This window comes from Passer montanus, unplaced genomic scaffold (genome assembly GCF_014805655.1).
Source record: "Passer montanus isolate IOZ18808 unplaced genomic scaffold, ASM1480565v1 scaffold12, whole genome shotgun sequence".
Lineage (NCBI taxonomy): Eukaryota > Metazoa > Chordata > Aves > Passeriformes > Passeridae > Passer > Passer montanus.
In genome coordinates this window covers 4,860,198-5,103,990 of record NW_024358722.1, presented here as the reverse complement: position 1 = coordinate 5,103,990, position 243,793 = coordinate 4,860,198, and the positions used below count along the sequence as shown (strand labels likewise).

The window sequence follows — 243,793 nt, the reverse complement described above, 5'->3', positions numbered from 1 at the left end:
GGCAGTTTTGTCTACATGATGGCCTTAAACTTTTTAATGCTGAACACAAAACAGAAGAAAACAAGGGTTTGAGGGCTTTGGCATGATACATGAAATACCAAAAAATATTGCCTCAGCCTTTTTACATTCCATTCATATACCTAATATTCAGAAACCTAATTTTCTGTATTACCACACATTTTACTATAAAGGTTGTACTATTTCTGGCAGTGCTCACATAGCAAACTCAACAGATACTGTACCTAAATTTATGCCAGATTTCAGACTTTAATTTCTGGTCACTTAAGAAGCATTTTTGGTCATGTAAAAGATACATATTTGGCATTTATGTTTTCAGGAGCTGGATGATGAAACAAATTCAGGCTTTGGCCCCTCATCCTGCCCCAGGTGATCTCTAGAAAGATTTTAGTGTTCTAACTTCTAATCATTATTAGAAGTCTCAGCCAAATGGCAGGATAGTTGCCAAGAATAAGTAAAATCTATGAAAAGTAAAACTTTGGCAAAAAAAAAAAAAAAGAGGACTTGAAAGTTTGGGCTATTATAAAACTTACAAAGCTGTTTATTTGGAAGCATATTAAGTTGCTAGGTGACATAATGGAGCACAAGTCCTTGAATTGCCAGGTCTAGTATATATTACGATCAATATTATTTGCTAAATGCAAAAAAAAGGACAATGGTAATGGCAGCCAATTCATTTCAATGCTCTGTTACTTCAGAAGACAATGGCTGATCTCTTTAAAAGATGGAATTGCCAGATCCTATAAGTCACACAGTCACATAATTATTTCAAGTACATAGGTTGCTTATGTTGTGTGCTGCACTTTCACAGATCCTGGAGCTGAAGAAAGTTGACATATCTTTGGGGTTTGACATAAACGCAAATTACAAAAATCCCTCAAGTACAAGGTGATTTCCCAGGAAATACAGAAAGATCTCGCAGAGTAAATTTACAGCAAACCAAAACTTTTTATGCCTCCAGCATAAGATATAATGTCTAGACCCGAACGGTTTTTAGTTAGCTGTCACCTTCATGCCTTTCTTGAAAGGCCATTCTTTTATTCTGGAAGCAGCTTGAATCTAAAGTAGCTCCTTGGCTTCTCTGTGCCATAGCATATTCAGACTATCCTATAATAAAACAGTGTGGGCCACTGGCACAGAGTTTACAGCTCAGGCTGAAGAAAGGCACCTAAACCATTTGCAGAGCAGGCTTGGCCCCAGAAGCAATAGGGTCATTCACCCAGCTCCATACTCCAGCTACTGAACATGGGCAGACACAAAATTAATTACAATATTATAATGTCTGATGCCTGACTAATTCACAATCCAGCTAAGCTGCTAAATAACACAGCTGACTATTAAATGTGCAGTTTTCTGTCTAGAAACACAAAATAGTGTACTGCCCTGCATTGTTTCAATTCCAAACATGCAAACCAACATTTCAGTTCCTGAAACTTCAATTAAACATCACAATTCTTTCAGAGTTCTGGAACTGAAATTATTTATGCTTCCCTCACAAGTCCTGATCTCTTAGTCTGAATTCATTGAACACTGTACGTTCTGCTTCCTTCTTGGTTGCAATTATTTCTCTACCTGTAGTCACTTCTGCTTTGAACATCACCTTCAACATCCTCATCCCTACTGACAAGAGACAAAACTTTTTTCATAATTTTGGAGCAATGCCGAGAAGATAATTACTGCTTATTCCATTATCCCATTGCAACGTCCTGTTTTTCCTTCGCTCTATTTAATCACCAAGTAATATTTTCCATTTGTTTTCATTTTTACCCTTTTGACTTTTTGCACTTGACTTTAGATGGTGATCAGCCTTTTTCTATTTTATTCCCTGAAGGCTCACTACTTATGCCTCATGCAGTTTCTGAGACAGTTATTTGCTTAGCTGAGAGAGAAAGCCTTTTCCCTACTGTTTTTCCTATTTGGAATACAAGTTTATCATGCTTTTACCATATCTGAGTTACAGAAATTTCTCTCCTCCTCCATAATCAACTCCCTGATTTTCCACTTAATTTAACTTAGTGTGCTTGCAATCACTGTAACCTGATCCCTGCCACTGTATCCCACCAAAACTAAGGCCAAAAATACAATCATGTTGTTTGTGTGGCTCTTCAGTAACCACTTCACAGAATAATGGGGTTCTGCTCTTACTGCTCTGAGTTCTCATAGCAAGACAGCATCTTTTCCCACTAAAAATTTTGGTTTTTTTCACAACCATTTTCATATTAAAACTAAGGACTTGATGTCCTCAGTGCCTGTAATCATGGCATTTCTCTCCATGGTGTTTCAACTGCATAACGGCAGAAGACCTGCTCTTGAGCCTGACACAGGTGGGCTGAGCCGCGAGATCCCGGCGGACAAACAGGTGCGGCACAAGAGATCAGGCGGGGGATGCCCGCAGCGCTCCGCACCGCCGGGCCGGGCCGGGCCGGGCCGGGCCGGGCCGGGCAGTACAGTGCGTGCGAGCTCCCTCCGCTCGCAGCCTCGAAACTCCGGCCGCGGGGAGCCGGCACGACGGGCTGGGCAGGCGGTCACCTGCGGCAGGCGGAGCCCGGGGGCCGTGTGCGGGCCGCTCCGCGCTCCCGGGGGCCGTGTGAGGGCCGGGGGCCGTGTGAGGGCAGGGCGGCGCGTGCCCGCCGGCCGTGCCCGGTGACCGTTGCCAGGGCCCGGCGGCGGCGGCGATGGTGAAGGAAACGATCCGGGTGTACGCGCGGGTGAAGCCGCTGGGCAGGCGGCAGCAGGCGGGGGTAGGCTGGGAGCGGAGCCCCGGGGGTGCGCTGGGGATGCCGGGGAGAGCCAAGGGGTGCCCGGGGACGCTCGTTCCCCGCTCAGGTGGGGGCAGCGGGCAGACCACATCCCTTTCAAAAGGCTCGGGCGGCTGGCGGGGGTGGCGAGGCTGGTACGCGGGTGCGTGTGCGGCGAGAAGCTCCTGCTGTCGGAAGGCTTAGGAAGTTCATAAAATCACGAAGTCGAGGAGTTTAGGCTGTAACTGTTGGGGGAGTGGCTGAGGAAGTTACAGAAAGGCTCCGTAGGAAGGCGCTTGACGCGCGTCGCTGGGTTTGTGCAGTTCAGCAGTGTTCTGAGCAAGGGAGGGGAACGCGTTGCTCCCATTGTACAGCTGCCCTCCCAAGGGATAATCAAAATAATGAAAATGTTCCTCAGGAGCCGTGCATTTAGGTCTCTTAATTGCCTTCTCATCGCACCCTTTGTCTTGTTGTAGCCTTTCCCAATATATTCTTTCCGATTTTTTGGAGAAGTTTGCACTGGGGGGGCCGTGCTTTTTTGTTTTTTGTTTTTTTTTTTGTTTTTTTGTTTTTTTTTTTGTTTTTTTGTTTTTTTTTTTTTTTTTAATAACATCACAGTTATCAAAGTGGTTTAGTAAGCAAACTATGTCAAAGAGGCTGCTCTTTTGTTTCAAGTGTTATTGTGGTGTTTACATGGTGACAGGATAATGCTGTTATGTGCTGGTTTTGTTGTGTAGTGGTTAAGGGAGATCTGCTTACGTATTATTCAGTGCAATTTGTAACAAGCTTGTCTCCAGACAATTACAGGTGCTAAGCTTAGATGAGTGGTGTATCTAAGGGTAATGCTGTTCTGTTGATGATGTTATTCTGTGAATTAATATCCATCCTTTATTAGAGTTATTCCGTTGATAATGAGGAACCTCTGCCCAGTCTGGAGATTGCTGTGCCACGTGACTTAGCAGATGGGTTCATCAATAATAAACGAGAAAGCTACAAGTTCAAGTGAGTAGAAGCCTTATCTTTGTACCTTCTGCCTTTAGTGACTGATAATGCTATGTGTAGTGATACAGATCTATAAAATCAGGAAAAGTCTAAAATTAAATTATAGTATAGATGGAGATGGGTTTATTTTTATATAACTCCTGTAACAAGAGCAATGCTTCAGGACAGGCTCTTCACCACAATGGGTTTGATAACATTGTCGTACTATTGTCTGTCCATTGCAAGTAATTATGTATTTCTAAATCTCATCTCAAAGATTCATTTATTAGTTCTTCTGTTTTTGCACTTTGTTTTGAATTTGTGTATGAAGACTGAATCAGGACTTGTGTTATCTTGTGATCTAATGAGTCGTTGTAGATTGGCTAAAGTCTTCATGTAAAACATTCTGTTTAGAAACTGTTTCAGACATAGCCAAAGCAAAGTAACAAAAACCAGAAACTGTTGACAGAAATAGATCCTTGATTTGAGAGCATAAATATGTTTTAGGAACTTAAAATCAGTACAGCAATATCAAATATTTTTATTAATTCAACATAAAAGCGAGGCAACACTTTAAAATTTTTGTGATGAATAAAGCTAGATATATCATCTCTTATGATGAGGTCAGAACTGTCTTTTTCCAATTCAGTTATGCTTCATTTCTTATAGTAAACAACAAGTAATTTGTTTCTGTATGCTATTAAAAAAGAGAGCTCCACATAAACAACTGCTGCTTAGACTGATGTAGTTTTACATCAGCTAAGGTAAGCTGCTTGAAAAGAGAGGAGCTGCCCTCTCCAAATGGATTCATATGCAACACTACATTAGTTTGCAGATGCCCAAGCCCGACTTGATGAATGCAGCTATTTCTGTCTGACTTTATAATTCATTAAAAACTCTGAGATGCATTTTGAGAAACCTTATGCCTTATTATCTTTAAGGCCATGTGAGAAGAATTGTTTGAGTTGACTGATTAGCAGGATAGAATAAATGCTTTCATGTTTTGTGTATTGCATTTGTCTGTGGTACTGCATGGGTCAGCATGGTGCTTTTCTACACAACCAGTGTCCCTAAGGCCTTCCTACACACCCTGGGAAGTTCTGTGCAAGAATAGAGTTCCAAACGGGGGAGGGCAATACAGCAGGGCACCAGCAGTATGGGGGGCTGCTGGAATGTATGGATGACAACTTCCTGACATACAGTTAAGCCAATCAGGATATTTGCAAACATGGACAAGCTGTCGAGGGGTATTAAGCCTGGAGGTAGCTTTGACTGCAGTGGCCATGAGATAATGAAATTCAGGATGCTGAGAGAAGGGAGTAAGGCAAAAAGCAGGGTCACAATCCTGGACTTCATAAATGCAGACTTTGGCTTGTTCGTGGATCTGCTTGAAAGAATTCTCTGAGACACATTCCTGGAGAGATGACCAGGAAAACTAGCTGATTTTCAAGGATCACATTCTCCAAGCTCAAGAACAGTCCATCCACATAAACAGAAATAATGCAGAGGCAGCAGGAGGATTGGAACAAATGGTCCCTTCCAAACTCAAGAATTCTGATTCTGTAAAATAACTGCAGATATTTTATATAGAAAGTGACAAAACATAATTAAATATCTTATTGTGACCTATAGTAATTGTGCAGCAGATTGAAGGAAATTGCTTGAAAAAATGTGAGCCTGGCTGTACTGGTGGGATGCTGTATTTGGTTATAGTGTAATCTATTTATCCAGGATTCAGTGTGGTGCCAGTTACAAACACTAATTCTCTTGATAGATTTAAAATACGGTTTATTTTTTTCTAAGCCACATCATTTTATCAGAGGATTTTATTGTACAGATCTTGTCAAAGCAGCTCTGTGTACAGCCTATTTATGTACAATAGCACAACAGCAAGCTGTGGTTAAGGCTACAGGGAAAACATTGTACTAAGTTATGTAAGCCTAATGATGTAAACATTGACTATTACAAACACAAACAAAAATGTATGAATCAAGTACTGTTTTAACATTCTAAGCAATTATTATTTGCTTAATATTTTCAGATTTCAGAAAATTTTTGATCAAGAGGCAAAACAAGATGTGATTTTTGACAGCATTGCCAAACCAGTAGCAGAATGGTATGTTGTTGATCCTGCAAGTAACCAGGGAAAAACTATTTCTGCTTTTGTTGTATTACTTGAAGAAGAGCTGTCAAGTCTTTGTGTTGCTTTTGTAAAATTGGATTGATAGTCTAATTTACTAAATACTGACATGTCTGAATCCAGGAGATATACAATCCCCTGAGAATTTTATGTGTACTAAGGTTCCTTTTTTGACTCTTCAAATAGCAATGCTACTGTTGCCTCTGTTGTATAGCGATAGAAATCCATGCCCAATTCTTTTTTTTTTTATTTGTAATACAAACTGACTCCATTGCCATGGAATAGAACTTTCTATATAGTTTAATGTAGAGGTAAACCTAATGAAAATTTTATCCCCCATATAATTTTCATTAAGCTGGGGACTCTCATTAATGTTTGTGGAGATATTCCTAAGTCTTGTCATTGCTTTTGTTTTGACATGTAAGGCAATGCTTTTGACACTGTTTTTTCCCTTCCTCAATTTTTTTAATCAAACAATGCTCATATCTGACAGTTTGTAGAGGCAAATAAGACTTCTGCATTCATTGTGTGGATTGAATGCCACTCTGAAACGGGTGGATTTTTCAGTGGAAAATGGATTTTATGCCATTCTCTTTGCTCAGTTTACTGTCTATGTTGAAGTTTGTGCTGGTTTTAGTGTTGGAGAAAATCCCATGCCAGAGGAAGCAGAATTTTTGCATAGTGTTTGCTTGTTTATCAAACTTACTGCTCAAAATCCAGACTGGTAGTGAGTTGGGAAGTATTACTTCAAGTGCCAACTTTGTTCTTATTCATTGTCTGACCTATCTCTTTGTTTAAGCCATGATTCTGCAAGTTATTCCTCAGTCTATTGCACAGGCCTCGGTTTAGCACTGTAGGAAAACAAACAATTTAAGTTGGTTATTAAGCCTTTCTCAAGTTGCTACAAGGAAGAAAAATATATCCACCTCTTTATAATTTTATTTTCTTTCTCCCCACCCCTCCTGTTTTCTTCTCTAAAGTCCCACATAAAACAGGTAATTGACAGTGAATATGAAAAGCCAGTGAATTTGAAATTCCATTAGAATAAACTAAATAGACTTAAAAGAATGAATTTAGACTTAAAAGAATAAGCATTAAAAAGAATGCTTATTTTCTCATCCAAAAGATATTTATTTGCTTATCTGACGTTATCACATATGGCTTCACATTAACTCATACACTTAATTTTAAGTATTTCTTGTTTAATGATTTTTAGGATTTTTCTGCAGTCAACATTAAGGATTTAATGTTGACTGCAGAATTAACTCATACACTTAATTTTAAGTATTTCCGGATTTAATGTTGACTGCAGGAAAAAAAAAAAAACTTTATCAAATTTTAGTGTGTTTGGAAAGAGAAGTGTAAAAATCTCATTGTTATGTACTATGGACTTAAAAAAGCTCAGCATATCAAAATTAACTAGTAGGAAACTGGCTACTTTTTTCCCTTTGGAGTGGTTTCCTAGAATATGGAAATGCTTTCCAGTTGGAAAGTTCACCTATACAGTGCTCTAATAATCAGGAATAATAATCTCCTTTATTTCAGTGTTAGCTGATGAAAGACTTGTTTTATATATTAATTTTCTCCATTATGTAGGCTTTAGTTTCAGGGTTTAGATATTTCTTTAAGTACTTGAAAGTACTTTAATGCTATTAACATCAATGGTGTTTAGGCCGACACCTATCTCTAAATAGTTGAGTCTTTGTCTTTAATGCTGAAATTGACTTACAAACCATTATTAATGAAATCAGTATTGTCTGAGAGCATTATAATGAGGTAAAGCTTGTATTCTAAATTGTGCTTGTGTTGTTACTGATAATTTTACGTGTTTTTATAATAGAATTGATAATAATTGAAGTATGTTAATGTTTTTTTATCCACTCCCTTAACTTTTTACCTCTTTGTAGACAAAAATATAAATTTCAAAATATATTCAGAGTAATGAATTCCTTGGCTAATGGAATTCTGAACTGGGCCTGAAATTTGTTTCACTCTGTGGTTAGTGATACCATTTCCTTTTCCATCATAGAATAAGAATTGCCCTGTTTCTCTTAAAGACCACAATTTTTCACAGCAAAATGTCCTTCATTATTTGTTTCTTTCACAGTCAATATTCTCTTGCATGAAAAAGCTGTTGCAAGTGCACACGTTTCTGTTGTTGGAGTCACTTTACTAAGGGGACAGTTTTTGTGTGTGTATTGCCAGTGAAAAGAAATAGCAGGAAAATATTAATGAAATAGCTCAGTAATGTTTTGAGGTTCTTTGTCATGAATTCTTACAGGCCTGAGGAAATTCAGTTAGAGACTTGAATGCTTAGGGAAAAAAAAATCTTGGGCACTGTTTAAACTAAAACCAGAAAGGCAATGCTCAGGATACTAAAATCTTTCTGTTTTGTACTTGGATGGATGGAAACTGGATGCAACTTTCTTTTCTTTTTCTTTTTTTTTTTTTTTTTTCCTTTTTAAGTAGGTTTTCTTTGATGTTGGGCCACTACTTCTCTTTTTGTAAGTCCAGTTACATTGTCATCTTGCCTGTGGTTTCAGAGGCACCAGACATTAGTTTGTTTAATTTGCTTCTTCAGTCAAAAGTGCCAGCCTCTGCAAACCATTATAAGCTTATGACTTCCTTGAAATTTATTAGTTTTTTTCTATCCTTGATTCATCTCTTAGGCTGTTTCTTTTCCTTCTAATTTTAAATATATACTCTTGATAATATTTTTGTGCAGTTTATGAAGCAGCACAAATTCTGTTACCGCATCAAAACCAGAGAAAATAAATAACAGCGTACTTTAAATTTTGCTAATGACTAAGCATTGCTTTAGCCTTACAACTAAACAAGGCTACTCTCAAAATATTTCAAATATTAAATATGATTATGTATGCAACCAGAAATTAAGTAGAAAATGTTAACTGTTTTGAATTAGTTGAGTTTTCAGTTCTAATTTGAACTGAAAACTCAGTCAATGTTTCACTATTAGATTTCTTGGTTTTTTTGAAGAATAACATTTGAAAATATTTTCTCTTTATTTGTCTCATGGAAATTAGAAATAGCTCAGCTGTTTATAAACCTAATGTCAATCACCTGATCTTTTGAAAACTCGGATGCTCACATTTCTGCTGGTTCTGGTTTCTTCTCATGTGCTATATTTATTCTAAGAATTAGCGTCTGTAATATATAAACTACTTCAGGTTACTACCAACTGGTTTCATGGATTTTTTTTTCTGCTGTGTATTCTTAATGAAAATGTAGTAAAAACATTTTTATTAACAATTATTCATTTTATACCTGGATATATTTGTCATACAATATTTAATGCAGTGATCTGCCTCACCAAGACCTGTAGAATATATATGGAGCAAAAGGACACGTTTTTTCCAATGTCATCCTGAAAGAAATCTAGCCTAAACTTTCCCTCAAATTGAGAAATTAGTAATGCTTGCTGTTCTTTCTCAGAGTACAATTATGAGGCAATAAAAAGTGAGAAGTGTCATTGATGTTTCTTCTCAAATGACCATTAGTTGCTTGTTTGTTTTGACATAAATTGTGCAATTTAGAATTGTCCAAGAAGGTTGCTTAATTTAAGTTACAGTTTGACAGCTTTGATTCTGAATATCTTTGTGTCACTTAGCTGTTACAGTTTATGGTGAAATTCTAAATACATTTAGAGATCTTGGTTGAAACAAGAAAATGCATTACTTTTTTTTCTGTAGGAAAACTGAATTTTCTAAGGAAACTTACCTGCACTAATTTCTCAAAAACAGCTACATGCACATTTGGAAATCAGTTTTGTCTCTTAAACATGAGGCATTACCAATTTGGATTTGTTCCATAAATCTGGCAAAGATATGAAGGAAAAAATAGTCATACTGAGATACTTTATTTTAATTAAAAGAAACTTTAGTCTGACCTCCAAGTGTTAGAAATATGTGAAAGCTATGTCTCTGTGAAGACAAATTCTCCTGAAAACTTATTTTTCAGATCCTTGAAATTAAGTTCTTCTTTTTATCTTCAATATAATTTGGAAGGAGGAGTTGGTGGAGTAGGGGTGGAGAGGGCCAGTTTTGCCAGGATTTGGTTAATTTATTTTTTAATATCAATGAATTTAGGTTTCATGAGATAGAAGGAAGGAAAATGAGGGGCACTGATTAAAAAAAAATTCAGGTCTGTAAGAACTGAGATAAAGAGAGGGCCAACAGTATCCAAATATCAGAGATACTGGTGTCTTCTGCTTTTTTCATCAAATATTTTGTAGTATTGAATATTTGTTTTGACCACATGCCTTTATGTTACTGCTCCTTTAAAGTGAAGATGGCAGAACTCAGATAAAAATGATAATATGAAGCCAAAATAAACAAAGAATATTAAGTAAGTTTTTAAGATCAAAGTGTTTTCTTGTTCTCAGGATTTTCTCTTACCTACTTAAAAACACTTACAGAATTTAGTCTTCCTTAATAAGGGTTTTTCATTGTTTTATTTTTTCATATTATGAACTTTGTACAAAACTTTCACTTTGAACTTTTTCAACCTATTAGAATAATTAAGTAAGAAGGGGATCTCTGTAGGTCATCTGGGCCAATCTCCTGAGGAAAGCAAGTCTGGCTTCTAGGTCACATTTCTCAGGCCCTCGTCCAATAGAGATTCAAAAATATCCAAAGATGGGAATCCCACAATCCATCTGGGAACCTGTTCCAAGGCTTAACTACTCTCACTGTGAAGAATATTTTCCTTATACTCACTTGGAGTTTCTTCTCTTGCCACTTGTGACCACTGCTTTGTGTTCTACCAGTGTAAACCTCTGGGAGGAGTTGGAGTCCATCTCTAATGATCTATTGCATAACGTGGTAATTAGGTACGTGTAAGGCTTTCTCTCCTCTGGGTTGATAGGAAACAGTTCACTTGGCTTCTTGTGCATGACATGCTGCAGCCTGAATTCAGTTGATTCTGGCAGGCTCACTCCAGTTTCTTTAGTGCATTTTTCATCTGCCGGGGAGCCCAAAAGTGGGTACAGAACTCAAGGAGGAGAGTTTATTTTCTTGGTTTTTTTGCCAATTTTGAAGGTTACTGTTCTGTTTGATTCAGCAAAAGCAGTGCAGCAGCAGAGGAAGCAGAGTTCTTGGTTATACTTAGGCAAAAGCCTCCCTAAAGTCTCATTAACAATGAGCACAGAAACAAATGAAAAGTTCTGTGTCCGTAAGCTTTAAATAGAACAAATGATCTTCACTGGAAATTAAAACAAAATGTAGTCAGAAAACCCAACCACAATAAAACAACCTCAGTCTGCTTTCAACCTCTGTCTACTGTCACTGGGTTTTTACCACTATTTATATTGTCTCAGATACTCAAGGACAAAGTACTGAATGATATTTTAGACTCTAGTAACTACCCATAAATTGTCTAGCTCTCACTTGAGGAATTTCTCACTTGAGGAATGTTAGGCAGTTGTAAACATAACATATCTATCAATTTAAGTGGAATTGCTTCCATGAGTTATACTTCTGTATCACACTATATTTAGGAATTAGACAGCTTTCAGGAATGAGACAAGGCAGTAGAGTGACTGGAAGTGCCAGTTGATAGCTCTGTAACAGCAGTCATTTAAATGGGGGCCTGAACTAAATTTTCAAATTAAAAGTTCATATCTCACTGTGCATGTTTTGAAATCACCACTAATTACAAGTAAGTTAGAACATGCAAGTTACTTGATAAGTGAGTGAGAATCCATGAGGGGGAAAAACCCACATGGTACTGCTCTCCTCTACATTCATGTGAAAAATTGTCCTATGCTTGATAATGGGTAGTTTCTCCAAGTCCAAAGTGCAGAAGAGACCACATGTCATAACTAATTTTTCATTAAGCCAAAACTGGTTTACTTGAGCAATCATCATTACATAAGTTTTTATGTAACAACACTTGGTTTATTAAGTGGTATCAATGTTTTACTGAAAGTGGAATATATAAGGAACCTTTGCTTCAGCCTTCTGTTTTTCTGTTATAGGTCTCTTTTTCAAAACAAGAGACATACAAAAATTAAGAGTATTCCGTGTTAATTGGAAAAAATATTTGTAGAATGTCTCTTGGGAATTTCTAAGGTATTTGATGTACTTTTGATACATACAGATAAGTGTAAATCCTGTAGTGTGTTCAAGCATTTACAGCAGCAAAAATTCGCTACATTAAATTTTTCTCCTAAAACTCAGTTACCTATTGGAAAGGTAGTTATTGAATTGAATAAGGTGTGGATCATGGTCTTACTTAATACTTTCCAGGTAGAGAAGTCTTTCCCACTTGAGGGAAAGTATCCCTTAGTATTCTGGTTAGAAAAAATACTAAAAGTATTCCAATTCCTGTCTCAAACACTGTTGTTGGGGGAGATTTTTTGATAGTCTGTGTCATAGCTGGAGGTAAAATGAACATTTTTAATTTATCCTATCATGTTGCTGCTGTAATACGATTAGGTTTATTTAGCAGTGGTATCAAATCAACCTCCTTAGTCAGCTGTGTGCACAAACCACCTTTTGCTTGGAAAAAGTGTGATTTAAATCCTAGGCAACATAAAGGATATATTAAATGCTTTCTTTTTGTTTAAACTTGTTGCTGTTTAGCTCTGTAAGATGAAGCACAAACTGTTGTGTTGCTAAAAAAACAACAGTAAATTATCAGGGCTTGATCAGAAAAGAAGCATTCAATTATTTGGGTAAAATGTAAGAACAGATCTAATCCTTCTCTAAATTATAATCATCTTGAAGAGAACATATAATTTGATGATAAATTATAATGCAAAATAAAAGAATAAAGAAGATTTAGACATGCAATAAACAATAATTATTCATACTTTGGGAGTTGCTTGCCTGCAATTTATGCTGTTATTTGCTTTTTTCCCATGCACTCTGTCTTATTCTAATTTCCACCATGCAAAATCTTTTTGCACAGTTTTGTGTTTTTCAATGATATTAACTTTGCTAAAGAGGCTTTCTTCTTGCATAAATATTCCTTGAGCTCATAATACTTGGCAAGCAATCATGATGTTTCTTCATCAATATTTTGCTTTAAATCAGATTTTCTTACAGTGATCAAAAAGACAAGACTAACATTTATCACCCCACCCACCTTAAGATGCAGGAAACATATGTAGATGTGGTTACATAGATGTACATGTTTACATTTCCAACATATAAAAAAAAACCATTTTTTTCTTACATTCAGTTTTTTAATATGTGAAACTTCATATGACTTGACCGCATGTATTTTCACTGAAACACAAAAATAACTATTAAATTTAGAAATGTATATTTACCAAGTGTTGACATAATTACCATTTATGCTACAAACTGTGGAAATACTGATATTCTGGTATCATGAATTAAATCTAAAATATTGATATGTTTAGTTCTGCCCTCTTTGAATTTGCAACTGACTTTTTGGGCCTTTTCTTGGTAGTCATGAAACAGATCTTCCACACATTAATAAGCCATGAAGACAGCTCAGTATATTAAATAAGATTGAAATACAACTTTTTGCAGACCTATTGCATGTCCGTGTTTTCCCTGAAATGTCATGTTTTTTGTGCAACTCTAACAGAATTTGGAGTCTTGGCCAGGTTTCTTTAAGATTCTTATATGCAAAAATTCAGGCCTATGAAATTTGTTCCCATTCATTGCATCTTATTGTTCACAGGTATGAACTTCAAGTCAGACTTACTGCTCATTCATGTGGCAAATTAAGTTGTCCTTGACACATTTAAATTGGCCCATGTTTTCCAGATAACCACATATTCCATGTTTCTATGAGCCGTACAAGCAAAGGCAAATGAACGGTTTGTTCGGAATGGACTTTTTAATATATATTATTCTTTTCTCATAGAAAGTAAGTCTATTGAAAAGTGTTACAAATATGTGCCTGTGTGTTTTAGTGAATAATGAAAATGATTCCTCTGAATTCTGTAATAGAATGAAACAAATATACAAATTTAGAGAAGATTTTAGTCATTGTATTTTAAAGGTTTTTTTCTCTGCAGTAGATCTAGCTTGGTATCAATAAAAAAGCAAGACCCTCCAGTAACTCTGGCAGTCGCAACTTTGGTAAAATATGCTAGAGACAGATCTCTTCAACAGTATTTTAGCTAATCTGTCTGGAAGTTGTCCATGAACTTCTGAACAGGATGCTATACAGTGTTGTAAAAGTGCATGAAAGATCATTTCTGCAAAGCCTCTCCTTGGATCATGGGTCTTTGTGTTTTGTTTCAGGTAGTAAAGAGACTACTTATTCAACAAAATGTCCCCTTAACCGTGCCAAAATTCATCCTTCAAAGAGACAAAGAAATAGAAAATTATGGATATTCTGATGACACCAAGGGGCCATGACTGAAAATATACTTTTAGCATAGTTTTAAGTCCTCACATGACCACCATCACTATCTGTTGTATTTCATTTTTGTGGGGGGGTGCCCCCGGAGGGCTCCCTAGGCTGTGAGTTCGCTGGTAGGCAAGGAGACTCCACACAGCTTCTGAGGATGCTAATTAAATGAGGGTTTATTGGGGGTCCCATCCCTGGGAACAGCATGGTTACTGAGGGAGAAGGGGGGAAGGGGAAGGAAAGGGAGAGCCTAGGGGATAGAAGGGCCAAGAGGGGAGGAGAAGGGCTAAGCGCGCGATTGGTCTCACTCCCACGGTTTAAGAGGCAGATTGAAAGTGGGCGCAGAATCAGACTTGGGCCAATGGGATTACAGATACTTGATGGTTCAGGGCAGGACCACGGGCTTAGAATATACCATACATTTTGGAGGGGTGAGACAGAGCATACCGTTTAAATAAAATGCAATACTACAACTATCCATGTGAACCTGTGTGGTTTCAAATACTAAGTTTAACAAAAATTTGGGGCTTCTGTTCAGAGACTCTGAAGAGCAAAGATGCAGACTTTATCTGTGGGAACTGACATTTGCAAAATAGGTTTTGCTGAAAAGGCAGAAAAAAGCTGCTGGTTCTCTACCGACCCTTCCCAGGCAATAATCACTTTCCTTGCTGTTAGGGACAGCTATAATTTGCAAGTGAGCATCTTTGAGCATCCTTTTGGTGGATGCTGTTTAGAAAATATGCTCTTCTCTTGTCATAATGGGTGTTGCCAACTTTTTTGGTACCTGCTGCAGTTATATTTCAGGATGAAAGAGACAACACATATATTTTCTGCTCTCTATACTGACTTCTAGCATCTGAGGGATCCGTCACTTTGCCAAAGGTAATTAAGCAGTGTAGTTTGATGTTGTTTTCTTAAACAGAATTTTGTGGATGGCTAACAGTTTATAAAAGTTTTTGAGCTTCTTTATTTTCCTAAAGGAATTGTGTATCTTGGGTTGAAAATATTATGTATAAATCTTAAACTTCTTGAATATTTAGTAAATAGGTATTGATTGTTTTGGATTGGTCCATCTGCATATAGTTGCCCTTTCACTGTTGAACTCTCTGGGAAAATGAACTAATAGATTGATGGAGTTTTGATGGGGTTTTTTGCCTTCAAGTACTTAGAAGTGAAAACGAGCAAAGTGTGTCTCCAACAAGTATTTCCTATGGTGATGAGTTGTCCACAAGGTTCATTGCTAGAACATCCTCTATGGCCATTGATTCCAAATGAAGTTACTTTAAATAACTTCATTTGGAATAAGACACATCAGACCTGGAATTTTTACTTAATCCATGTTATCACACACAGACCTTTAAAATTGACATTGATGAATAGTCACACTATTATACTTAGAATGGTAGTTATATATCTTCAGGTTTGGAATATGTTCTTTCATAAGTTTATACATATGCACAAACCCTTAACTTCTGTGAAGTTCATAAGTTTAATTTTTTCTCCACAAGCCAACACAGTAGAAGCTTTACATTTTCACTGCATCTTCCTCTCTACTCTTTTCAGAAGGCAAGGTCATAGTGTACAGCTTGCTTCTGAGTCAAAGGAGTTTGTCAGTCCTGCCTGAACTCCTAGTCCCTTGTCTCTTATTTATGAAAGTGTTTTGCTTCTCAGTCTTAGAAAGGGAATTTGTTCTCCATCCTGTCCTCATGGAGTTGCATGTTGCTCTTAGAAGGCTTTGCCAACAGTTTCACTGGTATTATTGGTAGTCTTCTTTCCTTACAGGCTTCCTTAGCACCTCAAGCAGGTTTAAATTGACTTGATGGTAGCTGTAATACACTCTGAATGAAAGAAACTTGTGCTGTAAATATGGACAAGGGGCAGATATTTGTATATGTAATTGTACACACACACGTATAGATACTCGCACATAAGTTTAAAAAATAGGTTGACCTTTAGCTCAGAATTTAAAGAACATAACTGTGGAATCAAAATCATTTATGTAATGCAATATTAAGATAACCTATAATTGCATTGGTTTAGAAGAATGCATTATTGACATGGATATGCTCACATTTTATGAGCTGTCAGGTTTTTCTGGAAAACTTTTCAGAGCTGTGCTGATGCATTGCAGAAAATGTAAGAATATATAGGAATCAAATATCAGAAAGAAAACTCACTGACTTTTGCAGCTGTTTTGGCAGCATACGGTATGTGATGTTTTATCCTGTGTTTACATATGAGGTGATTATAACCAACAACTTTTTCTGGAGGAGTTAGAAATTGGAATGCCAACATGTCGAGTTAATAGTTTGCAACGAAGTTTATTAATTTTTAACACATTGCAAGACACACCTTTAAAGAAGGGAAGGAGTAAGAAAATTTAACAACCCCAGTTGCCAGCTCTGAAGAGCCAGAGGACTGTTTTTTAAGTGCTGAAGAGCAACTATACTGCATCAGACCAAGGTTCCATCAGCAGCACTGTGTTGTCTCTCACAGGGACTAACAGACAATGCTCAGAGGAAAAAAATAGAGTAAGCATGTAGAGCTGCCTCCTGCATGTATCGTCTTAGTCTTTAGTTATTTGTAGTTTAGGGACTTGCTGATTTCTCTGTGATTAGTAGCACTGAAGAAAAATGTTTTGATGATTTAGTCCAATCTTTGCTGAAGCCTGTGTGACATTTTATTGTCCAAAGAAAAGAGTTGCACAGCTTAACTACAGTTTGGTTGAAGAATCATTTCCTCTTGCTAGGTTTGAATCTGCCATGTCTGAACTTCTGTTGATACCCCCTTCCCTCTGACAACTCATTACTGTCATCAGCATACAGATATTGTGACAGTGGGCACTAGGAATTCCTGAGATAGATTAATTAGGTGTTTTATCATAATAATTGTTTTGATTTGTAACATCTGGAATCTAATATCTATATATATTCCATCTTTGCTTGTTTTGGGAGCAGATGTTCACTGTAGCTCCTTTCAACATGTTTCTGTTTTTGTCTTTGACATCCTACTGTAATGGATTAAAATAAGCAATTTGGCAACTACCCAGGACTTTAAATAAACTTTAATAAGTTGGAGAATCATTGCATCTCTTATGGCGCCAGACCAGCAGCTATCTATATACTTTTTTCTTTTCCTTTTACACAAGGGTTGTTTTCCCTCTTTTTATGTATTAAAATTGTAGCTAATTTATCATTCTTTCTTTAAGAAGATGCACAAGATTTCTTCTTTAAGCAAAATGCACAAGAATAATTTTTGTTTTTCAATCTGTTGAACAAAATTGGTAGGTCCTTAAGCATAGTAAATACAATCAAAAATTTAAGATGATTAAGCTTACCTACTGTTAGTGGAAATAAGGTGGAAGTCAATGGTGGCAGTGGTGAATTAAAGAAAAGTATTTGAACTGGACTTTCATTAAGCACTTCTGCAAACAGAAATAGGAGGTGTGAAAAAGATGAGTCTGAATGCCATTTCATGCTACGTCATCAATAGCTATTTTGTCTGTTTTATGGAATCTTCTTGTACAGTCATAATTATAACAGAAATGTTTGCTATTACCAAAGTGGGTTTATGTGTTTTCATACTAAATGAAGATTTTATTACACTATTTAAGCACAGGTTCTCCTGCATACCCTTTTCAAAGCATAGTCTTTTCTTCAGTATAGTCATATCCTCAGAATAAAAGCTGGACCCAGGCATAACAGCATCCTTACATGAGTTTCTAACCACAATAGAGTTTTCTCTGTTTTGATTTAATGAGGTCCTATGTGAAATATTTCTTGATTCTTCTAGTGTATGAATGGCCCAATTCCTGACATCTACAGTCTTTAAAGAGATTAAATATCATCCTTGCAAAAAATCATCTGCCAAACTAAAAAGTATGAAAAGGTAGTGTAAATAGTAATAAGCATGATCAGCTAATAATGGATTAAGTCAAGGCATCAAGAAATCCTTCCATTCTTGATAGTTTAAATTCTATAGAATCTAGAATATATCTATTAAAGTGTACTTTTGTATTAGCAAAGACAGTTGCTATGTAATTAAGAATTACTGTTAATTGTATTTTTGTTCTATACAACGTTGATAATGGACAATATGTTCTGCCTTAAATGTAAATTATATTCCTTTTTTTTTTAACTGTATAGTGTTTTGGCTGGATACAATGGAACTATCTTTGCATATGGTCAGACAGGCAGTGGTAAAACTTTTACCATCACAGGAGGAGCCGAACGTTACAGTGATCGAGGCATCATTCCCAGGACTTTATCTTATATTTTTGATCAATTGCAGAAGGTATGGAGCCTTATTTTCTGTTTATTTGTAATGTCTGATTTCAAATACTTAACTATTGCTAGTGGTTGTTTTTATAACGGTGTTAGTGGAAGTCCTAAAACTAATGCTTAGCAAAATATCTAACTTGACACAGTATTTACTGTGTGCAAGAATATATTTGTAGTTGTTTTGGCTACCTGGTTTATTGCAATAGTCTGAAAAATTATGGGCATAATTGTGGGGTGCTTTTGTAGTTTTAAAACCCAGGCTATTTTTAGTTTGTGGAGCATACCTTTAGATGACACAAGCCTTGTCTAACACTTATATCAGCTCCACTCTGGTTTTGTATTGCATGCATTGCATTTCGTTTTGACTTACGTGATGAAATGAGTCAAGAAGTGAAAGGATGTGCCAGAGTAACCATACTGATTTTTTTTTTGTTATGTTTATTATGTTTGTGAGAAATTTAATTTTCTTTTAGTGTCTGAAATACTTACATGAGTCAACACAGTCAATTATTCCAGTACTTTTATAATTATAGGAGAAAGAGAAGAGAGGAAGAGAGGAGTCTGGTGTAATTTATGTTTTGTCTCTTCATTTATTTCACCAGGCCTATGACTCATTAATCTTCACATTTTAGCAAAGCTATTTAATTAAGCCAATTTAAATATGATTTGACATTAACATAAATCATTCCACTGTACATTTATGCTCTTTCAGTCGTGTCCTATAGAGTACTGATCTGTTTGCATGAGGGTATATGGCTCAGTCACATTAATATGCCCTGTGTCAGAACGGGTTAACAAGAGTGAACAATCACTTTGGCTCTTTGGAAGTATGGCTTTGGCAGGTAAATGTACACAGCATGTGGCAGGTGCACAAAAACTTGCCATTATGTGAATGGAAATGAAAAAAACACACATGATCATGTTATCTTAGACTCTCTGCTGCACTCACACAACCTCCATGGAGGACTTTTGTTGTGGAAACTGAGCATATTTATTGTCTAATTGCCAGCAACAAACAACATTAACACACCAACATTCTTTTCTAATGTTAATTATATAATAAAAACAAAATAAGATAAGAAATAACTAGTATGTTTGTCAAACTCTCAGCAGAAAAATACGAATGTTTCCCACTTCAGACTGGGTTTTGGATCAAAAGCTATACCTAGCTACACTTATAGGGCTATTTCAATTTTCCTGCTTCCAAATCATTGTTTCACATAATTGTTTTTTCTTAGTGCATTTTAAAGGATCTCTTCTTAGTGCTTTATCTTTCCTCTTGCCTTTTGTTTTGTACTTTCCCCTGTTGCACTTCTTTCTACCTACAGCTGTGGTTTGGAAGGCACTCAAATAGCGGAGAAGAATCGTTTGCCTTCTAACCCTAAGCAGGATGAAACAGGAGAAAGTGAAATCAGGGATATGAAATACAAGACTTGTTAAGCTCTTACTTGGACAATGACAGCACAGTTTGAGACCAAAGAAACAAAACTGGAGAACTAATGAGAAGGAAATCAAGCCCTTTGTTTTTAATAACATCTCCTTTTAATTTAGCAATTCTCCTATTTCCATGGCATCCTGTTTGAACTGTTCCTTACTACATTTTTTCCATCCATCTGTAGTGTATCTTTCAAATTATGTCCCTTGAAATAGTGAACTGTCATAACCAATTAAAAAACCATGGGAAATAATTATTAAATGAAAGTGACTAGTTATATCTCAAAGTATTTTGCAAAAAAAAAAAAAACCTGCAGTGGATTGAATTATTAAATTTCAACTGTGATATGAGTGCTTTCCCAGTGGTTTTGTCTGCTGAAAAGAAGTGACTGATTTTTTTTCATTCTCTTTTATTTCTTTAATTTTGGAAATCATGGCCCACTATTTTGAGGTTTATGTTGTTTGGATTTGGCTTTGAGGCAGGGGAAAACTGTCGTCAAAACTCAGTTGTGTTAAATTACTTTTTGGCAATGTAATTTACCAAAAGAATTGTGATTGTAGAGAACAGCTGACATCATATACAATGCTCTAATGTTATGAAGAGAATGAAAAGCAGTATGTCACTGATGTTTATAAACAAAGTAAATCTTATTGTGTTGCTGTTTTTACTTTTGCTTTATTTTTTTAAGCACAGTCTTTCTATCCATAATATGAGCATTTACCTCATTATAATAACTTTTTGTTAGTGCAGAAGTGAAAAATGTCATGTTGCCTAGTTCTGTAAGCAACTCCCATGTTCTAAATATGGACAGACTTTTTTAAGTATACAGAATCAATTAAAAACCCAGACTAAACTCATGGTAATTGTGGGGTTTTGTGGGGGATTTTTGTTTTAGTGAGTGTTGTGTGTGTGTCTCTATTTCGATGGGAGTTTTTGTGGAATTTCTTTTTCCCTTTCTTTTTCTTGGGTCTTTATGCATATGGTAACACATAACATGAAAGTATAAGAAATTGAACATGTGCACTGTACCCAGAAAAAGAGACAAAGTGAAAAAGTGACCTAGAAGCCATAGAAATAAATTTGGCTTCTAATCTACCTCTGACTTCTGTTTATAATACTATTTATTTTTCTTATCCAGGATAGCAGTAAAGTGTACACAACTCATGTTTCCTACTTAGAAATCTACAATGAATGTGGTTATGATCTGCTGGACCCAAGACATGAGGCCTCCAGAATGGAAGATTTGCCGTAAGTCATAAATACAGAAAATCATCAAAACCAAGAGGAATAATTTTTATATACATTGTTTACATTGTACATTGTTACATTGTTCAGGGACTTTTTGAAGCTGTGCTACTGATCTCAGTGTTAATTTAATCAGAATACTTTGTTTTCATAATTTTGTCAATGATGCCTAAATAGTCTGTTATTTTGTGTGACAGTAGGGAGTAACTGAAGGTGAAAGGATTAAAAGTGTTTGTTGCTATTATGCAGAAGAGATCTCTTGCAGCCACTGACAAGTAGAAGGTGCACTTGTTTTTCTCAGGGCAGCCTGTCTCTTTGAATGCCATGTATGACTGTCTGTGGCAGGGACATGTAACAGTCAGTATTTCCTTGCAACGATAATATGAAAATCTCCCTGCTTCTATTTGGACCTTTTACTTCAAGGATAATTATTTTTCTAGAATATGCAATTATGAAATAAGGTAAGTTACAGCTAGAAAATAGGCCACAAGTAGCTCCAAAGAATAGTATATTTTCTTCAGAAAAGGTGGTTGTTATAATAGTAGTCATTGATCAGACACTAGCACCTAATGAACAAAGGTTTGCAGATCATGAATGCTCCAGTTGGTGAAGTTAGATTTCTAATTTATAGGAAATCCAAATCCTAGTTTCCAAGTCTGAAATAATAGTTTATAGTCTGTGTTATTTTTAAATAGTTAAGCAAACACTAAATAGGTGTGAATAAGTGAGTTGTTTACTGGATTTGCAAGTGCCCTGAAATAATGCTGGAACCATGAATTTTATCACTCAACAAGATAGTAACAGACACTTGTAAATAGCAATGAAATCACTGTTGATACAAAAGCAGGAAACATGCTGAAAATTTTCAATGGGACAATAAAAAAATCAGTTGAACTTTATTTTGAAATAACTAATTGTGTTGTTCACATATTATTAAACCATTTTATTTATGAAAAAAATCTCTACAACACAATATTTTATTGTGTTTAAATGGAGCTTTATTTTTCCACACAGTATGGGGTATCTAGGATATGTATGTACAAAATAATTTTCAAGGTTGATCTTCATGAAATGATCTAGTCTAGAAATTAGGAAGGCAGCAGACAAATGCAAAATGTGGGACTGGGCTGTGATTTGGTCTAATTGTTTTTGTTTCTTTACCTGAAAAATGGAAGTAAAATGTATTGCTGTACGGCATATCAGTGCTATAAAAACTGTGTGTCATTATCTGTGTCTTTCATGATGAAGTTTAGGATTCTAATCTAATTTATTATATGCTTCCTGTGGCATTCAGACAAAAATTTTAGTCAGAGGCTAATTTGGATAATATAATTTAGTTCTGTATCCATTTTTGCATGGATGAGAAATAGTAAATTGTGTGTTACACTTTTTTCTACTTATTAGATTTAATGCTATTAAGTTTTTCAAGTTCATTCCATTATTAATTTCGTATATTAAGTTATTTGAAGTATTTTATCTGAACTCATTCCATATAACATTTTATAAAAATGAATTTATTCAATTCAAAGAAACTGAATTTTAATAATATAATTGCAGCTTTGAAACAGATATTTGGGGTCATATGCTCTAGAAAATATCTTAAAACTAGGTACTGAATATTTGCTAATAATTGTGATTTTCAGAATCCTTCAATTAAGTTTATGTATAGTGATTCAATGAAACTAAAGAATAACTCTGTATTGTGTGTAAGGTTATTTTAAAATGTAAAAGTTGATGGATAATTTGAATGTAAATTAGGAATAAAGCCTTCTGGGATAATCATAATTGCCTGTAAACTCACATAGTGTATACTACTGCAGGATGAGTTTTAGTAAGATAATAAATTTTTCTCTGCAGAGTAATATTAATAAGTGCTTTAATGTTTTATTGCACATGGGCATTATTTCCACTACATCATTTTTCAATAAAATATGTTCTGTTAACTAAAACTATACCTACATGACTCATGTATAGTATGTGCAAAAGTATTTAGTTAATAAAATATGTTGTGTTTATTTTTTAATATTGTAGTCTGGGGATTCAAAACTTAAAAATTTCTAGTGTCATTCAATCTAAAAAGGGAGTAAAAGTTGTAGGAATAGGTAGTTGCATTACTAATTATATTTCAATTGCTTGATTAATTTTCTTAAAAGATAAAGTAGAGGTTACTTGTAGGTAAATAATCACGTGTTTTAAAATTTGTCAGGTGTTTATCATTTAATATATATTTTTTGAGAATTTTATGGGCTTAAAACCTCTTAATATTTTAGTGTCAGTAATCAAAATACAAAATAATCACTTTAAGTTTGCTTGAAAGCCTGTATTTAATGAGCATATTAAAAATAATTTGGTTTTTGTACATAAATGTGTTGTATTATGTATAATTTTCTGTTGAACTCCACAGTGGATCATTTAAGCTTTGAGCACCATAAAAATCCAAAAGCTTTTTATGGCTTCAACTCTGTGTTCTCGGGTAAACATTAGCAGTCAATGCTGATACTTTCCTAAGTATTGAAAATGGACAAGAAGAGTACCAAAGAAATGTGTCATTTAGAAGAATAAGCAAAAAGATTAGTTAATCTCATATAATGTGCAGGTTGTTCTGGAACAGTTTTGCTATCCATATTCTTGCAAAGGAAGGGGATGTAATTTGAATGAAAGATGTACTTCTGATCAGCAAACAATGCATTCTTATCTTTATGTTACCAGCTCATTGTAAGGACTAAACACAGATTGCATTCAGGTCATAGAAGTTGTGAAAGGCTTGTGGATACACAACAGGATTGTTGATAGTACTTGAAAAATGAGATGTTAAAATTGTTATTTCATGCTTAAGTCAAAGGGACTAATAAACATTTTTAAAACATTTTTAAATTGTCCACTCCATCTAAACATTACATGATTAGACTTGGAATCTCAGCTTCTGAAGTCAAGGTTTTGTGTGTACCCATACTTTGTGTATTCTATAGACTATGAAATTTTCATCTTAGCACTGCTTACTCATTTCATGTGAGTCTGCCAGATGGGAAAGGAAGAGGCTCTCACAAAAACAACCACTGCTTTTCTGGACATAAATTCCTGACAAATGCATGAATATGGGCCATATAGCTGCACATTGACATATTCCTACACGGAATTATGAAGAAATTGAATTAAATATTGACAATCTAATTGTGTTTGTAGCTGTAGAGAATTCCATGTTTCTACAAGGACATTATGATTGTTTTCAACAATAAAGGTATGAAATAATTGCTATAAAATAAAGCTGATAGAATGCTATTTAAATACTTACTGCCACCTGATGTTTTCATAAGAGTTTTGCAGGAGTGTTCAAATTAGGAATACTTTTCTAAAGCTCTTAATTTGCTGTGCATTTGTGAAAGAGCCTTTTATCTCCAACAGGTTCTCATTTGTAATTTATGTAACCCAATGTTACTGAATTTCAATTTAGTTACAACCTACCAGTAAAGCTCTTCCTAACATGTTCTTATTTATCCAGAAGTAAGACATTTTTTTGACGCCATTATATAACACAAATGTAAAAACTGAAGTTATAGAACTATAGTCAAGTATGACTAGATGAATTCATAGGTAACCAATAAGTTACTGCTTTACCTCTCTGATGGCATGTGAAGGCAAACTACAATTAGTGCTGGTTTGCCTTAGAATGACAGTCTAAGCTGCTGTAAAAAAGGAGCTGCTTGTCAGGCAGCTGAGACAACCATTACTGCACTGTGATGTGCATGGGGAAAATAGAATCTAAATTTCAAGTCAACAAGAAGGATTCCCCATTTTTGTGTGAAGATTCTTTAAAGTCCTTTTTGAGAGGGAAAGGTTTAATTTTTAGTGTGATGCTCTCTGACTTCAAGGAAACCACAGTTTAAGCTCAGAGCCGATTAACTTCAAACATCAGCGAATGATGTTTATATCAATATATGTTAGTAACATGTAGAACTGTTATGTTCCATGGGGTCAATGTGAAATAATTTCTCTTTGAAACAAAACCTGTTAGTGCATATTGGTGAATTACCTCAAATGAGTTTGTACTCTTCTCTACTGCCGCCCAAGGGCTTTAAGAGTTACCAAATTGCTGAATGGAAAGCTAAAACAACTCCTAAAGTAATTCCTGTTTTCCTTAGCAAAGAAGAATAAAAATAAAATAAGGCTAAAATAATAATTTTAAACATATAGCAAATATATTTTATTCAGTCTGATTTTTTGATGCAAATAAACTTAATTCTCCCCTCCAGTCTCAACAGTGTTATTGTCAGCCCCTTTTAATGGCTGCATCAACTATGTAATTAGGAAACTGACCACCAATCATAAACCTTCAAGAACTGTATTTTGTATTTCCAGTGTTCTGAGAATTATCAGTATTTTAAAACTTCTAAGGCTAATAATATTACTAGTTCACTTTTTTGTATGAAATACGTTCTTTCAAAATTAAGAGTGTTCATTTTGTTACTACTGAATACAAAAAATTAAGCGAATACAAAGTTTTGTACAGCTAGACTTTTGTTAACAAGGAGACAACTAAAAACTGTTTTGAATAATTTCTTCTAAGATTATGATTTTTTTTAATTACAGTTCATATAAATTACACTTAAAATGCATACAAAACTTCAGCATATAAGATATATTGGTTATTCACATCCATGTTTTACGTTGATTTATTTCCTGAAAAAGAGTATAAAGTCCAGTGAAGCTTTTTAAAGTAACTTTTCTGCAAGCATTTGATGAGTGAATGTCAAAATTTATTTAACAAATACTTTTTTTATATTATTAAAGAAATTGCCTGAAAATGCTAACAGATTTTGTATGTTTTGCTCAACCATGAACCACTGATCTCACTGGTTCAGTTTTGATTCCTTGTTCTACAGGGTGGGATGGCGGGGGAGGGAGAGAGAGAGAGAGAGTGCACAGCTTTTTCCAGATGTCAGTGAGAAAGGTTTAGCAACAAATGACTTGATAGGGTAACTGCTTTGGTAAGATAGAATAAGAGGAGGAAGACAGATGGCAAGTAAATCTGGTCTCCCATCATGTGCTGGGTGCCCTGCATCCATGCAAAGTTGGACAGAGCCTGAATGATTTCCCCATTGCGCACTGCACGAGAGGAATACAGGTCCTGGCCATGGAGAGAAGGTCTCCCTTTTGCTCTTTTGAGCCTTGTATAATTTTCTCACAAGAAAACAGCTTCATTCTAGAAGGTGTTCTCCTAGAACTCAGTGAATTTATCTGGCAGCTGAGGGATCTGTGCAGCGCAGCTCAGGCCTGAATGTCCTGCTGTGTGCACAGCACCTCACAGGCTGTGCCTGCCTGCCTGCCCACGTTCACTGTTACATGAATCATTAACCCCTAAATATGTAACAGTCTCCAGTCATGTCCATAACATCCAGAACAGCCAAAATGTGCTTTTGTTGTCTCAAAACAGAATCCATTAGAGACAGTGGGAAGGATTTCCTATCACAATGTGTCAAGCAAACAGTCTGCACAAGCCCTTACTCATCTTATAGTTCTGCCATGTCTCATAAGGGAGATTATGCTCTAAATCTCTACTTGGATGGAAAATTAAATCTGTGTTCTGTTGTGGTGCTGATCGCTGAATAACTTGGTGACATTGCCTCTTGAATAAGTGTTGACTTTGTCCTCTGTTGTGGTATTCAGGGAGTTGTACTCCCTGAAGGATCATCTTTTTGGGATGATACATGAGTTGATTATCCTGATAATTCTTTCCTAAAAGCTAAAGTTCCTTTGCACTTTTACAAAACGTTACCTATATGTATATATTAATTTATTCTGTTCTTCTGAACAGACTCCAAGATGCATTCTTTGGCTCTATAGTCTCCTCACAATGGCATAGTATCACTATATCTTGCTCATGTATTGGCCTGGGACTTGTGTATCTTCATATGTTGTTTGTTTGCATCATTATGATTAATTTTTTAATGTTTTTAAAGTTTTTCAGATTATTTTAGATTTCTTCAATTCTAAGCCCGAGAGACAGATAGAATAATAGGAAACTTGACTTTTAAAATGGTCATTCATTTTCCAAAACATAATAAGGGGTTTTTTTATTATTATATATTGTACACAAATGAATGAGGTAGTATTAATCAAAGAAAGCTCTAAGGTCAATGTTTTCCAGTAACAAGAATTGAATAAATTAAAGCATTCAGGCCCTCCTGCATTGGTGGCAGCTCACTTAATGCAGGAAAGGGCACAAGCTAGCAAGGGTATACTGTAATTAGAACTGCTCTGGGCTTTCATTTGTGATGCATACATAGATGCAGACAGAATACAATCTGACATTATCAAAAGTTTGATATGCAAGACCAGAATTATACTCTGGGGTTTATGCTTTGAATGGGGAAGCTGAGTTTTGAGATTGTGTGAGAAATATCTTACACCACCACACAAAAATAAGGCTAACAGTGTCAGGCAATCATACTTGGAAGAGCAATTGTTATGACTACCAAAGAAACTTTGTGTGTACTTCTATGTGTAATTTTTCTTGAAAAGAGTGCATTGGAATGTGTTAAAATTCCCTATATTAATTTGAATATTTTGACCATCAGACTGTGAACTATTCCCACAATGTCTAAGAGTAAAACTATGGAATGCTGCTTTGATGCTTGATTTCATTCTCAGTTTGGGGTGGGGTGGGGTGGGGTGGGGAGGGGAAGAAAGTAAAGCAGAACAAAACAGAATCTCTCTGGGTTTGAAGCAACTGGGAGTAATTAACCTGCAAGAACTACCTATTGATAAAAACTCAAGCCGCATACTCCCTCTTGTGGTTTATCTTGAAGAACATGAAAAAATATTTATATACATATATGTATACATATAGGTGTATACGTATATCTAGAAAATATTATCTTCAATTACACAGAAAATAAAGTTTTAGTTTAAATAAAAACAACTTCCAACTTTTAAAAAAGCTCTAATTTGTTTTAAATTGTATCAGATCATGTAATTCACTCTGAAGGATATGTTATTTATCCTCAGATTTAGTGTACTTCTATTTTAACAGATTCTTCTCTCTGAGTTTTCCAAATCCAGTGAGGCAACTACTTGGCATCTATGTTGGATACTGTAGAATGTCCCACCTAAGGAGACCCTAATGTCTACTCAATAATGGCAGTAAAGTTTAACTCCCATTAACCATTTCAAAAGAAAAAAAAATCTTATGTTGAAGGACTATTCAAAGTGAAAAGGATTTTCAGTAATATTTAGCAGCTCTTCTGGAGCTTTTTCTTGGTACTTGCATCCAATTCCTTTTGGACAGATTTAGTCCTATAGACATGTAGCTAAGAACATTTCTAACAGGGGGAGTAAATAAAATCATTGTTAGCTTGCTTTTAATTTAAGGAAGGGATAATTTACAGTTGTAGTTAGTACCATTTAAGAAAAATGAAAAAAGGAATAATCTTGACAAATGTTTCTAAAGTTATTAGAAACATGTTGACTACAGATGTGTTGATTCCGAAATATTCCATGTATATTTGTACATCAAAGTAATGGGTATGTGTTATGTATCATCTGAACTTGGTAATAGCAAACAACCCCTTACATATTATTTGTTTGCAATGATTCATCTAATCTCTTACTCTTGAAATTTTACTATCTCAATAAATAAAAATCCCAAAGCTTTCTCTAAAACTTAGTTTTCTTATATTCCTTTTCTATGTGAAGTTTCATACTAAAGGAATAAAAAGGAGGTGTAAAAAAAGAGAAATCAACAATTGTGGCAGTGGGAGTTCCGGGGTGGAACATCAAACATTTTCTTTAATGTGTATAATTTATTTTTCATGTTCTTTCATTATGATTTGGCTTGGATGTTATATTTCACATTTTAGGTGCAATCAAAATTAAAGTATGAAACAACATTGCGTTAACACTCTAGTTTTAACTGTTTTTATTTTGCATGCAGAAAAGTGACAATAATGGAAGACTCTGATCAAAATATTCATCTGAAAAACTTGTCTCTTCAGCAAGCAACCAATGAAGAGGAAGCCTTAAACCTACTCTTCTTGGGGGACACCAACAGAATGATTGCTGAGGTGAGATTTGCTGCTCCAATCTTATTAGCACCACCAAAGTTAAAATGGTCAAAAACATCTCTCCTCCTCCCTCAAATAAAAGGTATATTTTAGAAACCCTTGGACATAAATTAGTATTCTCTTTTTGAGTGTATTTCCATAGTGAAATTAAAAAAGCATTTATCTGATGATAGTGTTCCATAGTGGATCTGATTGGTTGCTCTTGATATCATGACTTAGTGAAATACAAATAAGTAGAATACAGAAATTCTCGTAAACTGTAGACTTACTTTTGAATGTGGCATGAATCAACATACACAGACATGTAAAGACAAGAAAATATGTCCTTGCAAAGCATTGTCGAATATTCCCAGTGAAATTTTTCCCTGGAAGTGTTCAACACCAGGTTGGATGGAGCCCTGAGCAACCTGTTCTCCTGAAAAGTGTCCCTACTCATGGAATACGAGGGGACTGGGAGGCTGGAACAAAATGATCTTTAAGGTCCTTTCCAACTCAAACCATTCTATGACTAAGCACTCAATAGCCTTTGAAGTACTTAATATAAGTCCCCTCTTTTTTTTTCCTTCTTATTGCATAAACACGTGGTTTTATGTGGAAAAAACACAAAACTAATAACCTCCCAAAACAAACAAATAAACAAAACCCACCAAAAATCCAGATGGAAATTCAAAATAAATATGTGCCAATATTCAAGAACAAGGATGTTTTTACTGATTCTGAAAAATTCAAATTAAATGTTTCTCTATATGACATCTGCAAGGTTCTTTTTTTCCCTTCATGCTTGGATATGGAATGTAAATATAAAATGTGTATTGTATAATATGAGCACTGGCACTGTGTCTTTACTACAATAGAGTTAATTCTTTTTTAGGACGTTTTGGGTTTTCTTCCTCTGTATCTTCAAAAGGATATATTATAAATCATTGACAAGAAAGACACTTGGAATATGTGAATAGTTAGGTAGTTCTGTGTTCCTGCTGGATGACCATATACACCTGGACACAGGGGAAGAAGCATTTGATTACAAAATGTAAATAGGTAACTCAAATACTTGTTCTTTCTCAAGGATGACTGTTTCAACAGTTATATTTCGAGAGGTAGGAATACATTAGGGCAAGAGATAATCAACATAAAGGCTTCTCATAAACCTGAGCATTTAGGCAAGGAACTGCTTCATGATATTGGAATAGAAAAATTGGTACTGTGTGGAGGATAGGAATTTGACAAAGTGTAATAGAAGAGAAAAGGGTTAATCTAGAGGTCTCAGAAAGAGGACTTATGACATAAAACATAACTTTTCTGGAGATCCATATTTTTAAATCTTGAGTTATGATAATACTTTCTGACCTCTGAAGATTAGAACCCTCTTAAGTAAATTTTACAGAAAAAGAAGCAAGATTAATAAACAATAGAAAAGAAAAGAAAATAAATGCTGGATTAATTTTTTTTAATTATGAGTTTGGCTGTGGAAAAACTCAGATGACTGTCGTGGATCACGTATTAAATCTGTAGCTTCTAAAATTGCAATCTAGTGCTTTAACCCTGAATAACCCTTCTTTGAAGAGTTGACTATTTTGAAAATAAGAATGACAATTTAGTTTCTGTATTGCCTATGCTAATGCAGTCTAACTTCTGATTTGAGGGGTGCATTTTTCCTTCATCACTGATTGTGCTAAAAAAAGGTCATCACAATAATAGAAGTATTTTATAGGCTACATTCATTCATTCATTAAATTTCAGAACCTAAGAGAATGTTTATAACTGAATGCTTCTTTCCCACATGTAACTATATAGCCCAAGAGAAGGAACAAAAGGGAAACTAATCTAGTTTGTGCAGGATTGCTTTACTAGACAATGTAGACCTGGTCCCCTACTCTAGTTTTGGTGTGTACTACGAGTTGTGTAAATGGTAAGACAAGAGACATTTGTGCGCAGACAATTCATAATGTAAAGATCCAAACAGGAATTTTTTATGTCATATTTTGCCAGAGAGAAATAGGCAGAGATCAAAACCAAAAATCTGAGTCATTTTTGGTAGTTCTGCTGAACATAACGACTAGGTTTTTGTTTGCTTTCTGATAAAGCAGTTTCTTGGTACATTTGAATACATAAGAATCTGCAGCAACAGGTTATAAAATCTGAACTTTTTTCTTATATTTTCTATCTCGTAACAACTTTATGATTTCAGTATCTGAAATGAAATACAAATAAGTAGAATACAGAAATTCTTGTAAACTGTAGACTTACTTTTGAATGTGGCATGAATCAACATACACAGACATGTAAAGACAAGAAAATATGTCCTTGCAAAGCATTGTCGAATATTCCCAGTGAAATTTTTCCCTGGAAGTGTTCAACACCAGGTTGGATGGGGCCCTGAGCAACCTGTTCTACTGCAAAGTGTCCCTACTCATGGAATACGAGGGCATTGGGAGGCTGGAACAAGATGATCTTTAAGGTCCTTTCCAACTCAAACCATTCTATGACTAAGCACTCAATAGCCTTTGAAGTACTTAATATAAGTCCCCTCTTTTTTTTTTTTTCCTTCTTATTGCATAAACACATGGTTTTATGTGGAAAAAACACAAAACTAATAACCTCCCAAAACAAACAAATAAACAAAACCCACCAAAAATCCAGATGGAAATTCAAAATAAATATGTGCCAATATTCAAGAACAAGGATGTTTTTACTGATTCTGAAAAATTCAAATTAAATGTTTCTGTATATGACATCTGCAAGGTTCTTTTTTTCCCTTCATGCTTGGATATGGAATGTAAATATAAAATGTGTATTGTATAATATGAGCACTGGCACTGTGTCTTTACTACAATAGAGTTAATTCTTTTTTAGGACGTTTTGGGTTTTCTTCCTCTGTATCTTCAAAAGGATATATTATAAATCATTGACAAGAAAGACACTTGGAATATGTGAATAGTTAGGTAGTTCTGTGTTCCTGCTGGATGACCACATACACCTGGACGCAGGGGAAGAAGCATTTGATTACAAAATGTTAATAGGTAACTCAAATACTTGTTCTTTCTCAAGGATGACTGTTTCAACAGTTATATTTCGAGAGGTAGGAATACATTAGGGCAAGAGATAATCAACATAAAGGCTTCTCATAAACCTGAGCATTTAGGCAAGGAACTGCTTCATGATATTGAAATAGAAAAATTGGTACTGTGTGGAGGATAGGAATTTGACAAAGTGTAATAGAAGAGAAAAGGGTTAATCTAGAGGTCTCAGAAAGAGGACTTATGACATAAAACATAACTTTTCTGGAGATCCATATTTTTAAATCTTGAGTTATGATAATACTTTCTGACCTCTGAAGATTAGAACCCTCTTAAGTAAATTTTACAGAAAAAGAAGCAAGATTAATAAACAATAGAAAAGAAAAGAAAATAAATGCTGGATTCATCTTTTTTAATGGTGAGTTTGGCTGTGGAAAAACTCAGATGACTGTTGTGGATCACATATGAAATCTGTAGCCTCTAAAATTGCAATCTGGTGCTTTAACCCTGAATAACCCTTCTTTGAAGAGTTGACTATTTTGAAAATAAGAATGACAATTTAGTTTCTACATTGCCTATGCTAATGCAGTCTAACTTCTGATTTGAGGGGTGCATTTTCCCCTCATCACTGTGCTAAAAAAAAAGGTCATCACAATAATAAAAGTATTTTATAGGCAGCATTCGTTCATTCATTAAATTTCAGAACCTAAGAGAATGTTTATAACTGAATGCTTCTTTCCCACATGTAACTATATAGCCCAAGAGAAGGAACAAAAGGGAAACTAATCTAGTTTGTGCAGGATTGCTTTACTAGGCAATGTAGGCCTGGTCCTCTACTCTAGTTTACTACAAGTTGTGTAAATGGTAAGACAGGAGACATTTGTGTGTGCCAAGAGAAGGAACAAAAGGGAAACTAATCTAGTTTGTGCAGGATTGCTTTACTAGACAATGTAGACCTGGTCCCCTACTCTAGTTTTGGTGTGTACTACGAGTTGTGTAAATGGTAAGACAAGAGACATTTGTGCGCAGACAATTCATAATGTAAAGATCCAAACAGGAATTTTTTATGTCATATTTTGCCAGAGAGAAATAGGCAGAGATCAGAACCAAAAATCTGAGTCTTTTTTCGGCAGTTCTGCTGAACGACTAGATTTTTGTTTGCTTTCTGACAAAGCACTTTCTTGGTTTATGTCATATTTTGCCAGAGAGAAATAGGCAGAGATCAAAACCAAAAATCTGAGTCATTTTTGGTAGTTCTGCTGAACATAACGACTAGGTTTTTGTTTGCTTTCTGATAAAGCAGTTTCTTGGTACATTTGAATACATAAGAATCTGCAGCAACAGGTTATAAAATCTGAACTTTTTTCTTATATTTTCTATCTCGTAACAACTTTATGATTTCAGTATCTGAAATGCATGCTGAGGATTTAAAAATCAAATTTGCAGTATAAGCTATTGGTAGCAGCAACATCTAAAAAAACTCCTGTGTGGAAATAAGTGTTTGGCCATTTAGATAGTGTTCTGAAACAATTTTATTTTGGTATACTATTAATATATTTTCAGCTGAAGTGGTCTTTTCTTAGTTCTTGTGATGGGAATCTCGTATGACCTCTGCCTTTTGAAATAACATGCCTAAACCTCTGTGATTTTGAGAATTCTTCGTGGTTTTTAGTATTTCTCTAAAAGCAATAGAGTAAGGTAGCTTACTAAGGATGTGCAGCAATTTCAAAATCTCTTTCTGAGATTGGTGCATCTGAGGACTGCAGTTACATATACAGTTAGAATTTATTTTTCCTCTAATGAAAAAGTACTTTGTTTTAATGAGGGAGGAAATACTTCAGTGCATGGTTTTATACATACAGCACTCGATTTTTTTTATTTGGCACACAGTGTAGATGACACAGTATTTGTTCCATAATTTAAAATGTTTGAAGTACAGCTGGGGCAATCAGTAAGCTTTTGGCAATGTTTAAATATGTTTATTTCAAGAAAGAATGAGACTTAAAAGTTTAAGGATAGTTTTGTGACCTGTCAATTGAACTCATTCTATATGTATTTATTGTGCATTAATATTCTCTTGAATATATTTAGAAAGCCAGTGGTAGTGTTTGAATGCTTTTTTATTGGATAACATAGGAAAAATAAGATTTCAGTGTGTGAGCATAGGAAATTAAATGTCACTTATGACAAAAATGCATGCTATCTGGGTTAGTGCTGCAGTCTAGAAGAAATTACAACTTTCTGCTTTCCTAGGTTCCTCTTTGGTGTCAATTATTAACTTATTTCCACTCCAACAAACCTGTAATATCGTATTATGAGCACCAAATAGCATCATTATTTCAGCACAGGTGCTTTCATTTCCATGTGTGGTAAAAAAAAATTACTGGTCATACATACTACTTTGAATAGTCCTTAAAATGCTTTGGGATTTATATGGATAAAAGGCACTATGTAACATAAGGTTAATAATGTCTTCACCAGGGAATATTAATTCCTTTTAAAATTACCTGAGTTTACAAGTTATCATGGTCTAACTGTGAAAACTGTACTTGTAGTAAATATGGAAAGATAATGTAGCAAGATTGCTTTCAGGAAATTATTGCATTTATTCTGATCCTGATATTTTCATAGCAAAATTTTTCAATTTCAGCTATGACAAGTGTACCTAAGTACAACTGAAGAGCCCCTTCACCAGTGATATATTATTTAGAAAGGAAACTAAAAATATACAGAGGTCTCTCTCATCTACCAGATGCTCTTCCATATAGTACAGTTCTGTTGGAACTGGAGTTTATATTCATTAGACAGATACCTATCTGAACTGTGAAATTACTGTAGTTGTCAGTACATATTCCTACAGATATCCCTCTGATTGTAGCACGAAATTGGACAAAATTGATTTGATATCAATCTTGAATGCTATCAGTCCTTTCTTTTTTCCCCTTGCTCTTTGAAAAGTTCAAAAGCAAAAAATCCTTAAGAAGTAAAAGAAGTATTCCTTAAAAGAAATTTTTTTAAGTTTTCACTGAGACATTCTCTCAAAAAACTTTGAACACTCAGGATTGACATCTCTTTATAAATTGTCTAGTCACTAATTCACTCATACAGGAAAATCATGTTCTTCTGCTAACCAAATATTTTGAGTCAAGGAAGAAAAAGGTTGCTAAGTGGTGGTGGTTTGCAATATGGGCTTAACAACTCATTTATCACCTGCAAAATTGTTTTGTCCCAGTGCTCCTGCTCTCTTTCATGTATTATCTCCGTCAGTGTTTTGGCAGCCATACTTAACACATTATTCTTCCAGATTGTAGCAGCATCTGTTAGTCTAGTGGTGATTTTCAAACAGCTTTTCATATGTCTTTGTCCTATTTAAGAAGCCTTCTCTTTCTTAGGTCCTTAATCCTTAAGAACGCTATTTAGACCTGTAGCATCCATTTCTGTCTATTTTTTAGTGAAAACATTTATAATAGCAGCTGCAACAAATAAAGGATTTGGGAAATACATAAATTCCTGTATAAGGAAGAATTCCTGCAGTGTTTTACCAACTTAAGATGGGTAAGAATTAGAATAAGATGGACAGCTTAGGTTCCAACAAGTTTTTGGATGGTTTTTGACCTTGTATTCCTGACAGGAATATCCAACTCGGAAGCTTCTTCCAGTATGACTGTGATGTAGATTCTCATTTAAGTAGAAGCCATCTTCTTGCAAACATTGTATAAATAGATGTAGTAGTTAAAGTCACAAAACTTCTATACAATTTATTTAATGTCAGCAAACACAGGTATATTTTCGTCCTGGAAAAAAAAAGCAAGACTGGCTTGTATGGCTTGAAATACACTTTGTACATATTTTCCATGATCAAGTGAAGTGTTCATGCTCTACCAAGTCAATGTTACTGAATTGTCCTCTACCATGCTACAAATGGGCAGCAATAGATGACCTGGCATTAAGTCCTTTGTAGTGTTCATGTGATATCACAAAGCATCTGAAGTCTGCCTATGTGGTTTATGATGTAACAGAATTCCTGGAAAAAAATATTCTTTTTAAGTAACTGCTGCTCATCAGTTGTTCTATATATAACTCTCACAATAGCAACCATCTGCTGAGAACCAGGCCACTCCCCTCTTTCTTTTTTTTTTCCTTCATCACATCAAATTAGTGTTAGGATGATTTCATATACATATGGTTTGAATACTACTAACAAAGCCAAAATGAACTCTGAAAACCACCAAAGGAACATTTTAGTAGGCTCTGAGACACTGTCCAGAAAATGTTATTTGTTTTCTTTTTTCAAACTTTCTAAACAGCTGAATGGTGATACTCAGAAGTTGTATATGTAAGATAATAATCAAATTGTAAAAGAAAAGGCTTGTTCTTGGACTGGAGATGCCAACACGTCATCATTTCTGTTGTGTGCTGTGCATCTACTTGTGTGGTAAAAGTAGCTAAGTGTGGGGGGATAATGAAATTAACATTTCATGGTTGCATCCCATTTAACAGTTTAAATTTTTATTGCTTTATGCTTTCTGCAAGGGTTCTAACAGAGCTTCCTCTATATGGGAACTCCAAAGCAGAGATAGAATCATACTGCAGAAAGGAGTATTGATGTCTTGATTAAGCCATGGTTCTACTCTGAAGAAAGACTTCACAAAAAGTACCAGTTTGAGATTCTAGCCAGTGACTTCCAAATCAGCTTCATTAATTTTTTTTCATTTACATAAGAAAAACAAGCTGTGAAGAGAAAAGCAATGGAATGTCTAATGGCTAGTCCAGCCAAATCTACTAGGAACGCTAAAAATAAAGTTGTGGCTAGTGTATCAGAATACACAATAAAAACATTGTAGAGCAAATATTGCCACGTGCTGTTTGGAACTCAGACTCCTGAAGTTATGTTCTTTTAGGATTTGAAAATTTCTTTTGCCTCTGTTGGCATTAATTGGGTGTGACTAAAAGCCCTTTTTGTAATATATCAGGTTTTGCTGCAGTGTGAATCCCAAGTTTGCTTAACAATGTTTATTCAGAAGTATGATGATTTCTTCAGCTTCTGTCATAGCAACATTTGTGCTTCCACCTGTACTGATATTAGATCTGGCTTTGATTTGTCTGCAGTATAGTGTGACTGATGCCATGTCTGTAGTGCAAAATGTCCCTAAATATCAGTTCTGTCAAGGAGAATGTCCTTAAATATTAATTCTGTTCTGGATTTTTAGCTGGAAAAAAATCCATTCCTGCTTCACAGAGCTGCAAATAAAAAAGTCATAGCTATCCCAGTAAAATAAGTAAAGCTGGCTCTGATTATTCATGGAATCAGAATTGCTGAATAAAGTACATTTTCACAGCATATAACTTTTTCTTAGTATAACTGCATTTTAAGTAAGTTTGGGAGTGTTTTCTTGCTTGACACCTTTCCCTCAGTCTGTTTATTTTCATTCCAACACTACAACTCACTTCCTTTTCATTTGCCCAGCATCACCTCTGAGGATAGCATAGCATGTGACTGCACTCTGATGCTCATTTCACAGGATTATGAATTCTAAAATTCTTCATCTGTATGAAATAATGATCAACATTATTTTCCCTCTCCCTCTGAGCTTGCCTGTATTAGGTAAAGCAACCCAAAAAACATACTGCTAAGGCTGAAATTTTCTTAAAGAATTTTCAACAACAGCAACAAGTGCATGCTGTTTTTGCACACTACCTACTTGTTCACACCCAGTATGCTGTTATTTTCAAGTATCCTGCGCAGTTGTTTTCTATAGCTGTATTGTGGCTGAATCACCTCTTTCATCCAGGTTAAATATCTATGGATATCTATGGTTTGCTGGTTTTCTTTTTTTTTTTTTTTTAGCTGGATCAATTCCCAAAACCCATTTGGTTGTGTTGGCACTATTCACTATTAAGGCTTAAAAAAAAAAAGGGAACTTGAAGTGGAGACAATTGAACCAAATGGTCCATATTATTCCTGTAAAAGGACTCTTCAGCTTGTAGTCTTTCTGTTAAGAGCTCTCCTTTCTGGATCAATAAGACAGCATCTTCAGTACCTGCAGTGTGTAGGCCATTTTAACAACGTCTGCAGTGTTGCATGCTAAACCAGATTATGTAAAAAAAATAAAAAAAAATTTTAAAAAGCAACATGTTGATGTATCTGGTCTGAATCACAGAATAGGTCTACATTAAAAATTACTGCAGAATAACAGAGGAATAAAGCAGAGACCAGAGAATAACATAGTATAACCAGGATGTTTCTACTACTTTTTTCAGCAGCTATAAATAAATATAGATTTAGTTGCTGACTCAGTAATATTGATTTATTATTTTGCTACACTATTTTTTGCAGGGTCAGCATTTATGTCCTGAAAGCAATGTAGTCATACTTGTTACAGTTTATGAATAAAAATACGATCTGTATACTAAAGCTTTAATCTCCACATATAATCTCAATTTTAGCTGTTTATGAAATGAGGATTATGTAGAGTAATTTTAGATTTAAGTTTCTAATAATACCTTGATACAGCTAAACAAAAGGTGCTTTACATGCTTAAAGATATTTTATATGTTTTTTAATAAAAATGCATATGTGATGGCATATGGTCATTTAAAATCTAGAGTTAAATAACTGAGATCTGTTTAAAACTTTTGATTCTGCATGTCAAATATCTTTAGAAAACATCTGAAGTGATGCTAAGACTGCACATTTCTAAAACTTAACCAAGACTTTCTGTGTTTTAAATTAAGGAGGTGTGGCTCTAGTTATTCCCAAAAAATATATATTTAAAGCCAAACATTTTATGAAAACTGTCATGCCACCTAAAAATCTGATCTTGATTTTGCCAAGCAGAATTTTTTCATAAAAGTAATAATGCAGAAGTCTAAAGCCTTATAGGAAGTCCTAGTCCTTGTTACACTGGTAGCTACCTATCGGAATAAAAAAAAAAATAAATTGATGTACCAATGGGGAAATTGATACGTTCTCAGAGATCAGCATTCAGTAACTTTCTGTCAAGTCAAGCTGCCCTTTTCTAGTATTCCTCATGTAGTAAGGCCACTTGTTTTGGTGATGTTAGAGGATTTTGCACCAACCTTAATTGCTTACAGTACAATTTGTCCAGATTAACATTATCCATGTATTTTTCCAGAATACACTGTTGGGTAAATCTTTTTGTGTTCTTTTTGCATGTTCATTACAGGTCCAATAGCTAAAAAAATGGGATACATTATTTCAGTTGCCAGATTACTGAGCTATAAAAAGCTGAATTTATTTATCCACTGAACATTGGGAATTCTTTTTTTCCTGTCATTGTAGACACCAATGAATCAAGCCTCAAGCCGGTCTCACTGCATTTTCACTATTCACATCTCCAGCAAGGAACCTGGATCTGCAACTATCCGACGCTCCAAACTGCATTTAGTAGATCTTGCTGGATCAGAACGTGTTGCAAAGACTGGGATTGGAGGTCACTTACTGACAGAGGCAAAATATATCAACCTGTCATTGCATTATTTGGAGCAGGTAAAATTGAAAAAGAGCAAAACATTTCTCCCTTTACTAAACTCCTGTTTAACAATGTGCAATGTTTTGGAAAACTTTATTCCAGTATTTACTTAGTCTTAAGATATTTGTTGCAGGTTTTTTTAATCATTGAATTGATATGTCTTCCTTTAAAATAAAATATTTTATTTAGGGCAAACTTAACAATTAAGCAGTAGGATCATAGTAGGTATATAGGGTAGTATTTCCAAAATAGTTGTCTTGTTTTCTTTGAAATACTAAAGATATTTACAAGATTTGAGCTATATTTTTCTTAAAAATGTTCTTCATAATCTTCTTCCCCTTCCACAGCTGAGATCAGGATGTATCACTGAAAAGAAAGTGTTTGGGCTTTATTTGGTTCAAGCATTGTAATATGGTAAATTGTTGGGCTCTTCTCTCATGTGTTGTTTTATTCCTCTACCAATTTGAGACTTTGATCTTTTGGAGACAGAAGTTATCATTGGTAATGCATTTATGGATTGACTACCATAGCTGGATTTATACCAATAATATTCATAGATGTAGTATAATAACAAGTAAATAAACAAAATATTGTTATTTTTATTGTTGTTTTAGTTATTATTAATCTCCACAAAGCTTTGTCATTCAGCTGTTGTACTAAAAAGATTCACCCTCTTAATTCAAGGTGTACTAAAACCCCTATCCTTCTTTCACTGTTGTTTTTTGGTTTTCCTCTTTGGAAAAGGCAAATATTGAGCAAATAGATTGCTCCTAACCAACCTTATTCATTAAAAAAATATACTTCAGACAGCAGCAGTGAAAGGAAACTTTGGAGATAAAGATTTCCAGTAAAAAGATTGTTTAATTATGGTGATTATTATTATTAATGTTTTACAATAATTACATAATTATTAAGTTAATTATGGAAATAATTATTTTGATACTATATTTTTTTTTAAATTAAGTCTTTAATATATATCTCTCTCTGATCTGCCATGTTGTTTTATGTGGTTGATGTTTATGATGCCTACCAAGTTTGGGTAAGAAACACTTGGCAATGAATGGAATCTCTTATGTATGCAATCACTATTAAGCATTCACTTAAGATTTTCAAATGTACATTTCAGATCTCACACCTGTAGGAGAAATTAATTTCTTCCTAAGACTAAATATTTAATATTGTTTACACAGTACAGCATACACTGTTCCTGTTGCTGGAAATTAATTATTTTGGCTATTCCAATGGACAATGCAACATTTTCTCCTAAGGCTTCTTTAAAACTTTTTATGTAGAAAAATAACATGTCTGTAAGGCTGTCATTTAGGGGGACAATTAAGGAGAATATGGAGAAGAAAAAAGGCTTAACTCTAAAATTCAAATCAGTACTTTTAACATTACATTATAGTACATGTGCTATTTAGTAAAATATGCAATTGAGGAGATCATCATTAAACGTGAAAATCTTGTGGGTGTGTATATGTGAAAATTCTTTAAAATAATGATTGGCAAATATAACTGTTCTACTTGCTGGGGAGAAGATTTTTCAGTTTTGTGTTAAGTGTTAACAAAAACAAATATCTTGGATTTCATTTAATTTATAATCAGAGATATTTCATCTGTCAAAAGAAGAAGCTCAAGGTACAGCAGGTGGCAGTCAGTCATTTACTATCACACTAGACTTTTTTCATGCCCCTCATTTGTTTAAATTTTACCTTGAAGAATAGTGTCTGTATTTGAGTTGTACTCAAGGGAAGTGATAAGGATCAGTGACTCTAAAATGGATATCTTCAGAGTCATACAAATTATACTCAGGATTCCATCTTATTTATTGTATGATTTTTATGTATTTAGCAGAGAAAGATATTATTTTTTTCATGCGCATTTTGATTTCTGTTTCAGATAAATACTGTTGGAAATAGGCATGTTGGATTCTGTCTAGGATTGTGTATTAATAGAAATGTTTTCTGATATTGAATAAAAGACCACCAAAGACAGTAAAAATGTCCTTTTTTCCCCAAATCTGTGGGAATTTAGCCATTCAATCCTGAACTTGCAGTGACTAGTAATAAAGTGCACAAATGCTTCAACATTTTAATTTCTTATTAAAATTCTCAAGTCTTTAGCTATCTACTAATGGTCTGGTGTTGATTTATGCCATTTTGAAATACTTTTCAGAGTAAAATAGTCATATTAAATGATTTGTATTGAGATAACAATAAGAACACGGTTGTGTTACCACACCTGATCTACTTGTTAAATATTGGCAGTATGTTAAAAAAGTCTTCAAATAAATCCACTGCACTTTTACTCCAAGCAGCCTCTACATCCAGAGACAAACTAAGATAGTTTTATGCAGCTGATCTGAAATGGTAGCAGGAATTTGGAAGTACTTAGTATTATATCTGGATAGCTGTTTTTGTCTGAGATACTAGCACATTCTCAAATTACAACTGCAATGTAACTGTGCATATGTAGATACTCCCTTATGTCAGAAATATAATGGGATCCTAGACCAGATTTAGAGTTGCAAATTAAGTTATACTGCCATGTGATTTGACACTGTAACCTGGGGGTTTTTTGGGGAAGTAATTCCATTATAATGTTCTCATTGCTTTAATGAAAGTGTTTGTTAACAGTATTTTACCATGTGTTCCATTTACAGAATGTTGATTTTGTCCATTAGTGGATGGTTGCTGCCCAAATTTACCAAAGGGGTTTTTTTGTAGTTTGTTTGTTTGGGGGTTTTTTGTTTTGTTGGTTGGTTGGGTTTTTTTTTTTTTTGCAAGGACCACAGTTTAAGTTTCTAAACTCTACTACAAATGGGAAGTAGGATTGGAAACAAAAAGACCTCTGAAGCAGGAATATGGCTTCAGAGCATGTGATACACAAAACAGCAAGACAGCTCTGTGTCTGCAAGTGATGCACTCCAAAATGCCCATCTCTTGAGGATTCTCTGAGAACAGTATGGCATGAGATACTGGTGCAAATCTGTTCCTTGCACAAAGGATGTGGAAAGAAATAGGGACTCTTGGACACACTTCAGATCATGTCAGAATCACTTGTGAGTCTTGCACTTTCTGTTGTGCTGACAGTGTTTCCACTTGTGTCAGTGGAGTTATTTGTGTGTGATTGTACCTGCTCTGTTTTGTATAGGATTCAATTTTATAAAAAGTGGTAACAGTTCTGACAGCAACTAGGGCTTGAGGTGGTTTGTTTGACCCACTCAAAATGAAACTTTTTGCTTTAGTGACATTATTAAGCTTAAAATTACAGTTATTATAAAAAAACCCCTTTTTTTATCTAAGGGATGATAACAGATTCTTAAATGAGACAATTTTCTGATTTTCACATTTGGTGCCTCTTAGAGAATCCAGGTTCGGCTTCTGTACGGTAGTCTTTGTAACGTTGTCAAAGTATATTACTTCCTTCTCCTTCAGGTTCTCCTCCTTCTATTCCAGATTACTTAATTGGATTGTAAAGATTGATTTAGTGATTAAGATGAAGTTCTACTAATAGGACTTTAGACTAAAACAATTTGTGTTATGGGGCTGTCACATGACAGTACAATGGGTTCTTCATCATGATAGCTGGTCACAGCTTTTCAGCGTCAGTGTGGGAGGGTTCAGATTCTAACTGGGCTGCAGACTTCCTGCGTGGACTTCAGAAAAAATGAACTTCCCTGTAACAATGTTCCCATTTTTAATGGAAATAACATATCTTCTGTCTGGCTCTTTTCCCATCTTGTCTATTCCATTTATAGCCTCTGTGTGGCAGAGGCTGAGAATGTGCTTATTAATGTATGTGCTAAACTACTATGAGGTTTCTATGCAATACCATAAACCAACAAAGCTTTAACATGTTTCTATATAACAAGTTGTAACATATGAGATTTAAAAACCTTGATCCAGGAATGGGTTTCCAGATTCCTTTACAAGACAGTAATTTTCTTATTATGCATTGTGACTCTCAGGGCTGCCAGTGTAAGATTTATAGTTTTAACTTTCTGAAGACCATTAAGAGAAACTAATGCCACAAAAAAGTCACTACTAAATTTTCTAAAATAGCAATTTTTTTAATATAGCATAAAAAAATTATACACTGATATGTAACATTTATTCAAGAAAAAAACAACTCCTAATCATTCAGGAGAGCTTGCACAACTCATATAGCTGAAGTTTTTCAGTATAGTACTTGGCCAGATAACAGTTCACATCTTTTATATCACAGGACATCATGGAGTAATCTAGCTTTTTATTTAATAATTAGGTCCCGTAATGTAAACAGCTGAGGAGGTAAACTGAGAATAGTAGGTGTACAATTTCCTTTTTGGCCAAGGCATATATATTCTAAAGTGAATCATTTCTTTCTAGCAGTACATTGTAATCATGCACCCTTTTATTTGTGCTTTGCTTTCCAAGACATTTGCTCAGAAATAATGTATTGGCCCATGTAAGAAGCGCATGTTTTAAGAATCTATAATTTTTAAATCATGCTTTAGCAAATATTGAGGAAGTTTTTACTTTAATACTCTCCATATTTTGTAGTCATGACAAAAAAGTATGAGGAAGATTTTCATTAAGTTCCTGTGTCTTAGGAAAGCCTATAGGTTTGAGTTTATCATGTTCAGTTTCCATGTTGCTGAGAGAGGCTGTAAGGCTAGGGCATAATAAAATTTAATGTATTTGGTCTTTCAGGTCCAGCTCCTACAAAGACATATAAACATGCTGAAATCTAACTTGGAATTCTTTCAATAAAGCCAGTAGGTTTGCAGCTAACAGTGGGGTGCACAAGCATCCCTGTTTTGTTGTGTCAAAAGTTCTTGAATAGATTGGATTTGTTCTTTATATGTCAAACATTAAGAAACATATAAATTTAAGTCTTTCATTTTGCTATTGTTTCAGGTAATAATTGCCCTTGCAGAGAAAAACCGGTCCCACATTCCTTACCGAAACTCTATGATGACCTCAGTGCTAAGAGACAGCCTGGGAGGAAACTGCATGACTACTATGATAGCAATGCTTGCTATGGACAAAAGAAACATAGATGTATGTTATTTCTATCTTGAACAAAAATCTTGTCACTACTCTATAGATCCTGCTCTTTTGATTTTTAATATAGATTAAAATTCAAGTGTGTAAGCTTTTATTTTAGTCCTTCTAAAAGGACATTTTAATTTTGTTTCTAGGACATAATTTAGAATAGAAATAGATGATCAATGAAAATTGCTGTAGGATAGAAACAAGTCCTTTGAAAAATATACTTTTCTCTAAGTAATCTCAAGTCAAGTAGCAGTTGAGAAATGACTTGCACCTAGTGATTAACTACTCTTTTTTTCAATTTACTGATTTCCTGATTAATAAATTTTTGAGTTATAAAAGTGCATTTCCACTGAAAACCTTGGTAGAACTTTTGTTAGACTACTTTGGAGTCAAGATTTTATAGATTATGGTAGACAAATGGAGAGTTCACTAGGAAAGAAAAGGAATTGGGGGGATAGTTTAAGATTTATGAAAATTTTTCAAATATTTTGTGTCCTGTCACCAATTTCCTGCACTGGAATTATGTGTAGCTATGTTTTCTCTTTTTTTACAAATAGGTCTGTAGGTTTTATCAAAGGCTGTGGTGAATGGGGATCTGCCTGGAGACTGGTCTGCAAAGATATTCCTCAAGGTTCAGTTCCAGGGCAGGTTCTGTTCAATGCGTTAATCAATGATCTGGATGCAGGAGTTGGATGGCCCACTAGCAAGTTTGCTGATGATGCCAAACTGGGAGATGCTGTTGGCTCTCTTGAGGGACAGAAGGCCTTGCAGATGGATGTAGATATATTGGAGCATTAGGCTGTGATTATTGGGATGAAACTTAATGAGTTCTGCATTTATAGTGGAGTAATGCCCACCACAAGCACAATTTGAGAGACCAGTGGATGGAAAGTAGTCCTGCAGAAATGGATCCCGGGGTGCTGGTCAGAGGAGCGGTGAGCCCTGGCACCCAGAGGGTACCACATCCTGGGATACATCAAAAACAGCATAACCAGCAGGTCAAAAGAGCTGATTATCCTGCTGTCTGCCATTCTCACCTTGAGCACTGTGTGCAGTTCTGAGCCCCACAGGTTAAGAATGATGTGAAGGTCCTTAAGTGCAGCCAGATGAGGGCAACAAAGCTGGCTAAAGTCTGGAAAAAATGTCCTGTCAAGAGCAGTGGAGGAATTTGGTCTTGTCTGTTTTGGAGCAAAGAAGGCTGAGGGTGACCTCATTCCTCTCTGCATCTCTTTGAGAGAGGAAAGTGGAGAGAGGGGTCTTGAGCTCTTCTCCCTGGTATCCAGTGATGGATTGTGTGGGAATGGTTCAAAGATATGCCAGGGAAAGTTCAGGCTGAACATTAGGAGGCATCTCTTTGAGAGAATGGTTAAACACTGGATGTTAAAGACTGGAGAGGTGGTTGGTGCCCCAAGCCTGTCAGTGTTTAAGAGGTGTTTGGACAATGCCCTTAACAATGTGCTTTAACTTGGTCAGGCTGGACAAGCTGATCATTGTAGGTCCCTTCTAACTGAAATAGTGTTGTCTATTTTATTCTAGAACATGTAGCAATGTGAGTACATAGAACACTGCTCCAAGCCATTTATAATCGGTTTATTTCCTGATTTTCCTAACATAAAAGCATTCTAATATGAATAAACAAGAAAAGAAAAACTATTTAGTCTAAGACTATTTTCTGAAATACAGTGGAAAATATTATACTCAAACCATACTTCGTCTAGATGTAGACTTTTCCTTTACAGAAGTGGACTTTGCTGTTAAATGAAAACATATTGTTCAGACTTGCAAATGTAGTTATGCAAACATATTGTCTGGTTACAAAGGCAGCTGGGTAAGTTTGTTAATTTTATTTTAAGCTCTGTGAGATCAGAAACCTTTAATATATCAATTCATCAGGTGTATCTCACATTGTGTTCTAGATTTCTATTTTGGAAATATTTAGATCAAGCAATTATCCAATACAAGCTACGAAAATTTTCATGTTCTTGCTTTAATATATACTATTTACACCACAGATCTCATTCTTCAGTCTTCCCAAAAATAAAATAAAACAACAACAGCAACAAAAAAAACCAAACAACAACAACAACAAAAAAAAACCACCAAAAAAAAAACCCAAAAAAACAAAAACCAACTAAACAAAAAAAAAACCAACAAAATCCCTTCCTTGATCCCCAAAATCTGGAATGTCCAAATAATAAAGGAAGATGATAAGCTAATATGTCTGAGTAATATAAAAAGATTATATGGAAGGTGCTAATCATCAGAAAACATCAAAATTAGGATAGGTGCACGAGTCATTATCCATAGCTATGTTAGGGTTGCATTTTGGTTTGTTTTTTCCATTGGGTGTACATTTCACTCACAAATGATGCACAAGATAGAACTACCTGCAGTATGAATTGAAGTTACAGAATAAAAACCACTTTCAGAAAGACCTAGTGTTGTTTCTTGTAATGAAAACAATTAAGCAGAAAATTCAGAGTAAGAAAGGGAACTCATATGAAGAGGACAAATAGATCAATACCCTAGAGAATTAGATTATATTCCTACTTCTACCAATGAGTTTGTACAGAATTTAAGTCATTACATCAATTTTTTTGAGTGTTTGGATGAAGATGTTGATTCTGAATTGTACATATATTATTGAATATAGCTGTAACTGAAGCAGAATGGAAGCTGTTTTGAACAGCAGATCATAAAATGACAACAATCGAGTATAATATTTTGGTACTTTTTACTTCAGTTTCCATTCTGTTAAGTGTAATCATTTCTCACACTTGCAGAAAAGAAAGTTTATTGACTAATTCTTGTAAAGCCCTGAGGTGCTAGGATGATAAACATGGTGTAAAAATGATTAGGAAATTAGATGTCTGACTTCATTACCATTTTGATGGCATGGAATAAACAAATTGTAAGCTAGCATATTGAACATTGAGAACCGAATTGATTACCTACTCATTAATTTAACATGTGCTGCACACTAAACAAGGCAAAGAAATCTAGTGGAAATGTATGTATGTGTACTGTACATATAACTGTACTTACTATATGTATAGAACTTAATTAAAGTCACATTGGCTGATCATCATTGCAAAGGAACAGCAGAGGTAGACATAGAGCCCAACTAATACTGTGTGCAACTCTCTTAATTGTAAGGGCTTCTTTTGCTTTGATTCTCTGTGTATACATTGTCTTTAGCAATAATCATTTTTCCTCATGTAACCCTTCCTCAGGGTTCCAAACCAAAACCTCCAAGCACTTAAAGAGACAGAAGCTGTGTGCAAAAAGGTGAATGAGCATAATGTTTCAATTGATATTTTCTTATATTGGAGGACTGGAAACTGCAGAATTACTTCCATTCTGAAAATCAGTTCTGTTACAGTCCAGTCATGAATTAATGTAGGGTCTCTGGTACAAATTCTCTTTTAAATGCAGGCTGTCACATCCCATAAGGGTTTGTCATACAGTTTTTCAAGCATCATTTGAATTTCTAAGATAAACTGCTGCCTAGCAGTCAAGTTATTACTTGACTGAAAGGGAGTGAATTGCTGGGATTTTTTCATTAAATATATAAGTCTTATAGTGGGGTCTAGCATTTAAATATCAGCTGATCTGGAATGTGAGAACAAGACATATCAGCATCTTTGATTTCTCTCTGTGCACTAAACAGGAGTACACAATGACTGTCACAGAGTTTCCCCAGCCAAGTCAGTCTAGTATCTCTTTTTTTCTGCCTTTCAGTCCTGCTGATCCCTGTCTTAGCTCATCTGACAGATTTTTATCTGGTATCACAGTTCTCCTGTATGCGTCTCAGTTTCAAGTCTCCTAGCTTGTTTCTCAGTTGTCCTGGATTTCCGCTATTCTTTCCTCCCTCTTTTTTCCCAGCTTCTTTTACATAAATTGCCTAGTCCCCTTTTCACCAAAAAACCAACCAAACAAAACCAAAAAAACAACAACAAAACAGCAACTTTCATTAGTTTTGTCATTTTCTCATAATTTATAAAGGTTATTGCTTTCTGAGTAGCATAGCTTTGTTACTCTGTAATTCCAGCTGGGAACTTACCTGTAATGAAATTGGTGAGAGGATAAACTGTATTGGTAAAATGCGTCGTATGATTTAACAGTTTTATGTGCTCCTGTCATTAATATGCCAACATAATTTCCTTTCAGTTTTGTTATTTTAGAATGGAAAATGACAGAATATTTCTGTAACATACTCAAAAAATGGAAACTTAGTTTAATGGCTTTGTTGGCAGTCTGGCTACTTACCTGGTGCAAAAGTAATCAGAATTCTCTCCACTCTCTCATTTTTTTTAATTTTTCTTCTAGGAATCTATATCAACCTGCAGATTTGCACAGCGAGTTGCTCTTATTAAGAATGAAGCAGTTCTTAATGAAGAAATTGACCCCAGATTGGTGAGAACTGTCTGGGAACAGAGGGAAGCAGATTGCTTGATTTAAGATTTATTAATCAACAGTCAAATTTATGTTGGGGATTTTATACTGAAACACCCCATTAAATTCTTTTCAGATGCAAGCTCCAACTTTTTTTCTTTAAAATAACTGCCACTTTAACTTTTTTCTTTTGGACACAGTTATAATTAAGTGGATCTTTATCAAATCTCTAAAGGCTCTAAAGGCTTATCAAATCTCTAAAGGCTTTCTCAACTCTTAAAGCATATGGGAAGAAATGGTCACTTTCATTATCATCTTAGTGGTTTTTTTTAAATTGATAATTCCTAAATCATAATCACAGATCATTGGATGGTTCAAAAACTCTAAGAATGTACTAAGATTGCTAGTCACTTGGTAAAGGCACACAACTGCACTGAAACAATTTGTGTATTAAAAAGCTGAGAAATATACCAAGCCTTTCATTGAAATTGATTCAAGGAACATTTTAGATAGGAAGAAAAAACTCTGTGATGTTTCCATTAGAAAAACAGAGGGAAACAAGCAAGGGTGACAGAAATAGCTAATTATGTAGCTAATTATTTAAGTCATTGTTATTTGATAGTAATTAGCATATTTCAGTTACTGTTAATAATTGTGCTTTAAATTTTTTCTTGTCTCTTCTTCTTTAAAAGGGAATATAAGATCCTTGTCAGTTTTTCAGCTGGTTTTCTTTTTCATTATTATTATTTATTTTGTTTTTCTTTGCAAGCAATTTCTAATAGCAATAGTATCACAGAGTTAAAAAAGGCCAAAAAATATACCCAATAGGCATTGAACAACTTCTTCATTTCTATCTGTCTGTTTTCTTTTCTGTGTAGACTTTCTAACAGCAAATCATGCAAAACATTTCTTCCATGGCCACAGAAAGCTTTGATTGAGGTAAAGCACATGCAGGCTCCTGAACATTTACTACATCCTGTGGAGCTCTACTCCACGAGTTTGGTATGTCTCGCTCTGCAGGATCATTTAGCAAGTAAAGCAGAAGTGGACACATGAGAGTTAGAAAACCATCCCCTCTTGTGGAAAAGGCAGGGGAGCACAGGTACCTTGAATTTATATGGCCCTGTGCTCATTATGGAATTTTTTGGCCATCTTAAGTATATTCCCAGAGTACAACCCTATTATTCAAAGTGCTGGGTTTAAGATTTTTTTCATAAAAATAAAATTGTATTGTAATAAAATAATTTTATGAAAAATCAAAACAATTTATTGTCAGTATCTATCATCTGAGTGTTGAATGCATGCTTTATAAAGGGTGTTCACGGTACCACTTGTTGGTTCTGAATTAAGTTAGATTGTTCTGTAAACTTTGTTCTTCATAATGGAGAATTCATGACTTTTTTATCTTACTGAGAAAATGAATTTGTACCTGTTGTACTTTTAAGTGGTGCATCTTTGAACCTCTCACACTCATGGCTAAGAACATAATTTAAACTGAAAACCAAGGTCTTGAATTAAACCTCATCTCTTCTGGCAATCATGTAAAAATAGAAATGAAGTTATTTTGCATCTGTAGATTTTTGTTTGCCTTAATAATACTTGAAAATGAATCTTCTATCCATATCCTGAAATTGGGATTTCTGTTGTTGTCAGATTGAAGTTAATCATACTAACAAATTGGAGCATTGAACAGAGATGCTACCGTGATTTAGCTGTCTACCATTTTCCACTCCAGCCCCAAATTTAATTTTCTTGACTCAGTAGCTGGCACAAACTACATCAGAGTGTGGCACCAAAATGGGGCAATATAAAATCAGAGTAAAATGTTTGGCCTGCAATATTCTCTAAGTGTTCTTGCAACATAATTAACAGTCATAAGAGTCTAATTAATGGTCATAATTTTGATAGACTATGAAATAAAATATTATGTAAGACTTTCATACTTTATTGTAAAAAAAATCATTATTGTTAAAAAAACCCTATAAGCTATAGGTTTAGAGTTAAAAGAAGTAATCATATACATGTTTAAAATAATTTTGTTTTCAAAGTAAAAGCTTGGGAAGTTATGGTTAAATTTAACCGTTAAAAGCAATATAAATGTTTGAAGGAGTTTTAACATCCAGCAAAAATATGTGTCATCAATTTCAACAATCTCATTACTGGAAAGCATGCAATCAAAAGTGATTATTTTTCCTTAAAAACATTCTTCTCTTGGAAACTTGTCCTGCACGTGGAATCAGTGTATGCAAATCTACCTAAAAATATCACTGGCCTACTGATACATTTGAGCCATATAAAGGGAGGCTTCATTAAATGATCAACCATGAAGTGTCCAAGAAGGCACTAATTCATGTTTTAGACTGAGGTATTTGCATATTGACCTGTTTTGCAGAATTTGGCTTTCAGACATTAATGATTAGTGAAATTTGGTTTTATACAAAATATATAATATTTTGTATCTATTATATTTTGGTTTTTGTATTCCCAAAGTATCGATTCCATCAATCACTTCCTAGAATTTAAAAATCTAGTTAACTTTTCTCTGTAATATTATCACATTACTATTCATTAATTCAATTTAATTTCATCATGTTGCTTTATGCCATCAGCTTGTTGCTAGCAACTGATGCATCCTACAAGTAGAGCATGAAATAATTCTAGTAATAGCAAAATGTCACATGAAAAAGAAAAAAAAAGGTAAGATTCAAATTATGATATTGCTTTGAAATTTCTATTTCTATAAGGGAAAGCAAAAAAAACCCATTTTTGTTGTGTAGTTGCCCTTACTGTAACAAAGATGTCAGTTCTTAAATATGTTTTTTATTATTGAAGCAAAACTAATGAGTCATAAAAACTCTTTTTATTCCTATGTCAAATAATATTTCACTTTTGCAAAATTTATTTTGTACGCTTCTGTACAGCCAAGTCTTCTAACACAAGAATTTACTGAATTTGGAAGACTTTTCTTGGGTTTATAAATGGAAAAAGAGAGAAAAAATGGTGCTTGGTGTATTTAAGGCATTTTGATGGTTTTTAGAAAAGATATCTTGTTTAAAAAAAGAGAAAACCAAAGTATATGTACCTAAAATCAACCTTCTACTGAAAAGATCATAAACTAGCTATTAATTTGTAGGTGATGCTTGGTTTATGTCTTGCTGTTTGTAGATGATTTTCCAGCTGAAAAAGGAGATCCAGGATTTGAGGGATGAGTTGGCACTGGTGACTGGCAAGCAAAGAACATCAGAGCTTTCCCAAGAAGAGCTACTTCAGTAATGTCTTACATTGTTTTCATTTTCTTCTTTTTTTATTATACTTTTCATCAGTTTCTTTACTGGCATAAATATTTAAATTAATCTCAGAGTTTTCAACTTCCCTGAGTGAATAATAAAGTGGAGTTAGGTGCCAGTTTAGAATGGCAGATTTCCATGAAAATCTCTACGAGGCTGCTGGCTGTGTTTTTGCAGGCTCAGCATTGAGGAAGTGAAGTAAAGTAAATGCTAAGGATGGGAATGCCTGTCAAATGCCAGGCAAAAAGAAGTGTTGTATAATAGGGCAGAATGAAAAACAGTCTCTCTCAAAACTGGATATGCAATCTGGGTAGATTTAAAAAAAATGTTCTTGTGCTAAGATATATCCTGCTGTAGCACTAGTTTGACATAAACCAAAAGAAAGCTCACATTTCTGATCCACAATTAATCAATGTTTTGGAAGCCAAATATTCTTGGTTTGTTTTTTTTTTGACTGAACATGCTGTTGAAATATACTATTAATTCATGTAAATATTGTAATATACTGCAGCTTTTGGTAACAGATCAGTATAGCATATAGGAACTTTCTAAACATGATGTATTTGCTCAGACTAATTTCACAATAACTGAATTCAATTTCTAGGCTTGAAAAATTGATTCTGTAGTATGAGCTTATTTAATTACTGTACTTCAACTCTATAAAGAATGAAGTAACTGCCTAATTTTGTTTGATTAATACATTAACAGTAACCAAATTGAAGCTGTGGGAATATTTAGTCTTTAATCTCTCAAGGGACTGCTCCAGAAGACAGCTACCAGTGCTAACAATTTCCCCTGACACACAGGAGAGTCTGGAGACATGAGGACAAGCTGCTACCTTGAACTTTGAATTTTTCATGTAGATCATTGTCATTATTAATCATTTACATCAGCAATTATCAGTATAGTCTCCTAAACAGAAATGTCCCTGCAGTTCCTATGGAGTTAATATATATATTTATCATCTGCCCAAACAGGAGAGTCAAATGCACTAAATAACATTGAAGAGTAGCACTAGATATGACCAAGATGAGCCATAGAAAGAAAAGTACTTTTCTTTTTCATTATATGCAGAATAAAATGCCCTTATTAGTTAGTTTCTTCTTACCCTGGCAGAAACGTAAAAAGAAATCTTTTTAATCTTCAAAAGATAACTAACTTTCAGTGATTTTATTCAGACATACTTAAATAATCTATATGTTGGTTTAAATAAGTACTTTCATAACATAATTGTAAGAATCTGTCACATTAACTTTTCACTGTGGTCTTGTTTGCTGCTTACTTTGTGTAGAGAAACTGGGGTTTTAAAAATTGTTTGGATTTTCTTAGACCACAGTCACAAATCTTATTTCCTAAGATTTTTACCATTTTGCCATGGAAATGGCAGTTATAGAAATAGGAATAGGTTATAAATAGTAATGGATTAATGATTGATTAAATTTTTCATTATGATTATGCAAAGGAAAAGTAGGAATGTACCATCTGCATACAACTGGGAGAGCTGATTTCAGAAATGTGACTTAGAAGTGTATGAGTTTTATGTTTTTTCTTTTTATCTATGTGGCACAATATATAGTGCATTACACTATCAGAAAGTGTTTCTTATGGGCTCATAACAAAGAATTTTGCATCTCATTACTCCAGAAAGAAGCAGGGTGGAGACTTGTATGAGTTTCTATGTGTATTAAGGCACACAGTGAGAAATAACTTTCAAGGGCCTCAGCTAGATTAGGTCAATGCAAAATTTTAAGGTTTTTTAATTTATCATTTATATTTATTCAGGCTTATGTAGCATATGTATTCATCATTTCAAAATTAAGTTCTTTCTTGGAAGAAATGCTGCGGAATTAAAATAAAGAACAGCACTTAAGTACTGCTGACTGGGATATAATAATTTTCCTGAGGATCAATACTAAACAAGAAGGGCCTCAAACAACTTCATCAGTCATCAATGCCATATAATAGCATTTCTCAGGGATTGTTTTCTTAATGTGATTTAAAGAGAAAAAAATAAGTTGGATATGTAGAATTTTTTCAAACAGAGAGGCAAAGAGAGTGTTAGAGAGAGTCAAACTGGCTTGTTAGTACTTTGGGCTGCAGTTGAATGAAATGTGGAAAGCTAAGTCAATCTTTTCCAGAACAATTCAAGGGAAGGAAAATACCAAATGTCAGTGTTTATGAGTTTTGCATTTGTCTGTGTTCATGCAAACAGAGTGCTCACAGATAAATAGCTGATGTGGCTCAAACACCTAAATGAAAATATAATTAAATGATAGTATAAAAAGCCACTGCTTCAATGAAAGTATCTTTTTGTGGTTTTGAACATTTATTGTTTATGAGCTTGCTTTCATATGGCAATAACATTTGTGACCATGCTGATTTACATGACTGAGCTTGAGGTCCATAAATGTTCTGAGCACTTATGACAATCAGCAGATAGCGTCTAAGTGTTCTGTCTCCAGTTAGAGTTTATCAACACATAACAGCATATCTCCATGACAGTTCTGTTTATTGGGACTGGCCATCTCAGCTTGGAGCTACTCATTATCTGGAGAGTTTGTACACATTAAAGAATAAATATACAAGTGACTAGTCCAAACAGAAGTATGGACTTGGATGATGGCTGATAAAATCATGATTGACTATTACTGGAAAATGTCTGTGCTGGGATTTGAATCTGGTTTTGCATCTATAATAAAACCTAAATAATATTATTTATCAGGAGCCATACAGATCAGTTTGTTATGACAGGGAAAAGAAGAAAAGAAACATGGTATAGGTGATAATACAACATAGTCTGTTGTGCTTTATTTCAAGTGGCCACCCAAGAATGATTCTTAAAGCACTAGTATTGTAGGGGATTATTTTATTACTATTGTTTTTATTATTGATGCTTTTCTTAAATGTCAGAGAGGAAAGTCTAATTGAGGTAATTATAGATTTGAAATCCTACTTAGACATTTTTGCTTAGTTAGGATATCTGTTTAAATTTAAACTATATCTCATCATGTGTTTATATACATATATATATGTAAATAATTCGAGTTTATTTAGTTCTTTTCCAAATTCTTAGACTTTGAAATCTGTGGTTGATTTTATTGCAAATAATTGACTAGTAAGCAGAACTGTTATAAAGCATAGTATTATTAAAACTGGATGTGTTTTAATTCTTCTTTTTTTTTTATTCATCATATGTATTTTAACAGAGGTCACGGCAAAACTGATCTGCTGAAAGTATTCTGAACCTAGTTTGTTTGGGGTTTTTTTTAATTCTTTAATGCTGAGTACAGATGGTCAAAGGTACAAAACATGTCAGTGAAAAACTCCATGCACTGAGTACCCATTTATTCTTTCTGTCCCACACAATACTTTATCTCAGGCACTTTTCTGTACAAGACAGGTGCCAAAATGAAACCAAGTCCAGTGTACGTGTGTAGGTCCAATATTTTTTTAGTCTAACACAATGCTTATGGTTTTGCATAGGTTTTTTTGCTCTCTACATATGTTGCAGAAACTAGGTATTAGTGATTGCCCAGGAAATAAGTATTAATAATATGTGAAAATTATATTTTGTATGTTTCTTGACTTAGCAAGTCAAGAAATTCTGAACATTTATTGCAACAATGAGCTTCATTCTACTTGTTTACATTCGGAGCATTCCAAAGGAAATTGGTAGGCTACTCAGTTGGAATAGTTGGAATTACTAAATATTTGTAGGTAGCATATGAATAAGTTGATTTTCACTCTTTATTGTTTTTTTTCCACAAAAATCAAAATTCTTCAGGGATTTATTTTAATTTTTTTTTCATTTAATTGAAGGAAAATATTTGTCAAATAGGCTTTCCTCATAATTACAACCATGTCACATTACCATTTACTAAGTTTAAAAAAAAATGGGAAACAAATGCTCTTGACTTTTCTTGGGAATGGTAAACTATAATATGATGCACCTTATCAGTTGTGTGACTAAAGCTACAGCTGTCTGAAATTCAGAATTCTGTGTTAAATGGTGAGCACTTGTATTACTGTGTCATATTTTTAATTTTATTCTTTTGTTCCCATAAATGTTAAACATAAATTAATCCTTCTGCCTTCATTTTGTTTATCTAAAAAGCAAAGCTTAAAAAATTCAGCTAGAGTACATGAATGGTTCAGAATGTAGTTCATAAAATGCTTCCAAAATCTGAATTGCTTGCTTTGGATCTTACCTTCTATTTCCTCAGCAGTAAAAGACTGATCTAAATATTTCTTTGAGCTGAAGAATTAGTTTCATATTTAAGGGGGAAAAAATTAGAAAAGGAGCCCTTTGAACTATTTTTAAAATTAGAAAATAACATCATACGTCCCAAATACAAGGAAATTGTACTCTTTCACATTTCAGCATTATGCTTTAGAATATAATTAAATTACCTTCAAATTATTTTTTTGTCAATTGTATGCTGAAAGTGAAAGGCAAAGTCCTTTTTGTTTGAATAATTTGTGATTTTTTTTTTTAGTAATATACATGAGCTCACTAGCAATTTTCATTTTGTGCCCAGAAAGTCAGGATTTCAAATCAATGTCCTATGTTCCAGAAAACCCACGCTTGCAGAGCTTTTGCCAGCTGGAAATCTCTAAGAACAGGACCAGAAGTACTGGCTTAGCACTTTAATTTATTAATAACTTTACCTTATTTCTTTCAGATACATATGTTATTACAGATACTTCTATTTTTTACTTCAACAGTCATATATTGTTCATCTTACTCAGGTCCTGGAGATCTCATTACTTCTGTCTTTCATTTTTTCTGTTTCAACATAGTGACATCTGTATGCTATCATAGTATTAGCAATATTGCACTGTTGTACAATATAGACCTTTAACAGTTACTCAGTTAAGCTGTTGAACAAATGGCTTCTTTTACAAAGCAGGGCAAATGTTCTTATTTGCTGATGTCAGTGTTCAATTTCATTTGCAAGGTGGAAGAAATAAAGGCATATCACCTTGCCTTTTGTCAACACAGTTTTGCAGACCATAGATCTGTGTAGAAGTTAGCAGATTGACACACATGGACTGTGTAGGCAATATTTAAGAGAACAAGCTGCCTTAGCTATAAAGTAGTCTTAAGATGCCTGATTTGAAATATTGAAATGTTATTAAATCATTGTATTTTCTTAGATGACATATTTTCTCCTACATGTTATGAAATGTGTAGCAACAGCACAGAAAGTTCAGATTCCTAATGCAAGCACCTAAGCTACCAGCTTAAAGTTGAAATAATTTTCTGTGATCCTGCTTTTTGTTCCAAGGCCTCTGAAAGTAGGGGGGAAAAATCTTATTTAAACTGATCACCTTTTACACTGAAACTATTCAGAGATAATAAACTGTAAAGCTCTTTACAGTGGATAGCAAGTTTGTTTTAGCGTGGGATGTCATATGGTTTCAACAGTACTAGTGAAATAAACATATATTAGTGAGGTATATGGAGAAAATGTAGCATAGCTTCAGTTAATTATTTTTATGTTTGAAAAAATCTTAGAGCAAATTTTCATATATATATATATATATATATATGACCAAAAGTGATCATAGAAGCTTTTTGAATCTCACTGAACTTCATTGAATATTTGGTCAGGTGAGTTATTCTGAAGATGCCACTAAATACCTGTTTGTATCTTTTGGAACTTTGAATACTTTTTGATAGTCTTTTTCTTTTGAGCTTATAGGAAATAACCTGTAAGTGATACTTTACAGAGATTTTTAAACTACTTCTGTGTTTTGTACTGTAGGTTTTTCTTGGTGTTCATCCATATGAGTACTTTGGGCTTCTTTGTATTGCTGTTATGCTTGTCCTTTGTAATTTCATTTTATTTCAAGTTTTCCTACTTTGTAGATATTTTTACTTTTTAAAATTTTGATAAAATAAAGGTTGGTTTTCTCTTGCTACTTTTAGATGTACTCCAGTGATTAGAACATAACTACTGTTATGGCCACAAGCATTAGCTGGCAGTGAGTAGCATTCCTTTCTGTATGCGCTTTTGGGTTGTTTTTATAAAGTGCTGTTGAAGAAGGAAATCATCTCAGCAAGCTACTTGACATGTTTCTTCTCTGAAAAAAAAATTGCATGTGTAGAATTACAGGCAGTAGGCACCTTTTTCTCCCATAAACCAGTCTTGGTCTTTTTATTGTCCAGTCCAAATCACCCCTTTTCTTACTGATACAAAGATTTAGAGCTGTGTGCTCTAAATTTCATCATTGAAATGAATGCTTTTCAACTGTGTAGAAATTAATCTTACATCTGTTTGCCACATGGTAGCCATCTAATTCAGAAGAATCTCCTGTAATATATAGTTGTTAAGACACTATATAGATATTTTTTAAAGCTGTATAAGTCTTCCAGACTGTAGAAATGTAAGACACTTACTGCTCTTACTTACTGCCCTGGTCTAAGACTGAACCAAATCAATGCAGCCTATACCAGGGCTATGATAACAAAACTATTCCATGAAATATCTACTGAAGGGATTGTACAAAGGCTTATGTAACTGCTTCCATTATTTAGTTACCTGAATTATTATTATTTCACCCAGGAGTTAGCACACTTTTGTTAAATGAGGGATTAAGCAGTTATTTCTGGACACGGAATACAGCATTATCCTCTATAAATGTCAGTTATGCTGTCATGTGTACTACCTGTCAGTAATATATAACAGCTCTTCTCAGGACAAGCTGGATGTATTCTGTGTACTTTTACCTTCTGCCATTTCATTCACAATAATGCCTGGAAATACCTTTACTTTTTTCCCTTATCTTCCATAACATTATTCATAAAATCCACTACTTTGAATCTCCACGGTCTTCTCATCCTGATGCACACTTGAAGTTAACTTAGCTTCAAGTTAGCTGTTCTTAAGTGTAATATTCATTCTGCTTCCACTATCATGCATTTTTTAGATCAATGGATTGATAAAACTTTTAGGGATGTAGCAGTCCTATTTAAACAATATAGACGTCATTATTAAACTTAATGATAATTTTTGTAAGGAATATATTTTAAAACAAATTGATAACAATTATGTTACCAAGAGGAAAACTCTTGCAAAGTCAAGGTAAACAAACTTGTTTAATTAAAAAGAACTCTCTAATTACCACAAGTTCTTCATTATCTGCCTTGTTAGCAGCCTAGTTTGCATAAACTTAAACTTTTTTCTCATGACAGAGTTCACAACTGACACACAAAATTAATTGTTATTTAAGTGGACTTAATTTTGATACATAACATACAATGTCAGTGATCAGGGGTTAAAAGGCAAGTTCTCTCAGGAATGAATCATGGCACATAAAGCAAGGTCAAAACAAGTCCTTCCAAATCTGTGTTTTGAGACTGTGCATTCTGCAAGCTATTGAGAGCTCCAAACTTTAAAAACATACTCAGTTGGCGGGGAGTGCTTTTCTGATGCATTTCAGCTGTGTAATTTGCCTCCTGGTTCATCCAAACAAATGACTGATTCAGAAGCAGATTTTTAGAAAAAATATAGGTGCATGTTATTTAATGAATGGGTAAAGTGCTTAGTTAATCATTCTGTAGTTGTGCTATGAGAAAAATTGCATGGAATCTGAAGTAAGGTGGGTAGAAAGGTTTTGTGATTTATGTGTAGTCTAATCAGTAAGCAGTCTTCATTAAAGAAGAATTTCTGAAGGGTGGAAAGTAACAGAAAAGAAATTAAGTTGACAATGTAAAAGCTGTCTTTGAGCTGCAGTACAGTGTGTGTTTACATTATCTGCAAGAGAAAAGATATAAAGATGGAAAGGCTCCACCAAGAACTTGGGCCTGATTTACAGTCACTAATGAAAGAGCACTGTTAGCTTAACACATTTCCATCCCAACTGTTTATGGCTGTTCTACTGTGAGTTTTCTTCCAAGGATCATCACAAAGACTTGTTCTTGACACAGCTTGTGGTTTCACATTTTAGTATCATGATTCAAACCTGCCTGGATCAGCACTGTAATACCTTGCTTTTGTACTCTGTTAATATGTAAAGGGTCACTATCAAAATTAGTTTTAAATTAATCTTGTAATCACGTAATACTGTTCCCTTGACATTGACTTGAAAACTTTTGTGCATATGTGTAGTCTTTTTCTCCCATTGGGGTTTTGTTGTTCGGGTTTTTTTGGGTTTTTTGGGGTTTTTTTTTTCTGATGAGCACTGGGAAAGAAAGCCCCATTTGTTGTTCGGGTTTTTTTGGGTTTTTTTGGGTTTTTTTTTTCCTGATGAGCACTGGGAAAGAAAGCCCCCTTCTTTGTTTACTACTGTTTTTCACAGAAAATGGGTCTTTGTTTCATATTGTTCCATATTGTTCATCCTTCTGAAAATGTCTTCGGGTAAACTATTTTTTTCTGATACAGCAGGGTTCTGGCAATACTCTTCAGCATATCCTTGCTCTTATTAGTGTAAGTTAAGCCCGCTGTTCTCAGAGCAGAACATTGCAGTAGTAACAGAAGAGAAATCTATTAAAAATACCTTGGATGCTTCATTTACTTTAGTAACATCAAACAATATTTACTGTTCTGTAGTTTACCTTACAATATGCAATATAAAAGAGAAAAACTTGAATCACTTTGGATGTTCATGACTTATAAGGGACATCTTTCTACGATAATTATTTTCTTGTCATGTGACATGAACTGTGATCATCTACTTTCCAGTTTTTATTAGCACAAATTCTGCATGAAAACATTTTTGAGAGCCTTACTGAACTAAAACCAATGAAGAATACAGCAGCTAGCTTGCTAATGTTATTAACTACAACAAATGCAAGATTATTAGTTTCATATTTGTTTATACACAAAAATATAGTTTTTAGGATTTCTAAAATATACCTTTAGGTTTGGAGATTTTTTTAGTACTAGTTTTATACTTTCAGTGCAATTATCTTGTAGCTAGGTACTTCTGTTTCAGATTAATGGAGCCTTTTCTGATGAAATTCACCAGCATAACAAAATTCCTTCAAATTTAAATAAATTAAATTGACCATCTTATGTTAGAAGAGTACCACATATATATATATATATACACACACACACACACACACACACATATGGCATATTTCCACTGAAGCAGTTAAGTGTGACAAGTAGGCAATTCAGTTATTTTCAATTTAGTGTTTGAAACTAGCTCCATAATTAGGTTTTCATTGAATTTCAGTTAATTAAACAGCTTCCATCATAGCTTTTTCCTATCAAGCTGACTTTAAAAGCAGAGCAGTGTAAATTCATAGTTCTAAGTATTTTTTATAAGGGTCTCTCCAGTGTGTTATAAAATTCCTTGTGTTGATCTTCAGATGATAGTACATAGAGCATCTCTTTGTCTGGTTTTCTGCTCCAGTGAGTGATAGGTATTTGTTACAAGGTTTTTGGTGTCATTTCATTACTAGGTCTTTGGCTTGATTATCTTGAATGTTAAAAGGTTTTTGGTGTCATTTCATTACTAGGTCTTTGGCTTGATTATCTTGAAATTTAATTTTAGTTGGGGAATTTATTTTTTTTTTTTTTGCTACAGATTGATACCTAGCAAAGCTCATTTTGTAAGTTATAACAGAGAAATAGAATGTCAAAACAGGAATTTATTTCTTCTGTAGTCTGTCTTTCATATAACAGGGAAGACCAGGACTGCTGTAGTACTAGTCTCAAAAAATAGGAGAAAGGAAAACATGATATCATATTATAAGCGAGAGTGTTCACATATATTCAATGTTATGGAAAGTGGTTTTGGTATGTTTGTTAGTTTTGGGGTTTTTTTCCTTCTTGATTCTAGCTGGTTTTCATTATATGCTTGAACCAAAGCATTTGAGCATTTTTTCCTTTGCTCTAGTTTATGAGTTACGTTGGCACTCTCACTCATGTTGTACAACCTATGTATATGATTTTTCTAAATTATTTTCCCATTGACTTTTGGAAATTTGTATAATGGGGAAATTAAGGTTCAGCCTGGGTTGTTTTGGGGAGAAGAAAAGTTCAGTCCCATACTTTGAAAATTTTCAAACATGGTATATATTCTGTGTCCAGCATGCTCTTTCCTGTAGAAATTTCATTATCAAAACACCCTTCTTTTGGCAACTTTATTTTACGATTTCTGTTTTGAGAGAACATGAAAGTGTTGACTATTATCCTCAGCATAAAAGCGTAAGTTAATAAAAGGACTAATTGCTTAGGTCTTTTTGAAAGAAACTCTAGTTCACAACTCTTACAGAAAATAGGACATACTGACTGACTAGGTGTATGGTCTCAGGGCTGAGCCACAATAGATGACTAAAAATACTTTATTTCATATGCCTTTTTGTTATTCTACTGTGACTGAGTTGAAAAATGATGCTTTAGAAAAATAACTTTTTTTTACCGCATGATTTTATAATTACCTTTGTTCTGCCACTTACCCACGCCTCTGAGTAGAGTAAACTTCTAGTAAAGGAAGATTTGCTAGAAACTTCTCAGGACTTCTTGTTCTCTATGAGTATCTTGCTACTCTTGCACAGCTGGATGCTACTTTGTTCAGTGTTGGGTTGTTTAATCTGTTCTGGTTCAATTCTTGCTGGCATTTTCTTACAAAAGCCTTTGGTTTGAGAAAAACAGTTCAATGTGCATTCTCGTTGTAGAAAGCTAAGAATAAACACTAGGTGACCGTCTCAGAAGACGCTATTATTGCTAAGGAGAAGGGTATTATCCATCTTTTGAAAGTAAGAATGAAAAACAAAAGCCATTTTGGCTGTTCTTTTTTTCCCAAAATGTTTTTCTCACTGTCTCTCTGTTGGAGGATGACTACAGCCTGTGCATGGTTTTGACCAGAAAAAATGCTCTAGACTTGTAACTGAAGGTGCCCTGAATGAATTTCATAAATCTTTTACAGCTCCATTTTATATAATTCTGTCCACTAGTTTTCATGTATTCTATCTGTTTAATTTTATGGAGTATTTAGAGAAAAGTAGTAAACTGATTTTATCAGGAATATGAGAAGTAAAAGGATATTCGTCTTGTAAATTCTATTGTCATTTGTTTCTGTACCACCTATCAAATATATATTCCTTGTCGATTATATCTTAGGGAAAAGTAAATGTACAGTCAGTATTCATTTTTTATGCTTATTCTCATCTGTATTTTTTTCCCTTGCCCTGTCATTCTTTATTGTCTCCTTGATTAATCTCAAGAATATTTCTGGAAATGAAGGCGCATTGTCTTTTTTTTCATTTTTAAAACGGAAGATCTGAACAGTATAAATTCATATGTTTTGACAGTCTTTGAGCTGCTAAATCATTTTAAATGAAAGATGGTTCAATTTATTAAGATCTGTTCATTGAGAAGAGAATCTCCAAGTTGCCTCTGTATCGCATTGTTTATTTTGTACCTTTGTTTAGTGCTGCAGTTTTCTGGAAGAAGTCCCAGAATGTCCAGTGTGTGGCCAGACTCTGTGTTTATTTTAGAAAGAGTTCTGGTGTTTTTTACATGGGAACCTAAAAGAGTGAGAGAGACAGTGATTTCTTTTGCTAGAATTCATGGGGATTTGCATGGCTGGTTTTCTTTTATTTATTTAATCTTTATTTTTGTTTTATCCATAGCATTTGGATGGTCTTTTCCTTTTCTTGTTCTCATTCTTAAAAATGAAATATTGAAAAATTGTCTAAAAATATACTGACAGTTTCCTACAACTGGAAAGAGGCTGAATTGGTTTATAACTTCAGATTTATGCTGTGCTATTTTAGATTTGACTCAGTCTTTTTGTGCTCAGAACTCTTTTGGCTTTTATATGCTACTTTGAAATCAAAAAATGAATTATACTGTTGTGATTTTTCAATAATTCAGAAAAGGTAACACGAGAGAGGAAATAACAGATTATATCTATAACTACAGCTTGTCTAGTTTGTTATACTTAACAAGTGAACCTTGACTTTTGACTGGAATAATAATTTCAAAAAATAGAGCATTATGTTTCAGGAATTATATATTCTTTATCTTTCTCTTGAAATATTTTCACATTATAGTAATTGTAATTGCAAGTTAGGGCAATTTCTTTGATTGATTCCCATAGCCTAAATCTGTTGTAATCTGAGTATGGGTAAATCCCTGGCAACCAGATAATCTTTGAAAGGTTAAAACATCTCTTTCATAATTTCTAGTTCAAGATAAAGGCCCATTTTTGTAGATTACTTCAGTCTAGACAATCTAATTATCAAAAACCATTTTTTACTTTTTTTGTCTTACTGAAACCAATAAGGTGCTTAAGATGTGACAAACACTGTCTCTGTGTCTGTCTAATCACAATCATATTCTCATTAAAAGTATAAATGCCTCTCTTTTCCCAGTGCTTACACAAATGCCTGTCTCCATGGATGAAGGATTAATTCTCCTGCTCTTTGTGCTTAGTGTGTCTGCAGAGAGTATGAGTAACTTTGTACTACTGGCTTCTGTTCTGTTGTACTCTTAATGCTGTGAAAAATCATGTAGCAATAAGTGAAATTTTGGTTCTTTGAGTAAATTTTGTTATCTCTTCACCTGAGAAACAAGTCAATGCCAATAATAGTTCTGTAGCTAATATTTCTCTTTAACTATCCTCTCCAAGCTCTCCACATGTACAACTCACATTGACTTCAGGATGTGTCCTATAAATTCAGAAGCTGTGAATTTTGGACATTCGATGAATGGAATACACAACATATATGTCTCTTGGTATTTAAGTGAAAATGGGAAAGCAGAGTTTGAAACTAACCCTCTTATTTCCTTTTTCTTCTGTTCTGACTGTTGCCACTTTGCTATCTCTAGAGGAGATAAATACCAAAACTTTCTGGTATGTTTTCCAATTTTCATTCCAGTCTTGCAGCATTATTTTCTCCTGAAAATAATAAATTTTTTTTTCAGATTGTCATGCATGTTATTGTTTCACTCTCCAGAAGGGATTTCCTATTATTATAATGTGAAGAATTTCAGTGAGAGAAGTCTTCAGAAGCAGGGAAATACTACAAAACATACTCTAGGGTCAGCTTTGGATGCTGTGATATTAAAATGGCTACAATTTTTCTATACGGTCACAAAAAAGTTATTCCAATAATAAAATGGCAACGAGATTCCCAGTCCTGTAACTGAAATGACTACACAGTGACATTTAGAAGACTTGCATATTTAGTGGGGAGCTGAACAAAACTAGTCCAAAGGAAACACTAGGCACAAAGATGAACTCTTGCCCTTCTTGGGCACCTGGGCACTTGATGCAGCTACCTTGGATTCCCTGGGTCAGGCTCAAAACTTGAGTTCATCTTCTGAGGATGATAACCTCAATAAATATTTAAAATTATAAGATTGTGCTTTACAGGGCATATGCCTGTCATTGTTGCCTGCCATGTGCCTATTAAATAGCATAGAGCATTTGTCAGGAACCAGGAAGCCATAAATCTGAACCCAGTTAATGGAGTTTGAGTTTGCAGTTTCCCTGAAATATACCTTAGTAAGTCGGTTAAACGTCTAATTTGGGCTTAGAAATCCTCTTCCCTTTGTCTTGAGAATGAACTGCAATGCATCCTGAAATATGAGACCTGGAAAGATGGTGAGAGCATGTAAGAGGAAGTTTGACTTTATCTGCAGAGACGTGACATTTGGCCTAAAACATGGTATATTATGCCTGTATAGATTTCTGGTCTGATAATTTTAGTTTGGTTTTGAAAAATAAAGAGGGTGCTTCTCTGTGCCAGGTTGTCTTATGAAGACCAAATTACTGAACTGTTTCTTCCTCAAGAAGATTTGGTCAGTTATTTGTAAAGAACACATTGCAAGAGAATAAAATGCTAATTAAATTTCATTCTTCATAAGAACAGTAGGTCTTTGAGAAGTGTATAAATATCTGCACTAAAAGATAGTTTACCTTGCTTGGTGATTGGAGCAAGTAGTTTATGCATGAAAGCTATGGTATCTGCTGACTATTGTGATAGAAAAAGAAGATTTTTCTTTTGCAAAATAATCGTATATAGTAACAAATCCTATGCCCAAAATCTCTTAAAGTCTAGTCTTCTCAGAGAGCAGGTTTTAAGTCTTTTCAATTATGAGATAGCAGAAGAGCAAAAGGCTACAAAATAAATGAGAAAAAGGAAAGATTACTTCTAAGGTGCTTTTAGCTCTAGAACTATTCGTTAGCATGTGCCAGTATGTTCAGATATGCAGTTGTAAAATCTTCAATATCAAATCCAGGTTTCTTTAATCAGAACAGAAGTACATTTCAAATGCATGGACCTTGAAGAAAAATAGCCTTTTAGTATCAGACAGCTTGGTACATTTTGTATTGTATTTGACATGCCTCTTTGCAGAGTTGTCTGCTTGTTTGTGAATTTTTTTCCTCTTAAAAATGTTATTTCCAGGTTGGATGAGTTAATTGAGACATTTCTCAAGGATGATGATCCTGATAGCTCTCTGGATGTTGGTGCTGACATGCGGAAGATCAAGTATTGCTTCATTCATATGAAGGTATTTTTTTTTAAACAGAGATGAAAGTGTAGTGGTACTCTGAAAATAACTTGGAGATAGTCATGGTTGAATTTCACTGACAGAAATTCAATGTAGTTGAGAGGTACTGGAAAATGGTAAAGCAATTGAACTTTAAATAGTGTGGAAGACTTAGAAAACTTAAATTTAGCTGGGAAAATTCAGCAGCTTTTTGTGGAAACATCAGCAAGAATCCCAGTATGCAGTAAATTGTAAAAGCCCTGGAAATTACTGGAATCAAGACAAGTTTGTTTCATATGGATTGGTGTTCTCATCTGTATTTCCAGCATTAAGGAGGCTTTATTTTGGACAAACTATGTTGACAGAGGTAAAAATGTAGGTTAAAACCACTATATCCCTTTATCTGTTACACTAATTCTTCTCATGTTGTTGCAAGACCTTCTGAATCACCGAGAAAACAAGATACGCTTGATAATTGTGTCGTTATAGAAGATAATACTTTTCTGTATTTTAGGATATAGTTTTTCCAATATAATAGAATATACATTCCTGATCTTAATTTATTGTCCTTAAATAATTAGTTTTTAATTGTATTTTTAATAATGAAAGTTCTGTGATACTAGAGAACACTGGAGTTTGTGTGGAAAGTAAAATAAATTGCACCCTTGCTAATGAAGATTTTTTAAAAAATGTGTTTCATACTTGATACAATGGACAAGATTTGACAGTCAAGTGTGGCATGTTTTTTTTCTGTCAAGAGTATAGAAAGTTTTTGCCTTTCTTACTATAGCTAGACTCTCTAAGAATCGAATACAGAGCTGGAGGGAAAGTTAAAGGGGTGTGCTTTTTTTTGTTTCTCCTTATAGCAAATTATAAATCATCCAATGACTTCAGGTGAAAAACTGCTCTCACAAGACATCTCTGAAGAAAAAAACAGTAATGAAGAACTGGAAAAACTGAAAGGACTTCTGCAACAAAGAGACAATGAAATCAGTATCCTTTGTGGGAAAAAAGTATTGTTTGGGTTTCAGATGGTCTTACAACCATTTTTCTTTGTGTGAGAGAGGCTGTACTGTGTTAAAGGAAATACTCAATTTCCAGCTTTTATGTGGCAAGACTTCTGCTTTGCACCTGCTTCTCTTTCTGTTTTCACCAAAAGCAAAATCCTGGATCCAAGCACCACTTAGCTTTAGAATGGTCCAGCCAATAACCAAATATTGTGGACCTAAAAAGTTCTCCTCAAGCAAATTAAATACTTTTTAGAGGGGAAAACTGATGCTATATAAAGCCCAGTCTATTACCTTGCAAAGAATAGAATTTTCTGTATGTGTTATTTTTAGCCAAATGAAGTGTTGCTTTGGGGACTACTGGGCAATTTGCCCTTAGAACAAATATAAAACTTGTACTTTTTGCATTTATATTTAAATCTTTTGCAAATAAAAGTGCTAGACTGCTCAGACGTGCTTTGTCCATTCACTGCCTCACAGGAAACACGAGTAGCTGCACTGCAGTGCAATGGGTGTGAGGTAATTTTAGCAGGTTGGCAGACCTGTGGCAAACCACAGCCACTGCAGCCCTAGCTTTGTGGCTACTCAGTGGGGAAAGTTTGTAATACAGCAGAGAAATTAAAATGGGATTGTTGAAGGTATAGGTAACAGGGGTTTTCTCACAGTTTTTAGTAAAGCTCAAACTCAGTGGCATTCTTTGTGCTCAAGAATTCCAGCTCAGTTTTATATGTCAAATGAGAATGGCATGTTTCACTGGGGTGCAGCATGTTACCTGTCTGAAAATTGTCAGAAAGTGAAGTGTCAGGAAATCTTCCCCATTTCTGCTCTTTCACAGATGATAAGATTTTGTTTTTCCAAGGTGCAATTTCAAATAAATTTAGCTAAAACACGAACTCATTTCTTTCAAAAAATTCTTCCTTTTTTTGATGTAAATTTTAATATCTGAATTCCCAGAAGCATTTCCTCCTGAAATGAATTACTTCATTAGTATGAGAAAAAAAGCAAAAGATCTCTATCAAACACACTTGTGCTCAACAGATTTATAGAACTTTGCTCACAGATGTAAAAGGAGGAAACTTGTGCAAATCCATGTAAGAGTTAAATAGAAAGAATATAGGAAGACTTTGAAGACAAGAATGATTTAGGAGGTCTGCAGTGGCTCAGTGACAGTCCATCATCACTAGAACATTAATAACATGACTAAAGTGAAATTGTGGGAAGTATGAAAGCTGTTGAATAAACTATGAGTTCCCTCTTGCCTACAGTAGCTAGAAGCTACCATAAAAACTGAATTGGAAAGTGTTTTATTATTATTATTATTACCTTGTCTAAATAATATTCCCCAAAGACTACTTAGAATTTCTCCTGTTCATTAAGAAGTTTAATTAGGATTAAGAAGAATAGCATATAAAAAAATCATATCACAGGGACTTCAGTGTTGCTAGTTGAATGCATGCAGGATTTTCATTATATGTCCTTTATAAGCTGGCAGGTAAAATATTTATATCTAATATACTTCCAGTAAATGCTAGTTGAATGCATGCAGGATTTTCATTATATGTCCTTTATAAGCTGGCAGGCAAAATGTATTTATATCTAATATACTTCCAGTAAACTCACAGTATTATTGCATGAAATTTCCAGAAGACTTTTTCTGAATTTTAGTGAACCTTTTGTGAAAAGCTTACAGATGGGATATACTTGCAAGGTTACTGTAAATTAATAGGGTTTTTTTGTTGTTTACAAGTCTTTTTATTACAGAATTTAAAAAATAAAAAGGGACTACCACAATGGCAATAAGATCCTGTTTGTTCATAAATGCTTTTATCAGGAGTTGATTGCGTGGGATCAGCCATTGTGGTCAATGTGTGACTTTGTTATTGTTTTAGTAAGAACTAATCTGCTGTTTGGAAAAACTGAGGTGGATGAAAATAATTGCCAAGAATATGTCCGACTTTATTTTCACATTGACACATATGCTTCCATAATGTGAATTTTTTTGCCTTGAAAAAAAATAAGGCTTATGGACAAACAATGATGATAGTTGCTTTAAAGAAAAATTTCCTTAATATATTTTGCAGATATTCTGGTAACTATGCTGAAAAAAGAAAAAAAGAAAGCACGAGATACTCTTTCCCAGCTTAATGCCACCTCTGCAGGTTCTACAGTCTTGGAGCAGGCTCCTTCTATGAGCTTGGAAGAAAGTCAGAGTCCATCTAGATGTTCTAGTCTGAAAGAGGCCAAAGTTTCCAGCTCTTCTGTTCCCAGACTACCTTTTCTTTCCAGAGCAACAGGTTAGTGTAATTAATTAAGTGAACAGTTATTGGATCATTCCAATATGATTTATAGTATATCCTTCAAATGTAAACCAAAACATGGAAGCTTTGTTTTCAGTACTAGTCATATTGTGCTAATTCTGTATCTACAAATGCAGGGTTTTAAATTTAAAGCCCCCTAAGTTGCTGATGGCTTTTACAAACTTAAGTAAATACTCTGTTGAACAGCCATATGGAACCATAGTATAAATTCAGTTGCCGGCCCTTGATTCTTTCAGTAAATTAACAGAAAAAAACAGGGGTTTGAGCATAATTCATTAAGAAACATGAGGAAATAATATTTCCCCCTGGAAGATCCATTTCCATTTATCTGTATAAGTGATACCACAGGATTTAAGTTAATGTTTAAATCATTGTAGAAGCAACTCAAACAATTGAAATAATATTGACCAGTTAGCATGGATTGCATAGGTGCGGCAGGTTTTTTAGTGGTTGTTTGAAAAGGGTTAAGTGTGGAACATTGCAATTTTCTTTCCTTACGTCATTTGAACTGGTTATTTAAGAAAATTGGTAACAATATTCTTGCAAGTTGTTAATTTCAAAATTCACATAAAAAAACTTCCCATAATTGTAGCTATATTTTTCTTGCATGGTTTCATGTTTTTTTCATTTTCTAGTTACATTGTTCAAAGAAAAAGATTTTTTGGTGTCAGCAGGTTCTAGAAGTGCTTAGGTTTTTTTGTTAGTAAAGAACATACCTCATCCTAGACTATCACATATGACTATTACATATTCATGATCCATATTTCTGTAAGCTTTTTATGCCTTTTTGGGGGGTGACTAGCTGAAAGAAAAGTTTTCAACATGAAACTCAGACATGGCAGCTGGCAAGTAGAAACTTTTTAAGGCAAACCTGTTTGTCCTGTTCATTTACGGACAAACAGGATCTTATTGCCATTGTAGTAGTCCCTTTTTATTTTTTTAATTCTACTTGTAAACAAAAGATTTTGCTGGAGTTCTAGTGGGAATGGAGCTCTTAAACCATGTAAGGTTGCCAATTATCCTCTAAAATTGCATTGTAATTGAACTAGTCAGTTTTCACACTTGTTATTTTTTCAGTTGCTCAGCTACTGAGGAATTCCCTTTGCCTTCTACTGTTTGTATTCACCATCCTTCTTCTCATTTTGTAGGAAGAATTTATTTGATTTGGTGTCACAGTAGTATAAACTAAATATAATCATGTCCTTATAACACAAAGCTTTTCATTACCTCAGAAATATGCTAGCAAATAACAGCTATATTTTATCAACAAATTGCTAGTATAATTACATCTTTTATACAGTGGCACTTCTTCAATCTTTAAAAAAACCTACGCATTAGCAAATTATGAGTATTGATCAATACAAACATTGTGTGGGTATGTTCGTATGAGTTTTCTTTGAATGTAAAGTAGGAAGTTTGAGCATGTCAGCTCAAAATGACTGGATTGTAGAACCTGATCACCTGCACCCTGCACTGGCAAGGCCAGGTTGGATGGGGCCCTGAGCAGCCTGGTCTAGTGGAAGATGTCCCTGCTCTTGGCTGCGGGGTTGGAACTTGATTATCATTGAGGTCCCTTGCAATCCAAACCATTTTGTGGTCCTTTGCTAAGTTTGGATGAGGCATCATTCTCAATCAAGCACAGAGCCTCATTTTTCATCTATTGAAAGCCTGAAAATTATGTTCATCACTATAAAATTATCTATCCATTTCAAAATCCATCTGAGCTGTGTGTATATATATATATATGCATATATATGCTATTTTGTTTATAGGCTTTAAGAATTCACTAAAGATTGTGAAAGGGCTTGGGTCTGAGTGAGTATCAAACTCACAGGTAGAAGCATTTGTGTAGTATTAAAGCTATTCTTCATCATTTATACCCTTTGAATCCTTTACATTGTTTATGAAGATTTCAATTTATGGCATAAAGGCTATATGGTATGTTAACTATTTGAACAACTTAGCTTTTTTAAAATTTAATTCTGTACTCTCAGACCTGCTATCAGCTTGATTTATTGCAATATAACATTGTGTTTCTAGTGTCTCTAATATGTTTTCCATTTGCCTATCTCATTTCCTTATCCTGAAAATTAAATTAGGAAATCAAAAGAAAGTATGGGAAAAATATTTAGTTTAACAAAATAGTTGTTGGAATATCTATCTAATAATTTGTTTTAAAAAAATATTTAGAACCATTTATTTATTTGCAGTTGATTTATTGTGTAGCTTCTTGCCCAGAAACAGATTTTTCTGGTAGAATATTCTAATAATTTTTTCCCATATGATCTAGGACCATATCTACTTTGAAAGATATGTGTAACCAGGTTTCTTGTCTATCCTATCCAGACACTTCTTGAAGTAGGAGAAAGGCAGTAACACTGTTTCAGTGCTGAGCTTGATGTAATAATCTGTGATAACAGGAAATTTATCTTGATCTCATCACAGCAGTAAAACAATTCCTGGTCCAAATTTGTCCCTCAGCAGGCTGACTTTGAAGGCAAATGAGTAGTGACTACTACAATGGTTAATGTTCTACAGGTACAGCTGTAATTTATCTCTTTTTAAGTCCCATCCTGCATTGAATGTGCATGGTCTTTTCAGAAGAAACTGAGTGAACATAAAAAATCTTCAAAGGTTTGACATATGGTATTATTTACCTTCCTGCACACTCTGCCTTTTCCCCACCATGTGTATTTCTGAAATTCTAAACAGAAGCCTTTAATGGCAGTACAGCCTCAAGGATTAACAAGGCCTGACACCCAGATTTGATTTTCATGTAGGTTTTTGGGCACCATTATATAATATTATCAGCTGATAAAACTAAGTTTTAAAGAGTTTATTCCAGAGAATTGTTTGGGTTATGTAAGGGTCCTTAAGAATCATCTAGTTTCAAACCCCCTGCCATGGCCAGGAATGCCACTCACTACACCAGGTTGCTCAGGGCCCCATCCAAGCTGGCCTTGACTTCCAGAGATGGGGCATCCACAACCTCTCTGGGAAACCTGTTTCCAGTTCCTCAGCATCCTCTGAGTAAAGAATCTGTTCCTAACATATTCTAAACACACTGTCTTTCAGTTTAAAACCATTGCCCTTTATCCTGTCACTACCTGTCTATATAAAAAGTCCCTCTCCCTCCTTTTTATAAGTCCCTTTAGATAATGGAAGGACACAATGAGGTCTCCCTGAATCCTTCTCTTCTTCATGCTGAGCAACCATAGCTCTCTTTGCCTGTGTCTGATTTAATGCTGAAAGGTCCTTTTTCTGAACAGGTATGTCTTTAGCTGCTTGTTTGAATATCATATTTGAAATAATGTCACTAGTAAAATATTGTTGAACATGAGATGTGATACCACTGGAGGCCTAACTAAGAGCAGCTGTAATTGGACATGTGGATCATTGTTGTTTTGTACTGTGCTATTTTCAGTATGTGTCAGACTCTGAATTACACTGTTCTTCTTGAGAGCTACAGCAGAGGAATATGCAAATGCAGTGTCCTAGTAATGCCCTAGCTTTCTCTACTGGTTTGGGTCACATAGCATTGAATTCTACATTAATTAAAAATGATACCAGTTTCCATGCTGTCAGATTTCTTTTTCTTGGATCCCAGAAGACTTCTTTTAGGAAGGAGTGGATGGTAATCAGGCTGTCTGGAAGCAGTGCAAGGCTGCCTGCTGCTGTCATTTTGGCAAGTCAGATGGCATAAGACAGTGAACAGACCAGAACTTGTTATCTTAGTGCAAGCGGTACACCATAAAAGGGGATAACTTGCCTTTTAATACCCATCCTCCATCTCAGAGTGCTCCAATTTATAAATCCATAACTGCATGAGAGAGAGTGAGAAAATTAGTCTGACATAGTAGCCACTGTTATTGTTGCATCATAATATCTGTCCTGAATCTGAAACAGACATAACTGGCTATAAATTTAAATTATGTTTCAGATGAACATTCCATAAAATGCAAAGATAAGTTATTGGCATAATAACCTGAGCATAACAAATGCTTCAGCAATTTTGCTTTTAATATAATCATTTAGTTCATCATAAAGTATCTACGGCAGCTTTAATGGGGTCAGTAATTCATATCTTCTAGACATATAATTGTAGAACTACATATAATCCTTCTTGGAGTTGAGTCAATAATAAATTAGTAGCTTCAGGATAAATCAGTGAATGAATGAGTCTAGCAAAACAAGAAAAAAATCAGACTTCATCAGACAGTAGAGTAATAAATATTGTGTTGTATTTTACTTTTATTGCATTATATCACTTCTGTACGGAGAAGTCTTATTTTGGAATCAGTCTCTGATTTCAATGACTGCCACTTGCCTCTTAGGATAAGTCTGTCAGCATAAAAGATGTATGATATCATTTTTTCTCCAGCTAGATTTGCTTTTCTCCTGAAATATAAACAGTTTGGTTACCAGAAAACAGTGTGATTATTGTGACATTTAAGGAATACAGTAAATCTTAGTAAAAGGTTCAAACTGTTGTGTATACTGATGGATTTAAGAATGATTATTTTGCTCTCTCAAAAGATTTTATTAGGATGATGTTTTGACCAGTTTGAGCCATTTCCTTTTTCTTTCACTGAGAAGTTGTGAAGTTTTTTGAGTTTTGTTAAGAATTTACCTCCTATATATCCCATTCATGTTTTAAGATCACTTTTTGCTTGACACTATGAAAACACCTATTTTAAAAAAGTATTCCTGCTGAAGGGCTGACAAGCTGGCTTAGAAATGTGAGAGATGGTTTCTACAAACAGGTTATGCTTATGAATAGCATGAAAGTGGTGATGATAACACACATACTTGCCATTTCTCAACACTACATATTTTTTCTTGTATTAAGACATTTAAAAATATTTATCTTGTCTATTTTTTATATTTAAGTAATGATTTGGGGAAAATGCTTCCTTCTATTGCTGGTAATCTTTCTATTGTCTGAAAACAGAAAGTTCTCTAATGCAAAGGACTGACTGAGGTTTTAAATCAGTGGTTTTCCATCTATGTCTTTCAGTTCATAGAAAAGGCAGGTCTCAAACATTCAGAAAAATTATATGCTTAGCAAACCCATATGTTTCTTGGAGCATTTTCTGTGTCCAGTAGTGCTTTGGGATATTTGGGGGCAGAGTCTTGGTGCTGTGCTCATGACAGATCTTTTGTTAACAAACACATGCAGTCATTTTATTGCTATCTGATGAATAAAAGAGCTCACTGGTGCATTTAGGGCACTGTTCAGAGTTACTGTTGATCTTTCTCATTAGTCACAAAAGAAATTATGTTCCACATTTTCTGTTAAAGGTCCAGGAAAAAGTATATATTCCATTTGCTCTCCAGCTGAACTTCTACCAGCTCCTCGTAAGATGTAGTGCATATTTCATTGCTACTGTTAAATATTTGCAACAACTATTTAAAATAAGATGTGCTGTTTTGCAAATTTCTTAGGCATTAAATATTTTCTATAGTACAGAGTGATTATAGTCTAGAGTGCATTATTGCCAAGTTTAAGGACCAAGCGGGAAGTATCAGAATTCACTGCTTGATTTAGTTGTTTTTTAAAAATCTTCAAATAAATTCAGCAAATATTAAGAGTCAGCATAAGCTTTTGAATGATTTTATTGAACTTTATTTCTGATAAGCTTAACAAAGTTATTTTCTGTGATTTCAAGTTATCAGATAAAATGTGTATTGCTAGGGCTCCAATCTATGTCATAATTATGAATGGCTATCTATCATCAATGAGGCACATGCTATATGTGAGCTACATGTAGCATGTAGGTGTGAATATTTTTTACTCTGTCATGTGCTGTTAGACAATTTGGTATCTTTGTCTTTAAGATCACAGTTTTATTCCCTTTTTTAATCTTGTGACATGAACAAAAAGTAAAAATTAAAACTCAGAGTAATTTCTAAAATAGAATTACCCTCCTTAAATGTACACTGACTGCAATAAATACCAAACAGACTAACTGTCTAAATTTATAGGAAACTCAGCTAGCTTCTGGGGCTTGCTCTTTCATTTGTTTGGGGTTTGTTTTTTTTATATCTATTCTTCTATCTGTACTGTTTCCAAGAGCTTTATTTTGTTGGAATTCACTGGGAGTCCACTGGGACTTTTGCTTGGGTGAGAACTTTGAACTGAACTCACTGAGGTTAGTGGACAGCAAAAAAAGAACTGTGTTCAGAAGTTTGAGACTTCAGAAACATCTCTGGAAGGAGCAATGGATTCCTTGTGACAAAGAAATATAATTACATCTTCTAGGATTTAAAGTGAGCTCCTGCAATTGATATTCATTGATAAAACCCTACATGTTACAATTGTCATCATCTTAACTAAATGTTTATAGATATGAACATAGGGTTATTTTTATGAGATGAAGCCCTGATTTTCCTCTTTGGAGCTTGGTCCCCATTTACAACTTCAAAGGCAAATTTTGTAACTTGTAAGGATATCATGAGAGTGAGGAGAAGATCATTGCAGTACTTTCACTAATTTTTCAGAGACACTGAACATTGTTTATATATTGAAAATGTTGTTATGTACAAAAACTTCTTCCATCAACAACTTTTTCTTTCTTCACATTTATCTGGTTTTACAAAACATTTCTGGTTTTTCTAAGATTCTCATCATGTTGTTCTTTCCACTTCTCAAGTGGGAATCTCTTCTGATGTAGAACGTATATTTGGAAGCTTGTTAAAAATGCTTTTGGCAGTTTTTACTGCCTTCCTCCTGAGTCTGTTTAGATGGGGAAAATTTCCAGTATTTTTATACTAGTTTACTGTTCTTTTATCCAGATTAGTCTGCTCAATATAACCTTGTGTTCCTTGGAAGTTCCCTACTATTTCAAATCTTTTTGGCTTTCTGTTTCATTAGCCATATTTTGGCTGTCTAAAAACGCTATTGGATCATTCAAACTAACTTCTTTAAGTTGTTTTGAGGGTTTTTTTGGTGGCTGAAACTCTTCAACTCTTGATATTTTAGAGGTAAAATATGCTTCCGAAAGTTTCTGCATGCTTGAAGGGTGATCAAATTCCTTTATATATTGACTGTCAGGTTTGGCAAATACCTGTGTAAAACTTCTTCCATATTGTTGTTGTTATGAACACCAGTCCCGAGTGACTACAGTGCCTTTTAAAAGAGCCACTACATGCACATTATGTATGCATATGGGTAATCAAAATACTAGAAATTTCTTCTGTTAGCTTAAACTCTAGATATTTCTGTACAGATATTACTAATTCTGCCAAATAATATAATAGTCTAGATTCTGTCTCTCTTTTATTTGTGAATTTAACCTAAAAAAAAATTTCATTCTGTTCCTGGCAGAAACAGATATTTTCTTGAGATTCCAGTCTCAGCATATTTGAATATAAAACCAGTGTAGGAATTAGTGGAAATATCCCACAAATCTTTTTTTTCCACTAAACATTTTTTTCCTGATATTTGTACATTTAAGCAGGTTAAGTTTTGTACAAGTGTTTCAGTCCAATTTCATGCTTCTATTCCTGTACAATTTTTTCATTGGAGTTCTGTATGCCTGTTTTCCTCAGTGACAATTGGCTCTTAAGTTTTGGATGCTTTTGTTGAAAAAAATTCTTGCACAGTTCACTTACCTCTGATGTATCATCTTTCTCTTACACTTTTAACTTTATCATCTTTCTCTTACACTTTTAACTCTGAAATATCTATTTAGTAACTGTACCATTGTCTATTTAGTAACTGTGCCAATTCATTAATTTTCAGCCCTGCTCTAAGTTCAGAAGGATAGTTCAAAAGAATAACATTATGTTTACAGGTTATATTGTATGTTTATTATATTATTGTATATTTAGGTTAATTTGAGAAAAAATAGACCATTATTGACATCTGTGTGAAAGAAAAGAGTAACCACATAAATGGAAATAAGCTAACAGCTATAGATGGATGATACTTGGTTTTCCACACTTATACAGTAAGTTTGGTAGATTTTACTTCTAGGTCAGATAAAAGCTCTAACTCATTTTCATTGCAGGGCTGGTCACAGATCTTTGACTGAAGGGCTCTGCTGTAACCATCTACCAAACTACACTGAAAACTGTCTTTGATCTTTTTGTTCATAGAGTAGGGTAGCAGCTGGTCTAATACTTCCTTAAGTTAAGGCAATTTTGGCATTTGAAATGATTACACAGATTTATACAAAGAGCTGAAATTGTTCTTTGTAAACCTGTGCATAGCAAAGATACTTCTCATGCAGGTAATTATGCAATTTCCTGTAGCAGAAGTTATGTGACTGAAGAAATTGTTTAACATTTGTAAGCATTTAATAGTAATTCCAGCTCTTCTTCAAATCGCTTGTATCTGACTTGAATGCAGTGAATGGTGCAGTTGAGTGTGACAAAACTCTATTTTTGTGTTCTGTTACAGTGTGCTTATGTTTAATCTTCCCTCCCTTAATAGTTTCTCTGTTTTCCTTTTTCCTGGTAATATTCTTCCTAGAGGTGAGTAGTTTGGTGATGATGGAGCAACACACTTGCTGAAAGTTTTTGTTGTTGTTGCTGTTGTTAATGATACTATGCTAAATGCTCACACAAACAGCCCTATCACTGTGAGCCCCTTCCTGATTTTCAGCATACAAATAAAATTAAATTTAATATTTTATTGTTTCCTAATCATCATACTAATGTCCAAGAATTTGCTATAACCAGTATTCTTAGTCTTTAATGTTTCTTGACTGTAATTATCTCAAGCCTTTTGGTCACCTTATGGCTCTTGAATTGCTGCAGCATGTTCATGTTATTTAACTTGCCTATGGTTACTATCTTAGCTACTGTAATGTTTATTGTAGCCCTGTACTTCCTTATAATAATCATCTCAGAAACAGCATTCTGAAGTTCAGCTCTAGGCAAAACTAATAGAGACATGTAATCTTAAAATCTGGTGCTATTAATATCAGATGCTATGTTAGAAGGCTTCTGCAGTTTTTTTATTATGCATATTATAATGTCACTATTGTTTTCTGCTGCCATTTTAGGCCTTCTATTACCTAGATGTAAAAGCCTTTGAGAACATCAGTTTATTGTGCTGGATGTCACAATAAACTTTCCCAAAAATCTAAATGGAGAGATTAACTCTTGAATGTTTGTTATGTATTTGAAGCACAAGTCTTATGAGGAGCAGCTGAGGGATCTGAAGTTGTTCAGCCTGGAGAAAAGGACGTTCAGGGTGGACCTTATTGCTCTCTACAACTAGTTGAAAAGAGGCTGTAGATGGGGGTCAACCTCTTCTCCCAGGTAAAAAGTGGCAGGATAAGAGGAAATGGCCTCAAGTTGTGCCAGCAGAAGTTTAGATTGGATATTAGGAAAAAATTTTACTCATAAAGGGTTGTTGAGCATAGGCATAGGCCAGGGGAGTGATGGGTGCTTCATTCCTGCAAGCATTCAAAAAAGTGTGGATACAGCAGTTGGATGTGGTTTAGTGGTGAACATGGTGGTGATGCTTGGTTGACTGTTGGACTTGGTGACCTTTATCTTGGACTTAGATGACCTTAGAGATCTTTTCCAACCTTAACAATTCTATGTATCTATGATTTACACCCTATTTTAGGAAGACACTGGCGGTTTTTTTTTTTTGCTTAGTCATCAACAGAAATCAAACCAGTTTCTCCATATGTATGTCTCAATAATATATGGAATACAAAGAGGGCATGTTCCTGCGTCACTGCCAAAATAGATAGCAGCACCACCTCCTGGGCACAAAAGTGCTGGAAATACCTGCATCTCTTCCAAAGTCAGATAATTCACAGGAAGGGTAAAAACCCAGCATAAACTGCTGATTGATAACTTGTGGTTCAGTTTAGGTTTTTTATTGATATCTGTTACTTAATTGTTTAGATTAAGTGCAAAAGCATAAGAATTATTTCTTCCTGTTTTAGCTTGCCATCATAATTCTGTATATGTATGTAGCCAATTCACTTCTGGTGTCTGATGTGTCATATGCATATTTAAAATTATAAATATTTAGACATTTATAGCTCAGCCTTTTACACGGTTTTTTTTTTTCTGAGCACAACAACTTGACCTTATGATCAAAACATCCACATTGCTGAATGAGAATAACTTAAGGTAAATAATCTCCAACTCTTGTGGGGAATCCCAAGTTTGGGCATATAGCCTGTAAAGCTAAGTTAATCAGAAAAAGGATAAGTGCTTAGAAAAACAGGTCCAAGGCAGTCATGAGGTTCATTGTACCATTGCATGACCAAGCAGGATTTATAGTTAATGTGTCTGTAAACAGCTAATGGTGTTGATCTCTGCAAGCATGCTGTTAGCTCCCTATTATGTCAGTTGGACCTAATCATATATCAAGCACTCATGTAATGTTTTGATACTCTGTAAATTAGAACTTTCATCTATTTATCCTTACTGTCTGAGGAAGCAAGGTTAAGTCCAGAGAATTTCTTTCCCATGTCTAACTTCCCTTGTAAATTGTTGCAGGTTGCTATCATGTGTTGCTCTTAAGTATGACTTTGAGTGATTTAATGGTAAATAAAACTGGATATAAAAATAAAGGTATTTTTTAAAGTAAGGGAAAAAAAAAAAAACCAAAAAAAAAAAACCCTGATAGGGATTTCTGAACTTTTAAGATTGCCTGGAATAGTTATATTTTTGAATATGACCTGTTTGATTTTGATTAAAAATTTTGACAAATGCTTCTTTGAGATTGGGATATTAACATATCCACTTCAACCCACAAAATTATTATGCAGCATTATGGGACAATGGGAAGAACTACTCAGAATGTACATCACCATTCTTGAAGAGAAAGTTTACTTGAGGTTTGTAGTACAACTTTGTAGTATTTTGAACTCTAATAAATAGGCGTGTTTTAATCTGTGGCTGACAAGTCCTGAATGAATAGAGCTTTTTCCAAATAAATTATTTTGCTACACCCTTCCATTCATTTGTAGCCCAAGGTTTTATTCCTGCAGTGTACTCTGCATTGAGCTACAAATTTAAACTGGTTTGAAATTTAATTTTGTATAAAAAGTATCTGTTTGTCTATTAAACAGAAATTATCTCTGCATATATGTGATGGCACAGTTCTTCAGTATTTCTCAAATTAAGCCTTTGGCCTAGAAATGTCAGTCATTTGGGACCTGCCTTTTTAAGAAACCTTAGAAGTTGCATCTATTACAAAAGGGAAGATCTGTGCTCAGGCTATTGTTTCAGAAATGTCTTCTCTGTTGGCATTCTCATGAGGTGCCCCAGAGTTATCTTGTTTTGCATGCTTAAAAGTCTGATTTTCTCCAAATTTTTAAAAAGAAGGAAAAGATTGAAGGGTGCCAACCATGAGAGCAGATGTAAGCTTTTAAATTCCTATGGCTGAACTTGTTAACTGTAGCTCTTAATATTAAATCATTGAATTTATATTTAGGGGAAGAACGCTTGGGTAAATTGAGTCATGTCTTGAACTTTTTGAGTAAAATAACTTTAATGCTGAGTTGAAAATTTCTATGATAATGTCTAAAACAGTTGAGGGGAACTCAAAAAAAAAGGAAAAAATTGAAAAGACTATTGGTTTTCTCTCTTAGATTCTGTTTCTGGACTTTTTTTATTCAAATGTCAGGAATCTTTTTTTATCTGTTTAATGAAATAAATTAAGAGACCATGTGCTGGTTACAAATAGCAAATGTGTTTCTGAATACTACTTTTGTCTTTCTTGTGAAAATACTGTAGCTGCCAGGAAACTGTAGTAGGAGTAGACAGTGGAAGCAATTGATACTACAATAGTTATTGTACCTCACACTTGACAGTCTGAACTCTGGGAGGAGAAAATTTATTTGGAAGGGGTAAGAAGGAATGGGCAGGTATGGATTGGAGTTCTCTTTTATAAATAGGGTAGAAAGGAGCAAAAATATTTGTGGCTTAGGATGTGCTCCAAATGAAGCTGTGAATGAGATCAGAAATGAGAGAGACTGTAGATTCAAGGGAATGAAGAGGTAAGTTACTAGGAAATGAAAAGTGAACCCAAGAGTTATTGAATGGAAAATGGGCAGAGAAACAAGACAGTAACAGGTGTTTTGAAATTGCAAATGCATTAAAATAGAAACAATAGTTGGGAAGTGGCTGCTTGTCATCCTTAATTTTCCTATAGCACCCAAAAAGAATGGAAGGTTCAAAGGCAGAGGCCTCAGAGTAGTCACATTTTAGATTTAACAGATCTTCCTTAAGTTAGTAGTGCTGTAGGAAGAAGAGATACAGTTTTAACTGATGCATATATAATTGTGATACTTTTGGTAAATTTGCTAGTCTTTAAGATGAAGAAGATTGGTCTGGGGTCAAAGCAACCAGATTAATACCAGATTTTTTTCTTTATTGATACTTTTAAATGCTTGGTTTGGAAAAACTGTGTTGTTACAGTCAAAGACCTAATTTTTTCATAATGGACATTATGCAGGACAAGGTCTGGTAAAACACCCGTTAACAAAGTAAAAAAAAAAAAATTATTCAGTCACTGACACCTGATGAGCATCATGTATTTAATTATTTCCTGTTGCAGCAGCCCAAGTGTTTGTTATAGAGGCTTTCTCATTAAAATTTCCTTTTTTATCTGCCTCTGAATGAGGCATTAAGAGTGTCAATGCCAAGAATAACAATGACTGTGTTATGCCATGTTCCAATGAATGGTCTCTCTGCAGGCTTTTCGTAAGTGACTCTTTACAGTGCATTCACATGTGAGTCTGTACAGAGAGAGGAGAGGAAAAATAGCAAAGTGGAAAAAATGCAATAGTATCAGGTCATACATGGATGAAGTAGTCAGTGTGTTTTTTGTTTGGAACCTGTTTGATACTATTTTTCCTGAGAAATGTAAAAATGAATTTATTATTACTGGACTGTAATGCTTTGAGTGGTTAAAGATGTACTACTGGTGTACAGTTCTGGGGCTAAATTGAGGTTTTGTGTGGCTGAATGGAATGCCCAGCTTGGTTGGATTGAAAAATGTCATAAGACTTTTTTTCCCCCAAACATTTCTGCCAAGTGCGTACAGGAAGTGGCTTTGGCAGTTGTATCCAAACAAGTAACTTCATTTCCTGGAATCTGCTTTTTGCAAAATGTGGACTTTAGGAAAGAAAGTGTAAAGAGGGATGTTAAGTGGTAGGGGAAGGATCACCCTTAAAAGCCTCTGAGAAGAAGGCACAAATTATCAAACTTCATTTTTTCTAGGTGCAGTCACAACAGTGTTACATAATTTCTTTTTTTAATTAGTAGTTTATTTATATAGTAAAAATATTATTAAAAATCTATTGACCATAACTGCACATAATTAGTGAAACCATTATATTTACTACAGTCCATTTAACCATTTTATGTCTGTTTAGTGTTTACTGGCAAGGCAGCCACAAAGTAGTTGAGATAGAAAATAATGTGTTGTATCACCACTCATGTTAAAAGGACCTATTAGCAACCTGAGGTTTAGTAAAACATAAAAAATGCTTATTGTCATTAAAAACAATTAAACTAGAATAGATGTGCGGGTATCATTTTCAGATATAAAGGACACATGAGTTCATGTAATATTAAACTTATTGTGCTAAAAATCTGAACATATTATCTGACTGGTCAGGTGCTATTTTGCATGCTATTATGAGTTCATCTTTTTCTAGTCTAACTTGCTGAATTTGAACCACAGTTTTTTACTCGTTTTTTTTTTTTTGTTTGTTTGGTTTTGGGGTTTTGGGTTGTTTTGGTTTTTGTTTGTTTGGTTGGTTTGGGGTTTTTTTTGTTTGTTTGTTTGGGGTTTTTTTGTTTGTTTGTTTGGGGTTTTTTTGTGTTTTTGTTTTGTTTTGTTTTTGTGGGGTTTTTTGGGTTTTGAATTTTTGAGGGGTTTTTTGCCTACTCTCCTAAAGTTACTAACCTTAATATTTCAGTAATAGTGCCTGCACTGTAATGTAGTGCTGGATAGCTGCCAATAATATAAGCACAGCCTTCATCTTCCTAAACCCTTAATCTCAGGGTCAAATCATTGGTAATTTTCAGATGCTTGAGAAGCAGTAGTCAGAAGCTGTTTTGAGTCAAATAATTTTTTTAAGGGCTGTTCCTAGTGAGGGGCTACTTCAGAATTGCTAAGAGGGAAAAGGTACATTGAGAAATGTTGTAGCAATAAGTCATACTGTGATGTATCAGGTAAGAACCTTGGAAAAAAAATTAAAATTTCCATTTTCTTATAAATAATATTGCAAAAGTCTCAATTTTAGACAGCAAAGTAAATACTTAGGAAAAAAAATCTTAATTTCAGAAAAAAGCTGCAAATCTCACAGATAATCAAGAAATCAGAATATATATTTTTAGTAATAGATGTAGTTACTTACTACAGAATGACAATATATATAAACCATCTTTGTATAACCATTGTTCTATGTAGCGTCTTTATCCAGTCATTAAAGATTCTGTTAGTGAATGAAGATAAGAAAAAAATGCTTTGGAAGCAGTTCAGAACAAGAATTAAAACATAAGTAAAGATAAGCAAACATGTAAACCTTTCCCAAGTGATAGAGGCTGTTCTTGCTGTCATAAACAGCAGTTACTGTAAATTTTGGGCGAGTGAAAGATTTACCTTTCTCTTTTTGTATTTAGTTCTTTTTATATTTTATTCTTCATGCAATCATCTATTTTTTGGTTTTGTAATGTTCACTTTTTTATTGCTTAAGCAGACAAGCTTCAGACAGTTGTTGTTAGCAGTTGTTCCCATTGATTACTTGTGCTGCTCTTATTCCAAAAGAAATGAAATTTCTTAGTAAGAGCAATGTACAAGCTCCTGTTAACATTTGCCTTTTTATGTTGCTGATTGTTCACTGAATGCTTGTGATGAAGTGTATTGTCTAACTGAGGTTGTTAGCCCACTTATTCCTGTTGTTTATCATAAAACAACTCGGCTTTCCACCGCATTATAGAGGCAATACATTTCATTGAATATGATCCTAGACTGAGATGCAGGGCATCTGCTTTTTATTTCAAGCCTTATTATTTACTAAGTTTGTGAACTTACACAAGTGACCTCATCTCTCTGAATCACTTTTTTCAACTGTGAAATAAATTAAGAGTGGCTTATCTTCCTTGATCACTTTGAGATTTCATGTACAAAGGCCATCTGTAAGAGCAAAACCTTGTTTTTCTAATATTGAGGAGCAGTTGAAATGATTTGTGAAAGTAAGACAGAGAATTAGATGCAGAAACCAATATAAAATCTTGGAAGACTTGACTCTCCATTTTTAGTCAGCATAACTATTCAACCCAGTTCTTGAAATTATTTCTTTTTATTGATAGCTTATTTGTTTGGGAAGCTTTGCTGAAACTCTAGACTATGCAGGCCACTTAAAATTCTATACAAGCATGGGCAAACATATGGTATGTTTCATATTTATTATAAGTTCTGAGAGTAAGCTACATGCAAAGCTGTCTCTACTTGCTCAGTAAAAGAGAGAAAACCACTCAGAGTGGGCTGAGAAAGTTGTGTTAAAATTATTGAATATTTTATTATGAATTTTTTCTTCTGCAATACCTCCCCACTTTGATCAACACTCTTTATTTATGCCATTTACATCCAGCTATAATTCTGGGGAGAAATAATTCTAAATATTTCAGAAATTTCCTTTAATCTTTAAGTGTACAGAGAGAGTGACATCAGTTTGAATAACGGCCAGTGGTTAGAAACAGAAGAATGTCGTAGCTTTGTATCAGAACTGTTAAAACAACTTTGCATTAGGGAATACTAGAAGAAAAGAAGTTCCGGGAATATATCCTTTGGATTTTCAGCAGGTTTATTTAATTAACTAAAGCCTGATACAAGAGCTCATGGCTCTGATACAGCACATTTAATATTGTAGTAAGGTTGAATGACAAGGAATGTCCAAAATTTATCGTCCCCTTTTGATCTTCAGGAAAACAAACGGTTTAAAGCCATCAAATAAACAAAGTGTACTTGGCTTTCAGGAAGAATTATGCTATTTTTCTAGTGATAGTCACTTATTTCAACAGATTTTCAAGGGGAAAAGCTGCTTTTAATTCTATGTCCTGACATAAGCAGATTTAGAGCTACAGAGGTTATTGGTTCAAAAATTGTCTTTTGATCCTTTGTTGCAAGTTAATTATATAGTTCAGTTGGTTACAAATTTTGGTTAAAAAGGAATTGAAAGAAGTTTCTTCTTGCAGTGGGAATTGTGCCAATATGAAATGGAATTTGATTCAAATACTTTATATTACATTATTGGGTTTTTCATTTAGTTTTGGTTTTTTGGTAAGAGAAGTTCCCTCAAATAGCTTCCGAGACCATTGAATTTTCACCAGAAAAACTCTGTGGTATCATGAGCCAGAGAGACAACAAGGCGATCTTGCCTCTATGAGCAATCAATTTTTCCTTTAATATCTCTGGTACAAGAATGTCATCACTTTTGATTAAAATGAGAGTTTTTTGAATCACAGAAATAAAAGTCAATAATTATAATCCTGAAGAACCCAGATTATTTTATTTTTAATTATGATTATTCTCAATTTTAATAAAATAGACATGTTAGGCATCATAACAAAGTTTTCCTTTTTTATTTACTGTGGAGTCTATAGGCAGAAAAAATAAAGCTGATAAATTAGTGGAAGCAGTTCTCTGAAGAAAACATATTTAGGTTATGTCAAATGCATTTTATGCTATTGTGCAATTGTATGCATGTTGTATAAAAGAAAAATAATGTTTATTTTGAATAATGAAGATGTCCTTCTAATTTTAGAGGGAGAGTTTAACTTGTTTACTCTCAGGAGCAAGAAAGGTGTTATATCTTTCTGCTTATCCATATGCTTGTTGTGTACATATATTGGTTGTCTCTTCAATTATCATGGACATACTTGGGGGAAAATATCTGCACCTGTTTGTTTGCAGGATCAGGAATCTAGCTTCTAAATTAATTTGCTTTCCATTATCACTGTTGAGGATGGAAATAAATGTGTAATCATGTAGTGCAAATATACATCTAATAGTAAGGAATTTGGAATCACTATAATTTTTCAAAGGCTCATGGAATCACTATAATTTTTCAAAGGCTCATGGAATGTATATATTTCTATGAATAGGCACCCACCAATAAGACAAAAAGATTAAAAATGGTCAAGAAATCGCTTAAGATGCATTAATAGATTTCTAAAAGACAAATATTTTGTAACTCATTATAAGCAAGTAGATCTGGCCAAATTGTAGGTTTATTTTACCACATTTCAGTATCACATCTGACTTTTATATCATGGGGCATGGATGTTGTGCATGAAGACAATGAATGATTATTTTGCTGAATATGGTTATTTGTTGTTATGGAAGCAGGACTTACTTTTAATGGGATAGGCCACACTAACCCACAAGTAAAGGGCAAAAGGCAGTTCCTGCCTTAAGGGACAATTTAAGATAGAAACTCCATCCAAAATTTGAATTAACTTTAGCATTATGAGGTTTCAAGGATTGAATTTGGAGTTAATATGTATGCTCCTGTTTCAAAACTATATTTGTAAACCCTGACCTGGTTATTTCTAGTGTTTACTCTGAAGATAAAAATAACATGAATAGCACAGACCTTTTGGTCAACTTTGAGGCAATTATGAGGCCTTAGCTGTCTCTGGCTATTAATTCTGTCTTTGTTATGATATAAATTCATTCTCTGCAGCAGACCTGCTCTCAAAGGAGGTATCTTAATCCCTTCTTGATCCCAATATGGTGGGATTTTAACTTGAGGGTGTGGGAGAGTAGGAATTAGTTGTCCAGTAATTTTAAAGTTCTCATAGTTTTATGACTCTAAGCTCAAAACAGAGGTTTCTTTTCATTAAGTAGTAGTTCTTCATTAAAATGCATTAAGATATATTTAACAAAAAAAAATCTCACTCCAATTTTTTACAGCAGCAATAGTATAACTATTGTTCATGGCCAGTGTGATCCCCCTTACTGTAACAAGCCTGAGACTGTCAGGGGGAGACATTTTAATGAATGTGTTCCTCCTCCATTCCCCTTTATATTCCTTCTTGGTTCTGGGAGCAGTACTGTAGTTAGACATAAAAGGTTCTTCATTCATCATCCTAGAATGCATGTACCGTGCTCCAAAGATGAATGTGCAAAGAGGAAAAGGTCCAGGTGAAGCCCTGGATTGAAAGGAAGAGACTTTGCAATCTGGCTGCAAAGGGCTAGACATACAATGTAGTAAAGAATAATCCTTTTTTAGCCATTTGAACATTGCAGAACAACGGCAGTGGGGAACTCTCATATTCAGTCTTATTAATTCAAAACCTAGAGACAGTTATATATTTGAGTGGCTATTTTCACAACAATGGTGGATGTTAAGGATTGTATTTCAGGTGATAATGAAAGTACTAGATGGAAAACTTGACATTCCTGGGTTTAATTACACTTTCAATTTAAAATATAGAGATTTTAAGCATTGCTTCTAGGTCAGATGGGTTATTAGAATCCTATGGGTTAGGTTTTTTCAAATGTTTCTCAGTCTTCTATGAGGAGTGCCTGTGCCAAGAGGAATAAACAGGAATATTTGTTTGAATTCCAGAAATATTTCTGTAGTATTAATGAAATTTCTCAAGCATTTTTTATTCCTTCAGGCCATCTAAACTAGATCCACATATTACCACTTACTACTTTTAGTCTTGAATAAGAAGTAAGGTTATTGCTTTTATCATTTTGTCATACATAAGAAGTCCCAGATTTACCACATGCAAAGTTTTAGAAGATTTTAGCTGATACATAGGATTGGGTAGTGCAATACAAAGTTTTACTGACCCTGATAACACTTTAGCCCAACTTCCTTCCATCTTCCTTCATTCAACTGTGCCTTTAGCTCATGTTTCTTTTGAGCTGCACTGAAATAGCAAGTTACACATTTTGAATATTCACTTAACTATATATCCCCTCTAAGAAAAAAAAATGCATCCACATACTTAACCTTCTGCAGTTGCTCTGTGGTTTTACAATGACAATTTTTAACCTCCTTTGAGTGATATTGCCGGAGCAGAAGTACTGTCATACCTAAAGTAACTGAAGAGGGATATCAGTGGATGCATCAGAGATAGGAACTCTGTTGTCACATTAGGAACTTAGAAGCATGAAAGCAGATATTCAGTTACAATAATTAATGCCTCATTAATTTATAACCAGAAAAAAAGGTCAGCTCACAAGGGCCTAGCTGTCAAGCTGAGTTTGTTGTCAGTTATATGTTTGTTGATAAAAGCAGTATTTCTATTCAGTATACATTAATTTTTCTCTGCAATGGTTGATATATTAGTAGATATAAAAATATAAATGCATTTTTATTAAAATGAAATTTTTCAAAGTTGTCTGTAAGTTACTAAGTAAAGAAAATCATAGATTTATCTTAGAATTTCTTAAGCTTGGGCTGTATTAGAAGAATAGCAAAAGAAACATTCAAATGGAGTTTGTCTCTGCCTTCCTACAGAGTTTCCTTCTGGTCTCTGGTCTCTGGGATAACAGAAGGTGGGTGGTGCTAGTAACGGCTGAAGTGAAGAAGACATTCAGAAGCACTGCCTTTTCCATGTCCTTAGTAACCAGGTCGCCCACCTCATTCAGCAGGGGACCCACGTTTTCCCTGACCTTCCTTTTGTCACCTGTATATGTATCGAAGTTCTCCTTGTTGTCTTTAAGCCATTTCTTTACATATATTTCTTTGTGTAGCCCAGTACAAGAAAGGAGCAGTTAGACGGGATAACATCAGTATGTATAAGGTGATAAGGAAACATTAGGTCACAGATTGGATTTGGTGATCTCTTTTCCAACCTAGTTGATTCTGTGAGTCTGCATACTTACATAAGGTGATAAGGAAACATTAGGTCACAGATTGGATTTGGTGATCTCAAAGGTGATCTCTTTTCCAACTTAGTTGATTCTGTGATTCTACATACTTACTTGTACAGCTCACATGGAATCAACATGAATATCCAGTGGCACTGGAAACAGCCAATGGTTTCAGTCTTGGCAGACAAAATATTTTTTATAAAAACAAATGGAAGCTGCCTCATTCTTTTACTTTTCAATACAGAATTAATATATTAGAGGTGGAAATGAAACTTTCCTTTTAACAGTTTTCAGTTGCATTTCAAAATGTCTTGCTATAGATGCAATTTGATATCCTAAAAATTTGACCAGCTGTTCATCTATATTTTTGTAACAAGGACAGCTACTACTTTTCCATTTTGATTAATTTATCAATACTTCCGTAGATTTCTCTTTTTGCAAATGACTGCTAATGACTTTAACTCAAACCCATGTGAACTTCAGTAAATTTAGTATTATATATTAGGAATATTCAAGTTAATATTTATATTCCTGCTCATGGAATCTGAAGGTTTTATTCTTACAATATTAAAAGGGAATACTACTGATGTGTTGCATAATTTTGTTCATAAAAATGTAATGTGCATGCTATTTGTCATAATTGTCAGGAAAAAATGGATTTAAACTCTCAGCTATTTGTTTTACTTTATCCCATTTTTAGTGAGTAGTAGGATTTTAGTAAAGCTAACTGAACTATAATTTGCAGTTTTAATAAATTGTTTTGATGAATGCCTCTGCACAAAATGTTTTATTAAAAATGCAAATTACAGCTTTACTTAAATCTGCTCAGCCTTCTAGACTGTGTTATCACTAATTCACAAAGCAAGTACACTTATTTCATGGGCTTTGCAAAACTGGTTTTAAAAAAGAATGTATATGACACTCATTTTTCTTTTTTCTACCGTCTACAAAGATTTGATGTTTCCTTTACAATTCAATCATTCAAGATAGATTTTTCTTTTTCCCATCCAAAATCAAATGCTGTCAAAAGACTTTTTAAAGGCAGTAAAAATCCTTTAACATCTGAGAAAAGTCTAAAATAATTAGAAGTTTTACCTAAAGATAGATGAGAGTTTTGTAAAAAACAGTATGATAAAATCTGAAAAGCAAAAGTAAAAGTTCAGGAGAAAAATTAGCCAGTTTGATTTTTCAGGCCCCATTGCTATCTCCTCCTGTTCTGTTTTGTCTGCTATTTCAAAACCACTATAGATAAAAAATTGAATAGATGAATGTGGCTGGACTGGCAATAACTGCTCCCTTTCTACATTGACTAATCTTTACTTTGTGTTACTAAAATGCACCTTTTGTGTAACACAAGAGGCACAATATCCTTAATTCCAAACCAAATTCAACAACTTTTTTCAGGGTAGGTGTTTAGGAACATGCAAGTTACACAAGTGTTCTCTAAATATGTGCTGATTTATGGGCACAGGACTCCCATTTTAACTCTGATGGACTTCTGGAGCTTGTCATGTGCACAGAAGACTTCAATTGTAGGATTATTTGAAACTACTGACGGCTCTATTCTGTGTATATACTTAAAGTACAGTTAATATGCATTGATGCAGTCTGTAATGTAGCAGTTACAGGATTCCCTCAGAGAGGGATAAAATGCTTCTTCAATAGGTGAGCGCTTGAAATTTATTGTGGTCATTAATGAGGAATAGCATGCCTAATGTTATATTGTCATGTTATTGTTTTTTTAAGTCTGGACATTGGTACATAACAGGCTTCTATGTTCATTCTCAGAGATGAACACCAATAAAGCTTCAACAGGGCAGTAATTAAATTTCATTTTTTTGCAGATCAATTTTATTCATTTCTTAATTGGTGATGTTCAGCTTCCAAAAGATCCAAGTGATGGAAGTGATAAAGTTGTCCATCTTGAATATAACAGACAGCAAATTTTTTAATTAGTTAATTTAGATTGCTGCCTGGCAAAAATAAATAGCTTACCAGGAAGTTTATCTTATGTTTTCTTCTCTGAGCTCTCTACCTCAGCATATTCCATTCAGTGCTGGTGTTCTTGCTGGGAGAGAAAAAAAAATATTAATTTCTCATTAAGTGGCCCTTCACTCCTGTAGTTTATAGCATGAAATATTGAAAGAAAAAGATAGCCCCAAGATGGTACTATTTAATGGTGTACCCACTAGAGAGGCTTTTTTTTTCTTTTCTACCTAAGATGTAGTATATAGAAGCTTCTACTTCAGAAAACCTCAGTGTCTTAATAAAGAAAAAGCTAAAATGTAATATGAAATTAAAAGTACAGTAAGTTTCCAAAACCAGATTGATGTTTATAACAAGTTCTTTTCCCTCTCCTAAAGTGTTCTGAAAATGAAATATGCCTCTTTTGTGGTTTATGGTGTTACTGGCAAGCCTGGTGGTAGAAATTATTTTCCAGACACCAAAAATAGATGCAGATGTCTACAGATGTCCCTAACAAAAATCTTCACTTAGATTTGGTCCAAGCTGTCATGACTCCACTGATGTAGGTTGTCATTTTGTAGAGCTCTTAAAATATTCTTATCCACCCCTCAGAGTAATTCTTCTAAAATTGATTGAAAAGGAAAATTTACATACCATCTCTATCACTCAAAACAGCATAAAACATGTAAACTGAGCAAATGTTGAGACTATTCTATTTCTTTATAAATATGTTGGTCTGGTTGAAAAAGGCAGAAAAGTTTCTGAGCCTTTTTTCAGGTCTAAAACAGAAGTGGCAAATGTTGCTGCTACAGCATGTCAAGTACATGAAGCATGTAAAAACTAATTTAATTTGCTATTACTCAATCTTAATTGAAATCCTCATCTTAAGTTCAGTGGTCTAAATTTGATTTTTTTTTGAGTTGACACAAGTGCATAAATATAGGCCATTTCTTGTATTTAGTAAAACTTTTACAACTGCATCATCCATTGAAGGGAATAGATTTAGATTCCTAAAAACAAGGGAAATAACACTGTTTCTTTGTAATATCTGGTGTTTGATGTAAACTGCACAATGCAGTATGGCATATATATCCTATTTTGTGAGAAGTTATCTGAAATGTGTGATTCTGTCATATGCAGAAATGAATCTATTTATTTAAAAGTGGCAGCACCATTGGGTGGGTCTCCTAAAGTTCTTGTGGGTTTGACTTCATATTTTCCTATGTATCCACCCACTGAGACTCTGCCAAGCCTACCATGCTTCATTTCATGCTTTCCCTTTGTACCTACTAATTAAGGACTTTCAATGTGTGTGTGTATTATACAATCCAATATGATCTCACAGGCAGCTTTAAAGAAGTAAATGATTGCAAATAGCAGATGAGTTTTTTTCTTTTGAAGCATACAGGGAGTCATACATCAAATGCAAAATATTTCTCCAATAATATTTTATTCTCCACTGTTGAGATCTGTAAACATTTTGGTTCTGCCAAATAGCCTTTAACTCCTTTCTCGTTTCTGTGCTCCAACTTTGGCATTGATAACAGTGGTGCCCACTGGCTTTTTAAAGAGAATATACTAACATAACTAAGCATGCTGTAAAACATCAGTGCTAGTGCAGATATTCCACAGCATCTTGATTCCATGCCATGTAATCAGAGAAATTATACTAAAACTTATATCTGAGAAATATAACAAATTGTATCTGAGAAATCTGTAAGCAACAAAAAACATAATTAGACCAAAATGATCCTGTTGACTGAGTCTGACATCTAGGAAAATATGTGCTCTACCAGGTGGAGATCATGATCATATTTAGTTGCTATTAACAGTTTCTTTATTTCCTGCAATTCTCTCAATTGTGCTTTGCAACAAACTGGCACACTAATTTTCCAGAAGAGGAAAATGAGGGAGCTATATGTCAATAGTTTCAATCTTTACACATAGATATCACTCTAAGATTCAACCTGATGTCAGACTTCCCATATTTCAGTAAAGAGCCTAAAACCACATTTCTGACTTTCATTAGACATTAAAGTTCATGTGGCTTTTGTTGCAAAAGTAGAGGTGTTAAAAACATACCTGCACTGTCACTTGAGATTTGATAAAATAATGAAACTGAAGAAATTCAACATGATTAAATTCAGCTATCATGTCCCATTTAGAGTTTTGTTGTTGTTCTGTGGTCTTAGACAATCTTAAAATAGTAAATTTCATCTTCTTTAAAATTAACTTCATACTTTATACTTCATTTAACCCTTGGTTTTGAAATACATTTCAATATTTTCCTTACCAGTCCTGAAGAGGAATATTAAGTAATGTAGTAGTCTACTCCTTATGAGATTCTTGTAGGTAGTTACTTGCTGCGTTCTTTGGAAGCATTTCAGTTGAACTTTAAAAAAATTGACTTTTACAGAGATGACATTATATGTAATATCTACAGTTTTTCTGTTTTATTTTAATTATCTTAAAATAATCCCATTTTTAGTTATATTAATTGCATTAAAAATAGTGTTTGTCTTTTATTTGTGTCCAACATGCTCCTGTATAAGATTGTTCTTTGTTCATCATTTTCAGGGTTTCAACAAATTGTTCATTTTACCCTCTTCCTCCCCTGTAAATAAACAAAGAAACTCCAGAGCCAGAGAAATTAATTTACGCCCGTGTTTTATTTAGTTCATTGTATCTGAATATTCTGGTTTTCCTTCAAGGCTTTTAACTTCCCCAGAAACTGTTTAACACTGCAGGAGTTCTGTGAGCAACCTTGTTTTATGTCTTTCCCATTTTTGAATTGTAGTTTAGTGAAGATAGCCATATGTAATGCACACTCATTTCATGAGAAATTTAGCTGAGCATTGCAGTGGGGAAGCATTTGTTGTGTATCTTTTTGCCATTTACTTGCCTATTTGTATGTATTTATTCTTTATTGTCTCATTATTGCAAGCTCGACTACGTTACATCTTTTTCAATTCTGAACAGATGGCTATGACATCTTGATGGATCCTAGTAAAGATGTAATGAATTATGCTCACATGACCTCTAATGCCTTAGTTCTATAGCAAAGACTTAACAAATAATTTGGTTTTCATTTCCTTTGAAAGTTTTTGCAGTTCCTTTGTTCCCATGTGATAATATGTGGAAATACATAATAGCCCAAACAGTCTGACAGTCCTCATAAGCATGAAGACTCAAAATTCACTCTAGTTGGTATCTGAAATTCTTCTGACTACCCTCACTTGAATGAGAGTTTTCCTTGAGCCAAGAGGACTCTTTGCTTCTATTGATTTCAGTGGAAGGGTTGACAACTCTTATCTAACAGACCACTTAGTAAAAATTGAAAGAAAATGGAATGACCAAGTCTTTTACTCTGAAAATGAAGTTTCTGCAAAACAGATACATGGGCAGATAGGTGGACAGATGCCTTTCTCATCAGAATACATTGTCTGAACAGTTATTCCCAAGAGTTTGCTTTTGTCAACAGTCTTAATGTTCCTCCCTCAGAACAGATCAACTTGCAGTCTTAATACTTCTCTACTGGAGAGTTGTTTCCAATTTTTTTGTGGGTTAAACCAGCAGCCTCTGGCATGAGGGTTGCTGAAAAACCTCCTCAGAGCTCTCATACCAGGACCAAAATCTGGTGACAGGGTGGTGTGAGGAGACACTGTGGTTCTGCTTTGAGACAGAGATGATGTCAATTTCATGCTATTGTTTGACAGAATTTCCCAGACCTAATTGAAGAGCAATGTAAATTTTTCCTGTAGGTTTCATGCATTAAACTTTATGAAAATCTTCTTGCTCTGAGGAGTAGCCCTTTTACAACAAACAAACCAAAAAACAGAAGTTTGCCAGACTTAAGACTGGAAATGCCTTTTCCAGATTGAGCAGTCTTGAAATTTGTATGGGGAAAAAAAAAAAGAAAAGAAAAAACCACTAAAATAAGTACTTTAAAATGTCCAATATTTATAAATTTTGATCACTAATACATGCTGCAATGGGATCTGTGGGTGTTAGATACATCTAAAATCAGTATGGTCATGTAAATAGACAACTGTGTTTGATAAATTTTAAAAACAAAATAAGGTCTATGTTTATCCCCTTGCACGCTTCTACCTACTCAGCGTAGTCTTTGAATAATTCTAGTCTGTACTATTTAATTTAAAAATGGCATTCAGATAAATAATTTCTTTGTTGGCAGTTGAAGACCCAGCACCACACCTGGGTGCCACACACCTACCCTACATGTCCCTTTAAAATTAAAGTCTCTTTAAAATTAACATTTGATATTTTGGATGGCTGTAAATAACACTTGTGTATGTACCAGCATAGAATAAATGCTTAAAATCTCTAAATTAGTGGGTGATAGAATAGCATGCAGAGTATCTGCCAGGGTCTTGACTGACATGCAGGCTTTTACCTCCTATAGGCATACAACTGAGTCTTTAAATCACTTTTGTCTTTTCTTACCTTAAAAAGTAATCAGCAGCATCCAAAAGCCTTATTATGTTTTTGCTCACTGTATTTTGAATAATTACTGGTTTTGAGAGTTTAGCCCATTATCAATACTACAGCAACCTTTTTATTTCTTGGTCATGTCAGATCTTATTGGCCTAGTTCAGAGTTTGGGAAACATCACTGCCACCCTGCTGACTTACCCAAGCTCAGTGGGACAGCTGTAATTTGCACATTTCAGCAGAGAAACTTATTGAACCTTTTTTTTTTTCTTTGCTTAATATGAAAGCTGAGAGAGTTCACTGGGTCAGAGAACAGAGAGAAATCAAATCTTCAATGAGAACATTCCTAAACACGCAAATTCATTATGTGGATTGAAAGTGAATTTTACCAAAAATTTCAGCTATGTGAATTTGCTATAAATGATGATGGGTTTGCTGCAAATTTCTCATTGTGTGAGTTGGGCATATTTGTGTTTTAGTATTCAAGCCAAGTTACACAATCTAACAGGAAAGGTATCATTAAAAGTAGGTTGATACAAACTTTATCTCTTTTCTTATGCAATCCTGTCAACTGGGGTTTCATGAATGTGATTGAAAGAAAATTTTATGCTTTTTCCAATGATCTGAATTATTTTTATGGTAATGACTATTCCAGGTCACATTGTAATGACTTAATGACATGTGTTTCCTGGTTCTCATCCTGCAGGATATGATAGTTCTTCCTTAGATAAGAATTTTCAAATATTTATTTTGTAACGTTATGCCATGGTAATTAAGAAGGAGAGGAGGAAATTTTTGGCTCTTTGAGTGAAATAAATTGTTTTCTCTACAAGTTTTAGCTGAACTATTCCACTGTCTTGCCAAAACGTTGTCCTTATCATTGGTTTCTTCTCTTAATTCTGTTTTTGTTTATATAATGTAGCCATTGCTGTACATAGATTCCAATTTCAAAGCTAGAGAAAAACAAATCTAATAACACCTTGGTTTAAAATAACATAAAGCTTATTTGTCAGAATTAAGCCCAGGAGAAACAGCATCCCGATAATGTTAATACACCATGGCACTCAGAGGTCATTTGAAAGAAGGTGAGGCTATTTTATGAAATTACAGATTATTTAAGGAAATGTCAACATCAAAATTGAAGATACCACATCAACCATGGAAAAGAATTAAGCTTCACTACTGAGCAGAATGAAAAGACAGCTACTCCATCAAGCTATCAACGTCTCTTACAGTCTTTTACTATTATTAACATTGTCGTCTTCCCTTATTTTCTCCATAAATGTCGCTGCCATTACCCATAGGCTGCAACGTCATTCTGTAGCTGATATGTATGCTCATATTATACTAAAATACAGTGTCAATGGTCCTTTCTAAGTTTCATTTCTTTTATGCTATTTTCAGAATGGGTTTGTTTACTACATCATATGTTTCGGTATTTTCTTAAAATGAACAGCATAAACCAGAAAATTTCCCCTTCCAAAGTGTTCTGCGGATCTATTTCTATGTGCTTTGTTTGGCTGTACAAATCTGATGCCTTTTCAAGCTAGTGCTGGAAAATTATTATCAGGTTACCTTTAATGTTGGTTGTTGCATTTCTGCCAGGCAATAGTAGTAATCACTGTAATAGTTTTGTTTTCCGAACTTACTTTACTGTTTTTATTTGTACTCTCAAAGGCAGCACGTGCCAAAAGAGTTAAATATTTTACATTGCAGTGTTATGTATGAGTAAGGGCAAGTTATTGTTTATCTTAGGCTTGATCATTAATTTTTTTGCAGGTTTTCTGCACTTAATACAAGTTTTTCTGCAACAAAAGCAATTCTAGGGGGTCAATTCAGGCTGAATGATAAATTTAGTGCTAGAGATGGGACAAATGTACTATAAAATTCTGCTCACAAAGCTGCTTGTTTTTCTACAAGACAAGCATGAAACATTACACTCTCAGGTCATCACCACAGAAAAAAATATCTTTTCCTGAATTCTCTTGCTGTTTTTGATCACACAACAGTAAATAGTGCACTGTATCTTTCTTTGATTTTCATATACAGAAAGGGTGGAGCATTTCTGCATGCTTTGCCATTCAGACATTCCCAGTGGTTCTATTTTCAACTCAAAATTTTTGAATTAGTAACAGATGTCCTGATTCTTTTGACTGAAAAGGGGTGACATTTTCCCTGTATTTTAAAGAAATCTTTTTACACTTTTATTCATCATTGAACCCTGAGACCCTGAGTTTCTTGAACTGTAAACAGTATCTGACATCACAGAAATCTTGCTGTAGTCAATGGGAACTTATTCTGATATACGTAGGATGAGGTACACCAGAATATGTTTAGAATGATTTCAAAATGGAGCTTATGGACCAGTAAGGGGTAACATCCCACTATTGCACATCTCAGCCTGTTTAGGCATGTTTTGCCTATTTCTTGCCTCAGCTTCACTGATGTAAATGAGTATAAGACTTGGTGATGCTGACCCTGAAAACAATGTATTTCATGCATATGAAATGAGAAAATTGTGTTAAAGAAAGCAGAAGAAACTGGAGAAACCTGGAGAAGGAGAAAAACCTTACACCAAAATTACAAATCAGGTAGCCTGGAAAAGAACTGTTATATGTGCATATGTTACTGGTAACGCTGTTCCATTGGCATAAAACGTAGAGAAAACTCTTACAGTACAGAAATCCTAGGGAATATTATAGCTCTTGTTCAAAATGGATTTGGGGGTCTTGATAGCTTGGAGGCAGGAAGGCAGACTTGTGGATAGGACAAAAGAAAGACTCAAGAGGGGGACAATAAAAAGATAATCAAATTCCAATTTAAGGAGTATAATTTTTGAGGTTTAAGTTGCAGTCTGGAGGTTAAATTAAAAGTGGAGCTATTTTGCATTCTTCACAAAGTTTGAGTGTTAGAGTCCTCCTCCTTTCTGCTCGTGAACTGTCTTCATTCCTGTAATTTATTTAAGTGCAAGTCTCATCCTTTCTTCTTGCTTATTTATTGATGTACTGCTGATAACACAGAGGCTGGCATAAGCTCTCATTCTCCTTTAGCCTTTGAATGTTTTTGTTAATAATAATACAGATACAATGTATCTTACTTTGATATATAGATCATCCAGCAGTAAGAACTGAAAATAATACAGACTGTAATATTTTTCTATAGTGATTTTAAAAGATTTGAAGGCCAAATAAGTCTTGGCATTCTGGTGCACAAAAGGAAACAAGCACCATGTTGTAAAAAGGTACCAACAAGTTGTGCATGTCAAATTCTTGCTTTACCTAAAAGGGTATGGAAAAGTATTTGTTATTGCATTATTATAGAAGCCTGATTTTTTTTCCTGCAAGAATATTGGAAATATTTGAGGTATACTTAGAGCCCAATGTGAAACAGATGGAAGAAATACAGAGGCACACTCCATTGTGCTGTTGTGAAAATACCCCTGGCTCGCACTTAAGAATATTTCTCATATTTTAAATTTTCAAAGTTCAGTTTTACTTAAGGACATTTAAAATTATCTTGAGGAATTACATACCTCAAGCATTGAGACTTTAGATAAGTGATGTGAAATCTAAGTAATTTTTCAAAGAATATAAATCTTTTGTCAAAAATGCTTTCCAATCAGTGGAAAACCAAACTTAGTCTTCTCTTTGCTTTAAGACCCTTGGGCTGACTTGCTGCATTTATCTAAAAAGCATTTAAATAAGTGTAAAATCTCTATCTTTTGATGACTCTGAAGAAGTTCTCCTTTTTTTTGCCTTGGTGCAGGAGGAAAGATGTCACTTGGATATCAGGAAGCTTTTGAAGTTTTCAAGCAGGACCATGCTGATAGTATAACCATTGAGGACAACAAACAGCTTCTGAAGCAGAGGTGGGTGTCATAGGAAAATACAGCTGGGGGGAAGATATCTGAGAGTTCATTACAGTCTGGGGAGGAACACATAACTTTACTCAGACATCCCAGGCTTCTGTTGAGGACTCGTTACATGCCCATCACCTTTTGTTACTTAAGACATTCCATGTTCAGAAGGCACTGAGTGGTGATAGAAGAGAAATCTGGATAGAAATTAAAATAGCATGAGGAATCTTAGTGCATATTTCCACTGGTTTTCTTCATCTTCACAGCCATGTTGAAGCAACGTGGCAATGACATTCAGGATCAAGAATTATCTAGGGGAAGTAAAATCTGTGGGACTGAATCAATTACTGCAATTTCCATTGTACAAAAATGCTTTACTGACTTCAGCACTGAATCGGATAGTAAGCTGGATGTTTAACATATGCATGTCTGGTGTCCCTAACCTGTTTGCCAAGGGATTTTATCTTCTTTCTGCCAGTTTTGCATTCACAAACAGATATAATACTTTCGTCCTCCACATTTGTTTTTAATGTTGGCAAAACACTTCATATGTCTGGTGAAAATAGAGATAAAGGCAAAAAATTGAAAACATGGATTTTCATACAAATTTTAAACCTCACAAATTAAACGACTATCACTCGTCTGTGTTGGTTGGATAACAGTACTGCTTCACTATCAGCTTTTCAAGTGTTGACCTTCCTAGTACTGCAAAAGAAATGCACAACTTTGAGATTGCAGATGCCAAAAGCAAATTTCTCAATCTATATTTGTAACTAACATTTCCCCTAAGAGTTGCTTGGGGGTATTTTGTTTGTTTTCTTCTGTTTGGTTCAGGAAGGTGTTTGTTTGATTGTGGGATGTTGTGGTTTGGTTTGTGTTTTGTGGAGTTTTTTTGTCCTGAGGTTTTCTCCTTCTCCAGGTTTCTTCTTCTTTCTTCTGTTTAACACAATTTTCTGCTTCACAGGCATGGAAGACATTTTTTTCAGGCACATCAAGTCTTATGCTCATTTATTTCAGTAAAATTGAGGCAAGAAATTATCTCCACATCTTTGTGACTTACTCAAGTTCTTGCTATTTATCACTTTTCTCAACTGATTAACTTTTTACCTTCTCAACTGATTAACTTTTATACCTCAGCCACAAGAAAGTAAATTGCTAAGGTATTAGATGTAGGTAAGCATTTATCAATGTAAACTGGATATCTAGCAATGCCTTTCTTCTGATCAGTTTATCAGATCATGCCACAGCACTGCCTCATCACTGCATAAATGATTCTACTGCAGTCATTTCTGGTGTTGCTATTCAATAAAACACTTAATAGTTAACAGCATGATAATGAGAGTAGTGCAATTCTGAGCCATGCTCTGCCCTTCCTCTAGCTAATCACAATTCTTCCATATTTTTTCTGTATGTTATTACTATGAAGCAAAGCAGTATTTCCTTCTGGTTTCAGAACATATAGTAGAGATTAGCAGAATCTACTAAGTTCTATGACAGATTTGCTTTCCTTAAAGGACAAAGATTCATACTAATGCCTTGTGTAACCCCTCTCTAATAGGCATCAGCTGATTGCTGAAATCAGCGCTAATGTGGATTTTGATACTTTGAAACAGGCAGCTTCCCCTGCCATTTGCAGTCATTTTTAGCAAAGATGCTTTACTCCAAGTTTACTGAGTTCATTAGAATGGATTTGTATCAAACCCAGTCTGTAATTTGGAATGCAGCCTCTCAACTACTAGTTACACAAAAGCTCTGTTACCCAGCCAGTGTTCAAATTGCACAGGAAGAGGAGTGTGGACACCACATGTTTAAAGGTTACCATAGCTTCCCTTTATATGTAGGCTTCTCTTGTTAATAATTTTGTTTATAGTTGCATAACCACTTCTGTCATACCACAAACAGTGTTTGGTTCACAAATTACTTATTTTTAGCTGTCTTATTTTTTCCTTTGGGTATTTTGGGTAGATTTTCTTGGTTTGCTAATTATCATAGAGTCAGAGAATAGGCTGAGTTGGAAGAAATCTTTACCAGTCATCTAGTCAAGCCCTGCTGCAATAAGCAGGGATATCTTCAACTAGATCAGGTTGCTCAGATCAAAGTCAAGATTGACTTTGAATGTTTCCAGGGATGGGGCATCCACCACTTCTCTGGGCAATCTGTACCAGTGTTTTAGCACTTTCATTGGAAAAGATTTCTCTTTTAGTTCTAGTCTAAATCTACCCTAAAGCACTACACCTTGTCCTATCACAACAACCCCTGCTAAAACATTTGTTCCCATCTTTCTTATAATCTCCCTTTAAATATTGAAATGCTGTAGTAAGGTCATCCTGGAGCCTTCTCTTCTCCAGGCTGAATAATTCCAGCTCTCTCAGTCTGTCTTCCTAAGAGAGGTGTTCCAGCCCTCTAATGATTTTCAGGGCCCTGCTCTGGACCCATTTCAACAGGTCTATGTCTTTCCTGTGTTCCAGAACTGGACACAGTGGTGTTGAATACTTTGAGTGCTGGTAGCTTGGTGTGCAGCTGCACTTCAAGCTCTGGTTGGCAGGAGCATGAGGCAAGAGGCCTTGAACTGGCACTGACACTTCACATAACAAAGCACACAGGGACCTGGTGGTTCCAGTCAGGTGGACAGACACTTAGAGACACAGTAGGAACCCATGTCTCAGGATGAAGGGCAGAGACTTTCATGCTTTTAGATTGTGAGGGTATAAAAATCCAGCGTTTTCTTTGTTCAGGGTCCCTCCTCAGAGGCACTAGCATAAGCTGTTATCCTGCTGTTGCATCATGATTAAATTATTTTAAGGACTCAAACATCTGAGTCTCTGCTATGGGAAACTTGGAGTTGAGCCACTAAGGAAACATTGCCAAACTATGTGTGGTAAATGTAGGGAGTCAAGCAGTTCACTTGTTGGCTCACTTACTGCAAAGGGGCTTTATTCCTAGCTCTGGTGATGAGAGTGTAACTCATTTTGGCTAAGGACAGGGTTAATTTTCTGTAGTAACCATGAGGGGGTGGGGCCTGGAGACACGTAGCTGTAACCAAGACCCTGTTGTTATTCAATACCATGCTATGTCATGGCCAGGGGCAGAAGAAAAGGATAACCTAACCCTAACCCTCTCTCACTTCAGAAAAGAGCATCCCTTTTCCCTTGGGGAAAGTGTAGCAGATAGAGTGGTGGGGTATCACTGGTCCCAGCTGAAGGGAGCACTTTGGGTGCCATGGCTGTGGTTCGGTCAAGCTCCAAACTTTCTCTTTTGCACGCTTTTGTTATGAATATTGTTGCTGTTATTATTAATTTTCTTATTTCATTGCTGTTTCCAGTAAATTGTTCTTATCTCTAATGATAACCTTTGCCTTTCGTGCTTCCAATTGGACAGAGATCAAGTTGAAGTGTGTTATTTTATAGTGGGACTCCTAGATCAGAAAATGCCCTTTCTAAACCATTCTGGCCCAATCCCTACACAGGCAGCATCACTAAACTCTTCCTAGGTTATCCATCTGTGCTTCTACTGCCTGTGCATTTTCTGCTTGCACTTTAGATTGATTTGCAGATCCCAATTCAGTCATGCTGGTCTCTTGCCTTCCTTGCTTGACTTCTTACTCCTGGGGTTTTGACTTTTTGCATTTCATGGGAAAACATTCTAAAAGACCTACTAGCTTTGTTCTATACTTTTGTCCCTGAAGGCAGTTTTCCACGGGATCTTATTGACTAACTCCTTGAAGAGCTGGAAGTTTGCTTTCCTAAAGCTTGGGAGCCTAACTTTACTCTTCCCCTGAACCATATCCCTCTGAACTGTGAACTCCACCAATGCATGACCACAGCAGCCCAGTCTGCCTCCAATCTCGATATCTTCAATTAGCTCATGACTTTGTGACCAGTAGGCCCAGTATCATGTCCCTCTGGTAAGGCTATTACCTTGCTTAAGAAGTTATCCTCCTTGCAGTCCAGGAGTCTCTTTGATTGCCTACTACTTGCCATGCTACTTTTTCAGCAAATGCTGACTTGTTTGAAGTCTTCCAGGAGGATAAAAGCCAGTAAGCACAATGTCTTCATCAGCTGGAGCATGAAGGCTTCATAAATAGGCTCCCCCTTAATCAGGCATCCTGTAGTAGATGCCAACCACTCAGTCCCCTTTGTTGCTTCAGTCTCTGATTCCTACCCATCAGCTATCAGCCTGCTCAAATAACAATTGTTCAGAGACACCTCTTCACACTCAGTCTGCCTCTTGGTTTAGAGAGCACCCTTTCTCCCCACTTGTCTCTTCAGACAATCTGTAACCACTGGTAGGCAAACTGAAGTTATGGGATTTGCCCTACCAAGTTTCAGTAATGGCATCTAGATCATAGTTTTCTACCAGTGTGGTGACTTCCAGCTTCTGTTGCCCACACAGCATGCATTGGTATAAAAGCACCTTAGCTGTTGGCCACTCCATCTTCTTAGAAGAGTACACCTTAATTCCTTTGAAGTATTTCCTCAGTGTTCCCCTATTGGCTCCTACTGCCTCAGGAGCCCCTGGCACATCTCAGTAAGACATCAAGTATGTATTATATTATTCTTATAGTAATTGAATGGTGAACTGTCAGTGAGCCTGGGAAGTTTCACTGTGAAGGTCACAACTGTTGCCTGGGCTGTGAATTATTCATATAGACGTGACTACACATAGCCATACCTATAAAATACAGATATATTTTTTCTGTAACTACTGGTGTAAAAATTATCAAAGGCAGTCAATAATTAAATACTGAAAAGCATTTGTTTTGTTAAATATTTATATTTTTAAAAAATCTGGTTTTGAATAAAGCTTTTCATCTACTATGTCAGAGATCTTCACAGGTGCAGTAGCTTATACTGTACCTCAGTAATATCTCTAAATTTAAAAAGTGGAAAAACTGATATAGTCAGAGATAATTCAAGTGAAACAAAATTCATTCAATTTGCCTTCAATTCAAGTTGTCTACAGGAAGAGTCTTTGTAAGATAGAAAATGTGATCTTCTACAGCTTTACAGCAGTTCTTTTTAATTTTTCATCCATACATTAATAACTGCTTCCCTGCTTAAAAGAAACCACTCTGTGTTGATACCCAGACAGAATCAGATTTCTGCAATTTGAACTTTCTATACCTGACTTCAAGAGAACTTAATAATATCATATTTCTTAATGTGATCCTGTTCTCTTAGGATTGTTTCTCTGAAGGGGAGAAAAATGCATCCAATTTTCTGATGAAATATGCTACCAGGCAATCTCTACAGTTGTGCCACTCCAATGTAATGCATACGACACAAAGCTTCTAAATCCCATCTTAGACAATATTTCCAGTAGTAAAATTCTACTGAGCTTACAGTTGTGATGTAAATCTAGTTTCCTTTTTGTTGTTCTCCAATGTTTTTTTTCCATTTTCATCTTTCCTTGTTTTCTGTTTTTTTAACAGTTAACTTGTTTTTCCAGTACCTAAGGGCAAGTATCATGGAAAGGATGAGTTTCACTTGGGTCACTTGTTGTTGTAATTTCTAATAATTAAAAACAAGTGAATGCTTATTTAATTCACTGAATGTCTCTCTCATTAGACATCCTCTGAGTTTGTCTTAGTTTACATAACGAGTTAGAGATTTTTTTCCAATATGTTTCTATTTTAATTACTGACATTTGCATTCAAAGAGTGAAATCTTTGCCAAAAATGCTTTTTCCACTGAAATTAGTGGCTAAATTCACTCTGGGATTTCATCATGGAGTGTTTATCTTGTAGGTAATAGAAGCCATGATTTGGCAATTTCAGATTTTTCTGTTGTGTGGTTTCCATGTAAGATATACATGAAGTTTTTTCAGCTAAAAATATAATTGTTCAGTCATTGCTATGGTAATTGTTCAGTCATTGCTATGCATATCATCCTAATGCGAGATAATGTCACCCTTTTTTTTCATTAAAGAAGTATTGAAAATAGCTTTGTCCCATTTGATATTAGAGTCAAGTCTTGTGTATTTACCTGATTTATTTTGTTTGACTAGATTGATAGTCACAGATGGAATCTGTTGAAATGCCATTAATTCTTGCCAAATTTCAGTTTATGTTCTTGTGCTGGTTTATAAACTATGGTGTTTGAACAACAGATGCACGACCTATTCAACTATTGACAGTAACCTATGAATAAAGGCTGGATAAATATCTGGCTTCAACTTTTACAGATAAATCACCCTGTGAGCATCAATCATAGTCAACAGCCAACCTGAGATTTGTCTCAGGAATTAATAAGTAATTGATGAACTTAGTATGGGACCTGAGGGAAAGAAGGAGAGAGGTACTTCAGGGCTTCTTTCCTTTGATATTTATGCAATCCTTAATGCCTGCTTGGGGCTCTAAGTTAACCCCAGTAGGAAAAGCTTTTCTAAAGTCTAACAGAAACTTCAATGGTTTCCACCTGTTTTTGTGTAAGAAGAAGTAAGTGTCCAGGAACCCTCCAGCTTCACCCATTTAACTTTGTGGAATTCAGCCTTGAAAGCATATGTTTGTGAGCAGATACCCAAGTTGTAACTAGAAATTCTAACTTGTTCCAGTCTAATCAAGAAATGAACTAATTGAGAAGGGGAAATTTTTCACATCCTGCCTTTGTAGAGAGAAGTCCTATTTGTTTACTCTGTTTTGATGTTTTTTGAGTTAGAGAGAAGTACAATTTGTGGATTTCTTCAGTTTCTTTCTCTAGATCAAGACTCTTGTAAATAGTTTCTCTTAGACCAGACAATCTCTCCTAATGGAAAATTGTTTTTAATTAATTCTACTTGCAAATGAAAAACTAGTACTGAGTAATTTTGTATTTTATTATGATAAGCTTCTAGAACTATTTGTTATTTCCAATAATTCTGTATCATTATGCTTGCATTGACAGGTTTGATGAAGCTAAATGCCTTGGAGAGAAATTAAATGAAGTGAGAAATAAAATAAGTGAGTATGTTTTTAACTTCATTTTACCTTTAGCTGATGAAATCACAGAACTCAAATGTATGGAAATAGATTCAAGTTTCTAAAAGAAAAAAGTCAATGCATTGCTGAGACTTCCAATAAGGTAAACTGTAAGCTGATGATAGCAGCAATAATTTTATGTACAAGTTTTGATTATTTCAAATACCATAATGCAAAAACCAGCTCCCTTCTTTATTTGACAGGATGTCTGAAATTTATCAAAAAAGAGAAGGTAAGGTATTAACATGGGATTTTAAATTTTATTTTGGAATAAAAGGATCCAAAACCTTAATTTGAAAAGTCATATCTATGGATTAAGGATTGTATTTATCCATAAATTTATATGACTTCCGATAAAAGAAGACCGCACTGCACTTTGTACAGATTAATTAGAGCTATTTTGAGGAGTGCCTCAGTTTGATGGGGAGTTTCATCTTTTTTTCTTCTAAGACCCCAACAGTATGTGATTGGTGTACAATTTCAGATTGTTCAATGTCAAAAATCACCCATAGATATATTCTATATAGACCCCAAGGCAGGTCTAATTTGATCCTCTTAGCAGCCTTTGATATGTTCCTAGATGATTTTGGAGTTTTGTTGATTCCAAATCACTCCAATTGACTCCAATCCTGGAGGCTGTCCAGGATTTATCAGATGTTAAACAGTTTTTTTTCTGTCCCTGAAGTTCTTGGAGATCTGGTCCATGTTCTCCATTTTGCACATATTCAGGTGAGCCATGTCTCTTTAACCTTTCAGATACAGACTGTGGGGGACCAGATTGAAAGGTAATCTGGCATCCAGGGCAAGTGGTGTAGATCTTGCTCTTCTTTTCTATCTCCTCCTTCTTTGGATGCACCAAAATAGATATGGACAATGAAGTCATTCTCCTCACTTCATGTCTTAGAATAGCAGTTGACTTCTGGGAAAGGACAAATATCACACAACACAGCTGCCAAGTGCTCTGTACTTACACCATAGCCATGATTATATTCTCTGTGGTCATAAATGATAATTATTGCCAGATTCCCCTCCCAGTCACCTTTGGGTTCACCACAAGTCCCTCAGAGATATTATACAGTATATTTAAATTATGTCAGGTATGCGGAAAGCCACAGCCATGCTGGCAAAGTGTTTTCAAACCACAGCACAACTGGTGTTTGGAATAGATCCAGAAGCAGAAACATCAGGTGCTGAGCCCTCCTGCAGGAGTTTTCTGAACACTTGGTTATTTCTGTAAGACATGATACTAGAATTCACCTGTCTTCTTTCAGTAGGTTAATTTGCCTCTGTCAGGTCGGCCAGAACATAAATGTCACTACAGAACTTGTGCATGGATATTCATAGGTTGGCCCATGCAAGAAGAATTTCAGTATTTACCTCGCAAGTATGGGTTTTTGCAGTGTTCATATAAACTCACTTAACTCCTGCCAAGTAGGCTTTTTACTGTGGCAAACCTGGAAAAGCAAGTTAAACATACTGTGGAGGACTCTTTTTCTTCTGCTACTATCTTGAAGTCCACTTTGTCCTGCATTCCTTCTGTCTCTTAGATTTACTCATCTATGTTATACCCAAGAAATTCCTTAGCCTAAATAAGGTGTAGCCAAAAGTCAGCCCTGACTGCCAAGCTTCTTTCTATTATGGAAGCTGAAATTAATTTTAGAGCAGGAACAGTGAACACTAGCAATAAGCAGCTACACACAAGCACATCTTTCTCAGTATCTGGGGTTGCAACTGTGCTGCTGGAAGACAGGAACCTAGCAGCCACCCTAAATGCATCTTTTACCTGAGGGAGAACAAATATTTGGAGGGCATGGGAGACAGTAAAAGATGCAGTAGGACACAGGCCAGTCCTGAAGGTATCACTTGCAGTGTCGTGCTAGGACAAGACTTGTGTGATTTCTCAGTCTGTTAAGATTTGAATCTCTCAGAAATAATGTAACAGTGCAATGTAGACATCATCTCTCAAGACTCTGTTTCCATGGATTGCTACAAAATCTAGAAGAAACCCTTGGTTTGGACTGAATTGCTGTGTGTTTTTCCTCAGTAAGTCAGGCAAAACTTCTGATAGCTATAGTGCAGTAGAGTATGGATTTAGCTGCAGTTAAAAACATCTGTTTAAAACTTGCTTTTGGTTAAGTTCTTCAGTGTTAACATTGAAACAGTAAAGTATATCTGGGAAACATGAGTGATACAACAACAGTATATGTAAACTAAAAAACCAAACTGATGCCTTGAACAAAGTAAGCAGCCATGTAACAAATCAGTCGTGCTGCACTGATCTTGACAATGCCTAAATGCCTCCTGTAGGAAATTGTAATAGGTTGTAGACCACATGAATGCTGAAAATGTCCTTTAAGAGTCAAGCTAGAAATGTCTCCAAAGTTCTAAGAAAAATTGCACAAAGCACATTTTGGTCTTGTTTTGGTATATAAGTGTAGCTACAAGTGAAGCATTTTCAAATTAAAAATTAATTTCCTTATTCTTTTTTTATTTTGGTAGCAAAATGGGAAGACAGTATTTTCATTCAGTTTTTACTCTAGTTCTGTAGTATAAGCAAGAAATTCTATCCACGTTGTATCCATTTATAGGTATCTATATCCTGATAGAAGCAGATTATGCAGATGGTTTGTGGATGGTTTTTATGCACTGATGTCTGAGGCTTAAAAGTTATCATACCGTAAATTCCTTTCTTCAATTCTTTCTGTATAACACTCTGCAGCATGTGAAAATTAGTACTCTGGCTAATACAAATATTAGATTTTATTCATCTGTCCTTTCATCTTGTCCAGCTTTGTTTAGAACATATTTGTTAATGTAAGCACCTCCTAAGAAGTATTCAAATATTGTATCCAGTTCAGCTTAGTCAATTCAATTACACTACTTATACAGTTTAACAGCCTAAAACATTTTTTTTCAATTAAGTCTGTTTCATCATAGAAGTCATACTCAAAGGATCATTAAAGATGCTAACATTTTTTTTTCAATTAAGTCTGTTTCATCAGAGAAGTCGTACTCAAAGGATCCTTAAAGATGCTAAGGAAGTTTACTAACCTGCCAAATTTTTACTTAAAATGTGGTATGAGAAATAAGAGTCATCTGTGGCCTGAAACTAGATCTTTAATTTACTTTTATTGTTGTTTTGGTTTCCTTAAGCATTCCTGGCTGCCTTGTTGTGCACAATCAAGAACAGGTCCCATCAATATCAGTTTCCATTATTTCTATGTTATTCTTAATAGTATAAAGCTATGCACCACAGAGGTCATAATAATCCATTTCATGCAGTCCGATTATATTTTGAGATAGTGATAGCAGCATCTGGCTGTAACTTTTATGTCATAAATATCCTTTCATTCTGACTTTGGAAATATTAGTGTTTTGCAGTGAAAAGTACGCACAATACTCCAACCCTTTCTCAATTACACTAACATAAAAAATCAGGAAATTAGGGCTGTAAAAAGAAATTTGTGGTAGGATTTTCTTGGTAGGCTTTTGTAGATGTTGCTGCTTGCACAAAAAGATTAAGGAAAATGATGTCTAGATGTAAGGTGGATTTCAAGTGTGGAATAACTATAATATCAGAAATGAAACATTGTGACCAGCATGCTCTTTGCTACTATACCACTTAGTCCTGGATTCTGTCTCCTTTTATGTCTAATAGCAGTACAGGGATTTTTTTTAAAAAAATTTTTAGGAAAAATAATACGTCTTAGATTTGTCATTATGCTTACTTTTCACAATCACTTCCTAGAAGAAAGAGGATGAATTTTATTGAGGATGAAAATTGTCTTTTTCTGATACTTGGGGGAAAAAAAAGAGAAAAAGAGGGAAATGTTTGTAAGTCAGGGCCATTTTAGTGACACTTGGCTGCATTATGACGCTAAACTCTGTATAGGCACAAATAAAGGAGCCAAGGGCTTTGGTGCAAGCACTGAGGGGCAATTCTTTTTGCCAGTTATTACATAAATATCCCATAATAAAGCAGAGAAATTGTATAGATTTTGAACATGTAGACATGTATGGATTTGTTTGAGTGAACTGTTCAGAATTGTTTACATATGGCTGGAGAATGTACCCAGTGACTGGGTTTTAAAAGACAAATACAAAAAACCAACATGAGTGAAACTGGAAAAAAATAACTGAGAGGTCAGGAAATAATGAGAACTCTGTAACCAGCGTAGGAGAACTGGAAAGTGGGCCAGTACTGACACAAAGTACATTTTTACATTTCTAGTCCAACATTAAGAACTTTCAAAGTGTATACTTTTCTAGCTAAAAAAAAAAAAAAAAAGGTTTCTTTTCTTGGGAAAAAAAGTGCTGTGTGACTCCATGTGTTTTTGTATTGTGTGTATTGTGTTATGTTCAGAGTTGGGGTCTCTAACAAGAACTGTATACCCTTTTGGCATTACTGAAGAAGACAGTGAAGGAAATTTGATGCTGAAGCCTAAGATTTTGTTTCAGAATAGTGAAGAAAATTTCTCATTGCAAAAATTTGAGTGATTGTGCCTAGCACAGTGTTGTGAGTCAACCGAGGCTGACTATCCATCAGCTTCCTCACATCCCTTCCTCAAAAGAATAGGGGGGAGAAGTAGAAAGAAAAACATGTGGATTGAGATAAAGATGAGGACATGGCTTAACAACTACCAAGTGAAACAGATTGAAGTCAGAGAAAATTAGTTTAATTTATTGTCAATTAAAATAGAGCTGCATGGTGAGAAGTAAAGACAAAACTGCTGAAATAAAAACTTCTCCCCTTATCAGGGCTAGCAGAAGGGTTTTGTTTTTTTCTAGGATGCTGCCATCAACAAGATGGTTTTACACTATTACTGCAAATATTCTGTGTCAAAGTACTCTAACAGTGAGGACTACTCTACATCTGAACAAAATGTAAAGCATTAAATAAGAAAAAAGACCCAACTGCTACTACATTAATCAAAGTGTGAGTTGGGGAACTACAACTTCTATTTTCAGTGTAAATTAAACTGATACATTCATTCAGAATTTCACCACCAAAGAAAGTTTCCTATGTGCAAGAATGTGCTGTGTGTTAGAAGCCTTTAAGAGTAGTAAGGATTTCCATTTCACTCCTATAAATGTCTGACTGTTTTGGGTTATTTTTACCACTATTAGATTTAGTTTTTTCCTAAAGGGAAAAAAACACGCTAAATGGTATTTAATGCCCAGAGGGAAGCAGCTGTTGTTTTTAGTCTGTCCAGAAATCAGCTAACATTATGATTGAAGCTGGAAGAGGAAGGGCAAACTCATGTGGGAGTAATAACTGTGTGAGGAAACAGGCACTCTCGGAATGAAAAAGGGTAGGTGGGTGGATTATGTGCACATGATGTTGATGGTACATCTATACCCACAGGAATGCTGAGCTGTTGCACTGCTCTGCCTCATTTCAGGCTTTGATTTTTGCACACAAGATCATAGAATGCCAAAACAAATTAAAATCTTTAGTGACAGCAGGTTCTAGTACTTCAAAACAAGGTTATTGAAGAGTCCTCATTTAATTTGCTTGCAAATTATTCAAATACTGTTCATATGTATCACAGTTAATGGCATGCTATGCTGACATGGTGAGGATGGAGGAGAGAGAGGACAGGACATGTCAGTGCTCAGAGATAATATGGATTCTGATTCACTAACTCAGATGCCTTCTGATTCACTAACTTGGATGCCACATTGTTATTATTGTGAATGCACAGTAGATGTTAAACCTACACCAAACCTAATTAATATAAACCCAGAAATTGTATTTACCTTTTTGGTTTGTGCAAGATTCTATGTATGTATACATAAAAATCAATCTTGTTAATGTCATCTTATTCTCCATCTTGATGAGCCAAGAAAACCTACATTAAACTCCAAAGTAAAAATATTTTACGCAAGGGTTTTCTTTACACCTACACAGCTTTATGAAGGAGACTGATAGCAGAATTTTTGCACAGAGAGAAAAATAAGACAGATGAAGTTAAGGTTTTCTAGGCAGAGATGGTCTGAGAGCACTCTGTGGTGTACATCTACATTGTTGTATCTTCATATGTGGGCAATAAGCTACTTGGAAAAAGAAAGATCAGCTAGTTAAGAACTAGAATACCAAGGCTAATAGTAGGAATGCTGCACATATTTTAAACCATGATTATATGAGCTGAAAAAATGGAAGGAAGTCATGCACAAGCAAATTTTAAAACTTTTGCTGAAGAAGTACTTTGGAAGGATGGAATTTCTCTGTTAAAGAAAAGTTTTGTGCTTTACGTGGAATCTAGATGAAATGAAAAAGCTGTGATGATTTGCTAGATGAAGATAAAACCCATCAAAATCTATGCACTGCTTTCTTAAAGCTTAATAGTATTGGTAGTATTATCTATTTCTTTACAGTAATATAAATGTTCTGAGTTACAGACATTAACTTACTGGACATTGTTTCAGCCATGAATGAAGTGAGGCCACAATAAGAGAGAAATTACTGTGCTTTGAAATGCATTCCATTCTTTAGTGTAATATTCTGAGATACTTATTCTTTTATGGAAATAAACATTGTGACTTCCTAGTTGCTGATTTAATTCACTGTTCTAGTGTAATTCCAATAACTATCAAGTAGTTACGAAAACTTACATGTGCTCAGCAAATTTTACTGGAAATGACTAGTGTAGAAGAAAAATGGCAAGATTTGGTTTAAAATGGGATTGAGAAACTTCAAGAAGAAAGGTTACATTCCACAAAAATTATGGTTCAAATGAAATGCAAGCAACTCATAAATAAATCAATTCTGTATGCAGATTTAATGAGCAGATAAGTCAACAATGTAATTCCACAGCATTTCATTATTCAGGTAGCTTGTATTCTCAGCAGAGACCTTTAAAATCCATGCAACTTGAGATCTTGAAATCCTCACTAAAGAAAAACTCTAGCTGAGGTCAGTTTGAGTTCTATTTGTGTATGGATTGAAAAGAAGTTTCTGAAAATTTATCCTTAAATTTATCTTTATTGTTGTTTTAGTTGATCAAGGGCAAGAAGCATTAACTATAGATTTATAGAATCATTGAATGGTTTAGATTGGAAGATACCTTAGAGGTCATCAGTTCCAACCCTCCTGCCATGGCCAGGGTCACCTTCCAGTTGAACAGGTTGCTCTGAGCCCTATCCCACAGTGCCCAGTGCAAATGGGCACTTGGTGCAGCATGTGCTGTGCAGCTCATTCAGCACATTTTCTATCAGGTGTACTGTGCACCTTCTTCAAAGCCAGTTCAATGTCAGGCTGCATGTATCATGATTTATGTGTCCAGCATCCCTAACTGGATTGCTCAATACCTGAGAAATTCCAGATGAACAGCCTGGATCTAGAAGATGAACAGTGATCTAGAAGAAGCTGAAACAGTAGTTAATGATGAGAAGTACGAGATTTGACAAAAAGACATCAACATAGACTGGAAGCTCTCTGAGCAAAAAATGCCTGCCTGCCTGCTGCTTCTCCACTTCTGTCCTGCACCGGGATATATGGAAAATTAAAGCTTCAATACACATAGTTTCTGCTGATTTCTTTTCTCCTGGAATGCTGCCTGTACATTACAGATGTCCTCTGTCACTTAACAGAGACAGTCTTGGTATCAGGACACAAGTTTTATCAGAAAATATTACACAAACATTATTTCTTCCATACTTCATCTCAGGTGTGTAACTATGCTTCTCAGGTGTGCAATTCTGTTGCTTATTCCTGAGTGATGTCGCTTATACCTAACATAACAAAGCACATTAGGTCTGCGAAACCTGCAGCCATCTGTAAGAAAAACAGAAGAGAAAACAGGCCATGGGGACAAACAGTCCCCCAGATGTAATTTCCCAGCTGGGATGTTATTCAATGTGGCCCAGTGCCTAGAAGCCCCAGTCTGTTTCTGATCTGCAGGTCAGTTTCAAAGCAGTTTTGTAATAAACGAGGCATGTTTATGTGTCTACCAAAAATAGCAGTAGCTGTTAAAGCTGAAGCCATTCAGCATGGCTGACACAGTCTTTAGAATCTTTCTCCTTAATTTCTTGGCCCAATTGTTTGGCAACTTGATGCTGAAAAAAACAAAGTTCCTAAGTCTGTTTGTTTTGGATAAGTATCTAAGTTTCGTGCCCTTATGACAGCAGTTTTGAGATCTATTTTTTTTTTAATGTTACATTTTGATTTTTGGAAGCAAGGAATTGAAAACACAGAAAAACAGCTGAGTTTCTAAAGATATTATTTCTTAACTGCTTTGTCACCATCTGCAGTTTCTTCTTTGTTAGAAATGTAATTTACTTTGCTTTGTAGGATGCTGCATCTTATTTTTCTGTTTGATTACAAATCCTTCAGTTTTAACATATTTCTTTCTTTCCATGATGAAATATAGCTCACTTTCTTTCTGATTCTGTTCAGGTTCTTTTTCTACCACTTCAGGCATGATTTCTATGGCCTAGTTAACCATGGGTCTGTAAAGCATAATCTAAAATGGTGTGGTCTTTCAGAGTGTCCTGTTGAAGATCTCTCTCAAGGTGCTGTAAGGCAGAATAGGTGGCATGACTTTCACACAGGCCTAGCAAGTAACTACCATATGGTAACTGGTTACTATCCTCTTGGAGCAGACTCAGTGCTGTGATGGAGATTTCCACAACCTATTTTCTTGTCCTTTGAGCATCCATTTGGATCGTAATATAAAGCAGAGAGATGGGAATGTATTTTTCTTTCTTGCTAGAACTTCAGTGAAAGGTTCATTTAATGATTTTTTGTTTGACTTTCCACTGTGTTCATAGTGAGAGTAATGAATTAACTACCTTGTTTGTAAGCAACAGATCGTCTTTTGATTCATGTGAAATTTTTTTTAGAATCTCAAAAGTCTCTGCCAAGTGAGCAAGGGTTAAATTTGTCTTGAAGTAGTGCAGTTATGGTTGCTGAGTGTAATTCTAGTAATGACTAGTCTAATAATGACTAGGTAATTTATAACATAATACTTTTAGCTAATTTGAATCCCCAGAAAGCTGATAGTAAGATGTACAAATAAGTTAGAGAGCCAGACAAAACTATAAGGTCTATTATAAAAGCCTGTGAAGTGTTACTATCCCTTTCTGAAAACAGCAGAGAAAATCTGTCTTTTTTATACTTACAGTAGGCATTGTACATGTTATAAGTCCTAACCGTAAGCAGGAAAAATCAGTATTTTCCAAGGCTGAGGATCAAGATACAAGGGAGGTGCCAAAAAGGGAGATGTGGGGGAGCAAAACTGGGGCAGTGCCATGCTCCCCTTGGCATGGCTATTGTAGCTGCAGTGTCCCTGGGGCTCTGGGTTTTGTGGCTTTTTCAAGCCTAACCCTAAGCGGAGCAGAAAAATCAGAATTTTTCAAGGTGAATTTCCACCTTGTGGGTGGTGCCAAGGTGTGAAGAGAGCAATGTTGGGGTTGGCAAGCCTTTTCTCATTGCAGTGTCCATGGACTTTGAGGCTCTGTGGTTTTCTCAACGCAAACTGTAAGCATAACCCTAACCCTAAGTGCAGCAGCAAAAGCAGCTTCTTGCCCAGTTGCCTGGAACATAAATTGCACCAAGAACAAAGCTGTTGAGGGAGCAATCTTTGGGAAATGGGGTGTTCCTTTATAAATACAATGCTCCCAAACCTACCAAAATTATACCAAATAAAGCCTAACGGACCAAAGTTAAAAGAAAAGAAACAAGGGATGAAATTCATTACATAAATGGGGAAAAAATGGTAAAACAAAGACAAATGATAAAAAGGCATGGGGTGCATAAAGAGCAAAGAAAAGAGTCAACCCCTACTGAATATGAAATTCATTACATAAATGGGGAAAAAATGGTAAAACAAAGACAAAACAATAAAAAGGCGTGGGGTGCATAAAGAGCAAAGAAAAGAATCAACCCCTACTGATATTATCCTCATTGAAATCACAAGAACTCTTCCTTTCAGGAAAGGAAAGGAAATCTTGGAAACAGAAAAGAAAGTGTTACAAACATTCGTTTTCTGTTTGTGTTACAAACACACAAATAAAATAAAATAAAATTTTGAAATGGAGGAACTAGAAGAAAATAGATAGGGATGAAATGAAGTGCAGTGAAAAGTATCAAAACTTGCTGAAATTATTAACACTGAAATTGCAAAATCAGGAAACAAAATCAAAGGAAAAGATAGAAGAGATAGATAAAATGAAATGCCTAATGGAAAAAAAAAATCTTCAACTAAGGTAAAGCAATAAAGAGGCTTGAGATGCCATGAAGTACAGGGAAATGAGCAAAAAATTGTTTAAAAATTCCTCATAAAAACACTAGATTTCATTTCCAAACCTGTATATTTCAGGAAAAAATTACAAAAAAGAAATTTATTTCTTTGCAGATATATCATTTGACATGATCCCCTGATTTTGAGATTTCAGCAAAGATTAATTGGGGCAAGTTTTGGACTTTTTCACTATATTTCATGGCATGCCATGCAATCGAACTGTTTTCACCTAGGTGAGAATTTATTTATTTTTAATTAGGCAGGTCATTTCATCAATATCCTCACCTATATGTTGTCTGTGTTTGTTCCGTGGATTTGGGATTTTGGTGCAATAAATTTGGAAGTTCTTCAACCTTTTTGAAACACCTTATTTCATCCTAATCCATCTGCTTTTAGTTACTAAATTTCAAAATTTTCTGGTTTTTTTCAATTGCACTTTATTTGATTCTATCTCCTTTCCAGACTGTTTGTAATGCTTTCTTTTCTGTTTTCAAGATTTAATTTCTTTTCCTGAAAGGAAATTAATTTTTTTTTTTCAAATTAGGCTGGTCCTTTTTTACAGTTGTTCTCTTGTCTTTTCTCTTATCTTGTTTGATTTTCTTTCTCTGATTTTGCAACTTGTGTTAATTTAGGTAAGATTTGGCCCTTTTTACTGCAACTCATTTCATCTCAGTCCATTTTCTTAAAGTCACTAAATTTCCAGATTTTCTGGGTTTTCTTCAATTGTATTTTATTTTATCATATCTTCTTTCTGAAGTGGTTGTCACACTTCCTTTTCTGTTTTCAAGATTTCATTTCCTTTGCTGAAAGGAAATTCTTCCTTCCAATGAGAATCATCTCAGTAAGCTTTGCTCCATATCCCTCTACTTTATGGCATCCACGCCTTTTGATCATTTTCCCTTCAGTGGAGATTTTTTTTTTCCATTATACACGCCATTTCATTCAATTGTTCTGTTGACTTTTTCTCTTATCTTTTTTTTATTTTTTTCCCCTGATTTTGCAACTTCAGTGACGTTAATTTAGGTAAGATTTGGTCCTTTTCTTGGTAACTCATTTCATCTTGGTCCATTTGTTTGTCTTCATGAAATTTCCAAATTTTTAAATTTTTTTCAATTGCATTTTACTTTATTATATCTCCTTTCCCAACTCTTTGTAACGCTTTCTTTTCTGTTTTGGTCCATATCCTTGCACTTCATGGCATCCCATGTCTTTTTATTGCTTTCCCTTTGGTGACAATTTTAAAATTTTTTTAGATTAGTTGGGTCATTTCATTCAATTCTTCTCCTCCTGTCTTTTCTGTCTTCCTGTTTTATTTTTTCGCCTGATTTTACAACTTCAGTGAGGTTATTTTTGGCAAGTTTTGGTATTTTTCACAACCCTTAATTTCATCCTGGTCTATTTCCCTGTCGGCTCTCTATTTCCAAATTTTCTTTTTTTTATCAATTGCATTTTATTTCATCCTATCCCCTTTTCTGAGTGTTTGTAATTTTTCCTCTTAATATTAACCTTACTGAAATCCCAGAATCTGGCAACAGAGTCAAATGACAAGGCAGGAGAAGATATCCATAAATTACATGTCTATGAAAAAAAAATTTTCACCAAAGGGAAGGCAATGAAATTGCACAGGATGCCATGAATTGCAGGTAATGGACTGAGGCTTGCCGAATTGTTCCTCTTTGAAATTGCAATATTTCATTTATTTTCTGCAAAGGAAGAATTTTCTTACGGTAAAGGAATTTAAATCATGAAATCAGAGAAAAAATTTTAACCAATACTCTGGAAAGGAGATATGTTCAAAGGCATTTTGGTTATTTTAAGCCTTTCCCTAATTTTGCCAGAAAAAAATTACTATTTTCTTAGGCATAGATACACAGCATGTGAGTGTTTTCATGGTGTAAGGTATGGATGGAGCAATGTTTTATTGCCATGGTCTCCTTGGCATACCTTTTCCTGTGCACTGTCCCTGATCTCTGGACTTTCAAGTTTACTCTACCTTAACCCTAAGCATAACCCTAATCCCAAGGGAACAGTAAAATCGGGCTTATTGTGAGACTGATCTGTCCAGCCCGTGGGCGGTGCAGCTCTCTCCCTTCAAAGGTACACCTGCGTTTATGGCAGCTGTGCCAGAGCCGCCTGTTCTGCTGCTGCTGCTGCAGCACCGTCATGCTTTGGCCATTTTCAGAAAAGAGAGAAGGACACATGTCATTGCTCTATCTTCCTCATTCCTTGGCTGCTGTAGGACTTTTCAAATCTGATCTGGTATAAATGAGACTGGTAAGAGAACCAGGCAGTTCTAGTAGTTTTGCTGAGGCCTTTTTCTTTTTTCTGCTCCTCCTTATAAGAAGAGGATACCATCTTTGGTAATATAAAGTAGTCTTTGCAGCAGCACTCAGCAAACTTATTTTAAAAAGTAGAAGTCTTTTGGCTTCAGGGGGCAATGCATATGTTAAATGGCAATGCTAAATATTGTCCCTTGTTTCAGAGTTGCTTGCATATGTTTGTTTTTACTTTCAAACAATAGGCAATGCCCCAGGGTTACTGTATGTATTCTGAATGGGTCCTCAGAATGGGAAAACATGATTTGTCAAATGACTTATTCAGAAAATACCAAACTGAATGAACTCATTTGAACAGCTCTATTATGCTCCCCTGGTGTGCTATTCTTTAAACAGAAGAACCTTATTAGTGTAACAGTCACTCCAGGCCCAAGATGTTAATGTTTTCTTTGGCTCTAAGTTGGAATGTACATATGTAGGAATCATTTTCATTTTCTAATTATTACAAATGATGTTCTGTTCTTTACAAACAGAACTATTTTCAGGGGGAAAAGTTATGCTCAGGAAGAAACCAAGTAAACACTTTTTACCTTAAGTAAAAAGTTATTAAGTTATTCACTAGAATAACTAAAATGAATTGACCAGGCTCATTGGGTTTAATCAAACCATGGGTATAAACTTGGAAAAATACTCAGTAACATATTTCTGCCTGCAAGTTGTCTTTTGACTCAAAATAGATAGTCATTGCTAGATTGCTACATTGCATTTTGCTGTTTTATTAGGCTGTTTATTAGGCTACAGTATGATCTTATGTAAATCTATTAAATTTGCTCTTTTAAAGAAAAAATGCCAGGTGATAGTTGATGCTATATTATGAGGTATGTGTGTTAAATCCTACAATCTTTTGTACAAAACATTTTTCTTATCATAGAATTACAGAATGTACTGACTTGGAAGGGACCAATCAGGATTATTGAGACCAGCTCCTGGCCCTGCACAGGACAACCCCATCTCTCTGTTTTGTCAAGGTCTCTCTGCAGGGCTTCTCTGCCCTCAAGGGAGTTAATAGCTCATCCCAATTTAGTGTCATCAGTAAACTTAGTATTCCCTCAAGTCCTGCATCCAAGTCATTTAAGTCTTTAGTATTGGATGGCCAGACATTTTAACATTGAAAAATCAAACCTTCACATTTTAGAGAAGTAGATCTGTGCTTATTCAGAGTAGTACTGTCCAAGAGTGATATTCCTTCCTGTGCACAGAAAGAGAAATTTGATTTTCATAGTATCTCATGGTTAATTTACACATCTAGACAGTATTCATGCAGACTTGTAGCATAGGCATATAGACCCACACATACTAAAAGACAATAGCTATTTTTTTCTAACCAAACTAGTTCCTAAATCATGTGATGTCCCTACAGTTGGTTGTGAATGTTGCAGAAGGAATGCAATCAACAGCAAATAGCTGTAATATGAAGATTTTATAATGCACTTCATTTAAGGCTGAGAGAAGATGTCTGTTCTGAGCTGATTACATCATTATATCAGTTATACATAATCGGATTGTATTTTAAATTGCTGAGCAATTCAAGAAGCAGTCTTGGGCTTATCCACAACAGTGAATATATGCTGCATCTTCACAGGAAGCTATTTCAGATTTTACTGGGTTGCTAGTATGTGTCTGACACTCAAGGAGTCACTTCTCAAAGGTTTGGTAGATATATTACAAGTAAATGTGCATCAAAAAATGTGTCACACACTCATTCTTACTCTGACTTGTTTCCATCACCATGAAATGTTTATCTGCATGGCCTCAAAACATGGTAGCATATCTAGTCAGCTTCAGCATAGTAATTTTTTAACACATATTTTATTTTTAATTTTGTGTCATATCTGTCAGATTCTTAACATCAGTCTGTCTTATCTGACCAGAAGTTACAGAGCACTATGTGCTCAATGCCAGGACAATTCCTTGGGTAAGAGCAAATTTTAAGTTTCTGAAACTGAAGTATATAGTGAGCCCTGGAACTCAATATTTAATTTCATGTTGGATAGCTCTGGCCAGAAGAAAGGTCACAAAATGAGACTGAACATCAAATTGTTGCATAGAAATTGCAAAGGCAGTATTGTAACAGAAAATAACCATGTTCATCTGAAACTCAGCTGTAGTCACTCTCTGCTTAAAATATTAACTGAAACCAGTGTATTATTACCAGAAAACTTGTTGGGGGTAAAATCCTTTGGTTTTGACTTTGCTTGTTTGTGCTTTTAAGACCCCTTTATTTATTTTTTATTCTTCTTAAATTTGCATATTTGAAAATGTGAAAAGGATAGGAGCTGTATACAAAGCTATTTCTCTATTTTCCTTATTCTTTCTCTTCACATTAGTTTCTAAGAAATAATCAAGAGATAAGTGGCATTTCTTCATATAAGCATCCAGACCACTAAATTCACAGATTATGGCTCCTTATCCATATGGCATTGCTTTTCAGTCATGCTTTTTGGACCAGCTTAATATTTAATTCATGAACAAATAGATGTGATAAACAACAGAACAATAGTTTCCAGATGTGCTTCATTTCTGTTTCTTTTCTAGCATATGAAGATAAACAGGATATTTGTTCACTTTGGACAGGACCTAAAATACCACTCTGGCATCTAAGATATAGCTTAAGTGAAATTTAGGTACCTAAATTCAAGAGAGCTATCCAGGAAAAACAACACTAAATAAATCCGCCCCCCCCCACCCCCAAAAAAAAAAAACTTTTCATTTATTTGCTGAATGCAACAAACTAACAAAATGCCATTGCTACAGCACATACAGAAGTACTACTTTATTGGCTGAGCTTCCTATCTATTCCCCATGGAATATCCAGACATAATGTGTGCTTCTGCTGAAGTCCCTTGGAGTGTGCTTGCTGCTGTATATCCATATTTGGCTAAAAACGCCTGGTCAGAAATGATAGTGACAGCTAAGGCTGGGACATGAAAATAAAGGTCCAAGCATTTGTTTTTAAATTCAGAAAGCATTGGTTCTGATTTCCAATTTCAAGGAGATACTGAGCCGCAGTCCAGAGCCCTTAGTGTTTTATGTTGGTTATCCTAGATGTCCAAGTGTTGAGTATCTGGATTTTTAGAAAAAGTATTGTAGAGTTCCCTTGGGAATGCTTCAACAATTAAGGCTTGTGTAGTCTATGACAGTTTGTACTTGGAGGAAGATAGAGGTCCAGAATGATGTCAGCAGGAAAATAGTCAGTTTTTCTATAGTTTTGGTGTTTAACCGTATCAGGTTTTTTTTTTGTTCTTTAGCAGCCAGAATGTATGAAAGCCTATTAGAAAAAAAAAAGTGGGATGTGGGATAAAGCATGCTGTGCAAATGTAGGCCAAACAATAAACAGGAATTTTCCTTTGATCATAAAGTGTAAGTCATCATCTTGTGAGGGAGCAAAAGTAATCTGGCCAGAATTAACAAGAACATGAAGAAAAAGAGGAGGAGACTTAATCCATATTAGATTAGATAGGTTAGAAGTAAATGCATAGGAAATGGGTCAAGAGTTTAGAGGACTGTATATTGAGTAGCTCAATGAACCACAAGATGATTGAGTCCAACATTTAACTAATCACCATCTCTTCAACTAGACCATAGCGCTAAGTTCCATGTTCCACGTTTTTTCTTGAATGCCCCCAGGGATGGTGACTCCACCAGTCCCTGGACATTCCATCCCAATGCCTGAACACCCTTTCAGTGAAGAAATTCTTTCTGAGAAGTCAAGCACATTGTCATCCTGTAGCAATGACTGGCAGAGACTGCTGTGTCGTAAGCTTTCTGTCTGTAAAATTGATCATGCTTGAAGGTATTAAACATGTCAATAAAACCCTTTATTGTCTCAACTGAGTATGGCAAGGAAGGGAACATACCCCAGTCAGATATTTTAAATAGTAATCTCAAAATGTGCAGTATCCTACATCGTAGCAAAATGTATCCATTTGAATCTGGGATATTTAAATTCCAAGGAAGGAGATTATGTTGGGAAAACTATGTATTTCCATGTGTGTTTGGTAATGTGCTGAGCTTAAGCTATGGTTGGCAATAATGGATTTGTGGAAGTCAGGGTTCTGCTTCAAATTCTAAATCTGTTGTCCTTCCTGGGAGCTCTGACTGCAGAGCTCTATTAAATCCCATCAGTTTCCTTGCTCCTAATGGTCTGGTCCATCTCTTTGCTAGCCGTTACTTTCTCCAATCTTTTCTTCCCAGCTGGCAAAAGAGAGTGTTTACTTGTATTTCAGACATTGTAGTTGAGTTGATGATAGTGTCTCATCTTAAATTGCTAGTATGCTTGTGCTGATGTACCAAATTCTGCTGCTAGAGGAGACAGAACATGGCCAGACATTTCCTTCTACATTCTCTGCTGTGGGGCAGTGACCTCCAACAGCAAACTTTGGAATGGAGGGAAGCAAGAGGGAAGAGGAGAAAGGAGAGCCAGTAAAATCTTAAAACACTGCAGAAGGCAGAAATTTGCTGCAGTAGGTTATACTCTGCAGTATGTTACCTGAGGTATTGTCACCCATATATTTTTAATGATGATGAGGGCCATATTTCATACCTGGAAAAATGCATATGCATCAGAGAGGCCCTGAGTATTGCAATAATATGTTTTCCTTCCTGATGCCACCAAGGTTTTCTGAAAATGAGAAGCTATCAAATTACATCGGGATTTGGCCAACCATGTATTCCAAAATTAAGCATTTCCATCAGACATAGTGTTGAGCCAGTTTACTAATGCAGACTACTTTGTCTCTGCACATTGCCCTAACAGAGCCAACTGACATGTTTTTGCCATTGGAGAAGGACACAGTTTGAAAAGAAAATTCAGAATTTGTCCCAAATATTTATCTGGGTCAGAGAAAGGCTGAATGGTTTATTTGTTCTTAGTGCTGCAGGATTTTGCATTAGAACAGAATATTTTCTTTCATTCCATGACTTTTTTTGTCAGATACCTTTTATCATATACTGTGTTCTCATACAATTTCATCACCAGATTTTAAAAAAATATTCTAACACATCTGGTAAGATTTCCTGTAACTATCTCTGTTTAACAATCTTCTCAGTTTGAGAAATTGTTCCATTTGAATATCTATGCTTGGGTTCAATGTCTCCTACTTTCAGGAATACTTTGTAAGCTGTTACAACTCTAACCTCAAGTGCAGTTAAAAATATATCTGTACAAGGCTCATGGAAGTTATGTGATTGCTCCCCTCTTTGTCTCCGAGTGATTATTTGCTGAATATGCATCTTTAATTTCTGCTCATTCAGCAGGACTTCTTATCTGATTCAAGTGGGTGCATGCAACTTCATGAATCAGATTTAATAGTTTCAGATTCTTGAGTTGGTTTTCATAGTTGGGTGGTAGCTGAGTCCAACAGCAAATATAAGGGCATTGCATTCCAAAAAAAAAAAAACCAAAAAAACTTATTTCCTGTCATGGTTTAAGCCTGGCTGGCAAAAAAGCACCACACTTGCTCACTCCCCTCTGGTGGGACTGGGAAAAGAATCAGAAAAGTACAAGTAAGAAAAGTCAAAACTATATAAGGATAATTTAATGGGTAAAGCAAAATGTGTGTTTGCAAACAGAATAAGCAAAGCAGAATAAGGAATTCCTTCAATTCCTACTGACAGCCAGGTGTTCAGCCATCTCCAGAAAAGCAGGCTTCCTTCACTCCTAATAGTGAATAGACTTAGGAAGACAAATATCATCACTGCAAATGGAGTTCTTGTTCACCCTAGCTTTTTTTTTATCTAAAAATGATGACACATGGTGTGGAATATCCCTTTGGTCCACTGGGTCAGCTGTCCCAGCTGTGTTTCATTGCAGCTTCTTGTGCACCCCCAGATTATTGACTGGTGTGGCAGTGTGAGAAACAGGGAGGAGGGAAAGCAATGTCTAATGTCATATAGCTTGATTAGGGACCCAAAATCCCTGGAGGGTGAATCCCAGGAATCTGATGCCCTGGATGCATAGGAGGATGTTCCTCTAGATATTTTATGTAACACCAAAAGTTATTTAACAACGATGAAAGGGAAACATACAGCATCCTATTTGAGGTGTGAATGTTTCAGGATCTCCATGATGAAAGGATGCATTAAGATAAATGCAGGCTTGAAAAATGTAAAATAATAGAAAAATAGTAAAAAATAACAAGAGATGAGAAGTCATTGACAAAGGCTTTAGCCTGTCAGTTCTTGAGTTAGCAGTCTTTGAAGCCTTATAATAGTATTACATTGAGGATCTAATAAAACAGAAGAGAAGTTTTAAAACATGTAATGTGGACCCAAACAAAACAAAAAAACTTTTTAAAATCAGTGGGATTTTTTTAGTTGTAACATATTCACTTTTGTGTTGTCCTAAAGCATATGCTTCAGGTCAAAGCATTCCTTGTCTGTAATACATTGGAAGATAATTTCAGATCCTTTAAACAGTCTGGAACAATGCAAAGACAAGAAGTTAAAGGACAGCCATATTATTCAAGTTATGTATTCTGTCCTATTTAGTCACCAAATGGGATACATTCCTTTGCTTTACATCACTCTTAATTAGATTGCTCTATTCCATTTTATCCTTTCCATCTCCCTCCTTGCTTTTGTCTCCTGTCACAAAGCTGAAATTGTCTGTTACCGGCTCATCTCTTTTCCATACCTACATGTCTCCAGAAATGCAGGCCAAAACCAACAGATTTATCACAGCCTTAATGACAGCTGGCTGCATGCTGAGTGAATTCTTAAATTCCACAAAACTACTTTTCTTGCCAAAACATGTGGAGTTGCAGCAGTCAACATTTTATTGGGACCGTTATCTCCAGATGAAGAATGACTCTGCTGGAAAAAATTATTTGGTATCAGCTATAGACCTATTTTTAGCTTCTTGTTTGGTGAAACTTCAGAAAATATAATTAGCCATATGTTGAGAGATGTTCTCCACATCTTAAATTCAACTTTTGCAAACCACATTTAAGCACTACCTTTTCCACAACTTTACACTTAGAATCAGAAAACATTGTAGGGTTTTTTATGAGAATGTGATTCTTCATATTTCTTTGGGTATATATTTGTGCTTATGAAGATTGTAGAACTGGCAGTACTTAAGACTGAAATCTTCTTTTTGTTTATATGGGAAGATTTGTGCAGGCAACAGTACTGGAATCATCCCCTACTTCTGTCACTTATGAACTTCAAACCTAGCATTGGGGCAATGGTGTTCTCAGACGCAGAAAAGTAGAGCAGGTCAGAAACATTCATTCTCTCCCACAGGTATTTATAGTGAAAACAAGATTACTTTAATCAAAAACACATACAGAAAATCTTAAGAGTTTGTCAAAAGTAAGAGCTTCTAAGTGAAAACATTTTTTCCCCAAATGAAATCTAAACAAACTGTCAAATTTCAAATTGGATTAAAACAAATTGAAAGATTAAATCATATCTGCCTAGCTAAGTATTGTTATGGAATTATAGTCAGGTGCCTCATGATACACCATGTTCCTCAAATCTGAGCTCATGTTTGGTCTACTTTACCCATAATACAATTTCAGTTTCTCCTCAGGAAGTTTTCTGGGAAATGAAGTTCTGTTTTTGCTGCCCTGAAAAGGCAGTTTGAACTATGTGAATTGGATAAATGTCACCTTTCTATTTATATTTAAAGAAGAACAGGAAAACTCTTTTGCTAGAAGAATAGTAAGGCTGGAGTTTTACTTTTGTAGTCAGTGGAGAAGGTTTCTTTGGTTCCTCCCTGATTACAGGTAGTCTGATTCAAGCTTCTCATTCTTTCACAAAGCTGCGAAATAGACAAAGTTTTCTTACAATATTATGGTCCGTGTCATGGATGGAGCAGACGTTTACAAAGGCTAGAGTGAAGGGAGAGAAGAACATTTGGGATAGTTTCACACTGCTGAATGGTCTGGTAAAGCTCACAATACAAACAGACCTTCTGCAGCCTCTGTGGTTTTTATCTCAGTTATGCTCAGAGTAAACTCTATGTAATTGAAAGACAAGCCTCTTGTCTATGATAATTTAAAATCCAGTTCTTGTGTTTCCACATTTTTGTACTGATGGCAAGCTGTTGTCTATCTGCTTAATCTTACTCTCATTGACTTGTTTGGCCTGCTTTTTTTTGGTTCGCCTCATTGCCACTTGAAATGCAAAACATCTAGATTGCTGATGATCTGTTTCTAGCAGCATTAATGAAGGACATATAACACCATTTATTGAACATATTGAGGACTGTATGTCACCCTTATTTTCAGGTGGCTCTTGATGAAAAGCCTGTTGTCCCTACTGGAACCATTTTTTTCAAATGGCAGTGGCAGTTGTCTTTTTCAGCTCACAGTGCTTAAGAGAGTTTCAGATCCCTTACACAAAGACAAATGTATAGATTGTTTCTGAGGCACCTCTGTTAATGGTAATCCGTTGAAAAGAGTTTCAAGATTACTACAAATCGTTTCATGGCTGTCTCATAGCTCAATATGGAGTGAGTAACATCACACTGTGTGAAACAGTGCCATAGAATACAAGGATCTAAATAGTCAGAATAGCAAAAAGCAATTTGAGGAAAAAGTAGCATGTTTAATCCCCATTTCATTGAGTATTGAAATCAACTGAGTTGCTTTATAGAGCTTTCAAAGCACAAATACCAAGAATGTTGATCATTCAACCGAGTTTTTATCACTAAAAATTAGTAATCAAGGGCATTTTTTCTATAGTTAAAGGAATCAACTTATTTCACTGAATGTGGTTTTTTGGTCGAGTGTTAGTACAGGTGAAATGGAAGATTTATTTGTTTTTATAGCAGGGTTACATAAAGTTAGCTACTTCACTTAACCTGTTTCTCAGTAGCTGAAGGCTTTTCCTAATTTTACAGGTAACTTTAATTACAGAAAAAGTCATTGGTTTAATTAAAAATAATTTTAAAATAATTTAAAAATAATAAAACTTTCTCTGCATAAAAATACAACTCTATGTCTATTTTATAGTTGAAGAGTAGGTAGAGTATTTTCTTTTGTTTGTTTTCTATAGACATTCAAAACAACAAAACTTGACTGTTATACTGCAATGTATTTCAAATAATACATTTCCTACAATGCTACTAAATATTTAACAACTATTCTTATCATTTCCAAAGAAATTTGATTTGTTATGCCCCTTTTGTGCTCACAGAACAATCTAATTCTCATGATCTGTGAATTTAAATATTTATTTATATTCTCTGATTGAACATTTGCCAACTTTTAATGACTTAATTTGCCTCTGATTAGCTTACTCTATAAGACTTCACTTGTAAGCAAAATGATATTTTTAATTCAAAATGCACACTAATACAATATAGATAATCACAGGTCTGGGGCAGAAAAAAAGTGAATCCAGTATGGATTTTGTTTCTTTCCCTGGTATCTAGATTTACAGCTTAGTAAATATTATGAACAAATCTCTGCTTAGAAATGGTTTTAATTTGAAAACTTGAGAGACATAATCCCATACCCCTTCAGAATACATTTACTGATGAATTTCCATATTTAAGGCTATGTTATTCCTTTATTAGTTCCATTGATGTCTTTGAATAATGGCTTCCCATGTGGTAATCTAATTATTGTTTTGCATAATTGGGAAACTGGCCCTTTGTCGTAGATCAGGTAGGAAATTGATAAAAGAAGGATGAAAAATTATTTATATGGGGCATGGGAGTATAACTAGGAATGTTGAGATAATGGAATTGGTAATTTTTTGATTGAAAACCAATGGCATCTACATAGTGAGTCCTGGTGATGAGCAGTTGCTGTGATTTAGGAATGTTACCGCCCAACTCAGTGCTCCACCAAGACTCTCCAAAGCACATAGTGCTGTCTCTCACTGCCCCATTCTCCCCTCCCCTTCCCAGCTGTGGTGGGATGGAGAGAATTATTGGAAGTAAGAAAGGCAAAGATCACAGGCTGAGATAAAAACAATTTATGGGAAACATCAATGAGACAAGAAAATGAACAGTAACAGCAATAATGTTAATGACAGAGGGTACAGGAAAAGAAACAATTCACACAAAAAAACTCCTCCAATATTAGGCAATATAGGATGACTCCCTCTGCCATGTTTTCTTGACCCTTCTCCTGAGAAGTGTCCCTTTCCTCTGTCCCCAGCAATGATGTGAGGTAGTACAGAATAACCTCATGATCCCCTCCCAGCTACTGAAAAAGTTAACCCCAGCCAGAACCAGGACAGTAGTAGAACTTGCAGAAGCTCTGGTATATGGGATATTTAAAACTTGACAGACAAGAAACATGACAGACAAGAAAAAATGGTTTTGGGGAATTAGTTTTTCACTGGCAAAGGGGTGGACTAGTGACCTACTATCTCGTTAGTGCCTTTAAATCTGTTTGAACAAATACTTAGAATTCCATATGTACTCTGGTCCCATTTAGACTTCTTTTGTATCTAGCAGTAGGAGATCGTTATCCTGTGAAAATGCTTGACAGTAAATGCTTAATTTTCAGTCTTTCTTACTGGACAATTAAATCTCAGTATATGTAGAATCGCACTGTGCCCACTTGTTTACTTGCAGTAGAGAGAAGGACAGAACTCAGAAATCAACTTGTCCTATGGATCACAAAAAACCCCTAAAATTGGCCAGCAGCACTGAGAGTTTTAAATGGTGGGAAATATGTAATGACTTCATTGATTTTTGACATTTTGAATTCTAATTATCTGCCTTTTGTGTATTTTACAGACCATCTGAAAGGAAAGATAATCCAGAGGCAGATACAGAGAGCAGCTCTAGGTAAGAGTGTAACATTTCAGATAGGATACAACAGGGACAAGCTCTCTCCCAGGGCTGAATCTGCTTGGGAGGCAGGTTGTATTTTCTCTGACAGACTTTTTGCCACAGTATTTCTACAATAGTCCATGCCACAAAGAACATGTGAAATTTGCCTGAATTTTGACTCAAAAGGTGTCTAATTTTATGAGTGGTGAGAAAAATAATACCCAATTCTTACAGATTTGGCAGTTTGGTTTCTGACTAGTCTAATCTGAATTCCCATTAACAGACACTGATTTGTCCTGAGGCTGAGATAGTAGCCATGTTGCCCCAATCTAACATTCTTTCTAATTTTTCTCATTCTAAGGGGGACTGAAGGCATATACAGTTCATTTCTCTCCCCTCTAGTTATTCTTGAGAAGTTATTCTTGCAGTTTCTGTTGACACAGCTGTAAAGCTAAAACTGTCTGTGTAAGTTGTTCACAAAAGTGTAAAGTCATCCAAATTTGGTTTAAGATGCTTTAAGCTGACTTCACTGACTTTGTACTGAAATGGCCTAGGAGTGTTCGTAAGAGAATTCCACTTTGGGAACAGTAAACTTCAGCCAAAATTTGACAGAAAACCACTGGGGCAATCAGTTTAGATCTCATTTAGATCCACAGAAGAATCCCAAAATGTACCTTCATGGACCTACTTCACGTAAAAGATGGAGCTCACTTGGACCAGATTGCAGCTGATATGTGTGTTTCTATGTATACATAACATAGAGAACATTTATCTCTTAATAAGAGAGAGGAAAATTTGGGGACTATCTTTTCTTCCAAAAGTCAGGTGAGTAAGTTACTTCAGAATAACAAAACTGCTTCTGTTTCTAATATACCTATGCATCTCAAGCTTTGGTGATGATGTCATTGTTTCACACCTTTATCATTTTTATTATGATTTAAAAATCAGCACTAAAAAAATTTTGTCTGTCAATAAAGCCCAGGAATCAAACTCAGTTGATTTTTATGAGGATGAGAAGGGAAATGGAAGAAATTGCTGATCTCTTCCTTCCTGTTATTCAGTGACAGGACACATGTGAAAGGTTCAAAGCTGCATCAGGGGAGGTTCAGATGTGATATTAGGAAAAGATGCTTTACCAAGAACAGGCTTCCTTGACATGTGATCAATGTCCCATACCCATACCATACTAACTGTTTTAAAAGTATTTGAGCACCCTGGTTTAATAGTAATATGCTCCCACTTTTGGTCAGTGCTGAAGTGGACTAGATGATTGCTGGGAGTCCTGTCCAACTCCTCCCCTTCCCTGACCTCTCCTACCCTCCTCTGAAGTTCAGTTTAAAGGTGCTATCTTCAGAATAACTTGGATTTTTTTCTTTAATTCACTCCAGGTTTGAATACCATCTATTTAGTAATTTTTTTTAACACTCTTGCAAGTTACATCAAGATGAATCATAGCAGTGCTGTTTATGAGAATTCCTTATTCAATATTTTGAAAAGTGAACTAATATATTCTGAATGTGTGTTTCAGTCTGAATTATAATATCTGGCCTTGTACACTGACTTTTTTTACTACATAGAAAAATTGTGTTTCAAATGCTGTTTTCAATAACTAAGCTGTTTTTCATAACATAGGTAGGTATAATTTTTCATGTCCTTAGGAAATGCCATAGCAGTAACTTTACCAGCTATACATTCACAGTGTGAATATTCTATTAGTATTTCACCTCATTGCAGGCAACCTTTGTGTTTTTGCCATTTTGTTTTGAGCATTGCTGTCTGCTTATTTTCACTAAATCTGAACTGCACAAAGTATTTTCCAGTATTTACATTATTATTTTAAATACTCTGGATATTTAAGCTTAATATTTATTCTGTCAGTTGGTGAATATTATTTGCCTACCTGCCTTCCTGGATGAATGATTTTTCAAAGAGTAACAGGTGCCAAGTCTCCCAGGACCTTCTTGATGATCAGAATGTCATCAAGATTTTTTAAAATCATGATATTTTTAAATGTGTGGTCAAAAGTCTAATTAAGGGTCTGTTGAAATCCCAATATGAAATAAAACACACCATTGTTTCAACTAGAAACCAAGTTAAGTAACATCTTCCAGCTGCCTATTTTTTATTCCTCTTAACTTAAAGCATTTTATGGTTAAAACTCTTCAAGTAACTATTCTAGTTTGATTTGAAAGAGTGTAGATCTGTTTCCCTTATGGCTGTGCTTAAGATGTGGATTTCTTTTTGAAGGAAAACACCACTACTCAACCCATTGCTCTTAGGTATCTATTTTAAAACACTAAGAGGATGGGTGGTATCAGAGATAAGGGATGTTCAAAGTTTGTCAGTACACTACCAGAAACATTGAATATTTTATGTAAATTTGCAAGGATTCGTCTCAGTGTGCCTTTCATCTTTATTATCTGCAAATATATCTTATTATGGAAATAAATAATTTTAGTTATCTTTATGGAAACCTTTCAGAGTAAGTCACTTAACTGCATTTTTAGGTGGGATTTAAAGCTCCTTTTGCATGCCTAACTGCACTTCAGGAGTATTTAAAATGAAATAATGTGCACACTGCCTAAGTATTGACAGCAAGAACACTGGGTCACAAACATGCTTCAGGGTGGAAAAGATGGGAGAAAGGAATGGAAAGAAAAGCTTTCCCTGGGGTTTGCAGTGTTTTAGAAGAAAAGCTGGTGTTTTATTTGATTCTAGTGAAGCATTATCTTATGATGCGTTAAAGTAGTATTTCTGTAAAATGCAGAGCCTGATGGCAAAACCTTTTTGCTTCTGAGGAGGTTTGTTAGGAGCAAATTGCTGTCCAACTGTGTTGTCTTTATAAAGCTACTTGAAATGGAAAAAGAAAAGGACACATGGGTCTTTGTAAGGAATTTGCATCTCTTGTACAGATTTCAATATTAAGTTTTATCAATATTTTATTAAAAACTTCAACCAAGCCAATAAAAAAAACCCCTTGTTTTGTGACTTCAATTTTAGAAATAAGATTCTGTATTTCTCATGTTATTAAAAGGGCTGTTCCCCAGGGTTTTTTTAAGCAAAATTCCCTTGAAAAACTAATTCCTCATAAAAAATAAATGACGAGGTGAGTCAGAAACAACAGATATGTTTCAATCCCTGAAAATGCATACCAGCATTTGATTTGGTGTGGCAAATGCCTGCGAGCAAAGATTTTGACATGTTTTTTTTTTATATTTGGATTTTTAACACATATTTGGTTTTAAGCAAATATAGAGAAATTCCTGCTTAACTTTCTCCCCTTTACAGCTTTATCTGTACCATCTTTTCCTACATTTTCAAAGCTAGATGTCTGTTCTAAAGATGTTAGTATCAGTCCATGCCCTTTTTCATTCCTTGATGTGTGTTTCTTCATAGCATGTTTCATTCTGCTTACTCACCTTTCCTTGTCTAGAAGTGAATGAACACGATCAGCACAGAGGACAGACAGTGATGTATAATGAATGCATCAGGGTACTCCTGCAGGAGTATTCCAGCCAGTCTTAGGAAAGGATTTCAAGCAATGATTCCTCCAATCCTTTGACGTTGCCACTACCACATACCTGACACTGAGAAGCAAATGTGTTGTCTGACAAATTTCTGCATATCAGAAGAGTTACAAAGGGGAACAGCTGTTCCTAGTCATCCAGTGTCAGATCCCAGAATCACAGAATGATTTGGGTTGGAAAGGATGTTTAATCCTCCAGCCATGAGGAGGGACATTTTTCACTATATTAGTGCTCAAAGTTCCGTCCAACCAGTCATTGAACCATTCCAATGTGGCTCATGCCACTAGAAATGCTGGTCCACCATGGTTTGTACCTGCTCTGTATATAAGGTATGTTCAGAAAGTATGTGGTAGTCCTCTCTGCAACCATTGCAGCATCTTCTAGACATATATAACATTAATTAGTCCAATAATTATGACTGTCTTGAACTCATCTGCTATGATCTGTGTGAATGGAAAGCACATAGCACTTCCAAACTGCTGGTTTACATCAGAGTTAATCTGTTCTTTAAATAAATCCATATTTAAATAAAATGATCTTGGTTTCTTTCACTGCTTTGCATTTTGTAACTGAGATGACATTTAACTTTTTGCATATGAAGCAGAAGAGTCTTGATCTGTACTAATGCCATGAAATGAAGAGACACAAGTGTTTTCAATCACAAAATGACAGAAGCTGAGGAAACTGGCAGTTTGTGTTTTCCCACACAAATCCAGCATAGTCCACAGAGAATAATACATGGCCTGTTTTAAGACCATCATTCTTGGTGATGAAAAATGATATCTTTTGTATGGGCTAAATAAAGCACTTTAGAGAAATAATTTGAAGTCCATAATTTCAAGGAGAGTGGTGGTTTGGTTTTTTGCTTGGTTGGGTTTTTGAGGTTTTGGGGGTTTTGGGTTTTTGTGGGTTTTTTTTTGTTTTTTTTTTGGGGGGGGGGGGTTTTTTTGAAAGAGATAAGGCAATGTCCCCCGTACTACCAGGTATCCAAGTGCTAAAATATGCTAGAGAGCAGTGTAATCAGTTTACAATAGCCTCAGAATAAGAGAAAGATTTCTCTTAGGAATTCACAATTTTGAGTCACAATCTTTCTGTGTATTATGTTCTTCTGTACATTTGCACTTGAAATGTCAAACAGCAGCGGTGGTTTTGTAGTTCTTGTGCTTGCAGCACACTGATTTTTATTCCTAGAGTGACCTCTAGTGGCATCGAGGCCATTTTCTTTAGGGATGAGTTTAATTTCTTTAGTCTATTTCAAAGGAAATAGAAATTATGAGTGACAGAAAACTGGTAATATTGTGCTTATTAAAAGGGACGTTGATTTTTCATTGTTGCTAAGACAAAGATACCAATAGCACAACTGGATGAAAATTCAAAACCAGTACCTCTATGCCTTTATTAACAAGTTTTACTCTGCCGAAGATACAGATACTTTTGAATTTGCTTTGTACAATTATTGTAATATATTAGGTAATTTTAGAAATATTTACCAAAGTAATTTTTAATCAAATGCTTACAGCAGTTCGGGACAATTAATTTTGGAAATATATATAAGCAGTGGTTTGGACATTACCAGTTGTTAAGACTATATCCTTTGGTAACTGTGAGCCTACACACTGTAACAAACTTACTCTCTTGGTTTTGCATGCTATTTTGTGCTTCAAATCAGCATAGTTTATGGCTCAAGCTATAAGCTCTTGAAGGGTTTGGAGTTTTTTTGTATCTACCAAGTTCTTCTGTAAAGATGTTCACAGTCAGGAAGAAAGCCACAATCAGCCAAAAAAGCAGCAGCTACAATGCTGCACTGATGCCCTTACCACAGCACTTGAGGTTTCTTCTTAGGAAATGTGTTTGGGGTTTTCCCAGTATTACATAGGAACTAAGTTTAAAACTGTAGGAGTGTGTTCTGATAAGAAGACACTTTTTCTACCTGTCCCTTCAGGCCTCAATCTCACACACCTTTCTTTCCACAGGTTTTCCTCCAGTCCTTCTAGGGTGTTTTGTAGTTTTATTTTTTGCTGTATTTTTTCTGTTACTTTTTTTAGCAGGATTTACTACGTCCAAGGTTAAATTCTAGAGGCAGGCATGAGTCTTCTCTTTCAGTTTGTCTTCAAGAAAGAGAATTTTTTACTGGAAGTCTTTGCAAATATGTCCTCCTGAACAGGGAAAATTCAGAGATTATTTTTGTGTTCCTATTAAATTTCCAATGTGACCTATTCAAATCCAGAGATCAGAGCTCAGAAAAGAGCAAAGACATTTTTGGATCAAGTGATATTTTTATTAGGAGCTACGAACTTGTAGCACAGCTATCCAGTGCTCAGCTTTTTGACATTGACTTTGGCATTTCACTGTTGTTGGAACAGCTTGTGGTCTCTGTAAGCTTTCTTGTAGTAAGTATTTCTTCTGAAATAATGAAAAGTTCAGTGAGAGTTGTATTATCATTTAGAAGCTCCTTCTGGTGTCTAACAAGACAGAATCTGGAGATGAAACTTTCAATTCTCTAGTTTGGTCTATTAAGATTTTAAGATTCTGTGAGGGTAGTTAGACATTGAAAAAGTCAAAGAAATTTGCAGGATCTCTGTTCATGGAGTTTTCACAGTATGTCTGAACATAATCTGGTTCAGTTTTCACCAAACCTTGAGCATTTTGAACCAGACAGGTTTCCAACGTCCCTTTCAACCAGAAAGATTCAATTACTCTAAAACAGGACTTGAGGTGGAGTGAAGAAAAAATAAATCTGGTTCTATGCACACAGACTATAGATTCTAGGCCTAAGCTTGCTTGCTTATCTTCAGTATATCTTTGAGTACGTCTCTCTTTTGGCTCTAAAAAGCTGATAAAAAAAAATTAACTAAGAATAATACACAATTTAAAGTGCTGTAGGCTTCTTTCTTCTGGCCATGTCCAGTGGGTGTGTCCAGGGTGTGGGCACCCTGACTAGTTCTGTTTCTGTCAAGGTTTCCTCCATAAAAGCTCTTTGTAATAAAAAAATTCTGTAATCTAATGAACTGTAAACAACAAATGGAGCTCTTTCACGTCTGTATTTCTGTGAGTTTTTCAGGGTCCGACCTAGAGTAGAAATTTCTATCTAGCTGATTATGTAAATGACAGAACAAGGGGTGAACAACGAAATAGTATCGCAAGCATGATATCCAACATTTCAGAAAAACCTGCAGGTCTGGTTAAAAACTTTTGCCATTTTTTTTTCTGCTGAAATAGCTAAAGAAAATTAATTCATTCCTTCTTTGCTGAAAAAAATGTTTGCATATTTGAGATCAAAATAAATAATTACTTAGAACAAGCATCTAATTATATCCCACAAATGTGCAGAGGTTGGATACAACTTCTCCAGATAAGAATCTTGTGGTTAAGTTGTAATTGCTTCTGGTATGTCATGATTGTCTCTTCTCAGTATACACTACAGTGTAATTCAGCCAGCAGCTACCAGAACATCAAGCCCAGTGTCCTTTCCTTCACAGATCATAGGAAAGAACTGAGTTCTGAGAACTCCCTAAATACCTCTGCATTTCTTGTACCTTCTTGATCTGGTAGCACAGCACAGACAGCCCAGCTGTTCTGCAGCCAGCAGGTATGTGCATGGGAGACATATCAAAAGCATGGCACTCCATGTGGGACATGAGTGTGGCCAGTAGGGATAGGGGGTCCCAAAACCATAATCTGGTCCCTACAACTGCCCAGATTGCACATGGCCCTAATGTAATATGCATGCCAGAACACTGAACATCAAAATGAATCTTAAAGAATGACATTCCTGATGACATTAAATCCTGTAGTTGTGGTTTCAGAAATTTTCTGGAAAATTCATGCATCATACCAACATCTAAAAATGCATTTAGGAAACTCTTTTAGAGGATCGGTGGAGTAGCCAGGTGGGAGAGTGGAAACTAAACTTTCTGTAGTATTTTTGTCTTTATTCTACACTTGACTGAGGTGGAGTCTTAGCACATCTCTCTGCTATTTGCATAGGAAAAAAAAATCAGATTCATGATAGAGGAACTTCAGCCTCTTGTTTTATTTGAGCCAAGAGTTAAACTAAATAATTTATAGTGCAACCTCATGTTCATAATAGATTGATTTCACCAATAATGATATCTTTCCTTTGTGTTTTCCATGTCTCTGCTCTCTTGCAGATAAAATAGCAGAAAGATCAAAGTTGTTCAGACTTGTACAGCCATATAGATTTGTTTGGTTAGAATTCACTTCTTGAATCAAGGACAAAAACTCATTTATTGTCTAACTTGAAGTTAAACATCAGTTTCATGGCCCATCTCTACCTACACACAGCTGAAACAGATGCAGTTAAGGATAAGCATGTGTGCTTATTTTTCCTTAATATTCTTTCAAATGACATTGCTATAAATTTAGTGTACAGTCCTGAACAAATGTTTCTGTGCATTGTCACGAGCATTTGTACTGACAACCACAGTACAGTTCTATGACTATAGACAGTTCTATGCAGAATGCAGGTAAAACACACCTTATTTTTAGAAAACACTAGGCCTATTGAATTAATCCCACAGTTGCTATTGCATTCCTAAATGCTATTGCATTCCTAAATGTGATCTGCAAATGCAGACTTTGCTGCCTGTGCCTGTATGTGTTGTTCATGTACAGTAATCTGTGACAATCATTGTGACTGCACCTTTAGGTATGTCTTACTCTTAGGAAAGTTTCCTATATTATTCTCAGTCAAATCCTTCTCTTGACTAAGCATTACTTTACAAAAGTTGTAGTGCATATTGAACTGCAGTCTGGATGGTGGGGTATTCCTAATGTCTCATGACAAATCTTAGAAAAGAGATTTTTTTTCCATGAAAGCTCTTGCATTTTGTAGAAATGAATGTTTACAAAACTTCAAAGCTCATGGATGACAAATTACACCCCTTCTTGGGAGGCAGAGAAAGATCATTCAAACAGATCAGGTATGATTTTATCTACTATTATGAACAAGATAAATGATGCAAGAGGAATCACATGTAATCAAATTAGCAGAGGTATTGATTAAGTGTGTGCAAGAATCTGAGTTAGTAGGGGGTTCCTGGCTAAGACCCAGCTATGTTACTGTTTCACTAGATTAACTGGCATGTATGGAACATATTAAATTTGAAGCTGCTTTGTTGCTTTTTATTCCCCCAGTTTAATTGTATATTTGGAAAGCAACAGGGAATTTTTAGCCATGATGGTTTCAGAAGCTTGCATGGCTTAAGTATAGCTGACATGAAGGTAACACGTCCTGTTTTGTATGCCATATATTTTCAGGAAGAAAAATATAGATTACTAGTTTCAAAGAAGAAACTTGAGGGAATTGAAGTGTGACTGTATTTAGGAAAAACAGCTCACTGAGATGGGAAAAATAGCTCTGCTTGCCAGGTGTACATTGCAAGTTAGTTTGAGCGAGTATTAAGCCAGTAAAACAATAAGCAATGCAATGTTACCAAAAAAAACCAACAAAAACAAACAAAAAAAACAGCATACCAATGGACCCTTTTAGTAAATTCAGTGATCAAAATCAAAATCAACAAAATATACATCCTCAATCCCCTGCACATCCGTTAAGTTGTAAAATGCTGAAACTAGAGCAGCGTGTTTCAGTGTATTCTATGACAAACTGGCTGAAAATTTTAAGAATCTATTACATGAGGGTTATGTAAATTGCTCTAAACCCACAATATAAACTCATCCAGACATTAGTATATTTTCATCTTCTCCTGAGTTACATTGTCCCTACTTATCTTTGCTTTTGTATAAGGTACACACATGGTGCCCAGTGACAAACATAGGCTGACATGGCTCTGGGGAAATATAAAGAAAAAGAGGAGAATTACTTGTAAGATGATCCTGAATAATGATAGATGGGTATTCCTTTAAAAAAAAGTCAACTTACAACATATGTTCCATTTTGAAAGCACTAATGCTTGAGTTTGCCAAAAGCTGCAAAGCTGATAAATAATGCAGTAAATATATTAATGGGATACTAATGTCAATTCTAAATTTGGTTACTTCAAGTGACTATAAATTTAAGTACATAAACACAAGACTATCCAGTGAAAAAAGTGAAAATATTTGACTGCAAAAGTACAGCTGGAGGGCAAGACACAATGTTATTTGAGGCACAAGACAATAAATCCCTAGGAGTTTGACTTCCAGGATACACTCAGGTTGAGAAATATATGAGCACCCCAGAGAGTACAAAGTTCAGGGTCACGGAGAGTTTCTTGCAAAATTTTCTGACTGTAGACAAGAATCTGCCAGAGTATTTCAGGTTGTTGCCAGTTTGCAGTAAACTATGGTGATAACACTTGGTATCATTCTAGAAATAGTGTGTTTCATCCATGCTTTCTACACAGCTTTGAAATAGTGATCCTGTTAGCAGGTGGTACAATTTCTCTCTGGTACTGTGTGATTTGATTATGTGGAATGTGTTGTAAAATTTACTACTTCCTGTACTCCAAAACTGGCCATTTCATTAGAATAAAATAATTATATCTTAAAATGCCTCTTAAAATCCTCTTTATGAGAAAAAAAAACACCAAAAATGACAAACCTTTGTCATATGAACTGTCAACTCATGCAGAGCTCACCTTCATCTCTATGCAGGCAGCTGGTATCAGTTATATCCTGTGCTCACTTCACCAAATGGTGGGTTGTATATGAAGATGAAGCAAAAACAGGTGAAGCAAAACCAGTTAACCTTAAAGTAAGCATCAAATTTGCCAGCTATTTCCCTACCCAATGTGGCACTGTCAGTCTCCTCTTTACATTGTAGGACTCAGTATTCTTAAAAAAGGCATCACAACATAGGATTCATGATTTTTGTCACTCAGCTCTCTGTGCAGTTAAGTTAATGTAAAGAAACTAATACTCCTTATCAGTATGTTGCTAACTGCTGCCAAAATAGTTCTGTTGTACAGAACTGGATGCCAACAGAAGCTCCTAGTATACACAGAGCCAATGTTTTCCTAAGAATGCATGTCATACCTCCCTGCACCCCTGAAACCTGGGGCTGCATTATCCAGGATTAAATTGCAGCAACTGCATTCGTTGCCCAGGAGAAGTCACTGGGGCATGAAAAGTGCATGTGATAATACACTCCAACTGAATGAAAACTTCTCAGCTGATGCACTAAAAGCATAGAGCTAAACTGTACAGCTGAATTTCATATGACAAACTGTCAATCAATGAATTAAAAGTCAATCCTGACTGAACAAAGTAGATACCACTTTGTGTTCTGTGCAATTACTGAAATTATATCTATTAATATTTTAGCAGTAGCACCTCTACTACCTCTTTTAATGTATTGCAAATTTTTTCATGTATGTGGGCAAAGCTGCTGTCATGATTTTTCAGTGCTTCATAATCTCCATGTACTTGGTATATGTGTGGTTAATATATATTTTCTGTTTCTGCATGGGAAGACAGGTATATGCAATAAAAATAAACTCTTTAGAGGAAAAAAAAAGCTGTAGCCAAAGTAATTTTTTCTTAGGTGTCTAAATTGAATTTGTGAGTAAATAATATGCTTTTTATGTTTTACGGTCTATTCAGTGTCCCTCCACCATTATTTTTAAATGACTGAGCCTATGTACTGAAGAATGCTAGCATTAGATATGAGATACAGTGAGCCAGTAACCTCTGCCTTAGCTTCCTTTCTTCAGCTGTAGCTGAAACTGCCTTAACTGGTAAGAGGAGAGGGGTGTGAGGCAGCAGAAGCCATGGGGCAGAAAGAGGCCAGTGCAGGGATTCATCCGGAAAGCTAAAGAGGAGGAGAGGGGAGAACAGAAGTAGCAGAGAATGAGGAGAAGAAGGCAGAAGTAGCAGGAAACATAAGTGTTGAAATTATGTAGATGTCTTTTTGCTTGGAACATTAGGAAAGAGCCATGATCCTTTGTATATATTACAGTAGGTATATTTCAAAGGTCTGGGTTTTAGAGCGGAATGTTATTCAGTTCACAAACATATTGCTGCAATGAGCAGACATGACAAGAAACTGAAATGGACATTGCAACAGCTTGGGAAAAAAATGCTGGGGAACTTACAAAGCAGTGCCTTGGCAGGCATGCCCTGGACTTGACTTACTGCTGGACTTCACCTGAGACTGTGATCAGATCTCTTCTTTTGTGACCCAAGGTCAGTGACGTGCACAGGGATTTGTAAGTTTTAGCCATTTATCTGATGTTATTTCTGCTGCTGGGGCCACAACAGCCTGCAGTATACTCATCTCTTTCCATTCACAAAACTCTGCTGCTCACCTTGTCTACAGCTGTGCTTCTGCCTTTCATAACCAGGTAGTGATAATGGGCAGACTTGTATTCGTGGGTGAGGATGCTGCACCCTGTTTATGATAAAGGTTTTCATCCCATACAAAAGGCTTTATTATTATTTCCGAAGGTAACATGCAACCAAATAATCCCATCTGCAGCATGTAATCAGCAGAAAGAAAACCATTATTTTGCTGTTTTTATATACAAGTGACAAAATTTTGCCTAAGTTTGGCTGACCTTTCAGAGCTAATACAAAAATATTTTTCCAAGTACTAGATGTCCTAATAAACCAAGGAAGGAAAGCTATACTCTGGCTTGTATCACTCTGTAATAACTATCAGAATTTGGTGATGTTTTCATGTAGGGAAGTGCTCACTTCAGAAACAGCATTAACATTTTAAGATGCTCCTCTCTTCCACCCTGTGTTATTTCCCTTCATTATAAGGGGTAGAACTGCTGCCTCCTGAACTCAGACACGGTCACAGATTGTGCAAATAGGACAAATGCACTTCAGCGTGCTCAGGAGAGTCCCCTTTAACCTGAAATTGGCTCACTAGGTCTGGCTGGAATATTCATGGAAACATAATAAAGATTCTCACATGGTCTGTGAGCATGGCTCACTTGAGAGCCAGTAACTCCCTAAATCATTTCAGTTTGTTCCACAAGAGCACGTTTCCCTCAAGCCTGGCTGCTGTGTGTTCATGAAGATCAGAAAAGCATGAAGCCTCAGGAGCTCTGTAATGAGTGTCTCCCCACAAGTTCCATCTGTAGCTGTGCTTTCCCACATTATGCCTTCTCTTGGGGATGATGTGTGAGAAATCAGAAAATCCTCATCCCTTGTAATTGTGGAAAGGTTTGCTCCTTTCCTTAAAGGTTCTGGAGCAGTTATGATGACTTTTTTATTATCTGTCATGTTCAGCTATAACTTGTTATACAATGTCACTGTTGTGTCATCTCCTCTGCCTCCTGTCTGGTTTGTTCCCTTTAACATTTCAAGCAGTTGATATTTTTATCTTTAAAGGGTACTCTCCCCACCACAAATGTAGTCACCCTATCCTTCTTTGTAATCACATGCAGCAAGAACTTTCAATGTATGACATGAGACTTGTGCATGGGCTTTGTCCACCTTGACTGTCTGTATTAACATGCTTCAGCTGAGTAATGAAATAAAGTGCTTTTCAACATCATCTGTATTAAGCTATAGGGTGCTACTACAAAGATTAATGGTTTCAGCTGGTGTGCTGACAGGCAGAGAGGGGTCAGTGCTGCCCTCTTGTTCAGACAGAATTCCTCTCCTTGAAGAGAGGGTGCACTCCTCAGGCCTTGTGACAGACTGACAAAGGATTTATTTTCCTGGCAGAAATAAGAGTTGGGGTGGAAACTTGCATGTATTGTACAAAAAATCTTTTGGTTTTTTGTAATTTTTTTTTGAGTTAAAAAGGTCAAACATATTTTCTTGGGAACGTAAAACTCTTTTCATTCATCCCAGAAACAGAAACTGTTGTAACATTAGTAGGTAACTTTACATTTCCTTTCACCGCTGTATGTATAAACCATGATGGAAAGACTGTTTCACAGTCTCTCAGAATAAGCACATTGTGTATTGCATGTTAACTACCTCTGTTACAGGATAGGGAAATCTTAAGCTGCTTTCTTAGGCTAACTTAGGCTATTCTTAAGGTATTTCCCTAGTTAGCCTTTACCTTGAAAATTTTCTTACATAGTTTCAGGAAATTTTCCTTATTTATACTAATTTATTGCTTTCCAAAGTTAATCTCTCTTTCAAGAGCTCTGCTGTCTCTTCTTTTTGCAACAGCTTCTGGTCTTGTTTTTGTTGCCAAAACCATTGCAAAAAGTGGTTGAACACATTTGATAGTGTTTTATGCCAAATATGAATGTTTAACTTGCTTTTATTTATATCTAAAATTAATATTCCAATCTTTAATGATGATAAAATCTAAAATAAAATTAGCAATTTTATTCAAATCACTAATTATTGACTATGTCCTCTACTAAGTAAGGCCTACATAGGGAATTTGAAGAAGCATTTGCAGAAGACTGAAATGGTTGATCACCCCAATTTCGTTAACTGCCTCTTGAAAGCTAGTTTTTATTCTAATTAGAAGTTGCTTCTTTGGACACCATATAGTCATTGCTTAAATCTGATCATTTACCCTATAGCTGTTTCAAATCCTTCTGAAGAACTAACATTTGATCCAGTAGAAGAGAATCTTCGAATGCAAATTGAAGAAGAAAAAAAAAGGTACTATTTCTGCCTCAGATTTCTACCATCCTTCAGAAGATAAATTTTTCTGATAGTGTATTCCAATTACAATTCTGCACACACAGCTACCCTCAGGGTTTTCTCTGACATTTTAAAAATATCAGCTTTGTGGTTCACTAATGGTTCTAAATTTGTGTATATGCTGTTGGTTTGTCTGTCAGATGCCACAGTAGATGAGAGAGGAAAATTTATGCTTGAGCTAAAGGTTAAAAATAAATAAAAACAGCTTAATGTCCTCCCTGAGGATTAGTGTTTGCAACGTGTTGTTTGAATCCAAATGATTGTGAGCCTTTTGGGTTGATTCAGAAAAGTCCTGCCTTTCTTGACCTAAAGAAAACCTTTAGCTTACACAGGACTCACTAAGTGTAAATAAAACACAGACTACACATTGGTTAACCAATCCTTGCCAGGAGGATAAAAAAAAAAAGATACAAGTATATCAGTATTAAGTATTTTGCTAGCTTTTGGTATTCACAATCTCTGAGGAAACTTCTGGCTCTTTCATACTCCTGGCAAATCTCCAAATGTCTAATAGCCAAGAGAGTAATGAAGGTTCAATCTGACAGGGAAACCAGTCTCGGCTCCTATCTGAATCCAAGGTACCAGTTATTTATTAATGGTAACATGTTGAGATTCAAAAGAAATCATTTTCATAGTTGATTGAACCCATATTTTAAATGTTAATCAATGTTGATCCTACTTGAATTTCACTAACTTCTTTATGAAATAAAAGGTTTGTGGAATAAGTTTCTTGCACTTAATGTCCTGTGAAGCTTTTATAACATATGAGATGTTTCCTTTTACTATCTGTCTGTGTCCTTTGTATCTCTCATTATTATACATTATTTTATAGTTTAAATCTCTAGCAGTTCTAGGTAGGATTAACTTTTGTTCAGCTATACATTGGAAAATCTGTAATACACTTTTTTCTTCTTATATTAGCTATAAAACAGTGTACAGTCGTTTCAAAGGACTGAAGGTAGAGATTGAGCACCTGCAGCTTCTTATGGAAAAAGTGAAGATGAAGCTGCAAAAAGACTTTGAAGTCTGGTGGTCTGAAGAGGCAAAAAAATTACAGGTATGAAATAATTTTGTATTTCTTCCATTATCATGTAAATATAACATCTTAAATAATTTCTTAAAGAAGTAGTTAATTGACTAGATGGAAAGGAGTGTGAAGGATGGAATTCATGGTCTGGTTCACCTGTACTTATGCCAATGTAAATTGGACATAGATAATGTGAATTATACTTGTGTGAAGCTAAAAAAAATCAAACAAACCCATTTTTCCTGCTTTATTTTATTTTTGATGTTGTCCCGAACGATTTGATTAGTAGGGAGGTATGGGCCCAAAATGCCAACAACTCTGAAATAATATTATCAGATTGCAAAAAACAATCTTTTTTACTGATAGCAAAACTATGATTTCATCAGCATTTTTTGCAGCTATTTTAGTTTCCTTTACTTGTAAAGACTCCAGTAACTTTTCAGCTTCCCTAGGCTCCTAGAGAGTCATCAGCTCCCAGCACAGTTTTTTTCCTCACTCTCTAGCTGAAGTCCAACAGTTTTTAAGCACAGAGTGCTGTAATGCAATGACTTGTATAAAAATGAACTAAGGACCTGTCATTTTAACCAGTGTAGTCCAGAAGTCCACAACACAATCAGTCTGAAAACTACACTCTACTGAAACAACCTAGCTTTCTTGCACTCCCCCTCTGACACTTTTTTAACAACTTGCAAGTAGTGACACAGCAACTCACTGCAAAGTTCAGTCATCAAATGTACAGTAGCCTCATGAAAAAGAATGCTGAGTGCAGTCCATCCCGTAACATTTATTATTAACTGGAAGAGAAGCTTTACTCCTTGAGGGAAAGTTGTTATAAACAAAGAAAGTTTTAACTTATATTTTGCTTAATTGTCATAAGTATAAATTTAAACTGTATTTTTAAGAAAACAGCCTAAAGTAAATCCAGAATTTAACATAGGGAACTTAGTTATCCATATACTGCCACCTAAGCAGCTTAACTGCAAGTTAGCATAACCAAATACTTTTCCAGTTAAAATCCCTAACTATATTGGTGTCAAAGAGGATGACATTTTAGTCACCCTCCTGTCTAAATATTTAGACTTTTCAAAGCACTGCAAGCAATATTCTTGAGTACACACCAGCACATTTTTCTCCATCCCTTAAAAGGAGAGTTCCCCAATTCAACCTCTCATGATTCATCAGTAGAAGATTAGAAAACTGGAAAACATAATTGGGATTGATTTCTTAGATCTTGACCTATCTATACATCTGAGCTCCCTAAGAAACTGAAATCAGTGAATATATGCTGTTACATATTAAAAACCTGTAACTTGAGCTTAAAAATACTTGAACCAATCCTAAATACTTTCCTCTTTGTTCAGAAGTGTTTGTGCAAGTGGAGAAAATACTGTGTGATTCAGGCTTTATGTTTTCTGAATGAGTCATTGCTTACCTTGTTATTACTGAAATTTATAGGCCCATATGAAGCACTTTAAAAAATTCTAGCCTCATAATTTTGTTTTTCAATCTAAACTCAGCAGGAAAAGCCAGAGATTGTTGCCTCCCCAAATACTGTCACTGTTTATCCACAGTTTATCAGATCCTCACAGCACCTATCACCTATCAGGTAAATTGTTTATTTTCTCTTCCTTCCTTACATGAGAAAAAATGTACTTTTAATGAAAATGAAGTTGTCTAGAACGCTTTTGCAAATATCACACTGAAATACTGCATTTTCAGTTACAACAGAAACAATTGTGTAGAGTATGAAATGGTATCATTCAGTTATTTGGATGTCCTATTGAAGGTAGGACGTTTTTCTTGGAACCTTGGAAACTTTTCTCTAGGGGTCCCACAACAGCTAAGAAGGGTAAGCATGTTAGCAGTCAGTTTTGTATATGAGGAGACTATATCTCCTTTGGGATGTATGTAGGGGACTTCAAACCAAAAGAGATTTTAAAATTATTTCATATATATCCTAGATAGATTTGCCCCTGAAAAATGTACTACATTTATGCAGCATATTATTCCACAATGATATTATATTTGATATTGTAAGATGGTGATGTGTCATCTACAGGAGAAAAATGTAATTATCTTGGTTGGTTCATCAACAGTCACCTCTGATTTCAAAACCTCTAATTTAAATTTGCAGTAATAGGTTTTTCATAACCATCAGGGAAAGTAGTGTGCAAGAAACCACATGCCTGACTGTGAAGGTTTCCATATTATTCAAGGACAATAAATGGAGGTGTTCTCTCCCCTTCTTTCTTCCTTTCTCCCTCCCTCTTCCTCTTTCCCTCACCACCTTTCTCTTGCTCTCTTTTTCTGCCTCTCTCTCTTCCTTGTTATGCAATTAACATTTCTCTGATGAGTGGCTTTACCTACATTTTTATGACAGTAATCTGCATAAATTATGTTTTCCTGTTTTCTTAAAACTGTAAAAATAACTTCTAAGTTTTATTTAGCACTCTCATGTATCTGTAGTAAATGCACCATAATCAGTATAGAAAATAATAGGCATAGTCCTCTAAAGTTTTCTGGGAAGACATTTTCAGATCTCTCAAACCAAGTCCAGTCTTCTCTACTTTGCTTTGGTTCTTATTCTGTGTCCTCTCAAGACTTAGGCATTAATCACTTTGCAAATGGTTTTAGGCCTAATTTATGCTGTTTATTTCTGGTCTCAGGCTGAAGGTCACTTGTCCCAGAGAAAAGCTCATGGAACAGAGCATGAGAGCATTTTTGGTCTAGCTTAGCACAAATTCAGCCAAATTAGCTCAAGCAATCCATGACTGTCACTCTCTGCACTGTCCTTTGAACCAAGCACCTCTTGCACAACCTTTCTGCCCCACTGATCTTGGGAACAACAAATTTCAGTTGGTGTGCTGATGCATTGCTCAGGAGAGCAATACCTCTTGCATTCTAATTTAAAATCTTGAACTAAAAAGAGCATATGGTAATGCCCAGGCACTTTCTAGTGCAATGGGGAACTTGCCTCCAGCAGTGGTGAATCCTTCTTTCCCTACCCTGGCTCAGAAACAAAATTGCATAACTGATTTCTTTATGTGTTTTAAGCTTTTCTATCAAATGTCCTTACTGTTCATGTTTATTACTGGAGGACAAGTCTAAGGAAAGTCTATCTGGCATTTTGACTAGAATGGGGAAAGGTGCATGGTTGCTTTCAGCTGCCAAGCTTACTACGGAGTCCTGTACTGCCCCACATGATTCCCTGCAAAAAGCAGATATTCTTTACAGTGAACAGTTTCTCTGTGTCTGAGTAATGTGCATATTGACTGAGGCTGACTGGATGATCCTTGCATAAATATCACAGACAAAGAATATTTATCTTCTGGAACTAAAATTGTAGAGGGAATTGGGATGAATGTAGCTTTATTTTCCCATCTCTATCAATATTCTTGCAATAATCTTTAAAAGTCAAGCACTCTTTCCTTCCTATGGTACTGGAAAAGGGATCTTATTTTATGTTAGGCTGTTTAAACATATTTTACTCAGGTATTGTTCCAGTGGCATGTATATATAAATAGAAACACTGTTTCTGCTTTTTCTGAGGCAGGAGCTACAGGCTTAACCTCCCACTGTGCATGAAAATTTACTTTTTCCCCTACCCGAGTCAATAACATTTTAGAGTAATGGTTTAAAATTTCAGACTTTAAAAGAATAAAATACTAGAATATTTATTTCCCAAGTATTTCTTTGGCCCCAGTTGTCACAGCAACTTTACTTAACACTTCCCATAACTGAGTAGAATGAATCCAGGCTACAGGCACTTCTTTTCCTGAGACACAAATGGCTCTTTTTTTCTACTTTTTCTACTTGTATAAAAATCAACCATCTTTTTCTTTGGAATGATATTTCTATCTTCACCCAGCAGAATAACCAGCCACCAAAGCAAAAGCTGACATAAATTATGTTTGATATAATGTGGTGTAAATAAAACCTGCTTCCAAGATGGAATTCAGTTAACAGGTGTGTTCAGTAAGTATAAGATCTAAAACTAAGCAGGCTAAATTGTAAGACTGCTATTGACAGAGTAAGTATGCAGTAAAACCATTCAGACAAACTCCTGAATGGGAAGGGATGTAAACACAATCTTCAAGCTAGAAATAATAATTTATATAACTCAGCATGCAAAAGACACAGGTGTGTTCCTAATCTTTGTGTGTTTGAGCAAAGTCTTTTGATCACCTTCTGGTGTATGACTTGTGTGCATTGTTATTTTTTGACACACCTTAGTCACGTTTCCAGACAAAATTAAGCCTTGAGAAGACTCAAATTTTATACTAAGTTAATTTATAACTAAAATAACAAAGAAGGGAGACTGGTAATCCTTTTGAGGCTTGAGAAGGATACACACACCTAAAAGGCACTTGATTCATGGCCAAATAATGTCTCTTTATCCAGTTGAAAAAATGGCTGAATTGTTAAAGTGTCAAAATGAGTTTATGTTAATAAAAGAGTTGAATAGTGACCATTTCTGCCTCAGTCAGTGAGGTCTGAAAGCTGTGGTGCTACCTGCAACTCACACTGTACATATGTTTATGTCTCTTAATGGATTCCTGTCAAGTCTGCAAGAAGTCTGAAAATGCATGTCGGGCTCAGCACTCCATATGTGCTCCACACATTCAGGATTCAAGCACAGCCTTTTGTTCTTCCTCATATAATCCCTCCCACAATGGCTTTCATTTAAGGAATTTATCACATCCTTGTCTATTCAAATTGCTTTTCTCACTGAACATTTTGTTTCAGTAGTGTTGAATGGTTCTTGCATTCCCTTTGAATCATATAAATGTTAGATAGTTATTAAAATCTTATAAAATTTTTGGATCTTTTTTTTCTCCTCTTAGAAGGAATGCATTACTTTTTATCTCAGTCTAATCTTTCTTAACCTCACTCATTTCCTTTTATTGCATCTCATTTGTCCTGTTCAGCAAGCCCCTCAGTATGTTCAACCTCAGACTCCTCAGCTGTTCTGTTTCTTATTCAGAATCTTCCTGGCACTTTAAATTCCCTTGGAGCCATTTTCAAATAAATCTTCATGTTGTCTGATGACTCTGAGCATCAGATTTTTTTTTAACAATTATTTTCCTGGATTGCAACAGTTACCACCTATATTAATGTTGTGTGAAGCAAGGTCAATATTTACATATTTTACAGCATTTTCTGTCTAATAATTTTTTATTCCTGCCAATTTCCTGCAGTGTTACATAATGGTAAAAACATAATCTGGGAAGAACATCATCAATTAGTGACATTTCAAAGGTTTTCACATTCTTTGGTAACAACTGGAACAATTTATTTATGAATTTGCAAGTTAGGCCAAATTTAATTTTGTAACCAACTACTAAAATGCTCAGCTTTAGGCAGCTTGAATCTTTCCTGTCTGTATACTGAACATCTGTTCCACTCATGTCCAAAACTCAGATAACTGGACAAGTGCAGCTGAGGTTTTCTTAACATTACAGAGGTTGCACACCTTCAAATTTTGAATTTCCATTTTAATCTACCAGATTTTCCATTATTTTTCAGCTGGCAAATTAAGCACTCATACCATGACATGAATCATCTCTGCAGCTCTTCTACCCTGTGTACTTGATGTAGCTGATCAGTCCGTGGATCAGTTGTCTCTGGTCCTTGGTTTCCTGCAGCAAGGGAAATGCTGCTGCAACCCCTGTACATCTCTGTGACCCCTGCCCCATGCCTGACTAAGAAATGTACCCTTAATAGAGGATTCTCTCCCCACCCAGCCCCCCAGAAAAGAAAGTTATCCACTGGGTGAAACATCAGGTACTAGGTTATAAAAACAAACAGACACATAAAGTTGACAGACTATCTTCAATCTCCAGAAAAAGTAGAAATTTTACTGAAGTTTTCAGGAAACAGTCTTTGGGATTTCTTAAATTCAACTCAAGGAAAAATCAGATAGATTGAGAATGAAAATGGGAATTATACACTGTCAAAACAAGCTGAATAATGTCAGAGGTTAAAGCTTAGGTGACAGACAGACACGGGACTTACATACCTTGTATGTCCACCCAAATCCAAAATGTGATCCAGGAATGCCTGTTTGCACATTAGAGTAATGTTGAATGGCACCTCTAGAGATCTCTAGATTAACCCCTTGCTTGAAGAAGACTTTCATCACACTAAAGTGTGTCAGGCATGGTTTTATTTGACTTTGTAGGAGCATCCTGAGCTTCATGCTGGTCACACAGAGATAGGTATCATTACCTCCACCCCATGATAGCATAATTGTTTTCCATTAAATCTAAAGCATCACTAGAACATTTCTCCTTTTTTTTTGCATTACTAGAACAGCATCTAAGACTCAGATGAATAAAGAGTGTCCTGACTTCTAAGAACAGGCTAGGAACAAGTTGCATCTGAACACGCAAACCACTGCACAGCAAAATTACATTCTTTTGTCCCCTTATGATTCAACTTATCTTGCAATGTCAGTATCAGAGCTTCAGTATGAAGGATGCAAATTATCACCATACAGCCCATCCCTCTAGCCTAGGAATTAGAGAAACATCTAGGATATAAGAGATGGATTTCAGTTGTGCCAACCTGATGGACTCCTTTGTTAGATTAGTACATTAATTGTTAACCTCTTACATGGAAGCAGAACTTTGAGTAATTTCAAAAAATAGTTATAAGCTTCTTTATAAATTTCCTTAACTTGCAGGAGAACAGTTTGCATCCCACAATAAAAATGTCTGCTTGCAACTCCATAGGTGCAGGAAAGGAGATAAAGGTGCATCTCTAAGCACAGTAATGTTAATTTCCTGATTTTGGGCATCATTTGACTCAGTCTAAGTGTGTTTTTTAATATTGCTTTCTGTGGGTGCTCCCAGAGCACCCTAAGGCAAGTTTTGCCATATTGTCCTTGGGTCCAGGAATGTACTAGAAAGTGACATCCCTAGAGTTCTAACCATGCCACACCTGTGGTATATAGGGTTTTTTTTTAATCAGTCTAAATTTAAATCCCCTTTCAAATGGGGATTTAACAATTTTTGGTTGTTTTTTTTAATTTCAATGGAAAAAAAGTAGTTAACATATATAAACTACTGCAACTTTAAAATAAAATACTTCTGCTGACTCACAGTATTTGTAAAATTATGCATTTTGTGCATGGCAAAGATAAAGCAAAGATGCTTATTTTAATAAAAAGAAAGCAGTGAAAAAGAATCACATTAAGTCACATTACTTTAAGTTTGTTGTAGGCTAAGAATAGAGTCAGGGATGGTTGCTATGGTTCAGTTGATGTGTAGCAATTTATTAAACTGCGGTTATGTGACTTGGATGCCTCAGTATCTCAGGGCACAGACACAGAGGCCTTTTAGAAAACTGAATTTAAAACACTAAATCACTTTGTTTTTAAGTACTGCCAAATCGGTGGAAAAATCATTCAGGAAATCCTAAAGCAGAATGACGATATGAGGTTCCCAGATATTGTTAAACCACATAGTAGGTAATAACATCACACATCCTTTCTAGCTCTTGTAATATGTAGATGCAATAAAGTACAGAATATTATTGACATTAAATAAGATATTGCTTTAGTTGAATTAGGCAGGTGTGAATGGTGTGGGACTTGAGGAGTTAAAGAGAATCATTCAGCAAACCTGGAGCTGTTCAGCTGAAAATTACTTATACTCCTGGGCACAATATCTTCTGCAAAACTGAACCTGGCACAGTGTAATACAGTAAAATTTTAGTAATAAATTTCTTTCCCTTTTCAAGTTCTCTGCCAGAAACATCAACTCATCAGCCAACAATGAACAAACTACTGCAGAGTTAGAAAAGCAAGAACTTGCCAATCCTGCCATCTACTGGAAAAATCCTTACATTGAGTAATTTACTTTTTCCACTCTTAAGATTGGCACCAGATCTGGCAGTATATGCAACCCTCAGGAAAAGCAGAGAATCCCTAGATATCCAGTGGTGGAAAACTGCCTCCCTAACAGTGAGCTTCCTTGATAATGATATCTGCAGAGGCAGGAATGCACAGCAGCTGTTTGCAATATATTTGGCTATCATCAACAAGCCCCATCCCAAAGTCCTCACTGAGTTTTTACCCAGTTTCTCACTAATTTTGATGACAATATTGCCTGACTAAAGAAATAATAGAAAATGAGCCAGGGCCTCACTTGGCTAATACTCAGTTTAAGAACTAAATATACCATTACAAACTGTACATGGGATATATGAAAGTGCTTTATGAGTCTGGCTTAGAATGCAAATACTTAAAGTATATTTTTTGTGAAGGTATTTGTCATTCTTTTGTAGCCACATTCTCTACATAAACATAATCATCATATGGATTAAGCTGAAAATCTTCTTTCACTAAACAAGTATTTTATATAGATTTTTAAAATCTTGAAAAACATCTTCTTTGTAGTTAGTGTATGTATTAATATTGCCTGCACAAGTGTCATACTCTTTTCTTTATATTCCTCATTTTCCTTCATTTCCCATTCAGTTTTTCAGACACCAGTAGAGACAGCCCTAATGAAGATCCATCTGTGAAAAACAATTCAGTCACTTTTGGTAGCCCAAATTTAAAAACAAGGTAAGAACTATACCTTTGCTACTCAAAGGAAAGTGCCAAATACAAAATAATATAATGCCTTCACAATCCCCCATCGGTCTATTTAAAAACAGTCTCCTTGAAATATATAAATAAAACATTTTACAAATTGCAGATTTTCCTCCAAGTTCCAAACCAACTGGAGGCTGCCACATAGCTTTACACCAATCTGCTGCATCATCAGTATTACAAAGGTGGTTTCGTGTTTGGCTTGAAGCTTTTTCTCTATAAACTTATGGATATTCATGATTGTGCCCTCCCAGCCTTCTCAGAAAAAGGGAATCTGAAAGAGTAAATAAAAACATCTGAAAATAATAGAAATCAGAGTGTATGTATTGAAGAATTGTAGAATGCAGGAACTAGACAGAGATTTTTTTCATACTTGTGATTTTGTCTTTCAAGTATTTTTAACCTCCCTCCCACAAATTATTCTTTTAAAATAAAATGGCAACAGTTTGAAGCTTGGCAAATGTCACATGTCATTTCACAAAAGAGGTACTGCTTTGTGAAAATTAGCTTATCAGATTAACAGAAACTACTAGGGTTTTGAGCCTCTCTATTTTTTTCTAGTGTGTTTATTTCCACATTCTTTTCTTCCACTGAAACATTATGCCAAATCTTTTCTCTCACTGAAGCATGCCAAATGACTGCCATATCACTCTACTTCCAGAAGCTATATTCTTATTGTGCTCAACAGTTCTGGCTATCAGTGCCCTTAGGAAAATATGATCAAGTTACTGTTTTTCCGACTGTGTTAGTAAGAAGAAAGCACAAGGGTTTTTCTCTTTCACTTTCCAAAATTATCCATTTCTGGAGCAGAGAAAAAATCATGGAAAATTTCATCCCCTGAAACCTAATGTTTAAATTGCATTTGGAGTTAAGAAAAGCTGAAGAAAAATAGAAACTAAAATGGAATTTAGAGAGTAGCTTCTCAATATACTGTGGGGTTTTATTTTTTGTATTGTTGCTAAGTAAATGAAAAATCAATCAAGAATAGTCCCTTATTGGTTCTGCAATTACCTTGTAAACTACATAAAAATAGTTTTAAGTTCAGAGTAATTTCTTCTTTGGATTTCCATTTTGGTTCACTGATTCAGCAACTGAGAACTTAATTAGTAGCACAAAGACAAGGATATTACACTGTTGCGTATGTCAGTCATACAAATCACCTACTGCTACAGTCAGTAAGGAACAGTGAAAATAACTATAGAGGTATGGGTATGATATGCAAAAAAAGCTTTTCCCTTCAGTTCCCCTTGTCCTTCTGTATTCTAATTTTTTGTCACTGTATTTCTCATCTCCCAATTAGTGCTCAATCTTTAAATAAGTTTAAAGATGCAGGTGGAAATTCTTAGCTTTCTCAGCTGATTAGAACAGCTTCATTGGATTTCTTCATCTTACACCACCAGAGGATCTGTCAAAAACACTCATAAGTCAATGATTTAACAGCATAGGTACGTCAGTTCAGCTGGGACTGGAGATTCAGCAGCACAAAGGATTTGCGTCTCTCAGATGTCCTGAGTACCATGTGATTGTTTACTTCTGTGTATGTATGAAAACTTAATTCCCCCACAGCAGGCAAAAATTCTATTGATCTGTTCAGATATATAGCAGCCTGAAGCAAGAAAACACATGGCATAGTCATATCCATCATTTCCTTGGTCAACTCACTACATTAAGTTTTTCCATTTAGGAATTGTCAGCACTGCAATATTTTTAACCCTTTGTGAGAGGTCTATAGCTGATAAGCAAGTAGCCTTCCCACACTAAGGAGATAGTGACTAATCATAAGAATCTACATAAGACCATTAAGAAGTCCTGAGATCAATTCTCTGCTAAACTGTGCCACATCTAACAGTGCATCTAAAGTATAAAATCCTTTATGGTGTAAAAAAGAGGAGACAGAAAAATTAACCTTCTTACTCACTTGAGTCCACAAGCATACTTTCTTATTTCAGGACCCCACCAAGTTCAAGTACATCTATTCCTCTGACTGGAGACAGCCAGGCTGATGCTGACATCCTAGCTTTCATTAAAGCAAGACAGAACATCCTGCAGAAGAAAGGTAAATCCTGCCAAAAAAATAAGAAGCCAAACCATAATCTCCAGTACAGCATTTTGAAGTCAAAATAGCTTTAGTCCACATTACACTGATGCAAGTGAAAACGGATTCTGGCTTCAGTTATATGACATTATGTTCTCATCCATTCTAAACACTTGAAGTTCTTCACATGTGTTTCTTAAGTAGCTCAATGCTACAATGAAAAACTATGAAGACTCTCTGTTTTACTAAGACACCATCAGAGAATCTCTGGGGCATGCATAGCTGTGCAACCTGCATAGTATATTTTACCCTTAAGGAAATGCATTTTTATGCAGTTCCTTGATAATCCAAATTTTTCTGTATAAATTTTTTTTTTTAAACTATGTGTCCTGGTTTTCATCTAGTACAAATACAGTTGTAACAGTTGAAACCAAATAAAGATAACTCAAATGATTGCACTGTACCCCTACCTCAGGAGGCCGACTGGCCCACTGTTCCTGGAAAAGAGAATATCCTTAACAGGTATTTCACTATGTCAAGGCCTAATGAAAATTTCTATGAGCATTTGTCATCAAATCAGGTACCAAGACCAATTGTAGGAAGGTAATAAAGTTCACTCTAGAGTGTAGATAAGTAAAATTGGCAGGAAGCAGAAAGCAATAAATAAACAGTGGCACTGCAAGGTAGCCTAAAATTTATTATGATAAAGAAAAATGACCTGTGCTATTTTTTTCCTTAATAATAGGTTTTAGTGGCAGCAACCAATTAGACAGAATATGAGCATGTTAGTGGTTACTGAAGCAATAACTTTCCATCAGCACTTCAGTGCTGACGACAGCATTTTTCAACAAGCTATCTGCACCTGGCAGATGGTGTTAGCACTGTCACAAAGTGGGGCTTTGGTACCACACTACTTATCAGAAAACTGTCAGGTAAACACACACTGGCTGAAAAAACAGACTCCCTACACTCATCCAAAGCAAACACTTAGCATGCTTTGGCTTTGGGATCCCTTTTGTCTTTATTTAGAAAAGCTGTTGTCAGGTTTCTTTTGCAAATGAAATTAAGCTGGATTTATAGGCAGCTCATCAAAAGAAAGTTAGAGATAAATGTCTTACAACAAACATTTCAGGCCTTCAGAAGGCCCAAATCTGACTTCATCTGTGATGTAGAGTAATGTAATTGACAAGAGTATATTTTATCCTATGATCATCTCCTAAATCACACCATATCAAGAATGTCTCTCTCAAATCCTTTTTCCATCCTGATTGTTTTCAGCCAGTGGCTATCACCTGGCATCATCCGTCAGTTTCAGAAGGGACTAGACATTATCAACATTGACAACTATTTAGACCCCAAGTCATAAAAGGTATTCTTGCAGAACAAAGGACAGTCAACACTTTTAATATTATTCTGAATTTCAGTCAGACATGATGAGCTGCCCTAACTAGATGAAAAAAAAAAATGGAGTATCATTTGACCTTCCTGGCAGTGCAGGGCTGGATGACTCAACAAATTGCTAAGTATAAGCAGGAAAATAAAAATGTAAAGAGGCTATATCAGTTCAACAAATGTGTAGGGACCTGTCTCTTGTCTGTGTCACAGACAAGAGACAGCTCAGCAGCAAGTTCTGAGAAGGATTTGGAGTCAACCTAGCAGATAAAAAAAGGCTTTTCTTCCTTGTAAGGAAAAGCAAAACCTTCCATATTTAAGAGATGGAGCCACTGACAACATGAACCATAGAGCAAATAAAGTTTGAAAATTCTAATTTAGCAAAATAAAGGATGAGAACTAGAGGGTTTTCTTTTAGGGGGCAGGGATGGGGGCTATCATGTCCTCATTCCTGCCCCCACAAGATAAAACTTTCAGATGTAAAGTAGAGTTAGGTAGAGAGGAAGAATAGAAGAAGAATGTCATCTCACTTGAAATTCTGGGGGAAAAACACTGTGTTATCAATCATATAATTTTTCCTCAAGAAATTTCAAACATATGAAAAACTAAAGAGAAATTATTTGCCCAGAGCCATTAAGCTGAGTCTGACACTTTCAGAACCTAAGTGTGCTGAGTCCCACTTTGGTTCTCTGTTGCTTCCTTACTAAACTCTCTTCAACTGAGATGTTCAACTATCCTTTCTACATTTGCATGCAAATGTATTCGCTCTCTGCATGACTGTTACACACATGGTGCCCTGCAGGAAACAGGAGGAAGCATAAGGTCAGCCAAGCCAAAGTCTGCTGGGCTTAAAAACTGTCAACATCCTTACTGCTCTTTCCTTTATTGATCCTGACCCTTTCAAACTGCTGTATTAGTGTCTTAGAAGCAAGCTGAGGGCCCTACTATACATTAGAGGGGAAGGAAAAAAAAAAGAAAAAATGTGTGCAGAAGCCAACAGAGTGGAAAATAAGTTTCATAAATAGAAAGCATGGGAATGCTCAATATCCTTAGCGACGGTAATGCAGGGGTGGGAATGAGAGGTCTCAGTAAAGATTACCTCAGGGACTGTGAGTTATTACCATTTGCTTTCTAAACAGAGTGGAATTAGAGCAGGTACATTCACAGGGTCTGGCTGGGATTGTTAGAGCACTGCAATAAAAGGGCTACTCGGTAAACATGCTTTTGATGCCACATCCAGTGTTGGGGTAGAGAAATGAAAATGCAGAAGAGTAGACTAATGATTTTTGTGTCTTAAAGGTTTAAATTAAAGGATTTTTTTCTTTCTACTGTTTTGTATTTCTGAAGTTTGTTTTAAAACTGACAATGCAACCTGAAATGTAGTCAAATGTATTTCTTTGTCTCCTTTCAGGTTTGGGGAACAAATGAAATTCTTGTCACAGTCCGCTATTTCCTTTTAAAAACAGTGAAAGACCTTTATTCTTTCCCTTCCTCTTCTGTTTAGAAACAGGTACAAGTAAGTACTTAAGATGTACAGGTTTAATTGGTAATGGCATATAAATTGTCTTTGAGAGCAAAATCCATTTCTCTTATAATATTTGCACTCAGTATCTTCACTTTGCATTAAGATTAACAAAACTGAGACAACTAATGAGGAGTTTGCCAAACATGTTTGTTTATGAGAAGTCATTGTACATTTCTAAATGTTAAAATTATCTAATGTACTAATGCTCCTATACATCTTTAATCTGGGAAAGGCTAATTACTACTGGTAGGGGTTTTTTTGCATTGATTCGCATTCTGCTTTGTTAATTATGCCTATTGAACATCAAGAGATATCCATTCAATAACAGTAGTTATCTGGGTTATAAAATTCCATAAAATTTAATTTGAGATTTTTTCCCCCTCAAGGAATAACAATTTTCATATCAGATTATTAGAATGCCAAGATTGCATTGTAATATAAAACCAAATGTATTTTAGAAAGTAATTCTAGAGCTCAAAATTTCCCAGCATTTTTCTTTTTATTTGAATGGACTAAATGTTGTGCAGAATGGATTAAATGTTGTGCAAAATGCACACCCTCCCAGAATATACAAGTTTCAGAAGAAAAAACTACACGTAATAGGCTTTAAACTGAACAAAGCCAATACTTCTGAAGCACCAATGAGATGAAAAATTTAAATGCATTTATATCTTATATGCAATGTAATTACACTATTGACTTGGCACTATCTTACTGTATAATATCCAGTTATGAAACAATTTGTTTTATGCATCAAATTAAAATCAAAAATGCAGTGCAAAGTACAGTCTATTTCTCTGAGATATACATACTACCATATTGAAGCTATCACTTTTCATGCCAGTGATAATCTTAAAGTCATGCATTTAGAAGTGTGTGGGTTGGTCACATAAAAATAAAACAATATATTGGCAGAAGTCATATATTCTCAAGGATGTATATTTCTTTATATACATGCTGATACTTAATTCTTTGTCAAATTCATAATTATACAGAACTACATGGTGAATTGCTGTGTTCAAACCTATAGCACATGTTTATCAAATTAACAATCAATATGCATTTAGTTCAAAAATATTAAAGTTGTACCTTTTTTGCATTTTAATTTTCTGTAAAAGTCAACACAGACCCCATATAAATTGGTAAGCTTTAGCTGAATTTAGTGTGTGCAAACTGAGACAAAAGTCAGATCTACTCTTGCTTTGAGAAGAGTTCAAGGATTTGGTCAGAATTTGAAAAATCTACAAGCCTTCTCCCTTTTATATGTCTGCTTTGTTGGCGATTATATTAAAATGTCCTTCTTTCAGAATTTTTATGTCTGTCATTATTTTTCTTCTCTCACTCTTTTCTATATAAACACTGTATTAAATATACTCTGTATTATTATTCGTACATCTTTGTTGAGGAGAGCAGGGCCACATTCCTGCTTCCATTCAACACTACTAGCTGGAGAAGCACCACAGGTTCCAAAATGCTGCTGGGTCAAGCAACAACCTTTTTTGTTTCCAGTGAAATAACCATTGTAGTGAATTTATTTGAAGGTGGCTGAAAGGGAATCACTGGTCCAGCATCTCCTTCCTTTTGATATTGACATTGAAGCATTTCCAATAGTTTTAAGTAGCTGCTTAAAAGAAGGATCTCAGTGCTGTCTTTGTATGAATTATGTGATGCTGCTACTACTTGCTGATACTGTGTTCTGTTCTCCATTTGCCATACATCTCACTCACAGAGAGAAAAGAATTCCTTACTCTTCTGTTTCAAAATTCTCTAGCCTTTTTTTACTCTATTATAAATTTGGTGTGAAATTCCATTGCTGTCAACAAAGTAGTACCTGATTGGCAAAATGGTCTAAGATTATCTAAGGCACTTAAGATCTTGGACAAAAGTGCATCCAGTAATAGAAAACCGTATAAATATATAAAACCATACAAATAAATAGAAAGTCTTTCTTGCATCTTTTCAAAATTTTCATAAGATCATAAGGAAAGAAAAGATTGCTCATTTAGCAAAATAAAAGTATAATGCATAAAGCATTCTCTTTCTTTAAAAAAACTGCTCCTGTCTTCAAAAATTGTGTTTTGGGTTCACAGGAAAATTCAGGTTGGAAATTATCTCAGCAGATCATTAATCCCACCTGTTCCTCAAAAAAGCCTTGATCTTGAGCTACAAGATCAAACCAAGCTGCTGAGGGCTTTGTTCAGTGTGGTCTTGAAAACCTCCAAGGACAGAGACCACATAACCTTTCTAAGCAATTTGTTCTAAAGTTTGACTGTCATCGTGACAAAAAGGTTTTCCCTTATGTCCATCCTAACCTTTTCTTTTTGTCATTATCTCTCTTGCTCTCACAAGCCACACTGTCAAAAGCCTGGCTCCAGCTTTTGATGGCCTTCTCTCAGGTGCTGGAGGGCTTCTGGATCTCTTCTCCAAGTCTACGTGACTTTCAGAAAGCAGTTATTGCTTCAAGAAATTTTTTGTTGACCACAGACAAGCAAAATTCCTTCTTTTAATAATCTCTCTTCATATAACTACAAGATTAATTTGAAATAAGCACTTATTACATTGAAGAAACATTCAGAGGCCACATTTATCCTGGTCTTCAATCTTCACTAAGGCACCTGTAAAACAGCACTGCTAAGCATGGCATTCCTCATGCACATCTCACTTCAGTCAATTCACATGATATCTAGTTTGATTTGGTTCAATGTTCATATGGTAAATAGAATTTATTCATTATTTGCAACCAGAATAAATCCAAATATCTTTTTTTTTCTTTTTTTGGTGGGAATTTCTTGAGCAAGTAGCTCTAGAGTGCTAGATTGCATACAGATATTTCTGGGATTAATTGATGCCAGACATTGTGGATCATCTCATCTTTTATTTCAACACATTTCTAATCTTCTACATAGTTAATTTCAGAAGAAGATGCATGTCCTCTGTTGTGTTACAGCACTGTAGCTTCTGGGAGGGTCAGGATATCACCCAGATTTAATAAAGGTCAAGTGTCTGTTCTCATTTATGTTGAATCTGCCAGAGTTCTGTACACAGTCTGGACCTGCATTAGTGAAACCCATGAGCTAACCAGGTTTTGGCTTGGGCATTTCACCACTTCCTGGCCACTGCAGCTTTCCAGAGAGCTCCAAGAAGAAAATGCATAACCTTATGTTGAGTTTCTCTTTCTTGGAAGATGGACATGCCCTAACTCAATCTCCCTCTGTCACTCCTGATTTTTTTTAAAAAAGCTTTGAAGAGGAATAATGAGGTTCACATGTGGAACAGTGTAAGTATGTAATGTAATATATTCTTACCTGGTTTAATCAATCATGAGATGCAAGTATTTTATGTGATTAGTATAAACTGAGAGCATCTCGACATAATAAAATGTTAAGATCTTAAAAATGTTGCTGCAAACATGCAGCTGGTGAATATAGATGCCAAGAGGATGAACATCTGGAAATGCCTTGTTGCATATAGCATATTTGGTAGCTCTAAATATAATGTGTTTGTCTTTTCAAAGTGAATTTTTAATAACCACAACAATCAAACTACTGGTTTTATGTTATATCATATGAATCGCTTTTATTGTTGCTTTAATCAATGTTAAAAAATATTTTTCTAATTTTTTTCTTAATATTTTTATTGCCTGCAATATTTGCTCTGAAATCCCATCTATAAGACAAGCAAAGTAAACTGTCATGCCAGAAGAAATTCAATAGTTCTCTTATTTATATTTAATATGGTTCTAAAATAATTTCCTTAATTCTTCTCTGCAGTGCAGAGTTTAAAAGTCATTCAAGGAGCAAAACTAATTAAAATAGTTCAGTATTTCCTTGTTGAAACTGTTCTGGCTGAAATGCTTAGCACACGAAAGAATGAATCCCCAGATCTTTGCATCCACTTTGACAACTGCTTCTGTACAGAGACACTTCTACCAGAAAAACTAGTCCAAAAATCATTCTCCATCAGAAGCTTGATAATAACAGGAGCAGTCAAGATATCTTTCAACTTATTTTATTACTTAATTTAGAAACTGCTTATTTGTGTTGATGTAAATTATACTTCTGATCACAGTGGTATTTTTTCTGGCTTTTTAAAACCATTGAGCAAAGTGAGCAAACCATGTCTTTTTTTTTTTATGGTCAATCTTTTATTTCACATCTATCCTTGTTCAAGATTTGTTAGGGGGTGTAAGAACAATAGGTAAAGCATTTAAGAACACTGAATCCTTTGACTTGCTCCAAGTAATACACAAAAAGTGATTATTATGTATATTGTAAACCAGGATGTCGTTTTGGTTGTCATCTGTCCTTTCCAGAATGGCTCAGATTTTCTATGAGAAAATTTCTATGATCTATGATTTCTATGGATCCTATTGGGTCAGTCACACTGAGGAAGAAAGACAAGTGAAGGAATAATCAAGGAGATCATGCCCAGTCCTGGATGCAAAATATGTTTTGTGAGATGTCATTCCCTAGTTTTGAAACCAGATGCACTCTTACATTCTATATTGGCAGGGAGCACTGGCAAGGCAGGACCTTGGAAGAACAGTCTACTTCCACATTCAGCTACTATTGAAAAGTTCTTGCATTCCACATTTTTTATTCCTAAAGTTTGTGAACCCAAGTTTTGTTTATTTTTTAATAAGAAGAGCATTAGAAAAGCAACAAGAGAAGTTAAGACTAGAGAGTGTGCTTTGTCATCCTGTCATAAAAAGCAATTTGCTAGTATTATTATTTCAGCACATTGTATATGATATCTTTTTATCGGGAAGCCAAATTTAATTTCTGATGTGGTAAGCCATGCTGAACTCCCTCTTCCAGATTCAGAACTCACAAAAACCATACTTCAAAATGTATATATTGGGCTTTCTTTTTTCCAGTGGCAAGGCATCATTTCTGGGCTACTGAACAGATTCTGGCTTTATTTGGTTCCTATATTGTAGCCTGACACTAGAGGGGGAAGAACCAGTAGGAAATACTGTATTATGCAAATAAGCATACTTTGGTGATGTTAGTGACTCAGTTTGCAAAACCTTAGAAAATTAAGATCCCAAAAGCAAGTCTGAGTGGACATTTTTTCTTAAGGCATGATACACTGCCAACTTTGTCAGTTGGCATGCTTTGTTGATTTGAACTGAAGGAACAGAAGCGGACAAAAAATCTGATTATGTGCTGTATTTGTTCATTTATATCTTATAGTTTCATGGCCTTAATTGTGAAATGTACTTCAACTGAGAAAATTCATCCCAGCACAGCTGTGCACAATTCCATGGTTTTCATCCATTCCAGAAAACCAGTAGGTTGGCATTCTCTGGGCCTGGTAGTCATGGGTCCTATCAACAACAACGTAACAAACACCTGGATCTCCTACCAGAGACAGCCCTGCTAGTGCAATACCCCAGGCTTGTCTACCCGTATCATTGCACTGGGAATGGAATAAAAAGCTGTACCTTTTAGTTATGCAAGTCAGACCCAAGAGTGATGTTCTTGTTGGATACTGTGTAAGTAAATGTCATCCTTAACACCGAACAAGAGAAGACCTTCCATCAGTGATAATAAGCTGGATGTCTCAGCTGATTTAGATCAGTTTGCTTCATAATGTTGTCGCAGTGCTCAGTAATATCACTGCTACTATAACTTCCATCTCCCAATGTTTTGCTTTTTCAGCTGAAAAGAAATACCAGACCACCAAGGTTTTGAGTCCTTACACATTGCACTTCCCTATTGAAATCTTTCTGTTCCCCTACTTACATTAACAGAGCAGTCCCAGACAAAGTCCGGGATGGTCTCCTGGGTATTATCCACAATAGTTTTCACTTTTCAGAGTGGAAAGTGGCCTTCTGCTGCTTATCAGTCATCCTCCTCTGGATGATGGCCCCAGGTTATGAGCACAGTACAAATGGCAAGTCTGGGGATTCTTACAGATACAGATATGAATGAAATAATTTTTCAGTCTTTTTCAGTGAGCGCTACCTCTTGTTTGAAGATAGGAGTAAAACCATATGAATGCTTAGCAAAGTAGGGATATCTGTATCCAGAACATTTTAACTGTAAGGGAGTATAATAACAAAATTGCAGCCCTAGCCACCTAGCCATCTTTGTGTGTGTGTGTGTGTGTGTGTGTTTGTTTTCTTTCAGAAGCAGTGTGACAGATGACACTTGCCATAAAGCCTGTCCTACAGAAAAAATGCAAGCCCAGCTCATTTCCAGTGCATGATAATTATTAAGGCTCCCATGAGTGAAACTCTGATACTTTTTTAGCTAATGATTAACCATAAGCCCTCCTTCCCCCTTAAGCATTTGGATTAAAAAGGAAATACAGAGACTGAAGGCAGTAGGCATGAATGGTTTATTCTCCAGCTCTGTGGAATAAATAGTGGAGTCATCTCATAGGGTTCAGGAGCAGTAGGCCAGGCAGTGAGGGGATTGATCTTATAAGGACTAGAAAAGAAAGTGGTTCTTTTGTGTGACCCAGTTGAATTCAGGATGTTTATAAGCTTCACCATGCCGATTTTACTGATGCCAGCAATGTTGGTATGGTACAGACAGCAGCTATTGACTTTTCCATTTATTCAGCTCCATACTTTTATTTCTGGGGAGTCCGCTGTAATTAGAGAGTTTAGAGCATTTTGTTGTAGAGAAGTCTAGTGTTTAGAATAAGGCTTTACTTATCAAGACTTTAAGAGTCTATCTGTGACTCTATATTCATATGACCTGGGGTAAGTCATATAATCACTGTTTTGATTCAGCTTCCCAGACTGGAAACTAATACCAGCGTCAGAGGGCTTTATTCATTTGATTGAGATCTTTGGATAAAAGCTAATAGAAGAAAGACAATATGATTCACAGTCTTATTAAGATATAAATGTTCACCCTTTATTTTGGATAGAGAACAGATGTGGAGAGATGAAATTTCTCTGTTAGTCTCATTTTGTAAGCCCTGATACCCTGATGTTTTATTGAAAAACTCTCCAGGGCAGTAGCTGGGAACATGGGTGTGTGATTCCTGGTGTTTTGGGAAGGTGACATCTTGGAATAGTAACCTATGAAGTGCTGAGCAGGGACTGGGAAGGACAGATCAGCAGCATGCCCCTCCTCACCATGCACAGCCAGCAGATCAGCTGGACTCCACTGCTGGTACTGGGGTACCTCTTCTACCTCCTCCTGGGTGCTATGGTGTTCCAGCTTCTGGAGAAGCAGGCAGAAACACATTTTCGGGACCAGTTCCAGCTGGAAAAGCTCAAGTTCCTGCAGAATTACACATGCTTGGACAGACAAGCCCTGGAGCAGTTTGTACAGGTAAGAGGAAAGGGTTCCCATTATTTTGGCTCAAGCATTATTTTCATTAGAAGAAATTATACTATCGGGGCCAAGTAGCCTAGCATGATATAAACCAATCACTGTCCATGATATTAAATATCTAACTTTATAAATAATTCAAGCCCATTCATATACTTTATCTTGATCTACGGAACTGTTTCTTTCCACAGTCATGAACTCCCAATACATAAGTGCATCTAGTGATGCACTTGTGCTACAGTGCAATAATTTCAACTTCATGGTTCTCATCTCCCTCATTAAATATTACTGGGAATTATGCATGGGAACAAAAAATAAGAATCAAACCTAAAGAAGTAGGTTGCCCTTCCAAGGTTCTCCCGTCCAAACCTGTGCAATTTCTGCCTCTTCATACTAAAAACAACAATTTACAGGCAAACTGACAGAACCAGATAAGCTGTGCCAAGGGAAACATAGGTTGGATACTAGGAAAAAGTTTTTTACAGCAAGGGTGATAAAGTATTGGAATGGTTTGCCTGGGAAGGTGGTGGAGGCACCATCCCTGGATGTGTTTAAGAAAAGACTTGATGTGGCTAAGCTGTGCCAAGGGAAACATAGGTTGGATACTAGGAAAAAGTTTTTTACAGCAAGGATGATAAAGTATTGGAATGGTTTGCCCGGGAAGGTGGTGGAGGCACCATCCCTGGATGTGTTTAAGAAAATACTTGATGTGGCATTTGGTGCTATCATCTAGTTGAGGTGTTGGGGCTGGGTTGGACTCAATGATCTTGGATGTCTCTTCCAAGCTTGTGATTCTCTGAAATTGTCTACTACCTTTGAAGGCAGTCCTGCATTTCCAGGCCTAAATAAAAGACAAAGTCAGCCATCACAAACTGTGAAATCTATTGCTTATAAGAAGAGATAAAGGGCTTTTGTTCAATATGGGTTATCAGTTAATGACAACTTCAATTACATTTTAATCTTTTCTCAAAACTGGCTGGAGGTAATTTATTAGACCTTTCCTGGTATCATAGATATATTCTCATAATAGTAGTACAAGAACTGGACAGAAATCCTTGAACTTTGAAACCTTGAATCCTTGAGTTTCTTTGTGCTCAACACATAACCAGTTGCAAAGCAGAGTGCCTAAACAGTTTGAACTTTTTCTACCGTGATATTAAAACTGATAAAAACTCAAAACAATTTGTACTGCCCAAGTCAGAGGACTTCCATGAATGTATAAGATTTTGATCAACAAAAAGCCCAGACTTCATATATGGATTTAATCAAACAGTGAAATTCAGATCAGAAATGGTAGAAAAGGTGCCTGAACCTCTACATCTACAAAGCCAATATTCTGATTACTAATACTGTGATATATTATTTGTGGAACCTTGGACATGTGCCAGAAAATGACGAGATTTCAAGAATTTACATGCGTAAAAACATGTCTATTTTTTTTCACCTTCATGAGTTGGTGATATTTCCTGTCCTTCCCTTATCTCTCTGATAGTGATTGCAGAGGTGAAAACCCTGATTCTCATTCTACACCTAACTGTGATACTTTTTTGGATTGAAACGTTTATTTAAATCTTCACTACCCTCAAAACATTAGAAGAGTTCACATGTAGCTAGATTCTTCTCTCTCTGACTCCAGTCAGAGAGAGGGAACTTTCTTAGGTCCACTGCTGTGCCACTCAGAGAATCGTATTTTGCTGCTGTCTCTGCTGAATTAATCACAATTTCACTTGTAAGCTGTTCCAGACAAAACCAGCTGAGGGCACCAAATCATCTACAAAGCACCAAGCTTCAGAGTACTGAGACTTTGCAGTCCTCAAGGTATATGTAAGTGCAGGTATCTTCTGACCCACATGTTGCTTAAAAGACCAGTTAACAAATCTGTTTAACTCCTATTAATATTAGGGAATACTAGTCTTCCCATATTAAATCTCTAGTGCAGGGAAGCAGGTGTGTCTCTGCATGTTTTAACTATATGGTTAAGGAGGTTTGTTCATCATGTCACAAGTTCCAGTCTGAAAAGTCACAGTAGTTAGACTGCAGTGAGGCACAACCCCCAGACTCAGTCTATTCAGCTAACAAGAATAAGATGTCTTGTCTTAATGCCCGTTTAAACCTAAATCCTCTAATGTGAAATTCAACACAGATTTTTTTTGTGTATTTATTATCACTTATAATGAGTTACCACTTATAATTCATTGATTTTTGCCTCTATTTATAAAATATAATTTATAACGCATGAATATAATTTTATATTCATTCGTTATAAATTATATTATAACTAATTATTAAATTAGTTAAATTATAATTATAATTTTTATAACGCATGAAACAAATTCTTATAATTCCATGTCAATAAATTGCATTGGTTCTGCATAGCTAAAACTACCTAGCTGAGAGATGGTTCTGAGCCGCAGCTCCTAACATGAGCAGCCTGGAGCTTTGGGAAAGTGCAAATCCAAACTCTTTTATCTAATGCATCTCTGGTAGGCATACTTTGGTCAGGAAATTATGCCAGTCTGACAGCATAACTGAGAAGCAGATGCATTGAGTAAGGAGTCTGTGTTTTGATCATGTCCTTACTTTTTCTGTCTCAAAGGACGTGATATAAATACAGACCAAAAGGACGAAATACTTGCCTCTGACCACAGCTGGCTGCAATGTGCATTGGCAGGTGGACAGGAGTAGAAACAGCAGACTGTTCTTATTCTCTCCACACCCCACTGTAGCTTAATCTAGGATTCATATCCTTACTGTAAATTACAGCACATGGCTTTTATGTGCTGACGTACTGACGAGTTCTCTCCCAAAGGCACCAGCTAATGCTCACCAGCCATTCAGCAGCTGCCATAACCCTTACCTGAGCAGTAGGTGAAAGGAGCCTGGAGCCATTATAAGTGTCCCACAGGAACCTGTTTGTTGGGCACCAGCATGCCTTTTCATTCATGGGGTTCTTTCATGGGGTTGTACTTAACATCATCAATTACACCAAGAAATCTGGCCTTGTCAGACTGTGTCTGAAAGGTTCAACATTTCAAGTTGCCTCACTCTTCTGTGTTGGCTCTCATGATGTGACTGTAACTCCTGTGAACTCTTGTGCATTGAAATGCATAGAACTGTCAAGTGTTCCTTAAATTAAACCTGTGATTATTTCAAAATACTTACACCTCAGTAGCTTCCGTGTGTTTCTTCTAAGCAGCAAATGAAATAAGTGACTCTAGAAAATCTGACCTGTTGAATTCTTCTCATTCTAAGAAGAGACTTTTAATGGATAATGCAAAATTCTTTGTCATATTGAAAATAAGCTCTGCTGACACTTCAGTCATGACATCACAGGTGATAATGTCCAGCAGCCCTCTGATAAATTTGACCAATACTATATGATTTTTTACCAAAGGAATCAAATTAGCTACTATACTTACAATACTCAGTCCACCAGTACAAATCAGGTAATATTGCAGAACCTGTCCCAAATCAGATACCTTGTAGTGGTTATGTTCACTAGAAAAGCAATCTTTCTGGAAGTGGCTAACATTTGAATCAAGAAAGAGTATCTTCTTGGGTCTCATACTCCTGGAACCAGCTAAAGCTGGGGTTGCTATTGACTCCTGTTCATGTCTTGCATCATACAAAGTCTTTTGAAGAGATGAACAAGTCATTCCTTCAGGCATTTTGCAAAATTACCATGGCTGTGACTCAGCCTTTGTAAGGTGTGTGACAAACAAGGGGATTCCTAAAACCCCAACCACTGAGCAGAGGGAAACCAGTCTCCCACAGACAAATCATTGGGGACAGCAAAGGAACACAGTCTTTATTAAGGCAGTTGACAGGATATTTGATGCAAGAACAGTAATTTTTTGGCACACAGTAGTTTTGGTCTGGTAAGATCTATCTGGAATAGAAGAGAATATTTTATTAGTTGATCTTTCAGACTAAGAGAAGCCTAATATTCACTGAAAATTATATGGAAGTCATAGTCAAAAATAGTAATTCATCCTTACAAGTACTTACATGGAGGAAACAGAAATGAGCATTTTCCTCATGCCCCTGCCCACAGACAGAACTATACATTTACACACCCCTAAATTAAAAACTTGAACAAGATTACTAGATTACTAGATTACTAGATTAGAGAAGGAGAGACGAGCAACTACTTTATTTTTTTATGGCACAACTGTAATTTTTTTCCCAGTTTGATCACTTTAGGGAATCGTCTACCCCCTTCACCTTAGATTTCGTCTAGCTGGGGAACCTATTGTACTTTAATGACCTGTTCTCCTGTAACAAGAGTTCAAGTTCCTGACCAGCTCTCTTTCCAAGTTTTGCCATGTCAGCAGAAGTTCTTTTTAGTCCAAGTCTATCCTATTATCTACACTGTTTATCACTCTGCTTGCTCGAGATGGAAAACAGTATTTACTTATCTCTATTTCTAACATTCTTCCTCATCTTTGCTCCTCTGACCTTTTCTGCTTCAGGTCCTCATGGAAGCATGGGAAAAAGGAGTCAACCCAGAAGGAAACTCTACAAATCCCAGTAACTGGGACTTCAGCAACTCCTTCTTTTTTGCAGGAACTGTTGTCACCACTATAGGTGAGGTACTCTCTTTCCTTAAAAACTGGTATTTCCTCCAACTGTCCTGTAAAGCCCCCAGAAATGTGTAATTAGTGGAAAAACGAGACAATCAACTAAAGTTCCAAAGTCTCTTGGGTCACTGTGGGTTATGGTTTTCTATTGGTTTCCAATTATGCCTGTTATTTTTCTGTATACAGTATTTTATACTCCCAAAAATCTGAGTGCCTACTTGTTACATGAAAGATCATTTTGTACATAGACAACACTTCTTTAGGTTGCTTTGAAGCAACCTGAGTCACACTCACCATAAAATCAGAGACCCAGTGAAAGTTACAATAGTATCTGGAATAGTAATAATTTTCATGTTTCATTTTCAGCTGATCGTTGTGAACGCAAAAGGTTTCATCATAAGCAATGGCAATTTGCAGACGGATTTAATTGCAGAAAATCATAGGTTCCTGAAGCTTATAGTTGAGCTTCCAAGCTTATGAACATTCCATGATGCCTGCAGCTTGCCTGTAGAGCCTTTTCATGTAGCTGTTTTCTTCTGTTTTTCCAGGTTATGGTAACCTGTCCCCCAGCACAGTGGCAGGGCAGATCTTCTGTGTGTTTTATGCCTTATTTGGAGTGCCTCTCAACCTGGCCTTCCTTAATCAGCTGGGGAAAGCTCTCAATGCTCATCTGCTTACCCTGGGAAGATGGGTGCAAAAGCCAGGACGTGCCCAGGTACAGTGTCCATTTACCATTTGTTTTCACTATTTTAAAACAAGTTAAAGTTCTTTTCTCAGATAGCTTCTGTGAACCACAGCAGTTACATGTCCCTCTCTATCAGAAACTTGATATACTTAATCTACCTATGATAGCTTTGAAGTATAGGCTTTTGCTTGAGGGGCCCTAGATTTGCCTTTTTAAAACCTTACTCAGCAAAACCATAGACCTGGTGACCTTGGCAGAATACGTGTGTGTACACATGTTGCCAAATCAAGCTATTATTTCCAGCCTATGCCAGCATCTCTCCAGAGTTCAGCCCTACACTGTGCAAAGGCAACTTATTTTTATTGGCCTAATCATCTGGCTGGAATTAACTTTCCTGTTTGTGCCAGTAACTAAGCACTTCCTTCCTTTTCTTAAAATGCAATCTGAGACTTTACAGTCCTCAAGGTATATGTAAGTGCAGATACCTTCTGACCCTCCTTACTTACAGTTTATTGGTGAGTCATTGAACTAGTCCAGATATTTTTAATAAGAAAAGCACTGATAATGGAAAATATATGAAGGTCATTCATTACAAAGTTAGTGCATGTTTCTGAGAAAAGGTTCAATGAATTAAGCCCTTTAGTTAAGGAAAAGGAAGATTAGATATGTGAGATATGTTGAAACATTTCAGAGTTCTGACACAAGTGGATTTTTTTACATTTGTTAAATCTCTTGGATCACTACGTTCTTTACCTACAATGAGAAAGCTATAAAGGTACTGTGAAATGCAGACTTGGATTATATCAGCACGAAATTCTTTAGCTGCATAACCTCTGCCTGTTCCATAAACACACGCAGCTCTACACCAGAAGGATTTTCATGTTAGTATAGCTGCATCTTTCCTGAGATTTGTGATAGCAGCTCAGGGACATGGTCTTTTTTCTTTCCCTTTTCACTCAGAGTTCACATTTCTGACAGAACTCCTATGATCAGACAAAGTTTTGGAGCTGTATCTGCTTGTTTGCTCTGAAAAGTTTATTCAAGGATGTTGGTTTACATCCTTATAAACAGAATTTTGTCATGCTCTGGGAAATTAATTGCAATCAGTTCTTTATTATTAATTACTTATTGTTCCCTCCTGTATAAACATTACAGGTTTATACAAGAAAGTTCTTAAAAGACAGGTTAAAAGGTAAAATTGTTCATTTCAATATACATTTTTATGCAGAGTTTATTATGTAATTAGACTCTATTACAGTACTGGAATGAAATAAATGAGAACAACTGAATTATATATCAACTATAATCATGTCAATCAGTAATTCTCAAACTGCTCTGCAAATGAGGCAAATATTTTTACACAGCTAGAGAGACATGACACATAATATAGAAGTGACTTGTCAAAGTCACCAAGTCATCTCAAGCCATGTTTCTCAAGCTCAGAACATTATTTTTTATGTGAGATAATTCAGAGAGAGAAATTAAAACATGATATCTGGACCTTCAATTTTATAAACAGTGGTTTGGCTTTTCCTCCAGTCACAATAGACTCATTAATAGAAAATTATTCTCTAGTCTGATTGCCCTTGAGGGCATTTTTAAATAATTGCAAGGAGTTTGCATCAGCCCACACATCATTAGTCAGAAGTTCACCAGAATGTGTTCCTTGGAAACCCATCGGTTCCTGATCATCAATTGCAAACTCCTAAAATCCCTTCAGGACCATCCACTGACCATTCTTTGTACCTATCTACCGCAGTCACATACATAACTTATCTCCCTGAAGGCAGCTTCTTTGTACCTATCTACCGCAGTCACATACATAATAACTTATCTCCCTGAAGGCAGATGTTTGTCCTGAGAGACACAGATCTGCCCTGTGCTAACACAAACCAGTTCTGCTCTGAACTCATTTTTAACTTCTAATTAAAAATGAAAGCAGGCAAACTAACTTCACTTAGGTTTCATCCAAACATATTTTTGGCTGAACCCTTGCAAGCCACTTTATAAAACTTTGGAAGCAGTCATAGTGAAAAGAACCCAATCTTGTTCTTGCCCATCTTTGCTTCTTGACTTATGCAGTATGTGGTGATTTTCTTCAAAGACAAGAGCTAGTTGACTGCAAGACCATCTCTACTTGAATTGAAATTGTAAAATGAGTATTTCATTCCAATGGCTGTCATAGTAAGTCTGAAAATATAACTGCAGCATTCTTGAAAACTCATTGCGAAAAGGTTTTAAAAAATCCTCCTTTCTTCCCAATTTTAATTTTTTTTTTCATGCTTAGCTACAATATCTATGTGCAGAGTAAGCAGTGAGCTCAACCTGCAGTACATGGAAGCATTGGTTTATCCTTCTTTTTTTAGCCATCACTTCCAGGTGGGGTGGGTGTGTGACTCAAGAGACAGAGACAGCAATTTTGACAAGACAACTGCTCCGTGGTCTTTAGATGCCATCTTCCTCTTCTCTTGCAGGTGGTTCAAACACTAGCAGTGGCCATCTTCCTGACCACTGGGACTTTGCTTTTCCTGGTGTTCCCACCATTAGTGTTCAGTTACGTAGAAGGCTGGAGCTATGGAGAAGGCTTTTACTTCACCTTCATCACCCTGAGCACCATTGGATTTGGGGACTATGTAGTAGGTAAAAAAGAGCATGAACTGGATTGAAATTCATAACTCTGGTATAAAACTAAATACAGGGAGCATAGACATCCATTCCACTATAGATCTGGTCAAGAGTGAGCTCAGCCAGACTGGTAACAATGAGCTAATGTATTACAGGATATGAGCATTTTTCTCTTGACAGCCAAACTAAGAGTCACCCAACTCATTTCACATGTGCCACTGAACGCTCATTCAACAGTGGTTGTGTCCAGGCTGGTACAAATATTATCAAGAGTGAAAGGTAGAATATAAATAAAATTCCTCTTTCAGTATTAAGCCTTTGAACCACACTCTCCTAACTCTGATTTGTTTTAGCAAGTGCCTACCATTCCCAACAACAAATCATATCAAATATTGAATAATCAGTACTTAAAATGGGGAGAAGATTACTGACGACCATAGTATGCCTCTGAAAGAAAACAAATGCAATGACATTACATAGTCTTTAGACCTCTACATTGAGGACATCATGAGGTAGAGACACATGAGGGGCTATTTTTCCACATACTTGTTTGAACAAATGCATAATCTTAGCAGATGATGTCTAATGTATTTATTTGTTAAAACCACTAGGGTTTCTTATTCACAAATACTAGCTTTCCTCTCCTAGAGGTCATAACTATATCCCAAAAGGAGATAATAAAGAATCCCATGCTGAATCTGGCCCTGTGGAGTTTCATGACTGTATCAGCTGCACTGATTGCTCATGCTGTGGAAATATCAAACCAGGGATTAAGATTCTCATAACTACTTAATTAAAATGGCTATATTTACCAATTATCCAAGTGATTGTGAATCCTGGGTACTGAGTTAATATCACTCTTCAAAAAGCAATCACTGATTCACTAAATTGTAGCCATCTAAATCATCTGAGATCCTCTGTGTGCCTCTTGGGTAATAACCTACAGTTAATATGGATTCAACATTTAATTTCCAAGATTTCTTTCCTTTTTTCAAGAAACCATTGACTTTGAGCATCCCTAATTAATATTAGATATGGTTATTTTTATTATACAGTCTCGGCCTCAGGGATTTCATGCTAACTGTGCTAAGCTTAACCTGAGGGTTGCACGAAAAAAAACATTATCTGCTGATGGGTCACACAAGCTCATTGACATAGACACTTTTGCAAAGAGTGGAGAGGGTGTATGACTATGTATGTTTAGCAGACCAAAGCTGCCAAGATAAATATTCAAATTTTCCTGGATTTTTCAGGTACAAACCCCAACAAGCACTATATCCCTGTGTACAGGAGCCTAACTGCAATATGGATTGTTTTTGGCTTGGCCTGGCTGGCTCTGGTCTTCAACGTGGGAGCTGACTTGATGGAAAGATACCTTCAGCTAAAGTGGCACAAGTCTGACTTAAGCTTGGCAGAAGGAGACACCACCAAACTGGAAGATGAACCTGAGCAGCCTAGAATCCATATCCCTAGCTGAGTAAGGTACAAAGAAAGCAGTTCTGAAACTGCATCTTCCATCTGTATCTCACACTAAGCAACCTCTGTGGATAAAGGACTAAACCACAAGTTGTGAATTGTTTCCTAAAGAGGAAATGTTTCAGATACGTGGAAATTTTCACACCCTGTGTAGGCAGGCATCAGCCAGTTAAAACCCCAAGGAAGAGGCATACATGGTTACACAACTGCCCCAGGATTCATTTTACACTTCTCATTCTAAGGCAACTTCCCCTGAAGTAATCAATTACCCTTTCTCTTTCTCTAGTGGGATTCAGTTCTTATGGTCACTCATTTTCAAAAAAATCCAGAGTGACTGCCTCCCAGCTTCAATAAGAAGTTATTTCACCAAGAATCTCAAGTGGAAAAAGTCAGGTACAGAAATCTTTCTTCATTTCCAATCAGAAAACAAACAAAACCAAAGAGGAATATCATCAGTTATGAACATCTGCGTATTGATATACACTCAATTAAGATTCAGTTGATATTGTCTGAAATAAACATCTTTCATATAAAATGACAATATTTCTTTATTTTCTGGGCTGAAAAATGCTTCTCTTTTAATTGTGAGGAAATTATGTGTCTGTCCAGCTCTGCCTGGACTGTTACAACTTGTCTCAGAGCAAACTGACAGCTCAAAGCAGGTCCTTATCACAGTTCATTTCACAGCCACTTGAAAACAGCACTTTAAACTAAATCTAAAAGCAAGGAGGCATCTTTATTTCCAGCCAGATCACAAATATCAGTTGAGCCAGAATTACCTTTGGGCCAGGTCATAGAAGAGCTATTATGCACCATAGAGAACTGGTGCTGTATGTTTACCTCTAAATAAGGCAAATGATAGGTTCTTGCATTAAATCTGATCCTCAGTTGGGCCCATTGTGTGACCCATCAAAAACAGGGAGATTGAATTTATCCCAGTTATTGTAAGTCAAAAGAAGCAGCAGCTACCCTCAAAGGAGCTGAAAAACCAAAGTACATATAAGCACCTAATAAGGGACTAGCCACTGAGATGCAGATCTGTAATCATACTCTCTATTAGACTCCAGAAACTTGATAAAACAATTATCCATTCATTTGGGTACCATGCTCAATCATCACTAACGTGTTCCATGGGTCTGCTTGTAATTATATACTCACTGCTATTTATTCAGTATGTTTATATCTCATAGTAACCATCAATTAATCCCTTTGAACTCATTTGTAAGTGGAACTTCAATGTAAAGGATCAGTTAAACATGGCTGGGTACTCAGACTAGCCCCAAGCTAGCATATGTCTGACAGACTATGGGAACATCAAATGTCAGCCTTTTGGCAGCTGCTTTGATATTTCATTTTGGAGATGTGTCTATAAAACATGTAGAGGCTTGTGTAGGTCACTAATTTTTTCCTTCATACTTTCTGTGCTAAATTTTTACTTCTGAGGAGGGTCACAACAGATGTTTGTCCTTACACTTGACAAGGTGCAACTTTGCCAGTTGCTGACTCCTGCGTAGTGCAGTGTGTGGCTACTCAAATCTGAAATGCTGGCATATAAGAATACTGGTGATGGTTTATTCAACTAATTTAAAAAATGAATGTTCAAAATGCTTATCCTATCCAAGATTTCCCTCATGTCTTACCACTACCTACCTCACAGATTTTTATCTCCTCAGTTTTTGCATGATCTTCCTCCACGCCCTCAGCTATTCCCATAAATTTGTGCAATGGCTTTCTCTGTAGACTTTCACTGGGAGCAGCCAACTCTCTTCTGTCTGGCTTTTTGTATCTTTGCAAATCTCACGGGAAACTTTGTCTCTCAGTGTTTTCTGTTCTTTGGACACAATGTTTCCACTTGCACTTTTAACATCGCCATCAATGCACTCTGTATCTGCCTTGTGTTAACACCATGACACTTTTGGCCTCTTTATGTAAAAGGCAAAACTGAAGCTCTGCTGACTTCTATATCTAACCTGTTTTCTTCACCTTGCCTTTTTCCATGCCTTCTGTACCTTATCAAGCCACAGTCAGCCACCACACATGCACTAGTCTAAAGGTGATTCTGTCCACTGTTTTACACCATGCTGCATGTTATAAAAAATGATAAAGAGGTTTATCAGTGATAAAAAGCACTTACTGACAAAGTGTTTCTTAAAGTTATCCTTCCTTGACATCTGACCGCAGAAAGCTTGGATTGTGTTTACTGCAGTCCAGAAAATTGCTCCTGTATCTGATATTCACTTTGCAAAGTAGCAGCAAATAGTGACACTACCTGCTGGATTTTTTGCTACTGCTGCATTTAATACAGCTGACAGTAGCTGCAGCAGTTCTCCAGCTGCCCAACAGAAGACTCAGAAAGCTACCTTTAAATCAAGCATATTGGAAAATCAATCATGCTGGAAAAGAAATGAGAAGGATACTGATGATCTCTCCTGTGCTATATAGGTGATAGAAATTTCTTGCTTATTTTGTCAATTTTCAAGGTTCTGAAAAAGCTCCTAAAGGCCATGCATACCTATAATAAAAGTTACTTTGAGATACAGAGTGGGAGTACTGACAAAGGTTTTGAGCATGGATAGACCAAGTGCTTTCTGGTAGTGTTCCTCTAATAAAAATGTAGAAGTCAAATGTCAATTGACCAGGTAAGAAAACATGGAAGAACTGCACAATCACAAGAACTTGCTATGAGCCAGAGGAGCACACAAGATGGATTCTTTTGGTCTAATAGCCCATTTTACCAGTGGTATATTTCTGCCCAGAATGGAGAGCACATGTGCTCAGCTCCAAGCATAGAAAACAGCACATTTGCAGCCTCTGAATGTGGCTCTGCAGGCTGTGGCAGAAGCAATGGCCCAGGCAGTATTCATCTGTGATGTGGAAAAGTAGCACTTTGTCCTGAGCAGCTACCACCTGCAGTCCAGGGCAGGGCAAGAAGCAAATGTCCTTCCAGGCTTACACTTACCCTTTTAGCCTACTCAACAAGCCCTTCTTCATCCTCAGATATACATGCTGTCCTTCCAGACAACACCAAAGTATCATTGGCAAAGATTTGAGCCTTTCTCTGTGGAGATGTAAATAGAGGAGTGACAGACAAGTCATGTTTCTGAGAATAATCAAGGAAACAGCCTTGTAACTATCATATGATTCTGTAAAGATTTGTTGTGAAACTTGATCTCTTTCTTCCCAAATTCCTTCTGGCAAGCACATGCTTGATATCTGTCTGATATCCTGAGTTTTCACAACATGTCACATAGTTAAAAAACCCTGAGTCTCACCTGTAATTAGTTTTCTATACTTTTAGCATAAACATTAAATTCTATATGTTTAGTCCATAATGTTTCAACATTGTTATACTCAGTGTGCTTTGTATGAACTATCTGGGTTTAAATGCAGCTAAAATGACAAAATGTAGTTCAGATGTGTCTATTTCCTGATCTTAAATGTGATAAGTAAATATACACTTTTTAGTATCCTTGCATTTTTTCTTACTTATGTATCTTTTTATAGAGGGTTTTCTTTTATATATATAATTCCAATTTTGTCTTTAAATATCACTGAGTAATTAATAACCTGAAAAGTCAGAATTAAGCCTGAGCAATAACCAGCTTTTTTTTTTTTTTTTTTCTAAAACTGTGCTCTGGCTGATATCATTACACTGGAATTAGTCTAGCCTTTGCCTATTCATTTTTGCATCTTGCCAGTGAAATAATGTGTTTATGCTAGACAGTTTCAAGCACACCTCTGAAACCATGAATTAGCACATTACCAGAACATTTCTGGGAGGGCAGTACATGTTTGGAGGCTGCCTCACTTGTACATACACTCCCCTGGCAAAAATAGTCACAGGGTAGAGTGAGAAGACATGACCCTCTGACAGTGTATAAAGTCATCCCGTGCAGAAACTTACTGGGTTTATTCACCTTTATCTCATATTATGTAACAAAATAGGTTAAATTACAATATTTTTATACACCCAAAACGATTTGATTGGACAGAAAGGAATACTGGATGCCATTTTATGCAAGAAAGTAATTAATCAAATAGATCTCAGAAAATACCTATATGAAGAAAGTAGACTCATCTTTCAGAGGAAAACCACAAACCATAAAAGGACTCTTAAAAAGCTGCTACCTTTTCACTTGTTTCTATCGAAGGATTGTTATCACAAACACCTGTTTGCTGCCTTTTAAATGAGCTTAGCAGCTGAGTGAAAGAGGAATGCAGATTTACGTAGACTGCTAGCGTACTGCTCTCTAAGTAGCGCCAGCTGGAGAGGGAAGCACTCGGGTTTGTCGGGAGAGGGAATGGGTAGCATCCGTCGGGGGAGCGAACGCGGCTCGGAGCCGGCTCCAGCTCAGGGAGAAGCGGCGCGGAGCAGGGAGCCCTGGGCAGCCCCGCGCTCCGGACACACAGGTGGGACGTGGAGCGGCGCACAAGGACGAGGGCGGTGGGGTGGGCTGCCGCAAGACGAGCGGCACGACCACCTTCGCTGCCCAGCAGGGCTCTGGGCTCCCCGGCTCGCCGCTGAGCGGGGAAGGGGCAGGCAGGGGGAGGTGCTGGGGGCCGGGCGCGCTGCCGGCCCGGCGCTGCCCTCCTCCCGCCCCGGGCCGAGCCGCTTCTGCAGCGCCGGGGCGGCGGCGGCAGCGGGGCCGATGGTGGCGGCGCGGCGGCGGCGGCGCTGGGGCGTGCTGGGGCTGCTGGCCGCATACGTGGGATACCTGGGGCTGGGCGCCGCCGTGCTGCAGGCGCTGGAGCGGCCGGCCGAGGTGCAGGCGGCCCAGAACCTCCTCCGGGAGCACTGGGGGCTGCTGGCCAACCACACCTGCCTGCAGGGGCCCGCCCTGCAGCGGCTCATCGAGGTGAGCCCGGGCGCGGCGGGGCTGCGGGGCAGGCGCTGCCTCCGGCCCGGGGGGCGAGAGCGGGGGGGAAGGCACCAAGCGCGCCTCTCACCCGAGAGTAACTTTAAAAAAGAACCAACGAAAACCGGCAGACTTTTCCCTGTGTAAGTGTACGCGCACACGTCCCGAAGAAGCCGCCCGCGGCGGGGGAGCTTTCCGCGGGCTCCCGCCGCGCCGCAGCCTGCGCTCCCCGCTGACAGCGGGATGCTTGCGCTCCCCGCCGCCGTCCCCCGAGCCGCGGCGTTCGCGCGTTCTGGAGCGCCGCCGTCCTGACTGAAGGCGGGCGGTGGCGGAGTGTCCCGTTACGTGACAATTACCTGCGGTTGGTTACAGGTGGTTTAGGTTTGTTCTTGCACTTACGAAGCGTGAGTTATAGTCTGTGTCGTCTTGCAAGTGGTAGATTCTAGTGGGAAGGTTTTATCGTGGTAACTTTAGTGGTTGTTTATAGTAGTGTCAAAAATTTTCCACCCTTTACTTGTTTAAAGGGGAATAGAAAGTCCTTAGGTTTCTTAAGTTATCATTGAAAATGCTTGCGAAGATATTTGCATGATGGTTGCAAAACGTAAAGCAGCATCAAATGCAGTCTTACTAAAGTACAGATGGTTGAATTTTTATGATACAGATACAAGTGAAGTGACATAAATGGGTTCTCTCTTTGCTCGGCTTTTGCCTGAAAAACAAAAGCCTGCAATATTAAAGTGTCTTTGTGGGAATCCATAAAATCCTCACACAAAATGTGTATTTACCCAAACCCTTTGATTTCAGTAGGTGCTGGTAGTTGAGCATGCACCCTGCTTCAGATGGGTGTTGCCAAATGCAAAGAAAACCTGGGGTTGGTTTGTTTCATTTTGGTGGGGGTTTTTTTGTTTGTTTGTAAAAGCAGTTTATGATGATGACCAAAACTATATCAGCTGATCATTGCAGTTCCAATAATCGCTTGGAACTTGGATAGATACTTTTTTTTTCCTCTTCAACAGAGAGGAAAATACAAAAGCCATCAGATAGGATAATAGTGGGTATTTCAGCAAGGCTCTGGCAGACAAAATTATGCTGATTCCTTATGTCATACTCTCAACCCTTGGCATTCTGAGTGGTATATTCTCTGTTGGCAGTCAGTAGTACACTGATCATATGCTATAAATTTGGGCCTTTGTAAGCTACTGTATGTAGTAGCCACTTTTATTACTTATGGTGCGTGCTGTGCTAGCTGTGGAATTTAAATAGAGAGAAGTGAGAAGTAGAGCAGACAAGACCAGTCTGGCATTTCATAAAGCTGGATGTTAGTGGAGCTTCATTCAGCACTGGCTCACTGTGTAGTGAGCACCTGGCATGGCACTTGCCATGGGGTTGAAAGCGCTTGGTGAATGATGGTAATGAGGTGCTAGTAGTGGAGAGAAGATAATCACAACTAAATAGGTAGAAATATCATTCTGTCAGTTTGTTTTACTGCAGCAAGACTACTTGTTCTTGATACCCCGGGAATAGAAAAGCCACTCAAATCCCTTTAGACCAGAGGTTGTTACAATGTGCTGTGAGTACTTAATTGTGACTGAGCAAGCCCTTGATGGGAAAGTTACAAATAGGCTTTGTTTCATTTTATGCCGTGTCTGTGTGTGCCTTCATGCTCTGAGTTTGAATGGCTTTGTGTGTTATTTTGAATAACTTTAACACTGAGAAATTAATCCTCAAAAATCTACAGAACTGATGTTTTCCTATACTCTTCTAATTTCCTATGCAGCAATCACTGGCATGCTCTAGGTGTGATCAAAAAGAGATGTTTTTCTGTGCAGTAAATTGTTATTGCAGTACATTGCACGCAGTTTATCAGGCAGTGTCATCACTGGCTCTTTTCAGATAAGAAACTTTATTGTAGATACACAGCTGATTATTTGCTAATTAAGAAAGACATAAAGAGTGTTTGTGAAAATGTAAAGCAGTATGTGAATTTTAATTGCCTTGACATTACTGGCAACTCCTCATTGTTTTCATATAGCTCTTTGATTCCAGATAATGCTAAACTGTGTTTGTTTTAAGTGTATACGGGCCAATATGAAATAAAATCCTAGTTTGCGGAGCAGTGTACAAATGTAATTTTATGACCTGTTTATCTTTTAGTTCCTAGTTACCAACCAGGAGGGGAAATCCACTGTTCCAACCCTTGTGCAGATGGGGGAGCAGCAGAGAGCTCCAGCTTTGAGGAGCTAGCAGGAGAGCACGGAGTGAGGAAGGCAGGAGGGAAGCAAAGCAAACAAACCATGCTGTAGCAGCTAGACCAATGAATTATCGTTCAGTAATTTCTGTGACTTGGGTCCTTTCCAAGGAAGAAGCAGTGGTTCTGCTTAACAAAGGAGAGGACAGAAGGAGGTGAAAATAGCAGACCAACGATAAAAACACCAGTGGAGGGAAATGTGTTAGAAAGCGTGTGAAAGCGTGGTGGGCCCCTGCTTCCTGTAGCTGGATTTTGTTGGGACTCTCTTGGAACTGGCCAGCACTTCCCCTGCAGGAGCAGTTCCACATTTCCTGAGTAGTTGAAAGTAGCATGTGAAAATGCTTTACATGTAAGCAAAGAAACAATGGTCATGTGTTTATACGCACACAGGGCACAATGGAGGCACTGTGGCCACAAGTCTCTCTACAGTGCATTCAGTGATGTTTTCTCAAGGAACACAAGTTTGACTTTGTTGCCCCATCTAACCCAGGCTATTGTCCTGCCATTGTATACTCAGTCTGACTGAACATGTGCTCACCAGGAACAAGACCGAGAGCAGGCCATTCTCATGAGTCGCTAGGCAACATGCAAAGAGGGCAGTATTTGGCCTTTTATTATGATTATGGTGGTGATCTTTGCATGCCAGAATTACTGGGTGTGAGGTCACACCAAAGGAAGCTCTCAATGACAAGACTTGCAGAAGATGGCAGCAGATGCAATAATAAGACAGATTGCAGGTGATACACTTCCAATACAATGAAGAAAAGTAGCTGGAGTCAACTGGGGAGAAAAATGTCTATGTCCAGGCAAAAATTATGTTGGTTCTAGATCCTGGAAGTGTCCAGAAAATGAGGCTGCACTCAGAGAACCCTTTCTGTATGGGCATATTTCATGGAGCTGAGACCCTTTCTGTCCTTTTGGGGTTGGGGACACCTAGACTTTGGTGTGAATAACTTCTGGTGGAAAAGTGCCTCAGCTTTACTGCCTAGTGTGAGTGTGTATGTAGCTCTGGTCCAGCTGAGCTGTCCTCCAAACTCACTCCTTTTCCTGCATTATTTTCAATGGTTACAGGCACTCAGCTACTGTACTTGGCAGTGTCTCTTTAATCAGATGATTGGCTGTAGGGCCAAGCTTCAAACAGCGCATTTTGTGTGTAACCCTATTACCATAACATCCCTTCATGCTATCCTTCCTTTTTTTTTTATACAAACCTTTTGTGTTGTAGACATATTTCCCTAGTACAGATGTTTCTTATATTTTTTTTATAGTTTTCTATTGTAGATATATGATGCTATTTAAACACTGTGGCTTTCATAAAATGGGAAAATGAAAACTGAGCTAATTTTTTGGGGGGGCCTAGAAACATGTAAGGTGTAGTGAAAAGGGCCTAATGCCAAAGGGCAGGTTATAAACTAAATGGCTGCAGGTGGATCTAGATACTCTTATCTCCAGAGTCAACAGCTAGAGGTACACAGAGAGTTTGAGTAGATGTTTACAAGAGCAATGAGATCCCACGTGACTGAAAGATCCTCATCAATACCTTGGCTTGTACTGACATTGAACCAGCAGAGAATTGTGACAGCTGTCAGGAAATAAAACCCTGCAAACACAGTTTACTAAAATAATCTTGCACTCAGATGATGCAACAGGAAGGGTTGAGCATCAGAGATCACCTGACAGTGATGAGTGTCTTTAAGGAACAGCCATGGCGCCTGGTATTGTGGAGCTGTAATATCTATATAGAACCAAATTGGGTCAAATTAGCTTGTCACAGATGTAATAGGGTTGATCCCCTGTACTTATTCTTTCCAACTTCATGCTTATCAAAATGTACTACTACTTTGCTTAAGCTACAGTCGATTCATCATTCTCCAGACCTGTTGATTAAAAAAGCTGTGGGTGCCTCGCCAAGAACATGCATTCTGTGCTAATAATACCATCTTCTAGCATATGATTGACAAAAGTTGTTGAAGGTAAAATCATTATTCTGTAAGGCTGACACTATGTCATCAGACTTCTTGGAAGGTGATGAGAGGACATACTGGTGACCTCTTTCTGGTTAGTTGACTCAGCCCAAGGTCTTCTGGTAGTGTCTAGCACCTGTGTTCAAAAAGACAAAGGCACGGGAAAAATCACGACAGTCTATTATAATATACCTCTGCCCAGAGAGATATGTTCTTTTGATATTTTCAAATTCCCAGTTACAGCTGGTCAAGCTTGGTGGGAAGTAACAAGGCAGTATAGCCAGCTGGCATTGAGTGGTGAGTGTCTCAATAATCTGTCCTACCAGCAGGTTTGAGACCCGCAACTAGCAGCAAACAGCTAAAGACTGGGGGTGCCTTCTAAAAAGAGAAACAGTAATTCTTGTCAGTTGTTTGAAGATGTGGGTTATTCTTACAGGTACCTGTTCTTCATACTTTATCTTTTTTAATGCAATTAAAAGAAAAACAACTAGGGAAAGAAATCTCAGTTTTACAAGGATAATACAATGCAACCTTTCTGTGTTCTGTAAATTATACAGGCATCTTCTTTGAACTTGTTTCAACAGGCCCTGCCTATTTCTGTTGCAGCCCAGTTGTCCAGTAACTGTTCTCATTGGGGTTTGGAAAATGACTGGACTTCCACAGCACTCTGTCTCATGAATCATGCCACAGATTCTTCCTTGATATAAAAGCTTAATTTTCAGAAAAAATACTAGTGGGTTACAGTAGCGTTGGTTGCAGAATTGCTGCACTAGACTACATATTTTGCTCCTTTCCTGTTGGTGAGCAACTCTAGATTAATTCAGGAAACTGTAGCACACCCAGCCGTGAAGTAAAAGTGCTTTTGCTCTCAGGGTTCCTTTGGTTTTGAGGAACTAGTGCCAATTACATTAGCAAATATTGCTGGAGAGACAGAAGAGCAGTTACTTGATCTGCTCTCAGGTTATTCAAGTGGCATAAAATTAAGAAAAAAAACCCCAACACTATGAATTCAAAAGAATCCAGCTGGTTTGTTGTTTTTTTTTTTTTTTTTTTTTTGTATTTTGTGCCAGTTCATCTTTCAGGCAGAATTCATGCCAGTTTCCTCTTCAGACAAAGACAAGAGATCAGAGCTCATGGCTGGGAAAGGTGTGATTAATAATCTATTTGTCAATTACTTGGAAATTAATTGACCTTTGTCCTTGCAATCTGAGACCAAGGTTAATGTTAACCATTTTCTTCTGATTTTCATCTGGTATCCTGTGAGGCATAAATGAATGTTTATATGCCAACATTGCACAGAATTTCCAGTGCACCAAGGTTGTGAGTTTTCTCATTAATCTAAATGGTAGCTTGGTGCCTTTTGCACACCTTATCTTCCTCCTTTATATGTTGCAAAGGTGAGGAAAAGTGTCTGTAATGAGACAAGCCATTTTCAGGAGTTCATGTGTGCCCTGGAAATGTTTATTTTTGTACATGAATATGTAAACTTGAACTACACTTGAGAATAAAGTTTCTTACACCAGTCCATTTTTGCCTTCTTTGGGAACTGCTTTCAAATACTTTTAAAGGGAAAAGCAGTATTTACTAAGTGCATCTCAGGATTACTGTCACCTCTGGGCAGAATGCCACAGTTCAGAAGCAGGGGACAAACAGCAGTGACAGGATCCACAGTTTATAAAAAGGTCATTTGTATGATCCTTTCCCTAATGGTTTCCTCCAGAAAAAAAAAAAGTTATGAATTCTTATGGATATGTTTGGTAGGGTCATAAGCTTTTGGGGCTTTGCTTTTGTCATTCTTGCTTAACTCCCTCATTTTGGGGAGGGCAGGCAGATTAGAATCAATCTGTTTAATAATTTATATAAAGCTTACTTTTTGCTGTAAAGATTATGGGAGGGAAGAGAAGCATAGTGTTCTGGAGAAAGAGATTGTGAAGAACATAGTGCCTCAGTTTACATATACACATTCATTCATTCTTTACTGCTGATCTTAAATACCTGTTTTGAAAGCTGTATCCTAGTCACATGCTGTTGTGACTCAGTGTAGAGGTGAAAGATGGAATTTTTAGCTGGTGTCAAGGAGGTCAGGTCAAATAATGGTCCTTCCTTTTGCAGTACCTGGTGATCAGAGCTGTGCTGCAGCCACAGCTGGTGGAGGGGCCCACATGTGATGATAATTGTGAAAGAGAGGAAGTGTGTAAGCTAAGAAAACTGGGAGTTGTCCAGAACTGATAGCACAGCAAACATGGTAAATGAGACTTATGGGTATGGCTGAAGAGTGGCTCTGCAGCAAATAAAAGAGAATAAACCTTCATGTTTTGGGGAGGAAGATGCAATACTCAAAAGTCAAGTAGAAATCAAACTGTAGTTGCTGCAGCTGGGTTTTAGTGATTTGGTTTTTTTGTTTTGGAGTTGATTTCTTTCAGCTAGACAGTATGAACATATCTTTTGAGTGTAATTCCAAGTGTATGGTTTCATTTTTGCTGGTATGACTGTAATAACCACTTTGGGTTTATTGCTGCAAAGCTGTGTAGAGTGGTAAAACTCCAGTATAGGTGAGTCACACATTATCAGTCATCTGTGGAAGTCCAGCCCCAGAGCTGTGAAGGGTTAAAATTCAAGCTGTAGGAGTAATTTATTTTTTCTTTTTTTGACTCGGATAAGGAAACTCTGGTAGTTTTGTGTTTGGATGTTGCTGCAGAAAGAATCAGAAACTGATAGTAAAGGACAAGGAAAAAAAGGAGTATTGCCATCCTAAAATAAGCTTGATAAAGGAGTCAACAGAAATCCACAGCTTCCTCACAGGGTTACCACTTAGTGTGAATTCAAGGAGGGAGTTCCTTGCAGAAATATGCACAAAACAGGCTTCTGTACTGGGAAGTAATCTAACATGGAGCTTGCATTTGCAAGCATTAGCTTACCACATTCCTAACTGAAACTTCAGAGTTTATACTTGAGAAAGGTGAAGCTGGAAGCCCAATTTGACTATTCTGAGGCATTTTTTCCTAACAAAAGTAACAGGATAGGCATCCACATTTTAAATAAACCTCTGAGTGGACACCATGCTGGGGTTCTAATCACCAGACATGTTAATATTAAGTAGCACCAAGCAAAGCCTACTTGTGTGATGAAAAAACCGGAACAGCCTACTTGATGAGAAAATGCAGCAGCCTGCAAATGAAGTTTCATTGACCTGTGAAGGTCTAATAATTTAAAATCTCAATTTATAAATCCTGTAGGAGTTACAATAATTCCCACTAAACTTTTATCTCTAGTTTAAAATTATGTAAGTATTGTCAGCTAAAGATGTGCAGTCGCTATGAATTGTAAACTCTTACCACTTTAGAGAGGGGGAAATAAGTGCAGAGAAGTGAAACTATGATTTTATGTTGTACAGCTTGACTGTCAGTAGAAACCAAAGAACCACTGCATTCTGGCTTTTTCCTATTATTTTAACCACCCACCTGTTTCCTTTCTGCTTTTTGAAATGCACATGACCTTTAAAGTTCCCAAAATATTAAGCCCAAGCTCTGCAAGTTTGGTATTTTTTGGGTTTGAGCAGTTGGTGGTATTGACTGAGGTCTTAGATTAGGCAGATAACTGCTTTTGAACACTGGGTTTAAGATGCTGCTTCTACTACTGCCTTTTAATGCATTGGGTTTTGAGACAGACACTGTACAAATCTCCAGCCTTATTAAGAGAAAAAGGAAAATCCCTAGGATTTCACTTCAAAGTAATCATAAAGTAAAACAAAGTTTCCTGGCTCTCAAAAAGATTGGCTAAGGAAACCAAGCACTTATTATGCAACATTCACTTTCTTTCTAGTACCTCTTGAACCCACTATAATATAAAATATACTTCAAATTTATTTGCAAATCCATAGCAGAGACATATCAACGCCTCTTCCATGGAAAAAGCAGGGAAAATTCAGCTGTTCTGCTAGAGTGTTTATTGGTTGGGATTTTTCCTATGTTCTCTCTAAAATTATAAACCATTTTTAATTTTTTTATGAAATTGAGCAGTAGCCTAAAGTCTAAAGAGCAAAAGTCTAAAGGGGTATAGTAAATTAAGGAGAATATTCACTGATATCTCCCTGAATGCTCGGTCAGCCTTCAGGAGTTTGCAATCCAATGACTTCCTGTGCCAGAAGTAATTTCTGTGCATTAATAGCCATCTATGGATTTCTCTTTCATGAATCTGTCCCCATGGCACATCTGCAGGAAGGCAAGCTCCATTAGTTCTACCATTCTCAGAAGAGTCAATCTTTAGTTTTCTGTCATCATTGTTGCTATGTCAAAAGTTGATTCTAGATAGTATAATAAAACATTTTTTACTTTAGGAAAACAAAGACTGGTTGGAGATAAGGACACATTGTGAATATTCCCTTTTAAGGGTAGCATCAGTAGCTCTTTCTCCCTCACAGTAATGAACTTGACATTTTTTCTGGGAGTGTTGTTTTAACCCAGTGGCTTTGATTTGCATGAATATTCAGTGGTCCCCATTGGACTGGCTTCAACAGGTGAGTGGGTCTAATGGTTAATGATGTTCTCTGGTTATTTGGAAACAAGACGTAACAAATAAATGCTTAGAGACTTCTTGCTGAAAGGCCTTGGAGACGTCAGCAAGCATATCAAGTGCCTCAGTACCAGAAATAGAAAACAGCTGGCACACTGCAAAATCAGGACTCACTCATGGCCAGTGAGTAATGGTTGCGTGGTACTTCCTTCCCCCTGACAGCAGTGCAGGTCACTGTCCATTTGGGACAAATGCTGTGGCCTGTCTCCAGAGCCTCGAGACACATCCTGTGCCTGAGGGACTGTGCTAGCAGTGACCCTGGGATTCTGAGTTGTTACAAGTCACTGCAGAGCTGGCATAGGTGCTCACAACTGCTCAGCCTCTTGCTTCTAAACCAGGCAGAAGTGCTGCAAAGATGTGAAATTAAACATTTAATGACTTGGTTACTGCTGCTTGCTTCTCACAGGATGTCTTTTGCAGGCTCTTTGTTTCCCTTTTCTGCATGAAGGTTTTTCCATTTCTTTGGCTCAATTGTGCTACTGGTTCTTGCAATCCTCTCTGGTGTTTAAAAACAAGGCTTTAAAAACTTGATGTTGGGTGTAGTATTGTCTACTGCTGAGCTTGTATCAGCAAGACATCAGGCAGGAGAATGGACAACAAATAGGCTGCATGTTTGAGTTTTTCAAGTATCCCTGATCCAGCTGATAATAAATTTATCCAAGAAGTGGAATGCTGCTGTTCCAGCAGGTATATATGTGTTCAAGGCTAATTAAGATCTGCAGAGATCACAGTTTACAGAAGGAAATGTTGAGGAAAATATCAAGCTTTTTATTTCAAGTTTAACTACTGGTTTCTGGAGCAGGGAAAAATAGGTCATCTGTATAGTCTTCCAGTGTCTCTCTTGCCATTTAACTTACTCTGGGAGTTTTGTGTTCATGCACACTGATTCCTCTCTAGGCCATTGTCTGCAGAGTTTCTTAGACTTCTTAAACCGAAGGTCAAATGTTGTCGGCCTGCACTCCATGTAACCTGACAAACCTCAATGTAGACACCAGACCTGGAAGAATAACGATGAGTGGGGGAATTACACACAACCGTTCAAAATAAATCCTTCTGGAAGCTTTTTGAAGCAACCTTTTCTTTTTCTTTTTTTTTTTTTTTTCAGGGGTAGTTCCATGGAGAAGGGAAGCAGGGCTTGGTTCTTTTTTGTCACTAATGCTATATACAAAATCTATTTTTTGTGTTGCTCCACTCAATGTTACAGCGACAATTCGCAGAAGGAAGCAAAATGCAATATAAGGTGTGATCCTTAGCCCTTCTCAGAGCACAGGCTCTCTCCTCTGTCTCATAATTTAGAATTTAACAGATTATAGTGTGACTCTGAGGGGTTTAAATTGCCTTCAGTTATGGATAAATCAAGATATTTCTGGGAATGCATTATCAAATAGTGTTTATTGCTTAGAAAAATGTGTTATCTCTGAGCTGCTCCTTGGTCTTAATGTGAGAATTGGTAGCTCTAGAGAAAAGAGATAATAATCTTGTAAGCTGTTGCTTGGGACCCTAGAAACTGTTTTTAATTCACAGCCTTGTATAATGTTATATAAATAATATAAATTACGTAGAGCACATTACCTCAGTAAAATGGCAGAAAGCTTCCTTGCTTTGCAGGCTTGACATGCCAGTTCATTTGGTGGATGTATAAACTCCAACTCCTTAGCAAAACCAAAAACTGATCAAAATCTGAGTGTGATTGCTTTTATTATCAATGGTGAAAGTTTTATCAGTAGTCTTTTTTGTTAGGATGGGGACAGTATTATTTAGAATCTGCATGTCTTTTTCAGAGATGATTAATTTTATGTATTCTTGCTTACACTTTCCATTCAAGGATAATCAACCGTCAAGTGAAATGTTTAGTGTCCATGCTGTGAATAATGTTTTGGACATAATTGTCATTAATTTTGTTGGCATGGGAAGGTATAATCAGATGTGGGCACTGTTAAGACATATATCTTATTTTGACATAAAGCTACACACTTCAGATAGTGACTTCTAAGACTTTCCCAGGAGGATTGAACAGAATGGGGCATAATGCTAATCTGATGTCTTCATTCCCATTTGTAGTCCCAATGTGGGGACATATTTGCCAAGCTGAGTAGTCTCAGTCTCCTATAACACACCAGATACATTCCTCCCCCATCCAGGGGTCTTCCCTGCAAGGAATCTGTATGATTTACATATGCATGTATATTTGCTGCTCTGGGACTTCTACCATTGGAATATCCCATCTGGAAACATTTCATTTTCCTAATGAATATGTCATAAGGCAGTCTTAATTATTGTCTGTCTAGGCCTTCTCCAGTTAGATCTTACCCTCCAATCTTGTCCTCATTTATCTATATAATCTACCATGTGCATGTGTAACTTTATTGTACTGCTGTAGATGCCCTTTTCTTAGAAGCAATGTGCTGTCTTTTGGCTTTTCTGACCTTGTAGCCCTTTGGTTTCTAAGGCACAAGAGATCCTCTACTAAAAGGGAAACAACAGAATCAGAAGTGGTTGTAGTTTGGGATTTTACCAGCCAGAAGTGGAAATGCCAGTCACATGAACTTGCCTTAAAGGGGTTTGTGGGATCTCATGTTATTGTCTCTTTGCAGGGTATCATCCAAGCCTACAAGAGTGGCATAACCCTCCAGGGAAACACCACTAGCCTGGGCAGGTGGGACTACAGTGGGTCTTTCTTCTTCTCCATATCTGCAATAACAACCATTGGTAAGAGTTCCCTGCTTACAGGGCCACCTCATAGGTGGGAAAAGAGTGGGAATGAGGGCCTGTGCTCAGATGCTGCTCCAGCACTGTGTGGCTCCCTGGAGCTTGCAGTAGGGAAGCACCCATGAACCCAGCCCTAGGAGTGCTTGTCAGTGCCAGTGCAGTAATGATCTCTAACTGGTCAGACACAGGAATAATTAGCTCAGGACATATTCCTGCTGGGTTACATGGCTTCTGGGGCCTGAACTTCGTGGTGCTGTGCTGTCTGGACTTCCCCAAGTTTTGTGTACTCTAAGAGGTCTGAGGCGAATTGTGCATTGAAATGGTCTTTTCCAATCACAAGGACAGTAATGATTGTGGAAAAATCTTAATGCTGGCTATTGCATTTTCAGAAACTGTATTTATTAATTATTCCTCCTTTTTACTACCTGTATTAATGAGGATCTGCTTGTTCAAGTGGAAGTTAAATAACTGGATAAACATCACAATTCAGTTGACTCAGGTTTCAGTAAATGGGTAATGCAAAGCCACAAAGAAATTAGGGACATAATTAGGGGGAGAGAAGGTGGAAAAAATAAAATGTACTTGGTATGTTAATGAGGATCTGCTTGTTCAAGTGGAAGTTAAATAACTGGATAAACATCACAATTCAGTTGACTCAGGTTTCAGTAAATGGGTAATGCAAAGCCACAAAGAAATTAGGGGGAGAGAACGTGGAAAAAATAAAATGTACTTGGTATAGAGCTAGTTCAGCAGATGCTGTTAATTATTGTCAGTTCATGTCCCCTGTCCCCAAAACCATTAATAACTTGCCCTGATGTCTTTTTCTTATGGTATGACCCAGTATTAAAAAAAAAAATAATAATAATATATATAGGGGAAAGTATGTGTGGAGAGATGGTTGTTTAGTGTCAAAAATCCCTCACAAGTTTCTTGATTTGTCAGCTCTCTTCAATTTTAAGTATATTTAAAAATCAAGATTTCTCTTTTTGTACCCAAATGGAACCTTCTTTTGATTTGATTGTTTTTGAAGATACATTGGATCCAGAACACTAAGCCCCCAAGCATGAGCTCAAAGAAAGAGAGGGTTTGTGGGTTTTCTGTGGGGGTGGAGGAGTGGGTGGTGGTGTGTCATCTTCCTGTGACTCAGTAGGTCTTTCTGCCCTGCTCTTTTGCACATGCATTGTTCTGGTTGGGAGCACACTTTCCATGTGCTGCACTGCCAGGCAAGGGTTGCACCAGATGATGGCAGTGGAGGCTCATCAGACAGGGTTACTCAGGCTGTGGGTTTCCAGCACAGCCTGGTCAGTTCCTTCCAGCCTTTGGTACAAAGCAGGATCTACTCAGATCTGCTTTCCATGCCTCAGTAGTGAGCCCCGATGAGTTTCTAAGCCATCAGTGACTGTTTCACCATGGCAAATTTATGTTAATGATATTCAGGAGGAATCAAATTTATCATATTAAAATATAAGGGGATGTTGTGATGTTGGCAGAGACCTAGACTAAGCATTTCTGCTCTTCTATACTAAGAGTAGCTACTAAGCTACTCTTCCAACCCCCTGCCCCGACTCCCTTCTTTTTTTAAGTAAACTCCTTGCCCTGATGGTTATAGGGGAGGAGGACAGGACAGGGTGTGACACAACTGAGTTGAGAGCAAAGGCAATTGAAAATTGAAAAGAACCAAATCTTACAGCTCTTTATCTTGTGGTTTTAAACCTGGTGCTATGACTCTAGGGACTTGATAATGATTTTCAATTGTGGATTTGAGGATGCCATTCAAGCCACTTCTATGCAGAAAACTTCAGATGACTGGACCCTTCATTCTGCCTTTTCAAGTGAAATTGTTAGTTGCATACAGATTGGTGTCATAACACTTTGTTGATCACAGTATGTAGAAGAGGAAACTACAAATGGTTTCAGAGGTTTACCCTGAGTCTGTTATCATAATCTCTCTTTATGCAAATTCTTGAGGTAGTTGAGGGGTTCAGCCACAGTGAGGATACCACGGTGTGACTGGGAAGGATAATTGATTATGTCAAGTAAAGAGACAAGCTCCTTTCCAAAGAACTCTATGAGGGGTGAGTCACAATATGTATAATGTGTGGCAATGAGATAAATGACAATTGAGAAGGCTTCTGGAGGATTTGTAGAGGTTTTGGTGTTCTTACATAGCAAGGAAGGGTTTATCTCAGGCTGTGATTGTGGAGCAAATGAAAGCAGGTTCATCTGCACAAGATTAGCCTATAGGACTTAAAACCCAAGGCATTCTGGCAAATGAGTTCAGGAGGGGCAGAATTAAGATAATAATGCAGAAGAAAGATTCTCAGGAATTTAGGGGTACTATATGAAGATTTTAAAGAATATAGATGGCCTCTATTGCATGTGTTCCAGCTGCTGCAAGTCCTTTGGCCTGTTTGTCTCTTCACATTTTTTGTTTGCAATTAATGCTATCTATGCTTTGCTAGCCTCTTATGCAAAATAACATATTTGTAACTCTTGTCCTTAAGTCTTCTCAAACACCACTGCCAAAACCACTATCAGTTTTACCTTAATCAATTTCCTTTGAGGTGCTCTTTCTGTTCTGCCAGCTTCTGTATTCTGCTTTAACCCCTCCTCAGAAGGCTAGGTCCAGTTCTCAAGTCCTTACCAGAGCAATTTCTCACTTGGATACAGGAGGGGATGTTAACTTCTTTCCCCATTAACACCTGCTGAGGGGCATTAACTTCTTTCCCCACTGACAAGGTTTAAATCCCCTCCTGTTGCAGCATCTTCTGCACTGTATCCTTCTTCCATTTAAATGAGAGCCTCATTAATCACTACTAGGGATTAAAAGCAGCATGTGAACTTTGCTTAGAAACAAAGTGAGTTCTAACCTGCAGGCTGGATATAGTTGGTGCCTCAATCGGAAATGTTTAAAGAACAGATATGTATGAACTAAAATCTCTTGTTTAAAGAACTGCCCCAAAGCCTATGTAATTTTTGGCCAATCTCATGATTTGAATGGAACTGCATTTATAACTTTGGGATGAGCAGCCCTGGCCACCTGCCGATTCTTTCTCCCCACTGTTACGCTTTTGTGCTTTCCTCGTTGCTGTCCTTGACATATCATCTCGTGCCAGATTTTATCTCATTTTCTTCAGATTTTTCCATAAGAACCCTTTCTTCAATGCCTTGAAGGGTCATCCTCAGAGTTCCTGTAGAGCTGTAGTAGTAAACATGATTAAAGAAAGAAAAGCTAACTTGCTGCTGGTTTTATCTCTCAGACTTCTTTATCCCTTGCCGACACAAAGTCTCTCCTTTCTGTGTTTACTCTCCTCTTACTTAGTTTGGACTAACAGGGCAGAGGTCAAAGCAAGTTCAGAGTGGGGCACAAGATCAAAGTTCCTAAAGTCAAACGACCACAGGGTGGTGTAATTTCAGAGAAGGTGCTAGGGAAAGGCTCTTTCTGTAGCCAGTGATGAGTCTGTGCAAGCCTAAAAGTAGAAGGAGGAAAGGAGTATTATCCTCTCTAGCCTGAATGCCCCACTTAATATTGGGTGAATGGATGCCATTTCCTAGTGCTATATTGCCATTTTCTGATGGCACAGCCGCCAAAATTCAGTTGTGTGAATTTCAAGGGCCCTTTTTTAGATATGAAAGGGGCAAGTAAACCATCTCACCATGAAGAAAAGAAGGGAAATACCTTCTTCCTGTTCTTTCTTTCTCTGATTAGCACAGTACATAGCTCCTAAAAGCAAAACCCCTAAGGGCTGGGAGATAACAGGAGGCATGGATCAGGCTATTCAATGAATGGTGGTATTAACCACACTGTTACAGACATTTAGTAGTTGCCCCAGAGGATACCAGTGCAGTGAATAAAACAGTAGCAAGTTCAGGGCTGTGGAATTCTGGTAGGGTAAAGCTTTGGGCAGCAAGAGTTTTGTGATGACTCTGACCCTCTGCAGTGCTGCCCAAAAATTGTTAGGTTCTTCCCACTGCTGGCTGACAATCCGTTGGGGGAATTCAGTTAAATTAACTTATGTCTCAAAGTGGTTAAAATACAGAGTAACAGGACCACTTGAGAAAGTGGCTTGGGACCACTTTCATATTTGAATCCTCTGTGAACCTCAGGATCCTCTTGTGCAGGGGAGTTCTCTGCAGAAAAGCTGACATTGTTGGTGTGTTGATCTTCTCCCTGCCTTGTGACAGCTGGCAGAGCTTCTCTACAGGCTTGGCCAAGTAGGATGTGTCACAGTGGTTCATGGGAGGTCACTGGTGGGTTTGGGGACAGCCATTCACAGCAGCATCCTCTGAGTGCTGGAAATGTGGTCTGCTTTCCTGACTGAGTGCATTCTCACCCAGCTGAGCCGAAGCCCACTATACAGCTTTCCGTGTATGCACAGCACGAGTCAAAGACTGCAGTACTCACCTGAAGCATTTTTTTCACTCACTGAGGGAGTGTGCAACCAAATTTTACTCTCATCTGGAACTTAATAGGGCTAAAACTGTAAATAACTTACCTGCCAGGAACCCAATGAGCTTCCCCATATCAGATACAGTTCCTGAGATTCTGCCGCCACTAGCTTTAAAACCAAATTCTTCAAATTTTTGGTTTGTTCTAACCATAAAACTGGGAAACCAATGGCTGCTTAGGGGCTGTGTCCTGTTTCTGTCCTATATGTACAGGCTGCATGCCTCTAGCATCCTCCCTGGATGGATGAATTGGGAATAACTGACTTCCCATGCCAGGTGTCCTTAGCTGTGTCCAGCTGATAAGTGTTCTTCAACTTATTGCAGACTTGGTGGATACAATGTGAAATCTCACAAGAAGGTTGAGAAGCCAAGCATGTTAATATGTTTTATATGGTTATGGAGATGTCAAAGCAGGAGGGAAGGATAGGAAGCCCTGACTTGCTGATCTTCAGGTGAATGTAGGTGGTACCAAACGACCTCTGAAAATCCTAATGCTTGTAAGACCATAAGATAATTCAGGCTTCCTGGTACCTCAGGAGATCTCCAGTGCAACTGTGTGCTTAAAGCAGTCAGCTGTGAGGTTGGAGCAGGCTAATGAGTGCTCTGTCAGGGTCACCTTCCAGCTAAGCTGGGACCATGCTCACATTTTAAGGAATCAGACAAACATTACCATATGGCTGTGTGAGTGATCAGTAGAGACGTCTTGTCCATCTAAAGTGAATTTTCTTTTTTTTTTTTTTTTAATGAAACATTTTAACTTTTCATGGAAAAAACCTTTCACTTCTGCTGGATTAAGACATCCAGATCACTTGTAATGACCACAAGGGAAAGAAATTTTAGATTTCCTGAAAAGTGTTAGAGGAGGAGCTAGTGGTAGGAGGAGCTGGATGGCTTAAAGATTTAATTTCCTCCAATGCCTGGGAAAATAGGAATGTGGCTCACTGAACATCACCCCAACTGCCAAGCAGAGAAATTTTCATGAGTATTTAAATATGTAATGCAAAATAAAACAATTTTGACATTGACACCCCTCAGTGAACTGCACAGTGGATACCTGGCCCCCAGGTTTAGATGAATTCCTGGTTATTCAAAGCAAAATACTGTCAACAAGAACAATCTGTAAATTTGGGATTAGACCCGTGTCTGTAGGAAGTGATGGATTGTATACTTTCAGGTAGGAGAAAAGATATAATAAAACTAGAAGTGTTGCTTCTCTAACCAGTAGCTTTATCAGTGGTTTTAGCACTCAAACACATTTTTGGGGGAGATTTGGTTTTATGCTAACCCTGGATTTTTCTGCAGATTAAATTTTTTTGGTAAATTTTCAGATGTTTTTCAGCCTATGATAGACACTTTTTGTTCTAAGCACTTTTTGATGAAAATACCCTTATATCTGGACAGTGAGAACAAACCTTTCATTGTGGGTAGCAGGAAGTTGCAGCTGCCTCAGTTAACTGAGAGTACTGCAAGTACTGTCTTGTGAATGAAAAGATCTTTTACTAATAAGTCTTATCTTCTTAAGAAGTCTACAGTGCTTCTGAATCCCTTATGGGCAGGAATGTAATGGGAAAGCAGGAAAAAATCCTGAATTACTTAATACGTGTAACTGAACACATGAGTTAAAGCACATGGTTATGAGCATTTAGAAATAAAACCACTCTTTTGTTTCCTCCAAAGAAGCTTAATTTACATTACACCTGATTTCAAAACAAGAGGAGCTATACATGCACTTCATCCAGCTGCTTCAGTGGAAACACACTTTGATGTATCTGCAGTTTTTAGAGATCATTTCTCAGTGTCTCTTTGCTCAGATGTGTACCAGGTGACATCCCAGCAGCATGCTCCTGAAGGATGTGACACAACTGGCAGTGTAGTTTTGATTTCTGAATCTGGTTCAGATCTCCTAATATCTAGCTCACAATTATTTAAGACGCCAACCAATACTGAAGAGGGTAAGTCCTATTTTCCCATTCCTGCTTGAGTTTTATAACAATTGAGGTTTATATACAATTAGATTGGCATTTTTTTGTCTAGTGCAAGAACAAGTGGATGTAACCAGACAGGAGTAAATTTCTGGCCATTTTCCATGATCTAAAGTCTCCTATGCTATTTGATTTTATTTTGTATCCCATATGAAAGCTGGTGGGACATGGTTTTTTGGGTTTTTTTTTGCATGTGTACAACAACTCTGTACCAAGTCTTCAGAAAATCGTCTCAAGCTGCTGAATCCGATGGAAAAGGGAGCCAGAGAAGTCAAATGCAAAGCATGTCTGGTGTTTGGAGGGCTGGGTTTACTGTGCACATTAGACCTTCCTACATCATTCAATTTGCCATTCTAAATTAATTGTAACATACAAGTTAAGTTCAGGTGCTCTGCCATCCAGCACTATGTGTCATCCCCACAATTCTGAATGCTGCTGTGCTTCACACAGTGACCAGAGAAGATGGGCCTTTTTTCTTTTATGTTTTTCTGCAGAGGAACTTAGAAACCTGTGGTTAAAAGAACTGCCCAAGACATTACCCGGTCTTTTAAAACTTGATATAGAAAGAAAAGAAAGGGGAAGGGCTGGCCATAAATGTATGTGATTCATCTTCAGCCTCCAGTCTTGCAGTAGATGCCCCCCAGCACTTTCTCCTGGGGCAGGTCAGGCCACAAAACACCCTAATCCCATAAGAAAAAATTGGAACTAATCCACTGAAATATAACAGCCAGTATGAAAGGCATCTCACCAGACATATCTTTCTATAAATTGCTTAGAAGGGGTCATCTACCAGGTGTACTTGCCTACATGTCACATTTACCACACTTGTTAGTCTAGAAATGGTGAAAGACGGCAGAAATTAGCAATCACTGGGGAAAAGTGCATTAACATTGCAAAGAAGGAGTTGTAGTGGCATGAAGTCTTAATTTAGTCCCCCCTTTTTTTTTTACTGTATTTCAAAACATCTAGTGACATAATAGCATCCCATTCTTTCTGGGGGATGCTCTTCCCCTTCCCAGGGACAGGCTCCTGGGGCTCCACTGGAGGTGTATTGTGTGCGTAAAATTATTGAAGGGGATGTCCTCCATGTAATCAAATTTGGGATTTGTGGGGGTACATACTTAGGAATAGTTTGCCCCCAGACCATTTTCTGGGTGTAGTTTGCTGGCAGACATGCACAACTAACTGCAGAGTTGTCCATGGTGAGAGATTTTTGTTAACAAAAACTTGGCACGTGTAGATATGCCCAGGTCAGCTTTTCTACACGCATTTCTACATTGTTGGTCAGTGGCTTGTTGCATCTGGCATGTGACAGAGGTTAATGAAGGAATGGCACTCTTGAGTTAACCACAGATGTTTGCACTCTCACTTATCTGGGATACAGAGCCCAGCCCTGGGGCCTCTCCCTGCTGGGCACTGCTCACTTGCCCTGAGGCCACCACACCAAAAGCAGGGTAGCAAGGCAGCAGTGGAGGGAGCGCCTCTGTGCTTGCTGTGCCCATGGCAGGGCGGCACTGGGAGGGGATGGCATTATTTGTGGTAAGAAGATAATCTCCTCTGTGGACTCACACCAATCTCTAATGAGCAGAGGTGGTTTTGGAATGTAGTCAAGGCCATAGGTCTCTGACTAGCTAAGGCACTGTTGAAATGCTTGTGGTGTGCTAGTTCTTCTCTCCTTGAAAGCATCCTGTGAAATATACCCTAGTTAAATCTGACTTTCTTGGGGCAGAAAACACTGGAAATTACAAGTGCAAGTCTGCAAGTTTATGGGATATTTTAAAAAGAATGTGTGGGGAATGAAGACAAGTGATTTTGAAGCCAGAACAATCTGGGGATACAAGCAAGGCTGTGATTGCAAGGCAGGACCTTTTATTAGATCACTTCCTATGACTAGAAGAAAGAGGAAAAATTTTAAATGCCTTTTTTTTCTTTAGGTTGAAAATTGAAGTATTTTATGCATGTTAAATGTGATTTCTCTGGATATGTGGACTCTAGACAATAATTTTGACAATTTAAGGTGTATTTGGTACTTGTGGTGCAAAAGAGTGTAAGCAAAGAGGCAGTGTTAAGTTCACGAGTCCCGTGGGACAAAGGTAGAAAAGGGTGGTTGTTATAATTAAAACACTATTGTTGTGATTCAGAGACCATCTGACAGCGATGCAGGATCATGTACCAGTAAAGCCCATGCCAACAATGCTTACAAAAATTGAACTAAACAGAAGGTTTGCATTTACGTCAAATCCCAGCCAGGGCACTGGGTAGGGGAGAGGAAATTGACTGGTAAATGGAAAAGGAACTAAGCAAAATTGGCAGGGAAAGAAATGTTATTTTCCAGCCTACAATAGGATATGACAAACAATGGATGTAACTTACAGTTATTTATAAAAAAGGTCCTTTTGGAGCAGTGACCTTCTCACCTAACTTCTGTAGATGATGGAGGTTCACCCCTCCAGGGGGAAGGGGTAATTAGAGACTACTTTAGATTTAATGCTTCATTCCTCCCTTGTCTAGGCTATGGGAACCTGAGCCCCAGCACTGCAGTTGGTCGAATCTTCTGCATTGTGTTTGCACTTTTTGGGATCCCCTTGAACCTTGTGCTCCTGAATGAAATTGGGCACCTGATGCTGCTTGGGGTTCAGCATTGTGCCCGTCACCTAGAGGAGGTGTTTCACTGGCAGGTAAGCAGTATGGACAGGCATACCTCAGAGAAAAAAGACAGGGGACATTGTCTGGTATTTGAGATCCTATGACTAACAAGGACAGGCTGGCTGACTATTTGACCAAAAAGGCAATAATACTCAGGAATAACTGGAAGCAACTAAATTTAGTCTGTGACAGCCCTATGAGGTGTCAGATAAGGTTGTTTATTAATTGAAGGAAATTCTGTGATGAATGACTTCCCCTACAGCAACAGGAGTGATAAAGCATGTGAGCAATGCACAGTCCTAGACTATCTAGTCTGTTTATCATCAGTTTTAGTTAGAATTACATGTGTAAATTACATGGGAACATTTGTGGAACAGGCTTTAAACTGGCATGAATTTAGGATTCATGAAGGTGATACCCAATTTGTGTTGGCTTGGTGTCAATGTTTAACCACAGCTGGCATCTAAGCACCATGTAGTTACTCACCCCTTCCCAGTGGGATTGGGAAGAGAATCTAGAAGAGTAAAAAACTCATGTGTTGAGGTAAAGACAGTTTAATAAGTAAAGCAAAACTTGTGCACACAAGCAAAACAAAGAAAGGAATTTGTTCACCACTTTCCATCAGCAGGCAGGTGTTCAGCCATTCCCAGGAAAGCAGGACTCCATCATGCATAACACTTACTTGGAAAGAAAAACTCCATCACTCTGAACGTTCCCTGCTTCCTTCTTCCCTCAGCTCTATATGCTGAGCATGATGCCGTATGGTATGGACTATCCCTTTAGTCACTTGGGCTCAGCTGTCCTAGCTGTGTCCCTTCCCAGATTGATGTGAATCCCTGGCCTACTTGCTGGAGGGGTGGGATGAGAAGCAGAGAAGGCCTACAACACTGTGCAGGCACTACTCAGCAACAATAAGAATATTCTGTATTACCAACACTGTTTTCAACACAAATTTAAAGCACAACCTCCTACTAACTACTGTGAAGAAAATAACCATCCCAGCTGAAGCCAGCACACATGTAGGACAGATACACCATTTGTTACAGTGGAATTGAATGAATGTTTGTATGCTTTTGTGAAGTCCGTCATCATATCATCATCATCTCCAACTGGAAAACAAACTGGACTTTCCTTGCTGCACTTCTTGTGACAATCTTTTTATTTGTTTTTTTTTTCCTTCCTGTTTTACTAGAATAAAGCTTCCTTCCTGATGAAGACCTGTGCACTGGTAACTGGCTTGTTATTGTTCCTCCTGCTACCTCCCTTGTTATTCTCTGACAAAGAAGGCTGGTCTTATGAAGAAGGCTTCTACTATTCCTTCATTACCCTCAGCACTATAGGGTTTGGAGACTATGTGATTGGTGAGTAGTTCACATTTTGTTCCTTTCACCTGCTGAACGGCAAATCCGTGACATACAAAGCTCCCCACGTGGCAGTTTGGCCCCAGTAGCAATCCCCAGACCTGATGATCAGTACCTTGTGGTGTGCATTTGGCAGGTTGGAAAAGGTGTGATTTCTGCCATAGCAATGCCACCTGTGGAACAGCAAAGGCATTGTTTCCCAGTCAGTAAGTGTCATTAAAGTGGCCTGTCCCTTGAATGACTACACCACCAGGCAGGAGTGATGTGGTTTAACCACAGTGGTTGCTGAAGGCACACTTATCACACTCCAGTGCATTGGCACCCATTAGTTTTATGCAGATGCCACTCTGCATCTTCATTAGCAGACAGGGACTATTTCTTCTGTCAAAACCCTAGATAACTGCTTTCTAAAAGACAGCTTAAGTCACTTAGGTATAGACTGTCAGGCAGCAGGCACTACTTAGTTTTGGATGCCAAAACCCTTTGCTGGAGGAAATGGGATTGGGTCCACACCCACTACATTTGCTGAAACACAGGACACACCTCTTTGATAAAGACTTTCTCATTAAAAACAAATTGATTATAGAAATACATGCACTCTTGAATTCCTGAGAGACGGAAAAACTAAAACCTCCTATTATGGAATTGCTATTTTCTTTTCTTCACAGCACTTGCTTGATGCTTAGACAACTTAATGGCAGTTACCTTAGGACTTGTCTGTAATGCATCAAAGTTATGATTAGAGCTTGTGTAGGCACATGTAAATAAGTTAGGAATAAAGTTAGCTTGGGCAAGGATAGCCAGATGGAGCTTGACAAAAGCTGGGTCAGCTCAGCATTTTCCTATACTGATTTTACAGATGATGCTGAACTCTGGGCTAAACAGCTTTACTTCTCTCAGTTTCTGGTAATGAATTTGGTATTCCTTCCTCTTCCAGGTGTGCCTTCACCTGTGTAGTACCTTTGTAAATGGAGTACTGCCATAGAGACGCTAGTTTTGGTATGGGAATAATTGAATATGTCAGTTGTGGTATGTAGAGGCTAAACAATTTTGCCTTTCAATCCTGTATGTGTGATTTATGGCTCAAAAATGAGGTTGAAATGACCTTCACACTGTTTCCTCACTAGTGTGATACAGAGCTGGGAGGAATGAATGACCTGTGGGGAAGCATCTCTGCAGAAAAGGACCTGGCAGTCCTGATGGGCACCAAGCTGTCCATGATCCTGCAGAGAGTGTCTCTGTGGCCGTGAAGGCTGGTGATAATTTCAAGCTGTCTTCCAAGGTTTGGTTGTTCTTGGAGGTTTTAGGACTGCTCAGGCCTCTCTTCTCCTCCTCTCAGAGACTCTCTTGCTTATATCTGGTTTTACAAGATACGTATAGTGGTACATGAAATCTGCTTACCTCTCTGCCTTCAGGGACCTCTGTTACATGCTAATAGAATATTGTGGTGCTGAGTGATAAGCAGAGAAACTAAACTGTGTGCTTGAATGTGAATAATTTTACTTTGACATGGATGTAATTAGTTTTCTCTCTTATGAGTGATATCTGTAATTCCTAAGGAGTACTAGGCTGTTGCTGACACATCATGAAACATACTTACAACATCAGTTCACATGCTAAGTTAGGTGGCATACTTGTGTTTATGTAGAAATCACTAATATTCAGTGATATTTCAACTGTCTTTGCTTTACATGTAATGTCTCCTTTGAGACACTCTTGATCCAATGTAGAAATGTTTTGGGTGATTCTGTTGTAGGGATGAACCCAGATCGCACGTATCCAAGCTGGTACAAGAATGTAATCTCTCTGTGGATCCTCTTTGGGATGGCCTGGCTAGCACTGGTTATCAAATTTTGCATCAACGTTCTAGAGAGCTCCAGTGACTTCTGTCAATGCAACAAGAACAACACGGAGATGGCCGAAGATTTAATGGATGGCAACAAAAATAGCATGACTGGACTTCAAAATGCGGAGATCTGCAGTGACAAAGACACAAAAATTAAAGGACCAGTTGAATCTCATTCTTACACAGCTCCTACAGAAGCCCTCTAGGGAAGAAAAATGTTCTCGGTGTCCTGTAGGTTTTAGTGCACCAGAGATGAACAATATAGAAATCTGTAAGTGGAGCTGCCCTGATCTGTGAATGGGGTGAAAGTTTGTTTATTGAGCTTGAAATGCTTTTATTTTTAATTAATCAATGACAGAATGTTTAATTTCCAGCACCACCAAGTACTACCAACAGGACTCTTAGCCAAAAGTAGATTCATGGAAATATTACCTGCCTTTCCACCTCAAACTATGAGGTAATCTCTGACATCCCTGAGGAACACTAGCTGTTGTGCATTTCTTTGCATGATTCTTGCAGCCTCTAGTTACATGTATGGCACTTTGCAAATGCCACAGCCATAAAAACAAGTGCCATTTAATGCAGGAAACAAATGACATATTGCCAAAAGAAATTAAAAGAAAAGCACTGTTTAAAGCTTTCTGGCAGTCATGGCAGATGTGCACCATCACCTGTATACTTGTGCTTATGAAAGGTGGTAACAAGGTTTTGCTCTCTGATTGTTCAGTCAAGGATGGCAATGAGGAAGAGCTCATGGAGGGGCCTGATAGAAGCAGATCATTCAATTTTTTAAAAAGTAATTTCTACATTGGAAATCTGCTAACAGAAAGAAACTGGATATGCTATTCCTTACTTCAGAACTTATGTGGGTTCATTATTTGAAGTATTTTGCAGACCAAATGTCATCAGCTCAATGAAGCAGTTCATTTAGATAGATTTGTATTTTGTCACATCTTGGAAGTCAGTAAAGGAGGACTAGAGCAATTTTAAAGGTCAGTGGTTCCAACATTTTCCTACCGCCAATATTAACAAGGACTCTGTCAGTCTAGAAACAGACTGAGTTTTCTTCAGCTATGATCAAGAGATGCTATCATGATGAACTTCTCATGTCATGAATGATTAATGTACCTGTTCTATCTGACATCTTATATCTCATCACAACTGTCTTTGATCTGCAGAATGATGTGCTTATTTGGCCTTTGTGTCAGTCATGAAACAGAACTTGGTTGGGTCTTTTTATTTCCATTAAATTCTCAAAAATATTTTGAAATTTTATGCCATTTATAAAGGCACAACAAAGTCTAACTCCTGGTGCTGTTTGTATTCTGTTATCTGTTCTTCTCATTTTGTTATTCCTGTTGTGCTCTTTGCATCCTAAGCATTAACTTTGAAAACTTCACCACAGCAGCAAACCAGAATGAAGCATTTGGTTGAGCCTTCAGCTTTTGCAATGAACCAGGGTTCCATGGGGTTGTTAGAGCAAAGACTGAAAACAGAGTCTGTTAGAAATATCCATAGCTGTATTCACAGAAATGGAGTGAGTGAAAAGCATACAGTCTTCAGGAACACAAATTCTGAAACATATATTGTGAAAAAAGTGTTTCCAGAAGAGCTCTGAGTGTTGATATCTGGTGGAACTGATTACAGGAAAAAATGCAGCAAAGGGATCAGCTGAATGAAATTCAGTCTGTTGACTTTTTTCTGATTTCACAGCAGTAAATGTTCTCTCAAATACTGTTTGAAGGGGCAAAGAGCAGGAAGGGAGACAGTGGACCTCTTGAACCATACTGATGCAAAATAAATACATTTCAAATTTTTGAACATTGGGTAATTTCATTAATAGCCTTTAGCATAAACTTTTCTGATCCATGTTTCATCTTGCTTATGGATACACAATGTAGGTTTTACTGGTCTACGTGAAGAAGAAAAGTGTATTTCTTGAAACATGAGTAAATCACAATTCACAAAATATTATACCCTTTAATGCATATTGTTTGCGCCCTTTTACACATGCAAAACTTGGTAAGTATAAGTATGTTGTAAAATCAGGATGCCCAGGAGGTAGTACAGTTTCTGCTGTCAAAGCACAGGAATGACTATGTTAATCTGTTTCAACTTTTTCTTGAAATGTCACAGACTCTGGGAATATCTACCAAATCTCTCATTTGATGAGAAGGCTTATAAAAGATTTGAGAATAATTTCTTCTTTTGGATTTGAATGTCTATTATATTAATATCATTTAATTAATGTTCTCATCTATTTTTAAGCTGTGGATGGGGTCTTCAAAAGTGACTTTGAAGTTTAGGTACCCTGGTCCCACTGAAGAGCAGAATTACATGTCTTTGGGCAGCTAATGTGTATTTCTGAAAGGCAAAGGGGAGAGGAACTCAAGGAATAATCTTGGAAAAAAACAAAAAGGTTAAAAGCCTTTTGCAGATCTTGGTGCTTCCACTGTATGTCAGGTTCAGCCACAGACTTAGGCATGTGGCTGGGTCTCAAAATGCCTCATTATCTGCCCCAGCTGTCCTTTCAGAGTCACGTCCTTCTGCAGCCCTGCTGCCCAGCCACTCACCACCAGCAGAGTCCTGCCACCCATACTCTGATATCCTATATTTTATGGGAGACACGTCAGAACTCCTGGCAAGCCACACGTACCTCCAGAGCCACAAGTTGTTGCTTGGATTTTTAGCTCACCAAAAATTTAGGAATAAATGAGTCAAATACCATCTCTGGGTGGATTCTCTGACACTGAATTAGCATGTTGCCTTCTATGAATACCCTTTTTCTGACAATTCCTCTCAGCCAGCTTTTGATGCGGACAATAGATGTAAGTATATCTGAGTCCCTGCAAAGTGCTGTCCCTCTGGTCTTTCTGTTCTTTATAAAGATGTGTTGTGGTTAAATGATGTGAATGTATTTGTTCCCAGGGGGATGAGAAGAAAGTGGAGTTTTGCAACATCACAAAAACATCATCATCAATGTGTCTACTATACCAAAAGATGAAAGGTTATCTTCTCAAGGGTAAAATAAAGAAAACAAAAGCATGGTCCTGTTATCATTCTTGTCACAGCTGATTTGCAGTCTTCTCTAGTCTGCATTGGAAAATTACAGATGCTCCTTGATTGGGTTTTTTTGTCTCTTTCTGTACAGATAAGTATGCAGTTTTCATTAGCAATTTCAAATTGACTTTCACTACTATTTTTCTCCTCAAGTCAATTTTTCCTTATTATCCTGTTTTCTTCCTTGGGAAGAGCAAAGGTTGGAAACAGGTCTGGTTAGTAGTGATAGTTGTAAATATTTATGTAAAATCACTCTCCAGAGGTTTTTTCACAATCACATAGAGCATAATGTGCTTCTGACCTTTATACAGTTTCCCAGGAAATCAATCCCTTGAAGAAAGCTCCCTCTTTATTTTCTATCTCCCCTACTTCAAGGACAAGTTCTGGCTTCAACCTCAGTGTTTCTTATGCTGGCTCTTTCTGCTAGGCCAGAAGAGATGTTTACTCCTTGGGGAGAGATGTGCCCAGAAGTCCACAACAGGATGTCACAGCAGTGTAGTACAGACTGCTCAGAACTGCACAGTTTTTGACTAGTTGGCTACAATATTTTGAGGTCCCTAGAGGAGAACAAGGAGGCTCTTTTCCCATAATGTTCTATGGCTTCAGAAAAAGTCCAGAATGTTATTTTCTTGCAGTGTATGGCTGCTGATATCCCAGGTCAGTTTAAAACTGAACTGTTAGCCTAGAGGAGGTTCAGGGAGTTGTCATCAATGTGTCTAAATATCTGCAGGGAAGGTGTGAAGAGGATGGAGTCAGGCTCTTTTTCAGTGGGGCCCCGTGACAGGGAATGAGGCAATGGGCACAAACTGAAACACCAGAAAACACTTTTTCACTATGACGATGACCTGGCACATATTCCTTGGAGAGGTGGTAGAGTCTCCATCCTCAGATATCTTCAAATCCATCTCTAGGTGACCCTACTTGAGCAGGGGAGTTTGACCAGGTGATGTCCAGAGATCCCTCCCAACCACAACCATTCATGTTTATGCATTTTAAGTTCAAACCATCCTCCTCCTAATAGTCCACTGTACGCAGCCTTCCCGTCCCTCCAGACTGTCTCCATTATTATCCAGGTTGCACTGCCAGCAGGCCTGGTAGACCTTCCTGCAATTTTCCAGATGCTAATTATTTTTTATCTCAAAGACAGAAATGCACTTTGTAAAAAGGGTGGTTCAGAGCAAATACAATTATTTGGGATTAGGGAGGGTGTCTTGTCCATATGTTAGATACCACTGCACCATTCCAAAAATGTGCAATGATGTTCAGCTTTTCAGGTTGGTATCGCCTCCTGTCAGTGTTTTCTATCTGCCTACAAGTCCTAGAAGACAGATTTGGTGCTTCATCTGTGAGACACTTCAGGTAAGGCAAACCTCATTTTGGTTTACCCTTTCTAAAGCGGAGGTTTACATTGGTACAGGTGGCTACTTACCAATAGTATTAGGGCAAAATTTTAATGTGTTGAGGTCTTATACGCTTGTCATTCACGTAAATAAATATTCTGCCTAATGGAAAAGGTGAATGCAATAAACAAATGGTCTTTTTCAGTACTGTTAATGCCATGGCCCAGGAAAGTGTGTACTTGATAGTGTTTCCCCTTCCAGTGGTCCTGGCAGTGGGTGAGGTAGCATCAGGGCAGATAATTTTTGTGATTGTCTCTGAGCACCTTTTTGATCTTAGAAGTTTTTTTCTTCCTTTTTTTTTTTAAATATCTCAAGTTTGTAGAAACTTACAGATGAAATGGAATTGGGTCTGAACATCTGGGCAGCTGCCACACTGGATGGTCCTGGGCAAAGATTCAGAGGTTTCTCTCAGTGATTACAATGGAACAATATCTATGACCTGAAAAATCTTGATTTCTCAGGACTGATATTTAACTGGATGTTTAGGTGGAGGTTTTTTCAGAGAGAAACTGATAAGCATTTAAGCTAGTATTAAACAGGTAGAGAGGATCTCTGGTACCTCTTAAGTCAATGTGTGTTGCAGTAAGAGCCAATGAAAAGCTGTCACTGTTGGAGGAGACAGCAGCAACATGAATTACCATGCTCTTAAACTCTTTATATTAATATAAGTGAAGATGTGGTCCTCAAAATTTCCTTTCAAATTTTGAACTAAGGTGCTTTTATTTTTAAGGGAAGTTGTGCAAAAAAAAACATTCCCAGTAGAAAATTGATAGATCTATATTGCTCGAGTCTAGGTACTGCAGTCACCTCTTGAGCCAGAAGCAATGCAGTGTAAATTAGGGAGGCTTTGAAAATGTTTTAGTTTTTATGGTAATATGTAGCCTGTTTCTTCACTCCTACTGAGTTAAACTCACTGGAACATAGGATGTAGTTCTCAAGTAACATGAGTTTCCAAAATTAAAATTTTGGAATTAAATTAAATTAAAACATGAGCATGCTTACCAAAGAAAGCTATACCAGATTAAAACAGAAAGGGAAGGAAAATAACAGGAAGGAAAATGTTGAGGAGAGAAAGTTGCGGAGTTTATTACCATTCCTAAGGAACCTGGTTATCAAATTTGATTAGGTTCATACTTTTTTTTTCTTTTTTTTTTTTGCTAATGCCTTTAAAAGCTATGTCTTAAATAAATGAATCCAACTGTATTTAGTTAGTAATTATGGAAATGCTGCAGACATCCATGTATCTGAGTGAATAGGAAAGCCCAATGCAAAAATGTAGGAGTGTACAAACCAGCCCCAGAGGCAAAACTGAAGACACAGGTGTGGAAATTGAACAAAAAGTCACACAGAAAGGATAGGATCAAAAAGGAAGGATTAATTGAAGCAAGGACAAATCCAGTGAAGCAGCATTTGCTCAGCTGACTATGGTAAATGAAAAATGGGTTATTGAGGGAACTTTCAATATAATTAAAAATTAGAAGTAACCTAATTTTGGATAACTACTGATCAAAAAGTCATGATTGTACCACAACTGCTGTTACTTGATACCTAATTCTATTACAGGTTGGAGTTGCAAGGCTGTTTTTAAAACACTTCAGTTCTCCAGATTAATGTTAGTAATCACTTTTCTGGCTACTCTTTTAGATCTGCTGAGTTAGAACACTATTGTGGTACTAATGATCCTCTGCACCTCAAACTGAGGGTGTCTTCCAAATACAGGTTTAAATCTCTTGATTAAGCTTTGGTTAGAATGTAAAAATGCAAATTTTACAGCATATAGTACAGAAAAATATATTTCTAGAAGACAAGTGGGATGGATGCCTGCATGCTGTACTGAAAGTATCATAAAAGTGCCTGGCTTTTTGGTTTTATATGGTTTTGCTGTCAACAAAGCATAATAAGGAGTTTAATTAGTTATGGGCTTTAAAATAAGGGAGAATTTCTCCTTAGTAATCAATGAATGTAAGACAGGACTTTGATGCAATACAACCCATTTGGGTGCACCCAAAATAAAGCCACATATCAGATATTACTTAATACATATCAGATATTACTTAATAAGGAGACTGAAGTGTTGACACCATTTGGATGAGAGGACTTTTGAAGTCTTACAGCACTTTGAACTCCAGGGATTCCAAAAAGGCCGGGTTATACTTTGCTGAGTCTGCCCTTTGAATTTTGAACTGTTACTGCAGTACACAGCATTGTGTCTCTGTGTTTGTATGAAAGAGAGAATGAGTATGTGCTGCTAGTGTTACAAATCATGTTATGGTTATGTTACTTCCTACAGTATGTTCTACGTATGACTCCAACCACTTTCCTAGCAAATAAAACAATATTTCATGATTTCTTCTTCATAAACCGTTTCTTACTCATAATTTTTTTGGTCTTGCTTCTGTCTTGTCTAATCAGTGTTTTCAATCCTGAATCACATAATATTCTGAGTTAGAAGGGACCCACAAGATTCATCCAGTCAAACTCTTAAGTAAATTGCTCATACTGGGATTGGACCTGCAACTTTGGCATAATTAGCACCATGCTCTAATCAGCTCTGATTCTACATTCGTTTCCTCAAAACTCCTGAGCCAAACTCAGCTCTGGTCCTCTTGTATTTCCCCTGTGTGCTCAAACCCTTCTCCTGTGCCAGGTATGTATAGCAGAGTCCTCTTCTGTGCTGTGGCCAGGACTGAATGTAATGCAAAGAGAAGAGGCAGGAGCAGAGGGTTTGCAGGAACTACTTTTCCTACTCCTGCTCTCTTCTCTTAATTATGTTAACTATAGGATACCAGTTCTGAGGAGGGCTGAGATGTCCCCAGTATCTGCATCAGTTCTGGTCTGCTGGTCTTCATCTTGAGGAGAGTAAGGAGATCCAGACAGTCTCAGGTATTTTGCTTGCTTTCAGGTTGGTTGTAATGTACTGGAAAGCTGAAGCTTTCATTGTCAGCTCCAACCGTGCTCCAAGCTCATTTGTCATGTGGAGAATTGGAAGGAATGACAACACTTAAGAACTTCAGGAAAAGCCTGGAGGAAGGTGGTGATGGCTTCACATAAGTTTGTCTTCCTTTTGAGAGAATGCTAGCTGTAGTTATCCAGGAAGTGCCAGCCGACAATGAGTGACCCCGGGAACTGAGCCCAAAATAGTTCTCCCCATGGATTCTCTTGAGATCCAGCAGCTCTGGATGTTATTGCTATTTGTTCCATGATAGTGTTGCCTTTGGAGTTCAGAACAAAATGTTTCAGCTGAGCAATGCATTGAAGGCACAAGGATTGAATCTGAGGATATCTTTTGATGTGACATAAAATTAATGATGACAGCTAGTAGTCACAAGAGAGTGTACTGCATAATGTTCTTGTTATGACTCTGGACTAAAACTTTTGAAGTTTAGAACCTGTCCCAGAATTTCTTCATGATTTCACAAATAAGAACATTTGCCACTCTATCTGCATCATCCCTCTATAACCTCTAATTCTTAGGACAAGAGTACAACATTCCCTGCCCTACATGGAGTAGCTAACAGAAGAAGTCACTGAATCCAGAAGATAATTAAAGGACCTAACCAAGCTAGGGGAAAAAAAAAAAGAAAAAAAAAAGGAGGGAAAAAAAAAAGCCAAACACATGAACCCCACTTTTAATCATAGTGAGGTATCTTTGTCTGGACTAGGTCCAAATGTTAGGTGTAAAGCCAGTGCTTTGTCTTGACAAAAAATAGAGCAAAGTTCTTGGGACTGGTGTCTGGGAAGGAGGGATCTGTTTTTAAGTCTTTAGTCTGACACAGGTAGCACAGGCCAGCAGTATGACATGATTGCCACCTACTTGAGGTTCATGGGCAGGCCATCTCTGCCACTCTTGAAGCTGTTTCACTGCTCATAAGTTATTAACTTGGCTGTAAGGTACAGGACTATTAGCTATCCTCTCTCTTGCTTCATTAATCACTACACGTGTAAATCTTTATGTGGATTTAGTCCTTAGGGAATTGGTGCTATAGGAGGCAAAAGAATATCCAGTTTGGATAGCAGTAGCCAGTGGTGTGAAGGATTGCTGTCACAGGTGTTGCCGAGTTAGCTTTCATGAATTTAGATGCTTGTTGGTTCTTAGGCACTGTAACAACGTCTTGGTGTTAGGTGGACTTATCCCATAGTGGAGCCCTTAGCCCTAAGAGTGGTAAACATGTTCCCCATATAATGTATGGCAATACGTAGAAACGTTTCTTTACCAAGGAGTTGTGCATGTGAGCTTGCAAAACAAGAAGTGGCAACAGCAAAGGATAGATACAGAAGTAGCTGACTGGCATTTCCACACAGAATTCAGCCACAATTTCTTTGGCAAACACCTACCTGCAACCTTTCTGTTTGTAGAAACCCAACAGAGACAGCTTAAAACAGGCAACAGCTAAACAGCCACAATTTCTTTGGCAAACACCTACCTGCAACCTTTCTGTTTGTAGAAAACCAACAGAGCTTAAAACAGGCAGCAGCAAAGTGGTTAGGGAAGTCATTTAGGTTAAAGCAATGCATGTTCATATTTCTGTGTGATTAAAATCAAAGGATTTAAACCTGTCTGATAGTAAAGGCCCCAGGCTAAATTGAATGTGGTCTTTCTCAGTCTCCTTTGCTAGATATTTGTTGCGGGGATAGAGAGCCAGTGGTTCAATCTATTGCACACTCATGAAGGTGTGGGAGTTAGGAAAAGGCGACATTTAGGATCTGCTCCTGTGAGTGTTAAATAGTTACACCAAGTGGAACAAGTGTACTGATAGAGATTGAAAAATATTTAATTCAAGGTACATAAGCAACTCCAGTTCAGGTGGGGCAGAGCCTTCAATTCCTGGCCCAAATCCCAAGTGATCATCTGCTGAGTAGCTAGTAGCAATTTTGAGGAGGTCACTAGCCCCTAAATAGAGCATGGAGGCACCTACAAAGCACTTGCCACTGGAGAGCCCTGAGGATGCCAGCTACAAAGCAGAACTGCAGAGCACAGTTAAGCTCTGCTAAGCTCAGGTTACATCACACCTGAATGATCTGTTTTAAAGGATGTAGCTGTACATACAGCTGGAACAACTGTGCAATGCCATTACACAAATAAATGACGTGCAGAAATAAAGGCAGCCTGTGGGTGGGTGAGCAAGTTTCTCACCTATAATCTTCCTCACCATTTGCTTTGCAATAAAAGGGAGCTGTCAGAGACTGCCAATGGGAGCTGTGTCTCCCAGCCTTGCCCTCCCTTATCATATTTCTGAGCAAAGCCAGCTGATTAAGCAGCGTCTGGTGTGACTGACCTTGTATCTGAGGTCAATCAGAGACCTGCAGAGCAACCTGTTGATTCACTCTAACAAACACAGGCAGTAACTTTCAACTTTGCAGCCCTCGATGCCCTCACTCAGATGGACATGGGGGAGTTATTTTAGATGTCTGTTGGTTTAGATGTCTGTTAGCCTGCTGTACAGGTCAGCAAGTTGCTGTGGCTCGGGGCAATTTTAGCCTGAGAAATGAGGGATGATGAAACTCTGCCTGCACACAGACACACGCAGGTGTGCACAATATGGTAGGAGCAGGATTTGTAATGAAATAGGATATGACTCTGAGGATCAGTGAAGTAGAATGGGAGAACATAAGATCATATTGTAAGAACATGTGTTTCTGGAGTAATTCAAACCTTATCAGCACAAGGAAGTATTTGCTAGTGTAACTTCAATTGGTATTGCTGTACCAGGAAACCCTCCTAGCAAGTATAAAGCTTGTATTACTTTCCACAAGGAAATAAAGGCTTATCTTGTTGGAAAAACTGTTGTATTTTGGCCCAACACATTTAGGCTGGCAGTCTTGGAAGGAGAAGTAAGACCTCTCTTTATCTTTTCACTTCTCTGTAAGTCAACCTCAATCACGAAATAGGATTAATGTTTCTTATTCTATAGTTATCAGGAATAACGAGGGAAGTCACTACTTGAGCTTTGTACAAAACTTTCCAAAAGATCTCTAATGCACTCTACTGATGCAGTTGTGTACTGTTAGCATGCTGTGAGCACTCACACAACCCCTTAGACTGCCTGTTGTCTCTAGCTGGTGGCAGCAGCTAAGGAATATTAGATGTGGTCTGCTTGGCCGCCTTGTCTACTTCTGCTTCTACTGTTCTTTAAAATGCTTTGTTTGCCTGAAAAGAGCACTGTAATGTAGCAGACTGATCTGTTAAGGATCAGGGAAAGAATTAATCTCAGCCAGTATTAGACATCTATATACAAATTAATCAAAGGACTTCATGATTTTTCTGACCCACTTCTGGAAAAAGATGGATTTCCCCTAACGGTGTATGTCATTCAGTTGGTTCTACAGGAGACCCCAGCATTGTGCACACTCAGATGGCAGATGAATCACAGCCTAGAGGTCTTTACCCACCCTGCACCTAGGCCTCTGAGTAGTCTTCTCTGTGGATGCTAATAAAGTAATCACTTTTGCTTTTATTTTAGTTCAGTTTCACATTTTGGTATTCAGGCACTTGGCAGCTGTGTAATGTTTGGTTTGCAAACACTCCCAGGGAAGGGCTCAATCCAAGCCAATTATTTTCTTTACAAAGAGACAAAAACTCAAACATTTTTCTTTACTCTCACATTTTGTAAAAAATTGGGGTTGTTTTTCTACCCCAAAAAGGCCCAGGCTCAGTTCCTATACCCTTCACATATTTAAAGATCTGCTCTTTCCACACTTTACTCAGGATTATTGTGTGGCCCTGTGCTCAATTTTTATGGAGGTAGAAGTATATTTAACTCTTCTTTAGCAGCCTAGACATTTTAGAAGCTGGATAAGGCATGGACATACCCATTCTGTTCATCACAGGCTCATGGACTAAGGCTGACCTATTGCTACCTAAGCTGGTGTGCCTGAATGATGCACAACAGCTCTTTGGAGGAGCTGGCTTTGGTGTAAAAGCAGCAGATTTCCTAGGAAAGATGCTTCCTTCCAGGTGCTGTGCTGCACTGGGACCCTAACTCTTTGTGCTGCTCTGCTGCTGGGTTAGGAATCTCTGTGCCTGTGCTTTGCTGGGTGATGTAGACATGCCAGCAGCCACCCCTGCTTTATTGCCATGCAGTGGAGAGTGCTGAGGAGCCTCCAGAGAGGAATCACGGGGAGTGTTTAAAGCCAGTACTGTCTCTGTTTATAAAAGCCAGGTCTCACTTCAGCTGTTTTCCCACTGAGAAGTTCTCCATTAAACTGCCAATCCAGTCTTCATGCTTCCTCCCACTCATAAAAGTCTAGAGATCAAGATAATCTACTTCCAAGATAATGGAAGAATACTAAATATACGCCAGATACTTGATGGGATAAATGAGCATATTGTGATTAAAGGAAGTGAATCATATCTTCAAACAATGTAAATTTGTACAAACTTACCTCAGCCAAGAATGTATGCCCACGGTCATACTTTCAATTGGAATTGAAAGTTAACTAATAAATGGGAGGGATTTAGGTAGCAGGTCAGTCAGGCTTGTCCAGTCTTTCTCATGCTGGAGCCCAGGTAGGAGCTCTGGGCTTTTTCCACTTAAGCTCCAAGTCCCATAGTGGTGTCTTTCACATTCCTGGTGCAGGAGGGACCCCTTTGATTTCCACTTCCACTTTTCTTTTTCTGCACGCACAGCAGCTGCTACATCCACTGAAGGAAGAGACACTCCCTGTGATGCAAAGCAGGCACTGAATTTGGACAAGACACTTAACCTGTTTGAAATAGTTTGGTCCTGTTGTTCAAGGAGTGTTTCATCTGGGATGTTCGCATTCTCATGTGCAAGTTAAGCCAAATAACAGGGGTGCTTGTAAGGCAGCCCAAGAGTGCCTTCAGCTCATTGATGGGTCCATCTGTACCCCAGCAGTTTTTCTTTTTTAATCGAATGGTTTTAAGTTAAGTATTTATCTGACCATAAGATTCTATACTCTCCTGTTCAGAAGCTGGACAAATCTGTCTTTTATTTGGTTTCTCCAGTCTCTCTGAGGTTATAGGTACAAGATAGAGGAGTATATCTGTTTTAATTCTTTCGAAGTTTTCTGTGTTCCATATAGAGACTGTTGAAAGACTTTACTACATATTTTTTGAGCATAGACTTCTCCTGCATAGAATAATAAAGAATGAGTAGGCCTACTGGATGACTCTCAATGGACAGAAAAGCCAGCAATTCTAGCACTACCAGAGATGATGAAAGCAGGTGAGAAGGAATCAGCTCAAAGATAACACCATTAGACCCCAAAAGGAAATAATGTTATCTGCATAGACTAAGTTGGTATTGGGTTTTGTCTGGTTATGGGGTTTTATTTGGTTTTTATTTGGTTTGGGTTGTTGTTTTTTTTTAATAGACATGTTAGATGGTTTAATCTCTTCTATTTTTTTTCAGCTAAAATGTTTTCAATATTTTTCTTTAAAGATAATTGTCTTCACAGTGTTGGAGGATTCAGAAATCAACATATCAGGCTTGTTTGATGCTGATGCCACACTGAACAGACCTCTGGCATTATGGAAAGTTCCAATTTAATTGGAAAGACCTAATTTTCCATTTTCTGGATCTGTGAAATGTGGTTTTAAATATAAATGAGAGTCAGACCCAAGGGGATTATACAGATTTATTAATTTAAATTATCATTAGTATCTGAGTGCATGCTCTTGTGTCAGTTTCTAAGTGATTTTTAAGGTGGATAGATTGGGAAGTGGGTAGATAGATGTGTGAGCAAGTTAGTGGGTGAAACATGACCATAGCTCAGAAGTCATGGTGGCCTAAACAGGAGTGCACAAATGGAGGGAACTGCTGGATGCAGGAATGCCAATTAAGCCACTATGGGCAATGGTGGGTTTAGATCATCCTCCTTCTCTCAATCAGCCCACCAAAAGATAGAGCTGTCCCTGGGGCCTGAGATAGGTCCCTATCCTTCTGCTTGCTAAGGTTTCAGCTATGGATTTGCTGTGATCTCCCTCCCTCCCTAGTGCTGCCCTGGGGGAGCATTCAGGGCTGCCCAGGCATTACAGAGCCACACAGCAGCTGGGTCCTGAAGGCTGTTCAAGGATGTTTTGTGAAATGAGGTCCTGGCAATGAGATTGCAGAGCAGCTACTCAGAGGTGAGGTGAAGTAATGCCAGTGTAGGCAAAGTGCACTGAGGTTGGTGAGGCAGTGATGAAATCTAACTCACCCTGTCTTCTTGCAGGTTTACAAGTGTTATGAAGATGTGTGGCAGTGTTTACCAGCTTTAAATGATGTAGGTTATCCAGGCTGTAAAGTGCTTTGTTTCCTTTGAATGGTTTCTATAGACAGCTACAAACATGTCTCTCTTTCCCCACTGCTCGATTTACTGATGCCACACTCGAGCCTGATGTTATCCCACTGCTTATTGTTATGTGTCTCAATAGCTCTGAAACAATGACAAAACACTCTGTTTTTTACAGCAGGCATCTCAGATGACATTTTCCATTACTTTCAATATCACTTTTTTTTCCCCCTCTTTTTGTACATGTTTTGTAGCCATGCATCATAAAGGTTACCTGATCCAGGCTTTTGCCTGCCTCTGGTGGGAATTTTGTGATACTCTGGGAAGAGGGGGTGCTTGTAAGAGTCAAGAGAAGCTGTCTTGCTGTTAGGGAAGTCATATGTATAGCTGTGAATCACTTAATGTGATTTGTGAATGCTGGCTATGCCTGCTCTTGCATTATCACAGTGCTGCCTGCAAGATCTGGCCTATGTGGTATTTTGTGTTGTACTGTTGTTTGTGAATGCTGGGTTACCATGGATTACTTTATTATTCCATGTCATTCATGCACACTCAGGCAGGTAAGCCAGGTATCGGTTTGGATCCTATTTTCTGTTATTAAAGAATGCGTGCCTACACGTAAATCTACACTAAAAAAAGCTGTATTCATACACTAAATCTCAGTTTTCTCTTTGCCTGCTTTACTTTATCTTGTGTTAATCCAGCAATGTGTTGTAGAAAGATGAGTGCAAACCAGTGAACTTTGTGGTTGGCTGGTAGTTTAGAGGTCTGGATTCTGTTCTCTGTTTTCCTTTTGACCTGGTGCTTGACCCCGGGACCTTTCTTTGTTCATCTTCATCTTTCTTTGTCTATTCGGATTGATGGGTTTCACTCAAGTCTGTACTGGTTGGAAGTACTCAAGTCAAGGGAATCAGGGTTTCAGGTCAAATCTACATTGCAGATTTAAGCTGTGTTCCTGCCTGTGCATTTGCCTAAACCCACTACTGTGTCTGCACAAAAATCTTGCTTATGTGGCTTGGATTAAGTGATAAAGCTCAAACTATTCCCAGCTGCTAATCAGTGAATTCCTGAGAGTGCCTTTTGTTATGTATTCTTGGCTTGACAAGAACTGTTGGCTAAAATTACTTGTCTCCTAAGGCACCATCCTGTGCCCGGGGTCAGAGAAGCTGCTGGTTCTTCCAAGCAAAAGGCAAGTAAACACAGCAGGCACCAACATTATTTGTGAGATACATACATGCGTTTCTCTACAACCAGTACAATCTTTGTCATGCAGTTATGGGCCAGTGTACCTCATTCCTGTAGCAAAGTGAAGCATCCTGGTGTGAGTGACTGCAGGAATTTCTGAGCTGTCTCCCTTTCTCCTACCCTCTCACAGAAGTGATGGAGGTGCTGCACCAGGTCAGGAGTCCTGCAGAGTCCTTCCAAAATGCTCCCATCAGACTGGGACCCACCCCACAGTCCTCTTGTTTAGCTTATGTCTGCTAACTGATATTTAATTACTTCAGCTTTGAATCACTTTAGCAAATAAATGTACTGGTTTGATATAAAAATCATTGATCTCCCAAACTTTGGGATAGCTGAGTGTTCCAAATTTAAGTCTTTCACATCCATGACTGGTGCTGGTTTCAGTCTCTTTTCTTGGCAAGGTAGTACAGGAGTTCTTCTTCCATGAATTTCTTAACAGTTTAATAATATTTTAAGAGACTATGATTCACCGCTCTCTTTACTAGGCAGTTTTTGTTAATAGTCAATAATTATTGCTGGCAAACATCAAGTGTTTCATGTCTGAAAACTAACATTTTTGCTGCCTCAGTTTCTCAGCTAGTGTGAAGAGAAGGCTCAGTTTGCCTGCACCAAAACTGTGATTGTTGATGACAATTTTGCTGATGAGTTGAGATGTAGGAAGATCCACCTGAGCACCCTTATTTCTCCACACATTAGTATTTCCTTACGCTGCTACACAGGGGCCTGAAAATTCAAGATACAGATCTGATCAGTGATGTGTTCTATCCATAAGGCAAACATCTGTTATTCACCAGAGTAAATTAATCATTCTTTTTAAAGTCATTTGCCCACTGGATTATAATTTAACTTTTATCTGTGAGTGTGAACCAGGAACCTGAATGATGACCACACGGTTAAGGAAAGTAGATGGTGTTTCCTCATTCCTTTGAAGTGGTTGGGCAGAAAATCGGTATTGTAGTTTTTGTTTAGCTTCTGTATTCATAAGCCCTTCTCTCTTTCTTGCACTGAACCACAGTTCATGTGGTACTTCCAACATCATTAAAAATTAGATCATCCCAAAGGACTGCTTCTTCAGGAAAGGATGGACAGCCAAATCCTTTATCTCAGAGTTAACTGGCTTCTGAATGGTGCATTCTTAGAGCCTGGCTAGCTGCAACAAAGAAACTTACCTAAAAATACCTATCCGACTGTCCATCGAGTGCCCTTTATTTTGTGTGTGCTTGGATGAAGAAATGGTTCAAAACAAGGTTCAGAAAATCAGCTCATGTTAGTTAGTTGTAACTTGACATCAGTGAGGTTAGACCTGGGGTTCCCATTTCTTGTCTTTTTCTAGGTCACAGAGACTTTCGTGGCTGTGAAAAACCTCAGATCAGTTCTCTGAATTGTCTTTCATTATATTCATGTGCAGTCTGACACTTATGTTAAACTAATCTTCAAGATGCTGAGAATTATATGTAATTTTTTTTTTTTTATCTCTGCTGCAAGTACACATTATTTCCTGGGAGCCTGGCTAACTGTAAGGGACCTGTAGGCTGCAAAGACAATATTACAGATAGGAGTAAGACTCAGAAATCCTGTCTCTATGACAGTTCTTCCAGTCTTGATCTATTGCTTACTCAGCAATGTTTTTTGCAAACATATGTTATCCAGATTTCTTTGAGGACAAATATCATGACAATTAAAAAAAAAAAAAATTAGCCCACTCCCATGCCTTTTCATTGTGCTTTGTAGGCCAGATCAATTCTAATACCCAGACAAGCTGTTAATGGGAAGAAAAACCCTCACTAACCTCAAATTAGACCCAAATTATGAGATTTTTAGTTATGGTTATCAGTGAAAGCTAAATTACAACCATGTGATGTTACAGGTACCTGGCAGAGAGAGGTAAGATTCACCCAGTGCAGACACATCTGAACAAGATACTAAGTTCCCATGATAGTTAATAGAGAGAAAAAAGATACACCTAGGTCATGATTAATTTAATTCCCAAACTGTGGATGAAAGGACAGCAGATAAATCTGACTGTAAAAGTATCAATTTCCATTGACTATAAAATGAACTTAATATTACTACCTTAGATAGAGATTCACATCATAAATGTCTAAAGGTGATGAGATCACTCAGAGAATGAGATCCCACAAATACAAATGTGAACACAAATGTGGAGGTCACCCTGTAACGTGAACTCTGTAGTGCCAGAGCCCACAGTCAGGAAAGAAATTATTGTGCTGGAGAAGTCACCACCTGCAAGGCCCACAGTCAAAAACTCCAATGTGTAAAGGAAGCTGTATTAAAATTCCAATAATGAGATTTCCAAGATACTTGCCAGAAAAGTGATCTGTTGTATAGGCTGAAAGGGTCTGGTTATCTACCAAATTGGTTATTTGAACAAGAACAAAGGTCAGCAGGGTAAGGCCATGCAAGAACCTTGCATGAAAAAAGCCCTTTAGTCAGACTAGGGCACGTGTATGAGACTGATACACCCGGCCTGTAAATGCCTCCATGGCAGAGATCAGGTGGGAAAGCCATGTGGACACTTGCATGTGTGAGGTTGTGGTGTTCCCCGAAGCAGTGACAGTTTTTCCTCCCTGCCCACATTATGAATTAGTCATATTCCAAGGGCACCTGGGCTGCCTGATTGAGATTTCAGGTTCCCATTGGTTGTTGCACACTGCCATTTCCCTCTCTCCATCCCTTCCATATCCCAGGTTTCAGTCTCTGTTCCATACAGTGATTTATGCGTCCCAGAAAGACTAAAAGTAAGATCCTGGGCTTTCTCCATGGAGAACAAAAAGTCCCCATTTGTAGTCACCACAGCCCTGCAAGCAGCAATGGCTGTGGCCTGAGTGAGTCGGGACAGGGGCTGGTGCAGCTGGCTCCTGCTGAGCTCTGTCATGCCATGACTCCATCGCCTGCATCCTGGTCAGCATCTACCTGCACCCATGCTGATGTGACTGAAGTTAATTCCAGCACTGCTGCACGAGTTTCAGTGAAGACAGCTCAGGTGTGCACTCCACCTGGGAACTTTACCAGTCCAGTGGCTGATGAGCTGCCTCCTGTCCCCACTCCATTAACACTCTTCTGACTGATGACAACCTGACTGCTGAATCAACGCTGAATCCTGCGTTGACAGGAACATTTGACACCAACAGGACTTTCTAATTCAGCTAAGGCAACCTGTTTGTGGTGTCCTGCTGAGTGATTTAATGCCTTGACATGAGGACTGGGATGTTTACCTTAGAGTGTTAGATATTTATCCTATATGCTCTGTTAAGTGCCTCTTCAAGTTTGCCTTGTCCTGCACTTCTGCCCCAGCCCTGCCACACTGGGCAGAGGAGCAGGTGTGAGATCTGGCTGTTTGCTGTAGTGGTTCAGTAACCTAAATATTCCTGACCAATGTCTTCATTACCAGTGTGAGCTGAGTTCCTCTGTTATCCTAGACAAATCTAGCTACCACAGCAGACCTTTCATATACCCACATTACAGCAAGAGTACTCAACAGGCCAGAAGGGGTCTAAGCCAGTAGTTCCCAGATGCCAGACTTGTGACCCATACTGTGAAAGCAATCTCTGTTAGGAGGTTTGCCATGCTGAGGAGTCACTGCTGCAGCTCTCCTAATGGAGAGAGGCTGGCATGGTGCCAAGCACAGGACACGACTGGTGAGACAGCTGCAGATCATGCCCTGGGGTCCCAATCAGCAGTTTTAGATGACATTTTGGGATGCCAACATAACACTTGGAACTCTGATCCATCACTCTAATTTCAGCTCATTTCCATAATTAAGAAAAAAATGGAAAGCAGCAGATCAAAACCCATGTGTGTTCTTTAGGAACCATCAGAGACTGGTAATGCTGTAAGAGTTTTCCTGAGCACTGCAGAGATTTGTCTGTTAACAAGAACTTTATAAAATCTTCATTATCACCACCTACCTACCAGGGGAGCTAACAATTTCACACCCTTTTTATTATTAGCTGCACATAATACCCTCTTAACAACAATTTAAAAATAACTGCAGGAAGAACTGAATCACACATAATTTGAACAATTAGAAGTGACAAGCTGTTTTTCTCATCCAGTAAAATATGTCCATTTGGCATACTTTGCTGTCTAGCAGAGCTCTTTTATTCACACCACTCCAGTCTCTAAGGAAGACAAGCTATTATTATTATTGTTCCATTGACAAAGTGGACATCTGTACTTTCAACAAGATTAATATATTGAATGCACCAGAGTTATTTTATAGACCCCGAATTTGTTGTTATGAAGCAGACACAGGAAAGTGAAGACACAAGGCCAAGCCAAGCAAATCCTTGTGAAAAGCCTCCCTCCTTGGTCCACAGAGTTCGCCAAACAAAGTGAATCAGCCCTCCCAGGTGTAGCATCTCCTATTTATAAACCGGGCCTTGTAACAACATTTGCTCCTGAACTTTAAAAAGCTTAAAGGGTTTTGAGAAGAAAGCACACTCCATGTCACAGGTGGCATAGCCATTCTCTAGAGAAAACAGGGGCCCCGAGTTAAGGGTGTTATACCAGCCAGATTTTTTTTTGTTTGTTTTATTTTATTCTGTGAACAGTAAAGTTCAGGTTTCTTGCTGAGCAACAAGCTTGACCTAGGAGGCAAGCAGAGAGCTGGGACCCACAGAGGACTTGCAAAGACCTGATGCCTGAGGGTGCTTAAAGCCGAACTCCTATGACTTTTTTCCCTGGAGACCTACCATAAGGCATAGCTTTAAGCTTCTTTATCACTTTCAGAAATGAACCACTTGCCTCTCATTTATAAGGATATTTATGTGCCTAAAAAGGCAGGTAAGTAGTTAGTGAATATTTCAGAATAGTTTTGTATCTGACTTCTATCGAGCAAATGTCAAATGACCTAATGCTTTGAGAAATCCTAGATAGATTTCTGAATACATTTGCATCTCTGGCCACTGTTACCCCATCAGTGAAATGGAAGCTATCATAATTCCCCATTTCCTTAAAGGCGATGATGAGACCTTGCTAGGAAATAAAGAGCTCTGGAGCACCAGTGCTGCTGGAGAATGTTAGGTAGATCTGAGGATGGTGAAAACATCCTTGTTTCTGATGTTGTGTCTTTTGCCATAGGGAAAAGAGGAGGCAGTGAGCTGAAGCACTTGTTTTTACTGTATTCTTATTTTGCATTTTTTCATACTGCTTGGTGTCTTGCCTTCGGACATCTCTGACCCTCTTCACTCCACCCTGTTCCTCCCACCTGCAATATATACAGTTTATTCCATCCCACCATCTTGAATAGTAATGGGAGCTTAATTATCCAGTGAGAGACAGTGTGACTCCTTTCTTCTGTCTCTCTGAGCACTGACATAGTGCTCATAATTACAACTACTTCAAATAGCATGCTAGGTATTTCAGAAGGTGAAAAAATGTTCTCTATTTGCTACCAGCAAATCCCATTCTTTTCTGCTTGATCCAATTTTTTTTCTTCATCTGTTTTCCTCAACCAAATCAAGCATGTTTTGATTATGCACTCCATTAGCAGAAAAGCAATGTCTAATTCTTAAAAATATCATGTTGGTTTCCTATGTGCTTCTGTGCCATTGAGGCTAAGTAATCCCTTGTGAAAAATCTGACTCTTTTAGGATGGAATTCTAAGCTCAGCAGAAATCAGTAAATGTCCACTTGCTGGTGTGCCAAACAAATCTGGATAAAACACATCAAAAAGATAAGATTGATCCATTTCTGGACTGATCTATCCTCCCCTCCAATCAATTCAAAGGGAGAAAGCTCAGTGCATTGCTGTGCTTCCTTGCATAAACTGTAGTGCCTACAGGACAAGGTTCTGCCTGGTACCCAGAGTTTTTCCCTTTCTACAAAGCATTGATCTTAATTCTTCACAGAGGAAATCTTTGTTCAGTAGTCCAACAAGTAATCCTTTAGTCCTGTATTGTAGTGTAGCTGAATCCATGAACCATTGGTAAACATTCCTTCTCACTGGAACATTCCTTCTCACTGGAAACTGATAGTCCTGATTCATTTGCAGGATCAGACTGCAGATAATTAACTCCAACAATGATAATTTGTCCCTTAAGCATTATGTCCCTTACTTTCCCTGATATTAGGCATAGAATTCTGGTCTTTTCAGCTTTGAAAATTTGTATTTGAATGCAGTTGAATTTCAAGTCAGGTGTTTGAGACACAGGGAGCGGTGGGAAGGCTTTACATCCAGAAGGAACTGGCTGCAGGGAAAAGGAAACGAAAGCTACATGATGTAGCTAAGGAATGGCAAAGATTTGGAAAGCAGTGCCTCATAAAGCAGTGAGATTCTCAGCGTCGTGGCTGATTGCGAGTAGGAAGCAGCCCTGCCTTGGGCAGCCACACTGCAAGCAGTTGTACCTACCTTGCCTCCAGCAAGGATTATATGCTAACAGCACTGTTATCATCACTGCTCACGGGAACGATCAAGGGTTTGCCTCAGGAACACCCTTTTGGACAATAGTAGCCTTCCTGCCCTCTCTTCACTTGAAGCAAGTAATAATTTACAGCTACATCAACAGCAGTCACTGCAGCCCTCAGGCAAGTGAATTACAACTGCAGCTAATGCACACAGGATTGAGCAAAAGCTACACCCTTTCACTGTCATACAGATTCCACAAGTGGCTTAAACTGGTGACAAACCCTGCAGCTTCCCCGGTGACATATTTCTAATCTTGGTAGCTTGCATAGGGCTGTGGAATCAGCGTCTATTACTTATGTATTATACAAATTACTTATGATTTTGTGGAATAACATAAACCTGTAAACAAATTGGCACTATTATTTCTAGTTCAGTTTTCACTGAATCCTAAGATTCAGTGATTGTGCTGATGGAGCCTGTGCTTGCCTCCTGATCCCTATTCAGGCTGCACATTCAGGGCTCCATCCAGGGTAGGTCTGTCTGCCCTGAGCTGTGAATTTGGGTCCCAAAAAGGCAGGAGGGTGCCAAATTCACAAACCTGGAAAAGCTCACTCTACAGCTGTGTTATTAAACATCTGTGTTTTCTTTATGTGTTGAGCTACAGTCTGGGGAATAAATTAGGAGTTGTTGGGTTTGTGGGGTTCTTTTTCCCTGTATAATGATTTCTTTTTTTATGAACTGAATTTTAAAAATGGGAAATATTTGCCATTATGTGAGGAATAATCCATTTAGTAACAGCCTAGTAAAAGACAGTCTGCATCCATAACTTTTCTTTTCTGAAACACATCCACAGCCTCCTGTTTTCTTTTCTCTCACAAAACTTTTTAACAAAAATTATGACAGAAACAGATCAGATTTTCAAAAGTGAAAATCTGCAGAACTTGGACACCCAAGCTTCCTGTGGAGAAAGTCTTGCCAGCTCAGAACAACCCCTGATAGGGCCAGAGACCTGGTAATGGGGGATATGGAAGAGGCTGAAGATCTTACTTTTTTCTTTTCTTCAGTCTTTTCTGTCAGAGCTGCGTGCCTCGTGGCAGAGCTTGAAGGAGACAAATATTACTAATGGGAAGGGAAGATTAAGTCAGACTGCGTAAACAAATGCTTCAGCGTAAGCATGAGGACGTGAGTCCTTGGGATGTGATGGCATGGATCCAAGAGTTAGGAGGGAGCTGCCTGGTGTCATTGAGTATGGCAAGGCCATACTCTATCACATGTGAAAAATTATGGCAATTTGATGAGGTTCCCAAGTCAAGAAGAAAGGTAAATGTCACACCCACCTCCAAGAAAGGCAAGAATGAGTGTATTTCTTAGCAGGAACCTTGCTAGGAGCACGATTTGCTCCTAGCCTAATGAGGCTGCACTTGAAGAACTGTGTCCAGCTTACAAGAGGGCATCCAGCACAGGACCACAAGTTACAGAACATGAGAGAGGACACTGAGACAACAAGGTTTATTTAGCCTAAGAAAGAGAAGGACAATAGGAAAGCCTATTGCCATCTTCTGCTGATGGGGAGGCTACAGGGGGAACAGAGCCAGATTCTTCTCAGACATTTACCAGGAAGGTAGAAAATACATTGTTCCCAGTTCTCAGTAAGCAAACTCTAACCAAATATAAGAAAATAAAATATAGTCCTGAAAGTGACACTGTGCTGGAACAGGGCTGAGAGGCTGTGGAGTTTCAGTCCTGGACATTTTCAAAATTCAGCTGGTCAAGGCCTTGAGCAGCCCCACCTAGCTTTGAAGTTAGCCCTGCTGTAAGCAGGTGGGCTGTCAGGTGGCCTCAGGGATGCCTTCCAGCCTGAATTAGTCTGTGGTTCTGTGTTGGGACTTCAGAGTCTTTCATGGGTTTTCTTTCCTATGTGTATTCCCAAAAAGAGAAGAAGACAGGTAAGTGTACGTAACTGTTAAAAACAAAAATATTCCCTTACCCCATTAGAACAAATAAGGAAAATAAATACATGCTGAAATGGACCACATTATGTATTTTGTTCTTAGCTTGCTGTTGTCTGGAGGGTGATGATTTCAAGTGAAGAACAGTTGCTTTCTAGAAAAGTAAGGATGTTTTGCAAGATACCTTCTGGCTTTTTAACAGTAGCCTAAATTTACTTGCAATGACTGGAATTTCTTCCAGTGTGTTTGAATGCTTTCAAATATAAGGAAGTCCAAATCATTGCTGCTGATGGCTGGGTCAGGAGATGGTGACTTCTGGTGTGTGGAATGCAGTCTCATCTGACACATCTGTGTGCTGGCCTTCTGCTGGGATCTTTTCTTGCAATCCCAACATTGCATTGCATCATCACTCAAAGCTGTTCTCATTTAACTCCTAAATTTAACAAGTGTCTAAAACCTCCAAATCCACATAAAAGATGCTAACCTCTAAAGAGTTTTCTGACATTTTCCTTTGATACTGGAGCTCGTTTAAGATCTTTCCAGAATGAAAGTAAATATGCTGGGGAGAATAAAATCAATATGATGGACAGTCAAGCACTTATTGATTAAAAACATTGTTCCTTAATGCATCATCAGTTTGGTATGGACATTTATGAGCAAACATAATTTTACTAATATAGTGAAGCCAATACCAGTCTGTAGCAAACACTTATGGAAAAACCATCTGGCTCCATAGCATTTCTATTACTGTTATGCAGCACACAGTAAATTTCACCACCTTCAATTCCACTTTCAAATTTCCGTTCTACAAGAATCTGTAGAAACATCTTGTCTGCATTCTCCACCCACACAAACACATGCACACACAGGCACAGTGTAAAGTAGTAAATTAATTGTTGTTATTCATATGCTGTTCATTGTTTATTTATAGCCAAAGGTTTTCCAGCTTTGGTTCCCAGCCTAGTTAACACAGTGGCAGTACACAGGTATTCCCTCAGCTGACAGTGCTATTGCAAAAGTGAGAAGTGGTCTCTCTGGAAACAGCCTGAGCACCTGAAAGTAAAGCTAACTGTTGTTCTCTTCTGAGTGTGAAATGGGACCAAACTCCTGCCTGTGTCTGAGTGAGTTTTCCCTGTGTTTGGGCTCATCTTCCAGTAAATGGTGAACTGCACATGCAACAGGCGTATTCTCATGCATTTTGAATGTCCAGTATCACTCTCAGCTAGCACTTGGCAAAGTTCAGTAATGGATTAGGAGAGTCTCTATGACAGGGCAGATCTGTATGACATCCTAGACCAGGTCTATTTTCTGAAGTTCTGTGAAGCAGTGCCATGGACAGAATCCTTGCAGCAGCTATCTCACCTCAGTGCCTCAGCACCCTGATTGCAAGGCTGATGTTTCCCAACTACACACTTCCTCCTGTTGGCCAGATCCAAATTCGTTCCTCACTGAGTAGCCTCAACTCCCGTGTCTTCCCACAAAAAAACAAAGTGATCTCAAATGCTTGTATTGCATTTTTGTCATGGAAAGAGCTGCTCCCATGCACCTCCCCTGAGAGCTACATACACACTAAGTCATGCTGCAATTCATCCTGCTTAGCTGGTGTGCCTGGTGCTATGATGCTCTGTGCTCCACCTTATATTAATACTCAGACTCTGAGTCCAGAAAAGCCCCTTTAGCAGCCTCATGGACTAATAATGATCCAACTCTCTAATAAAAGGTTAATTCTATTTTTTCTTGTTCATCTTATCTCTTGGCCCAGAAACAAGCTAGAAACATTTTTTGCGTCTAAAGCTGCCAAAGCCCAGACGTCTTACACAAGAGCAGATGCTTAGAACTTTGTCCCTCGCTGGCTGGCAGTACAGTGCTAGAGCAGAGCCCAGTTTCCTCCCCTCCTGGCTGCAGCTCAGCTTAGATTACACAGACCCTTGAACCTGCAAATTCCCACATGGCAGTGAGATCTCTGCTTTGGTTTCAATTGGGTCATCAATGTTTTAGTGACACCACTGCCATGCACCTAATCTGGGGATGCTCTGCAGGCCCCAAAAGAAAGCTGTTCAAGGGTGGATGCTTGCATATGGGTCCGTCTGCAAACAGGACAGTTTCATCAATTTTAGGGCAGATGCTCCCTTCTGTAATTAACTTGATGCTACAAACAAGACCGATCAGTTCATTTGCAAGATCCTCACTATCTCTGACGGTTGAATGTTCTGTAGCTTTAAAATTCCCATTCTTTGCAATATTTTTTTTCCTTGACCCCTGATTTATAGAAAATATCATGTCTTCCTTCTTCTTCTTCTTCCTTCTCCCCCACATACCTTCACTTTATTTCTTAGCATGTATCAATATCAAACCTTTATCAAACTTGTGCATAATTAGCATCATTAGCACAAGTCCCACCCTGTACTTGTGCCTTGGTGTTTCAGCTGAGAGCCTCCTGTGCATTGCACGTGGATGGTCTCTCCAACCTTGCACTATTTTTTTTTAATCAAAGGAACAACTGCTTCTCTCTTCTACACTATTGTACACAGTTTAATGAAAAAAGGTAAGACATGAGCTTAAAAAGTTGAGCATACAGATTTGGAAAACATCTACAGATGTAGAAAAAGTATCAAAGCCAAATATTCTGTTTCAAGAAGCAGAAGCATTTTCTTGTGTTCAGTGGCATTCATACTTTTTCCAGATTGAACATTTGTTATTTGAATACTGTATGAGTTGTCTATGCAATTTGCATATCAACATACTTACATGTCATTGAACTCTGCTAATGTTTTGCATGAACCTTCTTGTGCTTTAACAGGGCAAAGGGAGCCGTACGGGACAATATACTCCGTACTCCTTGCATAAACCTCTGAGAATTTGAGCTCACAGTGAGCTTTTGTATCTTGAAACAAGCAAAAGCATCAGATCTCATGCATCATCCTTCTAAAGTCTCCCCTGGTTTTGTGTATTACTTTGAGTCATCGCAACAGTCTCTTCTCAAGCACTGGATCTGCACTCTACCACTGACAGCAAGCCCCCCCCAAACCAGGCAGAGCCCAGATGGATGAGTGTAAACATACTATGCAAAACTCATCTCAGGACTGGAGTGGTAGTAAGAGATGGGTCATCTGAGTGCTTTCACCCTAAGACATATTCCTTATGAGGCATTGTGCTGTTTGAAGGCAGGAAATCCTTATAGCAATAAATAAGGATGAAACCATGTGTAGAATTAAGCAGGACTCAATAAAAATTGCTTTTAGAGTAAAGAAGGAAGGAAAAGAGGAAGTGCTAGTCATCAGTGTGTGAGATGACAATAGACTGGTAAAGAACTTCAGCTGTGTAAGTGAAGATACTTGTGAAAGGCTGCAAAAGATCGATCTAACCAGACATAGGAGATAAACAATCACATTGAATATCATGCCCAGAGTACAGGTATATACAATAAAATGGTATAAGAAATATAGAAAAAAGATCCGATATTTTAGTTAATATTTAATAAGGGCATCACAAGTAGAAGTTCTGTTGAGGAGAAAAAAAAAAGAAACACAAAAAACCACTGCAAGATAAATCATCAGGGATGCAATAACTTTGTCAGTCCTCTACACTCAAGTGGTCTCTTCCAGAGGGGTGACACATGGACACATGTCTGCAGAAACTGCAGAGCAGTTGGCAGTGACTGTCTTCCTGAGTGTGTTTTACAACTAAACAAAAAGAGGCCATCAGTGATAATTCTTTAAGTGTTGTTGCTTCTGTGAACAGATTTGCCTTTTGCTTCCCACTCATTCATAAACAAAACAAAATTAGGAAAACTCCAACCAATGCTGAGGGAGAATTGGTGTTGCTTCATCAAAGATTCCTAAAAATTGGGAACATCTTCTGAGTCTAAAGCAATGACTCTTTGTCAATTTGTTTGCAGTGCCAGTTGTGCCTGTTGCATTTGTAATAGCTCGCCATTCATCCATAGAAATACTGCTATTTAATGTAGGCTGCTTAGAGAGGTTTGCTTTCTGTATGTTCATTGATGGAGAGCTGTTGTTCAGCTGCAGCAGGGTGCAGGTGTGTATTCTCCTCATAAGCTCAGTCCAGTGATGTTGGCAAGCTCCTGGTTAAGTGACACAGATCCTCAAATGTAACTGAAGACTACGCACCCTCTCCTCCTGCTCTCCCCTTGCATTTTACCAACATCTTCATAACCTGCCATGAGATGAGAGCTGGTACCTGCTGTATACCTGTATATCCTGTGACTGTTTTAAGCAGCAGAGAGAGTGCATGTTAACACATCCTTATGGAAGATCTGTTACCATCTTTCCTCCCATCACAGAACTCATATTTTCTGGCTGTCTAATTGCAGAAACATTTGGAGGCAAAGGACTTTGTTATTGTTTAAAACTTTGTCTCTGAACACTTCTTGTAATTCTTTCCATTGGAGGAGTTAAAAAATCTGATGCTCTAGTTCTGATGCATTTTGGGCCCACCATCCAACACTGGTTGTCACTCCCCTTCTTTTTCTGAAAGCCCCTGCAAATTTTGCTTCTGGCAGTGTCTCAGAATATGACTACATAGTTGTTGTAGTTGAATCCCATTACTCTTTCGTCCCATTCCAGTACTCTGCTTGTTTGCAGTTGAGAGTGTGATTTTGATTTTCACTGCCTCATGTGTCAGTTGCAAGCCTGAAGGGACCTTTTTATAATTGTAATAACAATTCTCAACAAAATCAATGGCACTTTCATTAGTGGTGTGGAGCATCCATTTTGTTTTGCCCCCAAGGAACATATGCCTTATTGCAGAAGATGTTACAATAGAGGCTGACGCTCAGCAGTTACAGAGTAGAGCCACATCATAAGGAGGATCTGTCATGAGGCTGCCTTTAATAGGCAGCCAAAAGAACTTGGCTCACACTACACTGAATTATCTTATCAACAAATTTGGCATCAAAGGAATTGCAGTCTTCTTCTAAATTTTCTGAGTTTGCCTGAACCTCAGTGATCTGGTGACCTCTGCCCTCATAGCAGCCTTGCTATGTGTTGGAAAGTTGGAATAGACTTACTGTTCCAGTTTGATATGGGAAAAGGAGTTTCTCAAGTTAATGCCTACCCAAGATGTCACATCAATATAAGGACTGGAATTGCTAAACTACATTTTTAGGCACTTGACTTGGCTCGCAGTAGATACCTGTAGATTCAACAACAGATGCCAGAGGATCTTGCTCCATCACCATCGCACAGGAGCACATCCCAGCTGTGCTCTCACCCATGCTTCTGGGTTTCTTTCCCATGAACACAGAAACAACAGGAAGAGAAAGATAGAGGAGTGAGCCTGGTGCAAGCTTTACTCTGTTAGAAGAGTTAGGCCTTGGACCTAACTAGGACCTATCCCAGCCCTAGGAATACGAATGTGTTTTCCAGAAGCACAGAGGCAGATTGAGGTGCTGTGGGGCGTTAGGACTATGCTAAGCCAGTGCTATTCCTTCTTCCCTCTGCTGCTGGTTTCTACCCCTGAAAAGGGTGCACCAGCTGTGCTGATAGAGCTGCTTGTGTGGTCACTGTGTGAACCAGATTGGGAGACTCCAGCTGAAAAATAATTTCCTTTTTGTTATTTTCTGACTGGAGTGGTTGCGCAAAGCTGTTTACAGCACAGCTGCACTACTGATGGATAGCGTGCCACTGGACAGGGTGTAAATGAGAGGAGGCATCTCTGGGGAGGAGTCTGTAAGGAGAGGAAGGAGATGATATTTTAAACCAGAATAGCTGTGAAACTCTTTGTAATGTAAACTACAGCTGAAGTCAGTTCATCTTCTTGGGCTTTCTTTGTGGTCACTAGGGAGAGATAAGCTGTTTCAGAGTGATGGAGAGCAGAAGTCCTTATCTCCACTGATTGTAGAGGGACCCCAGACACTGAAGTGCTTAATGTTACAAATACCCCCAAAACAAGCAGTGAAGCCAAACTTCAGTGTCTCAAACAATTTCCCTCTTGCTGCCTTCATATTGAGGAAATAGCTTTCATTTTTGTGCCAAGAGTCTGCCAAAATAGCAGAACTATGTTCCTGAGTGTAAAGCTACTTTGAAATCTGATCAGTGAACAAACAGAAATCTGAATCCTAACTTCACCTACCAGTCCTGACAGTCCTCATCTCCAGGCTTTTCTTTATTTTCAGATACTATACAATGTTTAAGACAGGTGTCTATCCCCATCCCTACCTAAGAGAGACAATCTTTTAAAGTCTGCCTTGACTTCTTTTTTAATTCTTCTGAGTATGCCTTTCTTAGTCGGTGAGCCACATTTCATCCTTGAGGTTGTTTACTCAGTTCCCACTCCAGTCTCCAAAATGCTCCTTCATTATATTCAAATGAAAGGGGGGGAAACTGCACTATCCATCTTCTAGTAGAGCAGGAACAAGGAAGCTGCAGCTGCCTGTCCATCAATACCAGTTTTTGTGCTCTGCAGGATCATGTGGCAGTGTACATTTGATATGGATAGATCATGAGTTCACGATACTATTTTGGGCAGATTAGTTGTAGGAGAGCAGATCTTACCTGCTAAGCTACTCCTTCAAAACATTTTGAACATCCTTGAGCCAATGAAGAGAATAAGAATAGTTCAGCGCCTTGCATTCTGAGGTCACAGTGGTTTTAGGTCCATGACTATGTACCCTGAAAGTAAAATTACCATAACGGGAAAATCCAGCCCAAGAAGTGCCTGCCAGCAACTCAACCATCATCTATTTTCTCTTGTGAGGATGGCATTTATACTCACTCTGGTCAGCCATATCAGAATTTGCAGTGTTTATTTACATAAGCTGAAAAAAGACCACCCAGCTATTGCGACCACAGAGTTGTCAGCAGCCATCACCCAAGCGAAACAATATTACATGTTAATTGACCATGGAATAGCATGCTGGGATTTTATCTTTCCTTGTTTTGTTCATTCTCTCTGTGAAGACCAATAAATCTACCATACCATAAATCTGTTTTTTCATTTTTCAGCTGACCAATCTGCAACTCACTTCACACACACTGCACCAATCACAAATAAGATTGCAGATTTATTTTAGTTAGGTTATTCTATAGATGTAGATTACACAATAGCTGTACCAAGATACCTGGTTAAAATGTGCTGCATAAAAGTATTTCATGCAAGATCAAGCTATGTCTTAACTGTATCAGGAACTAATCAGATCCTACATGAAGATACAGTTTCCTGATATACATGAAAATTAAAGTATGTCTTTCAAAGATTTGCGGTTTTAAACTGAAGTTATGATGATGTTGTGTCTTATATAATTCCAACCTCCAGTACTGGCAAGTGTAGTTTTAGTTTATATGTGTCTTCTGTGGCATACATCCAGAGAAAACAATACATAAGGCAATGTCAGAATGTCCTCATGCAGAATTGCAGTTTAACTAAATCTCTGCAGCATCACAGTATTTGTCAAAATGATACACCTTTTTGTTTAGAGCTTGCTATTCCCTTCCCAATCTCACATCCAGATAACATTAGTTAATATATCTTGAATTTTACTTCAGCCCATGTGTAATGAAACCCTCCAAACCCTCCACATAAAACTGTGAGCAAAGTCATGCTTCTATAAAAAATGCAAGATTGTTCTCAACCTGTGGGAGTGGGAGTTTAGGCTATTTATTTTTAGTCATTCAAAAATAAGTGATTAATAGTATGTAAGAGATCCTGAATAAGTCTTTGCCTCTTTCTTACAAATTTGCACCTGCTGACATGATGAACATTAGAAACTTCCTTCTGCCTGTTCCTCTTGTAGCTGGAAGAAACAGGAGCACAGAAACCATCATAGATTGGGATAAGCACTCTGGTAACAGAGTGCTGAACCATCTTTACCTGTACAAAGTAAAAATGGCCCCACCCTGTTGCAATTTGAGGATCACCATCCCCACACCTCTTGCAGACTAGTCCCTCTCTCATGCTGACACAACAAATTGTGGGGCCATGCCACAAGCTAGACCACTGAATGGAGATGAGTTTCAAATGGGTGCATCCCTCCTTTTACCCATGAATGGTTGTGGAGGGGCTGCTATGAAGGAGCATCTGGAGATGGAAGGGATCAGGGCAGGAGCATGCCAGCCAGATGGGTTCATTGCTGAAGTGCCTGCACTGTGGCACTGCAGCCTGGGCAGATGGTGCTGCTGAAACAACACCCAGTCCCAGCTGAAGGTGGGGTCAGTTCTGAATTACTAGCAGGCCATGCTGACTCAGGAGAGATAAGGAAAAGATGTGGGCTATTCCTGTGATAGTGATACTGTCTGTCAGGCAAAGGTCCTGAGGAAAAAACATGCCCTGTTTTAAGGGCTGTACCATGACACAGAGTTGCATTACAGTAGCACTAACAACAATGTCCCATTTTGCCAAACAGCTCTAGGCAGAGAATAAGGTGTATCCTGTTTCAAAGGCTTCAAAAGTCTGAAGATGATGGAAAATACTGCATTTGCCCTGAGTTCTCCCCATATGTCAGAGCAGTGCGTAACAGCTCTGTTTTGCCATTTCAGAATCTTCCCTGTTCATATCACTTGGCTGTGGGAAGTCTCTGCTTCTACAGGCACCCCCCAGTTTGGCCAGATGGCCACTGGCATGCCCCATTACTCCCAGTAATACTGGCACTGGAAAAGCCAAATGCCCCCCACCACCCAGCATCTGACTAAGATCTGTTCATTACCAAACATGGAGTATGGAAAGAACATTCCCTGGGTCAACCTGCCAAGAACGAACTAACTAACTAACTAACTAACTAACTAACTAACTAATCATCTATCTGCCTATTTATTTTATCTTCTCCTGTAATGTAGGGCCACACTCCTAAATCTTCTGTATATTGTTTGTGTAATATGTCCTTTAAAGGGCATTGATGCAGGGAACTAGGAACTCTCTTTGATACCCTGATGTCTTCCTATGGCACATTTTCTGTTGTAGTCTACCCTATGGAAGTTTGTTGTGGAGTATAGTAGAATGTTCTGTGGCCCATGGTGGGGTGTGGAGCAGATGGCATGTGGAGTTTTTTAGAGCAGCATTGTCTGGAGTTACAGAAGTACTGAATCAAGGCTGTTATCCACAAATGAAGCTTTTTTTACATGCTAAATGGAATAACAGAGTCCACCAACTTTTCCCCTTGTGTTTTTTCTCTTACATCCTTAGCCTTTCAATATGTAAGGGATATCTTAGGTTCCTGAAACTTAATTGCTGTTTTATCTTCTGGCATGACAAAAAGCCATTTCATGACTAGTACTTTTTCCTGCCTACAACGATCCTTTTCTTCAGGACCTCCATTAAAATCCCTTTGGAAATTCCACTGGCACTCCCATCATTCACAGTTAGACTCTCCCTTCCATGCCTCAGTCTCCTGATAGTGGTGCCCTTATGACTCACTCATGGATTGGTGTGCTGACTGCATCGCCCCCTTTTCCATACTCATGGTCTTCATTTTGTGGAGAGGAGTAAAATCGCTGTCTGCCCCAACCCAAAATATCTCCGTCAGTCTTCCCAGGTCCGTCTGAAACTGAATCCTTTATTACTAGCCATGGAAGTGAAGCTTCATTCCAGTGCAGACATCACACATCTGCTGTCCCCATGGCCTCTCCTGGCTGCCAGACCTAAAGGAGCAGTGGTGTTAGCCTGGTCCTGCCCCTGAGCACACAAGCCTTGCTGAGAGCAGAGCATCTGAGCTCAGCTGTGAGTACCACACTAAGGCTGTCTCCTCTGTGTCAGAACTTGTGTCCTGGCAGGTTGGAGAGCAGGTGGAGCAGCCCTGGGACCACCTGTCTAGAGAGGTCACTCGTGTCACTGCACAGTCATGCTTCCAACGTCCAGCTGCCCTGACACTGGGAGCAGCTCCCAGCCCGGGGTCCCCAAGTCCAGTGCAACTAGAGAGATGAGTAAAGAACCTGAAAGCATTACTTTTGGGAATCACATTCTGAAAGGGAGAAAGTCGGGGTTTATATTTAATGGTGTAAAAAGGACTATAGTCTAAGCAAGAGAAGGAATATAGCCTAGTAATGGATCTTGTTTTAAAGCTAAAACATATATGTTATATTATTTCTGTTAAACAAAAAAAAAAAATATTGCCATAATTGAAAAGTCCTTTACTAAGAATCTCCAAATGCTTTCATCACTCCAATGTAGTTAGGCAAAAAGTTTGTCTGTGGATCTGGAATCACTGTACAAGTTTTATTAATTACCTGTGCAACTTGGCAGCAGTAGAGAAGCCCATTGCAGCATCAGTCGTGAAATACTTGCTTACTTACGTGGAAAATTATTAGCATAGTTTTCTTGTTACCTAACAGCAGTCTGAATTCCTGAAAGGGATAAAGGAAGATGATCATCTTCATTCTTTCCAGCTGCACCAAATAAACAGCATTCCTCTTCCATGTTTGTTATTGCTTACAGGCAAAGAGACCAATTTTCCTTATCCAGCTTTGATGCTTATGAAAAATTGGAAATTGTAGGGACACACCCTGCAGCTACCTTCAGCTAGCAAAGGGTTAATTGCAATTGCCCCGATATTTGGCACTGGAGATGGATGATAAAACCTTATCTTCACTGAAGCAAAAAAATCTCACAAGGATAACAAGCATTGCATTGAAGAAAAGGCAGTTCAATGACCAAGAGCTTCTTAGTTATGGGGAGCTTTCCAGCCTTTACTGTATTTGTATAGTCAAGGCAAGCAACCTTTCCCCACACTTTATTACAAATATAAAGATATCAACTGAAAGTGCTGCACTGTTGATTTTGGCTTGAGAAGCACTAAAGTTTATATTGGTGTCAGGCAGCTTTATTTAAGGCCTAAACATTTGTCTGGTAAAAAACAATATATTGAGTGTCTGGTTGAAGTATTCATAACCTGTCTAGGATAGATCAGAATGTCTAAATCTTAATCTAGAAAATTGTGAATTTGTAGTGGTGTAGCTCCCTCTTTACACTTGTGCAATGTGTCTGTAATTACAATGTGCAAATTGCTTTAAGGGTGTAGCGACATTAAGAACATTGAGACATTTGTGGAACAAAGCCCTTAGGAGACTGAGCTGTTGGAATGAGTTAAACCTCATGCATTTGGGTTGAATACCTGCTTTACCTTCTGTAAATCGCAAACTTATGGAAACAGCCATTGGAAACAAACACGGAACTGAAATTAAGAACCTGGCTACTCAGGTCTTTATGCCTTATAAATGTAATAATCTGTGATGAGTCTGAATAACACCTGCCTTTGCTCACTCAGATGAGTGCAGATTCACCTCACAGCCTCACCTCACTCCAGCTCATCCTTTTTTTGAGCTGCTGATCTCTTTGAAGTGATAAGACTTCTATTGGTCCTTGTCTCCAGAGCAAAGGTACTGTACCAGCTTCAAGAACTTAACTCCTAACTCTCCAGACAGAGAGAGAAAGATAATCAGAGCCTGTTTTGTAGGCTGTAGCTCCATGGGAACTACTGGGTTAAGAAGGATGTTGAGTCAAAGAGAAGAGGTGGAGAAAATACCCATCTCCTCCTGAGTTTTGTCTGCCATACTCATCTGTTCTCAAATTTTCCAGCGAATGGCTTACATTTTCCTTCCTCTTGGAAGAGCTGCTTTCTTCTGTTTGCAGTCATATAATATTGCAGTCATATAATATGCTGTCTTCAAGGACTAACTTAAGTATTTAATCTGTTTTACCTAAGGCGAGTACTGAGGCTATTAAACAATCTACTGTGATTTAAAACGTGACAGTGACAGCTTTCTATCATATGATGTAAATTGAACTAAGGTTACTTTGACAGTATATACTCTTACAGTGTAAAAGTAAACCTGAAGTAGTAGAGGAAAAATATACGTTAGCCTTTCATTTAAACATTTAAATTTATTTTATCCATTAATTTAATTATACCAGGATAGTTATACTGACAATCTCCCTAATGGAGTTGTACCTAATGTGTATAAACTAATTAGCTGTCTTAAATAAACTAGAAGATCCAAAGGATTAATTTTCCTTTTTTTAATTCGTCCACTAATTTTTCTAATTCTGTTTTAATTGCATCTGTATGAGCAGAGGTGTGATTTCATCTTTCATTCTTTCCTCTAAGCTTGAATACCTTCTCTTTTGCTTTCCATGAAAATTGTGATTAGCAGATTCAAGTAGTTTAATGGAAACAAAATAAATTTGTAGCAAATATAGGATAAAAAATTAATATAGATCTTGAAAATGCAGGTCTCCATTCCCATAACAACTGCACTGAAAAAAAAGGGACTGAAAAAACACAAACATATCAAATAACTGGAAGGTTTCTGAGTGAAACCCATCTCAAAAGTAGCAGCCAGGTACCTGTAAAACACATTTTGGCTGGGGAGTACAACGCAGTACTCATGGTACCCCAGGGCTGGACACAGAGTATGAGGGACTGCATGGACATTGCTTCTTCCCATCCCCTGGTACAGAGTGACCTCCCCAGTGGCCTGTGCCCTTGGAGGGAGAAAAGTGGGGTAATAGAAATCTTGGGTCAAGCCCAAGCAATCACATTTTCATGCTTCAAATATTTGCCTTCTTATTCCTATCCCTCTAAGTAAAACACATCCTGAAGTACCTTGAAGATTTCTGTGGGCTTACTATTGTCATCTTTGGGAAGGAAAGAAGCATGATTCCTGACCAATATGTGCTGTGCCAGCAGATATCCAAGGGGGTGACTCAATTATTTCCCAAGCAAAGTGCCAGTGTCAGTGCAATTAATAGGTGGTTCATAATATGTGAATGTATGCCTGTTCTACTACTGTAAATGTGTCCTCACTGGGCCTTAGTATGGGATATGCCCTAAGTAACACCTACAATAATGTCATCTGGAAGCTATTTGCCAGATTCGGGCAGAAGCTGAAATTGACTCAGATCCCACTGCTGCTGAAAGCAGAGGGTAGCCCCACCTCTGCCTGTTCTGTGGGCCACAGTGATGCTCATGAGGGGGTGCTCAAAAATCAGTTTTATCAATAAAAAGCTTCTGTTTCTTCTTCTTCAACTGACTGGCCTGGCTGTCCATGTGGATGCAGCACATAATGTGTAGCGGCAGCACATAGGAAGGGACAGAACTGCATAAAGTGCAGCATCAAACCTAATTAAGATAATTGGGGAAGTAAAACTTAAGTCAACAATTAATGTCAACCAGTGAATGAATATGAGCAAATTCATTTCTATTCATGACAATTATCCATGCAGAAAGACAAAAATGTGTCAGACAGATATGTCAGTTACAGCAAAGAAATGGTTCAGTTCTAGTTAATTTAGATTGAGAAAGAAGTGATAAGACACATTAACCCTTGAATTAATGAACAGAATGTTTCAATTTTAGTATGGTTGGAGCAGAAACAGAAACACTTAAGCTGCTTTTTTTAAAAAAATTTTTGAATGCAGCTCAAGATGTGGGCGGTAACAAAGCATCAGAAAGGTTGCGATTGATTTGGAGCATATGGCAAAACTCTTTGTCAAGGAAAAGAGGGGGGAGAGTTTTGTTTTCTGGAAGAAAAAGAAAAGAAGACAAAAAAAAAAGAAAAAGAGAAGACCAAAGCAATTCAATCTGCAGAGTGTGAAATGCATTAGGAAGGTAGGAGTGTTGCACAGCTGAATGCTGTGCTGTCACTGCCAGACACTTCTCTGCTGGCTCCCAGTCCTGGAGCTCTGAAAGAGGTCTGGCGGTCCCAGCTCCATGTTGGTCACTGCCACAGCCCAAAGCTGTGGGTACAGGACCATATTGACCCAGCCCAGCATAGACATAGAGGGACAGAAGGAGGTTTTGTGGGCATTTTGAGACAAAAGGGAAAAAAGCTTAATAAGTATTTTGAAACAGAAATGCAGGCAATATATACCTTATTCAGACATGGATGGCATTCACATCTGAAAACTGCACATTTGTAGTTAAAAAATCCAAAGTTTCTCCTGTGTTCCCAGATTCCTGCATTCCTAACTCTGCTTCTGCCACCGCGGAGGTCTTAGCAGCAGTCCCCTTCCCCACACACCATCATCACTTCAGGAATCAAGACAGCGTGGTAGGAAATGAAGGCCTGCTTTGTTTTAACTCTTACCATCTACCAGAGCATGCCTAGTCACAGGCTCTAGTCTTGCTTCTAGTGAAAGAAGATAATTGACATATTTTCTCTGTTTTGAGAACGAAGAACGATCTGAGAGATATAAAAGTGAAAGCTACTCTGTAAAGCTTTCTAAAACAGCTACATGGAATTTACACTACAGTTGGGAAACCACTGTGCTTTGTGAGATAAATTAAAATTTGGTTGCAAGTGAAGCCACAGAGATGAAGCCACAGACTACTGAACCCAAAGCAAATTTTATTGCTTTCAGTGGACTGCTTTCAACTTCAGCTGACTGGGAATGAATGGTGTCCAAACTCCCACTGTCACGTAGGCTTTGTGGTCTGTGATCAAACGTGCTGTCAGTGGAAAGCACACTGAAGGTCGGTCTTTCTCCATTCATTTTGTGCCTGCATTGCCCACACAAAATTGATACAATTAATTTAGATATCATTGAAGTTACAATCGACAGTCCAAGCGTTGATCACTGTGCATGAGAGGTAGATCATAACTTGGAAACCAGTGCGTGGTCCAACAAAATAGCACAGGAGGAAACCTGGAAGAAGAGGGACAGATGTCAGCCACAGTTTCTGAAGAGATGCCAGATGTGAGATGTTAGGAAGCCCACATTTACGCCCTTTTGACTCTTTCATGAAGGCTTTGTGCACCAGCTAATGGGTTGGAAAGTTGTTACTGTGGACCCTTTGATGCTTGAAGCTCTCTCTGCCCACTTCATCCACAAAAAACTTAATCTTTACTTAATCTTGCTTTGGATTAAAATGTTTGGTGCTGTAAAGCGTTACATAAAATGTTTTGAGGAATTCATACTTATGAATTAATAGAAATTTATCACACAAGGGAGTGTAACAATTCTCTTGTCCAACTTCTGTAAAATCCAGCTGAAAAAATTCATCTTAGTGCAATCAATTTATGTTCTATTTAAGCCTGTGGACCTCTTTCTATAACGTAATGATACATTATAAAAATGTATTCAGAAAACAGAAATTTCAATTTTTCCCAGTGTAGATACAACCTGGTAGGGAGTTATTTCTGTAGGACAATAGTTTCTTAGCTTCTTATCTGGGGAGTAAAGATAAAGACAGGTACTGTAATTCAAAAAAGCCAAACAGACAATTGTTTTTTTTTTTCACTTTCTTCCTGGTTTTTGTGGGGTTGTTTGTTTGGGGTTTTTTGGGGGGGGGTGTTTTGTTTTGCTTTTTTTTGGGGGGGAGGGTTTTTTTTTGTTTGGGTTGTTTTTTTGGTTTTTTTTTCCCAGTTTGACTGAACAAAATTATTCCCTGGCATCCAGATACACCTCAGACTCTCAAATTAAAAGTTTGTAGCAGTGAAGCAGGCTCTTACTCTGCTCCACTTACAATGGAGAAAGTTGGGAAAACAGCTGTACTTTCTGTTTTGATACTAGCAGAGGGGTCCTTAAAATGAAGTCAGTAACCAGCCTTTATTATATCAAGATGTGGTAGAATTTAATCTTTTGAAGAACTTCAGTTGGTGACCAACTCTCTGCAGGGCTTTAAAATGTATTTTTCCTTTGTAATATGATAAATTGGAAAGAAATTGTGAGTTCTGATAACCCTGTAGTGTGTTCAGAGTTGTCTTGAGAGGTTTTAGTGTCTGTTGTGAGTGTTGCTTCTTTATTGTACTGGAGACAGAGGAGGCAAAAAAGCAAAGTCGTGTGGACATGCACATATTTCTTTTCTATCCATATGCTTAATTTGTTTAGTCCTTTTTCTCAGTGGATCTCATAGTACTATACCAGGAATAATCCATTCCATGTCTCAGACTGAAATGCATCCTCAGTGGAGGAAGAGAGGAGAATGTAAATGTGGGACAGTGCTTTCAGGGGTTCACCCCAGGA

General features: G+C 37.0%; 3 protein-coding genes across 7 annotated transcripts; all 3 read left to right on the top strand.

Annotated features, from left to right (window-relative positions):
- Nucleotides 1-2,162: 2,162 nt before the first annotated feature.
- Nucleotides 2,163-160,597, top strand: KIF6 (kinesin family member 6). Of its 5 annotated transcripts, none has more exons than XM_039697902.1 (22): nt 2,163-2,377; nt 3,652-3,758; nt 5,779-5,853; nt 18,375-18,522; nt 21,083-21,192; nt 29,120-29,249; nt 39,570-39,776; nt 44,661-44,804; nt 49,128-49,214; nt 52,359-52,462; nt 66,855-66,960; nt 67,806-67,932; nt 70,028-70,240; nt 100,271-100,373; nt 107,243-107,298; nt 130,599-130,649; nt 144,625-144,706; nt 145,670-145,805; nt 147,293-147,381; nt 154,258-154,347; nt 156,324-156,430; nt 159,213-160,597. In XM_039697902.1, the coding sequence occupies exons 1-22, from the start codon at nt 2,255-2,257 to the stop codon at nt 159,227-159,229; spliced, it is 2,412 nt and encodes an 803-aa protein (XP_039553836.1). In that variant the 5' UTR covers nt 2,163-2,254; the 3' UTR covers nt 159,230-160,597. The 5 variants fall into 5 exon arrangements, with proteins under 5 accessions (XP_039553836.1, XP_039553834.1, XP_039553837.1 ...); XM_039697900.1 differs by having other exon boundaries at nt 159,185-160,597; XM_039697901.1 differs by lacking the exon at nt 2,163-2,377 and adding an exon at nt 2,688-2,759 and having other exon boundaries at nt 159,185-160,597.
- A 5,811-nt stretch (nt 160,598-166,408) lies between these two features.
- Nucleotides 166,409-176,308, top strand: LOC120497035 (potassium channel subfamily K member 16-like). The gene is made up of 6 exons (XM_039698058.1): nt 166,409-166,621; nt 171,094-171,208; nt 171,750-171,916; nt 174,361-174,526; nt 175,765-175,993; nt 176,274-176,308. Exons 1-5 carry the CDS (start codon nt 166,409-166,411, stop codon nt 175,986-175,988), a joined length of 885 nt encoding a protein of 294 aa, XP_039553992.1. The 3' UTR covers nt 175,989-175,993; nt 176,274-176,308.
- Nucleotides 176,309-180,632: 4,324 nt separating this feature from the next.
- Nucleotides 180,633-207,696, top strand: KCNK17 (potassium two pore domain channel subfamily K member 17). Its single transcript, XM_039698057.1, has 5 exons — nt 180,633-180,843; nt 192,222-192,336; nt 201,279-201,445; nt 202,606-202,774; nt 204,531-207,696. The coding sequence occupies exons 1-5, from the start codon at nt 180,637-180,639 to the stop codon at nt 204,824-204,826; spliced, it is 954 nt and encodes a 317-aa protein (XP_039553991.1). The 5' UTR covers nt 180,633-180,636; the 3' UTR covers nt 204,827-207,696.
- The last annotated feature ends 36,097 nt before the right edge of the window (nt 207,697-243,793 follow it).

What these genes read in the sequence shown, in the direction of transcription:
- KCNK17 (XM_039698057.1), top strand. Translation starts at nt 180,637, where the DNA reads ATGGTGGCGGCGCGGCGGCGGCGGCGCTGGGGCGTGCTGGGGCTGCTG. An exon ending in CCCTGCAGCGGCTCATCGAG is followed by an intron (nt 180,844 to 192,221) that starts GTGAGCCCGGGC and finishes GTCTCTTTGCAG; the next exon opens with GGTATCATCCAAGCCTACAA. An exon ending in ATCTGCAATAACAACCATTG is followed by an intron (nt 192,337 to 201,278) that starts GTAAGAGTTCCC and finishes TCCCTTGTCTAG; the next exon opens with GCTATGGGAACCTGAGCCCC.
- KIF6 (XM_039697900.1), top strand. Translation starts at nt 2,255, where the DNA reads ATGTCCTCAGTGCCTGTAATCATGGCATTTCTCTCCATGGTGTTTCAA. An exon ending in TCCCAAGAAGAGCTACTTCA is followed by an intron (nt 52,463 to 66,854) that starts GTAATGTCTTAC and finishes TGTTATTTCCAG; the next exon opens with GTTGGATGAGTTAATTGAGA. An exon ending in TTTTCTTTCCAGAGCAACAG is followed by an intron (nt 70,241 to 100,270) that starts GTTAGTGTAATT and finishes GCCTTGGTGCAG; the next exon opens with GAGGAAAGATGTCACTTGGA.
- LOC120497035 (XM_039698058.1), top strand. Translation starts at nt 166,409, where the DNA reads ATGCCCCTCCTCACCATGCACAGCCAGCAGATCAGCTGGACTCCACTG. An exon ending in AAAAGCCAGGACGTGCCCAG is followed by an intron (nt 171,917 to 174,360) that starts GTACAGTGTCCA and finishes CTTCTCTTGCAG; the next exon opens with GTGGTTCAAACACTAGCAGT. An exon ending in ATTTGGGGACTATGTAGTAG is followed by an intron (nt 174,527 to 175,764) that starts GTAAAAAAGAGC and finishes TGGATTTTTCAG; the next exon opens with GTACAAACCCCAACAAGCAC.